The 205582-nt window shown below is 40.7% G+C and overlaps 4 protein-coding genes and 3 long non-coding RNA genes across 22 annotated transcripts; 3 read left to right on the top strand and 4 right to left on the bottom strand.

The window, feature by feature from the left end:
• Positions 1 to 17597: 17597 nt before the first annotated feature.
• Positions 17598 to 18428, bottom strand: LOC139074611 (proline-rich protein 2-like). The gene has a single exon (XM_070566078.1). It carries the CDS (start codon positions 18426 to 18428, stop codon positions 17598 to 17600), a length of 831 nt encoding a protein of 276 aa, XP_070422179.1.
• DEPDC7 (DEP domain containing 7) lies at positions 18311 to 34595 on the top strand. Its single transcript, XM_070563778.1, has 9 exons — positions 18311 to 18499; positions 26633 to 27023; positions 28559 to 28686; positions 29510 to 29699; positions 31135 to 31346; positions 32098 to 32240; positions 32433 to 32558; positions 32658 to 32736; positions 33227 to 34595. The coding sequence occupies exons 1-9, from the start codon at positions 18427 to 18429 to the stop codon at positions 33418 to 33420; spliced, it is 1536 nt and encodes a 511-aa protein (XP_070419879.1). The 5' UTR covers positions 18311 to 18426; the 3' UTR covers positions 33421 to 34595.
• On the bottom strand, positions 26563 to 30055 carry LOC139074301 (uncharacterized). Its single transcript, XR_011523803.1, has 2 exons — positions 29930 to 30055; positions 26563 to 28215 (listed from the first exon to the last, which is right to left on the bottom strand). It is a non-coding gene; the product is annotated as an uncharacterized lncRNA (long non-coding RNA).
• A 3163-nt stretch (positions 34596 to 37758) lies between the features above and the next one.
• Positions 37759 to 69874, top strand: TCP11L1 (t-complex 11 like 1). 15 transcript variants are annotated; one of them, XM_070564689.1, is made up of 11 exons: positions 37912 to 37987; positions 40545 to 40731; positions 42637 to 42761; positions 45346 to 45478; positions 46642 to 46762; positions 47722 to 47942; positions 51814 to 51950; positions 53472 to 53680; positions 56771 to 56952; positions 59018 to 59190; positions 62337 to 67010. In XM_070564689.1, exons 4-11 carry the CDS (start codon positions 45408 to 45410, stop codon positions 62537 to 62539), a joined length of 1317 nt encoding a protein of 438 aa, XP_070420790.1. In that variant the 5' UTR covers positions 37912 to 37987; positions 40545 to 40731; positions 42637 to 42761; positions 45346 to 45407; the 3' UTR covers positions 62540 to 67010. The 15 variants fall into 15 exon arrangements, 14 of the variants coding, with proteins under 14 accessions (XP_070420780.1, XP_070420793.1, XP_070420790.1 ...); XR_011524039.1 differs by lacking the exons at positions 37912 to 37987; positions 42637 to 42761 and adding exons at positions 38262 to 38399; positions 61296 to 61434; XM_070564685.1 differs by lacking the exon at positions 37912 to 37987 and adding an exon at positions 38262 to 38399.
• Positions 44508 to 45852, bottom strand: LOC139074433 (uncharacterized). The gene is made up of 2 exons (XR_011524042.1): positions 45328 to 45852; positions 44508 to 44685 (listed from the first exon to the last, which is right to left on the bottom strand). It is a non-coding gene; the product is annotated as an uncharacterized lncRNA (long non-coding RNA).
• CSTF3 (cleavage stimulation factor subunit 3) lies at positions 69004 to 136871 on the bottom strand. Its single transcript, XM_008524667.2, has 21 exons — positions 136540 to 136871; positions 123258 to 123359; positions 123040 to 123135; positions 88528 to 88560; positions 88037 to 88134; positions 87032 to 87098; positions 86684 to 86718; positions 86471 to 86597; positions 84907 to 84984; positions 83726 to 83888; positions 81475 to 81584; positions 80973 to 81089; positions 80637 to 80711; positions 78809 to 78952; positions 78341 to 78443; positions 75095 to 75164; positions 73640 to 73835; positions 71064 to 71217; positions 70329 to 70423; positions 70124 to 70184; positions 69004 to 69718 (listed from the first exon to the last, which is right to left on the bottom strand). The coding sequence occupies exons 1-21, from the start codon at positions 136564 to 136566 to the stop codon at positions 69516 to 69518; spliced, it is 2154 nt and encodes a 717-aa protein (XP_008522889.1). The 5' UTR covers positions 136567 to 136871; the 3' UTR covers positions 69004 to 69515.
• Positions 136872 to 136884: 13 nt separating this feature from the next.
• LOC103543325 (uncharacterized) lies at positions 136885 to 205001 on the top strand. Of its 2 annotated transcripts, XR_011524040.1 has the most exons (5): positions 136895 to 137472; positions 140456 to 140503; positions 150959 to 151026; positions 168442 to 168679; positions 203146 to 205001. It is a non-coding gene; the product is annotated as an uncharacterized lncRNA (long non-coding RNA). The 2 variants fall into 2 exon arrangements; XR_011524041.1 differs by lacking the exon at positions 140456 to 140503 and having other exon boundaries at positions 136885 to 137472.
• Positions 205002 to 205582: the final 581 nt, after the last annotated feature.

The following is a 205582-nucleotide window of genomic DNA, read 5'->3' as shown; positions in this document are numbered from 1 at the left end:
ATTAATCCAATCAAGGCTCATTTGAAGGAACAGTTTCTGAGGTCAGTGTTTGATATTTGTTCTGAACCCAGGAGGGCCCTCCCAGCTGTCTTATTTCTGGTTCTCTTATGAAAACGAGCCAGGCTACAGTTTAGCTTGTATCTTAAATCTCTTCTTCATCGCTTTTCACCACAACCTGCACTGTTCTTAGGCTTGATCTTCTGCACGCTCTGTTGCAAAATGAAGTCAGTTCCTTTGGGAAGAGATTAGTAGTTATCTTTTTTATGACTTGCTTCTCCTGCCAGGCAAAATCTCTAGCCAGGCTCTGAAGTTAGATGGGGCACAATGGAAAGCTTCTCTCTGAATAACATCTCCACTCTAGGAACTGAGTCTTCATTGTAGGGGGACAGTTGTGTGGGGTCCTCTTGGCTTGCCACTGCTGGCATGGAACCACTGTTTTTTATGAGCCAGGGCAAGGACGAGCAGGGTCCCAATATTTGCAGCATGTCACACCCAAGGTAGAGCATCCGTTCCAGGAGTTGGGGCTGGGCAGAAGAAGGAAGTCCCGACCTCTCAATCATACTTGCCCAGGACTTAGCCTCAAAATGGGTGGTTAGGGGCAGGATGAGAAATGCTGACACTCAGGAAAGAAAGTCCTCACCCCGGTCGCCGGGGGCGGGCGCCCTGCAGCATCTGGAGTGCAGCCTCTGCTGTGCTGATTTGGCAGGAAGGAGGAGGAGGTAGTCTTGGTTCAATGCCACAGACTCGCCTTTCTTACCCAGTTTTCATACATTGTCTTGAATAAATGCTTCTTCATTTGTTGTTTGTGCTTAGGACCATTTCTAGAAGCTTTAAATGGTTGTTTCTGGGAAATAACTCACCAGGTTTACTGGTGAGTCGATCAATGGAGCTCCTCACATCATGGTGCCAGAAGTCAATCTCCAGCTGTTAAAATTTTTAAATATATGTTTTTATGCATAAAATGCAATGATCTATATTTGCTATATGTAAGAGTCTTTGTACCATGTTTGCATGTGGTAAAACATAACAAAAAAAATAATTTTTAAAATTTAGAACAGGCTTTTTTTTTTTTTTTTGACTGGGGAAGATTCATCCTGACCTAACATCTGTGGTCAATCTTCCTCTATTTTGTACGTGAGCCGCCACCACAGCATGGCCACTGGTAGACAAGTGGTGTAGGTCCATGCCTGGAACTGAAACTGGGCAGCCAAAGCAGAGCACGCTGAAGCTAACCAGTAGGCAACCAGGGCTGGCCCAGATTAGGCTTTTTACAAGCATTATATGCATAAAATAACAGGAAATATATTCTCCTACTACCTTTTATTGTCTCTTTGTTCTCTTTTCATGTTCCATTTTTTAACAAATATATGTAGTATTTGTAAATATTAATCTTTTTTTTTAAAGATTGGCACCTGAGCTAACAACTGTTGCCAATCTTCCTTTTTTTATTTTGTTTATTCTTCTCCCCAAAGTCCCACCCCCCAATACATAGTTGTGTATTCTAGTTGTGAGTGCCTCTGATTGTGCAATAAATATTAATCTTAATAGAAACAGAGTCTGTTTTTTTAAAATCAGAGAATACCAAAACCTCCTTCCTTCAACTGGGAATTAAGCATTACTCCAATACACATGTTGGCATGATTAGGTTTTTATTATCTATTGAGAGTATAGCAACGTGATTTACTAACTACATTGTGTCCAGTTCTTTTAATAAAAGAAAGGTTTTGTCATCAGATTTAGAACTGCTTGTTCTGAACTTTGAAGTCACAACCTGACAACCCACCCAATGTTTACCTAGTTAGTTTGTTATTAAGATTCATCCCCTGAGTGCTGTGAGTGTATGTGTTTTATTAAAGAAAGTAGATTATTTGCCTAGTGGGTGTAATTTGCTATTAATTCACTGTGTATTAATACATTACCTCCCAAATCCCATTCATTACAAACAATTTTATTTTCTAGCTAACTGGAAAACAATATTTATAATTCATTACCTAGTTTATTAAGCAGAGGGTGAGATAACCCGCCATGTGTGAGGTGCTCTGCTTTTGAGATTTACAAAGCAATAAAAATTAAGATGAAGATAAGCTAAGATTTATTATTAACTAGTAGTGGAAATACAAATTATTTATTCTAGATACTTGGGCCATTCATCATGGGCCCTTTAAAAAACTGGAGGTACATAATACAACAGAAAGAAGAATTAAATTTATTAAACACATTATGTGCTAAACAATTAGTTTACTAAACATACACTTTAATAATGCTTAAATATCTAATATCTCATTTAATCTTCATGACAGACCTGTGAGGTAGGTACTGTTATTATCCTATTTTATAGACAAGAAAGCTACAGAAATTAAGTATTTAATCCAAAGCTATGTGGTGGAGCTAGGATTTAATGCAAGTCTTGTGACTGCAAAGCTCATTGTCTCAACTAAAATAAATTCAAGGCCCTAATTCAATGGTAGACACAACTGGACAAACTCTGTGAACAACGTTTGTTCAGATCATAAGTACCTAGCATTAAATTTGATAATCTATGACAGGAAGTGTTATCAAAAATAACACATACATATCCTGGGAGATATAGGTTATACTAATGATTATCCAATTCTTCATATTAGAAATCTTACATAACAAAATACAGGTGATCAAAATTTTGCAATAAATAAATATGCCTCAAAGTCATCTCTCACATATCACTATATTGAGCACACATATTTCAAAGTTTTCACTATGCAACATTGTTGCTGTGCATTTAAGACAAGAGGCTCATAAAGTATTGTTTTTTGTTAAGATATAATTCACATACGAAAAAATTCACCCTTAAAGTATACAATTCAGTAATTTTTAGTATGTTCACAAGGCTGTGCAACCATCACCACTATGTAATTCCAGAAGGTTTTTATCACCCCAAAGAAACCTCATAACCATTCCCCCGTGCCCTCATGCCCTGGCTCATCTACTTTCTGTCTCTACGGCTTTGCCTGTTCTGGACATTTCATATAAATGGAATGATATAATATATACGGCCTTTTGTGTCTGGCTTCTTTTACTTAGCATAACATTTTCAAAATTCATCCATGGTGTAGCATCTATCAGTACTTCATTTCTTTCTTTGGCTGAATAATATTCCATTGTACAGATATGTCACATTTTGCTTATCCATTCATCAGTTCATGAATGTCTGAGTTGCTTTCACTTTTTAGCTATTATAAACAATGCTGCTATGAACCTCTGTATACAAGTTTTTGGTGGACATGTGCTTTCAATCCTCTTGAGTACATTCTTGGACTAGAATTGCTGAGTCATGGCAGTTTTTGAGGAACTGCCAAATTATTTTCCAAAGTGATTGCACTATTTTACATTTCCATCAGCAATGCATGAGGATTCCAGTTTCTCCATATCCTCACCAACAAGTATTGTTTTAAATTAGCATGTTTTTCCTAACATGGGGAGAAACATTAGAATTACTGTATAATCCAGTAATCCTACTTCTTAACATATATCCAAAAGAATTGAAACCAGAGTCAAGAAGAGCTATTTGCATACTCATGTTCGTTGCGATATTATTCACAATAGTCAAGAAGTGGAAGTAGCCCAAATATCCATTGACAGATGAGTGGATAATGAAAACGTGGTACGTACATATGATGGAATATTATTCAGCCTTTAAAAAGAAGGAAATCCTGTCATATGCTTCAACATGGATGAACCTTGAGAACATTTTGGTGAGTGAAATAAGCCAGTCACAAAAGGAAAAATACTGTATGATTCCACTTATATGAGATATCTAGAGTAGTCAAAATTATAGAAACAGAAAATAGAACGGTGGTTATTGGGGCTGGGAGTAGAAGGAAATGGGGAGTAGTTGTTTGGTGGGTATAGAGTTTCAGTTTTGCAAAGTTGAAAAGTTCTAGAAATCTGTTACACAACGATATGAATATAGTTAACACTACTATACTACACACTTAAAAATGGTTAAGAGGGTAAATTTTATAACATGTGTGTTCTCCCAGAATTTGAAATCTAAACAAATATTTAGAAAACAAAAACTGCGGTCTGTTCCTATCACCCTTAGCTAATCACATCATTCACAAAAGGTCTTGAGTTTGATATATTGACATATAAGTTGAATTCTTAGAAGATTCCCTCTAATTCTTTGCCCTTGATTTACAAAGTGTAGATACCCTCACTATCCAGTTGGCCACGCAGGAAGTGCCAGAAATCATCTTTGACTCTTTCCTTTTCTCCTCTGACCACAAGTAATTGTCCACCATGCTGTACATTCACTAAGCACAATACACGTTCACTAGCAGAGTGCTCATGAAATACAAACAGAAGGAAGGAAGAAATCTGTTAAATTTTTCCTTTTTTCCCCCTCTACTTCTCTTTAAGTAAAGACTAACCTCACTATTTTAGACCAGGTCCTCATCATCTGTCTCTTTCATGGCTTCACTGGTCTCCTTACCTCCAGATTCTTAACCCTTCAATCTTAGCTCTACACTATCACCAGAATTTGGCTTCCTGATCACCAAAGACCCTCGTGACGCAGCCTACCTTATATCCCTCACTTAATCTCCCTTCAGTTCTCCCATCTCCACCCTAGGGACCCTACACTGTGGCCACACAGAGCTTTTTACTGCTGAGTATGCAATTTTTAGTATCTTTTCATGCTTTTACTTAGGCTATTTCCTCTGCCAGTAATGTTTTGTCATTACTGATAAAGTAGGATTTCTTTCTGCCATTTTGCTATTTGTTTTCTGAATGTTGTATGTCTTCTTTGTTCCTCCATTTCTCCATTATTGCCTTCTTTTGTGTTAAATAGATACCTCATAGTGTGCCATCTTAATTCCCTTTGTTGTTTTAGTATTTTTTTTGAGTTATTTTCTTAGCAGTGCTCTGGGGATTATAACTGACAGCTTAATGTAAAATAATCTAGTTCAGATGAATACCAATTTAATTTAAATAATATACAAAAATTTGGCTCCAGTATAGCTCTGTTCCCCTCCCCTTCCTTTGTGTTATTATTGTCATATAAATTCTATCTTTATACATTAAAAGCCCATCGATACAGTTTTATAACTATTGCTTTATGCAGTTGTCTATTTAAGTCAGGAGAATAAAAGAATTAGAAACAATAATATAGTCATATTGTCTTTTATACTTACCCAAGTATTTACTTTTCTGGTGCTTTTTGTTTATTTGTGTGGATTTGGATTACTGTCTAGTATCATTTCATCTCAGCCTCATAGACTTCTTTTAGCGTTTCTTGGAAGACAATTCTGCTAGTGACAAATTCTCTCAATTTTTGTTTATCTAGGAATGTCTTAATTTCTCCTTCATTTTTGAAGGACCATTTTGCTGGATATAGAACTCTTAGCTGACGGTCTTTTTCTATCAGCACTTTGAAATATGTCATCCTTCTGCACTTCATGATTTCTGGTGAGAAGTCATCTGTTAACTGAATTGAGCATCACCTTTATGTAATGAGTCATTTTTCTCTTGCTGTTTTCAAGAATCTCCTTTTGTCTTGACTTCTGACAGTTTGACAATGATGTCTCTAGGTTTGGATTTCTTGGACTTTATCCTGTTGTAGTTGGTTGAGCTTTTTGAATGTGTTGATTCAGATTTTATCAAATTTAGGGAATCTTTTCGTCATTAGTTCTTCAAATATTCTTCCTGCTCCTTTCTATCTCTGTCTCTTTCTGGCAATCCCGTTATGGGTATGTTCATATGCTTGGTGGTGTACCACCAGTCTCTGAGACTGCTCACTTTATTCTTTCTTTTCTTTTTCTCTTCCTCAGACTGGATAATTTCAATTAATCTATCTTCAAGTCAGCTGATTCTTTTTTCCCCCAGCTCAAACGTGCTGTTGAGCTCCTCTAGTGAATTTTTCACTTCAGTTACTATACTTTGCAACTCTGTTTTGTAATTTCTATCCCTTTATTGATATTCTGTGTTTGGTGAGACATTGTTCTCATACATTCCTTTAATTCTTTAAACATGTTTTATTTTAGTTCTGTGAACATATTTATAATGGCTGATTTTAAGTCTTTGTCTGGTAAATTGAAAACAGTGGGCTTCCTCAGGGTCAGTTCATGTTGATGCTTTTTATCATGTGTATCAGCCATACTTTCCTGTTTCTTCTCATGTCTCAATTTTTTATTGATAAATATATATTGTAAATACTATACTGTGGCAACTCTGGAAATCTGGGTCCCCACACCCCCAGGTTTTGTTGTTATTGCTGTTTGTTGTTGTATTGCTATTGTTTATTTGTTTAGTGACTTTCAGGACTCATTCTGTAAAGGTTGTAATTTTTGTCATGTGTGGTCACTGAAGTCTCTGCTCAGTTTGCTTAATGATTAGCTAATGATTGGACAGAGATTTCCTAAAAGACCTTGAACCAATGAGTCTCCTACCCTTTGCCAAGTGTCTCTATGTGTGTTGGGACATGCCTCCAATGCTCTGGTAGTTTATAACCCTTCCTTAGTCCTCACTTCCTGATCTGCAGAGGCTAAAGGTAAGAGATCAGAGCTTTCTCAGGTCTTTTTCTGGATGTGTGCACAGCATGTACATGCACATGGCCTTCTATATCCCCAGAATATATCAGAGTTTTTCAAAGCCCCCATCAACATCTCGTTCCCCAGATTTTCCTTGTAAGTGCTTGGCCAGCCTCTTGTTTGCTCCAAGTAATATCACCGTCTCAGGTAGCTCTACTATTAGACAACTGCCATTGATTATTTTCAACAAATATCCTGGGTATTAGGCTTTCCTCACTGAGAAAGCCCTGAATCAAGTAAAATAAAGAAAAGCCTTGTGAATGTAGCTTTTCAGAGAGCTGATATGCAGGTCAAGTAGTGACAATTCTCAGGGGATAGGACTTTTTGAGGAGCTCCAGCCTGTTCTGCCCCATCCCGCTGCTAGGCTGCTGTTTTTCACAAATACCGTAGTTCCAACAGCGCTAGGTCTTGAGGCTACTGCAGAGCCGGGGAGAGGAGGATGGGAATAGAGCAAATTAAACACTACAACTCTCACTGTTCTGACATTCGGCCATTTTTCTTGAACAAACAGTCCTCAGGATGTTACAAGGCTCTGGATACTTTCTAGAGTTCTGAAAAAGCTGAGCTAGATAATTATCGCTGGCAGTCTCACTGCTTGATAGAGGAGCAGAGTTTTGGAAGTCCTTACTCTGCCATTCTGGAAGTTCTTCCCAACAAATGTTAACTTAATTATGAAGAATCACATTATATGGACGCTTCACTTACAGCCTCATGACACATACACCAGAAAACAAGGTTTACAAAAGAAGCAAAATCTCAGTTCCAATCCAAAGTTGTCTAAGTCCTAATTTATAAGTTTCCTTTTAATATTTACTTCTATTAGGCTACCTTAGTTAATATTTATGCCATTTGTGAGAGTCTTATTACTACTGACAATTGCAAGGCCTTAGCTAAAAAAATAAGAAGCATGCCTGGTTTCATACTTTCAAATCACCCTTTATTTCTAAAAGCCTTATCAAATATTTCAGTCAATGTCCCAAAGAAATGTAAACTAAAAGTAATATGCATCTAAATGTCACAAAACGCTAAATATAAGAGTTGCCATGAATGAAGGTGTTTAAAAATAGTTTCAATTAGAATAAAACTATGAATTTTATAATGGAATGGTGAAGGGAATTTTGGTATATTTATGTGATAAAAGAGTAGGTAGCCTATAAAAATGTATATAAAAGGTTTTTAGTATGTTTTAGCATTAAGCAAAATACACAAATAGAAAATTTTATGTACAGCATGATCTCAAATATATAAAATCTATGCATTATTTTTAAAAACATTAAAAAATGCCTCAAATGTTAATAGTGATAACTTCTGGCTGGTGGGATCTTTCTTTATACACTTGTTTAATTGCAAATGTTCTACAATGTGCAATTATTTCTATTCTAACTGCTGCAAACACAACTCCTGTCCTCTCCCAGGTTGGGATCATAAGCGCTTCTCGTAGCCGCTGGCTGCCTGCAGAGAGCGGGAGAGAGAGTTTACCAAGTCGCAGCTCGTCAAGGCGGAGCCAGGACTGGAAACAAGCCCTCCTGCCTTCAAGTCTCCCGGCTTCTCTGGCGAGAGAGCGGGCTCTGGAGGGGCCTTTGGTGTCCATGACCTGGTGTGTCCAGGTCGCTGGCTCCTTCAGCTCTAAATCTGGGCTATACGAGGCAAAAGGAAAACTTATCACCCTGTCATTCCTGGGACCCAAGGCCCTTAGCCAGCCTGCCTTCTTGCCTCCGCCCTCCAGAGTCTTCTTGTATTTGTTTTAGTATCTAGGGTTTTTAGTAGAACTTAAGAGGAGGAACGGGGAAATGTACTTCCAGTCCATCTTCCTGGAAACAGAAGTCTGTACATAATTACGAATTTGTAGTTTCTTATTGTTCTCTTCTTCTCCCTCCCTCTCCCTTTCCTTCACCCCCTCCCCCCTGCCCTTCCCCCCTCCCTCCTATGCCTCCTCATCCTCCCCCTCCCCTCCTCCGCCCCCTGCCTCCTCCTCTCCCTTTCCTTCACCCCCTCCCCCCTCTGCCCTTCCCCCTCTCCCTCCTACGCCTCCCCATCCTCCCCCTCCTCTCCTCCTCCCCCTACCTCCTCCTCCCCTTTCCTTCTTCCTCCCCCTCCTCCCCCTCCCCCCTCCCCCTCCTCCTCCCCCTCCCCCTCCTCCCCCTCTTTCCTCTCTCCCCTCCTCCTCCCCCTCCCCCTCCTGCCCCTCTTTCCTCTCTCCCCTCCTCCTCCCCCTCCCCCTCCCCCTCTTTCCTCTCTCCCCCTCTTCCTCCTCCCCCTCCTCCTCTCTCCCCTCCTCCTCCCCCTCCTCCCCCTCCTTCTTCCCCCTCTCCTTCCTCCCCCTCCCCCTCCTCCTCCCCCCTCCTCCTCCCCCTCCCCCTCCTCCCCCCTTTCCTCTCTCCCCTCCTCCTCCCCCTCCCCCCTCCTCCTCCTCCTCCCCTCCTCCCCCTCTCCTTCCTCCCCCTCTTCCTCCTCTCCCTCTCCTCCCCCTCTCCCTCTCCTCCCCCTTTTCTTCCTTCGTTTTTTTTAAAAGAAGGCCCACAGATTTGCAACAACTTTCAGGCCTCATAGAACCTGGATCCACCTCTCATATTGGTACATGACAAGAGATCAACAAATATTTTTTTAATGAATAAATGATTACATCCCATAATTAAGATCTAATGAAATTATGGTAGTAGACATCGAATCCTAGAAAGAATGGTTCCCTTGAAACACTAGAAAATTACAAGGAAAGAAATCTAATTTGAAACACCCTCAGGTGTTTCTGGGCATCTGCAGTATCCTGATATTTTGGGTAATGTCTCTTGCTTTTGAAAAAAAAAATGAACTACCAGAAAAAAGCAGGTAAGTGGTGATCAATTGAGGATGCTGCTTAACGTCTCTCAGGTACATTTGTAGTTAGCACAAGGTTTCACCTTTCCTCCAAATTCTAATTATAAGCCCCACTGACCATCGATTCCAGCAGTCCCCAAGTCTGACTGCATCCTGAAATAATTTAGGTGGCTTATTTCCGAGTGCAGAAGAGATGGAAAATTTTTGTACACCTTCTAGTGGTAACCATTACATTATATGCTCTTTGGGACTTCCAAGCACCAATTCATAACTGGCTCCTGCCAAGCCACAACTGAAAAGGAGAAACAGACTTAAAACAAGGAAAAAGTCTGCATCAATAAGTAGGTATGACCCAAATGCTCCAACCCCCCCCCCCCCCCAAAAATCCTGCTGAACGGAGCGCTGAACGAGGCGAGAGCGGAGAAAGACACCAGACATGACATTCAACCCCTCTTCCAAAGAGAGCAGGATGTCGGTATGGTAAATACGCACAGGCACACTTCATTTTATTGTGCTTTGCTTTATTGTGCTTCACAGATATTCCATTTTTTACAAATTGAAGGTTTATGGCAATCTTGCATTGAGCAAGTCTATCGGTGCCATTTTTCTTTCATTTTTTTTTTCAAGATTTTATTTTTTCCTTTTTCTCCCCAAAGCCCCCGGTACATAGTTGTATATTCTTTGTTGTGGGTCCATCTAGTTGTGGCATGTGGGATGCCGCCTCAGCGTGGCTTGATGAGCAGTGTCATGTCTGCGCCCAGGATTCGAACTGACGAAACACTGGGCCGCCTGCAGCGGAGCACGCAAACTTAATCACTCGGACACGGGGCCAGCTTCTCAGTGCCATTTTTCTAACAGCATTTGCTCACTTCACATCTCTATGTCACATTTTGGTAATTCTCACAATATTTCAAACTTTTCGGCATTATTATATTTGTTATGGTGATCTGTAATCAATGATCTTTGATGTTATTATTGTCATTGTTTTGAGGCACCATGAACCACAACCATAAAAGATGGCAAACAATCAATAAATGTTGTGGGTGGTCAAAAGTCAAGACAGGCCAAAAGCTGGGCCTCTTGTACCAAACAATTAGGCAAGTTATGAATGCAAAGGAAAAGTTCCTGAAGGAAATTAGAAGTGCTATCGTGAACACACAAATGACAAGAATGTGAAACAGCCTTGTTGCTGATGTGGAGAAAGTTTTAGTGTCTAGGCAGAAGATCAAACCAGCCGCAACATTCCCATAAGCCACAGCCTAATCCAGAGCAAGGCCCTGACTCTCTTCAATTCTCTGAAGGCTGAGAGGGGTGAGGAAGCTGCAGAAGAAAAGTTTAAAGCCAGCAGAGGTTGGTCAATGAGGTTTAAGGAAAGAAGCTGTCTCCACAACACAAAAGAACACGGTGAAGCAGCAGGTGCTGATGGAGAAGCTGTGGCAAGATCTCCAGAAGATCGAGCACAGACAATTCATGCGGGTGGCTACACCAAACAACAGATTTTCAATGTAGATGAAAAGCCTTATATGAAAGGAAGATGCCATCTAGGACTTTCATGGCTAGGGAGAAGTCACTGCCTGGCTTCAAAGCTTCAAAGGGCAGGCGGACTCTCTCATGAGGGGCTAATGCAGCTGGGGACTTTAAGTGGAGACCAACGCTCATTTACCATTCCAAAAATCCTAGGGCCCTTCAGAATTATGCTAAATCTCCTCTGCCTGTGCTCTATAAATGAACAACAAAGCCTGCATGAGAGCATAGCTATTTACAACGTGATTGGCTGAATATCTTCAGTCCACTGTTGAGACCTACTACTCAGAAATAAAGACTCCTTTCAAAATATTACTGCTCATTGACAATGCACCTGGTCACCCAAGCGCTCTGATGGAGATGGACAACATGATTAATGTTGTTTTCACGCCTGCTAACTTAACTAACTTAACTCTGCCGCCCATGGATCAAGAAGTAATTCTGACTTTCAAGTCTTATTATTTAAGAAATACATTTCATAAGGCTGTAGCTGCCATAGGCAGTGACTCTTCTGATGGGTCTGGGCAAAGTAAATTGAAAAGCTTCTGGAAAGGTTTTCACCTTCTGGAAAGGATTCACCATTCTAGATGCCATGAAGAACACTCATGGAGCCAGCCCTGATGGCCTAGTTGTTAAAGTTCAGCACGCTCCGCTTCAGCAGCCCAGGTTCAGTTCCCAGGCGTGGAACCACACCGCTTGAGTTGCTGTGGTGGCGACTCACATAGAAGAAGTAGAAGGACCTAGAACCAGAGTATACAACTATGTACTGGGTCTATGGAGAGAGGAAAAAAAGAACATTCATGATTCATGGGAAGAAGTCAAAATATCAACACTGACAGGAGTTTGGAAGAAGTTGATTCCAACCCTCATGGATGCCTTTGAGGGACTCAAGACTTCAGTGGAGACAGTAATTGTCGATGTGGTGGAAATTGTAAGAGAACCAGAATTAGAAATAGAGCCTGAAGATGTGACTGAGTTGCTGCAGTCTCATGATAAAACTTTAACAGATGAGGAGTTGCTTCTTATGGATGAGCAAAGAAAGTGGTTTCTTAAGATGGAAACTGGTGAAAATGCTGTGAAGACAACAAAGGACTTGGAATATTTCATAAACTTAGTTGATAAAGCAGTGCCAGGGTTTGAGAGGTTTGACTCTAAGTTGGAAGAAGTTCTACTGTGGGTAAAATGCTCTCAAACAGCATCGTATGCTACAGACACATCGATCATGAAAGGAAGAGTGAATCGATGAGGCAACTTCATTGTCTTACTTTAAGAAATTGCCACAGCCACCCCAACCTGCAGCAACCACCACCCTGATCAGTCAGCGGCCATCAACATTGAGGCAAAACCCTCCACCAGTGAAAAGTTTACAACTTGCTGAAGGCTTAGATGATCGTTAGCATTTTTTAAGCAGTAAAGTATTTTGTAATTAAGGTACATACATTGTTTTTTAGACATAATGCTATTGCACACTCAGTAGACTACAGTATAGTATAACTTTTATATGCACTGAGAAACCAAAACATGTGTGTGACTCGCTTTTTTGCAACATTCACTTTATTGTGATGGTCTGGAACTGAACCTGCAATAGCTCCAAGGTGTGTTTGTAGAAGAGATCTTGGCAGAATCTGACTATCAACCCCTAATTCAGAGGAATAAAGAGTCACAAGAAAGATAAGTCACAAGACTTTAGGGCAGCCGTCCAACTGAAACACGCTGCCCACGTGTAAAAGGCCGGGATATATTTTGAAAACAGAACCAATAGATTTCCTCATGAACTGGTGCGGGATATGAGAGAAAGACAGGAGCCAAGGATGACTCCAAGATGTCTGGCCGGAGCTGCCAGAGAGTTGGAGTTGCCATTACCCGAGCTGGAGGAAGCTCGTGGGGAGCAGAAGCGGCGGGGGAAGATCTGGAGTCTGGTTTCGGACATGCTACATCCGGGATGCCTACTAGACATGCAAGTGGGGATGCAGAGTGGGCAGAAGGATAAATGAGGCTGAGGTTTTAACGAGATGTTTAGAGATATAATTTTTGGAATCTTCAAATAGTTTTTGAAAACATGAGACTGGATGTGGGAGTGAATAATAGAGAAGAGAACGAAGGACTGAGCCCCGGGGACACTTGAACATAGACGGAGAGAAGAGGAGATCCCAGAGGAAAGGAGCCCAAGGAGTAACAACCAGCGAGACAGGAGAGACTCAGTGTCATGTTCTGGAAGCCAAGTCCTCAGCTTTGTATTTTCTTTATATTTTGCGGCCAGTAACTTCTTTTTTAATTAGAGAAATTAAATGCTTATGAATTGGAAAAATTTTGTAGCTTTAAATATTCTATGGTAATTTTTTGGACTTTGCACATATTACTTCAGAAGATAAATAAAGCTATATCCATTTGGTGGGGGGAGGGGGGAAGAAGCTATTTGTAAAAGAGAAAAACAGTCAATCTCAGCCAACTTCTGGGGACAGAATCAGGACAATCATAGTTTATCTCTATTTATTAGTTTACCAGCCCAAAATAGTCACACAACTTTACTACAGACATTATTATGTTCTAAATATTGGTCACGATAGATATGTTTTAATTAATTGAAGCTTATATAGAATGAAAGAGTAAAAGCATGGCTTATGTATTCTACTGCTCCATGAGAAGGCTCATTGCTGACTTATGGTTTATACAAAGAGCAAAGAGGGTGGGCTGTAGGTAACTGGAATATTTCCACAAAATGGTCATGGTAAACATGATGATGCCAACACTTTCATAGCACCCACAGCCTCTAACTAATAAATAAACTTTAAAAGTCCTGTATTTGAGATCACATGAAGGGCAATTGATTATTAATACCAATTTATTCCTCAGTCTTCTATGATTTAAATATCCAAGTAAAATTGTACGGAAGTTTACACTAAAATTTTTATGCTTCTTTTTAAAAAAAACTTAGGATACACGATTATATCAGGTATACTTACGTATACAGAAAATTGTATATTTGGAATGGTTTTTTTTGCTTGACACTTACCGTATCTGAAATATTTCATTTCTTCAGGTATCACAAAAATTTTTGAGAGCCAACTATGAAGCAGGTTCTGAACTCAGTGCTGAGGGTACAGCAGTGAGACGGAAAAACCCCTGCTCTCTTGGCCTCGCACCCAGGAAGCAAGTCCTGGCAGGTCAGAGGAGCCTTCAGGAGGCGTCAGAGGAGCACTTCTCAAAATGTGGTTCTCTGACATGCTGCATTACAGTTATCAGGGGTGCATGTTAAAAATGATGATTTGTGTATTTTAAAAAACGATGGAGGGGCTGGCACGGTGGCACAGTGGTTTAGTTCGCATGTTCTGCTTCAGGGGCTGGGGTTCACCAGTTCGGATCCCGGGTGTGGACATGGCCCCACTTGGCAAGCCATGCTGTGTTAGGCGTCCCACATATAAGGTAGAGGAAGATGGGCACGGATGTTAGCTCAGGGCCAGTCTTCCTCAGCAAAAAGAGGAGGATTGGCAGCAGATGTTAGCACAGGGCTAATCTTCCTCAAAAGATTAAAAAAAATTTTTTTTAAATGATGGAGATTCTCAGGGACACCACCCCACAAGCAGGAAATGAAAAAGTGGGGTAGGGGACAGGGATGTGCAATTTTTAGAAGTGTAGAGTGGTAGAAACCATTATTAGTAAAAACAATTTTTAGAATGTGATTTTTAGAGTATATTTAAAGTCCTCATAGACCCAGGGTCTTTGATCCCCTCTAAAAGGCCACTATAAAGACCCGGAAATCTAATTATTTTCTTCAAAATTATGAGAGGATGGATTCAAATCTGTTGAAATACACTCATTTGAACTGACGTTAATGTATACAAATGATGCAAACTGCCTCTGAGAAAAATCTTCTTCTTAAGGAACAGAAGAGGATATTTTCAGCATGGCGTATATTTAATCTTTACGCTAGTAAGTCTTAGGCTAGTAAGAGCCTAAATGAATAAACAAACAAGTATATAAAATAAAGAAAGAGAGAGAAATTATAAACCTTTTTTTCCTGTAATATCCAATCATCATTTAGCAGGTGAGCCTCATGGCTGTCTCATATCAAGGCTCCTTTGTCCCCCAAATATGTCCACCATGTAATGTGTTATTACTCAAAATTGCTTTAATGGAGGACAGTCTGGCTGTACCCTATTATTAAAAATTAAGATTAAAATGAGAAGACCTCCGGGAAAGGTAACTTGCTAACTTCGGTTTATACCAAACTTATAAACCATGTCTCAGACCCTTTCCAGAAAAGGTTTTTATTTTTTTTGAGGAAGATTAGCCCTGAGCTAACTGCTGCCAATCCTCCTCCTTTTGCTGAGGAAGACTGGCCCTGAGCTAACATCCGTGCCCATCTTCCTCTACTTTATATGTGGGACGCCTACCACAGCATGGCTTGCCAAGTGGTGCAAGCGGTGCCATGTCCGCACCCGGGATCCGAACCAGCAAACCCTGAGTGGCCAAAGCGGAACGTGTGCACTTAATCACTGTACCACCAGGCCGGCCCCCAGAAAAGTTTTTAATTTCCTTCTGTTTTCAGTGCCTTCCTCCTAGTTTCCCCCACCACTTCGCACCAAAAATGGGAGTGAATCTGAGAGGGACAAATTTCCTGAACACAAACAGTCTACTAAAGCAATTTTTGGTAGGGTGAGCCTTGGTTAAGACAGGAGCCTAAAATTTGATTTACCCAAAATTTGAGGTGGAAATTTAAAAATTACACTCTCAATGTTTTAAGAATGAAAAGATGGCACTAAATTGCCACCTTAATACCAAAAACAACCTCCAAAAGATTTTTACTCATTACTGACTGACATTGCTAGAGAAACTGGAAGTGTGGGTCGGTTGTCTGGGGTAGGCTGTTGGTGTGTGGATCTAGGATTACACCAGAACAGATTATCGAATCACAAACTTCCGTTCTGTTTCCCACCTCTTGACTGGCTTAGACAAGGTTAGATCAAGTGAAGTTTTCCCCTATGCTAAACAGAATACTGGCCTGACACACTTTTTGAGAAATAATCAGTGAAAGTGACTTTAAAGTGCTCTGTACGTGGAAAAAAAAAGATAAATAAACTGCAAAAATTACAACCTGGGTGCATGCTGCTGGTAGTTTTACAGTACAGAAAAGAAAGGAAAGTCTGCAGGCAGTGCAGCACTACACAGACTAATCAGACAGGGATGGAAGAATTCTCCTTTCATGTCATAAACTGATTGTGATACTTGCTAGATAGGAGAAGAATATTTTATGAAGTGTTTTTCACTAGAGGTCCTTTTAAAGGACTTTTTAAAAGTATGAAGCTGATGTTTTTTAAAGCTCTGTATTTTGATGAAGATAATCAAGACATCTACCATGTGTCCAACACTACAGCTACTGAAAGAAACCTGAAAGGTTAAAATAAGCTCCCTGCCCTGGAGAATTTTCCAATTTTGTTAGGTAATCAAGATGTGTATGCTGAAATAATTAGATAGTATCTATGGGGGGGAGGGGTGCCGCTAAATGGCAATGTACTTGGTAAGTGTGGTTGGTGGTCAGAGAAGGAATACATCAGGGTAATCTGGAAACACCTGTCAGTGAAGAAGGTGGGATTTGAGTTGGGCCCCAGGGTGTACCGACTGTGGTGAGGCAGGAAAGGGGAAATAACAGCATTTCAGGTGAGATAGGCAAATACAGCACAAGCTGGTAAAAATTCTTTGAAATGTTATGTAAATTGTCAAAATGGTCCCTGAGGTCGCCTGCCTTTTTCGAAAGGCCCAACATTAGTGTTTGTCAAAGTCTGTTTGGACAGACCTTGGATGAGCTCTTTTTCTCCCAAGTAGTGAGGATGGACTTGTGCGTTCACTCAGTTATGCAGGCTGGGACAGACTATAGTTAAGGAGTCTACTGGACTGGGTGCCTGAAACTGGTCCTCAGTTGTATCTTATCTCTTGTGTGCAATAATCAATTGAGAAATCACAAAGAAAATTCCTTGAAGAGAAGTGAGGCCAGGTTTTACCACCACTAGGGGGAGAGAGCACATAAAAAAACCCTTTGGCAACCTTTTCTAAACCTTAGGAACAGCAATTGCCAGTGTCTCACCCACTAAACTTGGGTCCCTGGGGTCACAGCTTCTTATTTTTTGAAACAACCACATATATGTATTCTTCTTAGTATGTATTCTCTGAAACAACCACATGTAGGAGCATCTTCCAATAAGTTAAGTAACGAGCTCCCACTTAAATACCATTGTAACTTATAACCTCCTCCTAAGACATCCTACTTAAAAGGTTTAAAATGATTGCAAAATTCCCAGATTTGAAAAAAATCTGGCAACTGAATTATCGTTCTCTTAGATCACTCATCTTTTCAGAGGTACCCTAGCACTGTAACCCTGGATTCCTGGTCTCAACTGCCCATTAACAGCCCTCACTCCCCTTCCCGAGCAAACGCTGCTCCTGACCACGTGACCCAGTAACTTTGGAGGCGGCAACCAGCCCCAAGGCCAGCCAGCTACCCTCCTGTGACCTCTAGACATTGCTCTCCTGGGCCAGATAAAGATTTGTTTGTTCTTTACAGCGTGAAAATCTCGATGCATTTGTCACCGTGACACAATTTTAAATGTTTCAGACCCGACTCCTAAGATTCTGAACATGTAATCGTGTAATCTGCATAACAAACCCCATGAAGTGGGCACTAACGCTACCTCACGGTCACAGCTGAGGCCCCTGAAGCCCAGAGCTAATCTCTGGGGTCGGGATGCGGTTTGCACCCAGCTGGTCTGAGCCGCGGCGATGACCCCGGCGCCGGGGGGTGGACGCGGGCCGTCGTGGGGGGGGTGCAGACGCAGGGCCTGTCGCGCTGGAACACTCGCCACCAGCGACACTCGCACAGGGGCCGACCATGTGCTCCCGGCGTGCGGGGTCCAAATCTCTTCCTCGGCTGCAAGAGGTAGGAGACCCTCCGCCCAGCGGACACGTGACCATCGCGTGCTGAGCGCGGCAGCCTGGCCACGGGCGGGGGTGTGGCCGGCCGGGGGCGGGGGCGGGGCGGACCTCGGTGGGGGCGTGGCTTGTCGTGAGCGGGGCGGCACGGGCCGGGGTGGAGGCGTGGCTTGTTGTGGGCGGGGCGGCACGGGCCCGGGAGCAGGCGTGGTCGGCCGTGGGCGCAGGGGCGGGGCTGGGTGGGGGCGTGGCCGGCAGTGGGCGGGGGCGGGACGGACCTGGGTGGAGGCGTGGCCTGCCGGGGGCGGGGGCGGACCTGGCTGGAGGCGTGGCTTGTCGTGGGCGGGGGCGGGACGGACCTGGGTGGGGGCGTGGCTTGTTGTGGGCGTGGCGGCACGGACCTGGGTGGAGGCGTGGCTTGTCGTGGGCGGGGGCGGGGCGAACGTGGGTGGGGGCGTGGCCGGCCTGAGCGGGGCGTGCCGTGGGGGCGGGGCCTGGCGGAGTCCCGCCCGTCCCGGGCCGGTTAACCGGCGGCCGCGGGGCTGGCGCGCCGTGGGCGGTGCGGCGGCGGAGGAGCTGGCGGGCGGCGGCTGCGGCCATGGCCACCGTGCGGCAGAAGGCGGCGGCGCTGGACCTCGCGGCCCGCCACAGCCCGGCGCAGAGACCTCCCGGTAGGCGCTGAGGACCCGGTCCGGGGCGGGCGGGCGGGCGGGGGCGCGCGGCGCGGGGACCCCGGGACGGCCGGCTCCGCGAGCCCCGCGCAGCCGCTGCTTTTGGTCGGCGCCCCCGCCGTGCGGACGGGTCGGTCGGGCGCGCTGGCTGGGGGGCCGCCCGCCGTGCGGGGCCTGAGCTGGGGCGCGCGCCGCGGGCCGGGTGCCGTGAGCGGGGCCCCGGACAGGCTCCGCGTGGCTGCGGTGCCAGGGCCCCTCTGCGCCCGTCTCAGCCAGACCTGGACCCCACGGTGCGGCCGGGGCCCAGGGCCTCCCTTGCCCACGTTATGCTCCGGACTCTTCCCGGGAGGGAGAAGTTTCTGATGTATTACCGGCAGGAACTTGGCATAAAAAGTGTTTATTAATTACGCTTTCTGGATAAGCAGTATTTCGGTGAATGGGAGGTGTTGGGTTTTTTTAACGGTTACGTGGTCTTAGGAGACACGTTGGTGTGTTCTGCCACCAGCTTCATCGTATCTTTGGGGGTAGTTTGCATAGCATTTTGGTTTCTTTAAATGTCTAAGCAAATGAATGGATTGGATGATCAGTTCTAAAATTCTGATTCTAGCGTATCTATAACTCAGTAAGTATAATTAAGATATTTAGGTAACACCTGGCTTTTGCTTTTCCTTTTAAATAATTTACAACTTTCGCCCTTTCTGTAGCCGCAGTGTGGGGTGTTAGAGGAGTTGGTTCTCTAGATGATGAAGTCTTTCATTTGTAAAACAGTGACACTGTGACTTCTTCCTCAAGGTGACAGTGGTCAGTGAATTGACTCAGGTCAAATGGGTGCATCTCAGTGGCCCCAGTCTTGTGTTTGACTTAACAATTAGTAATGCCCCTTGTAATCTTCAAAATGCTAATGATAAATTGTGATGAGAACTATTTTTCATTTATACTTTTCTAAGAACTGTCATAATGTTGACCGTTTCTGCTTCAATTAGAAGGATTCAGACAAGCACATGATGGCCATGTTCAGAATTTCTCCTTGTTTTACATTGTGAAGAGAAGGGAAATACATCATTTGGGAATTTAAAGTCAAGTGATATTGGAAATAGTCTGGAGAAATCTTTAGGCTCACTTTCTGAGTGAAAGAAATTCCCAAATTTTCCCTGATTAAAATCATGGCACCTGTCTTCTCTAACAGCTGAAATGCCACTTCTGAGCTTCGGGCGTTGTGAACAGGTTCTTGGACGATGTGAGGGAACGTGTGTTCAAAACAGAGTCAGTGACTCTGGGAGGGAAGAGTTGAGTGCTGGTTAGTGGATTTGAACCCGAGGAGAAGCCCTGGGTCCTGCACCCGGGGTGAGTGAGCAGAGAAGGGCCCCCGCCTCCCCTCATTTCTTTTGCTTGCTGCAGTTGGAACCCTACCTGCTGGCATTTGTTAATCCCTCTTCCACCATGTAGCTGCCTTGGCACCGTCCTAGTGAGCGCAGTTCCAGGAGCCTCCGGGTCTGGGTTCCTTGCCATTCCCTATCCGGGTGCTCCGGCAGCAGCTCTGTACTTCTGTTTCTCTATCTACCAGTAACTTTTCCGTACATTAAAGGGCCTGCAACCACCAGGGACCTGATTTATGCAGAAAAAGTAAAGTCTATGTGCTAATCTTCAGCAAGCCCTTCGAAGACATTTGTCTTTTACTCTAGATAAACAAGAAAGTGGTATGTTATCCTGTTATCCCTGTATACTGTAACCTGATTCTTTGAATTCACCTGGTGTCACCTTTCCAGGGGGCTCAAGGTACTTCCCATATGCTGTCTCATTAATCTCCATGAATTCAAGCAGGGGCCCGTGCCTACTTTGTTAATAGTTCTCTTAACATATTTTAAAGTTGTTCTTGTTAGTAGAGATTTATTTTACCTACTTCACCTGCCTGCAGCCTTCTTTCAGAGGCAATCTCAGTCTTCAGCATGACATCTCTAGTGCCATGTAAGACAAAAACAAACTTTGGACTCCCAAAACAAATAAGCACTAAGAGTGTTGCAATGTTGGTATGCATGTATGGGAAGTCTTTCCCACTCAGTTGGAGCTGCCTAGTTTTAACACCCAAAACACAGTTCTCGACATTTATCTATTTTCATGATGTTTTTAATGTCCTACTCATTTTCCTTTATTTTTTAATTTTTTTTTTTTTGGTGAGGAAGATTGTCACTGAGCTAACATCTGTGTCAGTCTTCCTCTATTTTGTATGTAGGATGCCAGCACAGCATGGCTTGATGAGCAGTGTGTCGGTCCACGCCCGGGATCCGAACCCACGAACCCTGGGCCACCAAAGCAGTGTATGTAAACTTAACCATGACACCACCAGGCCAGCCCCTCCTTTTCCTTTGTCTTGACAATTCTGTTGAGTAATGTTTTAAAACCTCTTTTGAAAAAAATTCTTAAATAAAATTCTCTTGAATCTTAAATGATTTAGGATTCATATATTTGTTATCTTCTTATGAAGAGTTAAATCCTCTGGTGTGTGTCACCCTTGCCTTCTCATCTGCTCGTGGTCTTTGATTGACTGAATCCTGTTCCAAGCTCCACATTGTCACCCCGGTGGTATGAACAGGTGAAGGGTGAAGTCTTCGAGTGTGAGGCCTGTGTCCTCAGTGCAGAGGAAGGAAGAGCAAGAAAGATACCCTCCCTTTTTGCTTTTTAAATGAACTTCTACAATTTTAGAATAGATTTAGCTTTACAAAAAGTCACAGAGTTAGTACATAGTTTCCATATGCCCTTCACTCAGTTTCCCTTATTATTAACATCTTACATTAGTATAGTACACGTGTCCCAACAATCCAACATTGACACGTTATTAGTAACTAAAGGCCATGCTTGACTCAGATTTCCTGCCTTTTGCCTCATGTCCCTTCTCTGTTCCAAGACCCCTTCCCAGGTATTACGCTACACCGAGTCCGCGTCTCCTCAGGCAGTTCTAGATTGTGGCAGTTTCCCCGTTTTTCTTGCACGTCTGTTCATTGCTGGGTCCTGTGCCAGCCATGTTAATGTATTGTCTCCTATGATCCCAGAGTAACAGAGAAGTGGAATTCGCTCTGTTTTGCAACAGAAGGTTAGGCACTTTGCCCCAGACTGCGTTCTGAGTAAATGATGGAGCCAAGCGTGGAACCCGGTCTCCGGGACCCCACAGCCCACGCTCTTGTCTTACTGTTCGTCTTCACAGAACCGAGCACTGTGCCTGCCGCATTCACACAAGTTTCCAGTCTGAACAGTATTCACTTCACCCAGGGCTGCTGACCTTGGGCGCTGCTGGCGTTTTCTTTGTTGGGGGGCTGGGCTGTGCACTGCAGGATGTTTAGCAGCATCCCTGGCCCCTCTACTCACTACATGCCAGAGCACCTCCACCCCTTGCTTGTCACAACCAAAAGTGTCTCCAGACATTGCCAGATGTCCAGTGGGGAGTAGAATCGTCCACTAAGGACCACTGCATTAACCTTTCTTCAGAAATTTTTAGTAGTTGCAATAATCTACAACTAACAAGTACTGAATAGTAAACTGCATTACGTGAGGCATAAGGCAGTTAAATGATTTGAATTTCTGCAAACTATAAGGAAATTTGAAAGAGAGAAGGCACTAGCTCACTGTTTCTTCAAGTTTTGTGGAAAACTGCCTAACAGCAGCTATCTGGATTCTTTTTCTTGGAGGGGCCAGTCTAGTGCCTGAGAATGAAAATACAGCTGTTGCATGTTCCTGTAGAAGTAGCCTGTGTCAGTAGTTCTGTGTGTACGTTTCCCTCACACTGGGATCCAGTTTTATAACGTGTATCTCAATCTTCTGAGAAGTTACTATGACCTCGTTATTAGAAGTGAGGACAGAATTGTTTTGCCCTTAGATAGGCTTTTCCGGCTGGGCTGTGCTGGATGCTCACTGCGCAGGTCACAGTCGATGCTGATGGTCCCCTTGTAACTGCTGAGTAAATGTAATTTCTTGACATGTCTGCATTATGCCTTCATTTTTAGACAGTTGTTAGTGTAACGACTTGATTACTTAGTGTGCATTTTTAGACATGAAGATTATTATTAGTAGTATTACAAATGTATATATCAGAGTTCCACGTTAGAAGTTTAATTTTTTTATTGCTGGTAAACTTTTTTGGGCAGACTTCAAATACACACAAAAGGCAGGTCTTTGCTTTTGAAAAATAGCTATTGTTTTCAAGCCAGTAAAGGTGAGACTGCTTGAAAAATGAATGTTAACTAGCCTAGATTTATGAGGTGCTTAAGGGCACATGTAGCATGCTGTGGGTGTAGTTTAAAACAATGCCTGAGCCTCTCCTTAGGCCACCTTCCCCAAGGCTTCTGACCTGAAAGGGTCAAATTTGCTCAGGGTTCATTTCTTACTATATTTTATTTGGTGTCCGGTGTCCACATCTAAATGGAGAGAGGTATAATTTCAGTCTCTAAAATCCTGTAATCAGCAGTTTAGACCAGAAACCAACCTGAAACATAGTGTTTAACTCTCATATCAGTAAATGAAGAAACCAACAATAGAGGTTAATTCTCTTATCCAGGGTTATCCAGCTGGTCTCCAGACTCTCTGATCCTTTGGTCATGATGCTTTCAGAACACGCTTGACCAAATGTCAATGGGGAAGCCTCAAGATGCAGGTAGTGATGAGTGTTAAAGAATTGTCCAGCTCCTATGCAACTGAGGTTGAGGACAGGCTGAAGCTTAAATTCTGCTGGCTAGACTTACAAAGCATTCACTGTGTCCTTCTGGTCTCTTGAATCCTGTTTAGAAAGCACAGTAATTCATCTTACTGGGCCATGGCCTGCTCTACCAGTATTCATCTCAGCTCTTAGATGATGATAAGTAAGTTCAGACCAGCATGTGGGGGATCTGTGTTCAACTGGTGAAGTCAGCATGAAGAGAACAGGTTATCCTGGTGTGGGTTTTGGCACACTGACTTATCAAGTCCAGGGTATGTTATGTGTTAAAGTATCTGTATGAACATGGGCTAGTTTGGGTCTGTGGGTGGTGCTGCTTGAGGGGAAGTATCCCACAATGCGATGGTTGGGAGTTAATGGTCAGTGAGAACAGAGGGACCTCAAAGGGCTGGAGTGTCCAATGCCTGGAGGACTCTGGAAACACTGTGTGCCTCACAGGTGCCTCTGTCCTGCTCTAAGCTGTTCTTTAATCTTTCATACTGTGTTATCCAACCTGCAAAACTTCCGGATTTCCCATATTTAAGCATCAAGTTACTGTGGGGAAATCTGTTCTTAGCCGTTTCCACATCACTGGGGCTGTGAATCCCCTCCCTCTTACCCCCTTCAGCTGCTTACTGGTCACAAATTAGTAACTTATTCGGCCTTATCTTTTAGGGTTTTTATGCTAACCTACTTGTCAATCAACTGTTATGACGAATGGGTTTCATATTTAACATTATCACAAGCCCAGAAGTCTGTTTCACTGGTACTTAAAAAGCGCTCTCACCTCTACAAGTTTGAATCTTGCTTATTTTCCTTTCCTCTCTTACCCCTGTGGACTGTGGCTAGTATATAATCTAGAATTTATGGTATCTTCCTTTATTTTAGGAGTAGTGACTACTAAGTGTTTTTAAATAGCTTAGTTAAGGGTTCACAGATCTTAAAGTTGTTTGTTTCTTCTAATCTCATTGGCTCGTTTAAAGCTCTCTCACTTATTCCATATCATCACTGAGAGGTTAATGCTGAAACTGCCTGCTGGCTGACTTTCAGTATACTTATATTTAAGGACTAGGAACAGCTAGTCTACGTTTACTAGCTGTGCAACTGAGGGCAAGTTTGTTTAATTCATTGAGCCTCAGTTTCCTCAAATTAGGATTATTAATGACTATTTCAGAGAGGTTTATCAGGATTAAATGAGAGAAGGCAGAGCTTGTCGTATTTTACGTACTCAAATGTTAGCTATTATTAATACAATGAAGATTTTTAAAAAAGACTAAAGAGCAGACATTAAATTGATTTAAATCTGAGGTATAATATCTGGTATTTTAGGAAGTTAAGAATATTAACTCACACTCCTTTTATTTAGTCATTGTGTCTGGAAACATCACAGCAACTCCTGAGTTCTGGACACCGGGAGTGACCTGGACATATTTTTAGATTCCATCAGTTGCCTGATTCTGGCCCTATTCAGTGGGGACTCAGTACTGTGCCAGAGGTCAGTCTCGTTCCGGCTTGATTTATCTAGTTGATTCTCCATAATTCAATTCTTAAAGCTGCTCAAAGATATTTGGAAAACTGGCATCAATTTTTCCTTCTTAGTTTGGTATGGGATTATGAAATATCTTGAATTTTAAAATATAATTTTGATAATTAAAAACAATCTTGCTGATCATTTTAAACTAACATCTTAATAATGGGCATATAGTAAATTATCCATCTACTTTTGGTATTGGAAATAAACAGTAAAGGGCTTCGTGTGTGTGCGTATGTGTTAGTAATTTTCACGGTAAGCTACATTTTCTAGTAGCTATGAAATTACACTATAAGTCAATATGGTGTAATGGTTCACTATACTTCTTATATTTATTGCAACACAAAAGATGAATTCCAAATAACCCACTTAAAATTTATGATCAGTGCATTGAGTGGAGTTGTAATGTCCTTCAGGAACTTATCTTTGCTTTCATCTTAGACATTCTATTTTATCTCAAAAGTCAGGAAGGTAATTTTAAGTAGCGATGTCTTTAATTACAATCCCCTTATTTCTTACCGTTGTACTGATGAATATTGTTTTCCTTTTTAGACTAACTTAAGGGAAGTGATATGTTTTCAACTTCTCTGCCAAAATATCCTAAACATAAAGGTAGTAATATACTTAACAAAAACGGAGGCTTAAAAAGTCAGGAGCACTGAATGTTCAGAGGCTCACTGAAAAGTGTCACCCACAGAAAGGCATGTTCTGTGTCTGTCAAAAGAGGGAGCCAGCCAGCACACTGACGATCAGCCAGGCCTGGCTCCATCAGCTTGCTAACCTAAGGTCCATTTTCTCTCCTTTTAATTTTTTCTCTTTCTTTATAGTTTTGCCAAATACCAATTTGTTACACTGAGGAAAAATATTATAAGAAATCTTTGAAAGCATGTTTTCTTTCTTTTCTGTTTGGCTAAAATCTTGCTTTGTGTCTGCTTTTCCTGTCTTTGCAGTAGACTGTAAACTCTACTGGACAGGAGCCAGACTTCATTTACCCTGCTTACAAGTACTTAATGCACAAGCCTGCATGTTAGGAAGCCTTAACAATATTATTTTATTCCAACAACCATTGTGTGTGTGTGTATCTATAACTATACCTGTATCTGTCTGACTGATAAATGCTTTGAAATTAGGTAGACCATGAGCCAAATCCCGGTACCACCTCTTACAGTGTGATGTCTGGAAGTTACATTTAACCTGTCAGTCTATTTTCCATCTCTCAAATAGAGATGATATCTGCCTCATAGGGTTGAAGATTATGAAGAGTAGATCATTTATGTAAGGCACTTCATAGAGTTCCTTGCACATAACTGGTAACTGCCACGAGGTCCCACCTGATCTGCACCCCCCACCTCACACCCCATCTCCACTCCTCTCTGACCTCTCTTCCCACATCCTCTCCCTTGGTCAGCCAGCCAGGCCCTGCTGGCGTCCTTCCTGTTCTCCTGGCAGAGCACACTCCGTCCTCAGGGCCTTAGCTCTTCCTGCTCTCTGCTCTTCCCCCAGCTGTCTGCACAGCTTGCTTGCCGGTTTCCTGAGGCTTCTGCTCAGACATCACCTTAGCAGAGGTCTTTCCTGACGTCCCATCTGAAACGCCATTCTCTTGCTTACCTGCCTTCATTTTTCTTCTTAGCACTGATCTCACACATACGTGTTGTCTGTATCTTCCCACAAACTGTTAAGTGCATGAGAATGGGGACTTCATTTTACTCACTGTTGTATCCTAGCACACAGAGCAGTGTTTAGCTTATAGTAGGCACTAAATTTTTAAATGAATTGCTACTAATAATTTAATATTTCAGCAACAGACTGTCCTCATAATTGTTCCTTATTAATAACTTTGGAAATTGCCACTTTTTGCTTAAGGATTGCTTAGACTTTATTTGAAGTGAACATGGTTACCCTGCAGTTTTTCCCGTTCCAGGTTTCAGTGTGGCCCAGAAGCCCTTTGGAGCCACATATGTATGGAGCAGTATCATAAACACTCTACAGACACAAGTGGAGGTGAAGAGACGAAGGCACCATTTGAAGAGACACAATGACTGCTTCGTTGGCTCGGAAGCTGTGGATGTCATCTTTTCTCACCTAACTCAGAATAAATACTTTGGTGATGTAGACATTCCTCGGGCCAAAGTGGTGCGCGTGTGTCAGGCACTTATGGACTACAGAGTATTTGAAGCCGTTCCGACCAGAGTCTTTGGAAAAGACAAAAAACCCACATTTGAAGACAGTAGTTGCAGCCTTTATAGATTCACAACGATCGCTAACCAAGACAGTCAGTTAGGCAAAGAGAACGCACTGTGCTCACCCTCCAGGTGAGTGGATGATGTCACTCATCGTGGGGGGCGTGGCAGGACTTTGTCTACTTTTTAATGAGGTGCTGACTGGCTTTGTGTTACTTTTGAAACAGTGAATTAGGTGAAAATCTGGGTCTGTGGGTAAATTTGATCAAGTACGGTGAACTTTTGTTGATTTGGTATCTCAGGATTCTTGTTTGTTCATATTTTATATTTAGTAGAAACAACCAACAAACTTTGATTTTTCTGCTTCACGTTCCAATGATAGTGTAAAAAATGTTAGAGAGTTTACACAGAGTGGTCTGAGAACAGAGCAGGTGGAGGCAGCAGATGTGAGGATGAAAGATGCGAGGGGCCAGCACACTGAGGGTTTCATAGGACGTGCTCAGGAGTTTGCACCTGATCGGACAGGCGTGGGGAGGCCACAGCAAGACTGGCACATGATGAGATTGTATTTTAGAAAGATCATCCTGGCAGCTGTGTGGTCAGCCTGATGGGGAGAGCCAGTTAAGAATCTGCTGCAATGATGCAGTCTGCAGATGGGGGTGAAGAAAGCAAGCAGCAGTGGTGGAGAAGAGGGGGTCATTTAAAGGGAGACTGGGGGACGGGATTGTAGAACCCAGTGATTGACATGGATGTAGGTGGTACGTACATAATGAACTGAGTTACTTGTCATGAAAAACCCTTTTTTATTCCCCTCAGCTATAGACTGTGTAGACGTGACCGTGTAATGGAAGCTCTTATTCAGATCTGACCAAAGTCCGAGTTTTAGTGCCTTGACTTTCAAACATTTTTAAAACTCTGTATTTAAAACATGATAAAACTCAGCTCTGTATATAGGAAGGAATCTGAGGCCAATGCAGGGCACAGTCAGCACTTTCCAGATGCGGGTCCACACGCTTTTCCTGAAGCCCTTGGGACCAGGTGTGTTTAGGAATTTGGAACTTGGGAGACGTTAGAAAGGTGGTTTTGTGCATCTGTATGAGATAACGCCCTGGAGGGATCTGGGGCAGCATCTGGTAATCAAACACTAATATTTCTACAGTAAAGACAATACTCCTACCAGCTGGGATAAATAAAGGCCGTGATGGTCTCAGGACAGCTTTTGTCGTCACAGGAGTTCTGAAGAAACTTTAGATTTTTCAAAGCTTTTTGGGTTTCAGAATTGTGGATGAAGGACTGTAGGTCTCCACTTGGAAAATGATGAGCACTGTCCACCAAAGAATGCCCCAGAAATAGAGAAAAGTGATAAAAACAGTAAGCATAATGAAGCTTGATTATGTTTGATGACGTTTTAAAATTGGAAACTAAAACTTTAGTCATTGAATTACTTAAATCTAAATGTTCAAAAGAAAATTTATTTAGAGTATGATTATTTAGGCTTGAGAAAGAGGGTGGGATGTTTCTGTATTTTATTCTACTCTTAGAATTTGCATTTGTTGTGTTTTTGCTCTGAAATACATAAACTTTCTAGAAACTCCTAGCTCTCAAAAACTAAAATATTTCTGTGGGCTTACTAATAAACATTAATTTATGAAATAAATTAATTGTAGGTATGCAGATCCATTATGTAAGTCATCGGATATCAAATCAGCGAGCTTGGAGGATCTGTGGGAAAACCTGAGTCTAAAGCCGGCCTGCTCGCCTCAGGTCAGCGTGTCTGCGGCCCTGTCTCCCCGCGGTAAGCTGGAGAGCGCGCAGGCGAGGAGGAGGAGACTAGCTTCACATGCAGTGACTTAAGATTTTCAGTCTCAGCCTTTATTATAATTTAAATATTCAAAGCACAAAGAAAGAGCACACTGTGTATTAAAGCTGTTTCTATTAAGTTTTAACAGAGGTCCATTATCTTTAACAAATAGATCAGTGTTGCAATTCTTGAACACTGACTTTTGTCCTGTCAGCTGGCAGAGGTTCAAATCTGAAATGTTTTGCATGCAGGTTTTTTATTTAAAATGTGCTCTCAGATATTTCTTTCCCTAAGATTTTATTAGGTTAAATAAAAATTTGAAAATTACATTAAAACATTAACAGAATTCTTGTGCTCTTCCTTGCCTGTGGCAATGGAATGTAACTTAATGACTGATTTCCACCTTCCCTCCCCAGCCCACTTGTGGAAAGCCTGAGTGGAATAATCTGCACCCAATAGTTTCAAACCAGTTTTCAGATTGAATGAATCATTCTTTCTTCCAAAGTCCTTATTAACATGTTAGATGACTTGATCTCTTCTCTCTGCCGTATTGCTTTTTGCAGCACAAGAATGAAAAGAATTCCTGTTGTCCAAGGTCTAATCTCCTACATTTTAAACAAATCTTGAATTGTTTTCTTCATTATAAGAAAGCACTTCATAAGGTTAACTCTCTCTCTCTCTCCCCTTTCTTTTTTTTTGTGGGGGAGGGGGGGCGCGCCCACACACTTATTAACTTAGACCTGCCTAGACATATATGCTAGTGAGCATTTAGTAACTACTAATCGTTACTTTTCACCTTGTCATTTTTCCTGTGTAGTTATTAATGAAGTATGGCAAGAGGAAACAGTTGGGCGTCTGCTACAACTTATAGACCTTCCATTTCTTGACTCCTTACTCAAACCGCAAGAGGTTATCCCCCAAGTCCCACAGCCCATGGGGCAGCCTGATTTGGTCAACAACAGTAACTGTCTGGACTGGCAGATTCTCAAGGCTTATGGTGACTCTCAGTATGTGGAAATACATGAAATAATTTGAGTGTGTTTGTAGGAAGATTATAGATAATGGTTTTAAGATAATCTTTTGAAAATTCTTCTGTCCCTAGGGTCAGATATGTATTGTCAGTTGATAATTATCAGTATTTGGGAAAGTGAAGAACAAAACTACCTTGATCAAAATTAGAAAAAGATATTTAAATGCCATTATTTTCATAGTCATTTTTGTTTCACATATAACTTACTTGCACATCAAGTGAAGAAAATGATTATGCTCCATCTTCTTGTCTTTGTTAAAGTGGAGGGCTGTCTGGTCTTCAAAGGGACCTGGAACAAAATTAACAGATTTGGCAAATTCTTAGAATCCTTTGACTACAAATGCTTTTATACTCCTCTAGAATGCCTATTAAATATGTATTTTAATTAACTAGTTTTATTAAAGAAATATAATGAAAGTAACTCTTGCTCTCTCACCTCTGACTACCATTCTTCTGAATATAAATCTTAAGGTTTGACGGCTTAACTTCAGGTGCTAAGGGAATTATGATGTTTTTTCCTTAAGGAAGAGTTCTATATTCCTTATAACTTGTCAAAAGGTAGCTTAAAACCTGACGTGGAAAAGTTAATACCAATATACTAGTTATTGAACTCTGCATATATAATAGGAATCTTATCATTCTACAAGAATTTAAATTACATTTCTATAATCTAAAGGAACATGTGAAAACATTTTACAATTACCTTAAATTTTAAATACAGAATCAGAGATTGTGTAGAAGTGATCTTAAAGATCATCTAGCCACATCTTAGAAGCTTGAGGAAGCTGATGCCCAGAGAGGCAAAGTGCCTGCCGAGATCACGCCCCTACCTGGGGCAGAATTGGTTGTCCTGAGCCCACAGCAGCAGAGCACACAATCGGGTTTTTAAAAAAACTATACATATTGACAAATTGAATATTAAAATTCATTTTATTTCTTGAAATGTAGCATTTTTCTGAGGTTACCCAGCTGGCATTTTATTAGAAATTGTAATTGATACTGAATTATTTTGAAACCCTACCTTATCTCCCTCTATTCTCTCCTAGCCAGAGTGAGAGATGATAGATCCTACACAGAGCTCTGAAGTAAGCAACGCTGTTCCCAGAACAATACCAGTCTAGGGTCTGATCTGGGATCTAGTCCTGCCTGGGACCCTGAGCAAGGAACTTAGAGCTTCTGGGCCTCCACTGTAAATTTAAAGAGTAGAATTTTAAATTTTTATGTCCTTTTCAGCTCTGTAATGTAGTGGACAGCTTCTCTTTTGTTTTTATGTGTAAAAAGAACTTACATGTATTTTTATCTAAGTGTGTAGAAATTTATCCTGGTGGCCAACTTGAAATGGCTAGTAAATTAAGTGCTCTGTGTCTGTCTGTTGTTCTTTGCTTTTTTCAATAGTTCTTTTTCCCCCACAGGGAAGATGAGTGGCTCTCTGCAGCAATCGACTGTCTGGAATACCTTCCAGACCAGACGGTGGTGAACATAAGCAGAAACTTTCCTGAGCAACCCGACAGCACAGACCTCGTGAAAGAACTTCTGTTTGAGGCCATCGGCAGACACTACAGCAGGAGGGAGCCTCTGTTACGACACTTATGCGACGTTCACAATGGAATCGCAGAACTCTTGGGTAAGTGAGGTCTTCCGGGATATGAGAGTTGTCTTTTGGAGGAAACAGGAAAAAGTTCATTGTCCTCAAAATGAACCAAAATCCTACTACTTCAAGCTGGGAGGGGGTCTGCAATAACCCGTGGAAAGTGTGTTTGCTCCAGCACTTGCCGGGCTCGTCTGGAAGGGGCCCGGCAGGCTCTGCCGTCGGGCAGGAGCCTCTGGTGGCCTCAGGAGGATGCTGTGCTCGTTCGGGACCTTACTGAGCACAGGGAGCAGTTCCCTTCTTGAGAAAGCATCCGCAGCAGCAGCACGGTTCGCCCTGGAGCCTCTTCAGAAGGACACACACTCTTCTCGGTCCCCCTGCCAGTGAGACAGACTGGTCCCTATGGGTTGTTGAAAACAAATTGGGGGTTTCAGAGAATCCTCTCTTTTTCTCAGGTAGAGTGGGGTACATCAGTACTGTACACATAGTGTACCCTCAAAATGTATTGAATTAATGAAAAACATAGGCCAGGGATTTATTTACAAAGCCAAGAGTTAGAGTTAACATCGTAAGACTATTGTATGACCAGGACTTAGGGTATTAGCTGCCAATTTGAGGATAGGCTGCTTTGATGATACTGGTAATTTCTAGCCTTTTTGTTTTGTTTTCCTTTTGAAAATAGCTTTGAATAAGTTTACTGTTTAGCTTAAGCTTTAACTTGAATTTTGATCCCATTAATACAGTTATTTGGTGAAAATTAAAAGCAGTTTTTTTCTTTTGGCTGAAGTGAATGGGAAGACTGAAATAGCCTTAGAAGCTACTCAGCTCTTTCTAAAGCTTTTGGATTCCCAAAATAGAGAAGAATTCAGAAGACTGCTGTATTTCATGGCTGTGGCAGCACACCCTTCTGAATTTAAATTACGTAAAGAAGTAAGTGTTTTGTCTAAATGTTAATTGTATTCAGTTTCCTTAATACTTATAGGACCCACGTGTCACATTATTCCATTGTCAGCATCAAGTATGCTGAAATGGATAATAGCTATTAATATTTAGCATTTCTTTTATATTAAACTTAGTCTTTTCAATATATACTATTGGGCGTGTTTTGTTTCATTTTTATAGAGCGACAACCGAATGGTTGTGAAAAGGATATTTTCAAAAGCTATTGTTGACAACAAAAATTTATCCAAAGGCAAAACTGATCTTCTGGTACTGTTTTTAATGGATCATCAAAAAGATGTTTTTAAGGTAAAACTCTGAAAGTCCTTAAGTTGAGCTTATGTAATTTACAGATCACTAGATTAAAATGCATTTGAATAATGTCCCATATCCCTTCGTTTTTTTGAGATTCCTGGAACACTACATAAAATTGTCAGTGTTAAGCTCATGGCCATTCAGAAGGGAAGAGATCCAAATAGAGACACAGGTAATCTGAGAAATACGATTTTCATGATCTTCCGAAGATAAATTCCTAGTTTTTATTTGGAAGTTTTTTTTTTTTTTAATCTTTTTTTTTTTTTAAAAAGATTTTATTTTTTCCTTTTTATCCCCAAAGCCCCCCGTACATAGTTGTATATTCTTCGTTGTGGGTCCTTCTAGTTGTGGCATGTGGGATGCTGCCTCAGCGTGGTTTGATGAGCAGTGCCCTGTCCGCACCCAGGATTCGAACCAACGAAGCACTGGGCCGCCTGCAGCGGAGCGCGCTAACTTAACCACTCGGCCACGGGGCCAGCCCCTATTTGGAAGTGTTTTGCTATAAGTAGTTGCACTTGAATTTCAACTAAATTCTATAAACGGTCCCCTCAGGCTTGGAAAGCCAGCAGTGCTTCAGTGCATTGAGGAATAGATTCCTCAGAAATCTGGTAAATCTGAGAAATAGATTCATTAACTGAACTTTTTTACTTTTAAACTTTAAGGATATGTTTATTGCCAGAGAATTGATCAAAGTGATTATTCAGACCACACACGGAAGACAACCAAGGATGAGCTTCTGAATTTACTAAAAACGATTGATGAAGATTCAAAACTGTCTGCCAAAGAGAAGAAAAAATTGCTAGGTCAGTTCTATAAGTGTCACCCAGATATCTTTATTGAATATTTTGGAAACTGAGTTTCTAATGTCTGTATATAACTTGTGTATTTTAAGAATAAATTATGTATCCTGAAGGTCCAAATCACATTTTTAATCTTAGATGTTCTTCTAAAGATGAAATTGTACTTAATAAACTTTTTTTGTATAACCTTTCGTGTCTGAAACTGAGTATTAGCTGGTGTATTGCTGTTAAGTATTGACCTCTCTTAGGTGAGCTGATTCATCATTATTGTGCACAATACTTTACAGAACATCATAGGAATTTAAATGATAGGCATTGCAGTGTTTACATAAGAAGGTATTAAACAGGAAGGCTGTAATTACAAGTTAATAGGAGTGTGGTTTGTACCTTGAAAGGTACTCCTTAAAGATAAAAGAGAAATGTAGGCTCTTTTGATAAAGTAAACTACAGACAAGTCAGAAATTGAACTATCCTAATGCTTTTGAAAACTTCAACATCTTTTAAAGCTTATTGTGGACAATTTCAAACATACATACAAATGGAGAGAATAGAATAATGAACTCCCATGTACTCATCATCCAGTTTCAGCAGTTGTCAACTCATGGCCAATCTTGTCTATTTAATCGATATCCCCACCCATTCCTTGCTACCACTCCAGCAAATTTCAGACTCATATCACTTCATCTATAAAATGTCAGTATCTATGGCAAAAAGATAAGGACATTAAAAACATAATCACACACAAACCCACAATTCCTTAAATATCATCAAATATGCAGTCAGTGTTCAAATTTTCTGATCTCAAATGCTTTTGACAGTTTATTCAAATAGGGATCCAAATAAGGTCCATAAATTTCAATTGGTTAGTGTGCTTCCTAAGTCTCTCTTAATCGATAGGTTCTTCTCTTTATCCTCTATCCACTCTCCTCCTCTTCCTTCTGTCTGTCTCTCTGTCTGTTGTTGAATAAACCTGGTCATTTGTTCTTGAGTTTCCCAGAGTCTAGATTTTGCTGATTGCAAGCCTGTGCTGTCCTTTATCATGTTCCCCTGTGTCCTGTATTTCTTGTAAATTGGTCATTAGATCTAAAGTCTTCAACAACTTTTTATCCAAGTTAATGATTATTTTGGAACTACTGCACTGTCAAGATGTATTTGGTAAATACACAAGCAATATAATACAATTTGAAATTGTTCATCCTTACAATAATAAAGCCAAAAGATGAAAATGAGACTCAACTTTATCTGTTTAAACTTAGACTTTTAATGAGAGGTAGGGAAAACTGAAGGATGCACCAATATGCTAGCATGTCAGTCATCTCTTATTTTCTGAGATGTAACTGATACTGACTGGTCTTCAAATGGGAGAAACTTGAGGACTCATATCTGTTATATATCTACCATACCAATTCTAATAAAGCAGGGAACAACTTCAGTTTTTGTTTGTTTGTTGCATTGGCAAGAAGGGAAAGCAGCTCTCTTTACTCTGAGTTGAAAGAGAAGATAGCTGATGATTTAAGTGTGAGGAAGTTTTCAGAAACTACTGAAAGTGTGATGAGACTATAGTAGGCAGAGCAACTGTGTGTGTGCTATCTGATTTTCAACCTTTTTTTTTGCACAAAATCAAATAGCATGATTATTTGGCAACCAAAATTAACACCTCTCCTTCCGGGGAAGGCAGAACTAACTGCCTAGTTATATTCATGGTCTTGGAAGAAGCAACTTTCTAAGAGAATGATAATTTCAGGAGAAATCTAGTAAAGCCACAGTTTACCTCAAACTTCATAAGCAAGAATAGAATAAAGTTTTAAGAAAAAAATGGGGCATGTTTACTGCAAGCACTGTCAAAGTTTTAAACTCCAGGTTCGGTGCTCCCCTGAATGCCTTGGGCAAGCCTCCTGCATCACCGGAACTGTCACCCTTGTTTGCTGTGTGCCCTCATTCACTCATCCATGATGTCCTCTTGGGGACCCAGCCACCCGATGCCTGGGTGACTGTGAGCCTCGCCACCACCCTGAGACGAGGGCTAAGCACTGATCCAAGGACAGCCTACGTAAAGGCAAATGAAACTGCACAAAAATCAACTTGGCCAATCAAATTCTATGTAGAAAAGTCTACATTATGAGGAAACAACTACTAAGAAAATGGAGGCAGCGGTCTGTGGTGCAGAGAGGAGTGAGGTAGACCGCAGCGAGCGGCAGGTGTGATGAGAGGGTCCTGGGGGTCCTGCCAGGACGCTCGCCTGGTGCTCACCTCTAGAGCAGCTGCCAGCCTTCTTCCAAACCCTGTGTGCCCTTGCAGTGACCTCCCTTTACCCTGAGGGAGTCTGAGTTCCCAGTCCTTGCGGGCAGAAACCAGACTGGAACCTACGTCAATATGTTTTTAATATTTAAAGGAAACAATTCAAAATATATCAAAAGATTACAAGTAAGCCATTCCAAGTCAAATCAGGGTTTTGGTATTGTCACCTCCACATATAAGTTCTATCAATCCTTCAAGGAAGGGACTCTCACTAGAGTGTGGAGGTGGGCGTGGATCTGATTAGGGAGGTCTTCAGCCCTACTGACACCTGGGCACCTTAAAAGCTTTTGCCTGGTACCACCCACCCCACCCTCCCAAGTTCCAGAAGGCAGTTCGAGCACCACCGCCCCCAGGAGAGTCTCAGGTGTGGTCAGAGTCGAGAACCACTCACCTGGAAACTCCAGGGCACCCTAGTCTGGACTCAGGAATGAGAACGGAATGTTTTCTTCGTGAATCTTGGTTCCAGTTGAGTATCTTAAGGGTTTTTTCCTCCTAAAGTGAATCCGTATCTGAGAACTCTGTGCGTTTAAGGAGACATTTTTACTTTAATGCCCTAGTTGGTGAATGGTTTGAGGGTGCTGTGCTGGGCTCAGCTTTCAGTACTTTGGGAATGACTGCCCACGTGTTTATTTAGAAGAGGTGTTTGAGCGCGTTCCTCCCGCTCCATCTTGTTTTGTTCTAGTTATTTAAATGACCAAGTTTTATAGGCTACAGGGGGAGACGTGATCATTACCTTCATTTTGTTTAAGGCAGACATGGTTTAAGCTCAGTCTTAAAGCATTTTTACAAATGAACAGTGAAGAGTCACGTGCCCGTTATTTTTTGAAATTAGGCACAAAAGCCATTCCTCTCGCGCCGTTTGCGTCTCCCCGCGCCAGGAGGCGAGCGCGGCGCTCCGGGCGCAGCAGGCAGGCGTGAGCGTAGATGGCGGCCGGGCCAGGCTCGCGCGACCCAGAGCTGGAGGGTCCCTCCTGCGGACCCGCCGCCCCTGCTCTCGGGGCTGGCGCCTCGCTGCTCCGGGGACACCGCGGCCGTCACTGGGATCAGAGGGGCCGCCCAAACCGAAGCGGGCGTGGGCCGCTGCAGGGAGGCGCGGCCGCCCGGGTGGTGGGTGTGACCTCGGCAGCCAACGGCGCCCGGAGCCGACTGCGCCGCTGCGAAACGCGAGGCAGCGTTTAAACGTGCCAGCGGCCGCGGTCCAGCAGCGCAGCCCTTCCTGCGCCTGGCACGCCCCGCGCCGCCCCACTCCCGTCCCTCCCCGCCGCCGGCCTGTGCGCACGGAGACACGGCGCCGCCCCCCGCCCACCCCCCCGCCGCGCGTCCCCGTCCCCGCACGGAGTCACAGCGCCGCCCCCGACCCCCGCCCCGCCGCGCGTCCCCGTCCCCGCACGGAGACACGGCGCCGCCCCCCAACCTCCCCGCCCGCCGCGCGTCCCCGTCCCCGCACGGAGACACGGCGCCGCCCCCCAACCTCCCCGCCCGCCGCGCGTCCCCGTCCCCGCACGGAGACACGGCGCCGGCCCCCCGCCCACCCCCCGCCGCGCGTCCCCGTCCCCGCACGGAGACACGGCGCCGCCCCCCGCCCCCCGCCCGCCGCGCGTCCCCGTCCCCGCACGGAGACACGGCGCCGCCCCCCAACCTCCCCGCCCGCCGCGCGTCCCCGTCCCCGCACGGAGACACGGCGCCGGCCCCCCGCCCACCCCCCGCCGCGCGTCCCTGTCCCCGCACGGAGACACGGCGCCGCCCCCGACCCCCGCCCCGCCGCGCGTCCCCGTCCCCGCACGGAGACACGGCGCCGCCCCCCCGCCGCGCGTCCCCGTCCCCGCACGGAGACACGGCGCCGCCCCCTCGCCGCGCGTCCCCGTGCCCGCACCGAGACACGGCGCCGCCCCCGACCCCGCCGCGCGTCCTCGTCCCCGCACCGAGACACGGCGCCATCCCCCGCCCCCTCGCCGCGCGTCCCCGTGCCCGCACCGAGACACGGCGCCGCCCCCGACCCCGCCGCGCGTCCTCGTCCCCGCACGGAGACACGGCGCCGCCCCCGACCCCCGCCGCGCGTCCCCGTGCCCGCACCGAGACACGGCGCCGCCCCCGACCCCGCCGCGCGTCCTCGTCCCCGCACGGAGACACGGCGCCGCCCCCGACCCCGCCGCGCGTCCTCGTCCCCGCACGGAGACACGGCGCCGTCCCCGACCCCGCCGCGCGTCCCCGTGCCCGCACCGAGACACGGCGCCGCCCCCGACCCGGCCGCGCGGGAGGAGCGCCCGCTGCCCGCCCGATCCCCGCCCGGTCCCCGCGCGGCGGGAGGGCGCACGGCCCCGGCAGGTGCGGGCGGGCGCGCGCGCGCAGGCGGGAGGCCGACGTCCCGGGCATCTCGCGGCCTCTCCCGGTCGGTGGGTCCGGCGGTGCTCGGAGCAGGCCCGGCGGGGGCCGCGGCGTAGGGCGGCGCTGACCCGGCTCGAGACCGTGCTCGGGCGCGCCCCGTCGGCCCCGCCGCCGCCCGAACAGTTGTTGACAGCGGAGCCCGGACCTGCCGGTGCGCGGCCCTGAGCGTCGGGGCGCAGAGCCCCTTCCTGTTGCGGAGGGAGAGACCTCTTTGCTGGGAGGCTCTCGTGTCCGGCGCGGGCCGGTGCAGCGCGGAGAGACGGTCTTCGCCGCGAGCGCGAGGAGCTCCTGCCTCGGTTCCCTGCCGGGGCACAGCAGGCGGGTGATCGTTGAATGAATGACTGAGCGCATCGTAAGCAATTGCATGGTTCTCGCTGCGTCCTGTCGCCCTACAGTGGTAGCTGCCGTTTATGGGAAGCCCGTTGTGTGTTAGCTGTTGTTAGGCGCTCTCTGTCGTTTAAACTTCCCCCAAAGCGAAGAGCAGGTAGCTGCATTTTACAGATGGGGAAAGTGAAGTTTCACAGCTAGGAAAGAACCCAAATTGAAACCCAGGTATGTCTGAGGCCGACGCCCAGCCCTCCCACATATACTGACATCACAGGGGTGACACAGCTGTCAACAAACACTTAATGGGGATCTGGGGGATAGACTTATACGTGTGGAGCATTTGTGGCGAATATGGTTGGTCTTGGCCCTTAAGAAGTTAAAAATCTAGGTGGAGGGTTTAAAAAAAAAAGAAAAACTAGCAATTTTACGATCTGGCCCCAACCCGTCTTTCCATCTTCGTCACCTGCCACTTGTTTTTCTGCTTATTTTCATCTGCCTTCACTTGTGCCATTTGAGTGAAATGCCCCCGTTTTCAGCGCCTCTCTCCCTCCAGGTATTTTTTAATTGCGTGCAATCCTGCTCTTTTCAAAAAGACCAGCTCAAATGTCACCTTTTCCGGGTAGGTTATCCCAGCCTCCTTCCAGGCAGAGTTAGTTTCTCCGTCCGCTCTATTCCCTGAGTGATTTCACGCTGCTGTGAAGGCTTAAGTCTCACTCTGTGTCCTTGTAAGCATGCCTGTCTCCCCCTCTGGACCGTTCCTTCTCATTTTTCTTTCCCTATTTAAATAAGCATATTTTGAGTTGGATTTAAGGCAGTGATGGATGCCAGATGTCTGCTCACACGCCCTACAGGGGTTCAGAGAAAGGTGGAAACACCGGTGAGTTTGGGGCTTCAGCCAGATCTTAAAAGGATGGCTTTAGTTTGCTGAGCTGAGCCCTAGAGACCTGGAGATCCTGCCTTTCCTCCTCCCTCTGCAGGGTGAGTTACTTCATCCTTTCTGAGCTCATTCCTAGCACGTGAGGAGGATGAAATTAGAGGTGTTTTTATTTGTCCTTGCTCATAGAATATACTGGTAATGTTATTTTTTGGATCTTGGAGCATTTCCAGAGCCAAATAGGATTTAGGACAGAGAGGAGATGGGTGTCTGGAGTGGGATGTTGGAAGGTAAAGGGGCACGATATTAAAGCAGCCTTCCCACCATAATACAGGCTGAAAATATCAATTCCAGTAACTAAATTTTATTTAATGGAGGTATCTGAAGTTTCAGATAATAATATCAAGCGATTCTTCTCATCTGTCTAATGTGCAGAAGCGAGTCTGCCAAACCTCCCAAAAGCAGTTGACATTTACTTTAATCCATGGATTATCTTCCAGGTGTGTAATGAAATCTAATTAGTTTTTATGAAAATGTTTTGTAGGCTTCAAGTGCTAATAGTACAAATGCTCACTCTTTTCAGTATTGTAAATACGGAAACATTGTCTTCTCCCTTAATTGGAAACAACTTTATTCCTATTCTAATCAGCAGCTAAAAAAGTTAAAACCCCTCCCAGCCACATGTATTGTGATTGTGTGCAACTTTCTGTCTTACCATCTTTTCCTGCTGACTGGCAAGGAGTTAATAAAGATATTTGCCCCACACATTCTTCTTAAAATTCTGTCTTCTGTCTGTCATCCCAGGGATCTCATCCACGTAATAGGGCCAGGGAACCAGCCCCTCAGCCCAGCGTCTTCACTTGGAAGCCTGATTAAAAGCATTATTTCCAAAGAGTTTTCCTATCCGCTTTCAGGAATGAAAGTAAAGAACAGAAGAATTGAATCATCCTTTGGTTAAAATAGAAGCGGGCAGTTAGCGGTGTTCTCTCCTACCAGTCCGCGGCCCGTGCGCTCATGCACGGTCCTCGTGGTCCTCAGGAGTGGGCAGACACTTAGACTCGCTACTCTCCATCTCAGGTGCAGGTTCGTAATTTGATGGAGGATCGGTGTCATTTGACAGATGCCTGTTGAATCACTGAAGTAGAATGTTATAGCTGGATAAGATCTTAGCAAGCCCATTTCTTTTGCAGATGAGAAAACTGAAACCAGAGAGATTAACGGATTCGCCGTGAGTCACCCCCTGCTGGGTAATGACAGAGCTGGAGCGCTTCAGTTCATTTTTTTTTTCTTTCCTAGGAAAGTGAATAAACTTAATTGAGAATGTCTGAAAACCTTGACAAGTCCAATATAAATGAAGCAGGAAAGTCAAAATCAAATGATTCTGAGCAAGGCCTTGAAGATGCTGTGGAAAGTTCTGAAGGAGCTTTACAGAAAAAAATAAAGTCGGGCTCTGCCAGCACCCAAGGAGCGCAGAGACCTCCCTGTAAGCAAACCTGACTGTGGCCAGAAGCAACGTTGTTTCAGATGAGATTTTTATGAGGCTTCCTTGTACAGGGGGCCCTGGGCTGGGTTCCAGTAATATGAGGATACTGCCAATAATTAGCATTTGAGAAGACCAACAGTTTCTCAGCTAGCAACCCAGTCACTTGTGGGTTTTCAAATCCGTGAGAAATTAAAATTTTAGAGTATGTCCAGAATGTGCATGTGTCCCAGCAGTCTGTGACTTTCCAATTTCTCTGAAGTGTTCCGAGAAGTAGGAGGGCGGAGTGCAAATTGCACTTTTAATTAAAAGTGTTTGAAAAGTCTGAGGCAGGTTCCAGCCAGGACTGTGCTTGTGTAGGTTAAAAAAAAAAGCAATTTTTGAATGTGAGTGAGTTCCCCACACCCTGACTTCACTGCCTGGGGCTTAGTGCCCACGAGGTTGAGGGTTCGCTTTGCTGAAAGCGGGCGAGGAAGTCATTTCAGCTCCCTGGCACAGGCAGGCCTCGCCCGTGCAAGGGCGGCCATTTCTGCGTGTATTCCCGGCAGTGCCCCGACTCGTCGTCTGTTAAGAATACTTAGCCTTTTTGAAGTGAGTCCAAAAATGAAACTTTTCAGAGTGTCATAGTCTAAGAATGTCAGGGTTGATGTTATCTCTTTAAAGTGCGGATGATCAGTAATGCTTTACATTTGGAAGAAGTACACACATTTTTGGGTTTGAGGTGTGTTTCTTTTAAAATGATTAAAGCCTTTCTGGGGTAATTTATTAGTCGACATAGTATTCTTATAGCAAACATCAGCAGACCCCCTTTTATTGTGGTTTATTATAACACAGATTTACACTACTCAGTGAAATTGTGCTGTTAGTAACAGGCTGCCGGGCATGTGTTAGGCCTGGTCTCCCACATGTATGGTTAGAAAGCTTCTATTTTCTCATTTTTAAAATGAGGAAAATACACTTATCTCTTCGAGTGGATGTAAAGATTAAATGAATTCATGTAAAGCATTTAGAACAGTGCTTGGCACATTGTAAATGCTTGATAAACATTAGTTGTTAAAAATACTGCTACTAACATGTCATCTGTTGAATTTGAAGACACCAAGACTGCTTGCCCTAATGTGGATGTGCATGACTAACACGGTAGTTTTACCATCTACAATTTCTGATAAAGGAGGACCTTTGGTTTAGATCTCAGTCATTCTTTGATGGATGGCCTTGCCCTTCACATCCTGTCATTCTGATGCCATGAGTCCAAATTAATGCAAGCCAGCCCTAGACTATGATACCTGAAATTGTATGTCGTTATATCCTTAAGGCAAGAATACTTATCCTGGGACCCGTGATCAAGTGTTAGGGAATCCAGGAACAGCCAAAAAAAGTGTATCAACATCTGGGTGTATATGCGTTTTTCTAGGAAGAAGGTCACGGAAGCTTTTGTTAAATTCTCATAGAGGTGCACACCGAAGTGAGGCTTAAAATCAGTGCGCTAAAATATTCCTCGGTCTTTCCTGCTCCTTCTCCTTGTAGGGAGGTGGGGGACTGTGGGCCCAGTGGTAAAGCTAAGACCCCATAGTCTGGGGACTAGGTCGGGAGGCATGACTGGACACATAGAATGTAAATAAGAATTTACAAAATGGGACGTTTCCTCCAAACTGTGTACATGTATAGCTGCTGAGTTTAAAGTAACTCCAAAATCACATCTGGAATTAAACAAATTAAAATATAAATAGTAAAAGGATAACCTTTAGTCTTGCAAGTTATAATACAGAGTAATTTTTTTTTTTTTGGTAAGGAAGATTCACTCTGAGCTAACATCTGTTGCCAATTTTCCTCTCGTTTTTTTTTTACTTGAGAAAGTTTTGCCCTGAGCTAACACCTGTGCCAATCTTCTTCTATTTTGTATGTGAGATGCCACCAGAGCATGGTTTGACCAGTGGTGTAGTTCCACACCTGGGGTCTGAACCCTCGAACTCAGGCTGCTGAAGCAGAGTGTGCTGGACTTAACCACTACAACACAGGGCCAGCCCCACAGGGTAATATTTTAACAGTAGAATTGCTATTGGTAACTATGATATTGTGATTTATAATAAATATATATTTGGTTTTCATCCCATTTCTGGCACCAAACTCCTAAAACTGTTGGAATTTCCTAAGTAATGAGAACTATAAAGGTATTTCTTAATATGCTAATGAAGTGACTTTTGGAAAGCCCCTGGGTAACCTGAGGAAGGGGACTTGCCAGGGGACCCAACCATGTGATTCAAGGGTTAGAATTTTAGTCCCACTCGGACCTCAGGGAGAGCAGAGGGGCTGAAGGTGGACTCAGTCACCAGTGGCCAAGGATTTAATCAAAAATGCCTGGGTGATGAAGCCTCCATGAGAACCCAAAAGGGTGGGGTTCAGAGAGCTTCCAAAGTGGTGAACACGCGGAGGCGCTGGGAGGGGGCCTGGGAGCTCCGCGCCCTTTCCCCAGACCTCGCCCTGGGCACCTCTTCCATCTGGCTGGTCCTGAGTTACATCCTTTTATAATAAACCAGGAATCTAGTAGGTAAAATGTTTCTCTGAATTCTGCAAGCTGGTCTAGCAGATTAATCGAACCCAAGGAGGAGGTCATGGGCACCTCCAGTCTATAGCCAGTTGGTCAGAAGCTCAGGTGACAACCTGGACTTGTGACTGGCATCTGAATTGAGGGCAGTCTTGTGGGGCTGAGCCCTTAACCTGTGGGGTCTGACCCTATTTCCTGATAGATGGTGTCAGAGTGGAGTTGAATTGTAGGACCGCTGACTGGTATCTGAAAAGGGCTTAATGGTGTGGAGAAAAACCCTCTCCTAATCTGAGGTGGTGATTTAATTCTAAAAGGTAATCTGTTCTTTAAACAGAGAGATCCTTAGAGGAAGGATCAGGAACTCTAACTCAATAATGTTTCCTCTGAGATCCTCTATTTCTGTATGCTTTAATTCTCTGCTCACAAAGCACCTTCTGCTCTAGCATTCAATCATCTCATTGACCAGTAAAAGTGCTGTATTCAGATGAAAATCATCAATTGCTGTTCCAGGTAATATCTCCCATTTAGCATTTTGGTTTATTCCATAAAATCCTTGTGAGTTTATTAGTATATCACAGTCATCCTTAGATAAATGGATGACACTGAGCTCCAGCATTTCTAAAGCTATGACTAGACTTTGAATTGCGGGTCCCTGTCTTCCGTCAGTCAGTTGTTGAGTGTTACTAGCCACTGTTGCTGGGTGCAGACTGTGCATCAGGGGCCCAGCAGTGAACCAGGCACATCCCACGTGGTCTCTGTCCTCACGCAGCTTGCAGTTGAGTAAGGAAGACGAAGTTTCCACACAGCGTATAACTTCTGTGGGTCAGCTTTACCCACTGCCTCGACAGGAGCTGTTGGGGTCACATTTGCCATCTGCCCTCCGTAAGTGTCCATCCACTCGTGTGACTGGAAGCATCTATTTAGAATGTGTAGACCTGGGGCCGGCCCAGTGGCACAGCAGTTAAGTGCACACGTTCCGCAGCCCGGGGTTCACTAGTTCAGATCCCGGGGGCAGACATGGCACCGCTTGGCACATCATGCTGTGGTGGCGTCCCACATATAAAGTGGAGGAAGATGGGCACAGATATTAGCTCAGGGCCAGTCTTCCTCAGCAAAAAGAGGAGGATTGGTAGCAGTTAGCTCAAGGCTAATCGTCCTCAAAAAAAAAAAAAAAAACCCAACAGCTTTATGGAGGTATAATTGGTATACAAAAAACACACATACTTAATCATAGACTTTTTAAGAATAGGAATTACTCTTTGTTCCTTGGCTCAGAACACCTGGGGAATATGAGCACTTTCTTTCTGGCAGATAAATTTCAAGCTTGATCAAAAGAAAGAGAACGGAGACCAGTTAGGAGGCTCTGGCAGCCGCTGGTAGAGAAGTCGAGTCTGGACTTGGAGACCAGGGCACTGGAAAGGAGAAAGCAGAGGCGACTTTAAGTTTTTGATTCTGTGGCCTTCACTCTACAAAATTCTGTGTCCCCCACCCTCTGCTTTGTTCACTGGTCAGCTGCAGAACTCTCACATTGTGTCTTAGAATTCCAGACAGGGTGGTGGCTTTAGCGTTGTGTAAATAGCGCCTGGCGCCCCAAAGCTCTCAGGGCTGTCTTAATGTGGGGGATTCATTCGTGGCACAGGCTAGCGTGGAGCAAAAGGTCAGCTGTGATGGGAGCAGAAGGAGCCCTTAGATCTGGCGTCTCCTTTTGTTCCTTTGGGACAGACAGGAGGCAAAGGGATTAGAAGATAAACCCTCAGCTTGTGGGGAAGTTGATAGTCTGGAACTTAAAGTTTTCCTAAGTCTCAGTTTATTGTAATCGTCTTCCATTGACCAGTCTTAGTGAAAAACTGATGTTTTGAGTATTGTAAATGATCTCTGCTTTTAGGATTCTGGGTTAAAAGAAAGCATGAATATGAAATAGGTAAAATTCTGTTGTTTGAAATTGCCAGAACATTTGCATAAATGGAGGCTGACTGACAGTATTAGCTGGTACTAAAACCACTGCCTTCTCCCCGTTTTAATAGAAGCTCTAATCCAGAGAAGCAATCTCTTACGTTGGGTTTTTGTTGCAGCTAGCCCTCCTCGATTTGTGACGGTGGAAGAACTTGTGGAGACAGCGAAAGGAGTCACGAACATGGCTCTCGCCCATGAAATTGTCGTAAACGGCAACTTTCGGATTAAACCCGTTGAGTTACCAGAAGACAGGTCAGTGGCTGCTGAGTCATCTTGTTAGGGGGCACTCCCGCTCCTCAGTTCTGGCAGTGTTTTCTTCATTTGATGTCAGTATGTTCACGTGTATTTTTCCTTTTGTATGCTGTTGCTGAAAAGTATTTCTTATATTAGGAATTATTAGAGTTTGAAAGTGGATCTGGGGACACTGATCCTTCAAAATGTAAATAAAAGGTCTGGAAATCTCCTGTAGAAATGTTTTCTGTCAGGTTCTTCCTACTCCCTGGGATTTCGCGGCCTCATCTTGTGTCTTCATTGTGTGTTTCATTCGTGTCTTCGTTGTAACTACCACACTGTACTGTGGTTGTCAGTTTAATTGTATTCTTCACCAGACTGTAAACTACAAAGACAAGGACTGTGCGTCATTCTCTGTATCCCTAGCAGCTGGCACGCATCATATTGAATCTAAAATTCTATTGATTGTAAGGTGTACCTTTTAAAATGGATTGTCATGAGAAAGAAAAAACATTGTGAAAGTGCCATGAGAAACTGTGGGATTCTGTTAACAAAGGAGGAGGAGTGGCTGCTGGGTGGGCAAGCTATGGTGTCTACCACACGAGGCTTTTTAGTAGGACTTTGCAAACAGTTTTTATATGTTCTTCAAAGATAGTACTTTTTCGCATTAATAATAAAGAATTATTTGTTTTGCTCTCATAACATAAAGACTAGTTTTAATGAGATGTTATATGTAAGTTGTTATAGCTTGGTACCTAATTAACAGTTGTCCCATATATCACATTTGGAATAGGATATTTTTAGGAGATAAAGTCCTGCAACCCTATATACATGCTGAGCTATCATCTTAAACTACTTAATCATAAATACCTTAGGAAACTTGCTGGTATCAGGGGAAAATTAACAGCTCTGAACTTTGCAAGATTCTTTTTATCATATGGCACTGACTAATGTCATCTGTCGAATTAGTTGAAAGTTACTCTTTTCAAGAGATACTTATTGAAATAAATCACTAATTAAAAATAATGTATGTGATTGGCTTAAGTATGTCTGGGAAATCTTTCCTTCATCCAAATTATCTTAAAAATTTCTCATCCAAAACCCATAGAATTTCTGCTTTTTGAAAGTGCTTTGAGACTCAGACGTTTTTGCTTTTTTTGTTTGTTTGTCTCATTTGCCTCCAGCTTGGAGAAGAGGGTAAAGGATATTGTCCATAAGGCTTTTTGGGATTGCCTGAGTGTCCAGCTAAGTGAAGACCCCCCAGCCTATGACCACGCCATCAAACTGCTTGGAGAGATCAAAGAGGTGAGGGCGGAGCACAGTGTGCCGCTGGCCTGCTGTGTCAGGAGTCTTTACCCAACCGCTCTGTGTCTCTGTGCTGAAGACTTTAAAGAAATCAAAGGATTGGGAAGTTAAATTACTTGCCCAAATCTCAGTGTAGAGTATTTTTGGCTTTATGCCCTTTTTAAAATTCCAAATGAGCTGTGATAACCTGAAGACATTACTCTTGTAAATGAAGAAAAGGTTCATATTTTTAAAAATATAATTATTTAAAGAAAAAAATTTCTTTAAACAAAATATTTTACAAAATATAAATGATTTATAAAATTTTTAGTAGGTATGGACATTTTCAATTTATAATGGCCAAAAACTGACTCAGTCTGTGGGACGGAGAAGGCCAGGGCTGCTTCCGCAGTGCCTCTAGAAAGAGTATCGGAGAAGCGCTGTGTCCCGGACATCGGCATCTGTGGGTGGTTCACAGTAATTCATGTGTTTTCCTTTTCTTTTTTTTTTTTTCAAAGATTTTATTTTTTCCTTTTTCTCCCCAAAGTCCCCCGGTACATAGTTGTATATTCTTTGTTGTGGGTCCTTCTAGTTGTGGCATGTGGGACGCTGCCTCAGTGTGGTTTGATGAGCAGTGCCATGTCCGCGCCCAGGATTCGAACGAACGAAACACTGGGCCGCCTGCAGCGGAGCACGCGAACTTAACCACTCGGCCACGGGGCCAGCCCCTCCTTTTCTCACTTTTAACAGTTTTTTGTTCTTGTGTCCAGTTGATTGCTACCTGGAGCTTAAATAGCTAGTGTAAATGATTTGTAAACATGTTTTTCTGTAGATTTGTTGAATAAGAGGTGAAAGTATGTATAACATTACAGTAACAATTGGTGAGCCCTTAATTTGGATAGTTTTAAATTCCTTTACATATAATCAAAAATGATGTCTGACTAAGAACCTTTGATTAAATTGCCTGTGCTCTCTTGCAGACTCTCTTATCTTTCCTGCTGCCTGGTCACACCAGACTGAGAAACCAGATAAGAGAAGTCTTGGATCTGGATCTGATACAGCAGGAGGCAGAGCATGGGGCCCTAGACATTTCCAAGCTGGCAGAATTCATCATTGGCATGATGGGTACACTGTGTGCACCTGCTCGAGATGAGGAAGTAAACAAACTCAAGGACATTAAGGAAATAGTGCCCCTTTTCAGGTATGGGAATTGTGTTAATTGCCTTCAGTGCACCTAAAAGACAAAGCCTGTCTCCAAGTTGAAACTTCTTGAGTGTACATATTCGTGCGTTAAAAGAAAAATTTAAAAAGCCAACATTTTGTAAAATACAGAAAAGTAGAAAGGAGAAAATCCATCCGTAATTTTACCATCCAAAGACACGATTGCTGTTATATTGATATGTATTTTTTTAGTTTTGTTTCCCATAATATTTTATTTGAAAGATTCCAAACCTACATACAGAAAAGTTGCAAAAACAGCACAATCAACACTCATATATCCTTTACATAGATCTACCAGTTTTTAACATTCTGTCAATTTGCTTTATCTTTTTACATATATGTGAGTATGTACTCATATGCGTATACTTTTCCCCCTGAACCTTCTGAGGGTTAATGGCAGACTTTGTGACATTTCACCCTTAAATATTTCAGCAAGTACCTCCTAAGAATGTGGACATTCTCCTACATAATCAAAACACAACCAAGACATTCAAGAAATTTAACATTAATATAATCCTATGAACTAACGTATAGTCCATTTTCACTTCATTTAGTCTTTTGAATGTTTATTTTTAAATATATATAATTTTGATGAAATTTAGATAATTTTTATGCCAACATGGGCAAAGGATTGACATGATACTGCTTGAGAATTTAGACTTTTAGTTAACTGCTTCACTCTGTTTCCTGTGAACAGGTAAAGACGTTATATATCAAAATGCTAGTAGGCAACATTGCTTATGGGGAAAATGACCTCTAATTGGTAAACTGCAACTGAACTGAAAGGAATGATGATGAACTGTAAATACTGGGTGGGACACCGTGCTTTGCTCTAGGAGTGGGATCACTGGGGTAATTGGGCACGCCTCCCTGGAGACCCTGGAAGCTGAGCCATAGAGCTGTTGCCAAATACATCGGGACAGGAGGCCTCTGGGCCAGGTGCGCCCTCACGTCTGCGGTGTCTGCTCTTGGAGAGGACTGCTTGGTGCTGCCCTGTCGGCAAACTGAACAGACGATGCCAGGCCTGTGGCTGCTGGTCGTCTCGTGAGCCTGCACGTCCAGTTGAACTGAAGGAGACCTCCTGGTGTGCATTGCAGGCCTGGCTTTCTTTGCTAACACTATATCCCAATCATTTCACTTATTTTTTAATTGAAAGTGTCATTGAGGTAATTATATATTCACATGGAGTTGTAAGAAATAACAGTACACTTCATCCAGTTTCCGCCCGTGGGGGCATTTCACAAAACTGTAGTATATCACAAAGAAGATATTGACATTGATACAATCCACTGATCTGTTTAGATTTCCTGTTTTATTTGTACAATTGGTGTGTGTAGTAGATTAACTTTTGTACAGTTTTATCACCTAAGTTGGTGTATCCATTACCACATTCAAGATACTGAACAGTTCCAACACCACAGGGCTCTCTTGCATTGCCCTTTTATAATGTCAGCCTTAGAAACAAAACAGCCAGTTATTTTACCAGCAAAATGAGTTTATTCGGGATTAGGCAAAGAATCGCAATTCAGGATGTGCCATGCTATGGCAGACCATAAGCAAATCCAGCAATCAAAGGGGAAGAATGTTATTTTATAGGGAAAAAGGAAGAATTTGGGAGGGGTTATTTTGAACAAAAGTCCATTGGAGAAAAGCGAGAGTTCAGGGTTGTGATGATTTTTCATTGGCTGAGTTGCTGGGGTAGTCGATTTCTGTTTGGGGTGCAATGTACATTTCTTCCAGTAATTAACAATTCTTTCCTGTTGAGGACTTCTGTTGGGGTCTGTAATTGACTGTCTTTCCTGTAATTGATCTGGAGTCCATGGGACCTCCCCCCCCACTGCCTCTGGACTCCATCGTAGATGAGGTTTCCCATTATTATTTTCACGATAACCAACTTGTGATTTCTTTCAATTCCCCATAAGCATTTTCAGTGGTTGCAAAATCTTCATTTGCATAGATATAATTATTTCTCTGTTGAGGTGGACAATTAGATTATGTATAATTATATACTGTTTAACCCTGCAGTTTTTTTGTGTATTTTAGGTTATTTCCTAAAGCTAGCTTCTCAAGGGGCCAGCCCTGTGGCCAAGTGGTTAAGTTCCCATGCTCTGCTTTGGCAGCCCAGGGTTTCACCCGTTCTGATCCTGGGCGCGGACATGGCACCACTCATCAGGCCATGCTCAGGCAGCGTCCCACGTAGCACAAGCAGAGGGACCTACAACTAGATATACAACTATGTACTGGGCGGCTTTGGGGGGAAGAAGAAAAAACAGCTAGGTTCTTAAAATGGGTTTACTGTGTCAGAGGATCATGAACAGTCTTAAGACTCATTGCACGTTACCAACTTGCTTTACAAAAGTTTTATAGGCAAAAAAAGTCTCTTTCATTTCCAGCTTTCTTGATATCATTATGATATCAATGTTCATTGCATACAGAAATGCCCTGCATTGTATACCTCAGAGTTTGGACAGAGCATTGAAAAGCCCTCCTAAAAATAGTTTTGATTTGTTCCTTCATTTAGCAAGCTCTTACTGAGCACCTCTTATGTGCTATGCATGGTGCTAGACATTAGATATGAAATAGTCAGTAAAAGCTTTAATCCAGCGAGGATAGATGAGGAATTCCTGGGAAGAGGGTCCTCTGGGGAAATGGCTGGTAGCAAACTCAACCCGACTCAAATTCCTGTTGTAAAGAGGGGGCACTGGGGCGGCTGGTGGACTGGGGCACACGCCTGTGGAGAGGAGGCGGCAGTGGCGGCCTAGTGCCAGCTGATTGTGGCCGTGATGGCACGTGGGCCTGCGGGGCCAGATCTTTTGAGTTTTCAAAGTAAGGAATCCTGTGAGCACAGACCATGTTTGTGGGTTCCTTCCAGTCAGTGGTACCCCAGTTGGTGGTTTCCAGGGTCTCTGGTTTCCTGTACGTGAATTTAGGGAGCTGTTGAGAATGCTCAAAGGAGAGACAGAATGCCCTCAGGAAAGACGGGCTTTCCCGCGTGTGCGGGAGGCGGACAGATGGGAGGGGGAGGGCCCTGAGCTGTTCCTCAGCCTGCCGTGCTTTCCCATAGGAAGTCCCTTACGTGCAGGGGAGCGTATTCTGTCACACAGTGGTCAGTCAGTCCCAGAGGGCGTCCAGGGACTTGGACACCATTTGATCCTGTTCCTGCTTCTGTGCAGGGCCACACCTAACCCTGTCCCTTGGGTTCTTAACCAGCTCCTGCAGGTAGGCCAGTTAGCAGCTGCTGGCCTGGAGAGAGTAGTCGTGGTATGTGACAGGCAGGACGGCAGACACCCTCGGCAGGGTCCGGTCTGCCCACTGGGTACGTTCCGAGTGTGAACTAGCAACTGTGCCTCCAGAACCAGAATGCAGAACGCAACCCTGACACTAGGAGAGCCCGGAGGAGAGGAGAGGAGAGGAGAGGAGAAAGGAGAGCTAATTTTCTTTCTTTCCTGGGGAAGTGAATTGACTTCTGTGCGACTGGGGACGGGGTGGGAAGCTCTCCGCCCTGAACCCCAGGCCCTGGGCTCTGTCCCTCCTCTGTGGCTGTGCGAGGGCTGACCCGGAGCCCAGGAATGCGCTCTGGTCTCGGCAGCCTTTGGGGCTGTGTCTGCTTGGGGACCAGGGGTGGAGGAGCGGGGCCAGAAAGCAACGTGAACATTTACAGTTTTCCAAACCGTTGTTTAAGTTTCTGTGTTCTCTAAATTTTTCTTAATCTACTTCTCATGATGTCTCTAGCTTTTCTTGCTCCCCTTTCTGAGATGAGAAGATGATCTCAAGTCAGTCCCCTCTTTCCTTTAACACAGTGTTTACTCCCAGGCGCCCGTTCTAAACCCTTTTCTCTCCCTGTCCCTCAGGGCGATGTTCTCTGTGCTGGGCCTCATGAAGGTGGACATGGCCAACTTCGCCGTGAGCAGCATTCGGCCGCACCTCATGCAGCAGTCGGTCGAATATGAAAGGAAGAAGTTCCAAGAGCTTCTGGAGAAGCAGCCCAGTACGTTCGCGTCCATGGTGCTTTCTCGCGGTCTGTGTCTGCTCATTTTAGTTGCTGTAGCCTGTTGCAAACGGTATTGTTTTCAAAACAAAACTAAAATTTAGTATGAGAATAGTCTAATTTGAAGACAGAAAACTCCAAAACATTAGGACTTGAAGAGAAAACTTAATCGAGAAGCAAGAGAAATATAAACAGGATATAAGAATAGAAATTTAAGGGGCCGGCCCACGGCCGAGTGGTTGAGTTCACCCGCTCCGCTTCGCGGCCCAGGGTTGGCGGGTTCGGGTCCCGCAGTGGACACGGCACCCTCATCAGGCCACGCTGAGGCGAGGTGGCACTCACAACTAGCACATACAACTGTGCACTGGGGGGCTGTGGGGAGACGAAGAAAAAGATTGGCCACAGACGTGAGCTCAGGTGCCAATCTTTATTTTCAAAGAAGAATAGAAATTTAAAAGAGTGAAGAAATCCTAAATTAAATGGGTTTTCAATGAAATCAGGAGTTTGACGTGAATTATATGGTTGGCCTTGATTGTAAAATCATGACAACTTGTGACTTTGATTCACTTTTTTGTTCCCTGTCAAGTGCATCAAGAAATTGCACTTTTCTTCGCTCTGTATGCAGAAATCTTCTGATTTCATATCCAGAGAAAGTCTCCTCTTTAGGAACCTCTCAGGTGACTGCGAGGAAACAGGGACTGGAAGCCGGAAGGACCTCGCTTCCCGGCGACCCTGGCTCCGCCTCGGCGGGCGCGGGCGCGGGGCGGTCTCCGGCCGTTCGTCCCGCGCCCTGCGGGGCCCGTGCGGCTCGCGGCGGGCGGCCGGCGGGAGGTCGGCGGGTCGGGCCTCAGGCGCGGCCGGAGCTCGGCGCCGGTCCCAACCCCGTTCCTCAGATGCGGAAGTGATTTTGAGAGATTCGTGACCCGAACTGACAGACCCCGCGGCTCCCTCCCCGCCAGCATCGCCCCGGCCTCGCCTCGGAGGCTGAGGGCCCAGCGAGGGGGCGCTGCCCGCGCGGACGCGTCCTCGGCCCCCAGCCCCCGAGGGTCGCGGTGGTGACGGCGCCGAAGCCGCGGTTCCGAGCCGGCGGGCTGCGTGCCCCTCAGCCGGAGCGCCGCCGCCCCGCCGCGCCCTCGGCCGCCCTGGATTTGGGGCCCCGCCGGCGGAGCCGCCGCGCCTCCAGGTCTGAGGGGGCCGCCTCGCGCCTCTCGTCTCCGGGGCCCCGGGCGCCGCTCCGCTCAGGAGACGAGGGGCGACGGCGGGCCCCGCGGGGCTCCGGGCCACCTCCGGCGAGACCTCGGAGCTCGGGCGGCGCCGGTGCCTCGTGCTCCCTCGCGTTGGTCCGCGCCCCTCGCGGCAGCCGAGCACGTGCTGCCCGCGTCTCTGTGGAGAGCGTCGCCTTCAGACGGGGCCTGAGGGGCCGCGGGCGCTCGGCGGGGAGGCGCAGCGCGGGGTGTGGGCGCGGCGCCGCCCAGGGCCCCTCCCGGGCCGTCCTGGTAACGCGCGGCCTCGTCCCCACAGACGCGCTGGACTTCGTCACGCAGTGGCTGGAAGAAGCCGCCGGCGACCTCGCGGATCGGACGTGTGGACGCGCCCTGCCGGCCGGGGGCGGCGCTGCGGGCTCTGGGGACGCGCCGGTGCCGGTGCCGGTGCCGGACGCGGCGGCCGTGCAGGATCGCGCGTACCTGCGGCTCCTGCGGTGGGACCACCTGCGGAGGCCGTTCCCCGAGGTAGGTGCCGCCGCCGCCGTTCCTGGGGTGCGGCCCGACTTTAAAGAGAAAGCTTTCGTTACGGTGTGGCACACACCAGGAAACCGCCCCTTTAACCTCGCGTGATTCACTGGTTTTCGTGCGTTCCCAGAATCCGGCGACCGTTTTCAGAGCATTGTCACGGCCCGCACAGAACCGTTCCCCTCCCCCAGCCCTGGCCCCGCTGCTGTCGGTCTTGGTGGGTCTGCCTGTTCTGGGTGTTTATACAGATGGAGTCCTACAACGTTGGCCGTTTGTGTCTGGCTGCTCTCACTGCACAGAATGTTCGTCCATGTTGTAGCGTGTGTCAGTGCTTCGTTCCCTTTTTTTTTCTTGTGGTAAAATATACATGTTCACCTTTTTTGTGTGTGTGTGAGGAAGATTAGTCCTGAGGTAACATCTGCTGCCAGTCCTCCTCTTTTTGCTGAGGAAGACTGGCCCTGAGCTCACATCCGTGCCCGTCTTCCTCTACTTTACATGTGGGACGCCACCACAGCATGGCGTGCCAAGCGGTGCCATGTGCGCACACGGGATCCGAACCGGCGAACCTGGGCCGCCCAATGGGAACCTGTGCACTGAACCGCTCCTCCGCCCGGCCTGCCCCAGAGTTCACCGTTTTAAGCCCGCGGTTCAGTGGCGTTAGGCACGTGCGCCTGGGCTTGCAGCCGTGGCCACCGTCGTCTCCGGAACTTTCCGTCTTCGTGAACTGAAGCTCCTCCAACACCAGCTCCTCTTCCCCGCTCCCAGCGCGGCCCCACGTCCGGCTGCGCGAGTCTCCCTGCTGGGGCCGCACGTGAGTGCCAGCGTCAGTCCTGCCCTTTGTGCCTGGCTGACTTCACTTGGCACGGCGTCCTCGAGGCCCGTCCCCGCTGCGGCTGTGTCCGCGTGTCTTTCAGGCTGAGTGACCGTCCGTCACGTGGCCGCCCCCCTTCGCTCTGTTCCTTCCTCACTGAGGACGTTCGGGCGGTTTCCGCTTCTGGCTCCTGTGAGTTGCTGCTCTGGCCGCGTGCGTGCAGGTCTCTGTGCGGCCGTGCGTTTCCGGTTCGCTCGGCGTTTCCGCTGCAGCCGGGCGTTTCCGGTGCGCTCGGGCGTTTCCGGTGCGGCCGGGCGTTTCCAGTGCGCTCGGCGAGTGCCCGGGAGGAGAGCCGCCGGGCCTCGTGGAGCCCGAGAGCGCGGTGAGGGGCTGCCACGCTGCCGCCTCAGCCGCCGCGCCGGTTCCGGTCCCCCGGCAGGTGTGGGGCCTGCCGTTTGTGCGGCTGAGTTGCTCTGCTGTTTTTGTGTGTTTTGATGAAAACCACGGCAGTGAGCTACTTTTCGGTTCTATCTGAAGAAACTTCTTCCCCTTCCGTGCAGAGCAATATTTTTTCTTTTTATGTTTTTCGCAGTAAGGGCTTCTAACGGCCCGGACTCACAGGGGAGCCCCCCGTTTTGTCTGCAAGGAGCTGGGCTGGTGTGCAGACTCCCCTCTCTTTGGAGGAGACTCGGGCTTCTCTCCTCTCGCCTCAGGTCCTGCTGCGTCTCTAAACGTCTTCCTCATCTGAGTTCCTTGTTTTTCTTTTCAAGACGTTGTTATACGCATAAGATGGCAGCTCTTGCCGGAGTTCCCGGTTCTGTGCCGGAGGAGGCTCTGAAGGGGGTGATGCAGCGGGCGGTGGGATGGTTCCTTCCTGGAGAGTGGTGTGCTCCCTCCTCCGCTGGAGGGCCCGCTCAGCCTGACGTGTCTCTTGAGGAACAGCCGGGGGAGCCCGTGTTTTCATAGCTGCTCGGAATGGACACTTGGACCTTGTTGGCATCCCAGACTCAAGTGCGGATGCTGCGGGGAGGCCGCAGAGCGAGGGGCGGCCTGTCGCAAAGTGAAGTCACGAGAGGCTGAGGATGGGTCTGTTGAAGCATCTTCGTTGAACAGTAGAGGAGGCTCGGTCTTCAAAGATAGATTTTACTTCCCGAGAAGAATCCTAAGCTAAGACCCCAAATTGTTAATGTCTTGGTTTAGCATGTTGGTTTCGTATCGGAAGAAGTCCTGAAAGTTTATTTGATTAACGTGTAAAAACTCGGTCCCTCCTCCCCGCCAGGCGACTTTGGCCTGTGGACCCCGGGGTGTCTTTCACGTGGGGATGCAGCCGTGGAAATTCACTCATGGACTGCTTTCTAGTGGCTTTGGGTTGTTTTCTGTCCTTCCTACTTTTTCTAGCTACTATTTATTTTTCTTACTCACTTCCCAGTTCTCGGGAGCCTGCTTGGTGCAGGGTGCCGAGGGGGATGATCGCTGGCTCTGTGCTCAGGACTCTCCCCACCTCCCTCCTGGGATCACTCTGGGTGGGGCGACTGCTGTCTGGTTTGTCACAGGACTTGGGAGTTTCAGTTTTAAAATCAGGACAAACTGGGAGGACTTGGTCACCCTAACGCTGTACCCTAACTCTGTACCCTAACTTAGACAGGGATCACTCTTCCCTCTCTGATGATAGAACTTCTTGTTTATTGAGTGTTGGCTCCACCAGCCACTTTATATACATGGTCTTTTTGCATCTTTACAACAGCCCTGTGAAGTAGGAAACCCTCTTTTGCATGAGGCTCAGAAAATTGAAGAAACTTGCCTGAGGTTATGCAGCTATTGAATGATGGAATCTGGATTCACATTCTGTCTGTCTCATGGTTTTGTTTTGTTTTGTTTTGTGTGCTGACGAAGACTTGCCCTGAACTAACATCTGTCGCAGTCTTCCTCTATGTTTTTGTATGTGGGTCACCACCACAGCATGGCTGCCAAGTGTTGTAGGTCCGCGCCCAGAACAGAACTGAGAACCCAGGCCCCTAAAGTGGAGCATACTGAACTTAACTGCCAAGCCACGGGGCCGGCCCTGTCTCATGTTCTTAATGAGCATGCTCTACTGTAGCCTTTCTAAGGATGAAAGGGCTCTGAGATGGAAGGAGAGTTCACATGACTCCCCAATAGCTCTGAAATGACTAGAAAATCCTAAGGAAACTTGGTGGGGGGGTGTGGGGCTATGGCCCCCTGCCTTCTGCTGGCCAGCCACATCTACAGCTCAGGGATGATTTCTGTTGTGTTTATTACAGACGGTTTTGATGGACCAGGCTCGCTTCCAAGAACTCCAGCTGCAGCTGGAGCATCTGACCATCCTGGGGGCCGTGTTGCTGGTCACGTTCAGCGTGGCAGCCCCGGGAGTCTCCAGCCAGGCCGACTTTGCCGAGAAGCTCAAGATGACTGTGCAGATTCTGCTGACAGATATGCATCTGCCGTAAGTGGCTGAGAGCAGTGGGCTGGATGGATGGGAGGCAGCGGGTGGCAGAAGCAGACTGCAACGGGGGTCTCCTAGTGAAGGGCAGAATCTGGGGCCGCTCTCTAGGAACTGAAAGGAAACCTTGCCCTCCAGCTTTCTTCACCGTGGTGGAATTGACTCAGGGCCGTACAGTCAAAGTTGGAATCAGCTCTAGGGCTCACGAGGCTGTAGGATAGTGACCTCCAAATATTTGTGACCAGGATCCTTAGCAAAAAATTCATTTTTTGTTGTGATCTAGTACACACTTAGACACATATGTAACTGAAGTAAAAAACTTCACAAAGTGAAACTTACCCTGACTATGCTTAATACATCCCAGTGTTTCTATTCTATTCTCATTCCATTAAAAATATATGTCTACATTGGTTGCTACCCACGGAATTGCTTTCACAACCAACTAACAGTTTGGACAACACGTCCCGAGGGAAAGGTCATGTAAGAAACAAGCTGTGGTCTCAGAGTTGCGTGTACAGTCATCCTTTGGCATCCCCCCGGGGGATTGGTTCCAGGGCCCCCTGCAGGTACCAAAATCTGGGGATGCTCAAGTCTCTTATATAAAATGAAGTAGTATTTGCATATAATCTGCCCATGTTCTCCTCTAGATTACTCATAATACCTAATACAATGTAAATGCTATGTAAATAGTTGTTATACTGTATTGTTTAGGGAATAATGACAAGAAAAAGTCGGTACGTGTTCAGTACAGGCAGAACCATTGTAGGTCTTGCCATCAGAGGTTGGTTGAATTTGCAGATGTGGAACCCACAGATACAAAAGGCAGACTCTGTGGTTGAAGATTCCTTGCCTTTGCACATTCGTCATAGACATTTACGCTGGGTGAAATGGGTCACTTTATCAACCAGCACTAATGCACACTTGTGTGAGGCCGGCTGCTGTAACTGCTCCTGCGGCGACATCAGATTAGGTTACTTATGTGGTTTAGGGCGTATTGAATGTGTTTGGATGTTTCTAAGTAAGCACTGTATCTGACAAGGTCCACTTCAGAGGAATCTTCAAGGGGAATGTCCCAAACATTCTCATCCTTACCAAATGGGGGAATTACACTGCTGAGTTACATGAAGTGTGCGTGTGTCCATGGCAGTGAGGGGTGTGTCCACATGGCACGTATCCATCGCTGTGTGGGTGTGTCTACGTGCTGTGACCAGAGCTCCAGAGTCAGGCCTTAGGCCGGGAAGGTGTTTGCTGAGCTGAGGCCCTTGCACAGGTCTAGTCCTGGGCTTCGCCTCAGTCACCCTGCAGTGGAACTGCTCTGTCACAGCGACTGCTGGGGGCCCATGCAGCGCTGCCCAAGGCGACCAGCCCTTCTCTGCCCTGTCCGCCAGGTGGTCAGGGCCTGGCACAGAGTCAGGACCAGCAGTGAGGCCCGGGCTGGCATGTTCGCATCCACCTATTCTACTGCACGAAAGACATCGACCCCAGACAGAGGCAGTTGCCTTCTCCCGGAATCCCCACAGCAGGAGGGCCGCCACAGATGCTCTGGAGAGCCTGGGGTCCCTGGGAAATTGGGGTGCTGATTTTCTTGACTTTTGGATTTCAATTTTATTTATTCTTTTAAAGTAGTTGATACAGTGACATGTTTCCAAAATTAAAAGGGACAAAATAGTATCCGGCTAAAAGTGTCTCTCCCTCTGCTGTCTCACAGCTACACGATTTCTGATTTCTTGCATCTTGCTCCAGAGGTGTTCAAGGTGTTTATAAGTCAGTTCCAGGCTTCTTTCACCACATAGATCCTAGTAAGAAGTGGGGTTTTGGGTCGTTGGTCCTGGGATAGTCTGAGCCCTCCCCTTCCCCCCATCCCTTCTAGCCGAGAGAGAGAGAGACAGAGAGTGCCCTGAGCCAGGGGTCCCAGCCTGAGAGGCCAGGAGGGAGGAGGCGAATCTCCCTGCACAGAGCACTCCTTATACTGGTCTGTGCCTCTTGGTGCGGGTGTGGAGCTGGGCAGGCGTGGGCTTCGCTCACAGGTCCTGGCTCCCCTGGCTTCTCCTTTCCCTTCTCTCTCCAGCTCCTTCCACCTGGAGGATTCCCTGACTGCCATCGGGGAGAAAGTCTGCGTGGAGGTGAGCAGCCGCCTTTCCCTGTGTGGGTTCAGCCCCCTCACTGCAGACCAGGAGACCGCGCTCAAGGGCCAGATCCAGGCTGTGGCCAGTCCCGACGACCCCGTCCGCAGGATCGTGGGTATGTTTGGGGGAAGACAGGGAGTAGGGCTGTGCCCTCAGGTGGGCTGGCAGGCAGGCCCTCTGAAGAAATCTGGAAGGGTTTTGATGGGTAGGAGTGCTGATGAGTGAGGTGAGAGTGATTGATCGCCATGTTGCAGTTTGGGTCCCCCAAAGGTTTGGACGAGTGGCCAGCAGCCGCCATCATTCTGAGGGAACTGGCTTTGGACCTTTGCTCCCACACTGTGAGATCACAGCAAATACACGCATGGGTCTCTGCCCGCAGCTCCTGGCACAGGGCTCCTAAAACCCTTGTGTTGTCCTGAGGGACAGAGCACCACCAGCATCTTCTGTTCTCGTATTTGGTCCTTGTTTTTTGTTTGTTTGTTTTTGTTTTTTTTTGAGGAAGAGTAGCCCTGAGCTAACATCCACTGCCAATCCTCCTCTTTTTGCTGAGGAAGACTGGCCCTGAGCTAACATGCATGCCTATCTTCGTCTACTTTATACGTGGGACGCCTGCCGCAGCATGGCTTGCCAAGCAGTGCCATGTCCACACCCGGGATCCGAACCGGTGAACCCCGGGCCCCTGAAGTGGAACGTGCGCACTTAACCACTGAGCCACTGGGTCAGCCCCTGTATTTGGTCCTTAACCTGGTTCCTGACACAGAGCTTCTAGGTCCTTTGGAATTTCCTGGGTCATAGGAGTTCCTTTTGTTCAGTGAGGTGACTCTGGGTGGACGCCTGACTGACTTCAGGACAGGGGCTTGTTGCAGGAAAGACCAAGCTTGGAACTTTCAGGCCCCCCCGCCCTCCAGAGAGGGGGAGGGACTGGAAATGTCGACGTGATGACCCCAGAAGTCCAGGGTTGGAGAGCTGCTAGGTGGGGAACACCTCCACGTAAGGGGGGTGCTGCACCCCCACTCCAAGGGGCTCTCCCAGACCTCACCCTGTGTGTATGTCTTCCTGTGGCTGTTCATCTGTATCCCTTATCACATCCTTTATTTTATAACTAAACAGAACTATTTCTTTGAGCTCTGTGAGGGAGAGGAGATGATGAGAACCTCCAGCTTGTAGCCAAGTCGGGCAGAAGTTGTGGTAACCTGGGGACCTCCTACTTGTGACTGGCATCTGAAGAGGGGACAGTCTGCTGGGCCGGGCCCTGCACCTGTGGGGTCTGACGCCCTTTCCAGGTAGTGTTGGAATTCAGCACGACGGTAGGACACCCAGCTGGTGTCACAGAGGGTTGCTTGGTGTGGGAAGCCCCCACACTGGTGTCAGCAGTGGTAAGAGCACAGGAGGCGCACAGGGCTTCCCTACAGAGGTTTGTGGGGTAGCGAGGCAAGTGACTGACACTGGAGTTTCCTCATCTCTCAACAGGGACGGTACCAGCAACCTCACGAGGTTGCTGAGGACGGCAGGCCTGTGCGGCAGCACGTAGCGAGCACTCGGGGGAGTAGCTGTTCCTGAGGAGAGTCCTCGGCTGTCAGCCGTTACTTCCCATCGTCACAGCAGTGGCCCCGTGAAACTTCTGCTCACTAGTTGATCAAGGAATACAATGTTTATCTAATCTTAAAAATTCAGGTTTATCTTTAGCGTAATTTAATTAATTTTGAAGTCTTTCTTCAACTTCATATGAAACCAGATAGGCGTTCAGCACGTAACACAGTCAGGTGTCGCTTAGCGATGGGGATGCGTCCTGAGAAAGGCAGCGTTCGGCGGTTTCGTTGTCTTGCAGACGTCACAGTGCGTCACACAGACCTCCATGCTCGTCTTCTGGGGCCACCGTCATATACGTGGTCTGTTGTTGACTGAAACATTGTTATGCGATGCAGGATTATAATGAAAAATTAGCAGGCTTCAGGCACAAGCTGCATTGTCCATGGTGATCAGATTTCAGGTTGGAGTAGAAGGCTGGGCTAGTCACGTAGGCCTGTTTCTAATACTGACTGTTTTTATTATTAAGTAAGTTACGAAAAGAGAGTTACAAGGATCAGTGGTTTTTAAAAGTTCCGTTCTTTCATCCCAGACGCAAGTGCGCTGCAATTTCCTCTGGGGGTCCCTCTGGAGGGGCCTCAGGCAGGTGCGCAGCCCCCGGATCGTCAAGAGCCCTCTTCTCACCCTTGGCAGAGCCTGGGCGGTGCCTGCAGAGAGACCTCCGGCTAGTGGACTGCTCCTTGTCCTGCATCTTGCTGTTTAGTAACGGCCAGTTATAGACATGGGTAAACCCAGCCCTCGGGCAGGATGCTGCCTGAAGCTCCACTTCTGGGTGAGGCTTCCGGCTTTAGGGACCTTAGAAAACAAAGCTAACACTGGAACAGGGGTGATCAGACCCCTGTGGTCAACAGTTTCTCTGTTATGTGTTAGCGAGTTCCAGAGGGTGTAAGTCATTTGACCTGAGAAGGTCCCCCAGGGTAGGAGGTGGGCACATCGTTTGAAAAAGCCCATTCAATGTACTGTCCCTGTTGTTTTTGTAAGACACCCCACAGGAAGGGTCGCTCACTCTTCTTTGGCTGATGAGGATGCGCAGGAGAGTGCAAAGGCATGGCCGAGGGCAATGGCTGAGCAGCATCAGCCTGCAGCGTCCCCGGAGGTGGACGGGGTTGCAGATGGCCAACTCCATGTTCCCACTGTAGGCGTGAAAGAAGGGAGCTCAGGCTTCTTGCCTGTGGGCCGAGTGAGGAAAGGCAGATCCAGAGTCAGCGGTGCTGGAATCGTCTCTCGAGCTTGCGGTTGCTGCTTTACCCGTCCCCCACTGGACGTGGGCTTCAGCAGCGGCGGAGGTGGCCTCCGTACGTCTGGCTCCTCTGAGGGCAGAGCCCCTTGGCACTCTCATTCCCCGATGTGTTCATACGCTCGTTCTGGCTTCCCACTGGTATTTGGAGCTTTTCCCAGGGTGGGGCACAGGCTGGGCACTGTGCTGCGCGCTGGGGAGAGAATGATGACCGAGATGCGCGTGGTTCCTGCCCTTGTGAACCACCATCCCGAGAGGGAGGGGACACACAAATGGGCGAATGTTCACAAGTGTAAGGCAGGCAGGTATGTGGTCTAGGGGGTGGTCAGGGAAGACTCCTGAAAAGGTGATGTTTCAGCTCAAAACCGAAGCAGAAGCAGAAGTTTGTGAAGTCACCCTGAACAAGAAACAACCACCTGCTTTCTCTTCTACCACAGATGCCCGAATCCTGACCTTCTTGGAAACCTGCCTTGCCTCAGGTCATCAGAAGCCATTGCCCACTGTCCCTGGGGGATTGGGTCCAGTTCACAAAGAGCTGGAGGAGCTTGCTGTTAAGTTCGTTCGCCTGGTCAACTATAACAAGATGGTCTTCAGTCCCTACTACGACGCGACCCTCAGGAAGATCCTCGTGGGACCCTAGCACACGTGCTTCCTGCAGCGCCTTGTGACCCACCCGCTCAGATGCCTGTCTCAGCTCTAACGTTGCTTCGGAAAATGGCTATTTAGTACATTTCTGTTTAACAGCACCAATTCCAAAAGGAAGAATATTGCTCATCACTGTTGAAAAGACTTGTTGAGAAACGCGCTGACTTCTCTTTTGAGGGTTAGTGTTTACGAGCGCAGGTTTACACATCAAAGCAGTTTGTCTTGTGTCGGGTTTCACAGGTGGCCTCAGCTTTTGGGGTGGGCTGCCCGTGTCTGCACTCCGCTGTGTCAGGACTGCAGCCGCCTGTCTCTCCCAGGCCTGGGGCCTCTCTCTGCCTTCAGGGAGTGGTTCTTTCTGACCCCCAAGAGTGTCTGACAGCCCCAAGAGGGAAGAAATGGAGCCTTGAGCAGGATGTGCTTAGACTCCTGTCCCTCACACACGGCCCCTCCGCCTCTGTCCAGGTCTTTCCTTGGAATGGGCTTGCATAGTCTTACTGCCTTTTGCCCGACTTCCTGCCTCCTGCCCGGCCCGGCCAGAGCCCCAGAGCCCTTTTGTTCTCGAGGAGAGTTGCGTGATTCGGAAAAGCTTATTCTTTTACTCAGAATTAGTCCTGAGCCTGGATGATAACAGTTAGGACTTAGGCGATCGAGAGAAAGGGAATTCTTTGACTTTTAAGCCTTGAAAGTTAAGGAGGAGAAAAACTTTTAAAAAATATATGTTAGGAGCTGGCCCGGTGGCCAAGTGGTTAAGTTCATGCCCTCCGCTTTGGCAGCCCGGTGTTCATCGGTTTGGATCCTGGGTGCCAACATGGCACTGCTCATGAATCCATGCTGAGGTGGCGTCCCACAGAGAAGAGCTAGAAGGACCATGAGTAGGGTATACAACTGTGTACTGGGGCTTTGGGGAGAAAAAAAAGAGGAAGATTGGTAACTGCTGTTAGCTTAGGGCCAATCTTCTTCATCAAAAAAATTTTAATGTTAGTATAATATAAAAGAAAACAAATGTTTGGAATTAGTACTGAAAAATTTGCTCTTCTACAATACACAGATGTGTTGATTGGATTAGGATTCCAGAATTAGACTTAATTGTTTCCAGATAAAATAGTGTAAACTTACTTATTTCTTGGATAGGGAAGTCCTTGGAAACCCCCGGGTTTTCAGCAGTTTTCAAGGAACTTCAGTGACCAGAATTCCGGACATGTCCTGTGACTGAAACGGTAGTTGGGTCTCACAGATGACCTGATCTGTTGAAAAGATGAACCATGCGCGAGTGTTTAGACAGGGACCTTCCGCCCCCAGAACAGCAGGGGCTGGGGTCCCGCAGGCGCCCTCACTGCGGCCGAGGACCCCGCGCCTCTGGGCTGGGTGGTGACGCCAGGCTTCAGAGGGGAGCAGGTTCCTTTGGGGGGAGTGCGGTTTCTGCAAGTGCGCTGCGCACCGCTCCGGGGTGTGCCTTGCAGTCAGGGCGTTGGCAGCGCCAGGTGGACAGGAGTCGGACCCCAGGACGGATCTCCCGGTTCCGCTGGGAAGTGATGCAGTTCAGGGAGTAGAGCTTGTGAGGAGCACGGCGGCGTCCGGAGCGGCGCGCTCACGAGGCTGCAGGGCTGGGGCGGTGGACGCGTGCCGCCCCCAGGACCCGAGGACCCGAGGACCCGGGAGGGGAGCTGCGCCCCGGGTGGACGCGTGCTCGCCGCTTCCTGCGCGCTCCTCCTGGCTCTCGCGCGCCTTCCTTGTGCCTGCCTCTGGAAGGGCTCACTCTTGCCAGGTCTTTCCCTCGCGGGCTCCTGAGCCGACGAGGTTGAGTTCGGACGGTTGGGAAGGGTGACGCCCGTGTAACGGGGCGCCTCCCGGGAGCCGGGGCCCCAACGCCTTGCGTCCGCTGGGCGAGGTGAAGAGCCCAGAGCGAAGGGGCAAAGTCCAGAATTACAGTATTCATATTGAATCATTTTGTTGCTGCTCGTTGACGATAAGTGAGCTAATTTTCCTCCTGGAATCTCATGGGATTGCGCTAAGGGCCGCGAAAATGCATTTGTTCGTTTAGTCACTCAGGAAATGTTGATCAAGCACGTACTGTCACTCCTCCAGCAGCTCTCCCTCCAAGACAGGATACCCTTTGGGGTACAGATTATCCTTTAGAATTGAGTTGGTTCTATATACTGCGTACTGATTGTGTTTGTCACGATTTCCTGCCTAACAGTTTTGTGGAAACAAGTGTCTTTTATGGAAGTGCCAAGTTTATTCGGCAGGAGGGCTTCACTGAGTGGACAGAACGGGCGCCTGAGAGGTCTTATCAGCAAGTCTCGGGTTTATCTGATAGTCTCACGAAGGAAGGAAGAGCAGTACCTGCTACTTTGTCCTTTGGTGGGTGGCTGGGTGGGTGGATTCTCGGTCTAGGTGTTTTTTAAAAAAAATCTCATTACTTTTAAAGCAAGCTGTAAAATGTGATTGTTTATGTAACCACATAACCCAACTATAGGTATACTTCAGATAAGAACCACACTGATACGATGTCTGGCCAATTAACTGCAGTGGACAGGGGTCTAAGAGCTGTTCTCTGTGGAGAAAGTGATTCGTAAGTTCGGCATAGCAGGCATACACTGTGCCCGTCCTGGCTGCGGGTTCCGAACGGATTCCTCAGCAGCTGTGTTCTGGCTGTGCTTATTTTCATTTCTCCAAAGCCCTAACTTTCCTGGGCATAGAGATGCTGCTGCCACCAGCTTTCCTGGTGAGTTCCAAAGGCAGAGGTGTTTGCCGTTTGATTTCCAGTGAGCTCTTGGCGTGCCCTCATTTGTATGTATTACATTTGTATTTCTTTTCATTTAGAGGCAGGATGGTAGACTGGAAAGACTGGGAACTGTCAAGAAGCCAGAGTTCTGATCCCCTTTCTGTTACGTGCTAGCTCGGGCAGATCAGGACCCCTCCCCAACCTATAAAATGGAAGGCCTACACTCGGCCTGTCGCCTCCTGTCTAATCCTGACGTTCTGTGATGAATCTGACTTGAGTAACGTAAGTGGACTGCACAGGATTGTGCACAAAGCTGATTTGGAGGAAGGTCTGGGTTTGAGTCTTTCCTCTGCAGGTGGTCTGATGGTGGGCCAGTCAGTCTCCCTTGGGGCTCAGTATCTTCATCTGTAAAATGGGAACACTACTCACACTTCTGTGAGGATTAGATTTGATCATGGATATTGGAATGCTTTGTCCATGGGAAGGAGTATCACTTGCTTTGACAGCAAAGAAGAGCATGGAAGCCTCAACCAGTGGGTGCACATCTGTTAGCGTGACACAGTCGACTGCTGGCGTCCAGCCGTCCTCCGGCGGGCACGTTATAGGACCGCAGGGAAGGTTTTCCTCCTGTCCTGTCCTAAGACAGTTACGTTCTTTCCTCATCTCTTACCTTTTCTTCTCTCCCCATGTCCACCTCCACCCCAGTGATTTCTCCCCATCTCCACCTCTGTATTATTTGAACTAAATGATGCCTGTCTGAACAGATAGATGGATGGCTGAATGGTAGTGGATGACAGACTGTGAAGCACATTTAAAGGCCCTGTCTCATTGAAAACTAAATAAAGAACTACCACGATGTCTGCAATTGTGTATTTATGTTGGACTTTGTGTTATATAACTATTTTAATGGATAGCCTTTTGTATTCATAGTATTCACAGTAACTTCATGGTGTGGGGGAGGGGAAGGCCTTTAAGCCCCATAAGCTCTATTAACTTATCAAATGTTCCCCAATACTTTCAGCAGAATTTTCCTTAAAACTGTGCCGATGTGGGTTTCTGTCATACCTGACTAGATTGCCTCCTGAACCCGAGAACCAGGACAATCTCTAGCCGGGTTGATGGGCCTCACTGACTTAGTCGTGAAACCGGACGTGTCTGGAGTTAGCAGCAATAGTCCGATTTCAGCATTTTTACTGTTGTTTTACCTGAACTGAACATTGAGAACCTTTAAGTGCAACTTCTGAAATTGAAATTGGAGTACTGCTGCTCTGGGATTCCTGTCTGTCTCATTCCCGTTGCCTCTGCTTTTTAAAGTACTGTCTTCCTTCCGCTTGTGGCACAACTTGGTCAGGGCTCAGATGGGAAGAAAATTTAGTAAACTGCTGAATTGTTTTTCTTGACTTTTATTCCCAAAGTTTGGTAAGCTGACACTTCTGTTGAATATTTAAGATTTTTAATTAGTAACATAGTACCTGAGTTTTGTTACTTGGTATGAATTCTCTCTCAAGACTTCTGAAATTTTTATTAAATAAAAGCTAACTTTACTTGCTGAATGTCGCTGTCAAGGAAGAACACCAACTTTAATGGAGCTCCTTTGGGAGTTGAAATGGAAAAAACAAAATTCCCGAACATGGTAATTATGCTTTTTCTGTTGTGTAAATGAACTCTTAGTTTTACATATTAAGTGTAGGCCAATAGAGGGTTATAAAATGACCAAATAAATTCATAACCATTGACCAAAGGGGTGTACTTTTTCATTCTTTTCCAGTGGTACAGTTTGGTTGCTCAGTTTTTATATTTAATAGGTGGCTATACCCTTTTACTTTCCCGAGTGTGGCAACATAAATATAACCTCTTTTAAAATTCAGTGCTCAAGACCAGAGTGTTTGACTAATTTTTGTTTAGGAAAGACTTAGAGTCCTTAAATTTTATCCAGTTGTAGAATCATGGTGGAGGTGCTGTCATTGTTTTATAAAAAGGAAAAATTTGAATATCTTTTGGGAATTTCCCTGGGTCCAGCAATATAGATATATTGGAGTCTATACGTTCTATTTCCAAAAGTAAGATCAGATTTCTGACATCACGCTACTTGTTCAGCTGTGCTTACAAAGGAATTATCAAATATTCAGAATCATTAATAACTAAAAATTCAGGGCTGGCCCCGTGGCTAAGTGGTTAAGTTCACGCACTCTGCTTTGGTGGCCCAGGGTTTCGCTGGTTCGAATCCTGGGCACGGACATTGCACTGCTCATCAAACCAAGCTGAGGTGGCGTCTCACATGCCACCAACTAGAAGGACTCACAACTAAAAACACACAACTATGTACCTGGGGGCTTTGGGATAAAGAGGAAAAATTAAATCTTTAAAAAAAAACCTAAAAATTCATATATATCTTTAGCAGAACATTAGAAAATGTTTTCTTCTAACAAGAAATAATCCTTTTTATGTTTAAAGGTCAGATAATTTCTAGGGGAAAAATATCTTAGAAATAAATGCAGTAGGAGCAATTATAATACACATCATGGCCATGACAGTGCTTCGTAGCACCGTCACCAAGGTGGGTCGGGTGTGTGTCTTCTCTTTATTACAATGCTAAAAAAAAGACTCTTCATGCACATTCACATGGCTTTGTTTTGTTTATGGGAAACGATGACCATTTACAGCTATTTGAAATCATTTTGTCTTCTCCAAAACACTGCTCAAAGATGGCATTTCAGGGACGATTCCATTCCTATTTCACAGTCTATGCTAGACGGCAATACTTGTGCCTTCGGATTGTTTTGTTAATAACCATGACATAAAAAAAGCCACCCAGCTTGAAAATGACACTTGAGAGGATCACAAAATCTGAATTAGAGCCAGCTGACTTTGTTTTGAGGGAATTTTAGCTTCAATGGAAAAATGCAGGGGAGACATGCTTATGACCAACTTATGTAAATATAACCTTGCTACATAAAAATTTATATATGAAAATGATTCAAGATAACCTTTTTTTCATTACAAGAATTTTACAGAAATATTTGAAGCTGATTTTAAAATGTAAAATTCATATTTAATCACGTTTGAATTCAGATTCTAAATTGTGTACGAAAGTTTCCTTATAACCATAATACTTTTCCTTTCTTTTTCCTTCCTTATTTTTATTTATTCTGAATCACAAGCCTTAGATCTCAACTAGTTTTCTGTGTAGTAGTTTTTCTAGAAATGGGTCAATAAGAGGTAATGTTGCTAACAAAGAGCAAAACTTAATTCTTTGGACTTAAGTTGTATAAGTGTTTCCTCACTCTAACTAGGATTTGATTAATTGGCTGTAATTTAATGCTGTTTATGTTTTAGCTCTGAAAGAAATGTTCCTGAGCACTGAGTGCTTTTTGAAATATGTGACAAGACAGCAGGTGGCTAAAGGAATTCCCACAGTTACGCCGCTTTTAAGAGAAATATCTGAAATTTTAAGAAAATATCTCAAATCTGTCCCTGATTTAATGGGGGCAAAATGCATTCATATTTGAGGATTTCTAAAATGTTTAATTTGCCTCTTAAAAATGGATCCCTCATGTTTTCAAATAACAGCAAACAAGCCCAGAGAAGAGCACACAGTCAAATGTGCATGCGGTCAATACAAGATAACTTTTCCTTGTGTCGTTGGCCTGTATTTTAAATGGTATTGGCTGAATAACATAAAATAAGTAGCTATTTTAAATAAATTCTGAATGAAAGCAACAGAAGGAGGATGATGTTTTTGAGATCCTTTTATTTTTTAAAGGATTGTTTTAAAATTTTAAACTACAAAACAGATTCCATACATTCTGCCATAAATAAAAACAAACAATAAGGCAGGACTCTACATAAGCAAACCGAGAAGAGCTGTTTTCAGAAAATGTGATAAAATGCTTTACAATCATCAGCCATCCAGTTTTTAAAATAAAACTGTTGAAAGCTCACAGGTCTTCAAGCGGCACATACAAGACACCCTTGAAGAGGGAACAAAATGTGGTTCTGCCGTTTTGTACTGTTCTCACATTTTTGAAAACCTAATTCTGCTTAGAGCATAGGTCTGTTCCATGTTCTAAAATTCACACAGGTTGGTTTTTTTTTTCTCAAGAACCATATGATAGAGGCACCAATGACAATACAACTTTGTTTCCAAGAAGCTTGTAACAAAGCATCGTCTCTTTTAAACATAGGACTTAAGAGGCAAAAAGGGAATCCTGGGTCCATCCCTCTCAGAGGCGGCCCTGAGCCGGCCTTACCGAATCCGCTTCTGCTGCCGCGCTCTGTAAATGTCATGCACAGGGGGGACCACCGCTCCCTTTTCTTCGTCCTCGTCTGAGTCCTCGTTGGGCCTTTTGACAGCCTTGGTGAGGACTGCGTTGCTTTCCACAGGGCCGTTGCCCTCGACAGCCAGCTCGGGGGCTCCGCCGGTGATGATCCTCACAGCCTCCTCCACGGCTGCGGACACAAAGGAGACGCGCGGCAGGACGTTAGTTAGGCTGCTATGAAAGAACCTGCATGTTCTGTTGTGGAGACTTTCTAATTTCATAGCCTGCCATTAGCAAAGCATGGGATAGTACCACTGATACTAAATAATTAAAGGAAAAGACAAGAGCCGCTGTTTAATTACTTTCATAAGCCAAGTCTGACAGTGGCTTTTACGACATTTCACTTGGTGGAACTGGAACACCAACAAGCCTCTTTGCACCAAAGAGGATCCCTCTTGTGTGGATCACTCCTGGGTTTCACTGCACGTCTGCAGGCTGGCTGGTTTGGGAAACTTCAATGGCGAAGAATAACTCGCTCCTGCCTAGGAGACGACAATGTGAACTCCGCTTTAAAAATGGAGCTTTCATCACTTACTATTTGGTATCTTGCATCTTCGGAAAATTTCCATCAATTCATCCACTTGTACAAAAGGACCCTATTTTGATAGAAATAAATTATAATCCGCAGTAATGTGGCAAGTTAAAATAGCACTACTTTAGATTTCCCACGATATAGGAGAAAAAGCACACAATGACTATAACCCAGAGAGCAGGTGTCTATATGAAAAGAGTGAGCAAACCTGGAAGCAGATAGGAGGCGGGAGGAGCTTCATTAGCACGACGGCCGCAGGCGGCACGGGGAACACTCCCCCCGGGACGGGGTGCAGGCCCGGCGCTGAAAGAGAACAGGAGGCAGCGGTGGACGGAGGCGCCGCACACACGGCAGCGCTCCAGCGGCACCGTGCACGTAAAGGCGCCCCGTGTCCGGGCGGCTTCGCTCCGGCCCGCTGGCCGCCCCTGCTCTTTCCCATTCGCCCCGCTCGTGGAGCCCGCAGGGCAGCCTCGACCCCGGGCCGCCGCGCGGGGACCCCCGGGCCGAGCCAGCCAGCTCTCGTCAGAGGCCGGGGCTGGCCTCACAGGTCGTCCGCTCAGCAATCCGTTCGGTCAGTTAGGCAGCAGCATATTTAATGCCGAGGGCCTTGTTCCCACGGGACCTGGAGGGGCCACTACCCGTCAGCTGTGTGAATGACAGCAAAGCCCACCGCGGAGGGCGCTGCCCCGGGCGCAGGTGCTCCGCACAGGGCAGCGCTCCTGGGAGCTTCCTGGGGTGGAGGTCGTGGAGTCTTCCTTCCCTTTTTTTAGACATTCTTAACTCATGTTGGTTCAAAGATTACAGCCAACTCACTGGTCATAGCGACCTGAAGTCTAATAATTAATCTACAGTTGACAGGTCACATTACTTTGTCCCCACACCTCTGGATTTAAATCAACAAACACACTGAGGTCTTCGAACTGGATCTGAAGTCGTGGCTTACGTGCTAAATGTCGTGGCTGAAATGGAATCATCTGCTGAGTGTCCGGCTTAGGGTACTCTGGTTTTCTGTCCACTTCGTCCTTCAGAACAGGCACTATGGAAGGAGCTACAACTGGGTCTGGAATTATAGCCGCCAGCTTAGCACGGGAGACATCCTGAAAATGCAGAACAGAAGAATCCTAGACCTGAAAAAGGGACTTACAGAGTATAATTGTGCAATTCTACAATCTCGAGGACACTCTGTGAATAACTACTTAAAGTCACAGAAAGAGAGAATGAGAAGAATAAGCAAGAACTTGATGATGGTAAAGATTGTTACATATTCAACAAGTGGAGCCAAAAGTCTCTAAAGACTTGGTGTTTCATAAACTTTCCCCAACCCCAGGTGCAAACATTAGACTCGGTGTAGCCATTTGTAGAAGAGACACAAGCTTTTCTGGGTAAATATATAACACTGGGCACCAGGTAGAGAATGTGGTAATTTGGAAGAAAATTTGAAATTTTAGATACTTTTATGACACCCCCTTCCACCAGAATTAAACATTTATCAGTTTCTTTAAGAAGCTACATTAAGTGAGATCCTGCTTCATGAAAGCTGAAATAAAGTTTATCATCACTTACACTAGTTAGTGAGATTTTGCTAATGAAAAGAAAAATTACTCCTCACATACTGTTACAAGGGAGAAGGAACATTTATTGAGCAGCCACTATTTGCCAGGCAATTTTAGCCATTTATTCCCTCTTTGATGAGGCAAATAGTAACATCTCCATTTTATGGGAGGGACTGAAGCTCAGAGGTTCTGATATTTCCAAGGTCATATAGCTACGAAGTAGAGGCCTCTCTGACCTCGAACCCCTCTCGTCTTCTCAGCACACCAGCAGTGCCCTGCCAGGGCTGAGACGGATCAAAGGGAGTAACGTGGCCACTACTACCCGAGGCCCTACCCCGGAGAAGTTCCTCCACGACAGGCAGCTATGTCACTCCATCTGAAGAGAACCAGCAGAGCCCCTTTGCCACCAGCAAGAGGCATGAGGGCAATTTTACTTCCTCAAAACGTGCTCACGTGCAGCCGGTGACATCAAATGCAGTTGGTGGCAAATCTAAAGGAGCAGACCCACTGGGAATCGCTTTTTCTCTCTTTCCCTCTCTCACGTGTACACTCACAGAAGCACATTAATCCTTCCCAAATAAACAGAAGAGTAGAAACAGAAATACAAGATGGAAAATTCATATCCAAGAAGTAGTTCTACTTGGAAATAGTAAGATCTTTACCCTCATTAACTTCCTTAATTTCCATTGTCATCTTATTTTCATTAGAAATAGCCTTTTCTAATAATTACACATAGTCTTAAATGTCTTTGGCTTTCCATTGAAAAGTAGTTAAACTGGAGGCAGAATCTGCTCATCCCTGAGCAGTAGCCCCTGAGTCCAGAATAGGAATCTGGGAATTGGCGCTTCCATTAACGGAAAGGTCTGAAGTTCAATTATGGGTAATTTCTCTCAAACATTTAATCTGGTTCACACACCAGACCAGTGAGACCCAGGCCAAAAAGAGGGCAGAGAGGAAGTGGAGAATGATGGTCAGGAGCGTCCTCCTGCTGGCTGGCTTAAAAGGACCAACACAGGACTCTCGTGGATATAGCTTCCCCTTCCATCTTTGTTTTTGTTCACAGGACACCGAAAAATCAAGAAATGATAGAATAATGGTCTTCTCAGCAGGGGCTATTTCTGGGAATGCACAAACAATCCTCCCCCTGGGCTGAGCAGGCTCAGGCACCAGCGGTGTTTCCTAATGACTCGGTGTCTCCCCAGAGGAGCTCCGTTCCTAGACAAGCTCATCCCTCAAGGGGTCCACTGAAGGAGTCCTGTTTGGAAGATACAAATCCTTCAAAGAACTTTATGGATTTAACAAGCTGTAACATTTCTTCATTAGATCTACAAAATATGTAACATGAACTACATTTGGTTTAAGATCTGTCAAAACACATTCATCAGTTTTAAGAACTATTACCAAAAACTGTAATACCTAAGATGACATTCAGATTTTCTTTTGTTTTTCTTCCCTCCTCACTGCCTCCATCTGCCCACCAGACATAAGATATAAGGCACTGACAATTTCCGGGAAAGAATGAAACCATTTGTTAAATCTCATTTTAATTCTCATTTTGCTCAGTATTTTGTGTGTGTGTGTGTGAGAGGAAGACTGGCCCTGAGCTAACATCTGTGCCAGTCTTCCTCTATTTGGTATGTGGGTCACTGCCACAGCTGGTGAGTGGTGTAGGTCTGCACCCAGGATACAAACCCACAAACCCTGGGCCGCCAAACTTAACCGCTATGCCACCAGGCTGGCCCCACTGTTAAGTACTTTTGACAGTGAATGTTTCATAGACCCAAGGAAAATCCCTGAACTTTCTTCTTGTTCTCTACAAATCTATTCTAAAGCTACGTTACGTTAATTTCTATTTCAGAGTTTACTTTAGTGTGAAGTTTATCCTTGAACTATTCTAAAATATTCAAAATATTCTAAAATATTCAAAAATAAGGACACTACACACATCTTGATCGTAAGTACATACCTTATAACCAAGTGCTTTTAGTTCACTGGCAGAGCAAGGATACAAGTCCATGAACTTGTATCTGTCTACCAGTAAAGCTGTTTCTTTGCCTTCATACTCTTCTTTGAATGCTGTAAACCGTCTTTTCTCCACTTTGAGTATACTTGCTAGATCACCAATATTACTTTCAAAAGCTAGAAATCGGGCCCAGATTTCTCTGTAAGAAAACACATATAATCAATACTTAATTATTCTGTGTTTGGGGTAGGGAGTCCATTTACAAAAATGCCTTAAGTTCCCTCTCTCCCCTTTTTTTTAATTATAAAAATCTATTTTTTATTATAAAAATTTCCAAACTACAGAAAAATAGAATAGTATAATGAATACCCATTATTAATATTTTTGCCATTTTTGCTTCATCTTGTTTTTGTTTAAGTATTTGAAAGTAAATTATAGACATTATAACACTTCACCCTAAATACTTCTGTATTTAAGCCCTTTTTAGAGTTTTTACTTATTTAGCATACCTTCCTATCCTTTGTGTCAATAAAAGAGATATTTACCCTAGAGAGGGTAAACTCTAGGTGGAAGAGCTGAAAAAGGAACCTAGAAAGATTTCCAATTTCTCCTGAATAATGTGGTTTCACCATTTTGTGGAGTGGCATGAATTATAACAGAATACATTTCTTTACTCAATGTATGAACAAAAATATATTCCAAAATCTACAATGATTGCTCTCTATTTTTTCCCATTAATATGGATCAGTGGGGACAAATTTGTACCTCACCACTGTTCTAACAGCCAAAATTAATGCTGAGACTCTACTTACGTAAATGTCACTACGCACCTTTGTACTAACATAATACACTGAGTGCCTACTGTACACCAGGTATAGGACTGCCACAAACATCCCACACTGGTAGACATTCTTCTTGCTTCATGAGAAAGTAAGGACTGGTGAGGTCATGAAACCTGCCCAAGGGGGTAGCTGGCTGAGCTGGGATCTGAACCCCAGACTCCAGAGCCTTAGGATTCCCACCGCGCACTGCACCGTGTCACTCCTCTGGGGAAGCTGACACTCAGAACCATCAGTCTGCCACATGACGCGTCAAACAAACCTTCAATACGTAAGAGTCTTTGCTCTGAGTAAGGGAGGTAAAAATTTCAGAACTCTTCTCTAATTTGTTCATATCAATTTCTAGGGATATAGTAAAGTAGAAAGATATGTTAAAATATTTGATAATAAATTGCTAATGCATTTCTCAAAACAATTCTAATCAGTACACTATTTTTTTTTTTTAATTTTAAACACATATGAAAGTATTGCTGGCAGACATTTTTGTAAATTAAGCTTCAAGAGGCAAGGGAAATTTCTCCTGAAACTTATTCTCAACAAGCAAGCGTTCATCCCACAGATCACAATCGAGTATTCAAGCCGCCCTTGGAGGCTGACCAAAGAGTTTCACACAGCTTACCCAGACTTCTCAGGAGGAAGGCTTCCAGACGTTAACACTCGTTCAAACAAAACTCGGGTATTGTTGTCCTCTAGAATATTTAAAAAGATTGTAAATATTTAAAAACTTCAGTTTTACAGTTCAACAGTGTTTTTGCACATGCATTATCTCATTTAATCCTCACAAAAATCCTGTGCAGAAAGGTAACTATTATAACACCAATTTTTTTTTCTTTTTGAGGAAGATTAGCCCTGAGCTAACATCTGCCACCAATCCTCCTCTTTTTGCTGAGGAAGACTGGCTCCGAGCTAACATCTGTGCCCATCCTCCTCCACTTTATATGTGGGACGCCTACCACAGCACGGCCTGCCAAGTGGTGCCACGTCTGCATCCGGGATCCGAACCAGCGAATCCCGGGCCGCCAAAGCAGAACATGCGCACTTAACTGCTGCACCACCGGGCCAGCCCCTATAACACCAATTTTTATAGATGAAGAAACTTGAGGTTCACAAGCATTCAGTGAGTTGTTCACTGACTGAGTAATAGCGCTCTCTCTAGAAGCCTGCCTAGAGTTCAGCTCTCTTCTATAGAATACTGCAGCTGTAAAGGCCAACAATTTGTAACTGTGTGCTATCTGAACATAATTTGCCTCTAAAGAATAATGAAAAGTACATGTCTGCTGACATTAGAAGCGTCAGACTCCTGGTACTTTTAAATACACCGAATGTGAAGGATGGCAAGCTGCAATTTATATAGAGCTGGCCTTCTCACTTGGCAGCACCAAGACTACTCTGTACGTAACTATTTTAAACTCTCATAGAGGTATGGTAATATCTAGATTGGTAGATAAATATGCAAGTAGCAAGTGAATTAAGAATGGCACCAGAGGTAGACTGAAATTTGAGTCTTGGAAGGCCCTCTGTAGCTGGAAGGGGAAAAATAACACTTCTTGCTAAGCTCTAAAGGATCTAGTAAAGTTTAAGAATCCAGCAGTAAACTTACTAACAATCATTGAATTGTATGTTTAAAATGGATGCATTTATGGGATATAAATTATACCTCAACAGAGTTGTTTACAAAAACATCCAGCAGAATGGTTGATTTGTATTGCCTCAGGGTAGTTATACAGTTTTACTACACGTCCAAATGCAAAGTAAAACAAGAGATTAAACGTACTGAACCAAAGAAGATGGCACCACATTCACGGCTTTCATCTTCAACTTAACATACTGTACTTTAAAAAATGTTAAGTAAATCTTACATTTTATTCCTTTTGCTTTATTCCAAGCTTTGCTCCAGACCTTTTTTACCATTCCACACAACCTTCCACTGCCTGTTACATGCTATGCTCTCTGCCTGGAATGCATTTTCCTGTTTCGTTACCTGGCTAACTACCGTTCACCCTTCAAGGCCCACCTCACGTCCCCTTCTCTACGACACCCTCTAGAACAGCTCTGTCTAACAGAAACACAATGCAAGCCACGTATGTAATTTAAATTTTCTGCTAGCCACATTGAAAAGAGTAAAAACAGGTAAAATTAATTATAACATTTTATTTATTCTAATACATCTAAATTATTATCATTGCAACATGTAATCAATATGAAAAATTATTAAGATATTTTACATTCCCTTTTGCACTAACTCTTTGAAATCTGCTATGTACTTTACACTTACACCACATCTCATTTTCGCCTAGCCATCTTTCAAGTGCTCAACGCTTAGTAGTCTCGTGGCTACAGTAATAGCACAGCACAGCTCTAGAACTTAAATTACACTCTCCTCTCTGCACTTCCAAAGTACTTCACTCAGGGCTCTACTATAGCATTTAGCACATTTTTTTCATGATTGCCATCATCATAATAAACAGTTAACATTTATAGAATTTATAGAATTATGGAATTACCACATTCCATATATAAATCAAACACATGCAAAAACTCATTTAATCCTCTCAACAATCCTATGAAAGGTACTCTTATTATGACCATTCTGCAGAGGAGAAATCTGAAACGAGATTATACACCTAGCCCCAGAACTCACGCTACAATTAAGCACCAAGTGGCGATGCAGTCATGTTTGCACAGCTGACTCCCCCGTGCGAATGCTCTAAGGGGAAGAAAGGAGTCCTAGCTACCTTTGCACTCCCAAGCCCCAGGAACCAGACGGTACTGAATAAATGATGGATAGATGGGTAGACAGATGAGCAAATGAACAAACCATGCAAGACACTGATTTTGTAAGACAATGCTGAGATCAGACATCATCCTCATTTGTAGAGTAGCAAATATTATAATACTAGCAACTATTCTAAAAAGTCAAGCAAAATAATTGAAAATTGGTGAGAAACATTAATTTCACACAAGAAAATTTCTTTTTAATTAAAGGCTCCACTGTCTCACTTTTTGGAGATGTCTTTTTCCAGACTGTAGAATCAGTAAGCTAAAATATAAAATCGTATTTAAGTTTTATTCTTTTCTACTATTTAGATATATAAAATGCTCTATTTTTCTAAAATACCATAAGAATCATTGATATATACCTGTCATATTTAATTCTATAATCATTTACATGGCACATAATTGTATATTTCTTTCTTAAACCAATTTTTATACCAGATCATTTTTAGTCAAGGAATTACACACCCTGTACTGTGGATAGCTAGACTAAATGAGACCGACACATATGTGCACATGTGCTGTGTATATGAACCCCTAGTTCAAGGGCCTGGTCCAAGGCAGGAACTCAGTAAAGGATGGCCATTGTGATTATTATAACATAATAGGGAAGTAAAAATAAAGATGCTCATAATGTTTCTTTTTGATATCTCTTCCCCAGTAGCCTCAAAGCATTTTACTTTACTACTTGGGCATCTTTGAGTTTTGGTGGCTAGAGATTTTTGTTAACTGTTTCCCCTGACCCCCAGGAAACAGGAGGTGACTTGCCCAGAGTTACCAGAGATGAGCATGAATAACTGTGTGTCTCAACCTCTGAATTTGCGCATTTATCCTACTACCGATAGCACTTTACTGATGATATGTTAAAGACCATTCTGCAGTCAAAAGGCATCTACCATTACCCAATAAACACAAATTCATGGTTGATAGACCCTAAATATTTCTTGAGTGCCTATCAAATGCCTGGTTCTGGTGTGATGACAGAATTATAACATCTTCAAGGAGGAAAAAAACCCAGCAACATTAATTTCAGAGAATGACATTGATGGTTAAATATTAAGTAACAATTACAGATCCAGAATCTGCTTACCATTGAGGTGAGAAAGATAGTCAATATAGGCCAGGACATATTCTGGAATGTCTCCATATTTCTTTAGCCCCAGCTCAAAAATCTTAAAGGCAACAGATTTGTCCTAAAAGTAAAGAGAGGAAAGTACTGATTTCCAGATACTCAAAAGAATATTAAAACCAAACCTAAATATGACAAGGAACTTTAAGAACTAAAATGGAAATTAAAATCATGCTAAGTAGAAACTGCTGAGCTAAAAACCATTCAAGGGGGTTTAGATTCAGAAATACGGAGTTTAACAAGGCGTAAATTAGCCGGCATAGGGATTCAGACGATGCTCCATGTAACTTTACACAGATACACTTAGACTTCTCTTCTGATATGGAGCAATTAAAGCTTAATGACAGAAACCAGGACTACCTTTCTTTTCATGAATGTAGCTCAGACGAAGAAAATTATTCTATTTTTATATTGTATTTCAGTACTTACCTTACTACAGTAATATTCCATGAGTGCTGCAGTAACATAGACATGGTGGCGGGTTCTGGCATCTTCTCTTGCTTTTTTAAATATCATTCTTCCAGATTTGATACCTTCTGCTCTCCTTGCAAATTTCATATATTGGATATACACCTATGCAAAAAAATTATTTTTCTACAGATTAGGCAGAATGTGATCCCTGTAGCATCCAACACAGGCTCATCTTATTCCTATCCTAAAATGTTCCTGTACCCAAGAAATCAGAAAGTAAGATTATAGATATTACACTATTTATCTGCAATACAGCTTTTTGCTTGTATTAAAGATACTTGCAACTTAATTTTTTTAAATTGACATATCATTCACATATCACAAAATTCACCCTTTAAAGTATACAATTCAATGGTTTTTAGTATATTCACAAGGTTGTGCAATCATCACCACTATCTAATTCCAGAACATGCAAATTAAATTTTAAAAGGGGATTAAAAGTGAAATTACTGGAAAACACTCCATTAATGAATGTCAACACCTGGAAAACTCAAGGTTTGGTCTAATATAAGCATGTTTAACAATCTAACTTCACATTTTCTTCTTCTTTTTTTTTTTTGAGGAAGATCAGCCCTGAGCTAACTGCTGCCAATCCTCCTCTTTTTGCTGAGGAAGACTGGCCCTGAGCTAACATCCGTGCCCATCTTCCTGTACTTCATATGTGGGACGCCTACCACAGCATGGCGTGCCATGCGGTGCCATGTCCGCACCTGGGATCCAAACGGGCGAACCCCAGGCCACTGAAGTGGAATGTGCGAACTTAACCGCTGCGCCACTTGGCGGGCCCCTAACTTCACATTTTCTTAGTTCATTGCCTTAAAAGCCTACTACTTGATTTTCCAAAGACCAAATAATATCACATTATTGATACACGATTTACGAGCCATTTTATACTCAGCACCCGCCGAGTGTCCAGCACATGGAGAGGATGCAATAGTTTTTCAGTGAACAAATGTCTCTGGACTATGAGTAGGGTCCTGATTTGCCCAGTTGTGATGTGAAACTGTGTTACCCAGTTTTGACAGACAGGATGGATGGATGAACGAACTGGGTTCCTGGAGGAAAGGAATTTTATCTAACTTTTCATTCTACTGCAGGAATCCAGCACAGCGCATAGCACAGAGTGGTTTGCAAAATTAACTTTAAAATAACTAATAAATGCAAGCAATCTGCAGTGGAATCCCAAGATAAACAAACAAAAAAGCAGTATAGCTGTTGTTGACTTGAGGCACAGGGTCTAGACCCCACACAATGGCCTGTACTCTTCCCCTCCCACTTGAAAATCTCCACTGCACTATGAAGAAATTTAGGGCTTCCAAAACCACTATTACAGGGCAGAATTAGGGGCAAAGTGAGTTCCTGTCCAATCTCTTCCCAGGATGTTGGTCTCTCCTGCCTCCCTTTATTTAAAAAGAAATATTTATTAAGCAACAGTTATGTGGCATAAATGGCTATAAACTATTATCCTGAGGAAAATGTTAGACCAAGCCCCACTGTATCTGTTTGATACTGCTGCATTTAAAATCGAGCAGACAACAGGGCAGTAATTGCCAGGAGTTGGGAGAGAGGGAAGGGATGACTGCAAAGGGTCACATGATGGAATTTTTGTGCGGTGATTGAAGTGTTTTGTATCTTAATTGTGATGGTAGTCCCATGACTTGATGCCATTGGTCAAAATTCATAGAACTATACAACAAAAACAGTGAATTTTACTGTATGTAAATTAATTCTTTTTGTTGTTAAAGCAGACTACAAAGGTGGAAAAGAGATTTGTAAAGTTGCTCACCAAGGTGGGGTCAATATCCTCAATTGCCAGAAGTCTGTTATATATACTGTGAACTTTCTCATACTTCATGCGACTCTAAGGTGGTAGAGAAGAAGCGGAGATAAAGAGACACTCATAAGCAAGCAGGATGTGAGCTCTGAGGAATCCAGAGGCTGCACCCCACAATGGCATCTGCTTTGAACATAAATATATAATGAGCTAAGGACTAATAACAGTTCATTTTGCATCACCTCCATCTACCAAAAATATTATGCCTGGCAAAGAAGCAACCAGAAAAAAATTCAGTCCTGCAGTAAAAAATCCAATTATAAGAAAGTTCTAGATATTTTTACTCACCTCTTCATAATCTGCGTATGCAAAATAAAGAAGCATATTCTTCTTTAATAAAGTGCTTATGGCTCTTTCATATATATTAGCAGCTTCATCACTAAATAATTTGGCATTATTCATATCCTAGGAGAAAAAACAAGAAGAGGTCACTCTCAATAATTTTAATATAGCTGAAAGAGAATAAAATATACCTACATATATACATACAGACACATGCATTTCTGGATTCTAAAAAAAATTTCAAAGACTTCTTCCACTATTTTAACAGAAGAATCATACAAGTAATACAAGTACTCTAAATGATTCATCACTTTAATACATTAAAAAACAGCTATTGTATTTTATTCTAAGTAGTCTAATCATATAGGAGTGTCACTAAGATTCATAGTGACATAAGATTAAAAGTTTCAACACTTAAACTTTATTACCAAAATACGGTGTTATATTTTTCGCAAATTATTGCCATAAAAAACCATGAAAAGACTGACAGGGGAAAAGGAGCACTCACCCCCTTCTCTGCGAGCAGCTTACTTGACTGCTCAAGATACTGGGCGGCTTCATACCAAATATCAGGGTGATGGCCCAGCACAAGCAGGCACTGTTCATAAGCAAACATAACTAAAGGAAGACATCCACAACACTCAATTAAAATAAATATCATTTACAAAACTGTCAATACAGGTACCACAGTGAAAATATTAGGCTAACACAAGATCCTCAACAATGAATGGTAATTAGAAATAAAAAGCTTTAGTGATTGCTGGCACCATCAACCACCCAAGCCCCATCCATCCATCATTTATAAATTAATATTTATTGAGCACCAACTACATGCTAGGGAATGTGAAAGACCTTGTGACTACATCAGTGAATAAGACTTCCTATACTCCAGGAGTCTGCAGTATACTGGGAAGACCGATATGAAGAAAGCAATTATAAAAAATAAGTATTATGACAAGGAAAGCACAGCGTACTCTTGAAGCTTACAGCAGCAGGACTGAACATAGTTGAGGGACTCAAGAAAGGCTTCACTAAGGAATTGACATCTAAAGCAGAATCTGAGAAGGGAGAGAAGCTGGTCAGATGAGAGAGTAAGTGGAGTGCAGGAAGGATAGGAGTAGACACAAAATAGTGTAGGCAAAGGAAACGGTATCTGCAAAGGACTATAGGTGAGGGAGAAAGGCACAATTGAGGGATTTTTAAAAGCTCCAAATACTAGTTCTGGCAGTGGCAGAGTAGTTTGTATCAGACTAACTCTCCTGAAAATAAAAATCATAAACTAAAAAATACAAAAAGCAACTATAATGCATCAGAGAATGACCAAAAGAAACAGAAACCAAAGAGGACTGAGCCCTGAAAACATCGGAACCACACTGGGTAAGATCCATACTTAACACGGCTTTTCCCCTCTAGGGCACACCCCTGTGTGTACCGTTCTGGGATAGCTAGAACTCAAGTCAAATGCTGAGCTCTTACTGGCTTGAGGCAAGTAACATGGAATTCTGGGCTGTGAGAGAAGCTGGAAATTAAGGGGGAAAATTCTGAAAAAAGGGGGAGCCATAGAGGGTGGAGCCTGAAAATGTGGGCATGAATGCCCTCAAATCATTAGCTGACCCCTAAAATATACACACACAGGAAATGCAAAGAGCTCAAGTGGAAAGCAAAAGTGAAGACTGAAAGAGCTGAATAGATGGCTCAGTGGGTGCCCAGTGTAAGCGAAACCAAGTTTAGAATCTGAGTCCCATCAAGTAAGAGGGTCTGGGTAAACACCTTAAATTTTCTATTATGTCTTGGGAGTAAAGACTATGTCCCAGGACTAAGAGATTTACTCCGACATTAAGGGCAAAACTAAAACAGACCCATCCTAACAGTGTAAAACCAAGCCTTGGGCCAGCCCAGTGACGAAACGGTTAAGGGCACATGTTCCGCTTTGGCAGCCCGGGCTTCGCCGGTTTGAATCCCGGGTGTGGACATGGCACTGCTAGGCAAGCCATGCTGTGGTAGGTGTTCCACATGTAAAGTAGAGGAAGATGGGCTCCGATGTTAGCTCAGGGCCAGTCTTCCTCAGCAAAAAAAGGAGGATTGGCAGCAGATGTTAGCTCAGGGCTGATCTTCCTCAAAAAATAAATAAATAAATAAATAAAAACCAAGCCTCCGCAAGTCCAGGTGACCTGCCAGTAATTTAATTCTCTGCTAAAATAAAACTCCACTTTCTTCAGAGGAAGATGACAGAATCCAGCCTTTAAAAAGTATCACTTGTACATCTGTACACTGTCCAAAAGAAAATTTTTAAATGTCTAGACTTGTAACAAAACAGGAAAATATGACCCATAGTTGAGAGAAATAGCCCAGATGCTAGAATTAGCGACAAGGATTTATAACTACTGTTACAAATATTTTCAAGGATATAAAGAAAAAGATGGTAATGGACATGGATTCTCAACAGAGAAACGGAAACTACAAAAAGGAAAATATAAAAAAGGAACTATACGAAATACAAAAATTTCTAGAATGCAAATTTACAGAACTGAAACGTATAATCTCTGAAATGAAGAATTCACTGGATGGGCTTAACAGCAGACTGGATATGATAAAACAAAGGTGAGTGAACACGGAGATAGATCAATAGAAATTATTGAATCTGAAGAACATAGAGAAAAAAAGACTACAGGTGAAAAACAGCCTCAGTAACCTATGGGATAACGTCAAGTAGCCTAACATACATGTAACTGGAGTCCCAGGAAGGTTAATCTTGTTACCTCTTTTTGTTATAAGGGTCTGATCTTCTGTACGAAGAGGGTTGCTCTTTTCCCACTGTATGTATTTCTTCCACATATCTACCTGCTGAGCTTCTTGAGGAGTATTCTGAGGAGGCACTGAGGGAGCATTGCGGTCCAAACCTTTCATTACTGTCTCATATTCCTAGACAAGAAGCATTTAGAATTCTGTGAGGAGTCTAGGAACAACTCTGATACACAGGATGGAGGTGATCAGTTTGGAATACTTTGCTCAAAATGCCTATTTTTTCCAAAGACCATTTTGTTAATATAATCTAAAATATTTAAGAGCAAGGAGAAAAATAACAGAGAATTACTCAGCCAAGAGCAGGTTCCCAGGACTGAGTGAACAGAACACGCCTGGGCCCTCTGCAGGTGATCTAGAAGGTCACTCTCCAGGACAGAGGAGTCGACAGATCAACATGACTGATGATCTGGTGGCATCATTACTGCCACTTTGGAGAAACTATGCGTCTTTTTAAATTTCAGTAGTTTGTATTACGAGGCTATTTTCCCTAACTTTTAACAGTGTAAATGAATGGAGAGTTGCGCACGTAAGACAAACATCTGTCCCTGAGAGCTGTGTATCAGACCACAGAGGAGTACAGCACTCAGACATCTGTGAGCAGACAGGAGGGAAGGATAAGAACGACTTCCTCAGTTCTAGGTGGGATCTTGTCTCTACAACCTTTGTGTCTGTATTTTAAAAATAATTTCTTCCAAACATGATTTATTCTATTTTGTCCTTTAACGTATCCGTAAAGAGGTATTTCATTTCAAATATATCATCTGCTCAGACAATGCAATTAATTGTCATTAATTAAGATTGCTAATGATTGAAAAGATCAAGAGTGATACCGGATAGAAAAAGCTCTTATGTAAGTAACATACTCATAATAATGATTAAAATAAGTGGCCTGGGGGCCGGCCCCGTGGCCAAGTGCTTGGGTTCGTGCACTCTGCTTCAGCGGCCTGGGGTTTCGCCAGTTCGGATCCTGGGCACGGACATGGCACTGCTCATCAGGCCATGCTGAGGCAGCGTCCCACATGCCACAGCTAGAAGGACCCACAGCTAAAAATACACAACTATGTGCCGGGGGACTTTGGGGAGAAAAAGGAAAAATAAAATCTTTTAAAATAAGTGGCCTGATGGAATTCCATACCTTAGCTACACGTCTAGCATTCATGTAATCTCTACTCCGATCTTCAATCATTTTTTTAGCTAAATGAATATTAATACCCTAAAAAAAAGAAAAATGTATATTATTTTAAAATTAACTATATTTTAATATTAGCACAATACATTTAATTTATTCATTTACTAAATTACTTTAAGTTTTTTATTTTAAAAGATTTTTTGGCTGGTAGAATAAAAGTTCAATCACATTCTATGCTTCAGAGATCAAGCAGGATCTGCTTACGTCTGTTATGAGCTGGTGGTAAGTGTCCACACATCAGGAATTTCTAAAGACAGGCCATGATTTGGAAAGAGTCAATTCCACTAATAAAGAATGATGTGCAGATTCATCTGGGTGAACAGCCATAGCTTAGCTCTAAAAGCCGGTTTTTAACTGGGTCTGTGTAACTTTAAAAATAAGCACAGAGGTACCAAGGAGACGTAAACATTCACTCATGCTGAGCAGTTCTCAAAGTGTAGTCCAAGGATTCCTGATCCCCGAGACCCTTTCAGGGGATCCATGAGATCAAAACAATGTTCGTACAATACTAATACATTATTTGCCTCTCTCACAAAAATACAGTGGAGTTTTCAGAGGCTACATGACGTTCAATACTGTAATAGATTGAATTTAGAAGCAGATATGAAAATCTAGCTATCTTCTAGTAAGCTAGATATTAAAGAAATTTGCAGAAATATAAATCGATGCCATGCTTCTCACTAAATTTTTTCTTGTTTTGGAAAATACAGTTTGTTTTAATGCTATTTATGTTAAAAGGTAAGGAGTTTATTATTATAAACTTTAAATGAATTAATAAATAAATATCTTAAAATTTCTCAGTTTTAATTCCAATATGCTAAATATTGATAGATAAAAGCCACATTAAAATTAAAAGTTCCTTGTGGTCTTCAATAATTTTTAAAATCTCAAGATCCAAATGTTTGAGAACCACCGCTCATGCCTGTGAGGAAACAGTTTCAATACCCTACATAGTTCTTCCAAAATACAATGGACATATGAGGAGCTTTCTTCCAATGACAGAGCTTATTTGACATGTGTATTTACAGCTATGGGCTTATTAGGTCAGTTGGTTAAAGCATACGCCAACGAGACAAGGGTCTTGGACTGCAGCCCCACATCTCACAAACACAGCCAATAATCACATCACTGTAACGAGGTGAAAGAGGTGTGTTGCAACTGATGATTGCCGCTGGAAAACAATTCTAAAAAGGTACCACTTCAGAAGGGATCAATGGCAATGTGTGTGCACGATTGTGCACATATGGTTCAACGTGGAATACAAATGGTCTTGTAAGAATTGTAATCCTCCCAGAGTATTCCCTAAAAAATAACTCAACAGTAATACGAGACTCTCAAAACCTTGCAAAAACATTAGGAGTGGTTCTTTCATTACAACCAATATAAAAACAGACATGTGCAACACTGATATTCAGGTACCAGACACTAGAAAGGCTAGAATCCACAAATCCACAATGCATAAAAATTAAATGGCTTGGTTGTAATAATAAAATACTCTGGCCTAAGTTACCTCTTCATACTTGTTATAGTCTCTCCAGAGTTGTTCAATGTTGATCATTGGATTAACACAACCTCGTTGATAAACTCTTCGGACAGCTGTTATTCTCTGATTTTCTGCGTAAGATCCAACAGCTTCCCTGGCATCAGATAAGAAATGCCATCAATTATATTATAGCTAAGTCAACTGGTCACACAGAAAAAAAAAAACTATAAAACTACTTACACGCCTTTTAGGAAATTGATGTAATCCACCCAAATCTAAGAAATAAAATAAAATGTTAGTACGTTTCTTAATATTTTCAAATTCATTGTGTATATATTAAAAAGTTTTAATTCTCAGGGCCAGCCCTGTTGCCGAGTGGTTAAGTCCGCATGCTCCGCTTTGGCAGCCCAGGGTTTTGCCAGTTGGGATCCTGGGCACGGACATGGCACCGCTCATCAAGCCATGCTGAGGCAGCATCCCACATGCCACAACTAGAAGGACCCACAACTAAAAACACACAACTACGTACCGGGGGGCTTTGGGGAAAAAAAGGAAAAATAAAATCTTAAAAAAAAATTTTAATTCTACCTGATAAGACATAATTTCCATTCCAATTTTATCCAGTGCAAAGTCATACGCTTGAGCCATTTTTTCTCTGAAATAAATGTGAAAGACACGTTTCTTTAAACTGTATTTGTTATTAAAATGTATCTACAACTGAAACATAATCATTACTCCTGATCATGATCAGAACAGCATTTGAACCTTTTGTATAGAGAAAAATGTAAAGCGTCTTTGCAAGTATATGAAGAAAGTGGTTCTTTTGTGTTTAACTTGTCAACATCGTTAATTTACATTTTGTTTCCTTTGCCCACTGCTTGTGGGTATATCAAAGATAAGGCCCATGTTTTACTTATCTTTATGTCCTTTAACTTGCCTAATCTTGTATGTATCAGATGCAAACGCGGAACTGTCAGGTTCTCTGATTAAGGAGGTAGGTTATGTTTGAAGATCTATTAGCTCTGTAGTAAAATTTAGGGAGAAAGAACTTCCTCTTCAATAAGACAACAAAGGATAACGAGGAAAAGTAAGATAAAATTCTAGTATAGAAATAACTTGCCTGTTTGTTATACACAAAGATAGCATTTGACAAGGTCCACTATTTAGATTCAGCAGATGGATAGGTGGGTGAAAGTCACAGGGGAGGCAGAGGCACAAGAACAGAATTGCCAAAGACGCCTCGGAATACTTTAGCACACTGCATTGTAACCTGCCAAGAGTGGTGCCATGACAAGTAATAAGATGCTTTTTAGCAACTTTGACAACAAGCCAACAAAGCGATTTGGTATTGCAAATGTATAGTGTTTCAATATAGAAGAGGGGCTTTGATGATTAAATTCTCCAGAATAAGACTAATGCCAGTGGCTTTCTCTGAGGCACTTTTTTCTTAGTTTTACTGACTTCTCAGAGACTCTTGACTTTTCAAATCCTTAAGTCTCTTCCTCCCTGGAGTTAAGAAAAGGTGTGAGTTTATGTAGAATTGCCTGTGTGCCTAAAGATGACCTGCATTCTTAAGATTCTGATATAACTTACTTGTAACTTGGCAGTTTACCCTTGGTTTCTCGGACATATGAAAGATAACACTTCCATAAATCAATGTGCAAAACCTTCATAAGGCATCTCTGAAATAGCTGTAAATACAAGAAAATATTATTAGAATTCACCTTAAATAAATTTCACATGTACATGGGTGAAATGGAATATTAAAAAAACAAATGAAGCTCCTTTCATGAATTTGTCTTCTTATAAATAAATGCAAATAACAGCTCTCTCTTATTTTCAGTTTAGATAATCAAAACCATTCTCATGATTTTGGTCAGTAGAGTAAAATTATTTTTTCTTCTCCAAAATTTTTATTATGAACATTTTCAAGCATACAAAAAAGTTGAATAAGTACAATGAACTCCTATATAATCACTACCTAGATTCAATAATTATTAACATTTTACAATATTTGCCTTATATATTGGAAGTCTTAAGTTAAACTTCAGCATAAAATTCAAAGCATATTGAAGAGGACTCACCTTTTCAACCTTGTCATAATTTTTAGCTTTAATCTGAAGAGAAACAGAGAAAAATATAGGATTAACATCATTCTTCTTAGAGTACTAAAACACTATCTCTGAATTTTTTTACTAATCTTGCAAATTCATCTCTACACTTTCCTATTAATTTTGCCTTCCAAAAATAACAAATAATAGCAGTTTGAACCCAACATGGACAATATGCATTGTAAATATGCCTTATGTAAAGTGACTCTATATGGATAGATTTTCATACACTCATTTATGCTAAAATTTTGTGAATTTAAAACTTTGTAGAACAGTCACAAGATGAATACAGAAATATATACAAGGTACACTTGAATAAGGCTTTAAGTATCCACTGAAAACAAACAAAGTTTTACTCTCCCTGAATAGCTACTACTAGAAGAATCTGAGTAGAGCAGCAATTTCGACCACACATAAATTTTAGTCACTCAGTCAATCTACTAGATTCCAGGCACTGTGCTAGGCACCAGGGCTCCCACAGTGAACAAAACATGCACAGTCTGCTTCTGTCCTCAGAGAACTTACAATTTTATGGGGAAAATAAGTGCCAAGATGGGGGAAGTACAGGGTGCTATGGGAGCATAAAACTCAGACTTGGGGAGCTGCAGAAGATTTCCTGGAAAAAGTTAAGATGTTAAGGCTGAGAGGTTAGACTGGTAAAGAAAGGGAGGAGTTACTCCAGGCAGGAGGAGTGGCTGGTGCAAAAACGAAGGTTAAATATCATTCCATTTCCTTTCGAGTGTTTCCATCAAATGGCAGGTGGGCTTGGTTGCTCAGAAGTGATATACCAGCACACCGTTGTTTGACCCTGACAGGTGAACAACTTGACTGGTTACAGAGACCTTGGCTTGCAGCCCTTTCCCTGAGAGGCATATATAAATTTTCTCACTGCTGTCTAGCTTACGGTGCTGCAGGTGAGAACTCTGGTAATAGTCTTTTTCTTTTGCTGCTAACTTGCTCTTTCTCTCTGGAACTTGGAAGATTTCCCCTTGATCTTCAGAGTTCCTAAGTTTTAACAGGTCTTTCCTCTTTGAGGCAGTTTAGTCAAGGCTCTGGAGTCTGACCTCTTGGGTATCCACTTGACTCTTTCTTCCTCATCGGAATAAGGGAGATAACAGTACCTATTTTGTAGGGCTGCTGTAAGGACTCAATGAGTTAATAAATTTGAAGCCATTAGAACACTGCCTGGCAGAGTGACCACTCAGTAATTGCCATTTGTTATGATTACCACGAGTTCCGCCCATGCCCTTTGAAGCTACAGACTCAAGTCTTTCTCACCTCAGCAATTTTCTTCTTTCTAAAAGTATTGCCCCTCTTCCGTTTCTTTTTTTCCTTTTAGAACTCCTATTATACACAGAATGTCTCCTTGCTCTATCCTCAAAATCTGTTATTTTTATGCTTTCTTTGAATTTTTGCTCTAGGTTTAAAAATATTTCTTTCACTAGATTCTCCAGGCCACTAATTTAAGTCTCCATGTTACCGTTCTCCTCCATTTGACCTATTGCTGTAGTTGGTTCAAAAATAATGGTTTTTGGCTCCAGAGAGTTTTTTTTAATACTGCACTTTTCATATTGCTGTGTTTACATCATTTTGTTCAAGTTCTCTCTCTCCTCTACCAGCTTTGTTAGGGGCCTGCCCATTTTCATTTACATTCCTTTCTTGTTGTTGCATACTTAGATGTGCAGTTAATTTTCTGTCTATTCATGAAGCTCAGTTTGGCAGTTTCCTCATAGAGTAGTAGTTGACCCCTCCTCGACCATAACAGCCATGGAAGGGTGCAGACAGCAAATAGGCTGTTGGTAGTCCCGACAAAGAACTAGAAAGAAATCTTTGCTCAAGAGTAGGAAGGATTCAGCCTGTCTGTTCTGCTTTTTGGTTTCCTGGAGGCCAGGCTGAAGTCAACACTCCTTTGGCGTAGAACGGCAGCTGAGGGATTCCAAGTATTTCTATGGGTCAGTTTCTTACTCCTTACCCTAGGCTCTCCACCAGCCCTCCGCTTTGAGACTGCCATATAACTTGTGGTTCCTTGCATCCAGCTGCTTGGCTCAGTAGAGGCAAAGAGGTTGAGTTGAGAAGGGCAGTGAAATAAGACAAGTTCAAGTCCTCAGCTTCCCAAATGCAGATGATGGATTATATATTATTCTTACAGCTGGCCAGAAAAACCAAAACTACTCATTGGGAAAACTGGCAAAGAATACTGGCAATTCCCAGAAGAGAAAATGCAAATGGTTAAAAATAATATAGCAACACGTACAAACTTCCAAAATGGGAAAAACAAATTAAAATAATAGATAGACCTTTATACCAATCAGAATGGTAAAAGCTTAAAAGGGTATTAACACTACTGAAGCAATATGAGGAAAAAGGATTTCACACATTGCTGGAGGAAATACGGCCTTTATGGAAAGCCATTGGCCAAAGCTGTTCAGAAAACACATACCTTTTGACTCAGGATTCTACTCCTGGGATCTACTCCATAAAAATAAAAGCACCAGGATACTATAAAGGGGTTTGTACAAAGTTATTTACTGCAAACTTTGCAGCAGCAAAAACAGGTAACAAAATAAATGTCTGCCAACAGGGAAATAATTTAATAAATTACAGTGCATCCACATAATGGAACAATATATACCCATATAAAATTAATTTGCGCTATAAGAGGTACTTTGGGAGAATTTCCACAAGATTTTATTCAATGAAAAAAGAACGTATAATATAAACCATTTTTGTAAAACAATGATCAAAAATAAACCTTATTTCTACATATATATATTTGTATACAATTTTATAAGCATGGAGAAAATATGGAATACACACAAAGTTGTTAACAGTTATGGGGGCAGAGTTCTATGGGTGGAGAGAGGAATACAGACAAGAAAAAACACTGTACTTCATGTATATGATTTCATTTATGCATTTCAGTAAAAATTATGTCTATATATGTGTAAGAAATATAAACCAAAAAAATTTTATGTTTTTCCCCTTGCATGAATTGGTCCTGTATCTTGGATTCATCAATTATTTATTGCTTTGATTGGTATTAGTTCAATACATTTATGTAGAAAAAGACACTTTTGACTAATATAGGAAGACTCTGGCCTTGACTCTATGGCCACTGAATTGTCATTCATTAGTTCAACTAATAAATATTCTCTGACAGCCCCTCTCTAGAGCCTGCACCTGCGGCATTACCCAAGCAGCGAAAATCTCATTATTGTTTAAAGATGATTCGATTTCAAAAAATATCAACCTGCTTTGAAGTAGTGTGATAAAATGAAAGGAATTTGATCATCTTGTATTAACTACTGAATCTCTCCCAGCATCAGTGCTCCCCACTTATAAAACGGGAATAATAACATCTACCACAAACAGATTTTCAAAAACTGAAAAGAATATAAAGCTCCTAAACATTCCAGGTGCTTAAAAATCACAAAATTATGAACCTAAGGAATATAAACTTTTCATTACATCGTCTCTAAACAAAGCTATGAAAACCAAGTAGTAAGAAAGAGCAATGTTGTTATAACTAGCCCCATTTGAGAGAAATGCAAAGGTTATACTGCAGGTCATATGCAAATCCCATTACTGGTGAAACCCGCACAACAGCATACGGACACTCTGCCTTTGGTCATCCTACTACTAGTCTCATTTTCTTCTTTAAAAGATTATTATCCTAGGTATTGTTTACTAGTACTTATACGAAAACATCTTATCTATAAGTTAAATATTATTAAATATATTGAGCAAAGTTATGTATGTCTGTACAGGAATCTACCTGATAACCAAAGTTTGGTTTAAATTTTAAAAATAAAGAAAAAAAATTCTTGACACTGCTTTGAATTTTGTATTGTTTCGACATCAGAGATTCACAGATCCTTGTCATTAACCAATAGAAAATGCCTCCATTTAAAGCCTGTTACATACATACACATAATTTTGCAAAGCTTACTAAAAACTTGCTCATATCTATTAAAAGTAATGCTATGTAATTTTAAATGACAGGAACTCTTAAAAAACTATCTTTAGTCTTCAGTTCTCAAACTTTTAATGTGCAAACAATCATCTGAGGTGATTGCTAAAAGTGTAGATTTCAGTTTTTAACAGTAATTCCAAGTTATTCTAATGTGAAGATTTTTTTTTAAGATTTTTATTTTTCCTTTTTCTCTCCAAAGTCCCCCGGTACATAGTCGTATTTTTTTTTAGTTGTGAGTCCTTCTAGTTGTGGCATATGGGATGTTGCCTCAGCATGGCTTGATGAGCAGTGCTAGGTCCGCACCCAGGATCTACACCGCGAAACCCTGGGCTGCCGAAGTGGAGTGCGCAAACCTAACCACTCGGCCACCGGGCGGCCCCTCTAATATGAAGATTTTTTTTTTTTAAAGATTGGCACCTAGGCTAACAACTGTTGCCAATCTTTCTTTTTCTTTTTTTTTTTTTAAGGATTGGCACCTGGGCTGACAACTGTTGCCAATCTTTTTTTTTTCCTGCTTTATTTCCCAACACCCCCAGTACATAGTTGTATATCTTAGTTGCAGGTCCTTCTAGTTGTGGGATGTGGGACGCCGCCTCAACGTGGCCTGACGAGCGGTGCCATGTCCGCACCCAGGATCCGAACCCTGGGCTGCTGCAGTGGAGCGTGGGAACTTAACCACTCGGCCACAAAGCCAGCCCCTAATATGAAGATTTTTAAAAGTGGTTTGAAATATACCGAAATATGAACAATGGATGGAATGATTGTTTTTCAAAACTTCTATAATGTTATTACATTATTTCATAATTTAAAAAATCATTACAAGAAAAAAATTAGAATAATTTTTAATACTTATCCTTCTGATATATCTACTGTGTATCAGAAAAATTTATCATACAATGTAATATTACTTTTTTGATGAATTATCTGAATTTTACCAACATATGAAAAGTTGCTGTGGAGGAAAAGGAATAAGAATTTTTAATTGTCAACTTAATTATTTTTATTTCATAAGGTGGGAAGATAATTGGAATACTATCAAGAATAAACATGAAATTTAATTAAATTCAAATGAGTGGTTCTTTGAGGGAGAGTCAAACAAGTACAACATACTGAGTAAACACAGTTTGTTCCGGACGCTTCTGAACACCTCCCACTCCCAGTCCTTCGTTAACCCACAATCATTTCCCAAGCACTAACTCACCTTCTATCTTTGGGAACTAAAACTGTCCTCTGGGCAATTATTGGAACTAATGATTACTTACAGCAGATTATTTAATTTTGTAAATAAGTAATGTAAAGCTTGTCAGAAGTAAAAAAGTCTAATAAACCTTTGAATAACTGTGGTAACATCCATCTTTAAGAGTGCAGATTAGCTAAGCCCCTTACCTGGAACATTTTTATATGTGGACTTAAAAAAGCCACACTATTTAATTGTTTAAAAATAAGTTTTTTGTAACTAGTGTTAGGCATATTTTTCATATTTCATGCAACACTTTATAAAATGTTGGTGTAAATGCCTACAAAACTATCATTTTTCTTATCAGAGAAACAAACCTTTACATGTTAACGGAATTTTGGCTGATTTCCTAAAATTCAGGGTTTTTTCTTATAATATACCTTGGGGGGTAAAATCCCCAACAGAAATTTTTTCATGTTTTTTAAATCATCAATTATAAGAATCATTAATAAGTAACTGTATAATTTTAAATGGTTCAAAAACATATTTGAGAAGTGAACCCAACTGATAACTCTACAGAAGAAAGGAAACAAGCAAAACAATCTAAGGAAAAGGTAAGTCTCTAAATACTTTGCATGGGTTTCCATTCTCACAGCCATTTGGAACAAGTCGGGGCTTGTGTTTAAGATACTCCTGGGCTGCACAGCGGAGGCAGGGCTAGGGCCCAAGTCAGGCGAGCCTACGTGGCAGTTGTTCACGACAAACGTGATGAATAAAAGGATTAACTGCAAAACCCACATTCCTAATTTGTTCTCTACATCTTTTCTACTCTAAAGTATAGCATCTGCACTTCTGTGGAATTTAAGACAATTTAAATTGAGTTTGAGCTGCAGAAGCTGCCTGATTCTGCTTGTCTTCTTAATTATCCAAAGAACTTAGCTCCAGTCCTGAAATCTGAAAGAAAATGGAATCCTAAATATAAAACCCAACTTCCACTCATTTACTCTTTTTCACTACTCTTTGCTGCTGCTCTCCAATCCATTATACCCTGAAAAATATGTCTTGGAAGAGTACAGAATATAAGTAGTTTTAAGGAATTTGGAAAACGTTGAAGAATGGCACTTTAAGATCTACCAACAGATTTTTAAGTTGCTGGAGCAGCTGTGAACATTGTCCTTTCTACCGCTCAGTCCTAAATTTAAAGTAAAAATATCAGGAAAGGGGTATCTGCAAATCTTTTATTCCACAAATAATTGTGTGCTTATGTGGCATGCTCTTTTCTAGCACTGGAGGTACAACAGTGGGTTAAACTAAGTTTCATAACTCATGGAGTTATATTTTAGCGAGGGAGTCAAGTAAATAAAGAAATAGGTAGTTTTAATTTTTGCTTATCTGTACTTCCTAATTTTTCCTACAATATATTGTACTATTTCTATAATATTCCTATTAAATGTAGTTACATATGTATGCCTACATTTACATATAAACAAATTTAGATTTAACAGATTGACTAAAACCTGTTGATGTCCCATAAATTTTCAGTTCCTCCAAGCACTTAAGTGTGTCAGAGAAATAACATATTTCTTAAATATGAGTGGAAAGTACTGACCAGTTTTAGTCTCATTATGATTGAAATTAAAATGTGCTATACAAAAATGATTATCTTCACTTCTAGATTAAGTTTACATTTAGTTTAATTTTTTGTACTAAACAAATTAGGTATTAATCTTCCACTTTTCTGAACCAACTAAAAATATTTGTAGTGTGTGCTTAGAATTTACCAAGTGCATATGGGAATATGGACCTGGACTCTATTAAACAGCTTATAATCTAGTTGGAAACACAAGAGTAATTATTGGAAAGAACAGAGGACTAAATTTAAATTATTTTATATATGCCCTATGTCCTATAAAATTCAGAGGAAAAGGAGCTCCATGCAAATAAGTTATCAAGGAAAGTTTTACTGAGCAGATGGAATCCAGGCCATTAATGAGAAAAAAGGTTTGTGAAAGTCAATGAAATAACATGAGTTTCCTTTCTTCACACAAGAAATAGTGAAGACATCCACACAAGAAAGAATACATTATTAGGAAAATAGTTGTCTAATTGTGGTGGAGGTCCATTACAGAGGGCCTAAAAAGCCAAGCAGGGTTTAAATCTGATATACAAAGAATTGAACTGCACCCAATAATCAAGTTCAGAAACTATGGCTTCTCAGTAGGGGCGTGGAGGAGGGGAAGACAGAGGTGGATTCAGTGCCGGCGGGGTGAGGCTGGCAGGCACTAGCAGAGACAACAGCTAAGAGGCTGTTGCTGTCATCTTTAAGTGGGAGAACACAGAGAGAAAACCAGTCATATAGAGGGAAAAACAGAGGTATTTTTTCATCAGAATAAAAATGAAAAATGTTATGATAGTTGCTGTACAGTAAAGTTTACTTTTGATTTGACAACATGAGATGAACATAAGTAACTCAGGTAGAAACGGTTTGAAGTTAGGAGATAAGGTATTGGTTTTCAACTAACAGTGAGATTAAAGATGTGTATTTGAGTCATCTGTTTATAAATTTTTTTTATATATAGCTAGAGCATGTAATACACCTAAGGCATTAAGTATATTCTCTGAAGCAGAGAATATACAGTCAAGCAAAGATTAATTTCTCAAAAATATCCATTAGCACGCTGAGAAAAGGAATAGAACCCCAAAGAGTACTTGAGATAAGAGAAAAGGATAAATCACATCTAAGAAGCCAAAGGAGAACATTTTAAGAAAGAGACCTGGTAGATGGTGGATGGCAGATATGCCACAGGTCAAAAGGAATGAGGGTGGAAAAGAGATCAGTGGACCTGGCAATATGAAAGTTATTGCTTATCTCTTACAAATTTAGAAGCTGAAATCAATGACAAAATGCTAATGGTAACAATGTTTATTAAATACCTAATCTATGTAAGCACTACTCTAAGAGTTTATATGTATTAACTGATTCAATCCTTAGAACACACTCAGGTACTATTATTTACTACTTATTAAAGATGAGAAAAGTGAGGCCCAGGCAGGTTTAGTAACTTGCCCAGATTGCACAACTGCGCTCTCAGCCACTACACTATACTGTTCTTCAGCAAGATACATGTATGAGGATGTTCATTCAAAGAATGCTTGTAATTCGGAAAATGTGGAAACCCAAATGACCAAAGGCAGCATGATTAAATAAATTATGCTTTGTCTAAACAATGGAATGGGTTATACATACATAATAAAACTTTCAAAGCAATGATGCACATTTATAATACTGAATGGAAATGTCTGCAATATATTATTTTTAAAAGTGGAATTTAAAAAAATATATACATATTTGGTATATTTATCTATCCATCTCCCCCTCCCCCAACTCTCGTGTCTCTCTCACCATCTGTATATCTAGTGTGCAAGAGACATCAACTCAGGAGAAATGCACACAAGTCTGTTAGCCAAAACTGTTAGCACTGGGAGAACTAACATAATTTTTCTGTCTCCGTTACATATTTCCATAATATATTTTATTTCTATAACACAATTTCACAGCAGTGAAGAGAGCTGGGTTTTCGTTTTTTAAGAAAAAGGAAAGAAAATCATAGCTGACTTGCGGCAATAAATTCCTCTTCTGAGTAATTAATTGGTATTTTTCTCTGGTTATAAATATCTCCATTTTAAAATCATTTTTAAATGCTCTAAAATTCTCAGACAGGCCTACAAAGCTAAAAAATTAAATAATTGCTAGGTAAATCAGGCAAAATTTCAGCCAAGACTGTCAAAGGTAAAATTTTTAACCTAAATTTGATTTTGCCTCAATGTATAGGGTCAGGAACCATCAACTGAGATCTATAGACACAGCTGTTTCACTTTATAAATGTCTAAACTCTTTGCTTCCAATACTCTTTGTCAACACCATGCCGAACATTACTTTTCAAAAACAACTAATCTGCAAATTTTGAGTAGGGAAAATAGAGGATACCTTACTCTTTAAGAAAGTGAGTAATTTGGTCTGAAGTATCAAAATCACTAATCTTCATAACTCAATTGGTTTTCCTTCTCCAGCTCCACTGCACCACCTCCTCCATCACTCCCTCCAAACTGATGTACGGCACAGATCTTCTTTCTAAACAGCAAATCAAAACTGAGAACAAGACATGTGTACAACTGTTTGAGATCCTCAAGCTGTCAAGAATGTCAGGGACCAAGTATATAAGCCACTGATCTCAAAAACAGGATCAATTCTGCAGTGCACAGCCAGAGCGGGGCTCAAGTAGATGTGCTGACTCACTCCCCCCAAAGGTCTAACATCAGTTTTTCTTTCACATCAATGTATAGTCTTTTCTACCCTGCTACCTTAATTTTAAGCTTTTATGAATTGTTCTCTTAATAAAATGAAAATCCTTCCAGGTGAATTTAAAATTATTATATTATTCCCTAATATAATTTCTCTAGGATTACTACATGAATATTGCCTTAGGAAATATCTCACTCCACTCTCATTTCTGAGTTAATCTCCCATTAGTATAGTCACACAAAATTTTTTTTAATGTGTGAAGAGGAAAATTTCTGGGGCGGAAAGCCATTTACTTAAAACTCTTTACAATTCTTTCAGCTCTCACTATACTTCTCAATTTGAGAAGCAAGAACCACTACAATTTGAGAACTGCTATTTTAAAAAAATTAACGATTGAATTATCATTGGACAAAAGCCTTATTTTAGTCACTCATCTGTAGATTATTCTAATTTCACTAATCAAAACAATTTCCTTCCTATTTTGATAGATTCTTATCAGAATACCATTTCACTTGCCTAATTTTCAATGGCATCAAACTTTTCTGTGCATTTCCTTGTTACTAACTGTACACACATTTTTACACTGCTGAATCAAACATTTAAACTAGATATCTAGTATCACGAACAATGCTTCATCTAGCCTTTCTTAAAATCACTTTTCAAAATCAGGATTAAGCTTCTACAATGAAGTGGAGACAATTTCAGTGGATTACATTTCTCTACTTTGTGAGCAACTTGCCTACTTTTCCAGCATTTCCCTATCAACACAAGAGTCTTGAATGTGGAATCTAGTTTCTCACTCTACAAACTTACAGTACATTTCCCAGACTAAAATATTATGCTTTTATCAATGCTAGTATTCAAATACTCAATTTTAGATCAGAAATTATTATAATTACGTTCTGCAACTCTGCCTTTGATGTCCTTTTTATCATTTTATCCAAGAAAATAGAATCAACATTTGTATTATGACCCAGTTCTGGTTTTCTCAATCATATATGCATAGCTTATTTCTATTTTGTTACTGAAATGGCCCAATTCCATGTTCCTTTTTAAAAAATCTTTATGAAATAATCTTCTAATCATCTTTTTCACTAAAATCGTATATTTATTTAAACTTTCTCTCTACTCTTGGACACACTATACAGTGGTCATTTTTACTAAAATTCTGAAAGTAAATTTAAAAAAAATCATTAGCTAGCTCAGTTTGAAAGATCATGCCAGCAACTTTTGATAGTGAAATACCAATTCTAAAAGGTCTAAAGAAATGATTATAAATGTGTAAAGATACCCAAGTAAAATTATATTTATGTTAGTTTCTTTAAAACAAAAAGCTGGAACATGAATGCACAACGAAAGAGGACTGGGAAAGCAGCACGCATCTAGGATGCTCTGCCTCAGCATATTTGAAGGTGACTTTGTATAATGATACTAACAAACATATGCTACTATCTGAAAACATCAGTTACAAAAAAGTTTCAAGATTTTATAGATAGCTATATCTAAAAAAGCTAACAGTGGTGAAAGGTGGTAGGAATATGGATTTTTTTTCCCTTTACACTTATACTTTTCTAATTTGCCTGCAATAAATATACTTTTAAATAAGAAAAATACAAAAGTTTTACTTTCCACTTTAAACAATCACAAGTTCTGCTTTTCCTCAGTCGTTTCTTTTCTTTCAACTTCCACTGATTTGATAGTACTTTATTAAGCTTGCCTTTTAAAATTGAACCATTTAATTCCAAAATCTTTATTCACCGCATATTTACCTTCAGTGACAACTGTTTATGGAAGCCTACTATAATAACTGTATTTTTTCAATACTCCATCTGGGTATTATTCCATTGACTCATTTGAAAACAAGTTGAGTTAACATCATAAAAAAATCCTACAAAGGCACTTTATCAGTTTATTTCAGAGTACCCGGAATGGGCCTAACATGTAGCATTCAATAAATAGTTGCTAAATTAATGTGGATACAAATCTATGAACATGGATTACATATTCATTCAAAGTTAATTTGTGGAATATACTATCAATGGCAATATAAAAATGAAAACATATAGAAAGCTCATTATGAGTTCTGTAATTCTTGTTAAAACATTAACTAAAAACCCTCACTTCAATAAAAAGGTTTAGAAAGAGCACTAGGTATTATACTGTCCGTCAATTCAGAATAAAATAATTTCAAATAAAATAAAAATAAATAAAATTTATTTAAAATTATATTTAAATTTTTTTAAAATTTATTCAAAAAATAAAATTCTAATATGGATTTTGAAAGTAGATTTTCACATGGTTTAGATAATCCAATGTGAACACCCAAATCAATTTTTCATTCTCTTGAATGAATACGCGGTTTGTATTTCCCATGTAACACCGCTTCGAACAGCCATCTAAAAGATGAGAAATTGGGATTTTGCAAGTGGAAGTTTAAATAGGTAGACACAGTCAACAAATTATCTGTATTAAAAGCCAAGTAAAAAATTCAGGTAAAAAATATTAAGTTCCAGAAGAATCAAGAAATAAGATTGAGATATGAATCTTCTTCCTCTATGATAGACATGTTCTAAAATTAAAATTTTGGGTCTATTTTAATAGGTTAAGTCCTACTTTGAAATTTTAAATATTTATCTCCAGAATGTTTATAAAGTAATCTAATACATACTTAAGTACATTTCTCCAAAAAGGGCCATATTTAAAGGTTTAACAAAAGCATGCCCTATTTTCTCTGGAATTTAATTTATATAGTTTAAAATGCTTGGTTTGTATTTTATATTTTATCTCTTCCAAATATATGTTTGTGACATTTTCCAAAGTGATACCACCAAAAGTAAAGAATTAAGTTCAAATTCTGCAAGAAATACTGCCATTAAGGTTTTAGTAGACAAGAATGAAATAAAGATTATACTGGAAGTTCTGCTATGAAAAAGAGGCCCTCATCGGATCATCACTGAAATGTAAAGAAAGCTGAAGAGGAAAAAACCTGAGTAGCAAGCTCTGGGTCAAGATGGTGATACTTTAGCCTGTAAATGACATCTGGAAGAAGGCTCCTGTAATCTAAGAAACACATGTCATTCTTACTAGTGGGCTCTAACATATAGGTCTAATTTTGTCCAGGATTTATGTAGCAGGTTAGTGGAATGCTCAGATTATCAAAAAATGTGACATGTAAAAAGCAATAGGAAACTAACACCTTCCTAATGCTCCATTTCCCACAGAAGCTGAGCCCTGACAGCCCTTTCCCAATGGCTACCTAACCCTGAAGGACAGAGAGACAGGGACAAGAACGTTGTTCTGTTCCTCTCCCCACATCCCCTCATCATCTCACAATACATACACAAATCAGGCGCAAAATGCTCTACAGATGGGCTTCCAAATTGCCACAGTTGAGCTACATTGTTGGATAGGAGGGAGTGTTGTTGGAAAACCAGATTTTATGAAGGGTTTAATAACCTCACCATTGGGAAAACTAATTTTAAAATTAATGTTAAGTAAATAGTATAAATATAATCCTTACACATAAAATGCACTTCACAGGAATCTCTAAGATTCTTGAAAAATGCCTTCATGATTTGGATTCCCACGATTTTCAATGACCTTACTGAATAGCTCAAGAAAATTTGTACCGTGAATCAAGATTTTTCTTCACAAATGTTTTATAAGCAATACATTTAAGGAAAAAAAAGAATACAACTAACAACAGAAATATACCCTTACAAAATCTACTTAAAATGATTATTATTACATTTAGGGATTCAAGACCTCTCGTGTCTTTCTGATGTTGAGTTGTAAAAATACAAAAGCTCAAGACATGTATGAGAAAAATAATTTGCAAACATAAGATTTAAATGGGAAATTATAAGTGTGATCAACTAAATGAAAATCTAAGAACAAAACATGTATTTAAAAGAAAAATACTTTGGGGCTGGCCCGGTGGCCGAGTGGTTAAGTTCGCGCGCTCCGCTGCAGGCGGCCCAGTGTTTCGTTGGTTCGAATCCTGGGCGCGGACATGGCCCTGCTCATCAGACCACGCTGAGGCAGCGTCCCACATGCCACAACTAGAAGAAACCACAACGAAGAATACACAACTATGTACAGGGGGGCTTTGGGGAGAAAAAGGAAAAAATAAAATCTTTAAAAAAAAAAAAAAAAAAAGAAAAGAAAAATACTTAAAGCAAGTCAAGAACACCAAAACAACAAAGGAAAATATTGGTCTTTCATCTCAGAGCATATTTATCCTTCCTTCCAATCTGTCATTGAGAAAAACAACATAAGCAATAAAGATAACATACTATTTAAATGTCATATCAAAATTACTTGAACTTCTAAATAGAAAATCAAGCTGAAGTTAAACGTTTCCCTTAACTCCCCTAATGTATAGTGTTCCTGCAAATGAGAAAAAACAAAACAGAAAAATGGGGTAAGAATATCAGGTTTCAGAAAAAGAAACCCAAAGGGTTTTTAAATACATGAAAACACGCTCAATCTCATTCATAAGAGAAATGCAAATCAAAACCACACTGAGATTATGTAATTTTTCACCTATGAATCCTGAGAAAGATTAAAAAGTGTAGTGACATAAGGAGCAAAGAGGATGTGAGGAAGTGCGCTCTCCTGAGGATTGTCAATGGGGTTTTAAATTGTTACAACCTCTTTGAAAGGCTATTTGGATAGAGAAAATTCACAAAATTCCAGACACTCTCTGATCCAGCAATTCCTCATCTAGGATATACTCACACAAACGGAAATGACATGTACACAGATATTCAATGCAGTAATGTTTGTAACAAAACAAGTTTGAGAAGAATGTAAATGTCCTTCAGTAGGAGATAGGTTAAACAAAAGATGGAATACTAAGTACATGTAAAAAAGAGAGACAGACGTCTAAAATTTACAATGTGAAGCAAACAAGAAAAAAAGCGAAGTGCAAAACAGAACATAAGAAGTAATTATTCACGTAAAAGACCATAAGCTTAACACTTGTCACTGGAGAGGGAACTGGATGGCTCAAGGACAGGCAGAAAGAAGACTTCACTGTAGGTCTCTTCTGTGTTTTAGATTGTTGAAACTTTTATTTTCCAAAAGAATATTTTAAAAGTATTTAGATGATACATAACCTTCTTTGACTTCTCTTGTGTATCTCACCACTAATTCTCAAAACAAACATTCCAAATACGCTAAACATGTACTAAAGAAATAAGATATGGGGACCGGCCCAGTGGTGCAACAGTTAAGTTCCCATGTTCCACTTTGGCAGCCCAGGGTTCCTGGTTCGGATCCCAGGTGCTGACGTGGAACCGCTTGTCAAGCCAAACTATGGCAGGCGTACCACGTATAAAAAGTGGAGGAAGATGGGCACAGATCTTAGCTCAGGGCCAGTCTTCCTCAGCAAAAAGAGGAGGATTGGCAGCAGTTAGCTGAGGGCTAATCTTCCTCAAAAAAAAAGAAAAAAAAGAAATAGGATATGTATTATGCACACAGAAATTAGATGTATAATATTGTTAAACTACTTAACAACACTTCTTTAAGGCAAAAGATTACTTTTGCAACTGCTAAACACCTAGAAGAATTTAAGCACTTTTAAAAGAAAACAATCAACCTTAACAGAAGCTGATGAAACAAGGTACAGAGGTACTCCCATAAAACTTTAACTGATTTAGGGGCCGGCCTGGTGGTGCAGCAGTTAAGTTCACATGTTCTGATGTGGCAGCCTGGGGTTCGCCAGTTTGGATCCCGGGTGCAGACATGGCACTGCTTGGCAAGCCATGCTGTGGCAGGCATCCCACATATAAAGTAGAGGAAGATGGTCACGGATGTTAGCTCAGGGCCAGTCTTCCTCAGCAAAAACAAAACACAAAACATTAAAAAATAAAAAGTAACCTGATGGATGGATACTAACTAAATGAATAAGGATATTCTTTAAAATATATATATTTCTTTTAGTTTTAGGAAGTTATATAGTATAATTGGAAAGGTCCAAAAATATATCTGTAACTTGAACAATGTTATTTTGTTAACCTTGCCCAGAATGTTTTCACCCTGTGAAGATTTTTTCCTGGGTATAGAACTTTGACAGCTATTTTCTGTCAGCAAATTGAAGAGGCAAGTCCACTGTCTTCTGGCTTCCATTGTTGCTGTTGGTTAGTTGTCATTCTAACTGCCATTCTTTTGAAGGTCATTTGTCTGTATTCAGCTGCTTCTGTGATGTTGTCTTTAGTTTTCTATAGTTTTATTCTCATGTGCCTAGGTGGGGAATTTTTTTTTTTATTTCCTGTTTGGGATTCACTGAACATCCTGAATCTTTGATTGAGTTCTTCAATCATTCTGGAAAATTCTTAGTATTTCTCTCTTCAAATTTTGCTTCTGCCCACATCTCTCCTCTACTTCTGGAACTTCAGTTAGACACATTTTCACTCTATCCTTTGTGGTTCTTAACTCTTTTTCATATTTTTTCATTATCTCTTTAAGCGCCAATCTGGATTTCTTCAGTTCTCCAATTCTCTCTTCACCTGTGTCTAACCTCTTATTAACCTAATTCAATGTTAATTCTAGTTCTTAAAGTCTGCAGATCTGTTTCTGTTGTATGTGGTTTCCTTATATGCTTAGTTTTTAACAATTAAACTCCTTTTCCTTGGAAAAAATGTTTGTGGAGATTCTTTTGTGGCTTAGGATCAAGGTGCATTCCTCCAGACAGGATTTGAGTAAGCTTATCAGGCATCTAGGAGCATAACTTAGGTTGAGTCCATCCTACATTCATGGTTCAAATGTTTTTTTGAACCACCCAAGTGATGTTTATTTGGACTACAAATCCATGCAAGGGCCAACTCACTGTTGTAACACCTCAGAGTGGACTTGCCCATTCCACTCTGCTCAGGATCACAGCAACTTCCCTCAGTCTCCCAAAGTTAGGCAGGTAGCATAGATTTGCTTCTGGGTCACTTTCACCCTGAGTATTGCCTGCACACAGCTTTAAAGAGAGAGGATGTCCTGTTGGGCAGGCCTCAGGCTTTGACTTCTGCTGCCTAAGCTCCGAGAACATTCAAAAAGCAGCCGAAGTTCTCCCCATTTGGCAAAGGCTTTCATGGTAAAAACAGTTTAGATACTCTTCTTATCTCCCAGTGTTCCTATTTTTGTTTTTTGTGTTTGTATTGCAATTAGGTTTTGGCCTGGTTAATTCTTTACTATGCTGTCAGTTCTTCAATGCTTTTAAAGACATTTTAAAAATTTGGTCCAGCAGCCTTGTTTCCACTGAGAGAGCTGATCTGAGTAACTGAGCTTACCATATTACCCAAATCTTCTTCAATATATTTTATTAACGTCTAGCTTTCAAAGAGATTAGGAAAAATTTTGTACGCGAACTATCTTGAAAAGCAACTAAAAACTTTAAAATCTAATGTTCTCTGAAACACTAAATTTCAAAGGTTAAAAAAATACTTCATGAGTCCAGCAATTTGAGTTTACCTTTTAATGTTTGCTATGCCTAAGTAAGTGAAGTTTGGGTGAAAGCCACGAGGACGAAAAGTGACATGATCAATATTTAACCCGGAATTCTGCTTTGTTTTTTAAGATAAAAGCTAGAATAATTCATCTATTTGTTTTTAAAATTAAATCTATATCAAGTTAAGTTTATGGATTTAAAGAGAAACTCACATATTTTTCAATATCTAGATGTCTTAATGAATTTGCACTCATCAATATTGGCATTGTGCACATGTACATTAGTCAAAGTCATGAAAAGGGGTGGGAAGAATTAGAATGTTTATGCTTTACTAATTTAACAAAACAACCTGTGGAATTTGATAAATCAACAGGTGAAAACTCAACTTTTTATCTCTTATACACAAATGTCTCAAAAATTTTTCTCTAATATATATGCCTAAAACTTTCATTTATCTTCTATATCAAGTTTTTAAGATGTCTGAATGAATTTCAGAATCACAAGCAAACTTTTTTTAAAAAGGTACCTCAAAATGCTAGGTTAATAAATACTGCCCTTTAAATTGGGTAATTCCACAAAAACTTTTCTCTTATGTCATACATCAAGGAAATTCTAGTGGCAGGCCCGGTGGCCAAGTGGTTAAGTTTGTGTGCTCCGCTTCGGCGGCCCAAGGTTTCCCTGGTTTGGATCCTGGGCACGGACATGGCTCATCGGGCCGTGCTGAGGTGGCATCCCACACGCCACAACTAGAAGGTCCCACAACTAAAAATATACAACTATGTGCTGGGGGCACTTTGGGGAAAAAAAGGAAAAATAAAACCTTTAAGAAAAAAAAAGTCAACGTCAATGAAGCTTATTCTAAGATACTTAAGTATCTGAGGGTGTTAGACAATTCAAAAGAACACTTTGTTTTGTTTTGTTTTGTTGAGGAAGATTAGCCCTGCACTAACTACTGCCAATCCTCCTCTTTTTGCTGAGGAAGACTAGTCCTGAGCTAACATCCATGCGCATCTTCCTCCCTTTTATATGTGGAATGCCACCACAGCACGGCTTTTCCCAACCGGTGCCGTGTCCGCAGCCAGGATCCGAACCCTGGGCTGCTGAGAAGCGAAACTGTGAACTTGATGGTTGCGCCACCAGGCCGGCCCCTCTTTCTATTTTTAGAAAAACCTTTTAGAGACAGATTTTTTTAAAACTATGTTAACAGTAAAAGTATTGACCACTTATAATTTTACCAAAAATAATAGATTTTGTTATCAATTGATATCAGACTCTAATTCTTACGAATTAAAATTCAAGTTGTAAAATAACATGAGTAACACAGTTTCCCCACGGTGGACTTTTCAGCCAACAAATCACTTAGGAGTGTCTCTGTCTGCCAAGCATTGTTCTAGGTTCCTGAAACCTACCAATGCACAACAGACAGACTATAAGCATAAGAAACTGTTCAGTACACTAGGAGATGCTAAGTATGAACGGTGAAAACCTGAGGACAGGACGAGTTCTGAGGCGCTGGGAATGGGTGGGATAATTGTAAATGGTGTAGTCACAGCAGATCTCACTCAGCCGCTAACACTTTTGAAAAGATTTGAAGAATGCAAAGGATTTTGTCAAGCAGCTATCTGGATCAATATCTTTCGAGCAGATAAAACAGCTAATGTAAAGAAAAGCCTTGAGGTGGAAATGTGTCTGGAATGTTTAAGGAGCCCAGTGTGACTGAAGAGACTGTAATTATCTACCATGTAGACATCAAGCACAAACTTTTATACTTGTTAGTGTCCTAGGATTTACTCCTTATACTAATTTTCTATTAAAAGTAATTATTTAATCAACATATCTGTATTTGACTAAGAAATAAATGATTTTTTTTTTTTTTTTTTTTGAGGAAGACTAGCCCTGAGCTAACTACTGCCAGTCCTCCTCTTTTTGCTGAGGAAGCCTGGCCCTGAGCTAACATCCATGCGCATCTTCCTCTACTTTATATGTGGGATGCCACCACAGCATGGCGTGCCAAGCGGTGCCATGTCCGCACCTGGGATCCAAACCAGTGAACCCCAGGCTACCAAGAAGCGGAAGATGCACACTTAACTGCTGTGCCACCGGGCCGGCCCTAAATGATTTTTAAACATTTAAAAATGTTAGGCTTTATAGATATAAATTCATTAAAAATGTATGATTACTTTATTATATCCAATTTGTACTTGGACTAGAACCGTGGTTTTTGTTTTTGAAGATCCAGAAAGTAGCCAAACCCAATCAAGACCCAGAACCCACTATTCAATGGTCAAAGTTCCATTATAATTCTCAACTACTGTTAGTGCTATGAAAACACTGCATTTCATGTAATACCATTGTCTTTCTAAAAATATACAATATTATTACCACATCAACACAATTCTTTTCTTGAGTGAGGAAGATTGACTCTGAGCTGACATCTGTGCCAATCTTCCTCTACTTCATGTGGGATGCTGTCACAGAGTGGCTTGACGAGCAGTGCTGGGTCTGCACTGGGGATCTGAACCTGCAAACCCTGGACTACCAAAGCAGAGCGGGCCAACCACTATGGCACTGAGCCAGCCCTCAGCACAATTCTTAATCCTTCCTTCATCATATCAAATTTAACATATTGCCATACTCTCTCCCTAACAGATTTTTGGACTTTACAAAAATCTGAAAAGAAAATGTAGAGACTGACATAGATTTACCAACTTTTTTTTTTGTCAAATAGATGTTTGGAAACCAGTTCTTATGGCTTCACTTTTCTTAATTTTAGCCAGTCCTTAAGTACTCCAAAAGTATTCACATAAGGACTTTTAGTTTCAGGGTTTTGTTCAAAACTAAGTTTCAATCTTTGATACTAGAATCGATAAAAGTACTTATATACTTATAAGTGGTATTTTTTAATCTCAGTTATTCTTTGTCCCTTTTGTATAACCATCCCTGTTAGTACACACTTGCATATTAACATATATTTAACCAAATAAGAGAATAAAGTTTCATAAATGTTTTACATTAATAAAATTCATGTAACAAACAAGCGACCATTTTCTTCTTGTGTTAAGTCATTCTGGAAACTGTATGCTATTGGATAATCTAAACAGTGACAATGTGGTATCCTAGGACCAGCATTTAGTAAAAACAGATTTTACTCACGGTGAAATTTTCCTAGGAATCAAATTGTTTGAAGCAATTGCTCAAGTTTTATCTATCTATAAAAAAATAACTAATCTGGGGCCAGCCCGGCAGCATCGTAGTTAGGTTCATGTGCTCCGCCTGGGCAGCCCAGGGTTCGCTGATTTGGCTCCTGGGTGAGGACCATCGCACCGCTCATCAAGCCACACTATGGCGGAATCCCATCTTGAAGAACTGAAAGGACTCACAACTAGGATATACAACTATGTACCGGGGCTTTGGGGAGAAAAAAAAGATGATTGGCAATGGATGTTAGCTCAAGGCCCATCTTTCTCACCAAAAAAAAGATCTCCCCTAACAAAAAACTTCTCCTCCCCCAAAATGAATAGTCTGGTCAATTAATGTCACATTTTCCTCAAACGATATTAAGACTATTAAAGGAAATAAAACGTTTCATAGCTTCTTAATTCTACTAGTTTCTTAAGATTCAAATACAAAGTAAAAATTAGTGAAATCCAAAGGAAATTTCTAACCAATATGCAATTTTTCTTTTAAAACTGAAAAGAAAACTTCCACTCAGTTAACTTCTAAATTTATGCATTTGAGTTAAAACAAGGGCTTAGAATTATATCTCGACCTATTTTCCTAGAGCCAAATCACAATCACATTACCTTAGCCATTACAAAATTTCAGATGTTCATGCTTTTTCTCCAGTTCTATTTCCTAAAAGCTTAGCTTCAATTCTAGATTAACTATCGAGCTTGTGTTTTTCTGGAATTAAGAAAAATTTCATGTAATAGTCACAAGTCACCTGTTTAAAATACTAGGAAGGACTAGAAGCAAAACGCAGCTTAGAAACTATCAAGCTGTGTCAGCTCCTCAAATAAAGGATATTTTCTCTTCTTTGTTGAGGCCTCAGCACTAGCAGTTCTTTGCCAGGGATTCTGTGCTCATTTCAGGCCAGTTCAGAAGTCTTCTTCTTCTAGAGGATTTCCTCGACCCAACCCTCCCACCCTCCCCGTTTTCTCTATCAAAGCACCTAGAACCAGTATTCTAACTGTCTCCTATAACAAACTAAATTTGTTCAGAGGTGTCCACAGCATTTAAACATCTAGCATGTGTTTCCTCAGTAGATATTTGACAGCTAATTCTCCCGTCTTTCCCTGATATATAAAGTGAAAGCAAGAATCTGAAATATTTTCACATACTTTTTGCCTACAGCCACATAAAAACGTATGAAAATATACAGATGGTGTGGGGCCTGAAAGTGTACCAGATGGCTTTTCTGAGAACCTGTAAATTCAACAGTCAATTGCACTAATGAAAACTAGTCTAACACTTTGGGCAATTTTATCTGAATATAACCCAGGGAAATATATCAATAGGCATCTGTACGCCTTCATTCCACTAAACTTCCACGGTCTTGGAGTACTTTTAAGGGCTCTACATATAAAATTATTTGCCAAAAGGGTTTGCTATCAAAATTCTGCCTATTTTAATCTACACAAAATCTCCTAAAAGTTAAACTACAGCTTATCCTTTTCTTCCTGTCCAAAAAGTATCTTAGAATAAGTATCACTGAATATGCTAAATTTCTAGTTTTTCGATTGTGGCAAACTTAGAATTGCACATTTTGACATAACACTGTAATGGTTTGTGCAGGATCAACTGAGCAGTAACAGTAAGCTGCATGAAGGTATTTCAGCTTTCAATGACATAAACCAGAGATGTGCTCAAAAACTATTTCTTGAATTTCTAAGTCTGATAAACCACAAACCACAAATCACAAGTAACTGGAAATGTTGGTCCAGTTTCAATAAATGTGATTTCCCCATTAACTATAGGAGTCAAGATCCTCTTGCACACCTTTTTTTTAAAGAGAGCTAGACTTCTGACTTCCATTTTTAGTTTTTATGTTTTCATGAAGTTTTACTTGACGTTCAAATATCTTAATTATCTCCCCTCAAAAAAAAAATCACAATAAAGAACAGACTATCCTGTCAGAAAATTTATTTTGCAAGGCTTCACTTCTATGGAAAAAAATCATAAAGATAACTACTTAGTGAGCAAATATGCAAACACGAACCTAAGCCTTTACCTAAATTCTAAATTTTGGCCTTTATTTAAGAAAATTGCCTCCCAATAAAACTAATTGCTAAATCAGAAACAGAAGGTAAAATCCATTGTTCTCACATGAACGTTGAATGTAAACAGGTATTTGAAGCTGTAAAGAACATGTTCTTATAAATTGCTAAGACCTGTCACTTTTGTTTTCAGAATCCTTTCTGCTATTTGAAATTAGACCCAAGTTCATACTGCCAAAAATTTTAAGAACTGTGAAGGGAAAAGATACACAGAATAGCCAAGTAGAATTTTAGAGCTAAAATTTTACCACATGATGAGTTTGCATTAAAGTTACTGTACCATGCCATCTTCTAAAAAGATTGGTAGCAATTTTATATGGTTGTGAATAGCTATACATAGATTATGTATAATAATATCTATAATATTATGTATAATCGTCAAATGTACCCCCAAATCCTAATAGCTACATAATGCAAGAAACTCTCGAGCAAAGAAAAAAGGAGTCAGCTATGAACCCACTCTACAGCTATTTCTACACCTGCACTGTATTGAAGTTCCTTAGATTCCTTAGCATAGTGGTTAGTGTCTGGGAGCCCAGACCCAGGAATCAGAATACCTGAGGACAAGCCCCCAGCTTCCCCACTCTCTTCTCAGAGTAGCTCAAACTTTAATTTTGTTGATTTTAGGGAAGCTATTTAAGTCCTTTAAATCTCAGAAAAACAGAACATCTGAAAAAAATGGGAGCTAACACATACCTACCTCAAGAGCTACTGCAATTAGTCAGCTGTCCCACGTAAAGCACTGCATAGGGGGCCGGGAATACATTGAAGGCCTAGTAAATTTGAGCCATTACTGTGGAGGCACGCAATCAGAATAAGGGAAATCACATGAAAAACAGACAACTGAAAACCAAGAGTGGAACTTGTAAATACAGACTTTTAACCTCTAAAAATCTATTCTAGAAAATATTTCACCTCCAAAAATGTCCTTCTCACATACTCCTCCTTATATAACGGCCACAGAGAACACTGTTTTCCATGAAATTTAGTAGTTTTGTAGATCTACACTTAAAAGGCAACATAATTGAAAACACCTGCTTACTTTTAAGAATTTTCATACAATTCCACCCATATTTTGAGCAAGATCCACAAAAATTTTAATTCAATGCAAATATATTTAAATTCAAAATAAAATAAGTTGCCTCTCAGTAATAAAAATATAAAAAACTCCCACGCCACTTCCCAACATTCCAGCAATTCTAAAGACAACTCTTGTCTAGAATAGTTAATGGAACTTTTCCATTTATGTCATGATTTACAGATTACGGGAAACAACACTTGAATTCACATTAGTTTCCCTGTTCAGATGGGGAGGGGACAAGAGCAAGAGATAGTATGAAATCTGTGTGGTAAACTGGCACTTAAACACAAGGCACCCCAGAAAAAGGAACATTATCAGGACGTAAAATTCAAATAATTTCATCCATGACAGAAACAGGGAATTTTAGAAATATGAATCAAAGACAGTTGGAAAAATGTAAACATGAGCTGGATATTATATTAGAACATTACTGTTCCTTCTCAGTGTGGTCATGGTATTGTGCTTATGTAGGACAATATTGTTTACATAAACAGAGATAAAGCATGTATGGAAAAACATAACATTGAGTTAAGGCGGAAAGTGTCTATTTACTATAATATTCATACCATTCTTGCAACCTCTCTTTCAAAGTTTTCATAATAAAAAATTGGGAAGGGGAAAAAAGAGACTGAATGGCTTGTTTAAGGTCACTAATTCAATAAAAGAGCTATAAACACAAAATCCAAGGTCACCAGATTCCAAATTCTTTCTCCTTCCTATTCCTCCATACTATCCTTTATAGAGTAACCTGCAAATTCCTGCATTTCTTTAAATAAAGTAACAATTCTTTAAACATATCTTTTCCACACTATCAAAAGCGACCAGGCCACTGTTTTAGTAACACAGATAACGAGAATCCTGACCCTGCAGTTGAGGCGCATGGCAAATAGCCACCCTAACTATGAAAGAGTAAGTCACAGACACGTACAAATAACTTTTTTAGACTTGGAAGTCTTTTAAAGGTAAATCTCACAACCACCCTGTGAACTCAGGAAATTCAAATTTACAATCAAACAGCTTGATTTTTGGGGAATACCACATGCATGGTTTAAAGTAATCTTTAATCGTTAATAGAGAAATTATTTCCTTTAAAGTGCTAACTTTCTAATTTGTGCTTTAAACAACTTAGAAATTAAACAAATACTTTAAAAACATAGCATTTTCAAACAAAAATATTTATCTGCATGATCTTTTTGATTCTCTTTTTAACCTATTTTCTTTCTTTTTTTTCTCGCTGAGGAAGATTCACCCTGATCCAACACCTGCTGCCGATCTTCCTCTTTCTGTATGTGAGCCGCTGCCACAGCACGGCCACTGAGACACCAGTGGTGGAGGTTCATGCCTGGGAACCGAACCTGGGCCGCCAAGGCAGAGGGTGCTGACCTTAACCACCAGGCAAGCCCTCTAACCTAGTTTAAAGCCAAAGATCTCAGGATTTTAAAAAGCTCTTATTTGAAGTAATTTCCCATCTGTTCAACGATTAAGTAAGTCACTAAAGATATTTCCAGTAGCCTACAGTGGTTCTTAGGAAAACATAAAACTACTGAAGTTTCTATATAACCAAATGAGGAAGCAAATTTTGTCATCTTCCCCAGATTCATGACAGAATTTTAAGGTCTTGCTGACAGACTATAGGATTTTATATTTGGGAAACTGCTGTGATTAGAAACCACTCTAATCCTCTAAATCATCATCTCTTCTAGGTAGACTTACTAGTAAACTGTTAAAATGAAAAAGAACGTGAGGGAGGGAGGGAGAAGTTAGTACTTTCCAACAGTTCTCAAAGAAACAAGCATTAGTGGGGATCATGTATTCTTAATAATAAACATGCTGAAAAACACTAATTTGTTGGAAAAATATCACTGATTCAGGCAAGAATCATTAATAGATTCAAAATGGAGAGGGTGGTTGTTAAATGAGTGATAGGATTTTTACAGTGTCTCAAAGTATCTCCCCATTATTTTACTAACTACAAGAGGAAAACAGTGACTACACAGTGGAGAAAATGGTCCCCACTGACATCACCAATAAGGAGTAAACAAAAAGCATGTGCCTCTGGATGTCAGTGAGGACATAAGGCCATTTGTAGCTTTTCAGCTAAAATGCATATAAAGATTCCTGAATCTAGTGAGGAAAACACCAAACTTAAATTAAGGCTGAGGAACTGTTCAACATCAGAGGAGATTAAAGAGGAATGACAACCATATGTAACAATCTTGGATTAGACACTAATTAAAAGAAAACTGCTGGAAAGGGCATTACTAGAACAATGAAAATGGAACACGGGCTGCAGATTAAAATTCTATTAATGCTTAGTTTCCTGAATTTCCTAAGTGTTTATATATGAGAATATCTTTGTTGTGAGGAAATACACTTGAAGTATTAAAGGTTATGATGTATGCAACCAAATCTCCTATGGTTCAGGAAAAATAAAGCATAAGCATACACTGAAAACCGGTCAATCAAGGTAAAGTGTATATATGGGAGTTCCTTGCACTGTTCTTGCAACTTTTTCTTTTTCTTTTTTTGCTGATTCACCCTGAGCTAACATCTTTGCCAATCCTCCTCTATTTTCTGTATGTGGGCCACCTCCACAGTGTGGCTGGTGCGTGGAGTAGATGTGCACTTGGCAACTGAACCCACAAACCCGGGCCACTGAAGCAGAAGGCGCAGAACTTTAACCACTCGGCCACGGGGATGGGCCCTGTTCTTGCAACTTTTTTTGTAAGTTTAAAATATTTTCAAAATAAAAAGTTAAAAATGCATTATGGAAATTACTTAAATTATAAAGATGTCAGTTTATAACCTGTAAAAGCAATGCTGACTTACTATTCAACCCATAACAAAGCAGATTAAACCATGTGATTGCCAGTGATTGGTATACAATTTGAATTTTCAACTCTAAACAATGATAATCTAAATAATGAATGTTTTAAGCATTTTTTCACTTACTAACATATCCAAATTAAGAGAACCACAAAACCATAAAAAATTCACTTAACTATTACACAATGGTGAAAACTGATAATCAAAGGAAACGGTGAATGAGAGCATTAAATGTACAGATAACACAGGAAACAGTTATTTTGTTACAATCTTCCCTCCAATACTTTTACGTCTCCTCCTACGACAAGGCCCACACTTGCATGAGATATTTTGTTGAGGTAATGTCACTTTTAAGTTTTATGAAATTTAGATATGACTCGAGCACTTATACAAACATCACTGGTGCTGAAAGTCTCAATTATAGCTGGTAAGAGCCAACTCTCTTGAAAGACATTAAATGGAAATATTAAAATTGCCATTAAAAAAATCATATTTGACTTAAAAACTATCAAAAACCACTATTTTTTTTTAAACAAGGGGACATGAGTTTACAATGGTTGAGAAACACTGCACTCATCTACATAGTGAAAAATTCAGAAATGGATCAAAACTTGACTACAGAAATAGCTAGAAACAATGACCAGCTCTTTGTGAGAACACTCCATTCCCCACCCCCTAAAAGAATGAGAAGTTCTCACATATACAGACTCAGTACTAAGTAAATGAGCGGTGTCAGCTATCAACCTGAAACCATGAAGATGTGTTCTTCATGTTTAGACACTCCTGCAGCAGAGAGCTGGGCATCAAAAGGAGCTGCAGTGATGGTTTTAGAAACTCCTGCAGCAGAGAGCTGGGCATCAAAAGGAGCTGCAGTGATGGTTTTAGACACTCCTGCAGCAGAGAGCTGGGCATCAAAAGGAGCTGCAGTGATGGTTTTAGACACTCCTGCAGCAGAGAGCTGGGCATCAAAAGGAGCTGCAGTGATGGTTTTAGACACTCCTGCAGCAGAGAGCTGGGCATCAAAAGGAGCTGCAGTGATGGTTTAAGCCACCTTCTCCAGCTTAAGCGGCCCTTTCTTAACACATGGGACCTTCCTTAGAAGCTGTCTCTTTCTTAGTCTGGCACTGACATGATTATACTGTTTAAAAAAAACAAATATGGAGCCAGAAAACTGGGTTTCAAACCCAGGAATAATATCAGCAAGTAAAAAACTATCAATGTTCGGGGCCGCCCAGTGGCCCAGCAGTTAAGTTCACACATTCCGCTTCCGAGGCCCTGGGGTTCCCCAGTTCGGATCCTGAATGTGGACATGGCACCACTTGGCACGCCATGCTGTGGTAGGCACCCCACATATAAAGCAGAGGAAGATGGGCACGGATGTTAGCTCAGGGCCAGTCTTCCTCAGCAAAAAGAGGAGGACTGACAGCAGATGTTAGCTCAGGGCTAATCTTCCTAAAAAGAAAGTGTCAATGTTCATTAACAACCCTAACCCTGACTGCAGTTCTAAGAAATAGTCACAGTCAAGACTACTATGAAACATTCAGTAGGTGCCTCAATGATTACTTCTCAATCAATCCTATACTGATCGAGAAATCACAACATGGTGTAGTCAAAACAATAAACCACGAGACTAATTACTTTATAGTCCAGCAAGTATAGAGTATTCTTCAAGGCATGAAATATAGCAATAAGATTCAAGTACGGCCCTCTCTAAAGCCTCAATTTCCAAAACTAGATGCCACAAACACCTAGCAGTAACAGATTCCATACGTACATCTTTTGCAGATGGAGTCAGTAATACAGTATGCTAATTGAAAAAAAAAAAAAAAGCTTCCCAGGTGATCCTAAAGCAGTGCAGGTCATAAACTTTGGCCTCTTGATTTATTTTACTCATGTATAAAATAGGGGCTAAACTAATTCATCTTATCTTCCAGCTCTAAACTTCTGATTTAAACTTAACATCCACTTTGGCTTTAAATATGTAATATTTGCTTATTCATAGTTTGTTGAATTAAAATTCAAGGCCATCATCACGAAATAGTTAACACTTTTTTCCTTCAAATTCACTATGAAAAAGTTACCAAAATGTCCCCATAAAAGACCATTTCCCTTGGTTCTATATGAGGTAATGGATGTTAACTAAGCATTGTGGTAATCATTTCACAATGCAAACTATACTGAATCATTATGTTGTACACTTTAAACGTATACAATCCTACATGTTAGTTACATCTCAATAAAACTAGAAGAGAAAAAAAACTTTTCCCATACAGGAATCTTTACACATAGACTTACAATAATGTTATCTGTGTATGCTAGAGCTAAAATTTTGCACTTAAAAAGAAGGGTTGTAATTCAACATGTTTTATCACATGTATAAAAGTATTAGGAACATTAAAAATACCTTTGGGATTTAGTTATTTTTGGGCCTTATTACATGTCAACAAGTATTTTTCCAAAACTACATTTCAATCCTGCCTTTGACATCAGATTCTTCGTTTTCAGAACTATCACTTAACATTTCCAAATAGAAAATTTTTCTTTGAAGGTTTCCTAGCATACAAAATGGTAAAACTTACCCCAGGTTATGCTTCCCTGAGCCTTAGAAAAGCCATTTAGTTTTCCAACAAGTCGTATTCAAAGCAAATATTCACCATTTTGTTGAAATTGCTGTGAATTCTGAATATGTGGGGGAAAATTCTACAGACTTCAGTTTATTACACCAGTACACTAACGAACTGTTTTCTACTCCAAAGTTGCTAAGAGCAAAACTGTTTAGTAAGAAAAATTAAAGTTTAAAAAGAAAATTATTGGGGCCGGCCCCATGGCCGAGTGGTTAAGTTTGCGCACTCCACTTTCGCATCCCAGGGTTTTGCCAGTTCGGATCCTGGGCGCGGCCATGGCACGGCTCATCAAGCCATGCTGAGGCGGCATCCCACATGCCACAACTACAAGGACCCACAACTAAAAATATACAACTATGTACCAGGGGGCTTTGGGGAAAAAAAGGAAAAATAAAATCTTAAAAAAAAATTTACTTACAAGCAAATAAATTCTCGTCCACAGAAGTCCAGCTTTTAATAAGATATTAGCATTATTTTACATATTTTCATTTCTTGGAAGTGCCTTGAACCAGACTCATTCAAAAGGAACAGCTGTTTGCAAGTTGAAAGCATACCAAACAACATAAAAAATGAACCCATTAAAAAATATTTGAGTCTTTGATGTTAAGAGGGCTGTTTGGTTTTTGTTTGTTTTAAAGTCAATTAACTGCCACCTGGTTCCCTATGCTCAAGTTAGAATCAAAAATGTAGAGCATCCTAAAAATGTAGAGCATCCTTAAAATGCCTTTCTGCGTTAGGGCTAGTTCTATGTCCAAACACGGTTTCTCACCCCGTAAGATTATGAAGGGCTTAAGAATGTTTGTGTTTATTCATGGATGTCATGTATATCTTCAATTAATACCTCTTAAGATAGGGGTAGAAAGTCACACACTCAATCTCCTAAGATCTTACTGACTACAATCCCCAATAATTTTTAAAAACTAAGTTTTAGATATTATGTCTCTCCATAAATGCCCAAGAAATTCAGGGTAAATCACAACCCAGACAGAAACTTCAAATGCACGATCAAATATCCCTTTTTGTTTCACAACATATTTGAGAATGTATGTACTTTTTATTCAAATCTGCTTAGAGATGCCTTTTCTACATTTTCAGAATATACCATAACTCTTATTACACACACAAAAATAGAATATAAAGAAGCTGGGTTAAAAATCCAGGAGTCTTTGCAGAGGGAAAAAGAGGACCATTTTTTTTCAATGTTTATCAGTGACTGCAAAGACTAATTTTGCTTTATAAAGATGAGAAATATAAAGGCAATCAATCAGGTCAATTAGTATAAGGTTTTGCTTGAAAAGAAATGGCTATGTGTCACATAAAATAATTACCTATAAGACATAAAAAATAGAAAAGATTTTTTTAAAGACAATTTATCTAAATTAACTATGTCCTTTTGCAAATAGTTTTATTATGTAATGCCTTGAGTGAGGAGAAAAGGCCAGAAGGAAAAAATGTACAGACCATGTTAGTAGAAGTAACAACACCTAAACAGTTATGGCTCAATAATAGAAGGGAAAATGGATGGGATAAGATATTTCAATAAAACCTAAAACAGAAGTTTACTACTTACAATAGAAAACATGCAAATATTTCCTTTGTTTTTAAAATAGTATGTAATTATTCAAAGCACTTTCAGATATTTGATCACTCAGTTCTGTGTTTGTAAATAACTCCTGTTGTCTTTTACACCCCTACACTACATTTATACATGCATTTAAGAAACTATAGATTAAAAAGCATATTGCGTTTTAGAGTATAATCTGAATAATCACACAGACATGGACCAACATTTATTACAAACAGGAAAAGAGCAGATCTATAAGGAAAGAGCACAGATTAAAAAAAAAAAAGTTGCAAGCTGAAGTATTGAAATTATATTCTACATAATAATGCAATAATTTTATCTGTATTTAAAAATCACATTGCTCAATATATACAAAACATTATAATACAGTAGTTTAAACTGCTACTTAGAGGCATTAAAACAGTATTAACAGTGGAAAAGTTTATTTCAATTTAGGTCACTCATGTTCCATCCTGAGTTCACTTCCATTTTCCAAGAAGAAAGATATTTTTAAGTTATTTTTCCCAAGTAGAAAGGTTATTTTGAAAAATTGAAATGTAGACGTTAGACGTTACAACCCATTATGTATAAGAAAAGGATTGACATTTTATGATTTTTTTAAAAAAGGAATCAACTCTCTATACACTTTTATTAAAGAATTCCAGCTTTCACAGACAGCAAGATACATTGTTGCTATTATCAGCAGCATTACCGTCTTCATTTCTCCTTCAGCTACCAAAAACAACATTACCCTTTTGTAGGAAATTTTTTGTGAATGTGACCCAATTCAAAACAAAATACTCCTAAGATATTGTAGCTTACGTGCTATCAGTGCTTAACTAGCTACATGAAAAGCTACAGAAACCAAAAAGGGGAAAAACAACTTAAAGAATATGGCAAAACGATAAATTTTCTCAATCTTGTGATACTTAGTGACCCTTCTCACCACTCTAAAAAGTGGTTCCTTAAAGAACATTGAGGCTCTGATTGGCTATTCCATTTAACTCTCTAGTGTTTAAAAACTCACATTTCTTAAACTCAAAACATACTATTCTGCAGATTCAAGAAATCTGTGTATCAACTAAAAGGCTATAGATGTATTAAAATGTTTCCTTTATTTTAAAACTAAGCAGCAGCAAAAATATTTTCATACCGTAACAGTTATCTTTAGTCTCTACACTTGATAACTATATCACTTTAATAGTCATACGATTGTTTGCTCTTATGATATTAACTCATGTAAAGTAGCAGTTTTGGAATTCAAGAGTAAAGCAATATATGTCTCGCACTTGAGGCAAAATGTGATCTCATATATAATATAAAGAACACTAAATTAATTTGGCCTAATTCTTGAAATTATATAATTATATTATAAATACAGAGATGTTGGTCATGCCCTTTCATTAGAACAAGAGAATTTTACCTCCAACAATTTCTTTGCTTTAGCAAATAAAAGTGGGTAATGAATTAAGAAGGACATTTTAAAGTTCAACTTTTATACAGTAGCTAGGTTCTACTATACATATACGGTATTGCTAAATGCTCACTGATATGAGAAAAGCAGATATATTGGCAATTACTAAAAATTAACTTAACAAAAATTACTTGTCATTAACTTAACAAAATTTATGTAAAATATGCTCTAATTTGCAATTGCTGTTTCAAGTTTAAAGCAAAAAAACAAACAAAAAATCTGGTTGTTTTGTCACTTTGTTCTTAAATAGGATTTACAAATTTCTCTGGGGAAGCAAATTACCTTTTGTTATTAAAGATGTAAGTATTTCCTAGTAGCAAGGAACTAAATGTGTTTGGACTCATACACATTGGTTTAGCTGAACATAAATAAATGAAACATTGCAATTTTCCCACCATGAAGTACTGAGTTACAACAAATGTATTAACAAAACTTTATTTTCTTGAGAGTGTATACAGGATATTATGTAAACACTGTTAGCATTACTTTTAATGTAAAGACATTCTTATTATGACTTCAGATCTTAATATATTATAAATAGGTGTGTCTTCTCCAGAAATATTAAAGGCCACACTGGGTGACATGACCAAAGAAAGTTTTAGCCTTTCATAGGCTAAATAAAGTACAAAACGTGAAAATAGAAAAATAAAGAGCAATCAGGAAAAACACAGCTCAGGATACGCATTTCTGCAATCAGCATGCAATTTAACATCTTATTTCCTAAATTAGAAAAATAAATTTTACAAAATGCACATATATTTCTTTATCATTTTTTCTCAAAAGATGTTTTATACATATTCATATTTGTGTGTGTTTGTGTGAAGTAACTGCAAACATAACCAACTAAATAAATCAAGGAATTGATAGCAGCTCTGAAATAACATGAAACGGGCCGGTTATTCAGACAACTTTCACCCCCTTGGAATAACATCTGGTCTGAGAATTCTTTTTTAGAATGCAGTTCATATTTTTAACTAGAAAATGGTAGAAACAGATGCAACTGTCTTTATACTCACAGAATGGACTATATCTAATTGGCAATTTCAGCTTAATTTATGGTATAACGAAATGCATGAATAATGCTTGAATATTTGAGAAACACAAATTTCTAAAACTCAGAAAGTACTACTTCATTATACAAAAACTATTATGTACCAATTACGCTCATTTCTGATGAGTTTCCATATAAGCTAATGTGTTTAAAAAATCAAACTAGAATGCAGACCAAGTACAGGTGATCCAGGTTCCTTGCTTTAATGAGTACTACGAAGCAGCACTGGCTTCAGCACACTTCAGACATGCCTATTCACTCACCTGGTAAATTTCGTGCCAGTCTACTCTGATGATTAAATATATTAAGGAAAGAAATGGTCCCAAAGGTTAAGTGATGAAACCTTAAGAATATGGTCTTGAGCCAAAACCACAATCAGACTCCACATAAGGTACAGTCTCTCTTACACATACAAACACACAAACACACATACCACATACACAACCACACACAAAAAATTTAACACCCATACAATGTTCCTGCTATTGTCCAGTAATTCTCCCTTCCCCAAGTAATAAAATATAAACTACAGCACAAATACAATGAGTACACTGTAGCCTCAATTTAAATCTGCCGTTGGTTGGGTCCATTCTGAGGGGACACATCACAGGTGACACTGTGTTGTGCTGAAGTCTGTTCAGTACCGCTGATGACTAAAGCCCTTTGAACAGGTCCAAACAGACCCACATATTATCAAATTTCAGCTATTGTGGAAAATGCTATGATGAGGCTGCAGTGTACTTATGTTGAGAATTTATATTATAAAATTAATATTCAAAGAAAGAATACTTCATTAGTACTATAAATAAGTTATAAAAAGAACTGGATATCATTTGCACTTAATGTGGATATCAATTATTCCCATCTCACCCCTTCCATCCCATTAATTTATAACCTGAAAAATGATTACTTGATGCCAAGTGTTATCAATACATTAAGGCTTTATTATCATCTTGACTGCTAATTCCAGTCTTCAAAAATGACTATTTCCCTTCTAATCATAATAAAAAATGAGGCCCTTACTCTTTAAAATAAATATGCCTCACTTCAAATTTCAACACAGTTAGAAAGCAAGAAGAAAAAAAAATCAAAGCAGCATTGGGTAAATTATGATTACAAAGGTTTGAGACACATTAGCTTAATTCCTGTATAATGTAAACTTTATCCTACAGAAAAACTTTTCTTTAAATTATTGAAGTGCTTACATTTATTGACAATCCACATATTTTCACAAAATTAAAATCTGAAATAATTTTTCACCTGTTTCATTTCACCAGAGACACTCAAAATACTCTATGAAACTAAGTTAACATTTCTGTATTTTCTTATAATACCATTCATATTAGTTTGTAAGTAGGAATAAAAAGAAAAATGAGCTCTAAATAAATGACACAGGAGGCAATAAATTGACACATGACAAGTAAATAAAAGGCTAAAGCACTCCAATACCATTGAAACTGTTTTAATGTTGTTGCAACTCCAAAATGCAACAATCATCAGCTTGTAAAGACCCAAATTTCAAAAATTCATTTTAATTACTCCTTCATACCTATTTTACAAAATAAAGGCAAGAAACATTTAATCCTCCTTGTCCTAGTTGTGCTATCTATGTTCCTAACTTGTTTTCTATCACTATAGTGTATGCTGCAATTCCCATTAGATGCTATATAAGAAAAAATAAAATAAAATATTAACCTCTGCTTCAATGTACAGTTTCCAGAATCTGCCAGAACTGGGGAACTGAGCAACAAGGCGTTCGTAAGTCTTCCGTGCTTTGTCTATAGGTTGATTCTAAAAGTGAAAACCAATAAAGAGCATTTACAATGTTAGGATTATGAAAATACTATTTACTGCAGAACCAAGTAGTGTGATTGGACCCATAGAGAAGGAAATGTAATCCTATATCACTAAACCTGTGCCTCTCGAATGAGAATGCTCCAAGCGTCAAGGTCATATGGATTCTCTTCTAATTTCTTTTCGGCTTTCTTCACCTTCTCTGGGACATACTCAGCTGCCTGGGGGGGAAAAATAAGGAACTGAAGTTACTGTTTAAAAAATCTCATTCCTAATTTAATTCAAGTACAATATATCAGTCTCAAATGCAATATGACAATACAAAGCATAAAAACGTTCTCTTCTAAAAGAGATTTGTATTTTCTGTAATCTATATATCCTATGTTATCATAAGTCACTTCATAGAATCACATCAAGTGATCACATACTTTTAAAAGACATTTTAAAATTTAAATAAACCCATCTTTTTAATTAAATACTATAGAGCAGCAGTTCTCAAACTTTGTGGTCCCAGGACCCCATTTATACTCTTAAAAGTTGAGTATGCCAAAGAGCTTTTGTTTATGTGGATTATTTCAATATTTACCTTATTAGAAACTAAAACTGAGAAAACGTTAAATATTTACTCATTTATATATAAATAACAATAAAATTATTTACATGTTAACATGAATAACATTTTTATGAAAAATAATTATTAAAAAATTCAGTGAGAATATCCTTGTTTTACATATTTGCAAATCTGTTTAACATCTGACTTAAAAAATATAGCTGGACTTTCATATCTGCTTGTGCATTCAATCTGCTGTCACATCACATCATGTAAAAATTCCACTGTACTCTCATGAGAGATTAAGAGTGAAAAAGGCAAATAATGTCTTAAATTTAATACGAAACAGTCAGAACTCATAACCCCTCTGAAAGTCTTAGGAACTCCCAGGGTCCCTGGACCAAGTGAGAAACACTGCTATAGAGCATTCATCCTGACACAAAGAAAAAGCATGAAATGACATGAAAATTTTATTTTGATGTAAAAGTTTTAAAAACATGATTCACAAACTGTACACACAGCATAATGAAAACTGTATGAGTTTTAAAAAATTGTACTGAAATATTTAGTGGTCACATTTGGGTGACGAGTGGTCTAAGTACAGGTGATTTTTCTCTCCCTTTCCGTCTTTGAGTATTGTCTAAACCCTTTAATAAGGTAGTTTTTTTTACCATAGAAATATAATCTTAAGAAAATTAATACCTAACATAGTACCTAGCATCTATGCATAAATACAATTACTTCTCAAATTGTTATTCAGAATACTATGTGTTCCACAAAAAGAAAGTGACACACAAACAAGTCAGATAAATATTATTTTATACAAAGTTTTGTTTTGCCTTTTTGCAGGACTTCTTGAAATCTATAATACAGCAATACAGAGGAATCATATTCAAGAGAGGAAAGAGAGGGAAGCACTGCTCCTTAGATCTTTCTTTTTCTCCCTTTTGTTAGTGGCAATTAATCTCTCACAGAACAATTCTGTTAAAACACCAGTTGGGAAAAAAAAATTTAAGTCATCTCTTTAGGAAAAAAAATTACCTGGGAGAAATATACTTTTTTCTTTGGAATACGTTAGTTTCTACCACTGATAAGTATACATATATTTAGAAAGAAAAACAGGTTTTAAAAGACTAAAGAAATTTTGTATCAAAGTTATGATATTTTACTAATATACAAGAGCTTTATAAACAGCTTGCTCAAGAAACTAAAACTGTAAATGTTTAAGAGGCTACTGGCCCCACCCACATATTAAAACATGAAATGACAGAGTAAACAGTTTGCTCATGGTGACAAACGAATCACTAGATCAGGATGTTTCAGAAAGAGAACAACATATGGAAAATTAGCAAGTAATAAAGGTGGCATTTTACAATTCAACAATAAAAAATCAAACAACCCGATCAAAAAATGGGCAGGAGACATGAACAGACATTTCTCCAAAGAAGATATACGGATGGTCAATAGGCACATGAAAAGATGCTCATCATCGCTGATCATCAGGGAAATGCAAATCAAAACTACACTAAGATATCACCTTACACCCATTAGAATGACAAAAATATCTAAAACTAATAGTAACAAATGTTGGAGAGGTTGTGGAGAAAAAGGAGCCCTCATACACTGCTGGTGGGAATGCAAACTGGTGCAGCCACTATGGAAAACAGTATGGAGATTCCTCAAAAAATTAAAAATAGAACTACCATACGATCCAGCCATCCCACTACTGGGTATTTATCCAAAGAGCTTGAAGTCAGCAATCCCAAAAGTCCTGTGCACCCCAATGTTCATTGCAGCATTATTTACAATAGCCAAGACATGGAAGCAACCTAAATGCCCATAAACAGATGAATGGATAAAGAAGATGTGGTACACATATACAACAGAATACTACTCAGCTGTAAAACAGAACAAAATCATTCCATTTGCAATAACATGGATGGACCTTGAGGAATTATGTTAAGTGAAATAAGCCAGCTAGAGAAGGATAATCTGTGTATGACTCCACTCATATGAGGAATTTAAAAATGTGGACAAAGAGAACAGATTAGTGGCTACCAGGGGAAAGGTGGGGTGGGAGGTGGGCACAAAATGTGAAGTGGTGCACCTACAACACGAATGACAAACATTAATGTACAACTGAAATTTCACAAGATTGTAATCTATCATTAACTCAATTAAAAAAATGACATTGTAAAAAAAAAAAGGTGGCATTTCAAATCAGAATGGTGAATTATTCAATGTATAGTATTAGAATAACCATATAGTCATCTGTTAGAATAACTGAAATGTCAACTTTATCAAAATAAAGTTCAATTGTTATTTTACCCTTTGCACCAAAGTAAGTTTCAGCTAGATCAAAGATTTAAACATTAAAAACAAAACACATGAGGGGGCTGGCCCCGTGGCCGAGTGGTTAAGTTCGCGCACTCTGCTGCAGGCGGCCCAGTGTTTCATTGGTTCGAATCCTGGGCGCGGACATGACACTGCTCATCAAACCACGCTGAGGCAGCATCCCACATGCCACAACTAGAAGGACCCACAACGAAGAATATACAACTATGTACCCGGGGGCTTTGGGGAGAAAAAGGAAAAAAAATAAAATCTTTAAAAAAAAAAAAACCACATGATGATGTACACTTGAAATTCATGTTATTAAGCAATGTTACCACAATAAAAAATTTTTTTAAATAAAAAACACAAGAACGAATGAGAGAAAAACATGCTGAAATGTATCTTTGCACAGGAAAGGCTCTTCAGAAGCCTTTGAAAAGAGTAAACTTAATTCATGAAGTTTATGTGCATGAGAAAAGTATAATCAAAGACAAACAACACACCTAACACATATGGCAAAGTACAAAATTTATTAATATAAAGTTCAGTCAAGACCAGCAACTCAAAAAGAAAACAGGCAAAGTATTCAACAGTTAGTAGGAAGAGAAGTAAGAATGAACTTTAAACACTCAAAAGAAACAAGTGTAAACCGTAAGACAGAGATGGAAGGTTTTATAATTAACATTGCACTGGAAAGGGTAGGTGAAAAAACATCCTCACATTGTTGGCAGGGGCAAATAGTAAACTGATCAAAATTTAATATGAATGTCTGACCCTGAATTCCATTTCTGGCAACGTCCTACTGCACAAGTGCACAAAGATATATACTGAAGAATAGTCAGCTACTAGGTTGTTTGTTGTTGCCTAAGACTAGAAATAATGTAAATAATCACGTACAAAAGAACTGAGTAAATAAATTATAGAACTATCACTAAAAACACGCCGAACAAGGCAGGGCAGGTCTATACATATCAACATAGAACAATCTCCATAATACTGGCTTAAAAAAAAAAGCAGACGGGCTGGGGAGGGAGAGAGACACACCCGACATACACTTACTCTACATTGTATACTCTTAGGCTATTGAATTTTTACCATTCACCTGAGAAATATTTGCTCAGTGTCCAGTATGTGCCAAACAATGTTCAAGGGGCACTTGGGGTACAACAAAATAAAGACTTCTTTCACTTACATCTAGGATATAGAGCCACGCACTGGGGCTTTGGGGAGGGGGGAAAAAGAAAAAGGATGAAAGAAAGACTTCTTTCAAAGGGTTTACTTCTTGGAAAAAAACTTTAAAAATATTTTAAAATAAACTAAGATCTTAGTTCATAAGATACTGACTATAAAACAATCATAAAATAAGAAGTAAATCTGCTACAGCAACTTTCAATCAGGAACTAAACAGCTTATCTATACCTGAATTGCTTTAATCAATGCTAATAGTGTTTCAAAGCAGTCTGATGGGAGGGCAAATAACTCAAGATCCACTTGCTGAAAATTAACCAACAGAGAAACTCAGAAAATAGCATCTAATATTTGACCAGCATAATCGCAGCCAAAAAGTATAAATTTCTCTGTACTAAATTTTAAAAAGCCACTCCTTTAGTGATTCTCAACCCTGGCAGCACACTACAATCACCTGGAGGAAAGGGAATTTAAAAAGATGCTCAAGCTCCACTCCAGATCAATTAAATCAGAATCTCTAGGAATGGGCCTTGACCATCACTATTTTTTTAAAACTCTCCAGGTGATTCTAACGTGCAGCCTCAGTTGAAAAGCGTGGCTCTCCACGGTACCTAACCTTTTTTTGGTACCACAGAACCTTCCTGCAGTCTAGTGAATCCCATGAGCCGTTTCTCAGAATAACGTTCTTAAATATACAAAATAAACTATGAGGGATTTCCAAGGAAACCAAGTATACTGAAACAGAATTACTGAAATATTTTTAAACGAAGTTTTATATAGTAACGGATCTAGTGGCAAGTCTAGTGATTACTGCAACAATATTTTGAATTTATGTTCCAGTCAGAGCTGTTGCTAACAGTACTGCTGTGGTTTCCTGCCTACATTTATAATAGAAAGAAAGGCTCAAATTTCAGTTAGAGATTAATGAAATTAAAGAGTTTTATTTTCCCCAACCGAATTCATGGAAGCTCTAAAATTTTATCCACAGACAGCTAAGGGAAGGGGTTACCAGGGATCTAAGAACTCATGCAAAGGATGCTGGAGAGCAGATGTAAAAAAAATTTGTTGAGCATCTACTATGTCAGGCATTAATGATTAATAACCCCATTTCACAATAAGAAATATAATTAAACTACACAACCTGCCCAAAATCCAGTTAGAATCTGGCAGAACCACCACTCAGCTCTTTTCAGAATCTGCTACATCCCTAAATATCTTCCTCTGCCCAAGGATGTAGTTCAGTGTTCATAAAACAATCTATATGGATACTTCTCCATCAACTGCATTAATGAACAATGGAAGTTAACCAAAATGGCCAGGAGTTACTTCGGTAGTTATGGACACATTTAATCCCCACAATAAACAGTCGTTCATCGTCACAGCTATAAACCAGTTGGGTAGCAAACACTGTAACATTTTTGTTTTCTGGCCTAGTTACCATACTGCTACAGGACAAAGGAAAATTGAACAGCTTTCCAGAATCCACAAGGAGACTGGACCTCCATAAGAAACGGAGTTGTATTATTTCTTGAATCTGTTCCCAGATTAGAGGAATAGGTCACTTTAAGAAAACTTTCGGCAAGTTTCCAGTGCCCATTTGTAATGGAATGAGGTCAGAATTCTGCTTAGTAACAGCAAAAGAACAGCTGCCCCATGCTTAGACGTCCCAAAACACATTACTATAAGAAACTCTTTCAAAATCCAGCTTTTGCCTTTGGAATAAGCTATAATCCTATTACCATTCTTTAGAAGGTGTTAATGGGAAGCAGGATGGGACTCCAAATCAAATGAGAAGAAACGCTGGACTACTTCCCAAGGCATGCCCGTTACCAATGATATTAGCAGGACTTTGCGAACAACTTTGACATGCACAATTTTAAAAACCAGAAAAATAATACATCTGTATGGAGTATACAGAGATACACACCAACATATACTATTTCAAATGGGTATAAAAATCAGCAAAACGATGTGAACTAGATGATGTACTTTTTTTTATAAAGGGAGAAAATGCTACAAGGAACTATCTCCAGCATCTGCTCTATGAATTGTTTTCTAGTAGGAGTGCATCACTAAATATCAACGAACGTATTTTGTCTGTGAATAACAACATGTGCATAATTGGCTGAAAGTATGGAAGTAGGGTAAATCCATTACATGTTTGACCTTTTCAATTTCTTTTTTGGTGAGGGCTTTATTGAAACAATCACACACCATACAATTCACCCACTGAAAGTACACAATTCAATGGTCTTAGTATATTCCAAGTTGTGCAACCACCACAATAAATTTTAAAACATTTTATTGCCCCAAAAAGAAACCCGTATCCATTAACAGTCATTCCCATTTCCCAGTCCCTAGCCCTAGGCAACCACCAACCTACCTTCTGTCTCCATTAATATGCAGGTATTTCATGTAAATATCACATAATACACGTTCTTTTGTTTCTGGCTTTCACTTTACGTGTTCTCAAGGTTCATGTTTTATCATATGTCAGTACTTTCCTTTCTATTGCCAAATAATATTCCATTGTATGGATAATCCCACATTCATCAATTGATGGACATTTGGTTAGTTTCCAATTTTCTTTGTTTAAAGATTGGCACCTGAACTAATATCTGTTGCCAATCTTTTTTGTTCTTCTTCTCCCTAAAGCCCCCCAATACATAGTGGTTTATTCTAGTTGTGTGTCCCTCTGGTTGCGCTATGTGGGACGCTGCTTCAGCACCCCCTGATGAGTGATGCCATGTCTGCGCCCAGGATCAGAACCAGCAAAACTCTGGGCCACAGAAGCGGAGCGCGAAAACTTAAGCTCTCCGTCATGGGGCCTGCCCTGGTTTCCAGTTTCTGAGTGGAGTTCATTTTGTGTTTTCTTTTCTCTTAGGTAGATATCTAGAAGTGAAACTGCTAGGTAATGTGGTAATTCTATGTTTAACATTTTGAAGAACTGTCAGACTGTTTAACGAAGCAATTATACCATTTTACGTTCCCACCAGCAGTGTATGAGGGTTTCAATTTCTCCACATCCTCACCAACACTTGTTGTTACGTGTCTTTTTGACGACTATAACCATCCTAGAGGGTGTTAAGTGGTACCGCACTGTGGTTTTGATCTGCATTTCCCTGATGGCTAATGAAGCTGAGCATTTCTTCATGTTCTTATTGGCCATGTGCCTACCTTTGGAGAAATTTCTATACAGATTCTTTGCCCATTTTTAATAGGGTTATCTTTTATTACTGAATTGCAATAGTCCTTTATATGTTATAGATACAAGTCCCTTATCAAATATATAATTTACAAAAATTTTCTCCCGTTCAGCGGGTTGTCTTCACTTTTCATGTTTAACCTTTTGTTTGTTACGTGAAGCTAACTCAGAAACAGAACTAATGACGTCGGCCTCACAGCACCGCACTATTTTAATGGCTCTCAAACTTTTTCTAAGGAACCAAAGAGATTTCCTAAAAATGTGGGTTACATCTATCAACATTATCATATTCGAAATTAGAAATTTTAAGTATTTAACTCATTTTAAAATAATAAACTCCTCAATTTTAAAATATTTTCCAAAACAAATAAATAATTAGTGAAAACAATGGCACTGTTCTACATTTTTGTGATCTCTTTAATATCTAGCTGAAGAGAAGACATCATCCACTTCTGCTTTCAATCTACAACAACACAGTTTTGGATGAAGTATATGACTACATAACTACAGTTATATAGCTAGAAAAGGGAGCAGCATTTTTAACAGCCTTTTCATGTAATTGTGGACATGTCATGCAGCCTCTGGAAAACTGTGAGTTAAGCTTTACTGAAACTGCAAACGGCTTTCTTTCTACATGGCATCTTAATTTACAATGGGGGTTGTAAACTGTTGGAGGGGGGTGGAGAAGTGACAGGCACCATTATATTAATCATTGAAAGAATAAAATAATCTAATTTCCTCTTCCCATTCCCACCAGCGAAGTAAAACTTGGACAGAAAAAAAGGTAGTTCCCTTCCTCCAAATAGCTGTCTATTTTTGTGGTAAATGGGGAGGGTGTTATGCTAGAAGTCATACAGAAATTAAGTTAAAATAAAGATCAGTGAAAGTTTAATCCAAGTGATAAATGTCAAGAGTAGGGAGTAAGTGGTAAGTAAAAGGACTGAAACCTAAATAAGCTCTTGACCATGACCAACAGAACACGCAGAGATGAGGCTCATATCTGGTTTTGTAATGAGTGTTTTCCACTATTAAGGCTAATGACTAAACACAGTAGAGGAGGAAAGCTAGTAAAATACTATCAAAACCCTAACTGTGCTCAAATAATCTGCAATTTTTTTTCTCCATTTATTTTACAAAGAACGTATTCAAAAACAACTTTTAAGGTCCAGGTACCCCTAAGTGGTCTGCAAGCTTTCATTTACACAAAAATCACCCGCGATACTTGTCTCTGGCAAAGATTCTCAGCCTCTCTCACAGCATCTGTCACAGTGCATCTGAAACTGGGGTGTAGGCATCCATACTTTTACAAAGCACCTATGTGATGATGATGCAATGGACATTAACTCCATTTTGAGAAACAGTACCTAATCCATCTGTTCTGTAAATACATTTTTTCCAAATATTGTGTTTCCTTAAAAATAAAGTGACATCACACCTAAGCCATTTCCGGTTTTTTGCTAAAACATTAAGAAAACTGCAAATACTATACTAAATATATTTATCTCTATTAGGAACAATTATTGCCAAATATTCTACACAGTCCAGTTTTCTCAAGAAATATTAACAATAAAGATCAAATCAAATTTGCCTGCCCAAAACTGTTATACTAAATATCACATAAAATGGGAGGGGGAAAAGTAGGAAAGGCTATTACAGAAAGATTTTGTTAAAAATAGATAAAACAATTGGGCCCAGAGGACACATCATCTAACACACGTACTCGGCCCTTTCCCTCCCTCTTCCTAACCCCAACACACATCCACTTGGGCTTGAAAATTGTTTGGCACTACTGTCACCTCCTAACAACTAGTAAGTACTGATGGCTAGCCAATGAAATAAGCCAGGATTCAGGTTTCGTCACTGTGTTTCGTCTTTCTTCCCTCATTAATAAGTATATAAAACAACACATATTTTTCGGGGCCAGCCCCATGGCCGAGTGGTTAACTTTGCGCGCTCCGCTTCGGCGGCCCAGGGTTTCGCCGGTTCGAATCCTGGGCGAGGACATGGCACCGCTCATCAGGCCATGCTGGGGAGGCATCCCCGCGTGCCACAGTTGGAGGGACCCACAACTAAAAATACACAACTATGTACCAGGGGGCTTTGGGGAGAAAAAGGAAACATTTTAAAAATCTTAAAAAAAACACACATATTTTTCATATTTTCTATATTTCCCCAAACTTATTTTTCACCAAAAGCAAAACAATGACTTACGGCCCTTTTCTTAAGAACTATAGGCAATTAATTTGTACTTATTCAAGTCATGCAATTTTTCCAAAGTGAGAATCATTTAGTTTACATTTTATGCCTTCCTAATTCTATGAGTGTTTAAAAAGTGTATGATAGGCTACAGATTATTTAAAAAGTGAAGTCTTATTTCTAACAGACAGTGTGGAAACAAACTTTAGGGACTTAAAGGTTCATATGAATTGACTTGGTTGAACACATTTCTCTCCCTCTTCTTACCCAACAAAACTTTAGAAACCATCCCCTCTTACGCCCAAAATATTTTACTTTGTATTAATTATTTATGCACCTGCCTCCCGAAAAGATTAAATTCTTTCAGAACTTGTAACATATCGCATATAGCCTAGATGCAAAATTCATCCATTCACTTACTGAACACCTTAAAGTATCAAAACAGTATTTCCTAAGTTTTTAAGATGTAATGATGAATAAATAAGGCAGCCCCTTCAACTCAAGTTCAGACCCAGAGGAGGAACTCTAACTAGCCTACTAAATGTGTAGGGGTAGCACAAGAGAAATGGAGCTAAGAAACAAAATGATCAAAAGTTGAAGCAGCAATAAAAAAAAAAAATACACAGGATAAAAACAGAGCCACAATTCTACACAGGAACCAGACGTGTTTTGGTTAGAGGGCAAACAGCTATACTGACAATAGTTTGTCAGGGTGAACTGGCTAGAACAGTACACACGAAGCCCCAGGAGAATACCCAGGAACAGCGCAAGGTAATTTAAATAGCTCTCTAAATGCAAAATGGAACCTCCTTACAAGAGTAAAGAAAAAATTCAATAAACCTTAGCAGTGATTTTGCTTGTCTATAATCATTTCCCTCTTTCAAAGGGCACAAAGCTAGAGATGCAGTACCAAGAAGGAAATGACCATCCATATTTTTGAGTAACAAATAGAAGATAGTATCAGGTTTATTTAACAAACTATTTTTTTGAGCTTCAATACTAAACCTAAAAGAAATCCACACCTTATATGTTGTAGGATTCTTTGCCCATCCCACCCCCTGTAATCTTTCCAAAGTAAATCCATGATTCAGAGCGGTTTTAACTTTTTTCTTATTATTCTTCAATTTTGTTTAGTCTCTTTTTCTTGTCCATCGTTTCAGGTCATTTTAGGCACTCTCTTTTCTGCTAAATTTTCATTGACTCTTGTCTATACATCAAGCAAGGTAGTTGATTCACATTTTAATTACGTCACTCTGAAGTATCACTTAATTACCATTTCAGTTAAAGTTGAATATCTGGGATATGCCTCAAAGTAACGGGGGTGGGGAGAGCAAGTGAAAGTGCAGAGCAAACGAGATTAACCATGAGTTGAAGCTCTATTTTTTGGCATCTTTGAAATGTATCATTACAAAGTTAAAGAAAAGACAATATGAAGATGACTCTGCTGGCAATCAGACGTCAAAAAATGTGTTTTTAGACTGACAGAAAAAAGATCCAGGAGCCACTGTAAAGGCTGGTATACGCTGAGCATCAAAAGAAAAACAGCTATAGCTGATTTTAAACTAAAATACAAGAAACTCATGAGTCCACAGTAATAATCTTTAAAAAGGAGAAAGAAAAGGGAAAAAAACCAGGAAATTTCTTCTTCACAGAAAAACATGAGCCAGTAAATAGAGACAGAATAACAGAATTTTTTTAAAACCACCATTTGTCACCTCCAATGTAATAACTGATTTATTAAAGGATTACCAATTGATGATAAATAACTAGGCGAAAGGTTATAGAGGAATACACTGTCAATCCACAGATTACCAACTGCAAAAGGGGAAATAATTCTTTACAATGAAGAGATCCACAGTGATCACCCTCATCAAGTGATCAAACTTAACCATCACAAAAAGTGGAACAACCTAGCATGAAGTGCCTTTGGATGCAATGTTACAAAGTATTCTATCCAAAAATATTTAAGCCAAGTATTATCAAAGCTCTGAGCTTACACATAACCATAAAGTTTTCAGGAAATACAGAAGACGAAGGGACAAGTTAAATGACACCACACATACACAAATCAAATGAACCCAGAAAATAAGTTCAACAGGAAAACTGTCCTGGATTCTTCAAACAGACACTACCCTAGGGGAGAAAAATCTGGAGCAACTATTCATGAGACAATCAAATGATGCAATGTAAACCTAGATTAGATTCTGATTTTAAAAAATGCAAAACTGTATGAATCACATTCTTGGGACAATCAGGGAAATTTGAATACGGACTGGATTTTAGAAATGATACAGGACTGCTATTAATTTTCTTAAGTGGGAAAATGGTATTACGGTTATACATAACAGAATTAACGTCTGTATATAAGAGAATACTGAAATATGTGTCAACTTAGTTTCACATACATATGTATGGAGAAAGCAAATATAGCAAAACGTTTAACAACTGTTGATTGTAAGTGAAGAATTGTACTGTAGGTGTCATTGCACTTTTCTTTCAACTTTTCTCTAAATTTTGCACTGTAAAACTTTTAGCTCTGAAAGTTTTCACTACCTGCTCTCTCGTTTAAAATGCCACAATTCTGAAACATTCAAGGTCGTGGCAACATTTCAGTGTCTTTACAATTTAAATTTAAGAATTAACAAAGAATTGCAGAAACTTTCAATGAAACCTCAGTACATTACTCCTCTTCGATTTTCAGATGACAAAATAAGAGCCCAGAAAAAGAAAAAGGGTATGTATACATAAACAGATTTGATATAATAATTTTAAGATTTTGCATTTTTGACTATCCTAACGGCATGTAAAACGTAAACACTGCGAGGATTTCAGAACTGAAATCAAACGACGAGCAAACACAAAATCTAGTTCAGCCAAACTCTACAGACATGATGAAATTTAGTCACCCAGACTACTCAATAGGAACGCTCGTTTTGCCTCATCTCTGTCAACCTCCAAGACCAGCCTCCACGTTACAAGCCGGGGACTTGAAAAACGAAAACCTTAGTGTATTTCGTTGCTACGGCAACGGGAAATTTCAAGAAACTGAGACTCTGCAGTCTTGCAGACCTCCATTTTAAAAACTATTTACCTAAACATACCACGACTTAAATCGAAAAACAAACTGAATGATACCTTTTAACATATCAGCTTCCTCTTTCAAACTAAAAGGTAAATACTATCCTACAAAATTCTGAATAAAGAGCAAAGGAAACAAATCGTTTATCTAAAAATCTGAATTTTAAAATACTTAAATGTCGCTTACACCCAATATTAAAAAAGATGCTTTTATCTACAGTGGCCAAAACAGACTTCTCATTTCCGATTTATCAAATTCTGCAATATGTGCATCGCTGGAAAACAGAAAATGAAAGGTGGATATAAGAGAGAGAAAGAAGGAAGCGGGAGAAAGCCACAAAATTCCCAAATCCCAGCATAACCATGCTATACTTCCAGCCTCCTTCCTTCGCTCTGACAATCTATTTCTCCAAATGAGTTGCATCGCAGATTAGTTTTCCAACTAGTAACCTACTTCTGAGTACCGCACATACTGGAGAGGGAACACTGTCAAGTTTTCCGAAAACAGCGAGTCCACGTTAAAATAATGAATTCCTACCCACCCTAACATCAAAACGGTATCAAAGGCAGGCGTCGCACCGGAGCAGCGCCACGAACCTAAACGGGAAGCGCTCCCCGGCTATTGTCTAAACCAAGTATTTGTTCCTACTGGCGCCTAAGCCAGAGAAGTCCAGAGAGAACTTTAAACCCTGGTCAGATCTTGTTTCCCACTCCCACGGCCCCTGTGCACGCGGGCCTGCGGTTCTCGAGACCCCTGACTCCTTCCTCAGGCGAACACGGCTGCAGTCCTCGGACCAAGGGAGACGGAGGGAAGAGGTCGCCACGAGGCCCCACCACTCTCCTTCCTCACCTGCTCCGTGGCTCCGTCTCCTGACATGGCCTCAGCTGATTAAAACGTGCGACCTGGCCCGCGATGCGAAGCTAGAAAAGAAAATTTAAACTAAAACCCACTCCTAAACCAGTAAAGTTAGCCCTGCCCAGCGGAGCCAGACCGCCAACACGAATCGCCACCGCCCACTCAGATATGAATTAAAATGGCTGCGCCCCTGCCGGCCGAAGAGGGAGGTGTGGCTTCTACATTCACTTCCGGGGCAGTGGGCGGAGCCGAGTGCACCTCGCCGGTTACTCGGCCGCGCAGAAGCAGAGAGCTCCCCGGGGCGGGCCCGAGGCGAGCGCGCACGTCACGGCCCTGGGCGGAAGAGGCTGTCGCTGAGCTGGCTGCCGCCGGCGGGAGGACGAAGCTGTTCCGCCCGGAGGCCCGCGCGCCTTCTGGGGCTTCATCGTCTGGCGGCGGAGCCTGAGTCCGCTGCTCCCGTGGCCACCCGTCGGTTCGGCTCAGGCAGATGGCCCGCTAGGGAGCAGCGCTGCGCGAACGACGCCCGTGTGTGGGAGATGAGGAACCCGCCGAGTCTGGCGCGGCCTCCGCGGACGCCTTCGACGCCGCGTGGGTCGGGAGGGCAGACGCGCCCACGCGGAAGCGCGCCTGCGCGGCGGAGGCGGCCCGCGGGAGCGGGGCTTCCCTCGCGGGCGGTGGCCTCGGGCGTGTGACGGGCTCCGAGCCTCGCTTCCGTAGCGCCTGCGGCCGCAGTGAGGTACGCGGGAAAGGCGCTGGGACAGCGGCCGGCGCGGCTGCAGACAGAGCAGGAACGGCTCCCCAGGTCTTCGTTCCGGCGGCGCCCCCGCCTGCCCGCCGCGCCCCCCGCGGACCCGCCCGCGCCTCTGCTCGGTGGTCCTCTCCGCCCGTCGGCAGCGTGAATTCCCCGGGCGGTCAGGCGCAGGGCAGGTGTGTGTTAACACGTGTTCACCGCGCCCTCCAACCCTGGAGGACTAGCTGTCTCTCTACGATGTAATGTGCAGTCGGCAACTGGTGCTAACGTCATTACTGACGGAAAAAACATCCATGACGGTGTCAAGTGAAAAAACAGAACCCAAAATAGTGTGCATTAAGTAGGATGTGCAGTGTATGTATAGTATACACATAGTACCTCGAACATTAAAAGTAATTTCTAGATTGTAACATGTTTTAGTTTTTTACCTGTTTGAGTTTGCCTATGATGAACTAATGTAAGAACAGTCTTTAAGAATAGTTTTCATATTCTATTCTTCAAAGTTTGATTCACAGGCCATTTTTTCCCAATATTTTTAATGAAAAAAATCTTCAGAGATAAAAATTCAAAGAATAGGGGCCGGCCTGGTGGCTCAGCGGTTCCGCTTAGGAGGGGGGCCCAGGGCTCGTGGGTTTAGATCATGGGTCGCAGGTGGTACCGCCTGGCAAGCCATGCTGTGGCGGAATCCCACATGTGAAATAGAGGAAGACGGGCAGGGTGTTAGCTCAGGGCCAGTCTTCCTTAGCAGAAAGGAGGATGGGCAGCAGATGTTAGCTCAGTGTTGATCTTCCTCAAAAAAAAATTGAGAGTAATACAGTAGATAACTGTGCTGTATACCCAGCACCTTGATCTAGTGACTAACATTTTCGCATGTTTGCTTCGTATGTATGTGTGTATTGATATAGTTTGTATTTTTGCAAAATAATTTGAAAGTAAATTGCAGACATCATGACACTTCATCCCAAAAGAAATCAGTTTGTGTTTTCTCAAAATGACATTCTTCGTATCTACAGTACCATTATCATCATAATTTCCTAATATTTACTATTCGGTCCACATTTGAATTTTCCCAGGTATCCCAAGATTGTCTTTAGAGGAGGTCTTTACAAGTCAGAATCCAGTCCAGTTTCAAGCATTGCATTCTGTTGTGATATCTCTTCAGTCTCTTATTCTCCACTCATCTTTTTATTCTTTATGAATTTTTTAAGAGAGCTAGCCAGTTGTGTCGAGGAATGTTCTGTATTCTGGATACATCCAAAGTGTGCTTAGGGAGTGCTTAGATTCAGGTTAAACATTTTGGCCAGAATATGTCATTGATAGAGCTATGTCCTTTATTTTGTACCACATCGGGAGAAACATCGAACTCCTAATTTGACGCTAAGTGTGATCACTTGTTTAAGGTGGAGACCATCGGATCTCTCATTAGGGACATTTCACTTTTTGTAGTTAACAAGTAGTCGCAGAGTAAGACTTGAGCACCGTGTCAATTTCCTGCTCCCCAGCAAATTTTCACCATCGTTTGGTCATCTATTGATGAATCTTTCCTGAAATAACGAGATACTTAGTGATTAAATAATAATTTTGTAATTCTATTATTCCTTCTGCATCAACAGAAAGCTCTTCTGTGAAAAAGAACTGTTCCCCATTAACCTTTAAAAACCAGGTTAAATGCTTAATTTTTTCTCTTTAATGACCAGTTTTCACAGTAGAGAGTTTAATATTAAACTTCAAGCGTTAATATTAAGCTTCAAGTAGTGAAAAATGAATTTTTTTTCTGGCTTTCTCTTTTTGAGTATCGTTATGGATTTATGAGTTTTTTCAGAATTAAGTTGTTTCAATCAATTGTAATCGTCATTCTTTTGGGGCCAGTATGAGTCCCTTCATACGGGATGAGGGGAACCTATGTCTTTTTGACATGATGCCGTTAGTCTTGGACAACTTCCTGGCCTATTGGCACAGGATGTCCCAGACCCACTTACGTCCTTTCCCTGTCACAGACCTGTACATTCCTTGTCACACGCTTGGATTCAGTCTCAGATATCCTGGTTCCTTCAGTTTGGGAATAGTAATTAGAACCAAGATGTGGGCAATACATGTTGTCTTTTCTACTGGATGTCACTGCTTCTAGGCCTGTTCAGTGTTCAGAGACAGGAAATACATTTTTTAAATTATGAGTTCATATATTGATTTCCAATTCAAATTTAGCATTTTTTTCTTTATTGATTTTACATTTGCATCTCTTTTCTCTTAGACTGAAAATCTTGGTTAATACAAAATATATTTAAAAGTTTCTAAATTAGAATACCAATACTACAATATCAATAACAATACATTTGCCAAGTGAGGTTTAAGATTTCTTTAAAGTTCTTTTTGTCCTTAGCTTATGTTATATTAAGGATGTTCAGTCAGAAGGCCTTGTACAAAAAAGTCAATTAAATAGTTCTTATCTCTTAGTTTACATGAGCAATTTGACATATAGTTGAGTTCAATTTTCCATTTGTTTTCAATTTTAATGTTTGCTTTTTTAGATGTACTTTATTTTTAAATATAAAAACCCCATTATTTGCTCAAAAATCAAAACTGTATAAAAAGTTATCCTCAGGCAAGTTTCACTTCAATCTCTACCCCCTCCGCCTGCCTAACCTCGTTCCCATCCTCTTTAGGGAACCATTTTTATTAGTTTCCAGTTTAATCTTTCTAGGGTTTCTTTTTTGCAAGAATAAGCAATGCATATATTTCACCTTATTTCTTTCATAAAAGGTACACTATTGTGCACTTTTTTCACTTAGTATATTGTGGATGTCACTCCCCACCAATAAAGTAGGGAGTGAAATGATGAAAATAAAGATTTTCTTCAATCTTTTTTTTAACATTTGCATAGTACTTCACTGTATGGATGTACCACAGCTTACACAACCCTGTTGATGGATATCTGTGTTGTTTCCAATTCTTTGCTATACAAATACTGCTTCAACAAATGATCTTGTGCATATGTTGTTTTATATTTACGGATATATATCCTCAGGATACGTTCCTAAAAGTGGGATTGCTGAATCAAAGGGTAAATAGACATGTATTTTATTAGATCTTACCAAACTTCCTTCCGTGGGAATTGTGCCATTTTACACCCCAAAATCAGTGCATTTCTTTTTCCCACAGCTTCTTCAGCAGTGTATTGTCAAACTTGGGTTTTTGCCAGTCTGATAGGTAAGTAGTGGTATCTCAGTATAGTCTTATTCACATTTCTTTTAGTACAAGTGAAACTATGACCTTTTCATAGATGTTAGGGTCATTGTCTTTTACTCTGAACTGTCCATGTCTTTTTGCCCATTTTTCTATTTATTTTTCATCTTCATTGTCTTGATTTTTAAGAGTACTCGGTATTATAGAGATTAACTCTTCAGGTGTTATATAGGTTGCAAATATTTCATCCCTATTTCTCATTTATCTTTAAATTGTGCTTATGTGTTTTGGGGCGGGGGAAGAGGTTGGTATTTTTTGTGTCATGTGAAAAAAATGTTTTGTAATTGTTATGTAGTAAATTTATCAATCTTTTATCGCTCTGGATCTTGAGACCAAGATAGAAGGGCTTTCTCCATTCCCAGGTAATAAATTCATCCGTGATTTTAGAACTATTTCAATGGTTTTCTTTTTTCCTTGTAGAGTTGTCAGCATTGACAAATAAAAATACAGCACAATCAGTTAAATTTGAATTTCATATAAACAAGAAATAATTTTTTTAGGGGCTGGCCCCATGGCTGAGTGGTTGACTTTCTCCAGGGTTTCGCCAGTTCAGATCCTGGGCACGGACCTACCCAGCACTCATCAAGCCATGCTGATGTGGCGTCCCACATGGCAGAGCCGGAAGGACGTACAACTAGAATATACAACTATGTACTTGGGGGCATTGGGGAGAAGAAGAAAGAGGAAAAAAAGGAAGAAGATTGGCAGCAGATGTTAGCTCAGGTGCCAATCTAACAATAATAATAATAATTGTTTATATAAGTATGTCCCAATGGGCAAATGTAGGCAACTACATTTGGTTCTGTGATCCATTTAGAGTTTATGCTGGTGTATAACAGCCAGTATGAGTCCAATTTTATCTTCTTCCAAATGCAAGTTTTATTTTCAGAAAGTAATTTTTAATGAAAGAGGAGTTTAAAATAAATTAATGACAGTATGACGTTTTGCCCCTGAATGCTATGTTTTGCATATTTTATTTTATTTTTTATTGCAGTAACATTGGATTATAACGTTTTATAACTTTCAGGCGTACATCGTAATATATTTCAAATTCTGTGTAGATCACATCACGTTCACCACCCAAAGACTAATTACCATCCATCTCCACACATTTGTGCCTAATCACCTCTTTCGCCCTCCCCACTTCCCCCTTCCCCTCTGGTAACCACCAATCCAATCTCTGCTGCTATGTGTTTGTTTGTCATTGTTTTTATCTTCTACTTATGAGTGAGATCATATGGTATTTGACTTTCTCCCTCTGACTTTTTTCACTCAGCCTAATACCCTCAAGGTCCATCCATGTTGTCACAAATGGCTGGATTTCATCATTTCTTATGGCTGAGTAGTATTCCATTGTGTATATATATCACAACTTCTTTGTCCATTCGTCCCTTGGAGGGCACCTAGGTTGCTTCCAAGTCTTGGCTATTATGAATAATGCTCTGATGAACATAAGGGTGCATGTACCTTTATGCATTCGTGTTTTCAAGTTCTTTGGATAAATACCCAGCAGTGGAATAGCTGGGTCATATGGTAGATCTGTTCTTAATTTTCTGAGGAAACTCCATACTGTTTTCCATAGTGGCTGCACCAGTTTGCACTCCCACCAGCAGTGTACGAGGGTTCGCTTCTCTCCACATCCTCTCCAACATTTGTTGTTTCTTGTCTTGTTAATTATAGCCATTCTGACGGGAATGAGGTGATATCTTATTGTGGTTTTGACTTGCATTTCCCTAATAGTTAATGATGTTGAACATCTTTTACATGCCTGTTGGCCATCTGTATATCTTCTTTGGAGAAATCTCTGTTCAGATCTTTTGCCCATGTTTTAATTGGTTTGTTGGGTTTTTTCTTCTTGAGACGTATAAGTTCTTTGTATATTTTGAATATTAACCCCTTATCAGATATATGGCTTGCAAGTATCTTCCCTCAATTGTTAGGTTGTCTTTTCATTTTGTTGATGGTTTCCTTTGCTGTGCAGAAGGTTTTAGTTTCATGTAGTCCCATTTAGTTTTTCTTTTGTTTCCATTGCCCAGTCAGACATGGTACTTGAAAATGTGCTGCTAAGACCTATGTCAAAGAGCATACTGGCTATGTTTTCTTCTAGAAGTTTCATGGTTTCAGATCTTGCATTCAAGTCTTTAATCCATTTTGAGTTGATTTTTACTGTAAGATAATGGTCTACTTTCATTCTTTTGCATGTGGCTGTCCAGTTTTCCCAACACCATTTATTGAAGAGACTCTCCTGTCTCCATTGTATGCTCTTGGCTCCCTGTCAAAAATTAGCTATCCGTATATGTGTAGGTTTATTTCTGGGATCTCGATTCTGTTCCATTGATCTGTGTGTCTGTTTTTGTGCCGGTACCATGCTGCTTTGGTTACTATAGCTTTGTAGTATAATTGAAATCAGGGAGTGTGATACCGCCAGCTTTCTTCTTTTTCCTCAGGAATCCTTTGGCTATTCAGGGTCTTTTGTTGTTCCATATACATTTTAAGATTCTTTGTTCTATTTCTGTGAAAGATGTTATTGGAACTTTCATAGGGATTGCATTGAATCTATAGATTGCTTTAGGAAGTATGGACATTTTAATGATGTTAATTTTTCCAATCCAAGAGCACAGAATATCTTTCCATTTCTTTGTGTCTTCTTCAGTTTCTTTCAGCAATGGTTTATAGTTTTCGGTGTACAGATCTTTCACCTCTTTGGTTCAGTTTATTCCTAGATATTTTAGTCTTTTTTTCCATTGTAAATGGGGTTATATTCTTAATTTCTCTTTCTGCTACTTTGTTGTTAGTGTGTAGAAACACAGCTAATTTTTGTGTGTTGATTTTGTATCCTGCGACTTGACTGTATTCATTTATTATTTCTCAAAGTTTTTTAGTGGATTCTTTAGGGTTTTCTAAATATAAAATCATGTCATTTGCAAATAATGACGGTTTTACTTCTTCCTTTCCAGTGTGGATCCCTTTTATTTCTTTTTCTTGCCTGATTGCTCTGGCTGGGCCTTCCAATACTATGTTAAATAAGAGTGGTGACAGTGGGCATCCTTGTCTGGTTCCTGTTCTTAGAGGGATATCTTTCAGTTTTTCTCCATTGAGAATGATATTTGCTGTGGGTTTGTCATATATGGCCTTTATTATGTTGAGGTATTTTCCTTCTATACCTATTTTATTTAGATTTTTTATCATAAATGGATGCTGTATCTTGTCCAGTGCTTTCTCTGCATCTATTGAGATAATCGTGTGATTTTTATTCTTCATTTTGTTAATGTGATGTATCACGTTGATAGATTTGTGGATGTTGAACCATCCCTGGATCCCTGGAATGAAACTCACTTGTTCATGGTGTATGATCTTTTTAATGTACTGTTATAGTTGATTTGCTAGTATTTTGTTGAGGATTTTTGCATTGATATTCATCAGTGATATTGGCCTATAATTTCCTTTTTTTGTTTTGTCCTTGTCTGGTTTTGGTGTCAGGGTAATGTTGGCCTCATAGAATGAATTAAGAAGTTTCCCCTCCTCTTCAATTTTTTGACACAGTTTCAGAAGGATAGGTATTAAATCTTCTTTGACTGTTTGGTAGAATTCACCAAGGAAGCCATCTGGACCTGGACTTTTATTTTGGGGGAGGTTTTTGATTACTGTTTCAATCTCCTTACTGGTGACTGATCTATTCAAATTCTCTGCTTCTTCTTGATCCAATTTTGGAAGGTTTTATGATTCTAAGAATTTATCCATTTCTTATAGATTATCCAATTTATTGGCATATAGCCTTTCATAGTATTCTCTTATAATCTTTTGTATTTCTGAGGTGTCCGTTGTAATTTCTCCTCTTTCATTTCTGATTTTGTTTATTTGAGCCTTCTCTCTTTTTTTCTTGGTGAGTCCAGCTAAAGGTTTGTCAATTTTGTTTAACTTTTCAAAGAACCAGCTCTTGGTTTCATTAATTTTTTCTATTTTTTTTAGTCTCTATTTTGTTTATTTCTGCTCTGATTTTTATTATGTCCTTTCTTTTGCTGATTTGGGGCTTCATTTGTTGTTCTTTTTCCAGTTCCTTTAAGTGCACTGTTAGATTGTTTATTTGTGATTTTTCTTGTTTGTGAGGTAGGCCTGAATAACTATAAATTTCCCTCTTAGAACCACTTTTGCTGTTTCCCATAGATTTTGCCATGTTGTATTTTCATTTTCATTTGTCTCCATGTATTTTTTTATTTCTCCTTTGATTTCTTCATTGGCCCAGTCATTGTTCATTTTGTTTAATCTCCACATTTTTGTGGCTTCTCTGGTTTTCTTCCTGTAGTTGATTTCTAGTTTCATACTGTTGTGGTCAGAAAAGATGCTTGGTATTATTTCTCTCTTCTTAAATTTATTGAGACTTGTTTTGTGGCCTAACATGTGATCAGTCCTGGAGAATGGTCCATGTGCATTTGAAAAGAATGTGTTCTGCAGGTTTTTTTTCTTTTCTGTTCTTTTCTTTTCTCTCTTTTCTTTTTTTTTTTTTTTGATGAAGATTAGCACTGAGCTAACATCTGCTGTCAATCCTCCTCTTTTTGCTGAGGAAGACTGGCCCTGAGCTAACATCTGTGCCCATCTTCCTCTACTTTATATGTGGGATGCCTGCCACAGCATGGCTTGCCAAGCGGTGCCATGTCTGCACCCGGGGTACGAACCGGCAAACCCCGGGCTTCTGAAATGGAACTTGCACACTTAACTGCTGCGCCACCAGGCCAGCCCTGTTCTGTGGTTTTTTCATGGAATGTATTGTATATATCTAAGTCCATCTGGTCCAATGTGTCATTTAAGGCCACTGTTTCCTTATTGATCTTCTGTTTGAATGATCCATCCATTGGTGTAAGTGGAGTGTTAAAGTCCCCTACTATTATTGTATTACTGTCCTGTCTATTTTTCTTCTTATGTCTATTAATAATTGCTTTATATATTTCGGTGCTCCTATGTTGGGTGCATAGATATTTACAAGTGTTATGTCCTCTTGTTGGATTGTTCCCTTTATCATTGTGTAGTGCCGTTCTTTGTCTCTTGTTACAGTTTTTGCTTTAGTCTGTTTTGTCAAATGTAAGTATTGTACCCCAGATTCCTTTTCTTTGCTATTGCATGGAGTATCTTCTTCCATCCCTTCACTTCCAGTTTGTGAGTGTCTTTAGGTCTGGAGTGTGTCTTTTATATGCAGCATATATATGGGTCTTGTTTTTTTTATCCATTCGACTATGCTATGCCTTTTGATTGGAGCATTTAGTCCATTGACATTTAAAGTAGCTATTGATAAATAGGTATTTATTGCCATTTTGTTACTTTTTTTGCTGGGTGTTTTAGTAGTTCTTCTCTGTTCCTTTCTTCTTCTCTTGCTCTCTTCCCTTGTATTTGATGGCTTTTGTTAGTAATATGTTTGATTTTTTTCCTCTTATCTTTTTACTTATAGGTTTCTGGTTTGTGATTACCACAAGATTCCTACATAACATTCTATGTATATAGGAATCTATATTGAGTCGATAGTCTCTTTAGCTTAACTTGTTTCTAAAAGCTCTACTCTTTTACTCCCCTCCTCCCACATTTTATGTTTTTGAAATCATATCATCTAACCTCTTATTTTGTATGTGTCTATCCATTACCCTCTTATCACCGAAATAGGTAATTTTAGTAATTTTGTCTTTTAACCTTCGTATTATCTTCATGGGTGGTTGATCTGCTACTTCTATTATAGTTTTGCCTTTACCAGTGATTTTATTGCATGTTTTTTTTATATATGTATATAATTTTCTTATCCCTATTTGTGGTCTTCTCTTTCCCACTTAAATAAGTCTGTTCAGCATTTCTTGTAGAACTGGTTTCTTGATGATAAACTCCTTTAATTGTTGCTTGTCTGGGAAGATCTTTATCTCTCCTATTCTGAATGACAACCTTGATGGATAGAGCATTCTTGGCTGTAGGTTTTTTCCTTTCAGCACTTTAAATATGTCATGCCACTCCCTTCTAGTCTGTAGGGTTTTGGCTGAGAAGTCTGCCAATAGCCTTATGGGCTTTCATTTGTATGTCACTTGTTGCCTTTCTCTTGCTGCTTTTAGGATTCTCTCTATCTTAATTTTGGACATTTTAATTATAATGTGTCTTGGTGTGGGCCTCTTTTGGTTTGTCTTGTTTGGAGCTCTCTGAGCTTCCTGTACCTGAATGGCTGTTTCCTTCCTTAGGTTAGGAAAGTTTTCAGCTATTATTTCTTCAAATAGATTCTCTGCCCCTTTGTCTCTCTCTTCTCCTTCTGGGACTCCTGTAATACGAATGTTAGTGAGCTTGATATTGACCCAGAGTTCCCTTAGACTGTTCTCATTCTGTCTAATTCTTTTTCTTTTATCTGTTCAGTGTGGGTAATTTCCTCTAGTTTTTCTTCCAGCTTGCTGATCTGTTCTTCTGTATCATCTACTGTGATATTGAGTCCCTCTAGTGAATTTTTCATTTCTAGTGTTGTATTCTTCATTTCTGATTGGTTCTTTTTTACACTTTCCAGTTCTTTGTTGATGTTTTCACTGTGTTCATCCAGTCTTCTCCCAGTATCAGTGAGCATCCTTATGAATTTTTGCTTGAACTTTTTGTTCAATAGATTGCTTATTTCTGTTTCATTTAGTTCTTTTTCTGGGGTTTTGTCCTGTTCTCTTGCTTGGAACATGTTCCTTTGTCTCCCCATTATGCCTCTTTCTCTGTGCTTACATCTACGTATTAGGTGAGTTGGCTATGTCTTCTGTTCTTTGAGAAGTGGCCTTATGTAAGAGATGTCTTTTGAGGCCCAGCTGTGTGCTTCCCTCTTGTCACCAGTCCAAATGATCCAAGAGTGACCCCTGTGTGGGCTACTTTGTCTTTCTGCTGTGGCAGGGTTGCGCTTAATGCAGGTACTCAGGGAGTCTAGTCTTCCCTTCCCTGGCAAGGCATTTTTAAATCGGGTTTGGGGAGCCTCAGCACCATTGGCTACAAGGTTTAATAGCACACTCCTGTTGCAGTTTTCCTGTTAATTGAGTAGGTACCTGGTGTAGCTGATTGCTAGGCCCAGGGGCTTACAGTTGCTGTAGGCCTCAGGCCTGCAAGGCTGTTAGCAGCTCTCTCAGAGTTGTAGTTGAGTGGGGCTGGCCCCAGGCAGGGAAGCACCCAATTGTTTCAGGCTTTGGAAGGTGGGGCTGATCCTCCTTGTGGCTGTTTGTGAAGCACAGGTCTTCTGCCACTGATAAGCCCCACCCCTCCACAGGTCCACACACACAGTCAACACAGCCCTTGTCCATGCACACTTCCCTGGAGCATACCCTGACACCCCACTGCAGAGGCCCCCACCTCTCCACCAATGCCCCCCACAGTTCACCTGGTCCTCACATAGGCTCTGCCCCACAGAAGCAGACACAGTTGCCTGCCGGTAGAGTATCATGGTACCCAGTCTATGCAGGCTGACAGGTTGCCTGGGGGCTTGCTCTTGGGTGGGGGCTGGTCCCTAGGGCAGCTGCCTGCCCTGGCTGAACTGTATTAAATCTACACTCTAGTGGGTGTGGCAGATCCCTGGGCTAATGGGCCAGGGGAAGAATTTCAATGGCATCTGCCAGTGTCTGTGTCAGCACGCCTGTACTAGGTCACGACATTGTCCACCACCAGTGTCTCAGTGTCTGGAGAGGCCTCACCTCTCACTGAGATGCACCCAGAGCCTATTGGGTGAGTTCCCTTTCACCAAAGGACTGCGCAGCTTTCTTCTTGGTGATTTTGGGTTGTTCTCAGAGATGTGTGAATTTGTGCATGGGTTCTTTAAGAACAGGGTTTTTTTTGCTTTTTCTGATAGCTTTTCTGGGGGTATTCCCCACTGAAGTCAATAGCCATCAAAGCCAGAGAGTAGGACACTCGTCTCTGTTGTGCTGAGTCTGAAGGATGCTTATAGCAGTAATGTGCCCCCACTAAGGTCCCCACTTTTCCAGGGAGGGTTGCGTACCTTAGGGTGGCTCCCGTCTGTCTGGCTGTGAAGTTCCGTGGCTCGCAAAGGTGGCTTTTTTCTCACCAGGAGGAATTTCTGCCTCTTCCACCTCAGTCAGGACTGTCCCTTGTTGTGGGGGTTCTTTTTATCCAGTTTTCAGTTTTCTCTCCAGGGTAATTTTTACAAGAATAGTTGTAACCTGGTTGTGTTTGTGGGAGGAGATGAGTTCAGAGTCTGCCTATGCCACCGTCTTGATGAGATGTCCCTGCATCTTTTAAAAATTAAGAACATTTTCCTACCTACCCAATGTAACACTACCACATCTAGTTAGATTAATAATTCCTTAACATCATCTTTCATCCAGCACATATTCAAATTTTTCTAATTGTTCCAAAATTTTGTTCACACCTAGTTTGCTTAAATCAGGAGTCAATCCAGAACCACACATTGTGATTGGTTTTTCTGTTCTTTATGTCTGTTTTAATCTAGGATGGTTCCTTTATTCTTAACACTGATTTGTTGAAGAGAATAAGCCAGTGGTGTTTTAGCATGTTCCACTTTATGGATTTGTCTCATTGTTTCCCCATGATGTCCTCCCATGAGTTTCCTGGAAAGGTGTGGTTAGAGTCCATTAAGTAAGATAAAACTTAATATTGGATTATGGTGGACATAGTCTGATTCCAACATTTGTACTGTTATATTATTTTCATCTTGCCACTAGAAAGTAATCTGTATGATGTTCTTTATAACCAGAAACATGTTAAGTTCTTCATCAGTTATTCACGTTTCTTATACAAACTGATAATCTTTAAGTTTCTAATTTAATTAGAAGTTCTTTATTATCGTTTTCTAATTATATAATTGCTTTTACATTTAATTACTAACATTCTTTTGAAGAGTTTTCTCTAATGAAGTGGGACTATTTAGTTTATTAGAAAGCAGGTTAAATGCTTAATTTTTCTCCTTTAGTTATCCAATTTTAAGTAAGGAGATGAATTAATAATATGTGTTTCAAATGGTGACAAATGAATTTTTCCTGAATTTTTCTTTTTTGGATATCATTTTGGAATTCACAGACTTTCATAAATTCAGTGTGTTTCAGTAAACTACAAGTAACAGAATGTGTTGTCCTAGAAGCTACGTGAAGAAAGTTTGTCAGGGAAAAAGAATTGATCGACTGTGTCAGTATAGCAGCTAATTCAAGTAGGATGAAGATTGAGAATTGACCATTGGATTTAGCAATGTGGAGGTTATTGGTGACCTTGACCACAACAGTTTTGAAGGAGTTCTGGGGGCAAGTACCTGACGGAGTGGGTTTAAGAAAGATTGGGAGGAGAGGAATTAGAGAGCAAGTCTTTGAAGGGATTTTCCTGCAAAATGAAGCAAGAAAAAGGAGACGGAGACAGTAGTTGTTAGGACAGTGAGTCAAGAGAAATGTTTCTTTGTTTTGTACAGATAGCTTTTAGTAAGTAGCCAGAACTCATTGTGGGGGACAAAAAGCTCAATCTCTGTATCTTGTTTTGTTGGTACATTCTGCCTTGTGAAGGACAAGAGCCCATAAGAATTTCCTTTTTAAATTACTTTGTCAGCAGTCTCATTAGGCTGACTCCCCTATAGACTCTGCTTCTGTCCACCTTATTTTCTTCCTTTTTCTTTTTTTTGGGCGGGAGGGAAGATTAGCTCTGAGCTAACATCTGCCACCAGTCCTCTTTTGCTGAAGAAGACCTGCCCTGAGCTAACAGCCATGCCCATCTTCCTCTACTTTATATGTGGGACAACTGCCACAGCAATGCTGGACAAGCGGTGCCATGTCCGCACTTGGGATCTGAACTGGTGAACCCCGGGCCGCCGAAGCGGAACATGGAAACTTAACTGCTCCCCACCAGGCCGGCCCCGCTGCCTTATTTTCTTCATCCTCTCTGCCACTCCATTAGCAACCACTTCCCCTTCTTTTATAGCCTAGCCAAAGCATATTTCTTCCAGACCCTTTTTTTCTGACATATAACATTTGTTAGTTTTAGGTGTACAACATAATGATTTGATATATGTATATATTGTAAAATGATCACCACGATAAGTCTAGTTATTCATCAGCACACATAAGTTACAATTCTTTTCTTGTGATGAGAACTTTTAAGATCTACTCTCTTAGTGTCTTTCAAATATACAATACAGTTATGTTACCTATAGTCATCATGGTATACATTACATCTCCAGAATTTATTTATCTTCTAACTGGAATGATACAGTAGCAAGTAAAATGTAAGAGATAAAAGGGAGAGGTTCTGGAGTAAGCTAGGCGAAGGAGTTTGAATGTCATGCCTACAGAGGAGGGACTGGCCTGAGGTAGAACCATAAATAATTCAACAGACGAAGAGTAGAGGGTGTGAGTGCAGATGCAGGGACATGCTGGTGTGAGAAGAGTCTTTGGAAGCTCCCTTGTGATCGCCTCCATTTTCTCCTAGGAATCAAGATCACCAGCTGAGAAGAAGTTTGGGAGTGAGGACTTGGGAGTTTGAGGAGAGAGGAGAAGGTATGAAAAGACAATATGGAGGGGTGTGTGGGTGAGTTGACTAGAGACAGATAATAAGATTGCCTGGCAATCTGTAGGGTCCCGCTGAGGTTTCTGGTTATGGATTTAAAAGGGCCAGTCAGGGGCTGGCCGGTGGCTGAGTGGTTAAGTTCATGCGCTCCACTTTGGCAGCCCAGGCTTTTGTCGGTTCAGATCCTGGGCGCAGCCATGGCACCGCTCATCAAGCCATGCTGAGGCGACATCCCACATGCACAACTGGAAGGACCCACAACTAAAAATACACAACTATGTACCAGAGGGCTTTGGGGAGAAAAAGGAAAAATAAAATCTTTAAAATGGACCGGTGAGCTTGGTTGTGTGCATAGGACTCCAGTGTATGGATGTACCATCCTTTGCTCCACTCATCCCCTGTTGATAGACAGGTAGGTTGTTCCAATCTTTTGCTACTAGAAATAATGCCCCAATGATTAACAATGTGCATATATAGTTTCTATTTGTGGAGGTGTCTTCAGCATAGATTCTAAGAAGTGGGATAGTTGAGCCAAAGGGTAAAGACATTTGTCATTTTGACAGACATTAGATATTTATGATTTTGTTAGCTTATCCCGTTTTCCACTCTCATCCCCAATGTCACAGCGCTCATTTCCCCCGCAGTCCTGCTGCACAGAATATGTTGTCAAACTTTTGGATTTTTGCCGATCTGAGAAGTGAGAAGTGTTACCACAGTAAAGTTTTGTTTTGCATTTCTTTTATTATAAGTGAAGTTGAGAAAATTTTAATACATTAAAGACCATTTGTATTGTCCTATGAGGTCTCTATTCCTGGCATTTGCCCATTATGCTATTGGTTGTTAGTTCCTTTCCTCTCAGTTTCTAGGTGCTCTTTATACAGAAGGGAGATTAGCCGTCTATGATATAAGTTGCACATATTTGCCCTCTGCCAGATGTTCTTACCTGATACCTTACCAAATTGACCAAGCCATAAATAATCTCCACCTCTAAACTCCTTATAGCATCCTCAGGGACTGCCTTGTGTGATATTTGCATTTATATTTTATCTCTTCTACCAGATTATATCTACTCTCTGATAGAGTACTTTTGAGTGAATTAAAAAGCAGTCAAAATTTTGTTTTAACTATCACTTGAAATGTGTAAATCATCAACTAGAGTTTTGGAATTTGTCCTGTGTTACAATTGTTATTTAACATTTTTAGAATTTATTTAGTTCATTCCTTTCATTAACTCCCAACATGATTTTAGAGTTGAAAATAATTCTGATACCAAAATTGTACAAGGTTGGCACTTCATAACAAATCCTAAGGCCAATTTTACTTATGAACAAAATTGTAAGAATCCAAAATCAAAATTGGCAAATCAAAAACAGCACCAAGCTTAAAAGAAAATGTAAAATACAGGATAGTTAGATGTATCCATAAATATTGATTAACATTAGGATATCTATTAATGAATATATTGTCATATTAACAATTTTAAAAAAATCATTATCATCTGGTATTTGTTAAAAATTATTTGATAATTCCACACTCATTTATGGTTTAAGAAAAGGAGAATCTCTAACAAACTAGGAATAGAAGGAAAATTCTCTACTTGATAAGGAATATTTCCCAGAAATCTACAACAAATCGTTTTCAATTACAGTAATGGCCTTCATTTCTGCTGCTTCACAGTGCACTGGATGTCCTAGCTGATGCCAAATGCAGGATAAATGTTGGAAAGCAAGACAAATCTGTCAATATTTTCAAAACAATATGATTTTATACCTAAAAAATATAAGTAAATCAACTGACAAACCGTTAGTTACAGTAATACAGTACAGTAAGGTGGCCACGTGGAAGAACAGCTTTCAAAAATGAATAATTCCCTGTGCTCCACCCGTGCTGCATTAGAAAATGTCATAAATGCAAAGACACGCTCATAATGACGATAAAAACATCGAGCATCCAGAAACAGCTCTTGTCCTGTTCGCCTGTGACCTCCCAGTTGCCAAACACAGTGGTCAGTCTTTAGTCCTCTTCATTGTGTTTGATCCACCAGCAATATTTGATTAAGCCAACCCCTCCCTTCTGAAACATTTTCATCACTTGGCGTCCAGAATACAGGTTTCTTGATTTTGCCACTCCCTCGTTGGACACAATTATGTAAATATATGTATCAGTGCACATCATTCATAAAGACAAATATAGTACTCTTTTTTATGTATTTTTATTTATTTTTTAATTTTTTTTGAGGAAGATTAGCCCTGAGCTAACATTTGCCACCAATCTTCCTCTTTTTGCTGAGGAAGACTGGTCCTGAGCTAACATCTGTGTCCATCTTCCTCTACTTTATATGTGGGATGCCTACCACAGCATGGCTTGACAAGTGGTGCCATGTCTGCACCTGGGATCTGGACTGGCAAACCCCGGCCCGCTGAAGTGGAACGTGCGAACTTAACTGCTGCGCCACCAGACTGGCCCCGACAGATATAGTGCTATTAACACGCATATTGTAATATTTTATTACGATGAATTTTACCACTTGCAATGTTTCCCTGAATCCCCCAGGTGGCAGACAAATACAGTTTCTGCTTGATGCTTAAACTTGGTAAGAACATTACTTACTTTTGCAAATCAATTAGAAATATTAATCAGAATTCTTGAGTACAGTCCAGCATACTTACAACATGATTAAGGAACTGAGTTTTTATAACTTACCTGAGACTTTTACTAGAAACATAGATGGTGATTGTTAAATTGCTGAGCAATCATTGTAATTGGGCGCTCTGGTAACTATAGATTCCACCTGATCCATCATCCTAAACACAGAAATGTATCTGCTGGCTATGAAAGCTAATATTGATCTTTCATTTGGGATCTGAAAAAATCAATTAAGCATCACAATATTAAAGCAAAAGCTCTCTTTAACCGACTGATTTGATATTTTTAAATTCTTAGGAGATTTCTACAGTTATTTTTAATTTTAAACTCGTGTCAGTTAAAATTGGTCAAAAAGGTTGGGTGTATGTCGTACTTGATGTAATGTCCCCACGTGCTCTAAATACATTAAGCTTACCCCACCTCCTCACCCTCACAGCTGCATTTTCCTGATGTTTCAGTCTGCTTTTTATATTTCGATCTATTTTACAATAAGGTTAACAGGAACATGACTACAGCTATGTAGACGGATGGGAAAATATTTGAAAAGCTCTCATGAGAAGACACAAATATATCTGGGGTTTTATTTTTTAAAGTCTGTAGAACATTTCCAAGTAATGAATTCTCCCCCGTACATGATGAGGCTGGAATGACTGTTGACTCATCTTGAATTAGAACGTTAATTAAACACATCTTTTACACATTTCCTAAATTTAATCTGACTGTGCTGCTTGAGTTTAAAATGATTTGAAAGGTAAACAAACTGGAGATAATCAGTTTAAAAAACCATCTGGGCATTGTTAAATTATATTCATTGTTCTAAGTATTTTTCAAACTTTCGTAGTCAAAGCCCTAGAACAACAACATTGGCGAAAACTGAGTAAGAAAAAAAAAAGCCAATTATAATCTCACCACTTTGAAGAACAGTTTTTATTTCACATAGTCCTTTTTTGTATTCAGTATATGGGTACATTTTTTCCATTGTAGTAAACTTTGGGTATATACAACTTTGATTTTTATAGAAGGCTCTTTTTTGTTTTTAAAAATGTGGGGCCTATACTAACTGGTATGACACAGAGTTTACACTGCCTCCTACTGCCTCTTAAGAGAAGTTAAGTGCTTTTGTCAGGGATGGGCACCTGAGTCAGAATCTACTCACTAGATAGAGTCCACACTGATGAAGTAAGCCATCCAGTCATGGGTGCCCTACCTGAAAGGGTGAAGCTGAAGGAAGAGAGACACCAGGAGAGAGTGAGAAGGAAAGACCACGTGGACACTGGTGTAACCAGTCCTAGAATTATCTTGGTTATGAAATGGCTTAACAACTTTAAACCACGCACGTCCTTACAATTAACCCCCTTTTTCCTTAAGACTGAATGAACTTCTGTTCTTTGCAACCTAAAGTCTGACACATCACATTTTGATAAATTATCAATTCACATCCTCTTTCCCCTTCTTTTTCTGTGTTCCCGCACCTTTTATGTGAGCTTGGTCACCAAATGATTCATTTGAAATAGAAATAATTTTTAAAGACAGATTCACCAACTCTGAAAACAACTTGATGTTGCGTAAAAATAATGAATATTTTAAAACTTAGCTTTCCCAGTTTCGTTATTATCCTTTATCCGGGAAATTGTATAAAAGATGTATTCATTTTCTAGGAGAAAAATCTACAATCTCCATAAATTTACATTATCTAAAATGCCATGTCTGTTTTCAGGACATGATTTTGGCCCACAAAAGACTCTCAGTCAAGTATGTATGCCTCATACTCTTTGGTGTAATAATATCCTGCACAATAGTACAATACTACCACTATACTCTGTGACTTTCATCCAAAGCCTCTCATAAATTCCTCCTATGAGGCAGTGAGTACTTAGGCTCTACGATGGTCATTTCATTGTTTACTGGTGATAGTACACAGAGGATGGAATGTGCTATCCCGGGCACAAAGAGTTCTGCTGGGAGTGTAGAGAGAATAAAATGTCTTCATACTTCAGTGACTGTACAGAAAACTCTTGTGCAAAAGAGAGAAAGCAAAGCTCCAAAAAGTATGTATTTATTATCTTTGTGCTGGTTAGCTGGAACTCTTTGTCGATGAGGTCATAGTTTTCATCCCAGTTTGGCTCATTTATCTCTGCTAGCTTCCTTAATCATAGCGTGCACCACCAGCCCCAGCCAATTGCCTGACAAATGTCTCTTCTGGGTCCAAAGGGAGCCTGAAAAGAGAAGAAAATAGGCGTCAGTCCAGTGGCGCAGCAGTTAGGTTCGCGTGCTCCTCTTTGGCGGCCCCGGGGTTCACCAGTTTGGATCCCAGGCCCGGGCCTATGCACCACCTGTCAAGCCGTGCTGTGGCAGGAGTCCCACATAGAAAATAGAGGAAGATGGGCACAAATGTTGCTCAGGGCTAATCTTCCTCAAAAAAAAAACAAAACAAAAGAGAATAAAATAATCTGCAAATCTACCACTATACTTGGAAAAATAATTTAAAACGCCCATTTAATCGACAGTGGATTAATAAAGTTATCATTTTTGTCTAGACACTAGTTGGTAGTCATATAGAAAGGCACTACCTATAGATACACAGATGGACAATTCCTAAATGATGCTAGATGAACAATTAATTGATCCATGTTAATGGTGATGAGATTTCCCAGATGTGTTTCACTGTGTCAATCAATGTATAAATAAAGCTTTTTTTTTTTTAATTTTATGACTGGAAATTTGTACCTTTTGACTACTCTCACCCACCCCCATCCCCCACCTCTGGCAACTGCCACTCAGTTCTATGAATTCTTTTTTTTAGATTCCACATATAAATGAGATCGTACAATATTTGTCTCTCTCTGACTTGTTTCATTTAGCATAATGCCCTCAAGGTCCATCCATGTTGGCCCAAATGGCAGGATTTCCTTTGTTTTTTATGGGCTGAATTATATTCCATTTTGTATGTGTATCTTCTTTATCTATTCATCCATCAATAGCCATGTCTTGGCTATTGTAAATAATGCTTCAGTGAACATGGGAATACAGATATATTTTTGAGTTAGTGTTTTCGTTTCCTTCAAATAAATACCAGAAGGGGAATGCTGGATCATGTGGTAGTTCTATTTTTAATTTTTTTCAGGAAACTCCATACTGTTTTCCATAGTAGCTGCACCAATTTACATTCTCACCAACAGTACACAAAGGTTCCCTTTTCTCCACATCCTTGCCAACGCTTATTATTTCTTGTCTTTTTGGTAATAGCCATTCTAACAGGTGTGAGGTGATAGCTCATTGTGGTTTTGATTTGCATTTCCCTGATGATTAGTGATGTTGAGCATCTTTCATTACCTGTTGGTTATCTGTATATCTTTGGAGAAATGTCTATTCAGGTTCTCTGCCCACTTTTTGATCAGATTGTTTGGGGTTATTTTGCTATTGAGTTGTTTGAGTTCTTTATGTATTTTGGATATTAACCCCTTATCAGATATACAATTTGCAAATATCTTCTCCCATTCCATAGGTTGGGATGGTTTCCTTTGCTGTGCAGAAGTTTTTTAGTTTGATATAGTCCCATTTGTTTATTTTTGCTTTTGTTGCTGATAGAGCCTTATTAAAATGAAGGAAACAAAGGGTTTTAAAAGATTAAAAATCTGAGCACTCTAGTTTTTCACATCAAAATCATTTATTTGAAGCACATCAAACCAAACAATGGCAGAGAGAAAATAATGATGGCTTTGGCTACCTTGGTCACATAATTGGTAAAATAATTTGGTACCATCTGTGTATCAGAAAGGACGTGACATATCCTTTATACCTATCTTTGACCTACAGCCATGTGAAAATTGGTTGATGATGATTGCTATGGTATTATTCAACAACCATCCAAAATATGGGGGTTTTAGCGAAATACATCATCATGTAATTAATTTTCTCCTAAAGTCAAATCCTCAAAAGAAATCCACTGTGGAGACCAAATTAAAAAATGCAGTTTTTATGAATGACAAAACAAACAAACCTAACCAGTTCCAGCAGAAGTTTCTCATTTTTGGATCAAATTTTTGTGTAAGTGTATATTGACATGCAAGAAGTTAGGTACAATGTGTCACTGTATGAGTCTCACCTATAAAATAATTTGCCTTGACATGTTGGGAATCTAAGTCTTGTGATGGGTGAAAAGTGTGAGAATAGTTTCTTCTGTCCTGTTACTCCTACTTGCATCAGAGACCATCACTACGGCTCTTTTTAGAAAGGCTCTTTTTTGGTTGCTTCTTCCTCTGGCATCATGGAAATTCCATATGCCCAGTCTTTCATTATGTCTGAGGATATCAGAATTGTTTAAAAGTCTCATATTTAAATAATTAATCCACAAGCCTTTATTGAGGTCCTATTCTTTACTTTGAATCTTCTGTACACTGTTATTCACAAATAAGCAGAATACAGTCTCTGCCTTCCAGAAACTCAGTGTGGATTTAAATGCCTAATTACTAAATTCCCTTAAAAAGTATAAATAAATTCTAGGCTTCACTTTAATAAAGGCCTTTTTTTTTAAAGATTTTATTTTTCTTCTTTCTCTCCAAAGCCTCTTGGTACATAGTTGTGCATTTTTAGTTGTGGGTCCTTCTAGTTGTGGCATGTAGGATGCCACCTCAGCTTGATGAGCAGTGCCATGTCCGTGCCCAGGATTTGAACTGGAGAAACCCTGGGCCCCCAAAGCAGAGCACGCGAACTTAACCACTCGGCCACGGGCTGGCCTATAATAAAGATCTTTAAACATTAGAATGCAGCTGTGAAAACGATGGCAGGAAGCTCGTTGACAATGTTAGACTTATTAAATATGAATCTGTCAATTGTCCCCAAATTGATCTGTATTTCAAAACAATTACAATGGAAATATAAGCAGGATTTTTTTGAGTATGTTGATGAGCTGATTCTAAAATTTATAAGGAAAAAGAAGAACAAAGTCATAGGTCTTACATTACCTGATTTGAAGACCTATCAAGACAGTCTGGTATTGACAAAAGCACAGATACGTAGATGAACGGAACAAAAGAGAATGTGTAGAAATAGACCCATACAAGTACAGTCAACTGATTTTTGACCACATGTAAAGGTAATCCAGCGGAGAAAGGATAGCCTTTCAGCATCTGGTATTAGAACAATTGGACATCCATATGCTAAAAACTAAATCTCAACCTATACCTCACACCTTATACAAAATTAATTCAACACAGATCATAAACCTAAGTAAAACTATAAAGCTTTTAGAAAAAAGCAAAGGAGAAAAAATTTTTTTACCTTGGATTAGGCAAAGAGTTCTTAGATGTGATGCCAAAAACATTTAATCCATAAAAAAATTGATAAATTGGACTTCATCAAAATTTAAAGATTTTCATTCTTTTGAAACTTTTGAAAACAGTTGACAATGTCTTATAAAGTTAAGCACTTACTTAACCTATGACCCAGCAGTCCTACTCATAAATATTTTCCCCAAGATAAATAAAAATTGTTTTCACACAAAAACCATATACAAATATTTATGGCAGACTTATTCATAATCTCTAAAGGCTGGAAACAAACCAAATGTCCATCAACTGGTGTTGAGTAAATGAACTGTGGTAGATCTGCATAAAGAAATACTATTCAGCAATTAAAAGGAACAACTATTGATATACGGAATAGTATGGATGATCTCAAATGCATTATGCTTAGTGAAAGAAGTCAGACTCAAAAGACTACTTACTAGTTGATTCCGTGTACGCGACATTCTGGAAAAGGGACACTATAGGAATGGAGAACAGATCAGTGGTCGCCAGTTAATTTCCCCAGGCAGTTAGGACAGTTCTAAACTTGCATGATCTTCCTTCTTTGTCTCTCTTGCTGAATACTCCTTATCTCCCAAATTTAGAACACCCCAGGACTCAGTTCTCGGACATTTTCTATCTCAGTCCTTTCCTTGGTGATCAAATTCAGTTCCATGGCTTCAAATACCAGCTATATACTAACTCCCAAATTTATTTCTTCAGCCAATACCTCTATTCTGCTCTCCAGGCTTATTAAACCAATTGCCTATATGACATTTCCACTTGGGAATTTAATAGTATCTCAAACTTAATGGCTCCAAAACCAAGCTTCTGAGCTTGTTCTCCAAGCGTGCTCTTCTCTCAGGCTTCACCATCTCAGAAAATGGTTAACTACATCTTTCCGCTTGCTTAGCCCAAAAACAATGCAGTCATCCTTGACCTCTCCCTTTTACATCTCTCTTTACTAGCAATTCTACTAAGTTCTTTCTTCAAAAAAGAACTCCCAAATCTGATCACGTCTCTTCACCCTGCTGCCCCAGCCCTGCTCTGAGCTACAGCCGTCTCACCTGGGCTTTGTGATTGCCTTCTGACTGGCCTCCCTGCTTCTGCCTTTGATCCCCATGTCAGCACTACAAGAAACAGATGCTAAGACAGGAGCAAATGTACAAGAAATTTGTTATGGAAACCCGTGTGGGAGAAAAAGAGAAGGGAATTAGGAGAGGCCAGGAGAGCTGTCAGACTGTGATTCAAGTTTGACCCCAAAAGGAGAGAAGGAAGGTTGAGTGGAACAGACCCAGGCTGCTATGCAATTAAGAAAAGTCCCTGAACCAAAGTCATCTGTCGAAAGAGTCCTGTGATTCCTGGGGAGGGCCTGCTTTGGTATCTCTGTGCTCAGTCAGGGACTGAGAGCAGCCAGTGTGAAGCAGGGCCTCAAAATGCCACAGCTGGGACCCTCAACCAATTCTACTTTCTGCCGTAAGCCACTCAGAGAGCTTTCTAGTCGCTACCATATCCCCTTCCATCTACTTTCTAGACAGTTTTCAGAGTGATCCCGCTAAAATGTAACCAGAGCTTGTTACCTTATTGCTCAAAGCCCTGCAGTCATCCCATTTGATTCAGAATTAAACCAAACTCCAACTATGGGCTGTCCCACTGCAATAAAGAGGCGCGATCAATAGGTTCTCAACCCCTGGAGTGAAACATTAGTGGCAGATGTGGGGTAGTCTGCCCTGGTAGTCTGCTCTGACCAGATTTATTATCAGTTGAAAGGTCAGAAGATGTTGACTTCTTAGAAAAAGAACAATTTGACTTCTCTGGAATCTTGTTACATGTTAGACCACTTTCTCAGAGTGTTGGTCATAGGACACAGAGCAGATTGTGTTAACACATAACACATTTACTTTTCGTGTGAGAGAATGAGGATAGTATGCATGTCCTGAAGAAGTATCCAAAGATTCGTCTCCAGCCAGGGCCTCTTAAGGTTGTAAGCAGACTGAAATTTTCCTCCTAGTAGACAGATTTGACTGTTTGCTATTCATCACTCCTAGAGGCTGTAGATAACTCTTTCTGGAATTAATATTCAAAGAAAGTAAAAGGAACAAGGGCTACTTGGAGAAATGGTTGATTCCAAGGCTGGGGCAGGGGAAGACAGGGTGAGTTCAGAACATCTTATTGTATCAGAAAGTAAGGCAGTGTGAAAAATTCATGGGGACACAGGAGCCAGCTTGAAGGGGTCTCACTGGTCAAATATTGGGCAATTTGAGCATCAAAATAAATAATAACGGGAATGGATTATAACTCATTGGTTAACAAAAAAGAACCTATGAGTCCATGTTATTATAGAGAAATATATCACCATTTTATAGCCCCATTGTAATAATTGATTCATACAAGAATCATCAATAAATACTGAAACTATTAGGTGAAAGACTATTGGGGAAGAAGAGAAGCACACAGTCTCAAGGTATCCCTCTACAGAATACTCCTTAATTACAAAGGGAAAAGTTATCTTCACATTAGAGAAATTCAAGAGGAACGCAGCAGAATGAACAAAGTTAACACCAAGAATGAAGCAAGATGTCAAGATCCCCTCAGGTTTGATGATCACTAGAAGCACTCACAAAACTCAAAAAAGCTGTTGTTCTTGCAGTTACAGTTTGTTATAGCAAAAGGAATGGATTAGGAGCCACCCCCACGGCCGAGTGGTTAAGTTCACGTGCTCTGCTTCTGTGGCCCAGGGTTTCACCAGTTCAGATCCTGTGGCTTAGGCCACGCTGAGGCGATGTCCCACATAGCACAACCAGAAGGACCTGCAACTGGAATATACAACTATGTAGTGCGGGGCTTTGGGGAGAAGAAGAAGAAAAAAGAAAAGAAAAGATTGGCAACAGATGTTAGCTCAGGTGCCAATCTTAAAAAAAAGAAAAAGGATACGGATGGATTAAAATCAGCAGTGTGAGAAGGAGCATAGGGCAAAGCCGAGGAGAAACCAGGAGTGAGCTTCCCAGCGTCCTCCTAGTAGAGTCACATGGACAGCGCTTAATTCTCCCAGTAACTGCCTGGGACAATACGTGTGAAGTGTTGCCAACTGAGGCAGCTGACCCAAGCCTTGGTGTCCAGGGTTTTACTGGGGGTCTGTCACATTGGGTTACATGCCTATATAACTGACCCTAGATACCCAGTCTCCAGACCTCCAGAGGTCACACTGGTACGGCATAGCCCAGGGCCTCAGGGTTGTAAAAACAAGTGTTGACCATAAAGTGAATTGGTAGCGTAAATTACCTGGTCAAACTGATGATGCAAGGCCCAAGGTTTGCAAAACACCTCTACTGGCAGGATATTCCAAGGGCTCAGATGTTCTCTCAAGAGCAGGTCAGACGGTCCAGTCTTTTCTTTGGAATGTGCAGAGTTTGAGCAGCCAAGCCTGCAGAGTATATATATATACCCTTTATAGCGTATCCCTGAGAGAAAAGGACACAAATGAACACTGTAGTATCCTGCCAAGTGTTTAACCTAGATGTGCTCACGAGAAAACCATCAGAGATGTCCAAATTGATTGACATTTGGCAAAATAATTGTCCTGATTCAAAAAATGTCAATGTGGGGCCAGCCCCATGGCCGAGTGGTTAAGTTTGTGTGCTCCACTTCAGCGGCCCAGAGTTTTGCCGGTTTGGATCCTGGGTGCGGACATCGCACTACTCATCAGGCCATGCTGAGTCGGCGTCCCACATGCCACAACTAGAAGGACTCACAGCTGAAATATACAACTACATACTGGGGGCATTTGGGGATAAAAAGCAGAAAAAAAAGAAGATTGGCAACAGTTGTTAGCTCAGGTGCCAATCTTTATTAAAAATAAAATGTCAGTGTTATGAAAGACAAAAAAAAAAAAAGAGTGAGAACTGTTGTAGATTAAAGGAATCCAAAGAGACATCACAACTAGACACGATGTGTGATCTTCGTCGGATGTCCTTTATCAAAACCAAACAGAATACAACAGGTAAAAAAGACGTTGTTGGGGCAATTGGGGATATTTGAATATGGACTATATAGTAGATAGTAATATAGCATCCATGTTAAATTTCCTGAATATGACAAAGACTCCTTCCTTTGAACTTGAGTCAGGCTCCTCTGAGCCTCTGACTTTGCCCCTGACCTTGGCCTCTGTCTCTGGCCCGTTTAGTACAGTTTTAGCAAGAATCCTGCTAGGTCAGCTTATGGAGAATCTCCCACCCATGGGATCTGGCCACTCTTGATATCTGATCAAATTCCTCATCCCTCACCCTCCATATCTTATCACCCTGGCCTGCCTTCAGCAAGAATCCCGGTAAGTTGGTGTAGCCAGAATCTCCTTATCCCTGGTGCTTCCTCTGAGTGATTTTCCATCCCGTGACCCCCACCCTGCTCCTTGGCTGTAAAGCCCACATGTCTTTGTTGGAGTTGGAGTTGAGCTCAGTCTCTCTCCTCTGCTGCAAAACCCGATTGTAGTAGTTTTCCTGAATAAAGTCTGCCTTAGTGTCTTTGACACGTGTCATGAATATTTTTTTCTTTAACAAGTGTAATAATTACGTTAAGACTGTGCAGGAGAATATCCTTGTTATGGGAAGATACAGGCTGAAATATTTAGGAGTAAAGTGTCATGATGTCTGCCACTAACCTGTAAATAATTGAGCAAAATAATTATATATGTATATGTGTGCATCTATACATGTATATATGTGTATACATAGGGAAGAGAGGGAGAGAAAAAGCATATGTGGCAAATGTTAACAATTAAATGAATCTAGATGAGTATTCAATTTACAGTTCTTACAAGTGTTTTGGTTTTTAAGTATAACAAAATAAAAAGTTGGAAAAATAATTCTATAAACCTTTGGTGGGGGGAGAAAAAAGTGTTAAAGAATTTTGCGAGAAAGGCAGCTATAGGTCAGCTATTGATCTTTATTTACTTATTTATATTATGGTAAAAAACACATCATTAAATTTACCATCTTAACCATTTTTTTCTTCAGGACGATTACCCTGAGCTGACATTCACCACCAATCCAATCCTCTTTTTTTTGCTGAGGAAGATTGGCCCTGAGCTAACATCTGTGCCCATCTTCCTCTATTTTATATGTGGGACGCCTGTCACAGCATGGCTTGATGAGCGGTGTGTAGGTCCACACCCGGGATCCGAACCAGTGAACCCCAGGCTGCCAAAGCAGAACATGCAAACTTAAACCACTGCGCCACAGGGCTGGGCCCCTGTCTTAACCATTTTTAAGTGTGCAATTCAGTAGCGTTAAGTATTATTCACAGTGTTGTGCAACATATCTCTTCACAACATATCTCTTCTAAAACTTTTTCATCTTGCAAAATGAGGTAACTTGAGTACCTCATTTACTTGGAATCATACAGTATTCATGCTTTTGTGACTGGCTTATTTCACTTAGCATAATGTCCTTGAAGTTCATCCGTGTTGTAGCACGTAACAGGATTTCCTTCTTTGAAGCTACATAATATTCCATTGTATGCATATACCACATTTTCTTTATCCATTCATTCATAGCTGGACCTTTGGGTTGCTTTTACCTCTTGGACACTGTGAATAATGCTGCAACAAAAATGGATGTGCAAATATCTTTTTGAGATACTGCTTTGAATTCTTTTGGATATTTGCCCAGAAGTGGAATTGCTGAATTATAGGTAATTCATATTCATAAATCTATTTTTAATTTTTTGAGAAACCTCCATAGTGTTTTCCATAATGGCTCCCGCATTTTACATTCCCATCAATAGTAAATAAGGGTTCCAATTTCTCCATATCCTTGCCAATACTGGCAAGGATATTTTTTATTTTTTGTTTTATTTATATATGTTTATTTTATATATGTATTATATATTTATTTGTATATGTTTTATTTTTTGGTTTTTTGATAGTGGCCATCCCAATAGGTGCGAGGTGATATCTCATTGTGGTTTTGAAGTACACGTCTCTTGTGATTGGTAGTGTTAAGTATCTTTTCATATGCTTGTTGGCCATTTGTATATCTTCTCTGGAGAAATGTCTGTTCAAGTCCTTTGCCCGTTTTTTTAATTGGCTTATCTGGTTTTATTATTGTTAAGTTGTAAGGGTTCTTTATATATTTTGGATATTAACCTCTTATCAGATATATGATTTGCAAATATTTTCTCCCTTTCTATAAGCTGATTTTTCACTCTGTTGATTGTTCCCTTTGATACACGAAGTTATAAAGTTTGATGTAGTCCCATTTGTCTATTTTTGCTTTTGTTACCCATGCTTTTGGCGTCATATCCAAGAAATCATTGCCAAACCTAGTGTCCTGAAGATTTTCCTCTATGGTTTCTTCTAGGGGTTTTATAGTTTTAGATCTTACATTTAGGTCTTTAATCCATTTTGAATTTATTTTATTTATTTATTTTTTTGAGGAAGATTAGCCCTACGCTAACATCCGCCACCAATCCTCCTCTTTTTGCTGAGGAAGATTATCCCTGAGCTAACATCTGTGCCCATCTTCCTCTATTTTATGTGTGGGACGCCTGCCACACCATGGTTTGATAAGCAGTGTGTGGGTCCCTGCCTGGGATCCAAACCAGCAAACCCCAGGCTGCTGAAGTAGAGCGCATGAACTTGCTACAACACCAGGCCAGCCCCATTGAGTTAACTTTTGTATATGGTATAAGGTAAGGGTCCAAACTGATTATTTTGCATGTGGATATCAAGATAGCTATTGGTTTTTAAACTTCTTTTTGCTGCGTGTCTAGCAAAGATCTTATTATAATATTGTAATATGTTGAGTACTAAGGGCATGATAATGGTCGTTTCTTCTTTGATTTTCAATTTAACTTGATAGGAAAACTTATTTCAGTTCAATTATATAAAAGGTATGTCTGAATTTTCTCTATAGATATATTTAAATACATAAGCAACAAGTACATTCTTATACTGCTTATAGATGTGCAAAAGGAAAAAAACCTGAGCAACTCTAATGGTACTCGGTAAGCACTAATATAGAAAATTCAGTTGAGTAGAAAAAGCAATAACAATAGGAAGAAAATAATTATTAATTAATTTGCTTTCCAAAACTTATACTATAGTAAGAGGGATCTTGCTGAGACAAGCAACATTGAAAACAAACTCATACGCCACACATTGTGCTAGGTATTTCTCTGAAAACAAATAGAGGAATGTCTTAGGTACTATGATAGTGAAAGACAGGACAAGAGGCATCTGGATCACTGTGATTAGCGCCCTGTTGGGTTAAGAACATCGTGTCCTCCACACGCACGGTCACAGATCCGCCGGGGAGCCGGGGAGGCGGGGTCAGGCCGCACCTGTCGGAGCCTCAGTAAGCCCAGGCCCCGTTACGGCTTCCAGTTGGAGCTGGCAGTTGTAGGGATTAAATTATTTAAAGGCTCCAGCTGGCTAATGTAGGCAAGCAGTAGCTTAGAAAACACTTAATCTATTTTTTAAAATCTGTTCCTAAGTTTGTTTTGCTTAGGCTGTGAGACTACAGGCACCATCCACCTGCCACATTCTGGAGTCTTTTTGTCCAAGAGGGTAAATTTATCCAAGAAAAAGAGATCTTTAAGGAATATCTATATTTTAATACACTACACTTACTTTGAGCATAACTTATTTGTAATAAGTATTTTACTAAGCAACTAAAAAGGTAGTATTTACATTTATTTTCAAAAGGGAATTACCAAATTATTTATTTATTTCAACAGTTATCCCTTAAAGTTTTATTTTTAATTCTAGTTAGAGGAGTTTTTGGTAACAAAAAATATGTGGACCCTTTCGACAGGAATATTTTTAAAAGGTAGCTCCATGTGTATTCAGTAGTTTGGTAACCCACTATAATACATTTAATTTCTTTTTAGAAAACTAGTATTACTTAACAAACTGTACTGTGCCTTGAGGTGACCTAACAAAGAGTTGGATACAACCTTCTGGATAACTCTGAAGCAGAGGATTTATTAGGCAAATCTACTTATATGTAATAAACCATTACTTAGAAGCCCAGCATGGCTTCGTGAGTGGTGTGCAGGTCCCCACCCAGGACCTGATCCTGTGAACCCCGGGCTGCCAAAGACTAATGACAATCCATCACCACACACGTACCTAATCACCCCTTTCACCCTCCCCCTCCCCCCTTCCCCTCTGTTTACCACCAATCCAATCTTTGTCTCTGTGTGATTGTTGTTGTTTTTATCTTCTACTTAGGAGTGAGATCATATGGTATTTGACTTTCTCCCTCTGACTTATTTCACTTAGCATAATGCCCTTAGGGTCCATCTATGTTGTCACAAATGTCCGGATTTCATCATTTCTTATGGCTAAGTAGTATTCCATTGTATACATATACCACATCTTCTTTATCCATTTGTCAATTGATGGGCACCTAGGTTGCTTCCAAGTCTTGGCTATTGTGGATAAGGCTGTGATGAACATAGGGGTGCGTGTATCTTTGTGCAGTTGTGTTTTCATGCTTTTTGGATTTAAGAAAGCACTCTGGGGGGCCGGTGCGGTGGCACAGTGGTTAAGTTTGCGTGGTCCACTTGGGCAGCCTGGGGTTCACTGGTTCGGATCCCGGGTGTGGACCAACACACCGCTGTTGTGTGACAGGTGTCCCACACATATAAAATAAAGGAAGATGGGCACTGATGTTAGCTCAGGGCCAATCTTCTTCAGCAAAAAGAGGAGGATTGGTGGCAGATGTTAGCTCAGGGCTAATCTTCCTCAAAAAAAGAAAGAAAGAAAGAAAGCACTCCGTAAGTCTTGCTCCTGGCAGTGATGTCACAGACTTGTGGTCAATGTGCCGGGGACAGCGTGGGGTAGTGACTATCATCGTGAACCCTGGAGCCAGGCTTCCTGCCTTCAAATCCTTGCTCTGCCACTTTCTAGCTATGTGACTTGGCCAAGTTACTTAGCTTCTCTGGGCCTCAGTTTCTTCATCTGTAAACTGGGTATAAAGACAATACTTACTTCCTAGGTTGTTATCAGGATTAAGTGAGTTATCATTAGTAATGAACTTAGAACAGTGTCCAACACATAATAAGCACAGAACTGTTAAAAAGACAAAAAGTGATTTCAAAATAAATAACTGATCTCCTTTGACTCTCCTAGGTAGTATTAAAATATTATAACTTGAAACAGGTGGAAAATGTTTCTATGTGGCTCAGCCGAGTTCCAGAATGAATTTAATTTAATTGTAATTGCTTTACTTAATATTGAATGCTTTCAGTTTCAGCTTTCAATTTCTAATAACCCTTATCTAGTAGATGGTTAAGTGTGATGTGAATTACTCTGAAGCTTAGCAAGGAGGGTCTTTTTTTTTTAACAAAGTTCCTCTAAAATGGAAATATTATTTCACATAAAATTAAGAGATACTTATAAAGTGTGTTTATTTAAGTAGAGTAGAAGCATTCAAGTGTTTTTTTTAATTTTGTTCACATTTTTCTTTACAGATTAAGACATCACTATATTGACAACACCCTAAAACGGAACAGTTAAAATAAGCCACTGTACATCCTTAAAATGGCCTACGATGCAGCTGTTTAAAAGAATGCGGTAAATTTATGTGCACTAATATGGAACAGCCACCCAGCTGTGTTATGATAAAAAAGGAAAGTGTGGAGCAGTGCAAGGAGCATCCATGTATAGGCTTTGGTAACAATCTGTCCAGTGGGTCACACTCGAGAACAGGTCAGTAAAAAACAAGAAGGAAACAAGTCTTTGCCTTCCCTATTCCCTTCAACCTTGGAGGAAATCTTGTGCAAGAGCATAACTTTTTTGGTCACTCAAAGAAAATTAAGTCCTCTCAACACTGTTATTTCCAATAATAGTTTCATTTTTGTAATTAAATTGGCCAGTCCAATGAAATAACTGAAACTCCAAACCCCTGTGTCACCAGAGCTGCTCCTTCTGGCTCAGTTCTGGGTTCAGCATGAGGAAGGGATGGGCCGACACTTCCCCATGACGCAGCCTTGGTCTCCTGCCTCACCCTCCTCCTCTGAGCTCCCCTGGCTCCTCCACGGTTGACAGAAGAGGGAGAAGTAAGAGGTAGCAAAGGTCATACCTGACTGACGAACAGGTGATTCTAGTTCTGGGGGCCTTCTAGGAGCTGCAGTTCTCGTCCTGGTTCCTGACCTCTTCTATGGTTTTCTCAGAGATGCCCCAGCTAGGGGATCCGACTGCAACTCCTGTGATGTGGTTGATGCTTTTCTCCAGCAGGCCGCTTACACACCTAACCCTCAGCCCTTGGGTGTCTGTGGTCACACACACACACTCACACTCTTAGGGTCTCATGGCCCTCTGGACAGCCAAATTGGGTGATGTTGTTTTAAACCAATTTCAATCTAGTTTTTGCCCATGAATCCACTTGGTCCTTGCGTCAGTGCAACTCATTCCCAGGGAAGTGTGACCTCTCCATTCTGCCTCTTTGGTCCTAAAGCCATAGCTTCTCGCCTTAGATTTCCCAGGTGTGCATCAGACACCCTTCCACCATTTCCCCCAAACTCTGAGAGATGCTTTCAAGCTCAGCCTTAGAAGTGGTCTTATTGAAGGCTTTTTTTTGGTTTAAGGTAAGGGGAAACACCATCCTCCTAACCCCCATGGGCATGAGGAAAACAGACAGGAATAACACAATCCTCTCCAAAGAATATCCCCCTCTGGCGACTTCAACATCACGGCTTTCATACTCTCCAGATTGGCCACGGTTCACAAAGCCTGGTTTTGATTCTTGCCGTTGTAAGTCCTGTTTGGAAGGCAGCCACTCTCTTTGGAATGTGAGTGGATGTGGTATCTACTCTTTTCTCCCAACCTTTGAGGCTACAAAGACAGAAAGGGTCTCATTACAACATCCTACTTAACACATATCGAGAATACCTCTTCAAAGATACCCAAGAAACAGGTTCTTGCCTGCAGGGGATGCGGCGCTAGGAGAGAGGGGTACTGAGAGATACACTTACCTGTGTAGCCCCTTGTACTTCTTTTTAGTAGACTTTATTTTGTAGAGTGGTTTTAGGTTCACAGCAAAATTGAGGGGAAGGTACAGAGATTTCCCATATACCCATTGCCTGCACACGTGCATACCTCCTCCATTATTAACATCCCCACCAGAGTGGTACATTTGTTACAACTGATGAGCCTACATTGACACGTCATCACCCAAAGTCTTCATTTTTATAGTAGAGTTCACTTTTGGTGTGGTACATTTTCTGAGTTTGGACAAATGTATAGTGACACGTATCCACCACTATAGTATCGTACCAGGTATTTTCACTGCCCTAAAAATCCACTGGGCTCTGCCTCTTCATCCCTCCCTCCCCTCAACCCCTGGCAACCACTGGTATTTTTACTGTCTCCATAATTTTGCCTTTCCTAGAATGTTTATATAGTTGGGCTTGCGCAGTATGCGGCCTTTTCAGATTGGCTTCTTTTACTTGGTAATATGCATTTAAGGTTCCTCTATGTCTTTTCATGGCTTGAGAGCTCATACAGTACACTTTTAAGTCAAGTATTCATACCTTAGAAAGGGCATGCATAAATTTATACATGTATAAATCTAAGAATACAAGCCAGGCAGGTAAATGAATAGGAAAATCTCTTCCATGGTTAATATTAACTTTTCCTCTCATTAAATCTTCCAATCGAGGAATTTCCTGACATGAAAATGGGTTTGGTCCCAAAAATGAGAAATGGTAAGTCACTGTGTCTTCAGACCACCAAACCTATTTAAACTGTAATTTTGCTGTCAGCACTTCAGAACCTAACCATCACGTTTTAAAATGTTTCCATTGGGGAGGTTTTGATTCACCTTAGTAAGCCGAGAGACTATCTTCTTGTCTTCCGACTCTCCCAGGTAGTGGGGATTTTTCAGCTCTAAACCAGAGTGGCAACTTGTAGAGGGTGTCAAGCATAAAAGGTCTGGTGGGCTCTTTCTTCGCATCTCATCAGATGAGGGTGGGACCATCAGCTTCCATTTTCAATGATGTTGCCGTGATGATTTTAGTCCTCCCAGTGTCCCACACATCAAAAAATTGTATATGACCCCATGATGGTCTTGAAACCTTTTTAAAATATTCCAAAGGCTTTTTTGTTTGGTTAGATTTGGTTTTTCTTTTTTAATTTTTTTATTGAGTTCATAATAGTTTACATCATTGTGAAATTTCAGTTGTACATTATTTCTTGTCTGTCACCACACAAGTGCTTTCCTCACCCCCTGTGCCCACCCGCCACCCCCCTTCCCCTGGTAACCACTGAACTGTTTTCTCTGTCCATGTGTTTGTTAATCTTCCTCATATGAGTGAAATCATCTGGTGTTTGTCTTTCTCTGTCTGGCTTATTTCACTTAGCATAATTCCCTCCAGGTCCATCCATGTTGTTGCAAATGGGATGATTTTGTCTGTTTTTCTGGCTGAGTAATATTCCATTGTATATATGTACCACATCTTTATCCAATCATCAGTCTATGGGCACTTGGATTGCTTCCATGTCTTCGCTATTGTGAATAGTGCTGCGATGAACATAGGGGTGCATGTGTTATTTTGGACTGTTGATTTCAAATTGTTTGTGTAGATACCCAGTACTGGGATAGCTGGGTCATATGGTATTTCTATTTTTAGTTTTTTAGGAATCTCCATATTGTTTTCCACAGTGGCTGCACCAGTTTGCATTCCTACCAGCAGTGTATGAGGGTTCCCTTTTCTTCACACCCTCTCCAACATTTGTTATTTTTAGGCTTAGTGATTATAGCCATTTTAACAGGTGTAAGGTGGTATCTTAATGTCATTTCAATTTGCATTTCCCTGATGATTAGTGATGTTGAACATCTTTTCATGTGTTTATTGGCCATCTGTATATCTTCTTTGGAAAAATGTCTGTTCATATCCTCTGCCCATTTTTTGATTGAGCTGTTTTTTTGTTGTTCAGTTGTGTGAATTCCTTATATGTTATGGAGATTAACCTCTCGTCGGATATGTGATTTGCAAATATTTTCTCCCATTTGGTGGATTGTCTTTTGGTTTTGATCCTAGTTTCTTTTGCCTTGCAGAAGCTCTTTAGTGTGATGAAGTCCCACTTGTTTATTTTTTTCTTTTGTTTCCCTTGTCTGAGAAGATATGGTATTCGAAAAGATCCTTTTAAGTTTAATGTCAAAGAGTGTGCTACCTCTATTATCTTCCAGGAGTTTTATGGTTTCAGGACTTATCTTCAAGTCTTTGATCATTTTGAGTTTATTTTTGTGTATGGCGTGAGATAATGGTCTACTTTCATTCTTTTGCATGTGGCTGTCCAGTTTTCCCAACATGATTTATTGAAGAGACTGTCTTTTCTCCATTGTATGTTCTTGGCACCTTTGTTAAAGATTAGCTGTCCATAGATGCGCAGTTTTATTTCTGGGCTCTCAGTTCTGTTCCATTGATCTGTGCACCTGTTTTTGTACTTGTATTTTTTTATGTTGTGTTTCTTTGTTTTCTCCTTATTTATTTTTTGTGTCTCTGTTATGCTTTTTTTTGTTTAGTGTTACCATGAGGTTTGTAGTCAAAATCTCATAGAAAAGATAGTCCGTTTTCTGATGGCCTCTTGTTTCCTTAGACTGAACTGATTCAGTCCCTTTCCTCTTCCCCTCCTACGTTGTTTTTCTCACATCTTATTCCATCTTTTGTTGTGAGTTTGTGATTAAAATGACAAGATTATCTTTGTTTTTGTTGTTTTCCTTCCCTTTATCTTTAATGCTATTCTTGAGTATTTGCTAGCCTATTCTGATGTATAGCTACAATTTTCAGATTTTTGTCTACCTATTTATCACCTCACTCCAAGCTTTGTAACTGCTTTCTCCCTTTTTTCTTTCAAGTATGAGGGCCTTCTTGAGGATTTCTTGCAGGGGCGGTCTCATGGCTATGAATTCCCTTAGCTTTTGTTTATCTAGGAAAGTTTTTATTACTTCATCATATCTGAAGGATATTTTCACTGGATAGACTATTCTTGGCTGAAAATTTTTGTCCTTCAAAGATTTGAATATGTCATTCTGGTCTCTCCTAGCCTGTAAGGTTTCTGCAGAGAAAGCTGCTGAAAGCCTGATAGAGGTTCCTTTGTAGGTTATTTTCCTCTGCTTTGCTGCCCTTAGTATTTTTTCATTGTCATTCACTTTTGCCAGTTTTACTACTATATGCCTTGCAGTAGGTCTTTTTACATTGACATATTTAGGAGATCTGATAGCTTCTTCCACATGGATTTCCATCATCTTCCCTAGGTTTGGGAAGTTCTCTGCTATTATTTCTTTGAACATGCTTTCTGCTCCATTCTCCTTCTCTTCTCACACTGGAATACCTATAAGTTTCGTATTGCATTTCCTAATTGAGTCAGATACTTCTCAGAGACTTTCTTCATTTCTTTTTAGTCTTAGTTTTCTCTTTCCTCTATCTGAAGCATTTCAACATGTCTCTCCTTGATTATGCTGATTCACTCCTCTATGGTGTCCACTTGAGCATTCAGGGGATCCATATTTTGTTTTATCTCTTCCATTGTGTCTTTCATCTCTAATATTTCTGACTGATTCTTCTTTATAGTTTCAATCTCTCTTGTGATGTGGCTCCTGAACTCATTGAATTGTTCTCTACATTCTCTTTTAACTTGAGTTTTTTGATGATAGCTATTTTGAATTCTCTGTCATTTAGAATACGTATTTCTGTGTCCTCAGGACTGATTTCTGGGTACTTGTCATTTTCTCTCTGGTCTGGAGATTTAATATAATTTTTGATACTGCTATAGGGTGTGGCTCTGTTTTTGCGCATCGTGGTATTATTTGGTCACAGTTACCGCCTGTTGCCACTGGGTGAGGGTCAAGAGCTGCATATTCTGAGCCGTCTGAGTTCCACTGAGATGCTGGGTGCTGGAGCTGGGCTGGGGGGGTAGAGGGAGGGGTGTTTCTTCTGTGTGCTCTCGGGGTTTTCTCGCTCTGCCCTTGCCATCTGCTCTCTGGGGTGTTGGCCTGATGAGGGTCCCTCCCCACCCCCACATTAGCTTTCACCTCAGTAGGGGCTTTCCCCTAGGCAGCGAGGCTCCTCAGGGGTCTTTGATGTTCCCAACAATGAACATCCCCTGCCCTGTTCCTTCCCTCACAGAGGCCTCCTGAAGTCCCAGACCCCAGTCTTTGGGGAGGGAGTGAGGTTTTCTGTTACCCTGTTCTACCTCCCCCGAGGGGGCTCCAGCCCCTCTGCCCTCCATCATATGGCCATGTGGGTCTCTCAGATGTCTTTGTGTCATGTTTGGATGTCCTGTGTTGGAGTGTGAATGTCTTCTTCATTGTCTGGTGGAGGGGAGAGATTGCTGGGAAACTCACTGCCCCTTGATGCTGATATCACTCCTAACCTCTTGTATTTTTATTTATTTATTTTTTAAGATTTTATTTTTCCTTTTTCTTCCCAAAGCCCCCCGGTACATAGTTGTATATTTTTAGCTGTGAATCCTTCCAGTTGTGGCATGGGACGCCGCCTCAGCATGGCCTGATGAGCAGTGTCATGTCCGCGCCCAGGATTCGAACAGGCGAAACCCTGGGCTCCCGAATTGGAGCGTGCAAACTCAACCACTTGGCCATGGGGCCGGCCCCCTCTTGTGCTTTTAAAATTTCGTACCATGTGTGTTTGTTACCTATTGTGTATATATAATAATCTTTTGTAAGACGCTTCCTCTTGTAAAGTCAGAGCAAAAACACACTAAAGAACAATGTTTGTTTTTCAAAAGCAAAATTATAACTCAAGGCACAAAGTGAAGAATTGGTGCAATGCTATAGATTTCCAAGCCAAGAAAGGCCTTTGTCTTTCATTTTCTATATATCTTAATTATGTGTTTTGCTGGAATAAATTATGTTGTGTCAATTCCCCACTGCTTATTTCTGCCTTCATAGTACTACCAAACTGATAAATTATGGTTGAGTCAGTTTTACTCAAATTCTGTTTAACATCTGATTTTGAGTCATAGAAGTGTAAAATTGGAAGGAAACTTAAACATTATTATTCAACTATTCCTTAATTCATGGACATGGAAGCTGAGGCCCTCATAAGAAGTCATCCCAGTGGAAACATCCTCCAGTCAGCCTTCTGGGTGCAGAAAGCCTGCCTGTATTTGTGTGTGTGGGTGTGTTGTTTTCTTCTTTTTTTATTTTAAAGCAAGTGTTGAAGATAAATGAGAGTATCTACTGCATTACGTAGCCCTGTGACAACCCTTGTTCATCCCTTACAGTAGAACCAAGCACTTCTTTTTCTATCTCAAAACCCATTCTACAAGGCACTGGAGGGAAGATTTTGTACAGAAGATGCATTGGCTGTTACGTCATACGACACACAGTAAAATTTAATAACAAACCCCGTGAACCAGTTCTGTTCTCCCTGCAAGTTCATCTCTGAGTACCAGATGCCTTCTCCGCTTCTAACCCTTTTTACAGGCAGCTCATCCGGCCTGCGTGGTTACACTCAGCTTTATAGCCCTTGGGATCTCCCCTCCAAACTCCTAGATCTCTCCTTATTCTCCTGCGGTGCTACTCAGCTCTCTGCTGGTTTCTTCAGTTTGTGTCTTCACAATGATGAAATCCTTTAGATGAAACCTGTTCATCTAGTAATGCACTTTCATTAGAAAAAAGCGAGTAGTAAACAAAATAAAAAGTCTTCTTTGTCTGAAAACAAAATCTTTTCCTGTCACATTACAAGAAAGCAACAAATCAACACGGAATCCAGGTTTATACAGTTGAGGACATTTGCTGTCACAAAACCCCAGAATATTAGAGGTGCAAAGACCCTGATTCAAGAGATGAAGAAACTGAGATCTAGAATGAGATCCCTGGAAGACTGTTCGTCATCCTCCAAAATCTGCTTGCCTGTCTTCTGCAGTAATAGACTTACAGCTCAGTGTGGCCTCGTGACTAAATTCTTACCAGTGGACCAGGAACAGAGGTGATACGTGCAGCTTCCAACTCACTTGCTTTAAAGGAACTGCTCGTTCTTCACTTCCTCTCTTCTCCCTTCTCTTGAGCTGGAAGTCAGTCCCGACAGTGATACAACCCACACCATTCAGACAAAAACAGTGCCCTGGCATCTTGCTACTAGTAGCATCAGCATCAGGACTTGTTAGAAGGAACTTGTTAAAATAGGCCCCACCCCAGAGTACTTAATCAGAGTCTGCAGTTTAACAAACGCCCTGGTGATTCACATTTATATTAGAGTTTGGGGAGCCATCTCCGGTGGCCGAGTGGTTAAGTTCAGCACACTCCACTTCAGTGGCCTGGGAAGGCGGCCTACACCACTCGTCTGTCAGTGGCCATATGCTCCGGTGGTGGCTCACGTCAAAAAAGAGGAAGTTTGGCAACAAATGTTAGCTCAGGGTGAATCTGCCTCAGCAAAAAATAAATTAAATAAATTTTAAAATCTCATATTTAAAAAAAATAAAGTTTGAGAAGAGCTACATAGAAGCTAGGAGAGCCAAGGGATGGAAGGGCTCAGAGCCCTTGACTGTCGGGAGCTGAACTACCCTGACAGCTACCTACTTTTTTTCCCCCAATTTTTTTATTGTAGTAAAATACACATAACATAAAACTTACCATCTTATGGGGCCAGCCTGGTGGCATAGCAGTTAAGTTCACATGTTCCACTTTGGTGGCCTGGGGTTCACCAGTATGGATCCCGGGTAAGTCCTATGCACTCTCATCAAGCCATGCTGTGGCAGGCATCCCACACATAAAGTAGAGGAAGATGGGCATGGATGTTAGCTCAGGGCGAATCTTCCTCAGCAAAAAAACAGTGGAGGGTTGGTGGTGGATGTTAGCTTAGGGCTAATCTTCCTCCAAAAAGAAAACACCGTCTTAACCATTTTTAAGCGTACACTGAAGTGGTGTTAAGTACATTCGTATTGTTGTGCAACCATCACTACTATCCATTCACAAAACTCTTCATCGTGCAAAACCAAAACTCTGTACCCTTTATACAACACCTCCCCATCCTCCCCTTCCACCAGCTTCTGGCAAGCACCATTCTGCTTTCTGCTGGACCTATCTACTTTTGGGCTGTTGAGAGAGAGAAAAATGACCCTCTAACTTATATAAATCAGTATGTTTTTTTTAAGTCTTTAAGTCAGGGCGTACTACTCGGACTCCCTCCTTTAGGACTGAAAACACTCACTTCCTCAGCTGTAAGAGCATTGGCAGATGATAGCCTTAGCTGGGCCCTCTACAGAAATTGCCCTTGGCTGAAGAGAGATTCGTCACCCAAAGTCTTTTTAGGATCAGCCAGTCCACATGCAATGGATGCAGTGGTCGATGCAGTACCGCCTTCTTGCCCCAATTTGATCTACAGATTTAATGGGATCTCTATCAACATCTCAATGGCATTTTTTGCTGAAGTTGAAAAATCACCCTAAAATTCATATAGAATCTTAAAGGATGTCAAATAGCTGAAACAATCTTGAAAAAGAAGAACAAAGTTGGAGGTCTTACACTTCCTGATTTCAAAGCTTATTACAAAGCCACAGTAATCAAAACAGTGTGGTACTGGCATAAAGACAGACATGTAGACCAATGGAATAGAGTAGAGAGCCCAGAAATAAACCCTATCATATATGGTCAAATGATTTTCACCAAGGTTGCCAACACTATTAAATAAGGAAAGGATAATTTTCAACAAATGATGCTTGGAAAACTGGATATTCACATGCAAAAGAATGACGTTGGGTCCTTATTTCACACCGTATAAAAAAATCAGCTCAAAATGGATTGCGGACCTAAATGAAGAGCTAAAACTATTAAACTCTTAAGAGAAAATATAGGGGAAAAACTTCATGACGTTGAGTTTGGCAATGATTTGTTGGCTATAAAACCAAAAGTACAGGGGAAAAAAATAAATAGAGATGAATTGGACTACATCAAAATTAAAAATTTCTATGCATCAAAGGGATATAATCAACAGAGTATTCAGTATATGTGTAGAACTCTTACAACTCAGCCACAACAAAAAAACAAATAACTCAATTAAAAAATGGGCAAAGGACTTGCATAGACATTTCTTCAAAGGTATACAAATAGCCAACAAGCACATGAAAAGATATGTAACATCACTAATCGTTAATAAAATGCAAATCTAAGCCACAGTGAGATAGCACCTCACAACTCTTGGGATGGATATAAGAAGAAGAAGAAAGAAAATAACAAGTGGTAGCAAGGATGTGGACAAATTGGAACCATTGTGCATGGCTAGTGGGAATATAAAATGGTGCTGCCGCCATGAAAAACAGGATGGTAATTCCTCAAAAAATTAAAAATAGAGTTACTATCTGATCCAGCAATTCCACTTCTGAGTATGTACACAAAAGAATTGAAAGCAGGATCTTGAAGAGGTATTTGTACCTCCACGTTCACAGCAGCATTATTCATAATAGTCAAAAGGTGGAAGCAACTCAAGTGTCCATTGATGGATGATGGATAAAGAAAATGTGGTGTACACTTGTAGCGAAATACTATTAACCTAAAAAAGAAGGAAATTCTGACACAGGTTGCAACGTGGATGAACCTTGAGGACATTACGCTGAGAGAAATACTCCAGTCACAAAAGGATAAATACTGTACGATTCCACTTACAGAGGTACCCAGAGGAGCCAAATTCATAGAGTAGAATGGTGGTTGCCAGGGCCTGAGGGGAGGGGAGAATGAAGAGTTATTGTTTAATGAATATGGAGTTTCGGATTTGCAATATGAAAAAAGTTCTGGAGGTTGGTTGCACAACAATGTGAAGGTACTTAACATTAATGATCTATACACTTAAATGGTTAAGATGGTAAATTTTGTGTGTATATTTTGCCACAATTAAAAATAATTTTTTTGAAAATTTAAAAATAAAAAAGATAATCAATGGTGTACGTAGAGAATTATCCCAATTAAAAATATATATGAAAATATAGATGAACATATATATGAATATAGAGAGCACATAAATGACTATACAGAGAGACATAGAGGAAAACTGAAAAGAAACACACCAAATGTTAGCAGCAATTCCCTCTGGGTCAGTTGAATTAAGAATGATTTTATTTCATTCATTATACTTTTTCTGTATTTTTTACTTTCCCATAATCAGAAAAATATCATTTAAAAATAGAAAGAATATTCTTTCTTCTTTCTTTTTTGAGGAAGATTAGCCCTGAGCTAACATCTGCTGCCAATCCTCCTCTTTTTTGCTGAGGAAGACTGGCACTGAGCTAACATCCGTGCCCATCTTCCTCCACTCTATATGTGGGACGCCTACCACAGCACGACTTGCCAAGTGGTGCCATGTCCGCACCCAGGATCTGAACCGTCGAACCCCAGGTCCCCAAAGTGGAATGTGTGAACCTAACCACTGTGCCACTGGGCTGGCCCCAGAATGAGTAGTTTTAATAAGCACTTGTATGACAAAACTCTCAATAAATAAATTTTTAAAACAGGTGAGACAAGGAGAGATTAGGAAAAAATATTAGGAACATGTATAATAAAAGATCAATATCCACAAAACACAAAGAGCTACTACACAGGGCCGGCCCTGTGGCCAAGTGATTAAGTTCGCACGCTCTGCTTCTGCAGCCCAGGGTTTCGAGGGTTCAGATCCTGGGCGTGGACATGGCATTGCTCATCAGGCCATGCTGAGGCGACGTCCCACATGCCACAACTAGAAGGACCCACAAATAAAAATACACAACTATATACCAGGCGGCTTTGGGGAGAAAAAGGAAAAATAAAATCTTTCAAAAAAAAATGCTACTACAGATCAATAGGAAAATAAACTTACCAAAAGGAAAACAGGGCTTTTGAATACAGATAGTCAATTCACAGAGGAAAATAAATAAAAATGGTAAATGAATAGTTTATCCTCATTAGCAACCAAGGAAATGTAAACTGTACCAACAAGATATTTTAATCCATCAGATTGGCAAAAATTAAAATAATTAATAATATCAACTCTTAGTGAATGTATTCAGAGATATGGACACTGTTCTACACTATTGGTGGGCCTGCACAATAACCAAGAATTTTGGGAAATCAAAGAGGCATTTATCTAACAAATTTTAAAATTCACATGTACTTCAACCAAATATTTATATTTCTAAGAATCCATTCCTAAGAAATGCTCAAGGGGCTGGCCCCGTGGCCGAGCGGTTAAGTTCGCGCGCTCCGCTGCAGGCGGCCCAGTGTTTCGTTGGTTCGAATCCTGGGCGCGGACATGACACTGCTCATCAAACCACGCTGAGGCAGCGTCCCACATGCCACAACTAGAAGGACCCACAACGAAGAATATACAACTATGTACCTGGGGGCTTTGGGGAGAAAAAGGAAAAAAAAAATAAAATCTTTCAAAAAAAAAAGAAAGAAATGCTCAAATGCACAAAGATGTGTGTGTAAAGATACTCATTGCTTTACCATTTTGAAATAACAAAAAAACTGGAAATTATCTGTCTTTCAGTGGGTGAATAAATTATGGTAATCTGTACTAACAGTAAACTGTAGTTACAAATGAATCCACTAGATCTCTATGTATTATTATTATTTTTTAGTAAGATTAGCCCTGAGCTAACTACTGCCAATCCTCCTCTTTTTGCTGAGGCAGACTGGCCCTGAGCTAACATCCGTGCCCATCTTCCTCTACTTTATATGTGGGACAGCTGCCACAGCATGGCTTAGCCAAGCAGTGCCATGTCCACACCCGGGATCCGAACCAGTGAACCCCGGGCTGCCAAGAAGCGGAACGTGTGAACTTAACCACTGTGCCACCGCCGGCTCTAGTCCTCTATGTATTAACCTGCAAAGAATCTTGAAGCTACGGGCTGGCCCTGTGGCTGAGTGGTTAAGTTAGCAAGCTCTGCTTCAGTGGCTCAGGGTTTCACCAGTTTGAATCCTGGGCGCAGACATGGCACCACTCACCAAGCCACGCTGAGGCGGCGTCCCACATGCCACAACTAGAAGGACTCACAACTAAAATATACAACTATGTACAAGGGGGCTTTGAAAAGAAAAAGGAAAAATAAAATTTCTAAAAAAAAAAAAGAACCTTGAAGATACAGTAAGGAGAAGAAAATTATTACAAAAGAAAAAGTTTTTTGAATGTATATGTATATAAGTACATATATAGAATTCACCCAAACTATTGAGGGAGATTTTTCTATGGAGAGGAAAGTGGGATTTGAATGTAGACAAAGAGTGGTTTTTATATTTTATTCTGTATATTAGTCTTTTATTTGCATCTTTTACAATAAGAATGTGCTCATTTAATATTTTGGGGAAAATGCTTTTATAAATAAATAAAGACAAAAACATTTTAGGCAATAAAGATAGTTTTAAAACCAAAGAAATCAATTGACTGGCTTTAAGAGGGGAGATTAGATTTTTTTTAAAGCAATAATGGTTTCTAAAGTCAGAGTTCTGAAGACAAAAAGGTCTGAGCCTGTATTCTGGTGGGGCTGGGAGCAAAATGTCTTTTCCACTTTCTTTAGTGACTTCCAAAACATGTGTTTTTATAAAGTACATTTGAGTGTGCACAGAAAGGATATTTTGGTGTGTACATGTTTACTTTGGAGCCCATTCATTTATTATAATTTTCATCAGTCCACAGTATTTTCTAAGCCATTTCAACAAAACTTTTAGTGATCTTGAAGCTGGTAACATTAAATATCATCCATTTAATATTTAGTACTCAAGATACATGTTGTTCTGTAAAAATGTGATAAAGTTTTAATGCTGTGGAATGACATTAGTTGGTATACTTTCAGCTGTAGAAAACAGAATACCTAACTAAAGTTTGCTTACAACAGTGTTTCTAAACAGCCTATTGGTATGTGGGCAGGACTCTCACCCACGGGAGGCTGTGTAGCATCCTTTGCCTCCAGACATTCAATGCTGCCACCTCTACCCAGTCACTGAATAAGTCAAAATTGCCCCACACGTTTCCAACTGCCCCTAGTTGTGTAGTACAACCCCTGGTTGAGGACGACTAGCTTAAATAGTAAGGAGATATTGTCTTGTTATGTTGTCATATAGCAAGAAGTTTGAGACACGGTGATTCCAAGGTTGATGCAGTAACTCACAGATGACATGGGGAACTCACGATCTTTCCGTCTTTCTGAGCTCTGCCATCGCAGTATGTTGGTTTTTCACCTCTAGGCTGTCTTCCTATGGTAACGAGGTGGCTGCCTCAGCTGCAGGACTAATGTCCACAAACAATTGTGTCTAAAGGCAAGAAAAGGGCAATTTCTCTTTATAAGTCCCTTTTTATCAGGAGAACAAATCTTTTTTAGCGATCCCTCAACAAACTTCCTAGCCGGTGCCGTAACCAGCGTTGGGTACTTCCCAGTGCCCTCCTTATCTGCAGAGGAGGAGATGGGGACAGTGGTAGCTGACATTTGCAGCTTCCATGAAAGAGGCAGGCTCAGTGGTCCTACTGAATGGCTGTTGGTATCTAATGTCCTCAGACGCTCTACCTGAAGAGAAAGGCGGTCAAGGAGGGCTCTGTGCTCCAGAAAAGACTGAAGCTCCGATGACTTGCTGAGTTTTGTTCCCTTAGTTCATCACACTCAACTTCCATTTTGTGTAATTGATTGGATTCAACAAGAACTCCGGAAGGAACCACCATGAGGACTAAATGACTAGGGCTCAGGAGCCCACGCTCTAGGCAGGAAGGTTTAACGTCTGCAGCTCATGCTTATTGTATTCTTTCCAGCTTTACTTTTTCTCCCAAGAGGCTCAGCGGGAATAGTTGTAGTAGTATAGCATAGTGACTCCAGAATATGCCTTCAGGACTATTCCCAGCTCTGCCACATGGCAGCAGTGTGGTTAAATCCTTCATCTACAGACACTGAAAAAAACCAACTATCTCTGCCCTCATGGAGCTTACATTTGAACAGAGGGATATAAGCAATACACAATAGACTTAGTAAAGTATGTAGCGTGTCTGAAGATGATTGCTATAGAGAAACAGAGTAAGGGAGATCTGGCATATTGGGAGGGTGAGGACAGGCTGCAGTGCTGCAGGATGGACGGGGTGGGCTTGTGGAGAAGCTGACATGTGAGCAAAGATTTGAGGGAAGGGGAGGAGTGAGCCTTGTGGACACATGGGCGAAGAGAATTCCAAGCAGAGGAGACCGATGTCCTAAGACAAAAGTCCTAAGGCAGGAGAATGAGTGGTATTTGTGTGAACATCAGGGTGTTATTGTGTCTGTCGCTGGGTGAAGGGATCAAAAGGGAGCCTAGCAGGAGATGAGGTCAGAGAAGTGAGGGGAGCACAGAGGAGGCAGAGCCTCATTGGCCATTGTTAGGACTTCTTTTATTCTGAGCACGATAGGGATATTTGGGAGGGTTTCGAGCAGAGGAGAGAGGTGATCTGATAGGTTTTCCATGTGCTGAGAATAGACTGAGGAGGGGCAAGTGTGGAAGCAGGGAGATCCATTAGGTGCCCACTGTAGTCATCTGGGCACAATAAGATGGTTTGGACCAGAGGGGCAGCAGTGGAGGAGGTGAGAAGCGTTCGCACTCGAGCGTATTTTTAAGGTAGAATGGCAGCATGTCCTGATAGGCTGGATGTGTGACTCCCAGGGTTTTGTTCTGAGCGATTGGAAGGATGGAGTTGCTGTCAAGTGCGATGGGCAAGACTGCAGGTGGAGCCAGGTTGGAAGGAACATCAGAAGGTTCATCCAGGCATGCTAGGTTTGAGACGCCTGTAAGACATCAAGGAAGAGAGGTCAAGTAGGTAGTTGGCTATACAGTTCTGTAGTTTTATAGATAGGTCTTGACTAGGGATACAAATTGTAAAAGGCTTTAATTCAGTGCCTGAAAGTGGTAAATGCTCAAAAACGTTAACTACAATGATGATGATAATTTTCATCACTTACCTCTGAGAGCACTCTGACTTGTAGTTTAACCGTTCTATCCCTTTGTTCAGCTAAACTAAAGTTGAGTTTTCCATTATTCCACCTTGACTTTTATTTATAACACAAACAAAATAGTACAACATCAGAGCAAAATTTTCAGAGAAATAAAAGCCTCATAATCTTCCTTTTTGTCTTATTTTGAAAACATAATTTAAAATATTTGAATCATGGTGTATATGTACATATGCATCTGGTTATTTCAAGTAACATTGTCCCATAAGCTGTTTTCCAAGTTGCTATATAATTTCCACATTTACAATTTGTAGTGGTTGCAAAATAATCCATATTTACTCATTCCTCTTGCTATCGTTGCTCATTTAGACTGTTTGTTGACTAGCATTCTTTTTTTTTTCTTCTTCTCCCCAAAGCCCCCTCAGTACATAGTTATATATCCTAGTTGTGAGTGCCTCTGGCTGTGCTATGTGGAACACCACCTCAGTGTGACCTGATGAGCAGTGCCATGTCTGTGCCCAGGATCTGAACTGGCAAAACCATGGACCACAAAGCAGAGCACACAAACGTAACCACTCAGCCATGGGGCCGGCCCTGAGTGGCACTCTTTTAACCAGAGCTGCAATCTCAGGCATTTCCAATTTTTTTCCTCATGGATTATATTGCCAAGAGCAGAATTACTAGGTCAAAAGTATCAACATTTTTATAACTCTCAATATATAATGCCAGATTGTGAAAGGATTGTACCAATTTACAATGCCAAAGGTTGGATTTTTTCATAAGTAAAAAGAAAACAAAGAATAAAACCAAACACATGAAACTAGAGTAATTTACAAAATACATGTCCTAATGTCGTTCTAACAAAACTCGACCTGTAGATGTGTTTAGCTTGTTTTTCTAGCCTACTGGATGTCTATGTTACAGTTAAGTTTTAGCCTGAGTTAGGACTCACTTGCTGCTAGGTATGGCGAATGCTCCAACATAATCTTTTTGTTACTTACACCGAGAATTGATTTTAAAAATCATTTTATAATTCAAAGACTCATATTCTCCTCTTTATATCCTTACTCTCTCGTTCGGATGTTCTAGTCTTAGGTCTGACTGCAGCCCTTTTTATGCACCAGCAGATAATCCATGATTTAATCTGGCACCACCCCTACTTCCCTGGCCAGGTTAGCTGTTCGAAGATATTTAAGAGGTAGAATTAACTGGCTTTGGTGATTAACTGGATATCTAATCCCTTTCCTCTTTAAAGGTGAAGAGAGGCAAGGCCAAAGTTGGATACTGGAGTAAAAACCAGACAAGCTGGTTCAGACTTTGTTGGTTATGCCTCGAGGTAACATTGTGAGAACAGGAAAAGCAGAAGCCAGGACATAAGTTTATTCAGGCCACAACAACGTTAGCTGACGAACCACCCAAAATCAGGGGTTAAATCCCCAATCATCGCTCTTCCTCTCCCCTCCTCCTCCCCTGCTCCATGCAGTCCTGAAACTGTTAGGTGGAGCTAAACAAGGTGGCACCTATGCATGGCCGAGGCGGGGGAGCCGTGGCTGCCAGACCACGGTGGGTGCTGGAGCCTGGGCAGGTGGAGACAGTGTCTGCTTGGGGTGCTCTAGTTGGGGAGTCAAAGCTAAGCAGGGTAAGAGAGCTTCTGCATGGGGGAGGAAGCGGTGGCAGAGTCAGGGATGGGTTACCTACAGGAGGCTCCTAAAATAATTATACTGAGGATAGGGGGAAAAGATTTGTTGCTATTAGAAAAGGGAAGTACAAATATAAAAAGCAAGAAGTCTAGAATAAATCCTGTGCTATTGGGTTGGAGTTTTAGTATCAGCGTGAACTCATGGTTTTCAATATACGGTCCTCCCTCGTTACCTGCGAGGGCCTAGTCCCAGGAACCCCCATGGATGCTCAAGTCCCTTAGTTGGGCCTCCATATTATACCTTATATATATAGTTGAATTAAATCATATTCAACTGATGTGTTATATGTTATATATATTGAAATATATACATGTTCTGGAAATAGAATAGATAGTAGTAATGGTTGCACAATGTAAAGAATATAGTAAAAGCCACTGAACTTTAAAATGGTGAATTTTCTGTTATATTATATCTCAATAATTTATAATGTATATATATTATAGATAGATGAGAGAACTAGATATAGATGTAAATGTGTGTACACACACACACACACACACACACTGCATAGATATATTGCCCAGCTCCATCCACTGAGAGAACCTAGGAGCAGTGACACGTCAATAGCAATGAGCATGCCTAGTGACCAGATCCTAGTTTTTTTTCTTTTGGAGGAAAATTAGCCCTTAGCTAACATCTGCTGCTAATCCTCCTTTTTTTTTTTTTTTCCTGAGGAAGACTGGCCCTGAGCTAACATCTGTGCCCATCTTCCTCTACTTTATATGTGGTATGCTTGCCATAGCATGACTGGGCTGGGCCCCAGATCCTAATTTTTAAATACCATCCTCCATTAAAAGAATCAGGGCTCCTTAAAGAATGACTGTTTCTAGGTCTGGCACAGGGAAAGTACATCATAATCTTAGGATGTTTTATTGTGTCAGAAAGAAAGAAAGTAGTCAGAGGATGCTGGGGACGTGTCAAAGGATGCAGAAGCCAGCTTGAAGGAGCTCCCACTGGCCATGTCTGGAGGAATTTGAGCATCAAAATAAACAATGAAAGTAACAGATTATAACCTATTGAGTAAAATACAAAACTGTAAGTCTATACTGATGTACATCGTTGGATAAATTGCAAGTTTGATGAGGAATGAGACATTTACATAGTATCCACAAAATACTTACTAATTATTTGGAGGAAAAGAATAAGTTTATAGTGGAGAAGCCTGACAGACCTCACTTTAATCAAGCAATCTAATTAACTTCATTGGTAAAGGGACAGAGTGAAATCAGGAGCCACCAGACAAGATGAGGCAGGAAAAAACTGCACCCCTTCTGAGATCTTCCTGCCAGATGGGGGAGAGGGCATCCGTGTGGAAGTGTGGCCTGGTGGGGAGCAGCGAAGCCCAAGTGTGGTGAAGAAGGCATCTCCTCAGAGGAAGGCCTGAGGCAAGGTGACAGGACCCAACTGAGGAAGGAGGGCGTCCACTTATAGGAGTGGCCTTGTGTGGGGTGTCAGAGCCCAAGGAAGGTGCAGAGGAGCAGCCTAAAGTGGGATGTTGGAGCCCAACTGGGCTGGGAGGTTGTCCATGCAGGGCGGGCAACCCAGTGTGGGGAGGCAGGGCTTCTGTGTTCAGGAGCGGCCTAGCACCAGGTGTCAGAGCCGAAGCAAACTGTCTACACAGAGAGGAGACCTCTTGCAGGGCTTGGAGCTAAGTAAGAGGAGCAACAATCATGCCTCGGCATATCATATTCAACCTGCAGGAGACCAAAGACAGAGAAAGATCTTGAAAGAAGCCAAGGTGGGCTGGAGGGGGGGAATCACCTTACCTGTAGAATTACAGTGGAGTTTTCGTCAGAAACCATGTAGGCAAGAATAGAGTGGGGTGAAATATTTAATTATTGAAAGAAGAAAAAACCTACCAACCTAGTAAATATAGTGAATAATTTGGTGATAACATCCAGCGAAATTATCCCTTAAAAGTGATGGAGAAATAAAGATTTTCTCAAACAAACAAAAGCTGAGGGAATTCATTGCAAGAAGACCTGCCCTACAAAGAAATTTTTCAGGCAAAAGGAAAATTATATAGGTCAGAAATTAATTAATTAATTTTTTGAGGAAGATTAGCCCTGAGCTAACATCTGTGCCCATCTTCCTCTACTTTATATGGGGGACACCTGCCACAGCACGGCTTGACAAGTGGTGCATAGGTCCACACCTGGGATCCAAACTGGTGAACCCAGGGCCACTGAAGCAGGATGTGCAAACTTAACTGCTGTGCCACCGGGCCAGACACCCCAGAAATTTAGATCTACGTAAAGTAAGGAAAAGCATTGGAGAAGGAATAAATGACAGTAAAATAAAATATTTTTCTTATTCCTCATTGATTTTGAAAGGCAACTACTGGTTTAAAGCAATGAAAGTAACAATGTGTTGAGTGGTTATAGCACGTGGATGAGTGACATGAATGGCAACAATGTCACAAGGGACAGGAGGAAGAGTTGGGAACATGCTGTTATAAGGTATCTGCACTACACACGAAACAGAACAGAGTGCTTTTAAAGTAGACTTACATTAGTTAAAAATGTATATTGGAAACTCTAGGGCAACCACTAAAATTTTTTTTGAAGAGTATAATTGATATGACAAGAGATAAAATGGAATCATACACAATGTTAAATTAAAACCAGAGAAGGCAGAAAAAAGAGAAAAAGAAAGAACAAAGGCAACAAATAGAAAACAGTAAAATAATAGGAATGGGACATCTGTCTGAGTGACGGAGACTAAAGAGAATGAAGAGGGCGTCTGTGTGTCAGGGTGTCAGAGGCACAGCAGGGAGGGACAGTATCCACACAGGAAAAGGGATGGAAGGTTGGCTGCATAAACGGAGATTTATTCGATAAATAAATGCACTGAGGAAATGGCAGCCAGATTTCTCACGTCAGAAAGGGAATTACAAACATGGAAAGGGAGAAAACAAAGATGAAACCTCTGGAACTGGCAGCATCAGTATGAACTCAAGGATTTCAATGTAGATAGATAAGTTTCTAAATACACTATATGTAAATGTGTGTAGCTACGTATATACATCTGTATATTTCCTAGCTCTGTCTACTGAGAGGACATAGGAGCAGCAACGTCCACAAGCAATGAGCACACCTAGTGCCCAGATCTTGGCTTCTAAATACCATTCTCCAGGAAAAGGAATCAGCATTTTTTCAAGAAATGGCTGGTTGTAGATCTGGTGCAGAGGAAGTAAAAGAGGTGCCTGGCTGTATTACGTTAGAGAGCAAGGAAGGGCTCAAAGAATGATGGAGACATGTCAGAAAGACCCTGAAGCTGGTGTGAATGGGCTCCCACGGGCCAAATTGGGAAAAATTAAGCATCTAAGTGAAAATAATAATAGCAGCAAGGCAAGTGATGTCAGCAACATGGCAGAGTGAGCAGTTTTCTTTGTCTCTCGCCCTTCAAATCTACAACTAATTGGACATTCATTGGTCAACAAAGGATATCCACACAGCATCTCGGGACACCTGAGAGACCCGTACTGCTATACATCAGAAGGTGGACAGACTTTTCCCCAGGAGGAGGTGGAGACAGGGGAAAACTCTCTGACCCCCGACCCCTGGACAGCCTAGTACCCGCTAGTGACTTTCTTCCAGCGGACACGCTCATAGCATCGCCACACACCAAGGGTGGGTGTGTGTGCCCATTGGCAGAGCGGCAGTGGAAACAGGTGACTACAGCCCTACCTTAGCCCCCAGCGATTTCCCCTAAGCCCAGTGGGAAAATCCACGGTCCCACAGCAGCCACAGGGAAAGCCTCTACTCGGTGTTAGTGGAGAGGCCCCACCCAGCATGCAGAACGCTGGGAGGCCCCAGGGCAGGAGGATACCAGGTGGGGCAGCAGCCTGCCAGCCGCCTCTGACTCACGGACTCCAGCTGTGTCCCAGAGGGGCAAGGGACACCCAGTGAGCCCGTGTGAGTGGGTGGGGGCAAGTTGGAGCCCCAGCAGCCCTGCTCCATGGTCCAGGGGGAAAATCACAGTCCCACAGCAGCTGCAGGGAAAGCCTCTGCACAGGATTAGTGGAGAGGGCCCACTTGGCAATCACAAGGCTGGAAGGCCCTGAGGCAGAAGTAGCACAGCTAGGTGAGCTAACCACAGACCGCAGTAGATACCCATAGCTCTGCTGTGGCCCATAGTGGACAAGTGAGAGCTTACAGGCCCTGACGGTGGCAGAGCTGTGAATCTAGGTGAACCTGCTCCCGGCCACTGGGAAAGCCTATAACATTGCTGCAGACCCCAAGGAGGGAGCACGTCTAGGTGGTCTGCGACAGTAGGCACCAGCAATCTGAGGCCCCCTTGCGATTGTCCCCACAGCTGACGAGAGACCGCACAGGACCACTGTGACTATGACGAGGGGCCCAGGTCTGGTCAGCAACAGCTGACAGGGATCCTGGTGGGTGCAGATTAAACATCTGCTCCCCACCTCCACGCTCCAGTAGAAGCAGGTGGAAGTATGTGGAGGCACGAATCCACGCCATCAAGCAGTATGAAAAAATATAGTAAATCCCCAGAACAGGAGGAAAATGACAAGTACCCAGAAAACAGCCCCAACGACAATGAAATCTGTAACCTAAATGACAATGATTCAAAACAGCCATCATTAAAAAACTCAATGAGTTAAAAGAGAACACAGATAGACAACTCAATGAGTTCAGGAGCTATGTCACAAAAGAGCTTGATACTATAAAGAAGAACCAATCAGAAATATTGGAGATGAAGAACACAATGGAGGAGATTAAGAAAAATCTGGACTCTCTGAACAGTAGGGTCAATAATATGGAGGACAGAATTAGCAATTTGGAGGATAGGAATATAGAAATGCTGCAGATAGAGGAGGAGAGAGAACTAAGACTAAAAAGAAATGAAGAAACTCTCCGAGAATTATCCGACTCAATTAGGAAATTCAAGATAAGGATTATAGGTATCCCAGAGGGAGAAGAGAAGGAGAAGGGGGCAGAAATCCTGTTTAAAGAAATAACGGCTGAGAACTTTCCAAACCTGGGGAGAGAGATGGAACTCCATGTGACAGAAGCCAATAGATCTCCAAGCTTTATCAATGTAAAAAGACCAACCTCAAGGCATATAGTAGTGAAGCTTGCAAAAGTCAATGACAAAGAGAAAATACTAAGGGCAGCAAGGCAGAAGAAAATAACCTACAAAGGAAGCCCCATTAGGTTGTCAGCAGATTTCTCAGCAGATACCTTACAGGCTAGAAGAGAGTGGAATAATATATTCAAAACTCTGAAGGGCAAAAATTTGCAGCCAAGAATACTTTATCCAGTGAAAATATCCTTCAGATTGATGGAGAAATAAAAACTTTCCCAGATAAACAAGTTAAGGGACTTCATTGCCACAAGACCTCTCCTACAAGAAATGCTCAGGAGGACCCTCATACCTGAAAAATCAAAAAAAGGAAAAGGGTTACAAAACCCAGAGCAAGGGAGTTAAGCAGAAAGACAAAATCAGAAAGCTGCAGCCCTCCATCAGAATAGGTTAGCAAAAGTTAAGTATAACATTAAAGGTAAAAGGAAGGGAAACACCAAGAATAAATATAATCTTGTCATTTTAACCACAAACTCACAACACAAGAAGGAAGAAAAAAAATCTGACAATAACAACCTAGAAGGGGAAGAGAAAAATGATGGAAGGTCTTAATCTAAGGAAATAAGAGGCTATCAGAAAATGGACTATCTCATCTATGAGATGTTTTATACAAACCACATGGTAACCACTAAACAAATAACAAGAATAAAGACACAAATTGCAACAAAGAAGAAAGCCAATATAGAAATCTACCTACCTGAATGAGTAGTCCAAAAATCATGGGGCGAGAAACAAAGGAAATGCAAGGGAACCGGAAAACAAGCGATAAAATGTCAGCATTAGGCACCCACAATTCAATAATCACTCTAAATGTAAATGGGTTGAACTCTGCAATCAAAAGACACAGTGGCAGGATGGATTAAAGAACAAGACCCAACAATATGCTGCCTCCAGGGAACACACCTCAGCCCCAAAGACAAACACAGATTCAGAGTGAAGGGATGGAAGATGATACTCCAAGCTAATAATGAACATAAGAAAGCAGGTGTCACCATATTTATATCAGAAAAAGTAGACTTAAAAGCAAAACAGATAAAGAAAGACAAAGAGGGGCAATTTATAATGGTAAAAGGGACACTCCACCAAGAAGACATAACACTTATAAATATATACACACCCAACACAGGAGCACCAAAATTTGTAAAGCAACTGTTAACAAAACTAAAAGGAGACATCAACAACAATGCAATAATAGTAGGGGATCTCAACACCCCATTAACACCAATGGATGGATCATCCAGACAGAAAGTCAACAAGGAAATTATAGAATTAAATGAAAAATTAGACCAGATGGACTTAATAGATATATATAGAACACTTCATCCAAAAACAGCAGGTTACACATTCTTCCCAAGTGTGCATGGAACATTCTCGAGGATAGACCATATCTGGGGAAACAAAGCAAGTCTCAACAAATTCAAGAGGGCTGAAATAACATCAAGCATCTTTTCTGATCACAATGCTATGAAACTAGAAATCAACTACAAGAATAAAGCTGGGAAAGGGGCAAAAATGTGGAGACTAAACAAGATGCTACTAAAAAAAATGGATTATTGAAGAAATTAAAGAAAAAATCAAATATTATCTGGAGACAAATGAAATTGAAAACACGCCATACCAACTCATTTGGGATGCAGCAAAAGCAGTCCTAAGAGGGAAATTCATTGCAATACAGGCTCACCTCAGTAAACAAGAAAAAACTCACATAAGCAATCTCAAACAACACCTAACAGAATTAGAAAAAGAAGAACAAACAAAGCCCAAAATCAGTAGAAGGAGGGAAATAATAAAAACTAGAGCAGAAATAAACGATATTGAAACAAAAAAGACAGTAGAAAGGATCAGTGAAACAAAGAGTTGGTTCTCTGAAAAAATAAACAAAATTGACAAACCCTTAGACAGACTCACTAAGAAAAAAAGAAAGAAGACTCGAATAAATAAAATTAGAAATGAGAGAGGAGAAATCACAACAGATACCACAGAAATACAAAAGATCATAAGAGAATACTATGAAAAACTATATGCCAGCAAATTGGACAACCTAGAAGAAATGGATAAATTTTTAGACTCTTACAACCTCCCAAAACTGAAGCAGGAAGAAATAGAGAATCTGAATAGACCAATTACAAGTAAAGAAATTGAAACAGTAATCAAAAACCTCCCCAAAAATAAAAGTCCAGGACCAGATGGCTTCTCTGGAGAATTCTACCAAACATTTAAAGATTTAATACCTATCCTTCTAACTGTTCCAGAAAATTGAGGAAGATGGAGCACTCCCTAACACATTCTATGAAGCCAACATCACTCTGATCCCCAAACCTGAGAAGGACAACACAAAGAAGGAAAACTACAGGCCAATATCACTGATGAACATAGATGCAAAATCCTCAACAAAATTTTGGCAAACAGAATACAGCAATAAATTCAAAAGATTATACACCATGATCAAGTGCGATTTATACCAGGGACACAGGGATTGTTCAACATCCACAAGTCAATCAATGTGATATACCACATTAACAAAATGAGAAACAAAAACCACATGATCATCTCAATAGATGCAGAGAAAGCATTCGACAAGATCCAACATCCATTTATGATAAAAACTCCCAACAAAATGGGTATACAAGGAAAATACCTCAACATAATAAAGGCCATATATGACAAACCCACAGCCAACATCATACTCAATGGGGAAAAACTGAAAGCCATCCCTCTGAGAACAGGAACAAGACAAGGGTGTCCACTCTCACGACTCTTATTCAACATAGTACTGGGAGCAATTTGGCAGGAAAAAGAAATATAAGGAATCCAAATAGGGAGGGAAGAAGTGAAACTCTCGCTGTTTGCAGATGACACAATCTTATATATAGAAACCCCCAAAGAATCTGTTGGAAAACTATTAGAAATAATCAACAGCTACAGCAAAGTTGCAGGGTATAAAATCAACATACATAAATCAGTAGCATTTCTATACTCTAACAACAAACTAACAGAAAAGAGCTCAAGAACACAACCCCATTCACAATCACAACAAAAAGAATAAAATTCCATGGTGTAAATTTAACCAAGGAAGTGAAAGACCTATACAACAAAAACTACAAGACTTTCCTGAAAGAAATTGATGATGACATAAAGAGATGGAAAGATATTCCATGCACATGGATTGGAAGAATAAACATAGTTAAAATGTCCATACTACCTAAAGCAATCTACAGATTCAACACCATCCCAATCAGAATCCCAATGACATTCTTTACAGAAATTGAACAAAGAATCCTAAAATTCGTATGGGGCAACAAAAGACCCCGAATTGCTAAAGCAATCCTGAGAAAAAAGAACACAGCTGGAGGCATCACAATCGCTGACTTCAAAACATACTACAAAGCTAAAGTAATCCAAACAGCATGGTTCTGGTACAAAAACAGGTGCACAGATCAATGGAACAGAATTGAAAGCCCAGAAATAGATCCACACATCTATGGACAGCTAATCTTCAACAAAGGAGCTGAGGGCATACAATGGAGAAAAGAAAGTCTCTTCAACAAATGGTGCTGGGAAAACTGGAAAGCCACATGTAAAGAAGGAAAATTGACCATTCTTTTTCACCATTCACCAAAATAAACTCAAAATGGATCAAAGACCTAAAGCTGAGACCTGAAACCATAAGGCTTCTAGAAGAAAACGTAGGCAGTACACTCTTTGATATCAGTATCAAAAGGATCTTTTCGGATACCATATCTTCTCAGACAAGAGAAACAATAGAAAGAATAAACAAATGGGACTTCATCAGACTAAACAGCTTCTTTAAGGCAAGTGAAAACAGGATTGAAACAAAAAAACCCCACCAATTGAGAAAAAATATTTGCAAGTAATACATCTGACAAAGGTTTACTATCCATAATATATAAAGAACTCACACAACTCAACAACAAAAAATCAAACAACCTGATCAAAAAGTGGGCAGGAGATGTGAACAGACATTTCTCCAAAGAAGATACACAGATGGCCAATAGGCACATGAAAAGATGTTCATCATTGCTGTGCATCAGGGAAATGCAAATCAAAAGTACGCTAAGATATCATCTTACACCAATTAGAATGGCAAAAATAACTGAAACAAATAGTAACAAACGTTGGAGAGGTTGTAGAGAAAAAGGAACCCTCATACACTGCTGGTAGAATGCAAACTGGTACAGCCACTATGGAAAACAGTATGGAGATTTCTCAAAAAATTAAAAATAGAAATACCTTATGACCCAGCCATCCCACTACATGGTATCTGTCCAAAGAACTTGAAATCAGCAGTTCCAAAAGTCCCATGCACCCGTCTGTTCATCGCAGCATTATTTACAATAGCTGAGATGTGGAAGCAACCTAAGTGCCCATCAACTGATGATTGGATAAAGAAGATATGGTATATATATACAATGGACTACTACTCAGCCATAGAAAAGGATAAAATCGTCCCATTCACAACAACGTGGATGGACCTTGAGGGAATTATGTTAAGTGAAATAAGCCAGATAGAGAAAGACGAACTCTGTATTACTCCACTCATAGGTGGAAGTTAAACATATAGACAAAGAGAAGTGATTGGTGGTTACCAGGGGGAAGGGGGGGGTGGGGGGAGGGCACAAAGGGTGAAGTGGTGTACCTACAACGTGACTAACGATAATGTACAACTGAAATTTCACAATGTTGTAAACTATCATAATCTTAATAAAAAGTTAAAAAAAAAAAAGAAGCTGCAACATTATAAAAAAATAGCAACAGGTTATAAACCATTGAATAAAATGGAAACTGAGTTCATATTGTTATAAATAAATGAATAAATTGAGAATTTGACAAGGAATGAGAAATTTATTTAGTTTTAAAAAACTACTACAGGAAGTTTATTACAAAGGGGACAAGAATAACTCCACAGTAGAGTATCTAGCAGACACCACCTTTGTCAAGTAACCACAGTGAATGTCACCAACAATGGGAAAATCGAAATTGTGTGCCCCCTGGAAGGTTGGAACAAGCAGAATATGGCATTACTTCAGTCATATTCCCACCAAAGATGCAGATGCTGAACCTGCTCAGGAGGGAACATACAAAAACACAGTTTGAGGGATATTCTACAATTAACTGTACTATAATTTTCAAAAGTATCACAATTATGAAAATCCAAGAAAGGTTAAGGAACTGTTTCAAGCTAAAGGGGACTAATAAGACATAACTAAATGACAACACGTGGCTCAGAAATGGATCCTTTGGCAATAAAGACCATTATTAGGACAACTGACGGAACGTGAATGGGGCCTGCGGATTAGACAGTGGCACTGTATCAACACTAATATCCTTTTTCTGATGGTTGTGTTGTGGTTATTTGGAATCTCCTTCTTTGTAAGAAATCCACACTTAAGTATCAGGGACCAGCGATGGGGCATTATGTTAGCATCTTACTCTCTAAGGATTCAGGGGGGGAAATTCTTTATACTGTGCTGGCAAGTTTCCTATAAATTTCAAATTATTCAATAGAATATGTGAAGAAAAAAACAAGTAAAAAAAGTTTGTGTGCCTATGTATAAATAGAGAAAGAACTGAAAAGATACATATTAAACTATTAACTGTGGTTAGTTTTCAGGAGGGACTTATGAAATGGAGTAGGAGTGAAGAGGGAAAAGGGACCTTAAGATGTTACTCTGTAAACTTCTCTATTGTTTGAAACTCTTGAAGGAAAAAAAAAAAGTCAAGCTTTACCTTGGAAGAAAAAGGACTTAACTTGAAATGACTAGACTTTAAAGAGCTGCTTGTCGTAAACAGTACTTCTGGACTGCTGGGTTGAAAAGATTTTGAAGGATAATTTTTCACATTAGCTCCCACTGCAGAGCTACGTTGTTGCAATGTTGCTTCTGGCTACAGAATGTACTCTGAAAGAGTCAGGCAGCCTCCTCAGAGCTAAGTGTAGTTACCAATTTGGGGTGTTTTTTTGTTTACTTTGTCTAACCTTTTCTTCATAGGTGTTTGGGAATTTTTAAGTACTGGGTTCAACAGAACTTTCTTGTATTGTGTTCATATAACCAGAGGCGTAAAGCATTATTAAGTATTTGTAAATATTTAACAAAGATACAAAAATGAATGAGTATACTATTGGGAGGGGCTGATGTCACAAATGCTGAGTTTCAGTGAAAGCTTGAACCCTCCCCACAGCTCCTGATGTGGCCGCAAGAGTTTAACAATTGTCTGAGGGCAGAGTTTTACACTGAACTTCGCATTAGTGCTAGACTAGAATATAAGCTACCCTCAGTTTTACTGAGAAGGTATTATAAATGTAAAGAAAGGGAAAAAAGGAAGAAATGAGGAAGAGAGAATTTTAAAACCATGCATAATGTTTTCTATCAAACCACAAAGTTGTGCAATTACCTTTTGTTTTCGAGTTTTTTTTGAAAAAAGTGTGGAGGACTCACAGATAGCACATAGGCAGGGCTACTTAAAGTTCTCAAGTTACATATTTCATGGAATTTGTCCTCGGAAGTGTTTTAAAGTCACACGCTGTATATATTCAACTGTAGGTGACTCTCCATTCTAGTTAGAACTCTAAGCCATCATGGGACCTCATCTTTTACTCCATTTTCTCACTGGCCTGTGGTGACCGCCACAACAAATATATACATTTAGGGAAACTCCATACGGGAGGCATCTGATGAAAAGGGAACTTGGATTTGGGGAACCATTAAGTTTCTGCTTCCTTTTGTTTAACACAATATTAGATTTTAGGCTTATTTTGCAATGCCCAAAGTGCCTAGTACAGCGCTTGGCTCACAAAAGACAATAAGTACTTGCTGACTTTAGAAAAACTTCCTCTGATATGTGTCCTTAGAGACATGTTTCCCGGTCCTGATTCCCTGAGCTTCAGATAAAAATAGAACGTGATGGAAATTTGTTGCAGAAACAAACTTCTGGAAATATGCAATACTGGGTCATGCTTGTTTACCCTTTCCACCGATAACCACAGTGTAACTACATGCATGGAATTACAATACCATCTTATTTAAGTTCTCACAAACACTCTGGAAAAGAAGATCAGTTTAGGCACTTAGCTTTACAGTATTTGAACGTAAAAGTTATTTCTCTCTCATTTAGTAGTGCTTTCTAGCCAAAAAAAGTTCTATAGAGTCCAGGATATGACTTTACCTTCTACTACTATTAATAAATACAAGTTTTCAAAACACTTATTTAGGCCTAGTTTCCTATATTCTCACCAATAAAATTCTGTGTAATTGTCTGATTTAGAGAATATTTTATTTGTATTCATTATTCAAAGATCTCATTCTTGGGGGCCGGCCCTGTGGCCGAGTGGTTAAGTTCACTCCCTCTGCCTCGGCGGCCCAGGGTTTTGCTGGTTCGGATCCTGGGCGTGGACATGGCACCGCTCATCAGGCCATACTGAGGCGGCATCCCACATGCCACAACTAGAACATATACAACTATGTACCAGGGGGCTTTGGGGAGAAAAAGGAAAAATAAAATCTTTTTTTTTAAAAAAAAAAATCTCATTCTTTAAAGGTTTCTAGTTTGAGTAAACATAATTTTCATTCAGAATAGAACAAAGCACCCTTTATTTTTTTCTTTCCAGCCACCAGTATTCACCTTTCTGTAGCCTTGTGCTCTGGATTCCAGCTATCGTGTCTGAAGCCCTGGCCTCTCCACCTGCACACTGTGTTGTGAAGTCAACTCTCTGTGCCTCAGTTTCCTAATTTCTAAATCTACCCTTAGAAAGTAGTTGTGAGGATGGTTATTATATAATACTTAGCACAGTGTCTCTGTCACGAAGTCAATCTTATGAAAATGTGCCCAACATTGTATTAAACTTTGACTGAGGCGCAAGGAAAAATGGTTTCAGTTTCCAAAGAGTCTGCAATCTTAAACCGACTTGCACTGGAATAATTATATGCTAAGCTAAGAGCCGTTCAGGATGAATTTGTGTTTGAAGTCCTTGGAGGGGATATCATGGGCAAGGAGAAGTGGCACTGGGCTTGACAGATTGAGGAATGGTGAGAACATAGGACCTTCTGTAAAACAGAAGCAACTTTGATGAAACATTTTTTTATTTGAGAATTTCTTAGGTGTCATTCGTATAAAACCATTTTAATTATTTTGTTTATACAAAATATTCATATTTGTTTAAAATGTATAATTTCTTTATAAATGATAATCTAATTAGAAAAAATATAATTAAATGGTAAGTGCTTCACTACAATTCTTTTAGATCTGAAGAACAAACTAATTTACTAGCTACTAATGCCTTCTCCAGGTGGATATGCCTTTCTTCATTCATCTGTATCAAAAACTTGTGTCTGTTATATGCCTGAAGACAGTATATATGGTCTGCTAGTACCAGGCTTCACATCAGAATTATGGATGTTCAAAACCAATGAGGATATTGTTAGAAAGTTCTGTTCACTGTTCAGCAGACAGTAACATACTATCAACCTTCAATTTCAAAAAGAGACATAGGAATCCAAAGCAGAAAAATACCTCTGACCACCATTCACGCTGACTTCAGCCTTCTTTGTGTTCAAATTAGGAGACTAAGTCACATTCTCCCAAGGACCTGAGTAACCCAGGGAGGCGCGTGAACCCCTCCGGGCCCCTCTGGGACGCCACTGGATATTGTTACCTTCTCAATCACCAAATTGCCTACGAAGTGGGAAAATAACATGTGTCCTCAAATGTGGTTCCTAGGATCAGGCCACACAAGTTGAGAAGTGGAAAACATATTGCCACAACTTTTGTCAGAAAGCTTCAGCTTTTTAAAAACACACTTTGCCCTATTTGAGTTTCCCAGTGAGTTCGTACAGCTTCCAGAACCATCCCAGAACCACTGTGAGTCCTACTCTTGTGACGTTTTCCCTCCCCAAGCAGTGCCTCATACACTTTCTGCTCATCACAACTTTTCTGGCCCTTCAGATCCTGGCCGGTTCAGATCCTGGGTGCGGTCATGGCACTGCTTGTCAGGCCATGCTGAGGTGGCATCCCACATGCCACAACTAGAAGGACCCACAACTAAAATATACAACTATGTACTGGGGGGATTTGGGGAGAAAAAGCAATTAAAAAAAAAAGAAGATTGGCAACAGTTGTTAGCTCAGGTGCCAATCTTTAAAAAAAAAAAAAAAGTGGCAACATTTGCAAAGCCCAAACAAGAAAATAAAAAAGAGATGAGTGCAGATTATGTGTTTGATATAAGTAATTAAAATGTATTATAAAGATAGTGAAAGTATTTTTAATATACATATGTCAGTTCGTGTACCCTGGGAAGCAAACATTGAGACAGAATTAGAAATGCAAGAGATTTATCAGGGATAAGGCCTATGAAAGACAAAGGGGAGAGAACAGGAGAAGTCAGTCTGTGATGAAGGTCTCACACCTGTGAGAGGAGCCAGGGAAGAACCCAGAATTGAAGAGGAAGAGCTTTGGGCTACAGTGCGGCTCTTCTAAGAGAGAACGGCAATTTGAAGATTGCCTGTGTGGGGCAGAGATGGCCAGGCTGCAGGCCCGGAGCCATGCTCGGTCATTGGCCGAGAGCTGCCTGGGGAGAGTTTTCCCAGGGTTTGGATGCTGTGACAGATCCCAAAGGGGCTGCAGCTGGAGATTATCAGCTGATTGCACTCTCCAGCAAGTTCTCTCTTGAAAGGATCTCTGAGCAGTGCAACTCCATGGATGACACAATATGCATTGTATCAAACATGATAAAATAGAATTCCGTCTTAGTCAAGTTGCTTCTGTCAACTAGTAAGACACCAACATTATTTCTGCTAAATTTCGAATTTTTCTTTGCCAAAAGATGTGTGGCTTATAAGCTAATATGCTACCCTTTGATTCAGATGACTTGCTTCATGCTTTCTGACTCTGGTTCTGGTTTTTCATTTGCTTTGGGTAAAAATCAATTTGTAGGGGCCGGCCTGGTGGCCCAGCGGTGAAGTTCGTATGTTCCGCTTTGGCGGCCTAGGGTTTGCCGGTTCAGATCCTGGGTGCGGACATGGCACCACTTGGCAAGGCATGCTGTGGCAGGCGTCCCACATATAAAGTAGAGGAAGATGGGCACGGATGTTAGCTCAGGGCCAGTCTTCCTCAGAAAAAAGAGGAGGATTGGCAGCAGATGTTAGCTCAGGGCTAATCTTCCTCAAAAAAAAAAAATCAATTTGTAATGCAAAGCATCATCTGTCATCATCTCATGATAATAGCTTATTATAGATAGAGTCCATTATGATTGTAAGTTTTGGATGTTTCTCATCTGATTTCTATAATATAAAACAATTGTTAGATGTTATTAGTGATGCAATTTTGAAACAAACTTCTTATCATAAATCTTTGCATTTCTGAAAGAGTTTAATTAAAGAGCAACTCAAAGTTCCAAGGCATGCTGTTCAAAAGAACCAACAAAAACCTATTACTCCTTGTAACTATATATTTATGTGTTGAGAAGTATTGTGATACTGTACAACCAAAGTATAAAAATGAATTGGACGGGGCTAGCCCAGTGGCGTAGTGGTTAAGTTCACATGTTCCACTTCGGCAGCCCAGGGTTCATGGGTTCAGATCCCAGGTGTGGACCTACACACTGCCCATCAAGCCATGCTGAGGTGGTGTCTCACATACAAAATTGAGGAAGGTTGGCACAGATGTTAGCTCAGGGCCAGTCTTCCTCACACACATACACACACACACACACACACACAAAGAATTGGAGGCATAGACAGATAAAAGACAGATGATTATACGTAATTTCTGATTTCTATTTTTCACCTTCATCAATATGGCTTCATTGTTCCCCTTGATTGACTTGATAAAAATAAATACAAATGTAGATGAACTTATAAAATACATGTATGTTGAACATTAAATTTATTCTGCATGAAATATTGACTTAAAATGGGTTTTACAACTTTAAAATTTGGAGCATCCCTCTTTTACACTACAAATTAAAGGAGCACATTTCTTGGAGTGGGATAGTGGGTAAGAGCTTTTCTAAGAAGTAAAAAATACTGAAAAATGAGAGGGAAGAGTTCCACAAAGGTGACATGGAAACTGCCCAGGTTCTGGGAGACACGCCTGGTCCTCTCCAAGCCGTCAGTTGCTGCTCACCCCGCCTTACCAGCTCAGCGGGATTCTCACGTGAAAGGGAATTGGAGCTGGCAGTGTCCTCCACAATCCTCAACTCAATGTCACCAATCTTCTGGGAAATCAAAGCCATATCCTTTTTAGCTGTTGCTTCCAAAGATAGAAAAGAGTATACAGTGAAAAGTAAGTGTCCTTTCTTCCTCTGGTCCTTACTCACCGGGGTCATTTTCTGGAAGGAGCACAGTTACTAGTTTCTTGTTCGTTCTTTCAGAGATAGTATAAGTATTTGCGTATATACACATAGCCGTAAATCTCTATCTTCCACACTTATGGGAGCATGTTCTCTACATTGTTCTAGACCTTGCTTTTTTTCACAGTATAGCTTGGTGATTAGTACATAGAAATCTGCTCATTTTTATTTTAATGGCCACACAGTATTCCATTGTACTGATATGCCATAATTTATCTGAGTTCCTATTGATGGACATCTGGATGGTTCCTAGTCTTTTGGTATTATAAACAAGGGTGCAGAGAATATACTAATACGTGTATTATTTCGCAAATGTATGAGCATATCTGTAGGATAAATACCTACGTCTTTTTTTGGATATCAGGTTGGTCTTTTTTTTAATGATTTGTAGGAGTTGTATATTCATATAAATGAAGCTAGCCTTTTGGGCATAAGTCCCTAATCTTTAAAAGTTCAGGTTAAAAGTGGGTTGGAATCTTTCTATATTAAGTTTTCAATTTCTTTTTATGAATGTACATAGTATAAGGGAAAGAGGAAATTGTGTACATGTCAGGTGAGAATTATCAGTTGAAATTTCCTTATTTGATATATTTTCCTTTATAGTACAGTGAATTACTACCTGTAAGGATATACTAAAATTTTTACAGTGATGGTCCTATGAAATAAAATAATCCTTTTCATATTTCCCACTTTGTGAGCAAACTTCTTTTCTACTTGATACTTTGTCGTTTTCAGTAATTTGTCTTTTTCCTGAATGCCAATCTTAACACCATGTTACATCAAGGACTTGAAAATATAGAAACAAAGTGAAACATTAGCAAAGCTGGGCCTTTTGTAACATAATTCCCACAGACAGATGCAAAGCTGTCATGCAACCCAGGATTTCAAGAGCAGATAGAACTACTCTGTAACATTCCATAAGAAGTTAAAACCTGCTGAGCTGTAGACACTTTTGTTGGCATTACAGCAGTTGTGATCTGCAAAATCTTAAAGCAAACTTTTGTTGTAGCAAACTAAATAATATCTAAGGAGTTTATTTTTGATCTTATGATTCAGGATAAAAAAATTGTAACCCTTTTACACTCAGTGTTTACAAATTAATTTCCTTTATTTTTCAGAATATTTTTAATTTCAACAAGAAAAGAATAGCAAAGATGTCACGTATTAAATGCTGCCATCTTCCTATGATGCCACTTCAGGAGAACTCTTTAAAGAACACTAACCTTCAGAAAGATGTTTATCTACTTGCAAGGAACATAACCCCCAAGAGATTTTCTGGACTGTTGCCTAATTTGTTGGATTTTTATCAGATTTCCTGCATATGCTCAGGCACTCACACTTAATTAGTCATAATTCTTCTTTAGAAAAGGTTTGTGTTAGGGGCCGGCCCATGGGTGAGTGTTTGGGTTCGTGAGCTCTGCTTCAGCGGCCCAGGGTTTCACCAGTTCGGATCCTGGGTGCGGACACGGCACCACTCATCAGGCCATGTTGGGGCAGTGTCCCACATAGCACAACCAGAGGCACCCACAACTAAAATCTACAGCTGTGTACTGGGGGGCTTTAGGGAGAAGAAGAAGAAGAAAAAAAAAAAGAAGATTAGCAACAGATGTTAGCTCAGGTGCCAGTCTTTAAAAAAGAAAAGAAAAGAAAAGAAAAGGCTTGTTTTAAAGAGAAGTACAATTGTGATATCTTTGGAACTTATAAATATCTAGCCTAGAATTTCCTTAAGCTTGTCATCTGTTTCCTCATTTCAAAAGTTGAAACAGCGTCAGGCTGTGTTATAAAAATGTTGGGTTTGCTTTGCAAATACAGGAAAAGCAGCACTTCCTAATTTGCTTAGCGTGGAGCCCACATGACTTGGAATGATAGCTCCGGGCAGGTACTGTTCTAACAGCGGGAATGAGCAGCTTGTATGTGTGTAAGCACACGTGGATGCCTGTGTGCATCTGTGGTGGGAGTGTGTAGAAGTAATGTGATAGAGGATTTCAGAGAATCAGTATGAAAGTCAATTCATTCTTTAAACATTTGTGAGTGACAGAGAGAGGCTGAACTGGAGTGAACACACCTGGTTCAACCAAGCACATTTCCTCTCCTTTAGTCATTGATTAACTTATTTCCTTGAAATGAAAAGTGATAGTAAGTATTTTTCTATTCTTTAAATCCTTGAGCTAGGATTCATTAATAAGAATATTTTTATAGGAGCATGGTTTTTCCTAAAATGCTGTTTAAAGATGAGTTCACATTAGTACACTCTTTTAGATACTTAATAGAAGCTTATCATCATTTGTATCATAACTGTACTAAAAAAATTGACCATAGATCTAGTTCAAAATTCTATTCTATGTTGGAATTTACCTCACAATATCTGTGATAAATGGTTAAGCAGCTTTTAGTTGTTGTTCTTAGTTAAGAGAATTTATGGGAAACCATCTAGAACTGTTTCTGGTACAATTAACTTTTTGCTTAAAAACATTTTTTAATTTTTGCTGAGGAAGATTGGCCCTGAGTTAACATCTGTTCCAGCGTTCCTCTATTTTGTATGTGGGTCACTGCTACAGCATGGCTTGATGAGTGGTGTGTAGGTCCACTCTCGAAATCCGAACTGGGGAACCCTGGGCTACTGAAGCAGAGCGCATGGACTTAACCGTCATGCCACCAGGCCGGCCCCTTCTAAACGTTTTGTAAATGAAGAAATTTTACCAGAGGATAATCATTAACTTTATTCAGAGATTTAACATGAAGTTCTTTTTTTCCTGATTGTTTGTATGTTTTACTAGTTATGTGAGTGAAACATGTTTATGTTTATAAATCTAAACAAAACAGCAAGTTCAAGCGCACTGAAGCCCTAATTCTTAGCAATAGTCACTATTAACAATCAGGTGTGTGTGTATTTGAGTATATGTAAACATTAAGATGATATTTTTTATTTTACAGAAACAGGTCATTTGTAACAATAAAGGTCATTTTAAAACAATATGTCTTAGATATCTTTCTCTGTAAATAAAAACAGATGTGTCTTATTCTTTCTAATCCTGCAGTGTTTCCATCATGTGCTGGACCACAGTGACTAATCCCAACTCTAAGACATACATTTCATTTCCACACTGTAACAGTTTTGAATCCGGGATGCCGCTTGTATTTTACAATCCGTGACATTTAGCGCTACCATTGCCAGCCAGCATTTGTGACCTTGTTGTCTTTGCCTCGTTGTCATTGTGAGCTTGTTGTCTTTGCCTGGTTGTCATTGTGAGCTTGTTGTCTTTGCCTCGTTGTCATTGTGACCTTGTTGTCTTTGCCTACTTGTCATTGTGAGCTTGTTGTCTTTGCCTGGTTGTCATTGTGACCTTGCTGTCTTTGCCTAGTTGTCATTGTGACCTTGCTGTCTTTGCCTCGTTGTCATTGTGAGCTTGTTGTCTTTGCCTGGTTGTCATTGTGAGCTTGTTGTCTTTGCCTGGTTGTCATTGTGAGCTTGTTGTCTTTGCCTGGTTGTCATTGTGAGCTTGTTGTCTTTGCCTAGTTGTCATTGTGAGCTTGGTGGCAATTGTTCGAATTGTC

Source organism: Equus przewalskii, chromosome 11 (genome assembly GCF_037783145.1).
Source record: "Equus przewalskii isolate Varuska chromosome 11, EquPr2, whole genome shotgun sequence".
NCBI lineage: Eukaryota > Metazoa > Chordata > Mammalia > Perissodactyla > Equidae > Equus > Equus przewalskii.
This window is presented reverse-complemented; position numbering and strand designations above follow the sequence as displayed.

What these genes read in the sequence shown, in the direction of transcription:
- DEPDC7 (XM_070563778.1), top strand. Translation starts at nt 18,427, where the DNA reads ATGGCCACCGTGCGGCAGAAGGCGGCGGCGCTGGACCTCGCGGCCCGC. An exon ending in TGCGGCCCTGTCTCCCCGCG is followed by an intron (nt 28,687 to 29,509) that starts GTAAGCTGGAGA and finishes TTTCCTGTGTAG; the next exon opens with TTATTAATGAAGTATGGCAA. An exon ending in TGGAATCGCAGAACTCTTGG is followed by an intron (nt 31,347 to 32,097) that starts GTAAGTGAGGTC and finishes TTTTGGCTGAAG; the next exon opens with TGAATGGGAAGACTGAAATA.
- LOC139074611 (XM_070566078.1), bottom strand. Translation starts at nt 18,428, where the DNA reads ATGGCCGCAGCCGCCGCCCGCCAGCTCCTCCGCCGCCGCACCGCCCAC.
- TCP11L1 (XM_070564679.1), top strand. Translation starts at nt 40,569, where the DNA reads ATGTCTGAAAACCTTGACAAGTCCAATATAAATGAAGCAGGAAAGTCA. An exon ending in CTGACAGATATGCATCTGCC is followed by an intron (nt 56,953 to 59,017) that starts GTAAGTGGCTGA and finishes TTCTCTCTCCAG; the next exon opens with CTCCTTCCACCTGGAGGATT. An exon ending in CCCCGTCCGCAGGATCGTGG is followed by an intron (nt 59,191 to 62,336) that starts GTATGTTTGGGG and finishes CTTCTACCACAG; the next exon opens with ATGCCCGAATCCTGACCTTC.
- CSTF3 (XM_008524667.2), bottom strand. Translation starts at nt 136,566, where the DNA reads ATGTCAGGAGACGGAGCCACGGAGCAG. An exon ending in ACTATAACAAGTATGAAGAG is followed by an intron (nt 84,985 to 86,470) that starts GTAACTTAGGCC and finishes TCTTTTTTTTAG; the next exon opens with GGTATTAATATTCATTTAGC. An exon ending in AGGATATTGACCCCACCTTG is followed by an intron (nt 78,953 to 80,636) that starts GTGAGCAACTTT and finishes TTTTTTGCATAG; the next exon opens with GTGTATATCCAATATATGAA.